The following is a 263,168-nucleotide window of genomic DNA, read 5'->3' as shown; positions in this document are numbered from 1 at the left end:
AATAGAACTTCCGCACTCAACAACCCGGTCGCATTCCGCTTCGCTCCACAGGTAGTATCACATTTTCATTTCATTTCATTACAGCACAACGGTTTGATTTGTTTGATCGTAGCTAGCTACATAGCTAGCTACATAGCCGTCTGTGTATCAAAGATAATTGTGTAGTCTAGAGCGATTTTCTAGGTTAGCTAGCCAGCTATTGTCGTTCTTTTAACGCAACGTAATGTAATCAACACTGCTAGCTAGCCAGCTAGCCCCCGAATAGCAGCACTGTAGAAACTATTACACTCAACGGAACGACTTGATTAGTGTAGTGTCAACAACGCAGCCACTGCCAGCTAGCCTACAAAGTCAACAACGCAGCCACTGCGAGCTAGCCTACTTCAGCAGTACTGTATCATTTTAATCATTTTAGTCAATAAGATTCTTGCTACGTAAGCTTAACTTTCTGAACATTCGAGACGTGTAGTCCACTTGTCATTCCAATCTCCTTGCATTAGCGTAGCCTCTTCTGTAGCCTGTCAACTATGTGTCTGTCTATCCCTGTTCTCTCCTCTCTGCACAGACCATACAAACACTCCACACCGCGTGGCCGCGCCACCCTAATCTGGTGGTCCCAGCGCGCACGACCCACGTGGAGTTCCAGGTCTCCGGTAGCCTCTGGAACTGCCGATCTGCGGCCAACAAGGCAGAGTTCATCTCAGCCTATGCCTCCCTCCAGTCCCTCGACTTCTTGGCACTGACGGAAACATGGATCACCACAGATAACACTGCTACTCCTACTGCTCTCTCTTCGTCCGCCCACGTGTTCTCGCACACCCCGAGAGCTTCTGGTCAGCGGGTTGGTGGCACCGGGATCCTCATCTCTCCCAAGTGGTCATTCTCTCTTTCTCCCCTTACCCATCTGTCTATCGCCTCCTTTGAATTTCATGCTGTCACAGTTACCAGCCCTTTCAAGCTTAACATCCTTATCATTTATCGTCCTCCAGGTCCCCTCGGAGAGTTCATCAATGAGCTTGATGCCTTGATAAGCTCCTTTCCTGAGGACGGCTCACCTCTCACAGTTCTGGGCGACTTTAACCTCCCCACGTCTACCTTTGACTCATTCCTCTCTGCCTCCTTCTTTCCACTCCTCTCCTCTTTTGACCTCACCCTCTCACCTTCCCCCTACTCACAAGGCAGGCAATACGCTCAACCTCATCTTTACTAGATGCTGTTCTTCCACTAACCTCATTGCAACTCCCTCCAAGTCTCCGACCACTACCTTGTATCCTTTTCCCTCTCGCTCTCATCCAACACTTCCCACACTGCCCCTACTCGGATGGTATCGCGCCGTCCCAACCTTCGCTCTCTCTCCCCCGCTACTCTCTCCTCTTGCATCCTATCATCTCTTCCCTCTGCTCAAACCTTCTCCAACCTATCTCCTGATTCTGCCTCCTCAACCCTCCTCTCCTCCCTTTCTTCATCCTTTGTCTCTCTATGTCCCCTATCCTCCAGGCCGGCTCGGTCCTCTCCTCCCGCTCCGTGGCTCGACGACTCATTGCGAGCTCACAGAACAGGGCTCCGGGCAGCCGAGCGGAAATGGAGGAAAACTCGCCTCCTGCGGACCTGGCATCCTTTCACTCCCTCCTCTCTACATTTTCCTCCTCTGTCTCTGCTGCTAAAGCCACTTTCTACCACTCTAAATTCCAAGCATCTGCCTCTAACCCTAGGAAGCTCTTTGCCACCTTCTCCTCCCTCCTGAATCCTCCCCCCCCCCCCCTCCTCCCTCTCTGCAGATGACTTCGTCAACCATTTTGAAAAGAAGGTCGACGACATCCGATCCTCGTTTGCTAAGTCAAACGACACCGCTGGTTCTGCTCACACTGCCCTACCCTGTGCTCTGACCTCTTTCTCCCCTCTCTCTCCAGATTAAATCTCGCGTCTTGTGACGGCCGGCCGCCCAACAACCTGCCCGCTTGACCCTATCCCCTCCTCTCTTCTCCAGACCATTTCCGGAGACCTTCTCCCTTACCTCACCTCGCTCATCAACTCATCCCTGACCGCTGGCTACGTCCCTTCCGTCTTCAAGAGGAGCGAGAGTTGCACCCCTTCTGAAAAAACCTACACTCGATCCCTCCGATGTCAACAACTACAGACCAGTATCCCTTCTTTCTTTTCTCTCCAAAACTCTTGAACGTGCCGTCCTTGGCCAGCTCTCCCGCTATCTCTCTCAGAATGACCTTCTTGATCCAAATCAGTCAGGTTTCAAGACTAGTCATTCAACTGAGACTGCTCTTCTCTGTATCACGGAGGCGCTCCGCACTGCTCAAGCTAACTCTCTCTCCTCTGCTCTCATCCTTCTAGACCTATCGGCTGCCTTCGATACTGTGAACCATCAGATCCTCCTCTCCACCCTCTCTCCGAGTTGGGCATCTCCGGCGCGGCCCACGCTTGGATTGCGTCCTACCTGACAGGTCGCTCCTACCAGGTGGCGTGGCGAGAATCTGTCTCCTCACCACGCGCTCTCACCACTGGTGTCCCCAGGGCTCTGTTCTAGGCCCTCTCCTATTCTCGCTATACACCAAGTCACTTGGCTCTGTCATAACCTCACATGGTCTCTCCTATCATTGCTATGCAGACGACACACAATTAATCTTCTCCTTTCCCCTTCTGATGACCAGGTGGCGAATCGCATCTCTGCATGTCTGACAGACATATCAGTGTGGATGACGGATCACCACCTCAAGCTGAACCTCGGCAAGACGGAGCTGCTCTTCCTCCCGGGGAAGGACTGCCCGTTCCATGATCTCGCCATCACGGTTGACAACTCCATTGTGTCCTCCTCCCAGAGCGCTAAGAACCTTGGCGTGATCCTGGACAACACCCTGTCGTTCTCAACTAACATCAAGGCGGTGGCCCGTTCCTGTAGGTTCATGCTCTACAACATCCGCAGAGTACGACCCTGCCTCACACAGGAAGCGGCGCAGGTCCTAATCCAGGCACTTGTCATCTCCCATCTGGATTACTGCAACTCGCTGTTGGCTGGGCTCCCTGCCTGTGCCATTAAACCCCTACAACTCATCCAGAACGCCGCAGCCCGTCTGGTGTTCAACCTTCCCAAGTTCTCTCACGTCACCCCGCTCCTCCGCTCTCTCCACTGGCTTCCAGTTGAAGCTCGCATCCGCTACAAGACCATGGTGCTTGCCTACGGAGCTGTGAGGGGAACGGCACCTCAGTACCTCTAGGCTCTGATCAGGCCCTACACCCAAACAAGGGCACTGCGTTCATCCACCTCTGGCCTGCTCGCCTCCCTACCACTGAGGAAGTACAGTTCCCGCTCAGCCCAGTCAAAACTGTCCGCTGCTCTGGCCCCCAATGGTGGAACAAACTCCTCACGACGCCAGGACAGCGGAGTCAATCACCACCTTCCGGAGACACCTGAAACCCCACCTCTTTAAGGAATACCTAGGATAGGGTAAGTAATCCTTCTCACCCCCCTTTAAGATTTAGATGCACTATTGTAAAGTGACTGTTCTACTGGATGTCATAAGGTGAACGCACCAATTTGTAAGTCGCTCTGGATAAGAGCGTCTGCTAAATGACTTAAATGTAAATGTAAATGTTGTATCCATAACACTGGTACTCATCAGGAGTTAAAGTGAACCGAGGTGGGTTGGTCGAGTACTTCAATCTGGCCAACCCAATCCCTGTAAAGTTATTTGCTTTCCTAGGGAATTGTTTAATGTTTACCTCAAATCCTGCATCGTGATCTTCTTTGACTCCTTATTCTGTAAGGCACTCATCAGTGTATTATATAGTTTCTTTTACTTCTTATCAATGACAATGGCATCCTATAATTAGGATTTGGATGTATCAGAAAGGTTACCGAGACTATGATGCATCTGAGAGCCCCTACTCTTCCCAATAACCGGCAACCCTCTCCTGCCCTTAGTCGGTCTGCTAGGTACCACCCCATTTCACACTTCTAGGATCACCCACAGTGATGAACGGTCGGGATAGGAAATCTTTGTTAAGGAGGTAACCCCCAGACCCTGTTGGTACTCGGTTCTTCTCCTAACTCTGTGTGATCAGCCATGCTCATATGTGTACATACCTTCTTGCAGTGGTTAACATAGACCCAAGTGACTCTATCAGCTATTCTAATGGCAAAGGCGGTGGCAGAAGGTAGAACCTTGTATGGGCCTTCCCAATGGGGCTGCTTCCAGTCTATTCTCCTCAGGGACTGGATCCACACTTTAGTCTCCTTGTTGGATTGAGTGAATCCCCTTCTCCTATAATTCACCTGTTGGACACAAAATCTTGGACATACGGGTTTGGTTACCAAACAGTCTTCTCATGTGTTCTGCTAGTTTAACTTCAACTTCTATGTCTACCTGTTCTGGTCCCCAACTCTGGCATTCTATTTGTTCTACCTGACTAGCTAAAATGTCATCCATTATTTTAAAGACAGAGATCCTAGTAAACCAACTCTAGGGATAATATCTCTACCTAATATTTTTACTACCATAATCGTGTCCGCCAAGTAAGTTGGGAACGCTTCTACCCATTTGCTATATTTATCTATTATAATAAAAATGTAAGTAGGTCGTTATCACCTAGGCCACAACGTCTTTCCTAATCTGCTCTACCATCCTTCCTCTAACCTGCTTGTGATTGTTCTGTGCACATATAACACAACGTGAACAATAAAAATATATATTTTTTAGTTATTCCGTATGCTACAAAGTGTTGTCTAATTATCCCTACCATCCCTCCCGTTGATACGTGGCTCTGCCCATGTATCAATATTGCTACATATCTAAACAATGACTTAAGTAGTTCTGTTACTATCCATTCCTTTATTATGAGCCTCACACTTACAAATAGCTAACTTTTCTGGCAAAAGCCTCTCATAGATTCAAAATCAACTGACCGAAATCTCTAGTGGGGCTGCATTCTTTGTCAAAACCTTGGAGAATTGCACTGTGCATCTCTTTCTCCAATTACACTCCCCCTCTACCAAGTCCTCAAAGGTGGGGGTAATCTTTTTTACGCCCTCTGGCTTTCTGTGGGGGTGACAGCCTCATTCAACAGATTTATCTAGACGTAACCTGGAGTTCCGGACTGGAGTGCATGCCTGCCCTCCCAACGTCTCATGTTTCATAACCAATGGAGCATACAGTCTCTCCGCTGATGTCCGGAATCTGAACAATCAAAATCTTTTCCCCATTTCTTGTCGATGTCAAATAGGACTTCTGTTCCTTTTGTAATGCCAGATCAATAGTAACCAATTCGAAAACTTCACAATCAGTGTTTACAACAGAATCCTGAACCTTCTCCTCACTAGAGTCTATTTCCCCGCGCCCCATAATTAGTCCTGCCTCAATTCCCCTTCCTCTTCTGAGTCTTGGTGCTCATAGTGAACTGCATATCTCTTCACCTCACCTAGCTCGGCTCGCCCTCACCCTACTAAGTTCTGTTTAATGGTACGGCTTATCTCGGGACGCATTCCACTGAGGAAAGCAATTATTAATTGTTGACTATAAGGGGCATTGGGTCCCTCCACTGCAGGGGATTCTTTTAACCCACTATTTAGAGTTAAACACAACCTTGAATCTTTCTAGGTATTGACTTACTGACTCTGTCTCCCTGTTTGTCCTCAGATTTTAGAAAAATCAACATGTCTATAGTATTGATCTCAAAGATTATTACATAGTTCATTAAGTTTATCTTGTCCTCTCAATGATCCTGGATCACCACAGATGTCATACATTCCTGTCCTGTTGGCTTAGAATATGTCCTGAATACTTAACATAAGTCTACCATTAGTCCAAGGCAATACCATTTCTTTCTTCTCTTTGGTTCAAATTACAAATATGTCAAAGAACTATAAACTCCATCATAATTAACAATTACACAAAATTACCTTAAAATCAGTATTACAAATTACCTTAAATTCATTATCCAAATGGACCTCCAATGAGGCTGATCTGACCACAAAGGAAAGCCATGATAGAGGTCAAAAGTCATACTACCCTTTCAAATAAGTATTTCTTACTATACCAGACAAATTAAAGAAAAACCATCAATCATTTTCTCCATGTTGTATCCCAGGTTCCCAGAACACTCCCTTTATCAAAATAATTCACGTGTTTTATTAAAACTCAGAAAATAAAACTTCTAATATTCCATATGTGTATGTACCATTTTAAGATATTGTGTCTCTAGGAAACATGGACATCTCCTCAAACCCAAAGGCAACCCCCAGGTTCTAAACAAATAAAAATATTTCCAGGCCTTTTCAATTAGGTAGAAACATGCCTATATCTCTATCTACAGCCCCCCAATAAACATTTCCAAAGAGAAAATGAAGCACTCCTTTTCCCATAAAAAAAACACTTTGTCAGCATTCATTATACTACCCCGATTCAGAAACCCAAACGTTGACTACAAACAAAACCTAATAATATTGATAATTCCATTGTACTCCCTCCAATCATTAGTTTTAAACTTCCTCAATGGTTATATGTACTTAATTGAACATGTGCTACCCTTGGAAACAATACTGTACTTTACATCTATGAAATCCCCCTACTACTTGACTAGTTTGGCCCAAGCTTGCTTTGCAACATTAAAACCCATTCAGTCTGTCTGCAAACAGTCTCTCAAAATGCTTGATAGGAATACCCTGCCATCAGACACACACAACTGTGATTAATGTGCACTGTCCCTGTAAAATAAAATTAACTCAACCTGCAATCCACTTTACTGACCTGACATTGTTCCACGTAATGGAAACAGATTATAATGTTAACATGCATTAACTTTCTGTTTTAAATTCACTAGTGTTACCTAAACAATCAAACGAAAAAACAATCATCAAAAATTATCACGAATCGTAAATGTTTTAACTATTCAGTCCTGTATTCCTCTCAGCCAAATATAAACCAATCTACCTATTCTTTCCTGCCGGCGAAAACATAACCCCTACTCAGAGTTCTGCTTTAATTCTATCGTAAGAGTAAAACCAAACTTTCCAACTTTCTCTTCTCTTTCGGCTTCACCCTTATGAAATGTCCAAAATGTAAAAGTACCATGTACTTCGTTAAATTGTATCAGTCAATCCATAAGAATGAAAAACATTTCGGTGGGCACCACTCTAACGCCATAATTTCTCCGCTATTATTTAGAATTTCTTTAATGTAGATAACTGTCTCTCCTATGATACAGTAATTTAAATACGACTCCATTCTCAATACATTATTCCAGCAGATCATTTAGGCAACCAACACCGTATTGCATCGAAATTCGTGCATCGCTATTATTTTGAATGAATTAGTCTCTCAATTTAACCTAAACAATCTCTTTTAAAAGTTCAATTTATCCCTTAATTAAACAAACATTAACGACCGTATCTTTCCAGGCAAAACATACCAATATTTTAATTACAATCATAAACTCATCATAAACTGGGAAGCAACCCTGGGTCTCCTGTGTGACGAGCGAGAGTTTTACCACTGAACCAACAAAGCTATTGAAATAACGAAAGCTCCTCGCAAATAACCCTATTTATAATTGTCTGTAGTTTAAAAATCAGGCACGTCCTACTGAGACAATTCACAGAAAATGGTCCTGATTTAAAGGTCCAAGCATTTCTCCGGAGTTAATCCTCATTACTCTCTATATCTCAGGAATTAGGAATAATTACTATTGTGAATCCCATTAAAGCTGCCAGAATGGGAGTGGGGACTGTGGAAGAGAGGTTACTTAAGCGATAAGGCCCGGGGGGTGTGGTATTGGCCAATATACCAAGGCTAAGGGCTGTTCTTAAGCACGACGCAACACGGAGGGCCTGGATACAGCACTTAGCCGTGGCATATTGGCCATATATCACAAACCCATGAGGTGCCTTATTGCCATTATAAACTGTTCACCAACGGAATTAGAGTAGTAAAAATAAGTGTTTTGTCATACCCGTTGTATATGGTCTGATATACCACAGTTGTCAGCCAATCAGCATTCAGGGTTTAAACCACCCAGTTCACAATCCTGTATAGTCGTGCTCAGTACCAGAGATAACGGAGGGAGCTTGGTTTTGTTCCCCACAGGATACTGCCCAGGAGACATTATCCTGGAGGAGGTCTCCTGGAGGAGACCTATTCTTTTCTCTTTGTTTATTATTTAAATGAACACCTTTGAAATTTTGTCAGTGTCTGATCTGTGTAAATGTCTTGACCAATTCCCCTGGTCTGCCACACTTTCTTCCTACCAAGGTGACCCGTTTCAGGAAACTAGGCATATGACGCAAGTCACGACTTCACAGAAGAGCAATTTGAACAGTTTACTTTTTTTAAAATCAAAATGCGTTTCTTTCACAGAAATACATTCTGGAACATGTGAACTTTCATGTGCCTTAATAACAAACGTCGTATGTCATTTGTAAATACAATTGTTAAATTAGCCTTGCTGGTTAAGCCACAGAAAAAGTCAGCAACCTTCTCACTAGCCATAATTGGCAGAGGTAATGAGCGGGCTGGAAATACTAAGAGAGGAGTTCGGATTTGTTTGCCATATCTGTCTGTGTTGGTACTCCAGTCAAATGCACCTTTTTTTAAAGGTATCGTGTAGTGGAGCTGCATAAATGTTGCTCTCCACTTTCGGAAGGATTGAGTTTTGAAATCAGTGGAATTAGAGTGTGGTAGCTTAAAAGCTGGCAAAAACACCTGTTTCCGGATTACATCTTCAAAATAAGGGCAACCGTGGCATGGCAGCCATGGCATAGCATCCATGACAGGGAGACACCAGCTACAATTTCAGATATTACACATTTCAAATTTTGACAGTTTTAATTTCAAACTAAATTGTACTGTTTAACGATGAATGTAGAACGTTATTATTCATTGTTGTTTAACTAGCTAATGTTAGCTGGCTGGCTCATTAGCTAACGTTACGTGATGTGTGTGATCTCACACATTGTTTACCTAGCTAGGTTAATTGTTACATAGCTAGCTAGCTACATGTCTTATGCTAAAGTATACTGTTAGCTAGCTAACATTAGCTGGCTGGTTCCCTAGCTAACGTTATGTGTATGACGTTATTATTCGTAATCCAGGCCCGTTTGCTTTGTTAGATAGAGCCTAAAGTTAGCTAGCTAACATTGAATCTGGTTGGTTAGCTCCCAGCAGATTCATGCAGCGTAGTAACAACATTATTTGGCGCTATGTTCATTGTTGTTTAACTAGCTAACGTTAGCTGGCTGGCTCGTTAGCTAACGTTACGTGATGTGTGCAATCTTACACGTTTTTTACCTAGCTTGGTTCATTGTTACCTAGCTAGCTAGCTACATGTATTAAGCTAAAGTGTACAACACCCATTGAATATGACCGGTGTCAGTAAACGTCGGTCATATTTGCAAATAAATTCATTAAAAATCCTACAATGTGATTTTCTGTATTTCTTTTCTCATTTTGCATGTCATAGTTAAAGTGTACCTATGATGAAAATTACAGGCCTCTCATCTTTTTAAGTGGGAGAACTTGCACAATTGGTGGCTGACTAAATACTTTTTTGCCCCACTGTAGGCTATTGCCTATTATTTTCAGAGAAAATAGGGTGTTTTTTGACCGCTTTGTGCTTTCCGTGGTGCTGATCAATTTATATGGGTTAATTTTGGACCGCCATTCATGGTGTTGAATGTATTGGCTATATTGTGGCTTCTCTGGTAACAGCTTCAAATGTGCCCTTAGATTAGGTTCTGCTCTGCTGTTACAATGCTTTGTAATATTAACACACAGCCTTACCTTCATTTTAAGGGAAATATGGGTGGTGATAGGGCCCCGCCATTTTTTGGGGAACCTGGGTCCGTCATGATTAAGCTACGCTACTGGACAGAGGAGAACCAATCAATACAAAATCACAACCCCCTTCATAATCGAGCATCATGCCTACAACATCAAGGAGCCTTTCCAGACTCTGAAGTCAGGAAGAATGAGTTTGGTGTCAGCCAGACTAACAGACTGTGGCTTAACCCTGGCAAATGCTAACATCCTTTGTTATGAGATAGGAAACTGTGATTTACTTACTTGCAGTACACAATCACCTTCTCTGCATTTTCCTTTTGGTCTCGCAGCTGCTGTACGACCCAGGCCACCTCTGCTCAGATACCCCTCCTACCTCTGCAAGTGGTTATTGCCAGGTAAATATCAATGTATCATCCTGTGTGGCTCATTTGGTAACGGTGTAGAGCAAGCTAAGCCAAGGTTATGGGTTTAACCCCCACAAAGATCAGAGACGTATACAAAAAATACAGTATTCAGTCTGTATTGTGTGAGCCACATTGGATAAAAGTGTCTGCTAAGTGACATTGTAGACTGAACACAAATATATAGGAATATGCAACAATTTCAAAGATTTTACTGAGTTACAGTTCAAATAACGAAATCAACCAATTGAAATAAATAAATTAGGCACTAATCTTTGGATTTCACATAACTGGTGTTGTGGCAGAATCAGAATTATTTAGGTAACATTGATAAATAAGATGTTTTATCAATGTTCATAAGTATGCTTATGTGGGAAAGTTACTTGGGGCCCAGAGTGGGGGAGGTCAGGGTTGTCTTATCTGTGAATGTGTCTGTAACTATTCCTAAACCATGTGAAGGGATGGTGTGATTAATGGGGAACCAGTTAATTGGCTCCACAATGTCTGTGTGCCAGTCACTCCTCTCCGTAAGCTTGTCCAGGAGGGGTTGGATTTTGGATGGGAGTATCTGAATTGACAATTGATATATGCCATTGGATGAGGTAATGTTTTGGTCCTAAGTGGTACCAAGAACGAGAAGTAGAACCTCGTCTAAGAGGGCAAACTGAATGATAATTTATAGCTAATGCTGTCTGGCTATAGGATACTCCTTTTTCTGGTAAAATGTTCTTTGTGTAATGTTCCTAAGATCTGTTATTCGTCATGTGAGTTTTGATGGGTGTGTCTTGGCTATAAATGATAGTAAGAACTGTTTTGTAAGCACTCACACTCTAAGCACACTATTAATTTATAGACACTGAATTCATCTGAGAGTCAAACAGGTCATATATAATTAAAGATGGCACTTTATAATATACTCTGACTTGTGTGTGGTTTGCTCTCATGATTTGGTAATACAGGACATTTCCACGATACTGGTAAACCAGATATGCATCTGTTGGTCACAGATACCTTAAAAAGTGGGGGCGTGGATCAGAAAACCGATCTGTATCTGGTGTGACCACCATTTGCCTCATGCAATGCGACACATCTACTTCGCATAGAGTTGATCAGGCTGTTGATTGTGGCCTGTAGAATGTTGTCCCAATCGTCTTCAATGGCTGTGCGAAGTTGCTGGATATTGGCCGTAACTGGAATGCGCTGTCATACACGTCAATCCAGAGCATCCCAAACATGCTCAATGGGTGACAATGTCTGGTGAGTATTCAGGCCATGGAAGAAATGGGACATTTTCAGCTTCCAGGAATTTTGCACAGATCCTTCTGACATTGGGCTGTTAATTACAATGCTGAAACATGAGGTGATGGGGGCGGATTAATTGAACGACAATGGGCCTGAGGATCTTGTCACGGTATTTCTGTGCATTCAAATTGCCATCAATAAAATGCATTTGTGTTCGCTGTCCGTAGCTTATTCCTGCCCATACCATAAACCCACCACCACCACCAGCACGGGGCACTCTGTTCACAATGTTGACATCGACAAACCGTTCTCCCACACAACGCCTTACACGTGGTCTGTGGTTGTGAGGTAGGTTGGACGTACTGCCAAATACTCTAAAACGACGGAGGAGGCTCTGTGGAATTGTGTTGTGTGACAAAACTGCACATTTTAGATTGGCCTTTTATTGTCTCAAGCATAAGGTGCACCTGTGCAGTCACCATGCTGTTTAATCAGCTTCTTGATATGCCACACCTGTCAGGTGGATGTATTATTTTAGCAAAGGAGAAATACATATTAACAGAGATGTAAACAAATTTGAGCACAAAATTTGAGAGGAATAAGTGTGGTTCAGTCCATGAGGAGGAGATGCACGACAGTACTTAATGCAGCTGGTGGCCACACCAGATACTGACTGTTACTGATTGTTAATTTTAATCCCCCCTTTGTTCAGGGACACATTATTCCCTTTCTGTTAGTCACATGTCAATGGAACATGTTCAGTTTATGTCTCAGTTGTTGAATCTTGTTATGGTCATACAAATATTTACACATGTTAATTTTGCTGAAAATAAATGCAGTTGACAGTGAGAGGAAGTTGCTTTTTTTGCTGAGTTTACTTTGGTGCGAAAAGTGCAAATCAATCCCAGAACAACAACAAAGGACAACAAAAGTATCTATATCCACAGTAAAACAAGTTCTATATCGACCTAACCTGAAAGGCCGCTCAGCAAGGAAGAAGCCACTGCTCCAAAACCGCCATAAAAGGTCAGACTACGGTTTCCATCTGCACATGGTGACAAAGATCATACTTTTTGGAGAACTGTCCTCTGGTCTGATGAAACAAAAATATAACTTTTTGGCCATAATGACCATCGTTATGTTAGGAGGGAAAAGGGGCAGGATTGCAAGCCGAAGAACACCATCCCAACCGTGAAGCACGGGGGTGGCAGCATCATGTTGTGGGAGTGCTTTGCTGCAGGAGGCACTGGTGCACTTCACAAAATAGATGGCATCATGAGGAAACAAAGTTATGTGGATATATTGAAGCAACATCTCAAGACATCAGTCAGGAAGTTAAAACTTGGTCGCAAATGGGTCTTCCAAATGGACAATGACCCCAAGCATGCTTCCAAAGTTGTGGCAAAATGGCTTAAGGAGAACAATGTCAAGGTACTGGAGTGACCATTACAAAGCCCTGACCTCAAACCCATAGAAAATGTGTGGGCAGAACTGGAAAAGCGTGTGAGAGCAAGGAGGCCTTACAAACCTGACTCAGTTACACCAGCTCTGTCAGGGGGAATGGGCCAAAATTCACCCAACTTATTGTGGGAAGCTTGTGGAAGGTTACCTGAAACGTTTGACCCAAGTTAAACAATTTAAAGGCAATGCTCCCAAATATTAATTGAGTGTATGTAAACTTATGACCCACTGGGAATGTGATGAAAGAAATCAAATCTGAAATAAATAATTCTCTCTACTATTATTCTGACATTTCACATTCTTAAAATAAAGTGGTGATCCTAACTGACCTAAAACAGGGAATGTTTACTCGGATTAAATGTCAGCAATTGTGAAAAACTGAGTTTAAATGTAGTTAGCTAAGGTGTATGTAAACTTCCAACTTCAAGTGTGTGTGTGTGTGTGTGTGTGTGTGTGTGTGTGTGGGAGTGGGAGTGGGAGTGTCAGTGTAAGCACAGTATGAGTGGGTAGAGTCCAGTGAGTGTGCATAGAGTCAGTCTAAAAGAGTCAGTGCAAAAAAGGGTAAATGCAATAGTCCAGGTAGCGATTTGATTTACTGTTCTGCAGTCTTCTAGCTTTTGGTCCCAGACCTGGTGCTACGGTACCGTTTGCCGTGCAGTAGCAGAGGGAACAGTCTATGGCTTAGGTGGCTGGGGTCTTTGATCATTTTCTGGGCCTCCTTCTGACACTTCCTGGTATAGAGGTCCTGGATAGCAATGGTCCTCCTCTCAATGGTGCAGATGTAGATCTTTTTGAGGATCTGAGGGGCCATGGAAAATCTTTTCAACCTCCTAAGGTGGACGAGTCTCTGTCGCTGGTGTGAGAGAGACATGATAAGTCCTTTGTGATGTGGACACAGAGTAACTTGAAGCTTTTGACCTCCTCCACTACAGCCTGTTGATGTGGATGGGGCGTGCTCGCCCCTCCATTTCCTGTATTCCACGATCAGCTACTTTGTCTTGCTGACGTTGAGGGTGAGGTTGTTGTCCTGGTACCACACTGCCAGGTCTCTGACACCCTCCCTGTAGGCTGTCTCATCATCGTCGGTGATCAGGCCTACCACCTCTGTGTCATCAGCAAACTTGATGGTGTTGGAGTCGTGCGTGGCCACAGAATTGTGTGTGAACAGGGAGTACAGGAGGACACTAAGTACACACCCCTGAGGGGCCCCCTCGTTGAAGGTCAGTGTGGCAGATCTGTTGATACCTACCCTCACCACCTGGGGGCGGTCTGTCAGAAAGTACAGGATCCAGTTGCAGAGGGAGTTGTTCAGTTCCAGTGTCCCGAGCTTGGTGATGAGCTTGGAGGGCAATATGGTATTGAATGCTGAGCTGTAGTCAATGAACAGCATTCTCACATAGGTATTCCTCTTGTCCAGGTAAGAGACAGCAGTGTGGAGTGCAGCAGAGATTGCGTCATCTTTGGATCTGTTGGGGTGGTATGCAACTTGGAGTGGGTCCAGGGTGTCTGGGATGATGGTGTTGATGTGAGCCATGATCAGCCTTTCAAAGCATTTCATGATAACCGATGTGAGTGCTACGGGACGATAGTTGTTCAGGAAGGTTACCTTTTGAGTTCTCAGGAACAGGGACAATGGTGGTCTGCTTGAACAATGTTGTGATTACAGACTGTGTTGAGATAATGGGCATAATGCCAACCCAGAGATGGAGCTAGTGGGTCACCTATCTAAGATAGATAACCAGGTGCGTTGTGAGTGTCTGATTAGGATGTTGTGACCTGTAACATGTTATGAGTAAAGGATTATGCTTGCATCTTATCTTACTCTCCGATGTGAGTTATTCACATGGTGTCAGAGAGGAAGAGGATAAGGAATGTGGACAATGTAATCACTGTCGGATAAACGCCAACAAGTGGAACAAATGAGCGAGGACGAAGAGCCAGCAGTGACTCTCAGTCAAATTCCGGCGCCTAGCGCCATAGAAATGAAAGGCGGTTTGTATAAAAACTGGTTGGTTTTCTGTGATCAGTAGGAGAATTATGAAATTGCTACAGGTTTAGATAAAAAAAGACCTGCGTGTGCAAGTGGCAACACTGCTCAGTGTTATTGGAAGAGTGCCATATGCTTCAGCGTCACCTAGCTCTGGGGGAAGAGGAAAGGAAAAATTCAAAGAAATTTTACGTTTTAAAAATACATTTTGAACCCACTCGTAATGTGATTTATGACATTTTTGACACATGAACAAACTCAAGCAGAGACTGGTCAATATTTTGTCAATTGTCTGATTCATGTGAATTCGGGTCGTTGAGAGACAAAATTATCAGAGACAGACTTGTGATTGGCTGTAAAGATAACAGAGTAAGAGCAAGTAGGCTGCACGAACCGCAACTCATGCTGGCTAAAGCAATAGATAGGGTGCATTCGGAAAGTATTCAGACCCTTTGACTTTTTCCACCTTTTGTTACGTTAGTCTTATTCTAAAATTGATTAAATCGTTTTTGTCCCCTCAATCTACACACAATACCGCATAATAACAAAGCAAAAACAGATTTTTAGACATTTTTGCAAATGTATTAAAAATAAAAAACTGCAATATAACATTTGCATAAGTATTCAGACCCTTTACTCAGTACTTTGTTCTAGCACCTTTGGTAGCGATTACAGCCTCAAGTCTTTTTCGGTATGATGCTACAAGCTTGGCACACCTATATTTGGGGAGTTTCTCCCATTCTTCTCTGCAGATCCTCTCAAGCTCTGTCAGGTTGGATGGGGAGCGTTGCTGCACAGCTATTTTCAGGTCTCTCCAGAGATGTTAGATCAGGTTCAAGTCCCGGGCTCTGGCTGGGCCACTCAAGGACACTCCTGCCACTCCTGCATTGTCTTGGCTGTGTGCTTAGGGTCGTTGTCCTATTGGAAGGTGAACCTTCACCCCAGTCTGAGGTCCTGAGTGCTCTGGAGCAAGGTTTCATCAAGGATCTCTTTGTACTTTGCTCCAGTCATCTTTCCCTCGATCCGGACTCGTCTCCCAGTCCCTGCCGCTGAAAAACATCCCCATACATGATACTGCCACCACCATGCTTCACCGTAGGGATGGTGCCATGTTTGCTCCAGATGGGTCTCTTGTCATTCAGGCCAATCTTGGTTTCATCAGACCAGAGAGTCTTGTTTCTCATGCTCTGGGAATCCTTTAGGTGCCTTTCGGTAAACTGCAAGTGGGCTGTCATGTGTTTTTTACTGAGGAGTGGCTTCTGTCAGGCCACTCTACCATAAAGGCCTGATTGGTGGAGTGCTGCAGAGATGGTTGTCCTTCTGGAAGGTTCTCCCATCTACACAGAGGAACTCTGCACCTGTCACCTCTCTGACCAAGGCCTCTCTGCCCCGATTGCTCAGTTTGGCCTGGTGGACAGCCCTACGAAGAGTGTTGGTGGTTCTTAACTTCTTGCGTTTAATAATGATGGAGGCCACTGTGTTCTTGAGGACCTTCAATTCTGCAAAAAACAATTGATACCCTTCTTTAGATCTGTGCCTCGACACAATCCTGTCTCTGAGCTCTACGGACAATTCCTTATGGCTTGGTTTATGCTCTGACATGAACTGTGGGACCTTATATAGACAATCAATTGGATTTACCACCGGTGGACTCGAATCAAGTTGAAGAAACATCTAAAGGATGATCAATGGAAACATGATGCACCTGAGCTCAATTTCGAGTCTCATAACTAAGGGTCTGAATACTTAATTTCTGGTTTTTCATTTTTAATACATTTGCAAACATTTCTAAAAACCTGTTTTGCTTTGTCATTATGGGGTATTATTTGTAGATTGAGGATTTTAAAATTTATTTAATCCATTTTAGAACAAGGCTGTAAAGTAACAAAATGTTGAAAAAGTCAAGGGGTCACCGAATACCCTGTATATGCAGAGCAAGCGAAACAGACTCAGACCCAATTAAAAAGATGAACACTGTCCATGAACAGTTAGAATCTGTCAATTATGCCACTCAGAACAAATACAGAGAGCATGTCGACAAAAAATGGAATTGAAAATTTGTCGGACAGTGATGCAAGGCGAAACAAATACTAAAGATGGGTGCATGTATTTTGGATGAACACATGCAAGAGCCAAATGCTTAGCATGTGGGGTTATATGCAAATTCTGTGGAGAAAAAAAAAACAATTTTGTGTGCAGACAAAGACAGTGTTAGCCTGTCAATCTTCCAGAACATGATATATTTAGTAATGATGAAGAAGCTGAGATGCTATAAATGACAGATGTCAATTCTGTTCAAAGCGGCAAAGCTAAATGGTTCACAAACTTAAGGCTTGCCCCATTGACATGTGATAACTGTGTTTATGATCCAAGCAGCACGAGCAAATGCCAGCTAGACAGTGGCTCAGCTGTTAATATACTCAGCTACAGAGACTTCATGCAAGTATTGCAGTATGGAGATGCAAAGCCACAACCTAGCAAGACTAAGGCTGTATGATGGCTCGGTTATTAGACCAGTAGGGGAGTATGAACTACAAGAAAATCATGATACTGTATGTGCTAAAATTCCAAGTGGTGGAAACCTTTCAAAAGCCTCTCCTTTCAGCAGAAACGTGCGAAAAGCTCAACCTGCTACAGCTCAACCTCCAGCATGTCATTCATCATGTCAGCACTAAGGCACCACAAAAGGTCCCATCTGACTTGAACACCTCAGAGGCAATACTGAAACTGTTTGAGGACGTTTTTGAAGGGATGGGGGCTCTGCCAGGTGAACCCCACCTGGTGATGGGGTATCGGACCAGTTCCACAGCTTCCCCGCCGAATCCCCATTCCACTGAAAGAAAAGATACTAAAGGCTGTTGATTCATTGGAGGAACGGGGTGTCATTACGAAGGTCGCCAAAACCTACTAAAAAGATAAGCAACACGGTTGTGCTGGAAAAAACGGGCAAGATAAGATCCTTCCTTGTGCTCTGAACAAAGCCTTATGGGCACATTACCAAGGGCCTACAATTGAAGAGGTAATGCCAAGCCTGGCAAAAGTGAAAATCTTTCTGTTATGGAAGCAAAAACATTTAATAATAATAATAATATATGCCATTTAGCCGACGCTTTTATCCAAAGCGACTTACAGTCATGTGTGCATACATTCTACGTATGGGTGGTCCCGGGGATCGAACCCACTACCCTGGCGTTACAAGCGCCATGCTCTACCAACTGAGCTACAGAAGGACCACACACTGGCAGGAGAGTTTAGATGAAGAAAAGTAGTTACGTCACTACATTTTAGACTCCCAATTGGAAGATACTGGTGGACAAGCTTACCTTTGGAGTGAAACCAGCTGCAGAGGAATATCAGCGAAGGCAACATGACGCACTTCAGGGACTGGCAGGAATAAGTGTCATAGCTGATGACATCCTGGTATCCTGGTTTGCACACACCTCAGGTGGGATTTTGTCCCAGTCCTCTTTGCAGATCTTCTCCAAGTCATTAAGGTTTCGAGGCTGACATTTGGTAACTCGAACCTTCCGCTCCCTCCACGGATGTTCTATGGGATTAAGGTCTGGAGACTGGCTAGGCCACTCCAGGACCTTTAATGTGCTTCTTCTTGAGCCACTCCTTTGTTGCCTTGGCTGTGTGTTTTGGGTCATTGTCATGCTGTAATACCCATCCACTGCCCATTTTCAATGCCCTGGCTGAGGGAAGGAGGTTCTCACCCAAGATTTGACGGTACATGGCCCCGTCCATCGTCCCTTTGATGCGGTGAAGTTGTCCTGTCCCCTTAGCAGAAAAACACCCCCAAAGCATAATGTTTCCACCTCCATGTTTGACGGTGGGGATGGTGTTCTTGGGGTCATAGGCAGCACTCCTCCTCCTCCAAACACGGAGAGTTGAGTTGATGCCAAAGAGCTCCATTTTGATCTCATCTGACCACAACACTTTCACCCAGTTGTCTTGACAGTTCTTTTATGTTTCTTCCATTTGCGAATAATCGCACCAACTGTTGTCACCTTCTCACCAAGTTGCTTGGCGATGGTTTTATAGCCCTTTCCAGCCTTGTGTACGTCTAAAATCTTGTCCCTGACATCCTTGGAGCTCTTTGGTCTTGGCCATGGTTGAGAGTTTGGAATCTGATTGATTGATTGCTTCTTTGGACAGGTGTCTTTTATACAGGTAACAAAATGAGATTAGGAGCACTCCCTTTAAGAGTGTGCTCCTAATCTCGGCTCGTTACCTGTATAAAATACACCTGGGAGCCAGAAATGTTTCTGATTGTGAGGGGGTCAAATACTTATTTCCCTCATTAAAATGCATATCAATTTATAACATTCTTGTCATATTTGTTTTTCTGGATTTTTTTGCTGTTATTCAGTCTCTCACTGTTCAAATAAACCTACCATTAAAATTATAGACTGATCATATCTTTGTCAGTGGGAAAACGTACAAAATCAGCACGGGATCAAATACTTTTTTCCCTCACTGTATCTTTAAAAAAAAACTATTCTGTCTGCCCCGAGGTGACTACAAAGGATTGCGCCGGAGGGGATGGCTGCCGTTTTATGGGCTCCTAACCAACTGTGCTCTCTCTGCTACCACACGGCAAGTGGTACCGGAGCGCCAAGGACCAAAAGTCTCCTTAACAGCCCCCAAGCCATAAAACAGCTGAACAGCTTCTACCCCAAGCCATTAGACTGCTGAGCTATTAATCCCATTTCCACCCAAACTATTTACATTGAACCACCCCTCCCTTTGTTTTTACACTGCTGCTACTCGCTGCAGCTTCAGCGTTATCAACTACAGGTAGTATACAAGAAAGGAATAGAGCTCCACATTGCAGATTTCTTGTCCAAGGCAGCATTATAAACAACTAGTCACCCACAATATCGGACAAATGAGACTATGTGCTCTAGGCTGAGTTTGAAGATGTGAACCGTGCTGCTGATCAAAATATCTCGCCGCAGAGACGGGATGATATCAAAGCTCATTCAGCAGAGGACAAGACTTCTGGAAAGCGTCAGTCTTTTATCCTAAGAGGCTGGCTGCACACACAAAAGAGTACAACCATCCTGTTTAGGGACTACTGGACATACAGAGACAAACTCACAATGCAGGAAGTGGTCATCTACAAAGGGGACAGGGTGGTATTGCCAGAAACTTTACACCCGATGATTCTCTCTCGTATCCAAGCAGGGCACTCAGGGGTCAAAGCCAGTCTCAGGAAATCCAGAGACTCAGTATTTTGACCCAACATGAAACATTTTGTGGCTGTGTGCAGCACATGTAATGCTAATCTACCTAAGCAGCAAAAGGAAACGCTGCAGCCACATTACATACCAGCACGTCCTTGGTCTAAAGTGGGAATGGATCTGTTCACAGTAAAGAACGTTCCTTTTCTGATTATAGTGGACTACTATTCAGAGAACGTGATTGACACAACAGGGGCTTGCATCATCGACTGTTGTAAGCAGAAGTTTAGCAGATATGGCATAACTGATGTGTAGTTGCAGATAATGGGTCCCAGTTCACAAGTCAAGACTTTGCTTTTTTCCGCAATAGCCTGGGAGCTCTATCATTGTGACCTCCTCACCCTACGGAGTCAGCAGTGAAAATAGCAAAGTCTCTCATCACAGGCTATGCAGGAAGGCACAGATGTATGGCAAGCCATTTGGTGTGTAGAAATCAGCCTGTGATAAAACAAGGTCACCTCAAGCCAGGGATGCTACATGGAGTCTTGGAAAATGCATTGTGCACATCAGCGCAAGGTCATATGAAGTGGAAGTAAAGGGGTGAAAGGAACTGGTGGGATATACTGTACATCCAGTTCAGGAGAGCATAGGGCACAGAAGGGCCACATGCGAAGACTGAGTATCCTCTGGATGGTGTGGGCAGGACACATCATGGGGAGAGGAGCCCAATATTCTACCAGTGCAACACACTAGGACAAGGGCTAACATAAGACCTCCCCTTAAGAAATGGACAATTATTTGTTTTTTTTATATCAAATTTAAAGAAGTACACAAAAAAAGCAAAAAAATGTGTTGGGAATAGATATTTTCACTGTGGTATTAAAATGGTAAGTGCTCAAGCTAATTTTATATGAAAAGGAAGATATTGAGAAAATGAGCATAATGTCACCGATCTAGGGTAGATAAACATGTGTATTATGAGTGTCTAATTAGGATGTTATGTTATACCGGAGTAAAGGATTATGCTTGGTGAGTTATTCACATACACATGTCCTTGAAGACACTTGCCAGATGGTCTGCACATGCTCTGATAACGCAACCTAGCAGACATCTCAGATTGAATGTCAGCCCACCACCTCAAGCTCAACCTCAACAAAACGGAGCTGCTTTTCCTTCTGTGAAAGGCCTGTCAACTCTAAGACCTCTCCATCACGGTTTTGACAACTCCACGGTGTCACCCTCCCAGTGTGCAAAGAACCTTGGCAGGTTCGTGCTCTACAACATTCGTAGAGTAAGACTTTTCCTCACATAGGAAGTGGCATAGTTCCTAATCCAGGCACTTGTCATCTCCCGTCTAGACGACTGCAACTCTCTGTTGGCTGGGCTCCCCGCTTGTGCCATCAAACCCCTGCAACTTATCCAGAATGCTGCAGCCTGGCTGGTGTTCAACGTTCCTAAGCTCATCCATTTCACCCCGATCCTCCACACACTCCACTGGCTTCCAGTCGAAGCTCACATCTTCAGGAACCTGGTGCTTGCCTACGGAGCAGCAAGGGGAACTGGACTTCACCTTCAGGCTATCCTCAAACCCTACATCCCAACCCGAGCATTCCAATCCGCCACCTCTGGTGTCTTGTCCCTCCCATCCCTACGGGAGGGCAGCTCCCACTCAGCCCAGTCAAAACCCTTCCCTGTGCTGGCACCCCAATGGTGGGACAAGCTTCCAATAAATTCAGGACAGCGGAATCCCTGCCCATCTTTTGAAAACGTCTAAAACCTTACCTCTTAAGAGTGTCTTAAATAATTCTCACGTGTGAACTTCACGGTGAGATGAATCGCGCATCAATAGAAGAGTATGGGCGTCAGCTTTACAGCTGAAATTGTTAATGGTGAAATAGCCATGTCCTTTAATTGCAATATTATAACACAGAAGTTACTGCAAACAATAAACAGTTTTTTCCCCCTTGGACGTGAGCACAATAGGTCCTGTAATTTTTTTAAAAATTTGCGCGGCGTCTCCTATGGCTCGGCAACAAAAACAATAACAACGGTGGTGTGGCGAGGGGCAGACGTGGCGCTGTTTCCACCTACTGCGAATTCCATATTTAAGGAAATGTGCCCCATGAGGGGTAGTGAGCCAGAGAATGTCATTGCCTGTGCTCTTAAGGTTGAACTGCCTTAGTTAGCGACCAGAATCACACCTACACCTATGGATTCAAACGGTATGACGAGAGAACTACAAGGATTTAAATATGATTAATTTGGCGATTGGAAACCACAAATGCATTATCACCTCTAAGAAATACAAAAATATAAGTATTTTTAGAATATTATATTGTTGATACAGAGTCAAAAAAATGTGGATTACATCATGACCAAGTACAATGGTTTGTTACAAAGGCATGACATACAGATGAAGTCAGAAGTTTACATACACTTAGGTTGGAGTCATTAAAACTTGTTTTTCAACCACTCCACAATTTTCTTGTTTAACAAACTATAGTTTTGGCAAGTCGGTTAGCACATATACTTTGCATGACAAGAGTCATTTTTCTAACTATTGTTTACAGACAGATTATTTCACTTATAATTCACTGTATCACAATTCCAGTGGGTCAGAAGTTGACTGTGCCTTTTAAACAGCTTGGAAAATCCCAGAAAATTATGTCATGGCTTAAGAAGCTTCTGATAGGCTAATTGACATCATTTGAGTCAATTGGAGGTGTACCTCTGGATGTATTTCAAGGCCTTTGCTTGACATCATGGGAAAATCAAAAGAAATCAGCCAAAACCTCAGGATAAAATTGTAGACCTCCACAAGTCTGGTTCATCCTTGGGAGCAATTTCCAAATGCCTGAAGGTACCACGTTCATCTGTACAAGTAATAGTACGCAAGTATAAACACCATGGGACCACACAGCCGTCATACCGCTCAGGAAGGAGACGCATTCTGTCTCCTAGAGATGAACGTACTTTGGTGCGAAAAGTGCAAATCAATCCCAGAACAACAGCAAAGGACCTTGTGAAGATGCTGGAGGAAACAGGTACAAAAGTATCTATATCCACAGTAAAACGAGTCCTATATCATCATAACCTGATAGGCCGCTCAGCAAGGAAGAAGCCAATGCTCCAAAACCACCATAAAAAAAGCCAGACTACGGTTTGCAACTGCATATGGGGACAAAGATCATACTTTTTGGGGATATGTCCTCTGGTCTGATGAAACAAAAATAGAACTGTTTGGCCATAATGACCATTGTTATGTTTAGAGGAAAAAGGGAGAGGCTTGCAAGCCGAAGAACACCATCCCAACCGTGAAGCACGGGGGTGGCAGCATCATGTTGTGGGGTTGCTTTGCTGCAGGAGGCACTGGTGCACTTCACAAAATAGATGGCATCATGAGGAAACAAAGTTATGTGGATATATTGAAGCAACATCTCAAGACATCAGTCAGGAAGTTGAAGCTTGGTTGCAAAATGGGTCTTCCAAATGGACAATTACCCCAAGCATACTTCCAAAGTTGTGGCAAAATGGCTTAAGGAGAACAAAGTCAAGGTATTGGAGTGGTCATCACAAAGCCTGGACCTCAATCCTTTAGATCCTATAGAAAATGTGTGGGCAGAACTGAAAAAGCATGTGCGAGCAAGGAGGCCTACAAACCTGACTCAGTTACACCAGCTCTGTCAGGAGGAATGGGCAAAATTCACCCAACTTATTGTGGGAAGCTTGTGGCAGGCTACCCGAAACGTTTGACCCAAGTTAAACAATTTAAAGGCAATGCTACCAAATACTAATTGAGTATACAGTGTGGAGAACAAGTATTTGACACACTGCCGCTTTTGCAGGTTTTCCTACTTACAAAGCATGTAGAGGTCTGTAATTTTTATCATAGGTACACTTCAACTGTGAGAGACGGAATCTAAAACCAAATGATTTTTAAGTAATTAGTTTACATTTTAATGCATGACATAAGTATTTGATCACCTATCAACCAGTAAGAATTCCGGCTCTCACAGACCTGTTAGTGTTTCTTTAAGAAGCCCTCAAGTTCTCCACTCATTACCTGTATTAACTGCACCTATTTGAACTCGTTACCTGTATAAAAGACACCTGTCCACACACTCAATCAAACAGACTCCAACCTCTCCACAATGGCCAAGACCATACAGCTGTGTAAGGGCATCAGGGATAAAACAGAAGACCTGCACACGGCTGGGATGGGCTACAGGACAATAGGCAAGCAGCTTGGTGAGAAGGCAACTGTTGGCACAATTATTAGAAAATGGAAGAAGTTCAAGATGACGGTCAATCACCCTCGGTCTGGGGCTCCATGCAAGATCTCACCTCCTGGGGCATCAATGATCATGGAGGAAGAGCTGGGACCACAGTTTCAAAGGAAACCATTAGTAACACACTACGCCGTGATGGATAAAAATCCTGCAGCGCACGCAAGGTCTCCCTGCTCAAGCCAGCGCATGTCCAGGCCCATCTGAAGTTTGTCAATGACCACCTGGATGATCCAGAGGAGGAATGGGAGAAGGTCATGTGGTCTGATGAGACAAAAATTTAGCTTTTTGGTCTAAACTCCACTCGCTGTGTTTGGAGGAAGAAGAAGGATGAGTACAAAGAAGGATGAGTACATTCCCAAGAACACCATCCCAACCGTGAAGCATGGGGATGCTTTTCTGCAAAGGGGACAGGACGACTGCACCATATTGAGGGGAGGATGGATGGGGCCATGTATCGCGAGATCTTGGCCAACAACCTCCTTCCCTCAGTAGGAGCATTGAAGATGGGTCGTGGCTGTGTCTTCCAGCATGACAACGACCCGAAACACACAGCCAGGGCAACTGAGGAGTGGCTCCGTAAGAAGCATCTCAAGGTCCTGGAGTGGCCTAGCCAGTCTCCAGACCTGAACCCAATAGAAAATCTTTGGAGGGAGCTGAAAGTCCGTATTGCCCAGCGACAGCCCCGAAACCTGAAGGATCTGGAGAAGGTCTGTATGGAGGAGTGGGCCAAAATCCCTGCTGCAGTGTGTGCAAACCTGGTCAAGAACTACAGGAAACGTATGATCTCTGTAATTGCAAACAAAGGTTTCTGTACCAAATATTAAGTTCTGCTTTTCTGATGACAAGTATTTTATCAAATGAGGTAATCATTCATATTCTGACCCACTGGGAATGTGATGAAAGAAATCAAATCTGAAATAAATCATTCTCTCTACTATTATTCTGACATTTCACATTCTTAAAATAAAGTGGTGATCCTATTTGATCTAAGACAGGGAGTTTTTACTTGGATTAAATGTCAGCAATTGTGAAAAACTCAGTTTAAATGTATTTGGCTAAGGTGTATGTGAACTTCCGACTTCAACTGTACATGAGTTACACATCTAATTAATATAGACAATACAATAGTGACATGCATGATACATGATATAGTGGAAAATGTCCATCATTCTAACGTTTTTAGGATATGACCATTGTAGGAAATCATTTCCCCAATTCAGCAGTTTGGGGAGCTTTCAGGTCAGGACTTGGTACTGGATTTGAATGACCAGCAGCAGCCTTGGGAGTTTTCTCATGCTGAAGCTACCGGTAGTGAGTTTATTTCATTCAACTCAACCATGGCATCATTTCTAGATGTGTGCTTATGCCTACCAAAAAAAGGGAAAACAATTAGCCACCTGAACTCGTCATATTAACATTAAATATTTTTACAGTAGCTAATAAATTGAGCAGCAATGGTTGCCAACTATCATCTAGTAAGTTTGAACAGAATCTGTCACACTTTTCAATTGTTTATCCGTCTGTATTTACGGACTGAAAACGAGAGCTTATTGTGCAGAGTGTGTTTGACAGTACCTTCCCTCCTCTACGTCGAGGATGTTTTCCGGAAGACACACATTCATGGTCTCGGGCAGCAGGAAGACCACACAGCCACTGCCAATGGCGGTGGCGGCGAAGATAAGTGGGGGCGTGAACACCCAATAGTCCTCCAGCAGCATGACCATGGGGACCAGTGAGCCCCCCATACGCCCGATGAAGGAGGTGTAACCTAAACCACACTGTCTGTAGGAGGAGGGGAGTGCAAAGGGCGTGTTACCACAGTCTATCCTGGGGTCTCATGAAGAAAAGTTTCCTAGTTTCTTACTTAAATGGCATATATTACTTAAATTTCAGTCAACTCTTAAAATGTGAGGAAACAAATGTATCCATAGTGGACAAAGTAGACTCTGTGAAGCTGAATTGGGAACCGCAGAAGTTCAACCATCATCAAAGAATTTAAGGTGATATAGGAGTAGTGTGCATATAGATGTAAGTTATGGCGCTAGTTTCACAGTCCCACTTACCTGAGAACGGTGGGATAGAGCTCTGCTGTGTAGAGAAAAGCTGTAGTGAAAGCAACTTCTGAGAAACCCTTCCCTACCACGGCTATGCAAGTGCGAACCAGGGCACTTTCTGGATGAAGAAACAAGAAGGCTAGGATAAGAACAGGGACGTTGTGATCCCCAAATCTGAGGTGCCACAAAGAATGTGAGGATGGCTGAGAGGTGTAAGTTGGGAGAATTTTGTATTTTTCAAACACATGAAACAGCTTTTTCCAGCAATCTAGAGCCACAATCATTATGCTTAATTCTATGTACAAGAATACATTTTTTTTTTCTATATATCTAAGCATATCTCTTTTTTAAATAAACTAAATATGCTTCTCTGCATCTCTGCAAAATTTGAGAGGCGCACCGCGATGCGGTATGGAGCTTGATTTGGCCTAAGCATACCTCCGGAGGCTCCCCAATTTGCATCACACCCTCCATATGAAGCCTCCGACCACATCAAGCTTAAATTGGCTTTGACTTGATTGATAGCCTGAAATAACTTCTTGATAGCTAGTTATGAGGGACGTCCACATACTTTTGTATATAGTGTATCTGGGTTAGCTAAAACCAACTTTACAAAATTGCTAGGTGGCTAGTAGTATTACATTTGAGTAAATTTGACAAAATCACTCACTCATAATGTACCAAGTATAATCTGTTAAATGTATAAATATTATTTACATATTAATGTTTTAAGAAATAATCAAAAATTTGACTAGGGGAACAACTATTCAGAGACTTGCAAAATGTAGATAAACTCTCTCAACAACAATTAAACAGAGCAGGCCTGACACAAAATGTAGAAATAGTAGCTTAATTTGACAACAATTCAGTGAATGCAACAAGTATTAGATAGAGAAGATAGAAAACAGACCATTTGAAAAAGTACACAATTTCCCAATAAGATTTGTAGGACAAATTATTCATATTTCACACTGTCACATTAGTGTTTGCATTTAGCCTACAACATGACATGGAGTTTCTGGAAAACATGACCCCATCCTTTAAAGTAGCACAGAACAAGTAGAACACCCAAAGTAGGTTTCTACACATCTCCCACTCTTTGCCCTGCGTCCACTCCGGATGCACACCACTCCCACTCTTTGCCCTGCGTCCACTCCGGATGCACACCACTCCCACTCTTTGCCCTGCGTCCACTCCGGATGCACACCACTCCCACTCTTTGCCCTGCGTCCACTCCGGATGCACACCACTCCCTCTCTTTGCCCTGCGTCCACTCCGGATGCACACCAGTCCCACTCTTTGCCCTGCGTCCACTCCGGATGCACACCACTCCCACTCTTTGCCCTGCGTCCACTCCGGATGCACACCACTCCCTCTCTTGTGCCCTTTAAACTTCACCAGAGACCTGCCTTCAAATGATGAGTAACAACTCGGTCCACACCCTTCTGTGCCACACTGTTGGCTCCCCCCTTCCCTACCACTATAGCCATCACAAAGTGAATGCACAAGGGGCATTTTAAAGCCTTCAGGGACCAGCGCCTGCAGTTAATGGGAAGGGGCCTTTGCAGGTTCCCTCATACAATGTATGCATTTCTGATGGCAATGTTGAGCATCCCCCAAAACACATACTTCCACCATTTCTGCCTGTGCGTGTAACATTCTATTAGCTCTTCAGTTGGTCAAGATGGTCAACTCTGCTCATTTTCTTGTTGTAATCCATTAAAGCTCTGGAACAGATATGTTTATTCTGCCTGAACTTGGACACTAGTTTGAGGATGTCCTTCCCTGAGCTGTTTGTGGGCAGACAATCTCTTTTGACCCTCCACCAACACGCCATTACATTATCTGCAGACCATTTTACACTCTGAACTCTCTGGAGCTTTCCCTCCATAATGGCCTTGGGGAAGTTCTTACGATTAAGGCCTTACTATGCCACAACAATCAGTACGGTGGATGCCCGTGAGTGCTCCCTATGGGCATTACGCCTCTGGATAAAAGTCCCAGGATAGAAGAGCAACTGTGATATGCATATATCAAGTAGAAGAGCAACTGAGTTTTAAACCATTGCATTGATATTCAATGTCACCATTTAGTATTTTGTGAGTTGTTTTAATATGGCAGAAACTCTTAAATACAGGACCTGAAACCCGAGATGAGTGTGCATAGAGTATTTTTAATAACCTACCTGTGGGGATAGCGATATTGAGAGCTATCAGCGCTCCCGTGATGATGAGAGACCATGCCTGGCCATTTCTTCGGCCAATGCGATCCAAGGCGAAGTAGGCCCCCACTTTGGCTGGGACTTCAATTGCGCCGTAGACAAAATGAGTGAGGTACATGTTCAGACCAAACCCTGTAATCTTAAAGCTGATCCCATAGTATGCGAACGACACAGCAAACCTTTTGGGAGGTAAATATAGGTAAAAACATTACTTGCAGTGAGTGCTCGACATATATTATAATTAGTAATTGGGGAAACTTAAAATATGAGTAAGTGAAAGAAAGTATGCAAGGGAAACATTTTATGGGGCAGAATGTTTTAATAAAAACGTGTTGAAAGTGGAATCATGGAGATTGCAGGCCTAAACTGGACACAAATGTACATGCATGCACACAAACTATACACACACACACACACACCTATTTCTCTTCACAGCAGTAAGTCCACTCTCGCCCTAGCTTAGGGGCAGACTCTATATATCTCCAATCAAAGTTATGGGTGGAGTTGTGGAATCATAGACCTTTCAGGCCTAAACTGGAGACAAACACACTCATGCACAAACACACACACACATTTCTTCCCAAATACTCCACTCTCCCTAGCTTAGGGACAGGCAGCTTCTCTAATTGCCTGTCTCTCATCGAAAAGGTCAAGGGTGAAACATTTTTTCCTCATACCAGAATATTCCTGAGCAAATAGTGATTTTCCTGAGCTTGGGTGTCTTGACCAGATCCAAGTAGGAATAGTCCTTATTGGCAACCTCAGAAACAGTTACCTTCCTCAAAGTCTAAGATAAGAACGAATTAGAATATAAAGTTCAGAGGTTAATGTTCAGATATATTTTTTTCGTCATCAGTAGAATAATTTTGGTCTGTAATGTTGATGACATTTTATTCTACAATGCTCAATAGGTAATAAGCAGAGCTTTGCAAAACATATTTTAAAATACAATTGGACCAAATGTAAAACTTCCAAGACAACTTTTGTACAAAATACAATTTTTCATTCAACTGTTAGATGAATTTGTTCTCAAACACATGTATTTTAAGACATGACAAAATGATGGTGTTTCGTTTACATTTCATTCAATTATGTACTTACTGTGTCTTCAGAAAGTATTCATACTTATTCCACATTTTGTTGTGTAACAGCATGATTTTAAAATGGATTACATTTATATTTTTTTCTCACCCATCTACACACAATGCTCCATAATGACAAAGTGAAAATATGTTTTTATACATTTTAGAAAATGTATTGAAAATGAAATACAGACATATCTAATTTACATACCCCGGAGTCAATACTTTGTAGAAGCACCTTTGGCAGTGATTACAGCTGTGAGTCTTCCTAGGTAAGTCTCTAAGAGCTTTCCACACCTGGATTGTGGATTGACATTTTTTATTATTATTTTTTATTGTTCAAGCTCTGTCAAGTTGTTTGCTGATCATTACTAGACAACCATTTTCAGGTCTTGCCATATTTTTACATTAGATATAAGTAAAAACTAACTCGGCCACTCAGAAACATTCACTGTCTTCTTGTAAGCAACTCCAGTGAGATTTGGCCTTTCGGTTATTATCCTGCTGAAAGGTGAATTCATCTCCCAGTGTCTGGTGGAAAATACACTGAACCAGGTTTTCCTCTAGGATTGTGTCTGTGCTTAGCTCTATTCTGTTTTTATCCTGAAAAACTCCCCAGTCCTTAACAATTACAAGCATACCAATAAGATGATGGAGAGTGGTAGTCAGTAATGTGTTGTATTGGATTTGCCCCAAACATGACACTTTCAGGACAAAAAATTAATTACTTTGCCAGATTTTTTCCAGCATAACTTTAGTGCCTTGTTGCAAACAAGATGCATGTTTTGGAATATTTTTATTCTGTACAAGGTTCCTTCTTTTAACTACAATGTTGTTGATCCATCCTCAGTTTTCTCCTATCACAGCCATTAAACTCTGTGACTGTTTTAAAGTCACCATTGGCGTCATATTGAAATCCCTTAGTGGTTTCCTTCCTCTCAGGAGAAAGGACACCTGTATCTTTGTAGTGACTGGGTGTATTGATACACCATCCAAATTGTAATTTTTAACTTCACCATGCTCAAGGAGATATTTAATGTCTGTTTTTAAAAAATATATATTTTTACACATCTACAATAGGTGCCCCTGTTTGTCATGCATTGGAAAACCTCCCTGGTCTTTGTGGTTGAATCTGTGTTTCACTGCTAGACTGAGGGACCTTACAAATAATTGTATGTGTGGGGTACAGAGATGAGGTAATCATTCAAAAATCATGTCAAACACTTATTGCAAACATAGTGTGTCCATGCAACTTATTACTCCTGAACTTGTTTATGATTACCATAACAAAAGGGTTGAATAGCCTAGTTATTGACTCAAGAATTATGATATTTTAATATTCATATTTTTTTTCATTCAGGCTGTAACACAAAAAAAATGTGGAAAAAGTCCAGGGGTGTGAATAGTTATAGTTTCTGAAGGCAATGTACATTTATTTTTTGATAGCACCCATGGCTGGGGTCAAATTACATTCCAGGCAATTCAGGAAGTGTACTGAAATTCCAATTACAAATCCAATTCCCTTCAATTATTTTCAATTGGAAAAATGTGTAATTGGAACTCATAATTGATTGGAATTGAAATGGACCCCCTACCCTGATAGCAGAACACTATTACACTGAGAAGAAAGAGTCCCCAGTGTGCACCTGGGTTGGTTGACTCACCTCAGTGTCTAGTTTTGCAGCGTAACCATACTTCCCATTCATTATGGCACACTGCACCAAATACTTCTTTGCCTCCTTCACTTTGCCATTGGCCAGTAGCCATCTGGCAGACTCTGGTATCCACCTAAATGAAGAAAAACAATCCTGGACATTATATTTGTCATTATCCACTGCTGTAACAGGATTATATCTTGGACACAAAATCTGAGATTCAAACCATTAGCACATTGATTCATTGTCAACTGTGGGATCTTATATAGACAGGTGTGTGTCTTTCCAAATAATGTCCAATCAATTGAATTTACCACAGGTGGACTCCCAAATTGTATAAACATATTTCAGTTTCTTGTTTATAATACATTTGCAAAAATGTCTACAAATCTGTGTTCGCTTTGTCATTGTGGGGTATTGTGTGTAGATTGATGAGAAAAAAAATGATCAATTTTTGGATAAGGCTGTAATGTAACAAAGTGTGGAACAGGGAAAGGGGGAAGAATACTTTCCAAATGCACTGTATGTCATAGCTATGATGTTATTGACTATGGCTATTCAGGTCTTTCTCCAAAACCACTTCTATAATATCACAGCAAAATTCTGTAAGACACTGTCCTTTCTTTCTTTAAATAGTCTGTTTAATTAGATTTTGTGACATTTCAAGTGTAAAGATGGACAGATTACTCAATTCATTTCCTTCCAACATTTGTCAGAATTATACTGTCCTTTATAGAGTTGGACTTCATTCCACTTCAATTCAGGAAGTACACTGAAATTCAAGTTCACTTCCTGAATTGACTGAATTGAAATGGCATTGCCCCCAACCTGGAATTTTTCTAGCCCCATCTTACCACCAGGAGATGATGGCAGCGATGCAGGGGGACGTCACCACCAGCATGAGGTATCTCCAGTCTCGTATGAAGTATGCCAGGAGGGCCAGGAGCATATTGCCCAAACTCCAGCCCAGACTGATAATGGTCCCTGTGAAGGTGCGATGCTTAATGTCCGTCCACTCTATACCTGGAGGGAAAAACACAACTGCAACTTACCTCCGTGTACAGTAAATAGCATTTATGTATTGTCAGGGTAGTCCTTTACGACTGAATTTGGGCCCATTGCTTTAAAACGACTGTCTGGGATCTGGGAGTCTGTTCAATGGCCTTTTTAATTCTTGATGAAGCCTCAAACGGGTCTTTCACTATCATAACCCAAAATATACCGTCTTATACCTTTATTGTTCTCAAACAAGAATGTAAATAAACCATGTATAGCTTTGTTTAAAAATATCATGTGGATGTCATGGACTGTAAGTCCTTGCATCTGGAGTGCTGTCTATACATTTGAGAGGAGTTACATTTTCCATTGGATATTCAGTCCTTGCATCCATAGCTTTGTCTATAAATTTGAGTGTGGCTGCATTGTTGTTGTTTGAACTGCAGATTGCCCCTTTAATCAACACATATCATGTTATAGGAAGCCCCGGTGGGGGTTAAAGATCATGGCAGTACTCAGGGCAAGAGTGGTAATGGTCATTCCCGTCAGTGCGACTCCACAGAGGGTCCTGGTCACGGCAAACATGACGTAAGAGACAGAGAAGGCGGACATGGTTCCGAACACGGCACTGGCCACGAAGGACACTAGGATCATGGGCTTCCGACCAAATCTGCAGCAGGAGGGAAAGGGGAAAGAGTCAGAGTTCCTTCAGCAGTCTTCACTGTCTGAATGTCTGCCACAAAATACAGAAGTACAGAGCCCAAAAATGATTTTAACCACTAGCCCTAACCCTGACCTTAATCCAAACGTTAACCTGAATAACTTGGTCATCGATTCTGATGGTATCGCACATTTTGTCATTTGTAGCATCTAGTAAGTAAGGACATTCTCTTTTATTGTGACCATTAGTCTTGCAGCTAATGTATGACTGTCTACTTCTATCGAGACCGTGTTAAGAAAGCAAGGCCAATTGTCTTGTTTCCTGTTGACAAAAGATAACACAGTTTTGAAACATGGTCCAGCCTATGTTTTGTAAATTATGAATGTATGCAGGCTGCTGTGGTCAAGTGGTAACATGCATGTACTGTAAATGTTGAATTTGGGAACATTAGTATTGATAAATACTTGTCACAGTTATCACCATAGAATAATTAGATTCTAATAGGATAAATAACATACTTATCTGAGAGGTATCCAAATATAACTGCACCGATTGTGACTCCAATGAAAAAGAAAGTAGCAAGGGCCTGGTTTAATTTCTTACTGTCACACACCAAATCCCACTGTGAAAACAAATAAACAAACAGGTTCATAAATCCGAATGAACCCCCAGTTCCACAAGCATCCCAAGGTGTGATAGAACATCATACAAGGCCTTTCACACTACAATGTGAAAAGAAATGATCCAAGCCAGTACAGTTTGGTTTGGGTCAACCATGTAGGGTAAAGACTTGGGCTGCAGTGTGACCATATTACCGCCACACTGGCAGTCATGAGTCATGACCGCATAAAATTCCACGTGGCCGTTGAGTCACGGTAATCTCCTCTTATGCACTCTGGACATGCTTTGGTAGTACCCAGCTCACTAATGACCATCGTGTCCTAATGGCCTGGTACTCAGTGCTCTGTTGTCCCTCTAACCCCTCTGACATCAATGCAAATGAAATAGAAAATCACATCAAACACTTATCAGCAAAACAGTATCATGCTTTCAAAACTCACCTCACTGCGATGATCAATTTAAAGAAAGAAGTTCAACAGCAGGTTGAAACTGAGTGTAAAACATGGTCGTTGTGGATGTTGTTTCAAAGCCTAACACAACAAAATGGACAGCTCTTTCTAAGATGATGATTCATTCAAAACACCCATACGAATATTAGAGCTTATGCAATCGCATAGGCTTATGAGCTGAAGCCCAAAGAAAACACCCTGAATACATACAGTTGAAGTCGGAAGATTACATACACCTTCGCCAAATACATTTAAACTCAGTTTTTCACAATTCCTGACATTTAATCGAAGTAAAAATTCCCTGTTTTAGGTTAGTTAGGATCACCACTTTATTTTAAGAATGTGAAATGTCAGAATAATAGTAGAGATAATTATTTATTTCAGATTTGATTTCTTTCATCACATTCCCAGTGGGTCAGAGGTTTACATACACTCAATTACTATTTGGTAGCAGTGCCTTTAAATTGTTTAACTTGCGTCAAACGTTTCAGGTAGCCTGCCACAAGCTTCCCACAATAAGTTGGGTGAATTTTGACCCATTCCTCCTGACAGAGCTGCTGTAAATGAGTCAGGTTTGTAGGCCTCCTTGCTCGCACATGCTTTTTCAGTTCTGCCCACACATTTTCTATAGGATTGAGGTCAGGGTTTTGTGATGACCACTCCAATACCTTGACTTTGTTCTCCTTAAGCCATTTTGCCACAACTTTGGAAGTATGCTTGGGGTCATTGTCCATTTGGAAGACCCATTTGCGACCAAGCTTTAATTTCCTGACTGATGTCTTGAGCTGTTGCTTCTATATATCCACATCATTTTCTCTCCTCATGATACCATCTATTTTGTGAAGTGCACCAGTCCCTCCTGCAGCAAAGCACCCCCACAACATGATGCTGCCACCCCTGTGCTTCATGGTTGGGATGGGGTTCTTCAGCTTGCAAACCTCCCCCTTTTTCCTCCAATCATAACGATGGTCATTATCGCCAAACAGTTATATTTTTGTTTCATCAGACCAGAGGACATTTCTACAAAAAGTAAGATTTCTCCCCCCCCAAAAATCGATCTTTGCCCCCATTTGCAGTTGCAAACCGCAGTCTGGCTTTTTTATGGTGGTTTTGGAGCAGTGGCTTCTCCTTGCTGAGCGGCCTTTCAGGTTATGTCGATATAGTTCTCATTTTACTGTGGATATAGATACTTTTGTACCTGTTTCCTCCAGCATCTTCACAAGGTCCTTTGCTGTTGTTCTGGGATTGATTTGCACTTTTCGCACCGAAGTATGTTCATCTCTAGGAGACAGAACGCGTCTCCTTCCTGACCGGTATGACGGCTGTGTGGTCCCATGGTGTTAATACACACGTACTATTGTTTATACAGAAGAGTGTGGTACCTTCAGGCGTTTGGAAATTGCTCCCAAGGATGAACCAGACTTGTGGAGGTCTACCATTCTTTTCTGAGGTCTTGGCTGATTTCTTTAGATTTCCCCATGACGTCAAGCAAAGAGGGACTGAGTTTGAAGGTAGGCCTTGAAATACATCCACAGGTACACCTCCAATTGAGTCAAATAATGTCAATTAGTCTATCAGAGGCTTTTAAGGCTATGACATAATTTTCTGGAATTTTCCAAGCTGTTTAAAGGCACAGTCAACTTAGTGTATTTAAACTTCTGACCCACTGGAATGGTGACGCAGTGAATTATAAGTGAAATAATCTGTCTGTAAACAATTGTTGGAAACATGACTTATGTCATGCACAAAGTAGATGTCCTAACCGACTTGCAAAAACTATAGTTTGTTAACAAGAAACTTGTGGAGTGGTTGAAAAACGAGTGTAAACTTTTGACTTCAACTGTAGCATATTACAGATGGCAGAAGAACAGATTTACTGAAGACGTATTTTTGGTAATTCCCAGCTGCACATTATGATGGAGCACATGATGACTGGGAGTGTGACAAAGTCATAGGTCACACGTTATTTGGATAGTCAACAATAGATCTGTTGATGCTCAATCTATCACCCTATCAACTCATCAACTGAATCTCTGTTGATATGCAACAGCTTGCTCACGTGAAGGCTTTGGTTGGGGCTACAATTTACGATTAGGGTAAAGGGGATACCAAGTCAGTTGTACAACTGAATGCGTTCAACTGAAATGTGTCTTCCGCATTTAACCCAACCCCTCTGAATCAGAGAGGTGTGGGGGCGCTGCCTTAATCGACATCCACGTCATCGGCGCCCGGGGAAGGTTAGTGGATAGTTAGTTGAATAATTGTTGAGAGTTAATGGAACACATATAACCTATGTACAAACCATCTATTGCAACATCACAAATACCTCATTACCACAAACCACCACATCGTCATACAATTCCTCGAAGATGGGTAAAGCCCTAACAAATGAAAACCAATGGAATGGATACAAATTGTTTTATTCTACCAGGTAAATTGACTGTGAACACATTCTCATTTACAGCAACGAGCTGGGGAATAGTTACAGGGGATGAATGAGACAATCGTAAGCTGGGGATGATTAGGTGACCATGATGGTATGAGAGCCAGATTGGGAATTTAGTCAGGACACCAGGGTTAACATCCCTACTCTTACGATAAGTGCCATGGACTCTTTTAGTGACCACAGAGAGTCAGGACACCTGTTTAACATCCCAGCCAAAAGACGGCACCCTACCATTGCCCTGAGGAATTGGGATATTGTTTTAGACCAGTGGAAATGGTGCCTCCTACGGGGCCTCCAACACAACTTCCAGCAGCATCTGGTCTCCCATCCAGAGACTGACCAGGACCAGGACCAACTAGCTTCAGAAACAAGCCAGCAGTGGGATGCAGGATGGCATGCTGCTGGCCTACTGTACACTGTGTTACATGTGCTGTGGTTATGAATCTGATTGGCCATCTCTTGGTAAAATATGCATGTATAAAAAATTACAATGACAGTGCTATTTATAGCTACACAAGCTAACCACCATTCTATCAAATATTCAGTTGGAGTTACTGTAGTCATGGAAACAAATGATATTGGGGAAGTTTTACAGATTGATCTTTTTTTCTGATTGACAGAAACCACAAACAGTAACAATTAAAATGAACTGCATGTTCACGAAGCGTACATTAGACATCTATAAGCACATTAACATGACATTACATCTACATAAGGCATCAAACCCACCAGTACAAGTGTTCTGGAGGTAGGAGCTTAGACTGCTAGACCACCATTGTGGACAACAGTGTTCATTTAAAAAAAAAAGTAACCTTTATTTAACTAGGTAGAACGGGGGCAGAACGACAGATTTTGACCATGTCAGCTCGGGGATTCAATCTTGCAACCTTTCGATTACTAGTCCAACACTCTAACCACTAGGCTACCCTGCCGGCCTGTTAATAATGACATTACCTGGGTGGCAGTGGTGGATGTGAACTGGGAGCGGTCGTACACCCAGCCGTCCTGGCAAGGCACTGACATGGACACATTGGTGTAGTTGGAGTGGCCAAGGTCAAGGGTCACCGGAGTGGCAAAGGCCCTGCAGGAGCTGAAGGAGCCGTCGGCTTCACGAGGGACCCTGAGGGCCAATGTCATGGGGTCGGCCAGGGTTTCGGATCCATCTCCAGGGATCCCGAGGGCGCAGTGGTGCGGAGGCACACCTGAGATGAAGTTGTGCAAGAGAAAGTGGAGGGGGAGGATGACCCTGGGCAAGCAGAGCAAGTGGAGCACCAGGAACTGAAACTTGGAGAAGCCACCCACTTCGTCCAGCACCTCCTCGAACCTCATCCCGAGAGCGTATGAGTGTGTGTATGTGTAAAGTCAGACAACACAGACCTCCTTTTTCCTTCTTCCCTCTCTGTCTTCTCTCCCCCAGGAATAGGAGTCTCTCAATGTGGAGTACGCAACAGAGGGAGGGTCTTATTCCGTGTAAGTGTGCAAATTGAGGCATACCATAGGCCTTGCTTCTGATTCCCACACTGTCTGTGGATAATCCCAATATAGTACACCACTCATCGTAGTATTTCATAGAGCTAGCTTCTGTCGTACGCCTGTTGAACTGTGAGACACACAAACACTTCTCTGTGAAAAGTAGTATGCGTGAAATAGTACTCACAGGGATCCTCTTCACCAGAACTTCTCACCTGACCAACAGCGAAAAAGCTCATCTAATACATTAGCTCTGGCAAGAGCTCCTTCCTGAAATCCATCGTAATAGTGTTGGTTGTATAAGATGTAAACTAATGACCAGATAGAACTAATAATGAAGATGATCCATGTCGAACTCTTGAGCATAATTTGAGATGGGTGTAATGGTCATGTGGATTGTGAACTGTGAATATATTGTTTATTTAACCAATAAGGCACGGGGGGGGGGTGTGGTACATGGCGAATATACCATGGCTAAGGGTGGTTCTTAAGCATGACGCAACATGGAGTGCATGGATACAGCCTTTAGCCGTGGCATATTGGCCATATACCACAAATGTGAATCTGAAGTGCCTTATTGCTATTATAAACTGATTACCAACATGATTAGGGCAGTAAAAATTAGGGCAGTAAAAATATGGTTGTCATACCCGTGGTATACAGTCTGATATAACATGGCTGCCAGCCAACCAGCATTCAGGGCTCAAACCAACCAGTTTATAATATATGATAATGTATATGTACACTTGCATTTTGTTTGACCTGATGAAGATCACCTGGATCAAAACATTGTATTTTAAGGTGGTATTTAGGTGCATATTCAGTGTGCAGGCCTTTCTGTTTTTTCATGTACTTTATTAAACCAGCAACTATGTTTTTTCAGATTTGTCTATAACCACTAGCATTTCTAGAAAGTGTTATGGAGGAAGCCATCATACAGTAAGACTGAAACTCATATAGACTGCTTCTTTTTCAAACTTGAACTTGAACTTTAACGTAAAATCTTGTTACGATCTCACTATTCACTCTCCTTGATCTTTATCATTCTTTGTTGTCTCCAAGCTAAGTCAGGGCTGCAGGAAAATGTGCGAGGCGACATTTGCCACACCACTTTTTATTTCGTTAAATAAAATATATTGACGCAAAGCATTAAAAAGAGGGGCAAATTTCAGTTTTTTAACCGATTTGTCAACTCAGACAGATGATCTGTCCTTCACATGGGAGTGCTGCTGCGGGGTCTTTGCATGTCTTGACCAATCAGATTCACGGAAATCGTGGGCCGTGCACAACACCCAAAGCCACCTTCCTACAGTATTTATTTAGCAAGCGTGGGTGATTTGAGGAGTTAGAGAAGTAACTTTGGTCAACGCTGAGTTCATCTCGGGATAACTGGTCAACGCATTATTTGCTTGACAAAAAAACCTTTCATTTTGATTTCGGCACAAATGAAAATGTTTCACTGACTCGCCGATGGATTGATGTTTCAGCATTGTCTCAGTTTAGAGTTCGGCGCTTGACTAACCATGTGCTACATACACGCGCAGTTACAAGTCTGCTAGAAATAGCGGCAGGCGAACGAGCAACATCCACAGTTGTAGTATGGATGAAGCCTGGGTTGGAATGTGAAGCTTTAGAAAACCCTGAGTAGATCTAGCTTGCTTTGTAGGATACCCTCTGGTCAACATGATACAGCACTGCCAACTCTCCAGTATCGTTGGCTTATTAGCTAACCCAGCCAACAATATTTCTCAAGTTCATTCATTCAAGTCCTGTATTCCGGTATTTAGATTTTCATTGACGTAAATCATCATATGACCTCTCTCTGCTCTCACTTGGTACGTTTACATACACTCACTACATACACTAGTAGTTTGATTAATACGTTTACATGCTTTGCAAGATCAAGGATTTCGCTAATAATCCTGTTTACATGGAACCATCTTAAATCAGGCTACTTGATGGGACTTTGATGACTGTCGAAAAATCGCCAATCAAAATAACCACCGTGACCATGTTATTTTTGGGAAACCCATTTGATTCTGAGTTCACATACCTTTTGTATGTGAAAAATATTTCAAAGAAGCATACTTTCAGTTTTTCCGAACTCACTTCACTCACACTAAAGAGGGAGGCTCACACTTCTGGTGCTAGCACATGTGCAAATCAAATATACCGCTGGAACGCCGATTAAGGTGTTTACATGTCCTAATGTCATGACGCTGGTTAAGATAGACATGTCAACATCTTACTCGCCCTAATGTCATATTGTGGATGTAAACATACTCACTAGTCCACCACGCCTTACCTCATAATCATTTTGGATTTAATATTTTTTTGATTGAACTTTTTTACAATACATCAACCTCAGGGAGACATCTCACAGCCTCGTGGTAGGGAGGGAGAGACCATATGCCATCTCACATGCTTGCATTGAACAAGAGGGGGCGGGGAGAAAGGGAAATGGAGGCCTCCCTTCTACTGGATATCTCTCAGGACTCATAGGCTCAGCTTTCAGTGCATGTATAACATTATTTAAAGGGCAACTCCAAGAGACCATTAGTCTCAGCACAGTACTACACTGCAATGCAATGAAACATAGTCCTAATGTGCATAACTTGCATTATTTATGTAATCTATTGCTTCCTGTTGGGATGGATCAAATATGAATTTAATAGCATTAATAGTATTCAAATGTGGGTTATGTACTTGCTCAGGAATATTCTGATATGGGAAAAAAAATAAACATTTTCACCCCTGGCCTTAACGATTGTAGACAGACAATTAGAAAAGCTGCCTGACCCTAAACTAGGGAGAGACTGGACTTACCATTGTGAGGAGAAATGTGTGTGTGTGTGTCTGTGCGAAACATTTTTGTACATGTCTGTACTGTAAATTTACCTCTTGAAATTAAAATGACCTACATTTGTGAAAACACTTTAAAAAATGTGTCAGAGTCAATTCACCCTGATAAGTAAAACTTTCAGACCTATTCAGTTGCCCAGGACGGTTCAGTTCCAGTACAGTGCCACTTCTACTTTTTGTTTCAACCTAGTACTTTATTGCCCTCACCTGGTGTTCACCTGGTGAATCAGTCTCTGATTAGAAGAAGAGGAAAACAAGAAGCAGTCCTTTCTAGGGGCGATGGTTGTATCTGACAAACAGTGTAGAAAGGAAACAGGAGATAGTCAATCCACATGACCAGGATTTTACTTTAGCTCAGTGCCCTGCAATTGTAGGTTTCATTTACCCAATACAAACACAAAACATGGGTTCCAATGATCCACCATTCATTTCATTGTCAGAACATTAAAAGGCAGGTATCTATTGTTCAAAGTTAACCTTATTTTTCCTCATGCGTAAAAAAAACAGGCATATTTGCCAACGTTGTTCAACAGCAGAGGAAAGGCAAAATATACAGGTTGTTTTCACAAGATAAAAAATAAAGATGTCTTCTTCAAGAAATGATCATATTATATACACGTCTTCGGAATGTAAATATAATCAAATACCCCAAAAATAGAATGATATAACGCATGCCCATTGTCACACGCTAACAAGGACGCCAGCAATATTACTTCTGCATTCGCTTAATATCGGCAGTAATTTACCCCATAATCCAACCTTCCTCTTTTAACACATCTGACCAGAGTTGGGAATGATTTTGGCCTTTGCATTCTATCAGAATTGGTTATCGCGTCAGACCATTGGAAGATTGAGACTTTCGTACATTTCCTTAACATTATTCGACTTATCAAAAGTGTTTGTGATATCTATACCATGCAATGTAAAGTGAGCTCGATATTGTTGATGATAACTTAGTATATCAGTGTGAGACGTTTGTGTGTTGAGAAAGATTGCAACTTGACTTGCAAAGGGGTCATGATGACCGACTTTGTTCAAATACATTTCTTGCATATAGGATGCAAAATCCACAAACCTAAAGAAATGTTCAACCTCAGAAACAAAAGGAAAATGTATACAATGCACCAGTGAACAGCGTACACATAGCAGCATGGTAGCATCGCTCCTCAGTGACATTGACTACAAGTTCTTTGACTGGAAGCTCATGAAGATCGTTCCGTGCTAATACGGAACAAATGTTGTTTTCATGGTCTAGTTAGTAGAGGTACATGATTTTAATCAAAGAAGGTAATTGAAAGATGAAAAAAGATGGGAAACCGCGTCAGTCTTACTTTGGGGTCGGCCTGGAGCTTTTTGAGGCATTGAGTCTCTCTGAGGACAACAGAGAAGCGTGTGCGTTTCATCCCAGTGAATCTGTTTACTATCACGAGGTAGCCATCTTGTCCTCTCTGCTTTGTTTCGCTTTGGCAGGACCTGTGGATTTGGCTCGATTTCTGGCAGGCATAGCGGTGAACGCCTGGGTAAAGCGGACCTGTGAGTTGGCCTGTTTCATGGTGGTGGTAGTAGTATTAGCCCTGGGCCGGAGTGGAGGGGCAGTTGTGGGCCGGACAGAGAGGGGCTGTCTAGTTGGACGGACATGTTGGGGGGAGGGGCTGTCTGTCCTGCAGTGAGAGGTGCTTAGGCTGCGTCGGGTCATGAAAACGCAGCGCAGGGGCATGCGGGGGCTGCCGCAGGGCTGGGCGGAGACAGGACATGGCCTCGGACAGGAGGAGGAAGAGGAGGAGCCAGTCTGCAGAGGTTTAGACCGCCTCTGGGTCGGGAGAGTGCTCAGTCCTATTTTCTGAACTTGGAGTCTGAAATGAGAATAAGTGGAATAAGAGTTAATTCTTCCTCCCGGAAACCTTTGTTGAGTCATCATTTAAGTGTTTTTACAAAAATCATAACAAAACTTTAAAGAACATGACACCGGGCAACCAATCAAATTAAGTTTAGGTCATAAACGACAGAAATCAGACCGTCTTTGGCAATGGCTAACTCTTGATATTTGGCACTGTAAAGAAGTGTTTTCATAAATTATAGTAAAACAATCAAGGATCTTTTAATTTACTGTGGTAACCAATGAGCCATACAATGTTATAATGTTATGTTTGCAAACATGATGTTGTGAAGACTACTTACCCATTACCAAAGGTGGATGCATCTCTACAAATGCCCGATCCTGGCAACGCGAGAGGGGAGGCCACGGCGGCCACCAGCCGCCCCGAGGGCCTCTTGATGGGGGTGACGGGCCTAGGGATTCTGCTGCGCCACTCCGTATGGCTCTGGTCCCCCCCAGCCCCTGCCCTGGCCTTCAGACATGAGCTCCTCCTGGCCAGGGACTCATCAGAGGCGTGGGTGTCTTCCTCCGAGCCGGTGGTGGAGAGCGTCTCGGAGGCCCTCCCATCGCCAGAGGACAACGAGGAGGATGTCCCCGAGGGTAGCCTCATCCAGCGGCCCTGCTGCTTCTGCACCACCAGGCGTGCCAGGTCCAGTTGCCGGGCTCTCCTCCGTAGTCGCGCTCGGGCAGAGAGTGAGGCTGAACGCTCTGAGCCTGTGTCCTCTTCAGACAGTAGAACCGGGATGCGGCTTTTGATCCTCTGCCTGAGTGCAGTAAACGGTAATCCAGCGTTGGACTCGGCAACACCTTCGGTAGACAATGCCCCCTTGTTGGGATCTGCAGAGAGAGTTTTGTGTTCCAGAATGGGCGACATGGCTTCTGGGACAGGCTCCAAGGACTTAACAAAAACCAGCGGTGGGCGGTCGTCTGGTTTGGTGCGAGTGACACCCTTCTCCAGGGTCACGTCTTGGATAGAATGGGCTTGGGGCACTCTGGAAAGACGCTGGGATTCCTCACCCTGTTCAACATGTACAGTCTGATCATGGGAGTCTCCTTCCCATGGTGAGGTCTCCTGGGTAACGGCCGAGAGGTTGCAGCGGTCGCTGCTCTCCTTTGCGTTCTGACATCTGGAAGACATGACGTTAGAGTGGGAAGTCTCGGCGATGTGGACAAAGGTGCGCTCGACTTTGGTGAAGGGGGGAGACGCGGGGGCGATTGGGGTGGATGGCCTCAAGTCTGACCTCAGTGTGAAGGAGATCTCTGGCTGGCTGCCCGCACCCACCAGAGGCATATCGTTCCTAGGGGTAGAGGAAGACGGCGTCCCGAAGTCAACCTCCAGCAGGACGTGTTCTCCCCCAGTGGATGGAGACTTCCGGGTATCCCCCGGCGAGAACAGAACCAGGGTCTTGGAGCCGTCTTCCAAGTCAGGGTCAGCATCTGTGGCGGGTTCCCGGGGTCCCCTGGGACCATCCTCAGCCATGAGGGTATTAGGGGCCCCATCCTGGCTCCGCTCTGTGCTTTTTTGGCTGGTCTCGCTGTTCGACTCACTCTTGGTCACGTCATCGTCTCGCGGGCGCTGGGGCTCCTGGACCTCGTTCTCTGCCGGCAGAGCTGCTGTGAAGGTTCGCCGCTGAGGAAGGGAGCCGGTCAGCATGACGGTGAGGAAGTCGGCCCGCTTGACCTGGAGCTGGGGAAGGATGTGGAAATGCTCCTTCTTGTCCAGCTGGCCCTTGGTCCTGAAGTCTGGACAAGGCTGAGATAGGCCATTGTGCTCAGTTGGAGACATGATCACCTACAAAAGATGCAATTAAATAATTACTTTTGCACTTGGAACAAGAGACATGCTGGAAATATTGTCAAAAAATATAAAACAATAAGTATTTTGGAAGATATGGCTCACGTCACATGATGTAAATGAGGACAAAACTGGGAAAACACCCAAGATTATGTAATGTGAACATATCTAAGATAACTTCATAAAGAACGAAACGAGGGACAAAATTGTTTCCCCAAACAATTTTATGTTTTTTGGGTTATACACAGGCTTTTAAAGATTGTCTAGATTACATACATTGATAGAAAAGGCACAAAAATGCATTGAAGAGTATTCCCTTTTAGAGAGACACTCCAATATCTTGTGATTTTCAAGTGTTTCCCTTCATAAAGATTTGACATACAGTACTGTAGTATATACACACTAAAACCAACTATCTTGCATGCTACTACAGATTAACTGAGAACTCAGTAGGTAATCTGGTTAAAAGTACATATTTTCAATCTGTTTTAAAGTTAAAAATACATCATTTGATCCAGTTTTGCCCACTGGGAATTGAACATTTACTGAGTTGTATGTATGTATGTATGTATGTATGTATGTATGTATGTATGTATGTATGTATGTATGTATGTATGTATGTATGTATGTATGTATGTATACGTTTTGTTGATTTACAAAAAGTTTAAAATACATGCTTTTTACCTGTAAATATTACAAGCAGACTGTACAATTGTATTGTGATACAAAAAATGCTTACACATGTATATACAGTATATCGTACATCTAAAAGACACTCACGGATCACGCTTGACAAATACTGCAGTTATACTGACTACTACTTATTTCTTTCACAATTATATCATACAGTACCTTCTACTATCTCATGAGCCCTCTGTTTCCAAATATGAAGATGAATGCTCAGTCATTTACAACGATTTGACAAAAATCTCTCCTGCACACTGATCGATGTTCTTGTCTTATATTTGACGAAGTTGAAGCACTTCTGACACCATGATAGGTACTGTGCAGCAGAGCAGAGACAAATAGCTCAGCTTCAAAACGTTAATGATCAATTTAGTGACCCCCGCGGCCTACCCGTACCGTAGTTATTGATGAAAAAACAGGCCCTACCCAGCACTAACCCAATGTATAATGTCAAGGCCCATCAGGCTCAGGTCGGGTAGCAGAGCTCTAGCCTACATCCCTGAACACAACAGGCGCATTTTATTCCATTTATTAATTTCCTGCACTAATGTGTTATCATTTACACACCCAATGTTCATTTGAAACAGGTGTTTTTTTGTTGAAATGTGTGCCGTTGCCCGGCTATTAATAGGTACAGGCGGCTATTTGAGACTGCATTTCATTTAAGTTTTACAGTACATCTTAATTTTCAGCCAATTTTCCTTAAGGAGATGCATAAAATATTCAAGTCATTAAACACTTAAGACTTATAGACTGAAAACACTTTCAAATTCTAGGCTATCGTTGACAAATATAACTCTGCAATTCAAGATAATAATTGTATACAAGACCACATCATGCTTTTATATTAACTCAGCTTGAAAGGCTGAGGGTTAAGGGGCTTTCTGAGCATACAGTGTACTTTACAGTACAGTGGCTTTGTGTAATGTTGTGATATGTTAAACAAGTATCCCATCTATGGCATTTTCAATCACTCTTAGTCCATGGCTAAAAGGGATTTCGGCCACAATAAACAGTTTACAATATTTCACAAGACACTCTGCCCATGTCCTGTGGATTTCGCAGCAGATTTCTCAACTTATATTGCTATCCATTTACAATAGGTTGGACACCCAGCCTTGCGGAACAAGTCATTTTTTAGACTATAGGGCAGGATATGCAGAACATATGGAAGATATGCTCATGTATCAGTGACGTGAACTGAATATGTTTAACTTATCTGAGAAATTAAAATAAGAAGGTGCGAAGTACATAGTTTTGTGAAAATGCTAGTCCTTCTTCGCTGCACCTTGAAATACATTATTGATCCGTGAGTATACTCCGAGTCAATATTCACATAATAAGGAATTGCACGCCCACAAATTGGGGGAAACAAACATTCTTTCCAATTGACCCCCATTGTAAAAGAGCCAACGTCATTGTTGATTTTTTGTTATACAGAAATAACAAAACATGCCGAAAAGCTGCTGTGTTGTTCAATGTAACCAGGTAAAATCCAGATCTATGGTTCGCAATGCTTCCACGTAGGGAAAAGCCTGCGAGAAGAGCTATTTGGCATGGGAAAAGTGGGGTGCCAGTGTCCAAGTATGAAATGTGGGGTGCCAGTGTCCAAGTATGAAATGTGGGGTGCCAGTGTCCAAGTATGAAATGTGGGGTGCCAGTGTCCAAGTATGAAATGTGGGGTGCCAGTGTCCAAGTATGAAATGTGGGGTGCCAGTGTCCAAGTATGCTACACATAGCTGTGTATATGGAAAACATTTCCTCACAGGTAAGACAGTTAGCTTGTTAAATATAGTCTGTTTGTAACTCCACCACTACTTGTAGCTGTATAGTCCATTTGTTTGTGTTGTTGGTCTTGGCTATCTTAATGTTGCGGTTGATAGCTAGCTAGCACTCACTCACGTGGCTCCTAACACCGTCATGAAAAGAGTCATGAGGAAAAACCTACAATATAACGTTTTTTTCTAAGCAGTGGAAACGCAGGCAATGTTGAAAAGTCATCTTTAGACATATTGTACTTTTCTTAAATGTAGTTTTGTAATTGACTAAAACAAGCAGACAAGAAAAGTGTGTTTGAAAAAGGTAATGTTTTTGCTGTGAGCCAATGGGGTAACCACAGGTGGTTTCCCCACAGGTGAGTGAGGCCGGTACGTTCTATCTAATACCGACTGGGACTATCCCTTTACCTGTGGTATTATAAAGAACTCACCGAAAAATCACTGGGTTGTTCCAGCAATTGGGTGCCCTTTGAGTAGTATACCTTGGTCAAACAAAACTTTTGATTTCACCTATTTTATAAAAGGGTTGACGTGTTTTGCTCGACACCCTCAGGTTTCCAACACAAAACACCAGAGAATTGCCAAAATGATCAGAATCAGCTCACCTGCTTTCACACTATGATTTGACTTCTAGAATTAAGAATTAATAGTTTCACCATATCAAAACGAGAGTTTGGTTAACAGGGTTGACCTTAAAATGAGGGACAGATGTAAATGAATCACTAATCACATGAAATATATAATCATCTTTCAGAAATGACTTGTCAAAGCAACAACGTAACTATAGCATTACAATGATGAAGACTTTGGAATTTTTGGGGTTAAGTTGGTTAAAATCTTCCAAAACTCTGAAAAACTTGAGATGGGATCTTTCAAAATTCTGGCACTTTAGCAAGTCTTTATTCATATTATAAAAACAGATTTATTGAATTGTCCATGTTGGCTATATTAAATGGTACTTCATTGAATATAACAGGCTTTTAGAATTCAATATTGGTGCACAATTATTATTATTATTTTATTTTGTACTTTTACCCCCAATTGGTAGTTACAGTCTTGTCCCATCGCTGCAACTCCACTACGGACTCAAGAGAGGCTAAGGTCAAGAGCCATGCATCCTCCGAAACACGACCCTGCCAAGCCGCACTGCTTCTTGACACACTGCTCGCTTAACCCGGAAGCCTTCCGCACCAATGTGCGGGAGGAAACAGAGTCCAGTTGGCAACCGAGGTCAGCTTGCAGGCATCCGGCCCGCCACAAGGAGTCACTAGAGCGCGATGGGACAAGGAAATCACGGCCGGCCAAACCCTCCCCTAACCCGGACGACGCTGGGCCAATTGTAGGCCGCCTCATCTGTCTCATTTACATTTACATTTACATTTAAGTCATTTAGCAGACGCTCTTATCCAGAGCGACTTACAAATTGGTGCAAACACCTATGACAACCAGTGGAACAGCCACTTGCATCTAAATCTTGTTGGGGGGGTGATGGCTGTAACACAGCCTGGGATCGAACCCAGGTCTGTAGTGACGCCTAAAGCACTGCGATGCAGTGCCTTAGGCCACTGTGCCACTCGGGACGCCCATTGGTGTACAATTTCTACTTAAAATACTAAAGGGACGCAAACGGCCTTCATTTCATAGAATGACCGTACTATACATTTACAGCCAGAGGTTTGATATTATTATATATTGTGCAAATAATGTTAGAAGTATGAAAACAGTCTTGCACAATCCAATTTCTCTGCAAGTACATTTCAAAATTGCCTGCGTTATTTTCAGAGTTCAGTGATAACATTCGACATCCTGTTTTGTTTGAGAGTATTATGGCGAGATTTGTTTTGCCGAGAACGGACAAAAAAGTACAAAAACAATATTTTTTTAATATCATTGACAATAATGTCAAGGAACAATTTGCATGTGTGCAAAATTAAGTTTGGAGTTAGCAGCTTGCACTCTCAGTACATTCACTGAGTAGTGCTCGTTACATGATGCTATACACAAAACGACAAGCATGATTTGCTGAAAATCGTCTAACCAAGCAGTGAGAAATGATCTGACGGAACAGTTATTTTTTCTAAATCAGAGACAGAGGCGACATTCAGAGAGGGATGGTTGCTTGCTTCTTAGTGCTGTTAAGTAAATGCAAACATCTTAAATGCAAAACTTGGCAAAAGTAAAAATGGTGCATATTTCTGTAAGCGTAGCCCTTTAGCGCATTCACAAAAGCAATCATAAAAGAAAACATAAGATCCTACTCATTGAGAAGACCAAATAAGAAGGCTGTATGTGGTTATGCCATTTCAGAAATACAGTAGTATCGTTCCTCTTCACAATGGTTTCAGCAAAACAGGGAACACAAAGCCAAGAGATACATGGTTATTACAAGATATCAGTAAAATAACAGCATAAAATGTTCATTAAAATGTTGAAAAGACATCCAAAAAACATTGGCGTGTAACAAAAATCAGCTTACAGTGCAGCGTGAAGCCTGTGATGTCACGGGTCAAGTATTTCTAAGCTGAGGTGCAATTCTATACAATTCATTTCTATACTGTACATTGCACTTGGCTACATCAACAGTGCATGCCCTTTACATCAGAAATGCTACCCACTTATGTGTCTGAAACCTCATTGGTTGGGGATGGAGAGAGAGTGGCATAAAATGAGTGTGGAAATAACCAATCCTCGTCCGTTCCTCAACTTTTTTCTTCAAAATGGCGTAACATTTTTCCCCCTAAGCACCCTTTTTTTATTGCGTTTCTCATCTTTTGCATCAATATTTTCTACCTGGGCCCAACAGTAACCAAGTTCTCCTGTTAAATCCTTAATAAAGTGCAATAGTGAGGTACAGTACTCAAAGGACAACAATGGAGAAAGTGCTATGTTGATGACTTATCTACACAAACATACTGTCACAAACAACAGTCGATCCTGATACAGTATGTAGCTTACTTCACTGCAAAAATACACACACCAAAACCCACAGAATTCCAATGGCATTTTTGGCTAACTCTGGCTACTTGAATGAATGGTTTATGCTATTCTGCAGGAAGATAGATAACGCAAAGCCCCCTCAGTGCAATCCAAACCCTGGCATTATCTATCTATAACAATGATAGAGTTTAAGTGCTGAGCCAATGCAATGGCAGAGAGGTCATTCTATGGAGCTTAAACTGTAAGTGCCTGAAATACTTTGGAACCAGATTTCAATTCATAAAACAGCTGTTTGCATAGTACACCCTAACCACTGATCCAGGGTCTACCCTGCTTATGGTTAAGGATAGGATTCAGGGTTGGGGTGATCTTATCCTAGATCTGTGGTTAGAGGCAACTTCTATCTACAGCAGGAAATCCAGTCTCTCTGGGTAGAACTTAAAATGTGCAAGTTTTCCTCCGTCAAAATCCACACATAGCAGCTTTGCTACCGATTCCAGACAGTGATGTGATTTCACGACCAAAGTGATGTGATTTCACGATTTCATGACCAAACGAACTTCAGACAATTGTGAAATAACTACTAGGGTGAGCTGAAGCTGGAAGCAACGTCAGTACAATAAAAGTTAGTTGGGAGCTTAATGAAATGGGTTTCCATGGCCGAGCAGCCACACACAAGCCTAAGATCACCATGCACAATGCCAAGCGTTGGTTGGAGTGGTGTACAGCTCACCGCCATTGGACTCTGGAGCAGTGGAAACACGTTCTCTGGAGTGATGAATCACGCTTCACCATCTGGCAGCCTGATGGATACATTTGGGTTTGGCCAGGAGAATGCTACCTGCCCGTATGCATACTGCCAATTGTAATGTTTGGTGGAGGAGGAATAATGGCCTGGGGCTTTTCATGGTTCGGGCTAAGCCCCTTAGTTCCAGTGAAGAAAAATCTTAATGCTACAGCATACAATGGCATTCCAAACCATTTGTTCTTCCAACTTTGGGGCAACAGTTTGGGGAATGCCCGTGCATGACAATGCCGTGCACAAAGCGAGGTCTTTACAGAAATGGTTTGTTGAGATCAGTCAGTTCTTCAGTCTGGAAGAACTTGACTGGCCTGCACAGAGCCCTGACCTCAAACCCATCACCTTTGGGATGAATTGGAATGCCGATGAGCCAGGCCTAATCACCCAACATCAGTGCCCGACCTCACTAATGCTCATGTGGCTGAATGGAAGCAAGTCCCCGCAGCAATGTTCCAACATCTAGTGGAGGCTGTTGTAGCAGCAAAGGGGGGACCAACTACATATTAATGCACATGATTTTGGAATGAGATGTTCGACGAGCAGGTGTCCACATACTTTGTCATGTAGTGTAGCACACCATTAAATGCTATGTCACATAACTGAATTAAGAACAGTTATATGAAAGTAGTTTTCACCATTTCCTGCATCATACCCAGCGAATCGTGTTACTGTGGCTACAGTAAGTTGTCATAAACTGCCATGACCTGTTATAACAATTAATGATTTGGACACTGGTACAGTGAGTGATATTACATTTTCAATACCCCAAGCCAAAGAGAACCATATAGAATTACACTAAAGTTATATGTATGGGACAACTGATGCTGCCTCTAATTTCTATAGTTCGAAATGCCATTGTAGTCATAGTAGCCATAATGGAAATACAGTACAGATGTAGGATCTTCCTTTTAGTCCGTTTGCTATAGCATGAATATAATCCTGCAGCAACAGGACATCGAAATTATGTGCATTATAATGAATGGACATTTTTGTAGGGGTTGATACATTTTTTGTTAGAGAATTCAAGTCTGAAATGTCAAAGCCTTTTTTAAAAACTCAGACATAACAAGTTTAAATTCTCAGCAACAAAAGAGTGATCAAATTAAGATCGTACATCTGTACAGTACATTGAAGTCAACCATGATAAAGCTTGTCATAAAACATGACACAGAATATTAGAGAACAGGAGTTTTCCCATTGCAAAACCCCACACTTCATATCCTCACCCTTCAGAGGCCTGCCTAATCCATTGCTCAAGCATTTTCTTTGATGCACTTATTGATGAAACCGATGACTGAGGTGGTATACTCCTCAATCCGGATCATATTCCAGTCTGTGCTAGCAAAACAGTCCTCTAGGGTAGCATCCAAATCATCTGACCACTTCCATCTTGAGCCCAACAGATCCACAGATGACACAATCTCAATCGCACTTCCCACTGCCCTTTCCCACCTGGACAAAAGGAACACCTAGGTGAGAATGCTGTTCATTGACTACAGTTCAGCGTTCAACACCATAGTGCCTACGAAGCTCATCACTAAGCTAAGGACCCTGGGACTAAACACCTCCCTCTGCAACTGGGTCTTGGACTTTGACGGGCCGCCCCCAGGTGGTGAGGGTAGGAAACAACACGTCTGCTACGCTGATCCTCAACACTGGGGCCCCTCAGTGGTGTGTACTTAGTCCCCTCCTGTACTCCCTGCTCACCCACGACCTTGCGGCCAAACACGACTCCAACACCATCATTAAGTTTGCTGACAACACAACAGTGGTAGGCCTGATCATCGACAATGATGAGACAGGCTATAGGGAGGAGGTCAGAGAACTGTCAGTGTGGTGCCAGGACAACAATGTGAGCAAGACAAAGGAGCTGGTCGTGGACTACAGGAAAAGGCGGGCCGGGCCGAACAGGCCCCCATTAACATCAATGGGGCTGTAGTGGAGCGGGTCGAGAGTTCCAAGTTCCTTGGTGTCCACATCACCAACAAACTATCATGGTCCAAACACACCAAGACAGTCGTGAAGAGGGCATGACAAAACCTTTTCCCCCTCAGGAGACTGAAAAGATTTGGCATGGGTCCCCATATCCTCAAAAAGTTCTTCAGATGCACCATCGAGAGCATCCTGACCAGTTGCATCACTGCTTGGTGTGGCAGCTGCTCAGCATCTAACCGTAAGGCGCTGCAGAGGGTGGTGCGTACAGCTCTGTACAGCACTGGGGCCAAGCTTCCTGCAATCCAGGACTTATATAATAGGCGGTGTGAGAGGAAAGCCCATAAAATTGACAAGACACTCCAGTCACCCAAGTCATAGACTGTTTTCTCTGCTAACGCACAGAAAACGATACCGGACCGCCAAGTCTTGGAGCAAAAGGATCCTTAACAGCTTCTACCCCCAAGCTTTAAGACTGCTGAACAATTAATCAAATGGCTTCCGGACTGTTACATTGCCCCCCTCGCTGTTTGTTGTCTATGCTACGCTATGTCTACACTTCACCCCCAAATGACCTCTAACCTGTAGCCCCGCACACTGACTCAGTACCGGTATCCCCTGTAATAGCCTCATTATTGTTATGTTATTGTGTTACTTTTTATAATATTTTTACTTTAGTTGATTTGGTAAATATTTTCTTAACTCCTCTTGAGCTGCACTGTTGGTTTTGGGCTGGTAAGTAAGCATTTCACGGTAAGGTCTACACTTGGCGCATGTGACAAATAAAGTTTGATTTGACAATGACCATAAGTGTTTGCAAGACGGCACAAACAGATCTGGGACCAAGCTACACAAGATCAGTGTGACGACTGCAGATCATTGGATAGTAGCACCCTAGCATCTCATGCCGTCTCTGGGGAATAATTGAACTTGAATGCTTTGTCACAAGACTCTCATAAGTGTCAGGAGCGTGACATAACTGGCGCCTTGGGATAAACAAGGATAACTTATGACTCTATATTGTTACGACACCGTTGATAAAGTAGCTGGCCTAGCATGTACCTAAGTCAGTTGGTTACGACTGCTTAAAGTCAGCTATCACGAGAGGCCGTAACTGCTTATGACATCTATATGTCATTATCATGACAGTGCACATAGGTCTTATGAGGAAATATTATTAAAGGAAAGTGTGGTAACACAACTTGTAGCTTGCAGGTGTAAAGCTTTATTACTTGTTATAAGCATGTATGAGCCTTTATAATGACTTACATTGCATTATAACGTCATCATAATGCATTATACCTGCACGGACAATCTGCGATTGGTACATCCATTTTAATACATACCTAATGATTCTTAAAGAATATAACTTAGAAATGCCTCATGAGCTTGGTTCAACTGTCGTACCCCATCAGAAGCCAAAATATATGCTTGGTTTACTCCATTGATTGTAAACAATGTAATTGTTAAACAGCATCAAAACATGGCTAAAACTGTACGTTTGATATCATGGATCTTCATTCCTTACATCTATAGCTCTGTCTATGATTTTGAGAATAGTTCTTCATCCCCATCCCTCGGCTGTTTACCAAAACAGTGGTGGGGTGGCCGTCTTGTTATTGATTAAACTACAGATTTCCCCTTTAAGTAAAGTGTTACCGAAAGCGTTACTGTATTCCTTTAGGTACGCATCGCCGACATGACCTGCATTCGACGACAATCCCGCAAGCCTTCAGCATGAATGGAAAAATAAGAATGCAATGAAGTTGAACAGCCTGTTAACAGTCCCAGTTTTGTGACTCCTCCTCCTCACAGCACCATTAAAGGATGAAGCAACCTCAAGTTTACACTTCCACCACTTTTTACAGAAATGGTGTACATTTTTGTGGCATGTGCAACTGACTTTGCAAGGAGCAGACTTTTAAGAGTTTATTGCGTGAAAAATATTTTGCAGTCAGCACTTTTCTTCTCTTCATATTCACCTTTTTAAAGTTAGTTACATTAAAGTGAGTTGTTTGTGTTTTAGTTCAGCATGTTTGCGTGTGTCTGAAAGACAATGTGTGTACGTGTGTGCAAGCGTGCATGTGTTTGTGTTCTAACCAACCCGCCAAAATATGGCTCTTTGGGTTACAAACTGCGTGTGTGTACATGAGTATGTCCCTCTGTATGTACACAATGGGTGTGTACGAGTATATATTAATGCATTTTGGCATGCAGAGTGCCCTTCCCTCAGCTCGCGTTCTTGTTCATGAGCTTGGCAAGCAATTGCTGGATTTGCGTGCGCGACACGTTCAGGACGGAGTGCCTGCTCCGCGGGCTGCCAGGGCTCTGCAGGGGAGCATGGCGCCGGTGGGTGGAAGCGTTCATGTGGGCGGGGCTGCTCTCGGCCGAGCGGCTCCGCTGGATGAAGGACCCTCCGGGGTGCGGGTACTGCTCCGTCTCCAGTGTGGAGGATGAGAAGACGTAGGAGGCCAGCCTCCGCAGCTGATTGGGCCTCGGGTGGTGCCTGTCATCCTCCAGCTGCAGAAGAGACCAATCAGAAAACAGAAGGAGGGGCATTAGGATGGAAGGCGGGGAGGAACAACCAGGTCATGTTAACAGACTATAGACTAGTATCAGGCCACGTCCCAACACTCCTGAAACAGCTTCATTTCCTTGTCTTCATACCCTTCCTCACCAGCGATCTAAAAAGAATAGATAGTTTAGAGTTATAGGCTTGGACTCTCAACTATCCAGTACCTTTCAGGTCAGCTGATAAAAGAAGGAGACAAGGAAAGGGATCCATAGAGTATTGAAATATAGCTTGTCATACATCTCTCCTTCCCTGTGTGCATGCTGTAAGGGTTCTCTGATGTAGTCCAGAGAGAAACAAGGAGAGGAAGACTATGGTTGTGGCTAGGGTTGCCATTACAGCAGAGGCATTACAGTATGTTAAAAGGATAGAAGACAGTATTCTACAAAACTCTTAAGTGGGTTGCCAGATTGGAAGCAAATGAGAGTAGGTTTCCGTCTCTCTCAAAATCAAGGCACAGTGGACACATTCCCCAACAATGCCGTTAAAAACACACAAGTACTGCACGTTCCTCTAGTATGTCAACACATTGAACCTGGGAAAATGCCTGGACACCATCAAATTTACACTCAATTTTGCTAAAAGACGTTACTCGAAAAATCACCATTGGAAAATGCTAAATGAATAACACAAAATATAGATGGTCTCATCAAGCACACGAAACACAAACACAGGACGAAGAAAAGGGGGATAAATATGGCTCAACAAAAAAAGGGAGTTCGGAACAGAAACGAACGAAGAAAAAAACAACAGAAGTAAGGACTATCCTAAACTGTGCTTACCCCAAAACACCACTTTATTTCTTCGCTTGTTGTTCCCATGGCACCCTCGCCTTTTCTCCTTGGGTGAGTGCAACTTGACATACTGTACTTTTAATTGATAGGTGGCGCAAATACATCAGTTATGTCAAGGAAGAGGTCACAGGGCAAATAAAACGAGGGTCCTTGATCATGTTTGCGATAGCGAGGCCTGCCGTACTAGGCACTTGCGGTGAAATCACAAATAAGGCTGGCAAAACGTTATTAGTAAGTAAATCAACATTTGTGTTTTCTTTTACAGTAAACCATGACAAGGAAATACAACTGACACAGGGAATGGGTGAACTGGCCTGGTGGTTTCTTTTACAGTAAACCATGAAAAGGAAATACAACTGACACAGGGAATGGGTGAACTGGCCTGGTGGTTTCTTTTACAGTAAACCATGACAAGGAAATACAACTGACACAGGGAATGGGTGAACTGGCCTTGTGTTTTCTTTTACAGTAAACCATGACAAGGAAATACAACTGACACAGGGAATGGGTGAACTGGCCTGGTGGTTTATTTTACAGTAAACCATGACAAGGAAATACAACTGACACAGGGAATGGGTGAACTGGCCTTGTGTTTTCTTTTACAGTAAACCATGACAAGGAAATACAACTGACACAGGGAATGGGTGAACTGGCCTTGTGTTTTCTTTTACAGTAAACCATGACAAGGAAATACAACTGACACAGGGAATGGGTGAACTGGCCTGGTGGTTTCTTTTACAGTAAACCATGACAAGGAAATACAACTGACACAGGGAATGGGTGAACTGGCCTGGTGGTTTTCTTTTACAGTAAACCATGACAAGGAAATACAACTGACACAGGGAATGGGTGAACTGGCCTTGTGGTTTCGAAGGCCCCTTGTGTATGCAGGTATTTATTCGTACCAAACTCCTGAGCAAAACATGTTCTTTAACATATTTCATGGACATTCCGTAACAGTCAGAAAAACACACACAAACTTACAAAAGGTTAAATAGACTTAAAGTGTCAAGTTGATAAAATGGTACGCAGACCTGCATAACACAAGAGTCATCCAGGACTGGTTTCTAATTGATGCAGTGCTAACGGACCCGAGTGGTACATGGATGCTGGGTAATGTGTATTAATAAAACCATCTGTAAGATTTCTTGTTCAAAAGGTTTTTAGGCACAGCAACAAGGTCAACAATATTAAATTGTAATCTAAGACAGTGGTAAAAACTGGTCGATGTCAGGTTGTGTTCTGATTATAAATGTTTTCAGACATTTGAAATCATCTGACCAGATAACAACCAAATTATGGTGCCTTTCCCAGGGCCAGATTACTGAACAGGCATGCAGGGCCTGGGACCCCCGACCTCCAGCCCCCCTCTCTGTCTCATGGCAAAATGTACAGAATTGCATGAAATGTGTTATAAAACTGCAAATGTTTGTCTGCCCCATGGCAAAATGTGTAGAATTGCAGGAAAGCTATGAAATCAGGTTTATCTTAGCTAGTTTATGTATTTGTATTCAAATTGAAGAGAGATTGTAATCTGATGTTGGTTCAACAACATTTTCAACATTTTTCCCAGGGTTGTTGATGACGTCATGATAAAGATGCCTTAATCTGGTTGTAATCTGACTATCTGACTTCGCTTCAACCAGAAAACCAGATTTCAACTAAAGGAAACCTTACAAAAGGTGACTTTAATGAAGGCTGTTGTGTGACGTTTTGGATTTGAACACAAAATAGTTTTGAGTGTGTATTTTGTTCAATAAAAATAATAATAATAATAACTTTGATTTCGGATTTCAAAGAACAAGGATTTTTTTTTGTGGGGGGGGGGTTAAACAGACGGATTTTGATGTGAATATTTGTATTATGTTAATTAGATTGACACTTGGGTGGGTCAAACGGCCCTAGGGGATGGGTACTTTTTAATATAATAGGTTATTAAAATTCAAGATTGGTGCACAATATCTACTTGAAATATCAAAGGAACACAAAAGGGACTCATTTTGTGGAACGACCCAATTACACTATTGTTTTAATGAATCAATCTGAACTAACTGGATTTAAAACCACAGTGACTACTGACTGACATTCTTGTTAGCCATGTCCTTTTTTTGACTGTTGTCCTTTAACAGTGAGCGCCGTTGTTTCATTCATATGGAGCTGTATCACATTTTCCGTTCAAACCTTTCAAATGATCTGGGGGTTATTTCTCACCCCAAACCTCGTAGATAAATACACTACATGACCAAATGTATGTGGACACCTGTTCGTCGAACATCTCATTCCAAAATCATGGGCATTAATATGGATTTGGTCCCCCCTTTGCTACTGTAACAGCCTCCACTCTTCTGGGAAGGCATTCCACTAGATGCTGGAATATTGCTGCAGTGACTTGCTTCCATTCAGCCACAAGATCATTAGTGATGTCGGGCACTGATGTTGGGCGATTAGGCCTGGCTCGTTCCAATTCATCCCAAAGGTGTTCGATGGGGTTGAGGTCAGGGCTCTGTGCAGGCCAGTCAAGTTCTTCCACACCAATCTCAACAAACCATTTCTGCATGGACATTGCTTTGTGCATGGGGGCATTGTCCTTCTGAAACAGGAAAGGGCCTTCCCCCAACTGTTGCCACAAAGTTGGAAGCACAGAATCGTCTAGAAAGTCATTGTATGCTTTAGCGTTAAGATGTCCCTTCACTGGAACAAAGGGGCCTAACCCGAACCATGAAAAACAGCCCCAGGCCATTATTCCTCCTCCACCAACCTTTACATTTGGCACTATGCATTATGGCAGGTAGCATGCTCCTGGCATCCAGCAAACCCAGATTCAGCCGTCGGACTGCCAGATGGTGAAGCGTGATTTGTCACTCCAGAGAACGCGTTTCCACTGCTCCAGAGTCCAATGGCGGCGAGCTTCCCACCACTCCAGCCGTCACTTAGCATTGCACATGGGTGTGTGTGGCTGCTTAGCCATGGCAACCCATTTCATGAAGCTCCTGATGAACAGTTCTTGTGCTGATGTTGCTTCCAGAGGCAGTTTGGATCTCGGTAGTGAGTGATGCAACCGAGGACAGATCATTTTTACACACTTCAGCAATCGCTGGTCCCATTCTGTGAGCTTGTGTGGCCTACCATTGCACAGCTGAGCTGTTGTTGATCCTAGACGTTTCCTCTTCACAATAACAACACTTAGTTGACCGGGGCAGCTCTAGCAGGGCAGAAATTTGACGAACTGACTTGCTGGAAAGGTGGCATCCTATGACGGTGCCACGTTGAAAGCCACTGAGCTCTTCAGTAAGGCCGTTCTACTACCAATGTTAGTCTATGGAGATTGCATGGCTGTGTGTTCGATGTTATACACCTGTCAGCAACGGATGTGGCTGATATAGCTGAATCCACTCATTTGAAGGGGTGTCCACATACTTTTCTATATAGAGTGTTTTGAGCACAGGGATGTGTTGTGGCACCCTCTAGTGTTTGGCGCAGGGGAATAATAAATAAATAAAACAGTGTTACTGTACTTACACTATGTGTATGGGCCTCCCATTAGACATACACTGTAGCACATAGTAAGCAATGTATGACACGTTCATAATGATTGAATATACATTCACACGTAATGTTTTCTTATCAGCATGCACAGTTTATGTAAATCAGAGTTCTCCAACTCTAGGGAGCTACTGGATGTTCAGGCTTTTACCCCAACCCAACACTAACACACCTGTTTCCAATAATCAACTCATCATGATCTTCATTCAACCAGGGATGTCAAACTCAAAACAGTTCTCTATCCGTCATTTTGTGACTTTTTGATGCTCCCTGATTGTCTAGCTTTCAATTCGATGATTATTAGCGAGCCGGACACAGTCAAGAACACTTATGTATGTAGGTCCATTTTCATTTCTACACAATTTTACATTTTGTTTTAGTAATTTTCAAGTATATTGAGTTTGTGCCCCCCCCCCCCCCAAAAAAAATATATATTTATATTGTTTTTTAAAAACTCAAACCACCCGCGGGCTGGATTGGACCTTCTCGCAGGCCGGATCTGGGCTCTGGGCCGGACGTTTGACACATGTGCCATATGCCAACCAGTGATTTTTTTTCAAACGCTTAAAGCATTTATGAATCTCTTTGAAATGCTCATGGATGTGTATTTGGTTCATACATACATTAAATGCCTGTTTCATGACCCATATTTGTGTAGAAAACTGTTTTTCAGAGTTGAAAGTGTAACTAACATTTCCTTGTTTTCCATGAAAACATACATGAAATGAGTTGCAAAATCAATAGGAAATATAGTCAAGATGTTGACAAGGTTATAAATAATGACATTTATTTGAAATAATGGTGTCCTTCAAACTTTGCTTTCGTCAAAGAATCCTCCATTTCAGGAAATGACTGCCTTGCAGACCTTTGGCATTTTAGTTGTCAATTTGTTGAGATAATCTGAAGATATTCCACCCCATGCTTCCTGAAGCACCTCCAACAAGTTGGATTGGCTTGATGGGCACTTCCTACGTACCATATGGTCAAGCTGCTCCCACAACAGCTCAATAGGGTTGAGATCTGGTGACTGTGCTGGCCACTCCATTATAGACAGAATACCAGCTGACTGCTTCTTCTATAAATAGTTATTGCATAGTTTGGAGCTGTGCTTCAGGTCATTGTCCTGTTGTAGGAGGAAATTAGCTCCAATTAAACGCAGTCCACAGGATATGGCATTGCGTTGCAAAATTAAGTGACAGCCTTCCTTCTTCAAGATCCCTTTTACCCTGTACAAAGTTCCCACTTTACCACCATCAAAGCACCCCCAGACCATCACATTGCCTCCACCATGCTTCACAGATGGCGTCAAACACACCTCCAGCATCTTTTCACTTTGTCTGCGTCTCAAGAATGTTCTTCTTTGTAATCCAAACACCTCAAACTTCGTCTGTCCAAAACACTTTTTTTCCAATCTTCCTCTTTCCAGTGTATTGTGTTACTTTGCCCATCTTTTCTTTTTATTGGCCAGTCTGAGATATGGCTTTTTCTTTGCAACTCTACCTAGAAGTCCAGCATCCTAGAGTCGCCTCTTCAATGTTGACGTTGAGACTGGTGTTTTGTGGGTACTATTTAATGAAGCTGCCAGTTGAGGACTTGTGAGGCGTCTGTTTCTCAAACTAGACACTCTAATGCACTTGTCCTATTGCTCAGTTGTGCACCGGAGCCTCCCACTCCTCGTTCTATTCTGGTTAGAGCCAGTTTGAGCTATTCTGTGAAGGGAGTAGTACACAGCGTTGTATGAGATCTTCAGTTTCTGGGCAATTTCTTGCATGGAATAGCCATTCATTTCTCAGAACAAGAATAGACTGACGAGTTTCAGAAGAAAGTTATTTATTTCTGGCCATTTTGAGCCTGTAATCGAACCCACAAATGCTGTTGCTCCAGATACTCAACTAGTCTAAAGAAGGCCAGTTTTATTGCTTCTTTAACCAGAACAAATGTATTTATTTGTCACATGCGCCGAATACAACAAGTGTAGACTTTACCGTGAAATGCTTATTTACAAGCCCTTAACCAACAGCGCAGTTCAAGAAGAAGAAAATATTTACCACAGTATTTTCCACAACAGTTTTCAGCTGTGCTAACATAATTGCAAAAGGGTTTTCTAATCATTAATTTGCCTTTTAAAACGATAAACTTGGATTAGCTAACACAACGTGCCATTGGAACACAGGAGTGATGGTTGCTGATAATTGGCCTCTGTATGCCTATTTAGATATTCCATTTAAAAAAATCTGCCGTTTCGAGCTACAATAGTCATTTACAACATCAGCCATGTCTACACTGTATTTCTGAACAATTTGATGTTATTTTAATGGACAATTTTTTTTCTCATTTCTAAGTCACCCCAAACTTTTGAATGGTAGTGTACATAGCAATAATATTAGAGCCACATTCGGATGTGAGACATTTGTAAATTATTGCTCGCTCTCTCTAACTTACACTTAGATGTTCTGTTTCTGTTAGGTTTTAGCGATGTGTCAGCTTTTCTTTCAAAGACAAGGACGTTTCTAAGTGACCCCAAACTTTTGAACGGTAGTGTACATACATCACTGTTGGGCAAAATAGTATGATTGCATGTTTTTAAATGGAGAATGACATTCTCACCTAAAAGACCCATAAAGAACTGAAACACTAATGTAACCTACAGGCTGAGACACATTGTTTTAACAATGAGGAAACATTTAGTCAACTTCAACTGTTCTCCAAGAATCTGCTGAATTCCCTCTATAATTCATTCAGCTAAAAGACTGGAACATTCCCCATATTTTCTTTTGTGCATCTTTTTATGTATGAGGTAACAGTCAGCTTAAACACATTTGGTGGCAGCGATGGGAAGACCCACGGTTTAAACCTTTTAACATTTTCAACCAAAAGGTTTTCATGTCAGGACAGTGTGCATCTAACTTTCTAACACTGACGTCAATAACATGTTCAGTGTGAAGAAAACGTTTTGAAACTAGGTTGCACCACCTGAACATGTCCAAATATTTTTTTTCTGTTACAAAAAATTTTGCTTGGTTGTGCCATACTGAATATGACCCAGCTATCTGGATGTTTGCTACATTATTCTCATCATAATGACAAAGTGTCATCATGTATGCGTATATCTTGTTTCACCAGTCAGTGTGTCATAACGAGGGCATCAAGTGCAGTGCAACCCTGACAAATGTCATCCCGAATACAGGGACGTACTGGGAACAGGAATCTGCCCGTGGTATGGACCAGCCTATCTGGCATTTGCCGGAACTGCACTATGAGAAAATGCTCTTGTGGACTCATTGAGAAAACTATTGAGAAAATATTGTAGAAATACATTGGGGGGGGGTTACTGTCAAAATAACCCTACTCATGCCACCATCTCACCCAAAAAGCATAAACTGTTCAATAATTCTAATATGTAAGGCTACATACATCTGATCTGATGCTGGAATATGCAGTTAGCAAAGCCACGTCTCCCATTCATTCCTTAGCATTACAAAAACAATGGTTAAAACCAAACTCATGGAAAGGAACAATTTGTGCCTACTGACACTGAAAAATGCACTTTTTCTCTCTTTACACTGGCAGAATATGTCACACCAATGACAGTGTGAATGACACTGAAATGGCTGTGGGAATAATGGTCAACCCCCCGCCAAGGTATTCAGTTCCCACTGGCTTGCAAAATTCTAGGGTTGCAAAATTCCCTGTTTTTCTAGAATGATCACTGAAATTAGAAGGAATCTTCCAACTGAGATTTCTGGAAAAACAGGTCATTTTGGCAAAGTTATTGGAATTTTGCAACCCAAGGCTTAGCACTGCATGTTAATTGACATCCCGACCAGAGGGGGCACCGAAGAGCTCATCTTTACATAATCTGGATAGATCAACAACACCCACCGCTATTGTGGGTCTCATCCATATCATCTGAAGATCAATCGCATTGTACAGCAGGCGACCCACCTCTGAGCCGACTCCCATGAACATGCAAGGAGAGAAGCCTCCCTCCACCGATAGGTCAGCCCGGTCTCTTACCGGTCTTTGCGGTCCAATAGGACGGCCTGACGGGAGTGAATGACAGGGCGACATGGCGGGGCTTCCCCCACTTCGTCTGGAGGCTTCCTCCTCAGTGAGCGTGAGCATGCCCCGGCTGCTGTTGGTCGTGAGGGTGGTCTTGGGTCGCACCACCATCTCCGCCCCTAAAACAAAGGATTGGTTAGGAATATACTACCCTTTTCACACTATCATGCCAACCCGAACCAAACTGTGATGGGTTGAATATTTAATTTTGACATTGTCCTTTTCAGCATGGTTCTGCTTGTGGAAGATGCATAACCAGGTCAGCTCAGTACAAATGGTTTGGTTCGGCTCAGTAGTGGGAAAAGCGTTTTCCGGATTAAGTCAAACGTCAAACAATATTTGAACATGAGAGGAGAGATGAGCATCATTGTCAACACAGCACAACTTGTACAGAATAGAACTGAATAAAACAGAACAGAATAGAATGGAACAGAATTGAACTGACTGAAATTGCACATCATTGAATGTACATAAAACCTCCAGGCCCACCTCCTCCCCGCAGCCTCCTCCTCTCCTCTCCCTCCTCCAGGGGCCTCAGCTCCTCAGGCTCCTCATCGGTGGTGCCCGACGTGGTGGGCTGGAAGTCCCTCAGCTCTGTCTCCTTGTCGATGATCACCCACTCCTTGCTATCAAAGTCTTCTTCCTCTGCCAGCGGCACCGATCTGATAAAGGCATTACTGTGGGCTTCCTGGTCCACGGACGCCACTGAGCCCTCGCCGTGCCTCCCGCGCTGCAGGCCGCAGTCCACAGACAGCATCATGGCCGGCTGGGACGAGTACACGTGGCGCGAGGGCGATCCCAGGATATCCATGCGGGACCTGATACTGTGGCACACAGATGTGTACAAATACATTCACACAGGTACAAGCACGAGGACGTACAAGGGCACATAGACACACAAGCATGCACACACACAAAACCCACACATTAAGTATTGAATTAAGTATTAAAGTGGAGGACTATAGTAGATAGGCTTATAGCAGTTTCACAGACCCCAACCCAAAGGACTTTCCTGGAACACCTAAGAGACTTAATGTAGCTAGGTACAATATTAAATGTATTTTAGTACAATGTACTTCCTGGTTAAGTACATTACTTAAATACTACTATACTAAAAGCTAGTACAGGTTTGGAACTAATACTAGAGCTGGTTTGTTGTGGTCACCTTTGGCCGTATCCGTCAACGCCCCTCCCATCAGCGGCCGACATGCGGTCTGACTCGGGGCTGTTGATGCGGCGGTACCGGAGCGAGCGCACCTGGCCACTGGGGGACTCGGGGGCCCCTCCTGCCCGGCACGGAGACATGGGACAGGCCCCTCTGCTGGGTTCATCCCCCTCCTGTGCCCCCTGCAGACACAGAGGGGAGAGGAGAGGAAGAGACGGGAGGGGAAAGGAGAGACAGGAGGCCACGATGATGTATGCTAAACAGTAATTCATTCTAAAATGTGTCTATTACCACTGCTAGGAGTTTAAAGGGTAGTCCTTCGTCTGTCTGGTGTACACATTTTCTGTCTGGATGTCCATCTCTGACCGTGCATCTCTCTGTCCGTCTATCATCCTCTACCCAGCCAACCATCAATCCATCCCATATTTTTCATGAATCAAAAATGCTAAAAATACTATCAACAAACAGTATAAGCCATGCTAAAACATCTACATGAATGCCATCCTACCATCTACGGGCCATTGTGGTGAGACCAGGCCATACAGTAAAATGTTGTGGTCTCCTTCCCCTCATCCCTCCCCCTTACTCACCTTGCCCAGGCTGATCCTGAGTTTGTTGCGGTTGAAGTCGGTGTCCTCCCATCCCTCCCCCTTACTCACCTTGCCCAGGCTGATCCTGAGTTTGTTGCGGTTGAAGTCGGTGTCCTCCCATCCCTCGCCCTTAGCGGTTGTCTGGCCACCGCCCCCCTGGCGGCTCCCACCGGTGGGCAGGGCCGGAGGGGCGTTCTCTTGGTCGCTGAGGTGTTCGTCCTGGAGCACGTTCTCCGTGTTCTCCCTCTGGAGGTCTACGGGCACCGGGGTGTTGAGGGCTCTGGAGGAGAAGATGGGTGGGAGTGGGGGGGATGGGTTCAGGTTTAATCAGCTGATTAAGAGCAGTGGTGGCCCAATGATGTATATAATGTATATGAATGTATATAATAAACACATGTATATAACACCTATATGTGAATATGTCCACTGGTTGTACAGGTTTTTGTTCCTGCCCTACTCTATTCCAAAATGTTTTTTTATTTCCTGAATTAAGCATGCACTTAATTAATGCACTTTGTACAGGCAACCCTCAAAGTTCAGTAAACATCTATTTACATATCTATTTATTCAGTGAAACATTAATTGTAAACTGGTATATCAAATGCCTTACAGCCTAGTTTAGAATTCAATATCATGCATTTCAAAGGGTTTGGATGAGCAGTGTGGCAGTAGCCTCGAGGTGTGACAGCAATACTGATGGACACAACCTGTCATCTCTCTCTGTTCACATTGAGACTCTATGCCAAATGGCACCCTATTCCCTACTTTGTGCACTACTTTTGACCAGAGGCCTATCGGCCCTGGTCAAAGGGCACTACATAGGGAATAGGGTGCCATTTAGGATAGTGTCTCAGTGTGTGATGACGACCAAAAGACAAATGATGTCTCCAGAGATAAGGATGTCGTGTTCGCAGGGAAGTCATGCAGCTGTGTGTAGTGTGTGTGTGCGTGTGCGTGTGTGTGTGTGTGTGTGTGTGTGTGTGTGTGTGTGTGTGTGTGTGTGTGTGTGTGTGTGTGTGTGTGTGTGTGTGTGTGTGTGTGTGTCTGAATGTGTGTAGTGTGTGTGTGTGTCTGAATGTGTGTGCGTGTGTGTGTATCTAGGCGAGCTGAACAGTAAAGAGCTTCAAACAAAACAGTCATCAGAGAGAGAGAGAGAGAGAACATCAAAAGGATATATTTGGGTGAGTGAGTCAAACAATAGCTCCCATGAAAGATGTATAAAAGACAGATTAAAAATAGAGCACTGTGACTGTATCACGTTGTGGAACATTCAGGATCTAATATTTTGTACCATTGCCTTGTGTATTGATCCTGTAAATGTCAAGTGTCAAATACAGACTCGTGAAAAATACTCTAGGATTAAAGGAAGACGCAGAAATATGACATCATCGTACACAATGGGGAAACTTTCTGCTTACAAAATACCACAGCTACAAAATGTGAATCTGCCAAGATGGCCTCTATTGGCTCTTCCCACATGGGCACGCCTCAAGGTAGGGCATTTCAGCTGGCACATTTACATTGATGTGAACACTGAAATGTTGATGAACGGACACTGTCCCTGTTAACACTAGAATCACTAAAGCAGTAATTTTGACTGCTCATTCATATCATCACAAACAGAACTGGAGTTATAACCAGGTTTAGGAAGGCATCTCATTTTTTGAATGGTTTTCCACTGTTACCCCCTCTTCTCCCGACAGTGGAAGGTGCCGTGCCCAGTTGATAATCACCCAGATAATTGTCTCAAAATTGAACCGAAACAATACCGAAACTAATTTCACACTTATACCAGCAGATTAAATATATGAAGTAAAGTTTGCTGCGGGAGAAAGGGGGAGAATGAGTGAGTTGATGAGCGAAGGGAAGTGAACGGTGCATAATTATGTAATTACCAATTGTGAATGAAGAACTGGGCGGGAAATTCTATTGTAATGGTATATTCTAATTATAATCTGAAAATGGTAAAGTATATGCTCTATATCAGTTCCAAGCAGTTTTATCAGTCCACTCTGACCTACTTGGAGTACACTGTGAGAGTGTGCGTAATATACAATGGCAAGAAGATAAAGACGAATGGATGCACATGCTGCGATAGCACAGCTACTAGATCTGAATGAAAATGACTCAGATAGTGGGAGGAAAAATCTCGGATTATTCTTCAGATTCTGAGCCTCGGCATGAACCTACACCTCCGAGGCCTAAGCGCAAAAAAAGCCAGAAGGATGCTCACTCAGCAGGAGCCCACGCCACCATTAAATAAATATTATTCAAATTTTACCTTATTCATTTTTGCGATATCATATATGAAATTGATTAATTACACTGTCAGAGTGTTGCAGTCAGAGTCACTGCTCATTAGCTTGAAGGGGGTTCTCTTGAGGCCCAGTGGTCCTAGTGTTCAGTAAAATGCAAGCAGAAAGTCGCCCTGCAGTGTATGATCATGTAAATATGGTGGACTCTCCTTTTAATCCTAATGGTAAATATATCAGGGTCCTTACCCCACAATGGCGACGGTGGGCCGTGTGTTGTGTTGTGGTTGGGTTGAGGCGGTTGTTGACTGTGTGGAGTCTGTCCCTCCTTTCTCCCAATCAAACGGCTCATTTTCCAAGATGATGCGCTCCTTCATGCTGTTCTCAAACACGGACATCAGCAGCTGGGAAATAAAATAAATTTGACTTTGGTTGCATCCCAAATGGCACCCTAATCTTTAAAATACACCCTATTCCCTTGACCAGACCAGCAGTCGGCCAATAGAAAACAACTCCAAATGAGACTCTGGTGGTGTCCAAATGGCACCCTATTTCCTTTACACTGTAGTGTACCTCTCTGGTCAAAGTAGTGCAGTAATAAATAAGAAATAAGTTGTGATTTTAGATGCAATTTTGTTAATGGAAATAGCACAGGGAGTACTAGGAAGCAATGATGAAGTCAACATATCAGTTTGTGTGAACATACAAAAAAGACCCCGCAATTAGTGGCCAGTCAAAAAAAAAGAAAGAAAAAAAGAGACGTTTGTGGGAGTATTTCAAAACACTTTCAAAGTACTTTCCTTGTTCTCTATACTGTGATGGTACCTGATAATCCGGCTTGGTGTAGTAGTCAAGGCCCAATACATGGTCGAGGAAGATATGAAACTCTGAAGGCATGTGTTTCAGCAGCATCCTATGGTCATATCGCTCTTTTATCTGCCCAACTTGCTCCTGCGCAAAACAGAAAAAAACCCAGATTTGTTTTACTTTATTTTATTTATTTGCTTGTCATTCAGTGGCTGAAACCAAACCAGTCCCCCTCCATTTGCCCATTGTGCCATATGCACAAGTGTCCGAAAGCTGATGGGATGAAAATGATCACAGGTGTAGGGGCAAATTAGATCATCCTATATGCCACTTCGACAGAGCCAACACACGCTGGGATATTTGGAGTTTACACAATTTCATACAATGAATCGAGAGGCGTACCAAATTATATATCTGATTTCGAGGCACTACTCATATTACAAATGAAATACCTAGAAATACCGACTAAATGAAATGTTTCATTGTTACTAACACTGTGTTGAAAGAAAAAGAAGATCCAAAAAGGCTTGCGTTTTGTTCATCTTGCATATTTGATTATTTGACTTTAACGATTCGCTAGAAATACAGTGGGTTTGTCGTGGACGAGTGAAGGGACTCTACCTTGTCCTTGATTTTCCGCCATGGTAGCTGTCCAACTGCAAATTCCACCAACATGTAAAATAAAGACCATAGGTCATCATGGCGTCCCATTTCCTGGGGAGAGAAAAAATGAAAGTAGAGATTACGAATGATATCTTCTTCCACGCTAAATCGTTTTAATTAGTACAGTATACCCTTAATTGTCACGACTCCTACAGGGTGGCGCTCGGCGGTCGTCGTCACCGGCCTACTAGCTGCCACTGATCCTTTTTTCCCCCCTTGTCTGTTTATTAGTTACACCTGTGTTTAATTAGGTTTATTGGTGGGGCTTTTTTTATCCAGCCGGCCCACCTACTGGGTGTGAGGGATTATTCTCTGTGTACATTTTGTACACGACTGTAGGTCACGATTGTTTGTGGATGTGTGTATTTTTTGGACTGTTTTAGTTCCCCGTGTTGGGGCATTTGTTTGGGTTGGCGTCGTTTTCACCTGTGTGGTGAATTAAAAGTATCGCTACCCTGAACTCTCTGTTTCCTGCGCCTGACTTCTTCCTCCACTACACCCCGGGCATTACATTAATAGTGCCAAACCTAAAGTTGCTCCCATAGAGATCCTATTAAATTACTAGAGGGGGTATGTATTGTAATTCCTTATTCTATGGTTGCCTGACACCTTTTTATAGTACAACAACACAATAAACACGTTTATTTCAAAGAGAAAATTTGGCAGAATACATTTTCCAGCATATCATTTCGACAACATAAACATTGTTGTTTACTTTGTTTTTATGTGCGTTGACTGAGGCATATCGAACAGTTCCTCGAAAACCTGCGACAGTTCTCGGCTGAAAGGAAACAAAAGGGAACAGTATTAGTGACGGACCAATATCAAGATGCACATACTTCAACGTCTTGGAAAAATAACATTTCTAACACATCCTCCTTCTAGGTTTCTCCCTACTGCTCACTCTCCAAAATTGGTTTTAAAAGCGAACTATTCCGATCTAATAAACACTAAAACATTTTTTTGTTTTTACTTAAATGGGAAGTAAATAGTAACCATTAACATTTACACTAGCATTCATCTCGCTTCTGTTAGCGCCAAATAACCAGGACACAACAGCTACATAGAGGATACATGCAATACAAGTCATCTTAAGAGCCAAAAGCATGTCATTGAACATACTAAATTTGACCTTGCAAATTCGATCTGACATACAGGTAATATCCATGCTTTTGTTGCCGCCATTTAGTGTCGTAGAGGAGCTAGGGATGCTTACTGTAAACACAGTGAATCTAAATTATATAAATCAAATAAAAACGAAATAATAAAGTAGCCAGAAACATAAGTGAGGGGTCACACCAGGCATCTGTACACTAATCCTACTAAAAGCTCAAGAATTCATGTCTGCGTGTGTTCGGCTCAGTAAGCGACTTGTGTTAAACCATTATGGTATTATACTGTAGTGGAGCTAAATTTCATTTTAATCCAGTCAATATCAATAAGCAATATTCAATTAACTTGCATTTAAATAATTCAATAACTCCTTTATTCTTTCAAACGTTTTCCTAAATGTCGATTCATCTCCTGAACTGACAATCTGAAAACTTCTAAATAGAATTGCGCCTCTCTAGCTTATTTTAGTAACTCAATCTCTTGTGAGTTTGGCTTGGGATGGCAGTATCAGTGGTGCGGCACATGCTGTTCGTTCTCCCATTACCCTCGTAGTTTGCTGGTGCCATGACCTTCGCTCCGGGGGGGGAGCAGACTGAACGCTCACGGTCGAGTCCCACGGTCATTTATCGAACACTGAGTACTGAGCCCTCGGAGGTAGACAGTGGAGCTGTATCCAGAATGGCACTATTTGGGACGCATCCTATGTTTAGATTTGACAGCGAGGGATGCCCCGTTATTGTCAACAATGACACCAACTGTGCTCTCAGCTGGTTATTACAGAGAGAAGGCTGCCTGTCTGCCGATTCACTCTGTCCTAAACAAGCAATTAACTAAATGCTTATTCAGTGACCAGGAGAAGCTGCTTCAGACTGAATTAGAGTGCGCAGTTCGCTGTGTGTAAGAACCTTAAGGGGAATTCTGAGCCTCTACCCTGTGACCTTGAGAAACTTCCACATTGCACTAACTTACGCTTAGATCTTCTGTTGCTTTCAAGTTTCTATTCCTTGTCGACGGCGTATGCATCAGAACCAGGGCCCTACTCTGACACATAGCTAAAACCTAAAAGAAACAGAACATCTAAGTGTAAGTTAGAGAGAGCGAGTAATAATGTACAAATGTCTTACATCCGAAAATCATTGCTATGTAGATAGATCCATTTATAGCTGTTGCGATATAAAATAGTTGCCAGCAGCAATAACGGGGTCCTAGCAATAGAAACAGTAACCATTGACATGAGTGTAACAGAAAGGTCGAAAGTGGATGTCCTTAGTGTGACCCCTCTGCTCTGAGGAGAACAGAAAGCTTGGTGACCACACTCACGTCACTCTGTCACCATGCGCGTGACAGCCATGGCGGAGCAAGGATCTGATGGAGAAACGGGTTGGAGCATGCACTTCAAAATCAAATGTCCAAAAGGAACTGTAAAACACAAAACAAAGGCAAGCACTGAAACAAAATGAATGAATAAATGTAAGGAAATGTCAAATAAATAGGCACACATCACATAGGACAACAGAGACATTCATGAGGTCCAAATTACACACGGTAATGGCAGTAACTTGTCAAACATTTTCTATGGGCTTTTATGTAATAGAGACAGAACTATATATACACTATAAGTAATGTCCTTGCTGACCACCAATGGCCACAATTCTGGCTGAAATATATTTTTTAAATCTATGTACATGTGTATCAACTTCCTGTAACAAACACATTCTGGCTTACAACATCGCACATTCAGAAAGCGTTTCAGTTTGATTTTTGGGAACTGCTGGTGAGTGGGGACCTTACTTTTTTCAAGTTTCAAAACACTGCATCCCATTGTATCACCTACTGTAGGTATGCAAGTGGATTGAGTGTTATCCTGTCCAAGAGGCAATAACGTGCATGAAACAGCCTTAATTATACCTATATAGTGGTGTTATATAGTCCGTAATAACAGATTATTACAAGTTACAACACACAAAACATGATAGACGTAATACATGTAGGGCCGGTTTCCCAGACACAGATTAGACTTGTTAATAGTGAATGTGTTTTCGTCTAGAAATAGACTTCATCTGTTTACACATAAAACTCCCTGAAAAGGGACCTAAATCCTGCCGCATTATATACTCAAGACAGTAAACCAGCTTCAATAGAATAAAAATGTGTTAAAACAATACATTTTGGCAGCTGATATGTAGAGTATTTGTAGTTTGACGGATGCTTCAAGATAAAGCTAACTCTGAAAGCATTTTTATCCAGCAGCACCTGATATATTTATATGTCAATGTGTGAATATGAAAACGCCCCATGAGTTTCCAAACCCATCAACATTTAACACGCCCCTAAACCTGCTACTCAGTTACTGCATAAAGGACAGAGACATGTTATGGGAAATGAATTAGCATGACAAAATCTCTACATTAAATCATTATTTTCCACTTCTCAGCAGCAGTCATGGAAAACAAGATTTCTTAGAAACGCATGACGCGTGCCACGAGAGGAAGAATAGCTCCGCTATTTATTACCCACAATGATTTATTCCGTTATCAGGGAAGAAAAGTGAGGGAAGATCCCTCTTCATTGAGGAGAGAACACTACAGTATGTAGCAGCTGGTAGGTCATTCACTGCACAAGCACTGGATGCTAAAGGCTACATGCTAACAAATATGCTTTGTGGCAAATGGCTGGGGGCTGACGGCTATGTGCTAACAAATATGCTTTGTGACTTCTGGCTGGGGGCTAAGGGCTATGTGCTAACAAATATGCTTTATGGGTAAGGGGCTGACATAGTGGCAAGGTGAAGGTCATTTGGACTAGAGAGGCCCCTGACACTTCCTTCCCTGGAGATCTGGCTGCCTCAGGGTAGGAGAGAGGCATACACTGCTATTTGTCAGAGACTGGGGGAAGAGGCAGATGAAGAGAGAAGGGAGATGGAATGAGAAGGAGGGAGGGAAGCAGGGGTAAAGAACGAGAGACAGACATGGAAGCAGGGGGTGTTAAATAAAGCAAGATGGAGAGACAAACAGGGACGGTGAGAGGTAGACAGAAAGAGGGAGAGGCAAACGGGAGAGAGAGAGAGGGAGAGAGAGAGACTTGCATTCATCACAAATCAATGAGCTGAAGCTGACTCAGCTGTACTGGCTAGAAGAAGAAAAAATCAGAGAGCAAGAGAAGGGGAAAAGGAGAAGGGGAGCGGGGGATGGGGGTAAAGGGGGGAGCGATGCCTCGGGGCATCGCCCACTGACGCATGCATGCAAATAAAATATTCATCTCACGCTGCTGCACTCACAGAGCTCCAAACACAGAGAGAGGGGAGGGGGGGATGCATGAGGACACAGAGTGGTAGAGACAGAGATATGAGGGAGGGGGAGAGGAGAGGGAGGGAGGGAAGTGGCAGAGAGAAATAGAGGAGAGCAGATAGTGACTGAGTCAAAGAGATGAGAGTGGGAAATCAATGTAGAAATGTAGAAGGAAATGTAGAAGGGGCAAGAGTGGGAAGGAGGGGAGAGGAGAAGAGGAAAGAAGGGAGGGGAGGAAAAAGAAGAGACATAAAGGGGAAGAAGAGTCCAGTGGAGAGGATGATGAATGCATAAGCAATTGACTAGAGGGAGAAAAAAGGAGAGGAGGTGAAAGTGCTAGAAGAGATTAAGAGAGATAAAAGGAGACAGGGAGAAGTTGGGAGAGGAGGAAATTACAGGATGGAAGTGAAGAAGAAGAGAAGAAGAGGGAAGATCAAAGGAGGGAAGAAGAGGAGAGATTGAAAATGCCGTCAATAAGAGGGGATGGGAGAGGATGTATGGGACGGAGGAGCAAAGGGGGAGGAGGGGAGAGTTACTGTAAGAGTGGACGACTTATACTTGGAGTGAGCTAAAATAAGACAAGACACCACAGACTGAGAGAAAGCACTTTGGATACCTCTCTCTGGGATGAAGGTGTATTTGTGTGTGCATTTGCTTATGAGAATGTGTGTGTGTGTGTGTGTGTGTGTGTCGGTCGGAGAAAGGGGAGGAAAGCAGTCACTGGTTAATGCATTTTAATAATATATGCCATTTATCAGACGCTTTTATCCAAAGCGACTTACAGTCATGTGTGCATACATTCTACGTATGGGTGGTCCCGGGGATCGAACCCACTACTCTGGCGTTACAAGCGCCATGCTCTACCAACTGAGCTACAGAAGGACCATTACCGACAGGTTTCCCAAACCCAGATTAAACCTATTCCTGGATATCAAAGAACTTTCAATGGCGATTCTCCATTGAGCATATATTTTAGTCCGGTAATAGCATTAATCTGGGTCCGGCAAACCGGCCCTAAGCGTTTAACAAAAAAGCCGATACCGCCAGGCATATTGGACAGCTACCCATGTAAACAAGGAGCAGTAAAACAAGGATTCAGATATTGTACAATGAATGAGCTCACTTGTGCATGAATTGTACTGCAATGCACCAAACCCAGGGTCTGAACGTAAACAAAACAGTACCAACGATGATAATATAGTCCAGTGATCCTCAAAATTCTGCATTGTGACCCACATTATGGCACAGACCCAACGGAAAACTTTTCAAATGTTTTGTAACACAAACTGAAAATGTGTGTTTGTTATTGGACAAATCCAGGTAATCCTTCCCTGTTTCAGTCTGTTTTCTTCTGTTTGCTGTCTGATGAGTACGACCCAGAGCTAGGAGCTAAGAGGATCTTAAAGTTCAGACACACCGGAAGGATAGTCAAACTGTTGCCTGCCGACAGCATCGGCAGTCAATCTCTTTTGTGTTCACATAATTGAGCTAGATAGCTAAGGACACTGCACTAACTCATCAGCTAACACTGGCAGCTGTTTTACAGACACTACCTAATCCATTGGGATTTAATTATAATGTTAGCACTAGCTACAGTGGTTACCTCGCTTGGAGGAAGTAATTAGTGTTGCGTGCATTGCATCTGTGCACTTAGCTAACTACAATCCCATAGCCTACATTGCATATGAAGTGTGACTGCCTCGTCCGTGGATGTACAAAGAAGATGCCCCCCAAAATTAGGATTGGCTCAACGTCAAGTTGTTGGCCACTTACGAGCGTTGCGATTTGTAGGTTCGACAGCACGCAGCAGGTACCGCTTTTGTTCTAGCAAGAGAAGGAACGGCCTCCAACTGTGTTAAGTACCTATCAGCAGTCTATCGGCAGTGAGATTCTCAGTATTACATGCTTTAGGGTGGGTCATGTGACGTCATTGATCAGGACCCACCATTTAGGGAACACCGGGCGTGTTCCAGGTCTTGCTCATTTCTGTCGTGCTGAACATGGATATATCGTATTACCATTTCATAATGAGTCTCAGAGTAGGATGCTAAATTAGAATCACATTTGCCTTTTAGATCTAAATACATGGACAGGGGGACATGATCCTAGATCTGCACTCCTACTCTGAGATGGTTTATAAATGATAGGCCCAGATGTTGGAATCTCAGACCTGCTAATCTGTGCAGCCTCACCATTGCAATAAAGATGACCTGGAACTTACCCACGAGCTGGACATTATTCTAATAACAATCACAATAACTTTGAACTGGGTGGCAGGTAGCCTAGCGGTTAGAGCGTTGGGCCAGTAAGGGTTGCTGGTTCGAATCCCCAAGCCGGCAAGGCTCTGTCGATGTGCCCTTGAGCAAGGCACTTAATGGATAAGAGCGTCTGCTAAATGACTCAAATGTAAAACTAACATTTTCGTAGGACAAACCAAAGCAAAGGAACAAAAGAAGAGACTTACAGGGCGGACTTCTCCAGTGGTATTGGTGTACTGCCGCGCGAGGCCGAAGTCTAACATGTAACACTTCCTCAAGGTCGAAGGCAGCCTTCCCATGGCGAAGTTTGACTGCAGAGAAAATACATGATTATTCAGCGTATTACAGATATGGACGTGTGGCTCAGTCAGTAAGAGTGTGGGGCTACTGTAGCAACACCAAGGAACCATCACTGTGCCATTAGAGCTAGCCAGGAGGGGTGCTTGTTCTAAAGGGGGGGGGGGCATTGTTTGATGAAACATCGGCTATAGGACCATCTAAGAAGCCACAGATTGCCGTTGTGCCCTTGAGCAAAGCACTTAACCACTAACCTGCTCCAGGGGTGCTGTTCTGCTGCTCACCCAATGCTGTGTGTGTGTATATGTGGTGTCTGTGATTGCGATTGAAATGAACCGATGGCAAAGAGACATTTCCGTTTTGATGGACAATACAGATGCAGTCTTTTTTCCATGCGTCACAGCACAGCATTCCAACTCTAAAATACAATGGTTAAATGGCCAATTAGAATGCAAAAATGACACATATTTGCATTTAAGCATTGTATTTTAGAATTAGCACTGATAACCCTTCATAAAGCTGTGGCATGCTGTGCCCTGACACGTGCAACAAAAACAAGTCTGCATCTGTATGATACGTACCGGTTTGATATCTCGATGCAGGAAGCCAACAGAGTGGATGGCCTCTATAGACTCCAGGATCTGTTTCCCCAGGCGGAGCGTGGTACTCATGGTGAAAGTCCCCCGAGGCTGGCTCCTCCTCAGGTCCGCCAAATTGCGTCCCTGCTCCACCCCCCAAAACAAAACAACGCTCTGGGGTGAAGTTACCTCTAGGTACAGATCTAGGATCAGCTTCCCTCCCCCCAATCCTAACCTTAACCTTTGGTGGGGAAAATACAAATCTGACCCAAAATCAGCATTTAGAGGCAACTTCACCCTACTCCAGAAAACCAACCATATGTAAACAAACAGGTTTTGTGCGAAAGAACACAATTTCTTATCAGTACGGGACACCCAATCACCTAGGTGTAATCATAGAATTCCATACAGAATCATTATTCATTTCTTATCTGATGTCTATGGGCCTAGTAACCGAGGCCTAGTAAAGATTTGTCATATCACTTAACATGCAATACCTATTAACATAGTGTTTGGGTTTCAAGTTTGGGGAAGCTCATTTTCACCATAAACATGCACCTTTATAATAAAGCATTCCATGCATCCTCGCATTTGCAGACTTACGTAAGACAGCCAACTATCCCTAATGTGATGATTTGATTGGATAGTCATAATTTAGGCTAATAATACAACTCAATCGCTGTTTGCAGAAAAAACTGTTCATTGCAGAGCGCAGTGTCGTTGAGTAAGGCCTAGGTTTAAAAAAAAATAATTAAACATTGCAATATGCTTGGCTGGGTCTCTCTGCTTTTCACTGACAGTCACAACGCAACGATCATCTATTTGACCGCGCGAGCTGCCCAAATTGCGGGCCCTTCCTTCTGTAGGCTATGCAATTGAAAACAATCCACAGCTTTTTTTTAAGAAGCAAAATGGTCCTCTGTGGCCAAATCATGCTTTCTGGTGTAGTAGCCAATATTGAATGATTTAATTTATTTCAGTATAGAGGGGAGTAAGCTAATTAGGCTGTATAATTTTGGCAATTTAATTACATTTACTTTATGGAAAGCTTCCCCCAAGCCTTATGGACACACCACCTCTCGCTTTTAATGCGGCATAAACACAACCGGTCATGATGTTTTCATCTGATTGTCAAACAATCACTTTAACAAAGGCGTTCCTGTAGGCTACGTAAACACAACCGGCCATGATGTTTTCATCTGATTGTCAAACAATCACTTAACAAAGGCGTTCCTGTAGGCTACGTAAACACAACCGGTCATGATGTTTTCATCTGATTGTCAAACAATCACTTTAACAAAGGCGTTCCTGTAGGCTACGTAAACACAACCGGTCATGATGTTTTCATCTGATTGTCAAACAATCACTTAACAAAGGCGTTCCTGTAGGCTACGTAAACACAACCGGCCATGATGTTTTCATCTGATTGTCAAACAATCACTTAACAAAGGCGTTCCTGTAGGCTACGTAAACACAACCGGTCATGATGTTTTCATCTGATTGTCAAACAATCACTTAACAAAGGCGTTCCTGTAGGCTACGTAAACACAACCGGTCATGATGTTTTCATCTGATTGTCAAACAATCACTTAACAAAGGCGTTCCTGTAGGCTACGTAAACACAACCGGCCATGATGTTTTCATCTGATTGTCAAACAATCACTTCAGGATCCAAACCCCAACACTGCACTGTGCACTCGCAATTTGATGAATGCAAAGAGACATCAGTTACAAAACACCTACTGTACATGTATTGTAGTGACATTCTGCGATTGTCAATTAGGCCTACACTTGTAGCCTAAACTAATTTGTCGACTGTTGTCCGCGCGCGCCTCTGTCTCGGCCACTCATCACCTGCCTTGGCAAAACATAAGTCGAACCACAACACAATTTGGAGTGTATACCACCCGGTTTCAAGTCAATTTTCATGCGGCTGACATGTGGTAATGTTAAATAATGGTGTAATAGTTTAGATTTTTGGGGGCATTTTGTGTTAATTGTGATAGGCTCAAGTTTCATTTTGCAGAGACGCAGTACCTGACTGTACCAGCTTACTGTCACACCTGATTAAGGCATGCAATGTTTTAAACCATTTTGCAACGGAAAACAAAAATGAACGTTTCGTATTGGACCAGTTAGTCAGTCCCTGTTTCAGTATGTTTCAATATGTTTCAATATGTTTCAGTATGTTTCAAAATGTTTCAGTATGTTTTCTTCCATTTCATGCCTTATGAGTACGACCATGAGATTCAATTTAACTTAAATAAAATGTGATACTTCCTAAATGAATTCCTTTGAACCTGGGCATTGGCTTGGCTAAGTCATCACAGCATATCAGCATATCAAGTCAATTCTGTACAGCACATAGTTTTTTTTGTATTGGAAGCTGATTGCAGCCTTGTCAATAAGTCATACAGTACCAAACGTTTGGTCATGATGGGTTTTTACACCCAAGTAACATGGCAGAACAGCTTTATAGGCTGTGTCTCAATCGATAATGGATTGGATTAAGATACAGCTATAGACTCCATAAGATACTTTCATATTATAGAAGGCTGATAATGCTATGTTGGATCATGTCACAAATGACATTTGCATTTATTGTCCATCATCAGTATGTGCTTTGTCAGCCTCTAACCAGCCGCTGCTTATGAATCATTTATTCAGTTAATATGGCCTATTTGCAAAGACTTCACATTTCACAATGCCTTATGCAGGCTTTATAAATTGCACTTCTTTAGAAAACGTGTTTTTGTTGAATTGTGGTCAGATTCTCACAGAATGCTTTTTGGGGATGGTGGTCAATCTTTAAAAAAAGCAAATGTCAGCTTCTTACCTGAAGTTGCATGACCACGTAGTTGAATTTGTCATTTCTCCCACAGCCAATAAATTTGCACACATGGTTTTTACCTAAACAAAAAGGCATATTTTAAGAATCGTAGTTCAAAGATGCAAATGCCAAAATATTCCATTTCACTTCAACATGCTGATTGGATTGGTTTTCATTGGTTACACCGGGGAGATGAGAGTGGTGACAGGGCCTAGGTAAGATCCATTTTAAATTCCCATATCAATCAATGCAAATACAGCAGAACAACTCATGTTGACACTCAATGGCTGAAGAAAGGATAAAGTCATCTTTTCTTTCCAGGTTTCAGGACTCTTCTTTTCAGAACTTCTTTCTTTCTCTAGGACATGGCCTTGTGTTAAATATTATATAAAAGATCAAATATTGCCAGACAAATGAAACAGGACAAATGAATACGCTGGGGAGCCCATGTTTCCTGGTCTTCCTTTTCTTCAGTTAATCCCAATTAAGGATGATCAGTTGGGCATTAATCATTGTTATTCATCATGCACCATTAATCTTTTGATGGAGCACCCTGTTAATGTGACTCAGATAATACCGAGCATTTAGGAATCTTAAGACTTAAAAAACAATTCTGAGGGAACTTCATTTGATCTCATTGTTTTGGTTGTTTGATATTCCTTAAAAAGGTATAGTCTATATGACCACATCATACGCCAAAGGGTGTCGTCCTGCTTACAGTCCTGCTTACAACAACAACAGTATTGGCACCTCATGATATGGGAATGCTAGGAAGTGCCAACAGTAGCAGTCTAAGCTGACTTGAATTTGTTTGTTGTTTCGCCCAGCTTTGATGATGTCACATTGCAAAGTCTTCCTTTAATATGTACATAGAAATACCAACATATATACACACACACACACACACACACACACACACACACACACACACACACACACACACACACACACACACACACACACACACACACACACACACACACACACACACACACACACACATATTAACATTAGCTTCTTCAAAGACATAGTACATGTTGCAAACCAATCATGTGTCGCTTTGGGCGACAGTCACAGACTGTGACTGACGTGTGACAGCTTTCGAGGTTACTTTTTCCCCTCATATTGTGACGATGACTCGTAGCCAAAGTGAGTCACTTGTCACCCTGGCACATTGACGTGCATACTCCAGGAGGAGAGTTGCTCTCATTCTATGTGCCACGTGATCACCATCACGTTTAACACGATACTGCTGCCCCACCCAGCATGCAAAAACATGCTGTGAGTCACAACAGTTAATATACATAACAAAATATATAGGGTCCGTTATGGCAGAATTAAAGGCAGAGTCTAAGTCAAAGGATTTGCTCTAATTTGTTCACTGTTTTGGATATACTGTCGGGACCATGCAATCAAGCATATATAAAGTACTGTTAGGATGCATGTTTGGATTTAAGGGCACAATTGTAAGATATCTGATTGTTGGGACCTCTCTACTTCCTACCAATGTACGTATTAACCAAAAACAAGCAGCACTATATTGCTTATTTTTCAGGCACATTTTTAAGGGCCTTTTTATCATGAGTGGAGTATTCTTCACTACAGCTACTACTACATAATGGCCTTGTAGACATTGTACCTACACTGAACTTCAAGGAGATCAAAGGCCCCTTAATCAATAACAACATGAGCAATGATGTGGAGAAGTTTACTAGGTTACCTATTGATTCATTAGGTCTAGGCTATTCTTAGCCACTCTTCCGTGAAGCTACTATGGGTGTGGTAAGCGAGAGACACATCTGTTTCCACAGTTACTTGAACCTCGAGCAAAAGATTCAAGGGCCATAATGCAAGCAGCGAAACCGATATGCTTAAATAGTGTATCGGTGACCCACTAAATAAGGACAGGCGGAAGGGAAGGCTCCATTAAACTAGCTTAATGCAGGGCAGACAGAGACATTGTTCCTCTCCCTAGTCACTTGGACAAAAGCTCTATTCAAAGTCCACAGCCACCTAGTCACAAGAGTCTGGCAGCCCATCATTACATATTTACTAAACAAATGTAATTGGCTCTTTATGGAGTTGCAGACGTCTGTCACTGTAGACTGCATGGCTCTGCAGCTTTTAACTCTGTAGGACGCTTAAGGGTGGTCATGACAATATGAGAGGAAATTCCTTTTGTGTCACTCTCTGACAGGATGTCTCAAAGGAAACCCAAAGCAGTAACACTTTACCTGGTTCTACTGTCCTGAAACCTATGTTGTGCTGCCATGAGAGATGGTTACGCTTTTTACTAGACTGTCATGGGTATGACATAGCAAATTGTATAACCAATCATAAGTGCAGTCTTAAGCAGTATTGATGTAACACATATTTATCTTAAAGACAAAGACAAATGTTCTTACTTCACTATGTACTGTAGCTGACTGAAACTGTATATATTTGTCTGTCATGACTACAACACAAAGTATGTTGACACATGGTGTCAGAGGTGGGATCTGGGTTCGAGTCAAGAGACATCAACAAAGAATGCCATTTACTGTGAGAATGACAAGTCAATGAATAATGGCTGAACAGCACAGACACCTTCATACTCATTGACTAAGCAGAATGGTGAACACAAAATGGCTGCCGCAGTGGCACTGCCAGGCTCATTGTTATAAAAACTAGCAGAAAAGGTCCAAAATGGCCACCGCAGTGGGCCCTTACCCTGCAGTTTCTTCAGGACTGCCACCTCCATCTTCAGGACCTGTTTGGGCTGTTGGGCCGACTCCACCTTCAACGCCACGTTCTCCCGCGTCAATAGGTCCAGAGCTTCGTAGATCTCCCCAAAACCTCCTCCTCCTATTTTCTTCAGCTAGAAAGGTGTCGAGGATAAAAGGTGTATTAAATAACATTCTTCTTGCGCTTTTCAAATGCTGGCTTTAAATCAATGAAATAACTGTACTGTGCTAATGAAATTGAATTTCAATCTGACAAACCCTTTTGCATGAGGAACACCAGTTTTGATGGAAGAGTATGTTAGCCTGATCCTAGAACTGTTTGTGCTGTCTCCTATGGTCATTGTCAGGCATGACAACGACCAAAATGTGTTGGCAAGACAGCACAAACTGATCTGGAACTAGGCGATAGAGAGGTGTGTCTTACTGGTCAAACAGTAATCCAGTAAATTCATTTTTGCTGAGTGATTAGATAGTTGCCCTCCTTTGTCCCATCCCTCCTTCTCCAGCCCCACTTCCTCAACTCCTCTATTGCCTTTTTCTTTCTTTCACCAAGTACTTAAGTGATTTGAACAACCCTATTATAATTTATGGCTTGATCATGACAGCCAAGTGCCGAAGACAAATATTTACCAGCCATCTGCAAACACCCTCTACTTTCTTCTTCAGCTCTTCGGCAGAGGGATCTGTCAATCCGTGATTGGTTCTGACAGGGTCGTCCAAGTGATCCCCATCAGAAGCACAGTAACTTTGGTTGTTGCGCTATCACTTCCTTAATTCAGTGGGCCAAATGTGTGGAACTGCGTATAGCATACCATAATTAAAGGGCCAGAAGTAACCCCCAAAAAGTTTGTCAGATACCATTAAAGGGACATTTCACCACAACATAAGTGTGTCCAATGATTTAACACCATAAAATCAGTATTGAGTCAATTTTACATTCTGTTCTGTAGCTCCAGAAGAAGAGTTTAAATCATTGGTCAATCTTGTGGTCCCAAATGAATAGGAACGACAGGGAATAGATACGGCTGTGTATTAGTTAGTTACAATCTTTCCCATTCAGGCTGGATGGAGGCCTGCAGAATTCTTTAATTTGCTTGCTTTAAAGGTATGAAAAAACCTGACAAACTGATTTTGGATTTATCTGCTCAACTTCAAGGTATGAAAACACAGATGTTCGAGTGGACTATCCCTTTAATTCTGGTGAGACATGTAGAACCTTAGTAATGGGGAGTCAAATCTGTGTGTGTGAAGGTAACCTTGTACTTAGCCCCTTAGGGAAACACTGATATAGAGAGACTATACACAAAGAAAAGAACACGACTAGATCTACTATGTAGCGTACTTACCACTTTCCATCGGTCCTTGACCATGCAGTTAGGCGGCAGTATGTCCGCCGTCTCCCCAGCCCCATTCATGTTGGCGTGGTCCTGGAGGGCTGGCACTAGGCACTGCATCTGCCAGCCCGACAGAACGCGAGCAGCTCCCAATTTAAATGAGCCATTTATCTGGAAAAGGATATTCAATAGGACATAAGTCAGTCTTATTCCCTTTCTTTTAACACAATACCCAAGAGCAGGCATCACACAGCGCACTCAAAGCAAAAGGCATAAGTCAGGGTTGTCTTACAAAGCCATTCGTTTTGTTAGCTCGGGCCAAAGTGGAGGAGAAAACAAAATGGTATTTGCAGTTGTCCGTGCAAATACCATGGTCATACAGAAAGCTTGCTGGTATTGACGGTTGTAGTTGGACATCTAGATTGCCTTGAAAGAACAAGGGGGACAGACAGTGCATACTCTGCATTTCTAGCCTCAAGTGAAAAATGTAAATGAAGGCCTTAGGTATACTGCATGTTGGAGGTACATCAACTACAGCAACTACATCTGTCCATGGATACGAAATGTCCTTCATATCTGAATAACATCAGGCCCAATAAGGAGATGCACTTTCTTTAGGGTGTAGCCAAATCAAATTTCAAATGACTTTTGGCACTTGAAGCACAGTACGTCACGCTCTGCTTGAGCACTGGGTTAAGAGTTTTGTACAAAAGCTTGATTATCTAACAATGTATGCCAATAGTGTACCTACAATATATGTAATTCGTATGTGAGAAATGGTTTTAGTGACCTACTATATAAAGTGGGATCACAACCCTTCTCAGTCATGAACACTGCTGTACAACAACAAATTGACAATATATCTATGAAATGAATAGTAATAGAAATATTATTTGGCCTCAAATTTTCTGGTTGTAAAGTCCATTTTTGGGGTTAAGAAGACGTCATATACCTAGTTTACAACCAACTGGTCTCTGTTACAATCACGTAAAGACGTCCTCTTCATGACGAGATCAAGGCGTCACCAGATATCAACCAGATTTGGTTGCTAAAAAGACTTCAGCCAAACGTCATTATACAGCCTGACCATGACGTCATTGCAACCAATTTTGCCTGATGAGGTAGACACTTTGTAAATTTGACTTTATAAAACAAAATCTGTTTTTACATTGTAATATCTGGTCAGTCGCTGTTAGCCCGCTAAACTATTACAGACAGTATACGTATTATTGGGTTCGAACCGATATCTATCAAATTGTATTTTCTAGATGCTTATGATTATTCTGGGTAAACAACATCTGGATAAGAGTAATGAATGTAAGTAGGTTAGTACCAAAACCATGCTATTCTGCATGCAGGGCCATGGACCATTTAGTTATGCATGCACAGCTCAGCTCCATTTGGGGGGAGGTGTACTTAGTCATGCCTAGGTTGAGGCCAGTTGAGAGACTGTGTGCATTATCTAGCAGATTAGTCAGCTGTGGAAAAGAGTGTCAAAATGCACTGGAACACATACAATAGGTTTAGACAGAGCGTGTGAGCCTACGAGGGTGGTATTGCCAGTGCTTATGGCTTTAAAGCAAGGTTTGTCAATGCACCTGGGTCGGTTCCCAACATTTGCATTGCTACGGCGGGAAGTGTGTGAATGGATGCTGTGTCATTGGATGTCAACTTGCCGATAACTGGTGGTTATTTCAAGCACTCTCATAGCACAGCAAGATTACAGGCCAGTAACACGGCAAATGTAGCAAGACCTGGGTCATGTTCAGTAGGCAAATGTTGTGGAACCTTGCAGATAGAAATGTCATGAATAGCGCTTACGCGACTCCTTAATCTTCATGCCAGAGGTGCATGTTCGTTCTACGTAACATTTTATATCTGAATGTCCCATAAACATTGCACCATGCTAAAAGCGGCCCTGGCGCCCTCATCAGACTTGCTCTAAAACCCACAAGAGCAGGCAATATTGTAAGTAGTTCAAGTGAAGGTAGGACCAGGCAGAAGTACTGAATTCAACCAGCAAGCATTCAGACAGAGTTCTAGAACGGGGAGGAAAGGTGTTCAGGGAGCATTTCCTCACTTAGCGTCCTCTACACACCCTCCAAATTAACTTCACACACTGCAGCCATGGAATTGGAATAAATATTACTTTAACCTTAAATCATTAAAGGGATAGTTCACCCAATTTACAAATCATATTGGTGTCCTTGTCCCGAGACTGCTTAAAGGGTAAGGAAATGAATGTCATTTTTAAATTTGAGTGACTAATAATTGATTAATCAAGATCATTTGCTGATCAGCAGTTATAGTGACTGCTCATCATGATGCCACCCTATAAGATCATATCAAGTAGGCTTCAGGTTGTGTGGTTTAAGATAATATATAATGCTCTGTCTAACTATTATAATATTATGGCCATCTTGCCAGGTGTTATGACAGATTCTGCTAATGTAGGGAAACACTGCAAGCCTGTTCCCCCCCTTTGGGTGTAGTCCAATAATAATCTTGGAAAATGAAAATCATATTAGCATCATCATAGTCTAATTTTCACTGGGCTGTGATAGCAAAACATAAGGGCAGTGCATCAGTGAGAATAGTGAGAGACTTGATAGACTCCTATCAATTCTAACACACAACTAAATGTGTATTTGCTGTCCTACACTATCAATAGTGTGAGGGGATCTACTTTGCGAAAAGCCAAGGGTTTTTGCATTCAAGTTTCCCAGAACTATGAAGCGAAATCATGAAATTTCCTTGAAATCCGCGAAGGAAGCCGCGACAGCCATTTTGTGTTCAAACTGGTGGGTACAAGTGCAGCCACATTTCCAAGGAAACTTTGAAGAACACATGAACCTCTCACCATATTTACAACCTCTTCAAAAACCTTACGTCTGAGAAAAAAATCCTGAACTTGGCCAATTTAGTCGATGCCAAAACCCTCCTTTGTTAGCCTACAAGCCAAAAAAATATAAAAAAAACAAATACAAAGAGGTTTGTTACGACTGCCTCCACAACCAAAGCAATGATGTTTAGAGATATTTATATATATAAAAAAATTATATTTACGAGAATGCCAGTTGTAATTTGAATGAGTAGACAGTGATGACAAATAATACTATGATAGACAACAATACACACAAACAATACAATGCAATAACTTAGCATAACATCCATATAAGAGGATGATTAGAACGACGAGACATACTGTACATAGCAATGGACAGTTGAAAATGAAAAGAAAAACATTTTTAAAAATATGACAATCTATTAATTACTTCACAGGTCCCAGATCTATATTTGGCAGTATAAATGTTGTAAATGGGTCCAAGCCACAGTTGAACCTTTATTATTACATGTAAACACTGGCAAGTAAAAAGTTGGAACAATTACACAAATTTGACATCTCATCCTAAAGTCATTAATAATAGCCTAACAATTAGACAAATATTTAGCCTTACTCTTAAACACAAACTGTAATAGTATTATGTTTCTATTGAGTTTAATTGATACCTCTAGATGGGCTATAAGCAAATTAACGCTACACTGGGGGTGTGTGACACTGTAGACATATCTGCTACTAAGGCAACTAACTGACTGTTCAACAAATAACAGGTAAAGAGAGAGTTTTAGTTAGTCAATAACCAATACCAACAAAGGGCCAGGTTAAGTAGTATACATGCCTAACTGACGGTTTAAATATGGTCAAATATTATATAGCCCTTTCACACAATAATTCAACATAACTTTTTGTTCAATTTCTGGACAACATTTCTGTCAATTTAGGGCACCCCTTATGGCTCAAGAACAGCCACAATGGCAAAAGTCATATACCCTGCTGTTTCCATTCATGCCCGGTAGGCCTACTGATATCTACATTAGGTGAAAGTTATTAGCCAAACGGAGATGTCATGAAGAATATTACCTGGCGCAGAGACGGCACGTTAGTCTTTTCCGTCTTTTTGGAATCTTCATTTGGGATTTTAAGGTGGGAGAAGACTTCCTCTGACAAACAATAGCCTTACTACTACAGCTATACACTCAATAATAGCATCATTTTCCCATGTATGACCAAATCCATTGCGATAACTTTTGAAAGGTCCATATAAACATCTACTCCGATATCCAACGCTAAAATGAACCGTACTCCTATGCATTTAGCAGGCAATCATCTCAAGCGAAACCTCCAATAAATTCAATCAAACATTTGATTTTCTTCAATTGTGTATTGGCCTACCACTAAAAAAATACTTGCATTTTTTTCTGAACTAGAATAATATCCTATTTCTTCGACAAAAATGTGTCACGCAAGCGGATTCCTATGATTCCCAACTGCTTTGGACAGGTGTAGTCTTTGCATGAATGTACAATTAAAATACATTGTCGACGACTAAAATCCAGGTAAGCAGTAAGTCCAATTCCGAAAAACTAGTCCGATACAATGCTTTGTCTTAATAATTGATGTCTCGGTTTAAAATACGGTTATATGCTCTCCAACGCCACGGCTCTCGGTCCATCCCACTCCACAGTTTTTGTCCGCACTGCAGCGTAGACTCATGCTTGACAAGAGACCCACCTATTACTACCGCCTTTATGGCGACAGGGGGCGCACGACACCCCATAAAGATTATGCAAGAACTCACAAAGCTTGTCCCACCTAACAAATATTCTACCCCAATAACAGTCCGTTTCTTCTCCTCCAGTGTAATGGACAGAGAGTTGGCAGTTGGACGGCAGCCTTTCTAATCTTACAATAATATTGCATATTTTAATGGAATTGTTTGATTAAGGTAGACCTACCATTAGGAAAAATAATACCGAATGCAATTTTGCATAAATGAGAGCAAAAACACGGGACTACAATTCCCAACGTGAACCAATCACTGGAAAAGGCCAGCCCTGAACCCTATCATACTAAAATACGCACAATAATAGATATAGGTCTATAATAACCGATTGGCATTAATGGAATTGGGAGGATCAAAATGTATTGCTATATTTTAAATACATTCCACGGCCATTAGTACATTCTACTGCAATTCAAATCCAAATTCCACATTTATATTCATTAAGACAACTATAATTCCTTAAATCAGCCACCTGGGCCTTCCGTGTACAAACATACAGCGATATTTACGTAACCCTTCAAAACTGGGGAATGGAAATAGCAATAGGACAAGGGAAGCTTTTCTTCTTACCTAATTATCTTCCGCCGTGATGACATGAAAACCTCGAAGACTTTGAAGAGGCGCATTGTTTCGCCTCAATGGTCAAAACCATTTCAGGATGTTCGCCCCACGTACCACCATTTCTACGGCAGCATCCTCATCCCTGCTTACATTCGCGATCCCAGCATCAGCATCATTTAGCAACCACAACGCTCGTCCTCTGTGCTTTCCTCAGAGCGTTGTGTATAGGTTACACAGCACATACTGCCACCTACTGGAGCGGAGAATAACATTTGAGACCTGGACGCAAAATTCGGTTTACAATTAGGTTTTAAATTATAATTATGTTTTGAAAAAATAAACATGGTGACTTAAAAGTTATGGAGGATGACGGATGAAAATAATTTGGAGCAAAACGTTTTAGGTGGATTGTTTTCATTTGTATATTTTTATAAATAGCCCTATCTATATAATTTTGGGAGTTCTCAAAGTAATTTTGAGGAGGACCTTTCTCCCACAGATATTTCAGTATAGGCTTCACTGAGGATACAGCAGCCTAAAATAGTATTACAGTAGTATTAACAAGTGACAGGGCTGTCCAAGGTACCTCTCAACCAACCTGCACAGCCTTTTGTAGGCTGCACACTCTTGTTTTCAGTGCTTGTGAGTGCAGTTTATGTCGAGCAAATGGAAAAGGAAAGCTGTTCAGGGCTTCAGGTTCTCATTATTTGGAGACTTAATGTTAATGTGCAAAGTGCAAGAATGCAGGTATGTGTGTACCTGACAATTCAATAGGCTTTATTAGTATGGACAGATCAAGCACTTACATTGTCAAAGCAAACATACAGGAAAATATCAAGATGATCCAATAATAATAATAATAATAAATACCTGTCTTCAAGAAAGGCCCACTTCATCTCAGTGATTTAACAGGGTGTCCTCATGAAATGCTGTGAAGTGTTTTTTTCAGCTTAGCTTGAAGAGGGGCTATCATTGAGATGGTTGGGTTCTCCTTTTCACACGTGATTATAGTTGCAACTTTGAGAGGTGCCACTCCCAGTAAGAGTGTTCACGTGATCCCCCTTTCTGAGCACATGAGTGTGGCAAAAAAAACAGGTTGTTGCTTCAGGAAACGTTCACCATATCCTAGGAGCTGTTCCAGCAGGTGGTCACATCTAGATCATCTTGTGGGATGGCAATTCTCCCGATGAATTTTAGTTGCTGTTGAGTTGCGATGGAAAACACAAACCACCTTCCTCACTCTTGCCAGTAATCTCTGGGCGTTATTGATGTTACTCAGGGCATTGTGGGAGGCTGGATTTGGGGTCATCTAAATTTAGGATAATCTGGGCCTCAACTACAGCAACAATCAAATTAGCTGCATTGTCCTTGACCAGGGGCCTGATTTATAACTTTTGCGTACATTTCACACTAAATTTCTGCTAGTGCCATTTCTGAAAAGTCTGCGCACATACAAAAATATAGAGATCTATAAAGTTGGCACATGCAATACATACGCATGTTTCCAGTTATAAATCAGACCTGTCGTAAAACTGTGAGCGTGTGAACGAACATTAAAGCTCTGCCTGGTAACGCCCTCCATTCACCTTTTATGGTGACAATAATTACCTTAATTTACTGTATAATTTGGAACTATTTGGAATTAGGTCAAGACAGATTCTGAAAGAAAGAGCAATGGCAATTTTGGGCAGAATGGTGTGAGCAGAATGTTTTGATATTTTGCAGTGACTAAACATGCATGCTGCCTATACTGTAGCACGTGCCTGCCCACGCATTCTGCAATATAAGGATATTCGAAAACAATTTAAAGTGCTACAGCCCACACTTCTATGCAAAATACAAATAGTTTTTCAATATTTAGTTTAGTTACACATTAGTGGGTTTCTATATCCTGACTTGGTATAGGCTCTGAGATTAAATAGGCAAACATGTCGCGCTCCTATAGCACAGCAATACTGCAACCTGCCCATATTATCAAATATAATATTTGACACCAGCTACCGGTCTATTTACTGTGTTAGCAGAATGTTTTAATATTTTTGCAGTCATTTATGCTGTATCTGGGAAAGGACTGTGTCAGTTTCTGAAGAATAAAAAATGGCAAATTCTTGTAGACCTGTCAGCAGAACGTTTGAATTCAAAATAAGTGTTTTGCATTCAACTTTTCTCCCAACCTAAATATAATGAACTGCCCACGAATTCTGAAACATTGTCTTTTACAGTACCTACAGTAGCATATATAGGCCTACTTCAATGTAAAAGATCAACTGTTCACCTGTTAAATTCAACTATATATTATAAACTGCACTGCCTATGCAATTGCAACTTGAAATACACTATTTACTGGGCTACTAGGTCCAATTAATTGAGATATGCACATACTCTGAACAAAAATATAAATGCAACATGGAACAATTTCAAAGATTTTACTGAGTTACAGTTCATATAAGGAAATCAGTCAATTTAAATTATTCATTAGGCCCAAATCTATGGATTTCACATGACTGGGAATACAGCTATGCATCTGTTGGTCACAGATACCTTAAAAAAAGGTGGCGTGGATCAGAAAACCAGTCAGTATCTGGTGTGGCCAACATTTGCCTCATGCAGCGACACATCTCCTTTGAGTTGATCAGGCTGTTGATTGTGGCCTGTGGAATGTTGTCCCACTCCTCTTCAATGGCTGTGTGAAGTTGCTGGATATTGGCAGGAACTGGAACACTCTGCCTTACATGTCAATCCAGAGCATCCCAAACATACTCATTGGGTAAAATGTCTGGTGAGTATGCAGGCCATGGAAGAACTGGGGAATTTTCAGCTTCCAGGAATTGTGTACAAGTCATTATCATGCTGAAACATGAGGTGATGGCGGCGGATGAATGGCATGACAATGGGCTTCAGGGTCTCGTCACGGTATCTCTGTACATTCAAATTGCCATCGATAAAATGCAATTGTGTTCATTGTCCGTAGGTTATGTCTGCCCATACCATAACCCCACTGCCACCATGGGGCACTCTGTTGACAATGTTGACATCAGAAAACCGCTCGCCCACACAACGCCATATATGTGGTCTTCGGTTGTGAAGCTGGTTGGATGTACTGCCAAATCTAAAACGACATTGGAGGAGGCTTATGGTGGAGAAATTAACATTAAATTCTATAGCAACAACTCTGATGGACATTCCCGGCAGTCAGCATGCCAATTTCATGCTCCTTCAGAACTTGAGGCATCAGTGGCATTGTGTTGTGTGACAAAACTCCACATTTTAGAGTGGCCTTTATTGTCCCCATCACAAGGTGCACCTGTGTAATGATCATGCTGTTTAATCAGCTTCTTGATATGCCACACCTGTCAGGTGGATGGATTATCTTGGCAAAGGATAAATTCTTTCTAACAGGGATGTAAAGAAATTTGTGCACAACATTTGAGAGAAATAAGCTTTTTGTGCATATGGGACATTTCTGGGATATTTTATTTCAGCTCTTCCTCATTTGCAAGGAATTCTTTCTCCCCATTCCTCACTTTTGTGAACATGTCAGGTATGCATTTCTCAGTAAAATACTCTGAGCTAGGTATCTTATCTCCACAGTGGGGTCACAATAGTTTGTAGGCCAAATGATTCGGACGCTACAAACAGAAGTTGGCACATCAACTGTCCCCACTTCAGAAGGGTCCCTTGACACTTGTGAGGGTCGTAGAGCAAAATGGAGAACAAATACATACTGCGTCTCCCCTTTCCATAGAGTGGTCATAATAGTTTGTAGTTCAAACTGTTCGGACTCCACAGACGTTTTCGTGAGAAGACCAATTTTTGGGATGTCTCATGGTCTGACAAACACCGCTATAGCTCTGCCACCTTTCACCGCAGATGCGGAATAATAATAATAATAATATATGCCATTTAGCAGACGCTTTTATCCAAAGCGACTTACAGTCATGTGTGCATACAAGTGCCAAATCAGCAGATGCATTGGATTGAGACGCATCCAAACACAAAAACACATCTCTAGCTTAAATGGATGGATATTGATGGGGATTTGTTTATTATCTTACTTAGGTTGACGCACCACTGTGTTGTGTGAGTGTTTTTTTATAGAGCAAGGCAGCTCTAACCAATATCTCCAATCTCGTCTCATTGATTGGACTCCAGGTCAGCTGACCTCTGACTCGTATTAGCTTTTGGAGAAGTCATTAGCCTACATTCTACCCTACATTGTGAATGTTTAAATGATGTATTCAATATAGACAAGAAAAATACAATAATGTGTGTGTGTTATTAGTTTAAGCACACTATGTTTGTCTTTTGTTGTGACTGATCTGATCGTCATCTAAAATTTGATTACCAATTTATGCAAAAATACAGGTAATTCCAAAGGGTTTACATACTTTTAGTGCTTGTCCGTTTATCTTTTCATTTTAAGTCAGCAATGTCATGCTTATTTTAGATTCTTGCTGGCAGTGGGCCCTTTTTGTGTTGCCAAACAGCGTCTCTTACTGCCAATAAAAAATAATAGCATGTGATAGGTACTTTGAGTACCTATTTATTCGTTTATCTCATTTAGTTAATAAATAATGAATGCAAGACATTTTTAAAATCTTTTATCTTCAGATGGAATGTTAAGAATGTATAATGGGATTCATTCAATTGTTACTGCATATGTTTTTATGGTGGATTTGACATAATTGTCAGGTTATTATTTGTCAGGTTTTTTGAGGACCTATTAAGTTAATTAGTGTTACTTGCTCAGCAGTCAGACTAAATATTGTGTAACTTGTTTCTGACTTATTTAGTCGCACTTTAAATATTTTAAATCGCTATTTATCGTACAAGGTTTAAGTTAGAAACACTATTCAAACTCTAAAAAATTGCACACCAGTATGGAATAGTGTGCTTGGATACAACTTTTCTTTTTGTCCTTCTCCATCTACTTCGATGGGATTTCCTCATAATTGTAAAGCTCCCATTGTTAAAAATGCCCAGGACTTCCAACATTCATTGTAAACAATGACACTTAACACATTTTACCACTTTCTCAACAGCTCAGACAAACACTTAAAGGAGATGATATATGTGTATTCAAATCTGAAATCAGAACAGAAATAACTTCTACCAATCAAGATGAACAGCTGTTTTAGTAATCAACTATTCTTTTTGAAGCAACTGCCGTTATTTGACCACTTTCCCAAGAACTTGGAAAAAAACATACAATATATGAAATCTTAGTCTACTTCTCTTCTATTCTAATCTGAAATTGTAACATAAATATATTATACCAATCAAACCATACATAAGGGATACACGATGACGCTTCAAGATAATGTACAGAGCAGAATCGTTCATGCCGGTTATACCACGGTTGCCAACGAAAACAATACTAAAGCACACATTTACCAATATAAATTACGTTTGTTAAGTAAATTCATAATTGATCATCCTCCCACCAAACCTGGCATTAATTCCATGGGTTAAGTTTCTAGACACACAACCTAGTCCTTCATTCTTTTTGTTCTATGTCTATGGAGGCACACCAGTCATTCGTTATTTTTGTTGATTGCTATGCAGGCTTGCTTACGTTCTTCCCTCGTCATAGTAGTTTATCCCTTGATTGCAGGTGTGGGACTATTTGACAGCACTAGCGGCAATTATGGTTTGTAGGCTTAGCTATATTTTTAAATATATCAGTATAATAAAAGCAGTGTGCTGGTTTATTTTTTATTTTAAGTTATTGCATTGTTTTCAATGCACTTCCAAAATAAATGTAATCAATATAAAACATATTTACAAAAATGTAATAAACACCAAAACACAAGTAAAAAAAATATTCAAATAATTAAATTAATTGTTGTGACGTAAGGGATTAATCAGCTTGCTTGGTTCCCTGGAGTGAACTGTCTTTCCAGCTACTTGTTTAAATAAATTCGGACACTGCTATTAATGGTGAAGTGGCAGCGTAGCAAATCGACGGGTAAATCGAACGAGTCACTCTCTTGTGACGATGGGGCCTTCCACCATTTCCATAATTTTGCGTTGTTGCTACTGCTTTCGGTGAACTTTCTACCTCGAAGGAGAGGAGGCTAGTGACTCCACCGCTTTATTTCTGACACTGAAGGGCCCCAGTAACTACTGTCACGAACCGGCTCAAAGCCCGTAACAAAAGGGAGACAACGTGTAGATAAGGAGCAACAAAATATATATTTATTAATTAACTAAAGCAACTAAGGAAAATATACAATGGTGTGTGTAATCAGTAATCAGTAGTGTAAGTGAGTGTTTTGCATGCATGAGTGTGATAATGCAGGGTTTTAAAGGTGCTAAGGCAAACAACCAAAAACCACCAAGAAACACAAGAAAAACTATCAAAGTGTCTGCATGGAGAGAGTCTCCTCCATGAATGGGGATGTGGTGTATTTATCCTGGGAGACACCGGGCCCAGGTGTTTCCCATGGAGCTTACGACCCTCCCAACTCCGCCCACCAGCATCCTAATAAGGAAACAACAACGAGAGAATACGGCAGACAGAGTGGGGGAGGGTCGTCACACTACTACTCTTGCACCCTGTGTGCCTGGTGATACTTATTATCTGTCTGGACTCCAGACCTTTATTTGATAATAGCTTTACTGCTGTGTTGACAACCCGGCCTCTTGGCTCTAGCTAGCATGTTGCCAATGTAGCGTACCCCATTGTCTCTTTAGTGTACCAAATGCACCTCTTGTCTAGCTCATGTACCAACTAACGCTATATACTCCTGCTCTTATTGCAACCAAATTAGCAACTGAGTACTCCTGCCCCGTTGTTGTGCGGAAAGAAGCGTATAAGTCACGGAGGATGTTTAATTCTTCTGGCCCATATTTGTCGCAGTCTTAATTTTTCTTGTTTTCCTTTAGCAATCCAATGTTTTAACAACCCATTCTGTAGTTTTGAAGGTATATATTTTTTGTGACGTACCACTTCTATCTTGGCTAGCTCCACATCCGTAATTTCCCTGTGTCTGTCAGCTGTGCGATTTCTTTTCAGATTGATAATGGGACTTTTATCTACCCACCAGTCATGGATAGGATAGCTACCAGGCTTGCCAAAAAGGTCAAAAGTAAAAATGGGAAAATTATTTTGTCTCAATCGTGTAGGCTAATAATAGTAATAAAGTAGCAACTTTGTATCACTGTCAGTAGTGAATAGAATGTTGGGTCTTGTTACTAGGTCACATATTTTCATTGATAAATATTATTCGTTCATAAATGTGTAGTGATTTAGAACGGCAAAAAGGCATTTACTGCTGGAACTACTTCAAATAGGTATTTTCCAACTGTCCTGCATATCTGATTTTAATGCCCACTCTAGAGTGCCATTGTAGCCAATCAGAAAAATGCTGTTTTTGTACCAACATTGCCGTCATAAAATGCTGTTTTTGTAGCCACGACATATATATTTTTTTATTGTCAACGGCATATTTTACCACTTTTCCAGCAAGTTAGACAAAAACTAGAGCCTATGAAATCTTCCTGTATTTCTCTAGTATTCAAATATGAGGTACAGCTGTTTTAGTAAGCACATCAACTACATTTCTTCTCAACTTTCTGAAACAACTTCCGTTTTGTCCACTTTCCCAAGAAAACAACATTTGAAATCTTAGTCTACTTCACTGTTATTTAAATCTGAAATCAAAACAGCTGTTTTAGTAACCAAATCAACTACTTTGGTAACCTTTCATTTTACACACAGTGTCAATTTAGTCTTAAACGAACTTAATAGGAACCAAGGAAGTTAGTACTATATTAATTAATAAATACAAAGTCACATGTAATTATATAGATATGTACAAGTAAGTAAGAAGGTAGGTACAATTAAGTACCAGTTAATAACAATACCTAGTCACGCCTCTACTTCAATTTAATATGAAAGAAACATCAATCAAATGAACATACATGGTAAATAATTTTTATATAGTAAAACATTTTAGTCCCAAAATACCATCAAGTATCTCTCCTTATTACTATATAAATACCTAGTCACAGCAGTCTCTTTTAAAGTAATAAAATTAAGAATCACCAATAGAACAATTTAGTTACTTATTACCATTGAAAATACTCCATTCCAAAATACAACATCAAATCATCTTACTCTGTTGTTTCTATGGTACTTTACCTTTACACTTACCATGGTATGTTCATGGAATCAGAGGCGTGTAAAAATAAGTGGTTTCTGTTTCCACATAGATACAATTTAGTTATTTATGAGGTACCATTGCATTGGACGACTCCATTCCATGAAGACAAAAGCAAATCTGTTTGTGATCTTAGAAACCTCTGTTGTTACAGGCATAACCAAACCTCCTAGTCACAGTTTATGGGATTGACAGGGTAAATATGGAGGTATTATGAGCGCCTGTAAAGAATGAATGGAGTGTCTGTTTGACAAAATAGATACAGTGTAGTTATCTTGGGAGGTACCACTGCATTATAAAAAAAGGTTCTTAATTTTAAAAACAGTGAAGGAAAAGAACAAAGAGTGATCCAGGATTTGTCAATTTGGCAACATTTTCCCACATATTTTGCAAGAGCACTATTAAGACAAGCACACAATTCAGAGTGAAGTTTATTTAACGAAAATCAACCAAACAAACCTAAGTAGAAACCTATTTGTACTCACAATCAGAACAAGCTAGCATAACAACAAACGTTTTTGATTCCTAGTTAGTCTCATGGAAAACAGTTTATGGGATTGAGCAAGTAGCAGTAAATATGTTGACCTATTATGAGCGATTGTGAGCAACTGAAGTGAATGGAGAGCCTCACAAGTTTGACGAAATTACCTTACACTCTTACAAAAAAGGTTATCTTGGGTTCTATATAGAACCTCGTGGTTCTTTGGTCAATATATAAAAAAGGTTCTTAATTTTAAAAAACTACTGTGAAAAAATTTTAAAAAACAGTGAAGGTTTGACGTGACAAATTTTATTTGTCACATACACATGGTTAGCAGATGTTAGTGCGAGTGTAGTGAAATGCTTGTGCTTCTAGTTCCGACAATGCAGTAATAACCATGAGTAATCTAACCTAACAATTTCACAACAACTACGTTATACACACAAGTGTAAAGCGATGAAGAATATGTACATAAAAATATATGAATGAGTGATGGTACAGAACGGCATAGGCAAGATGCAGTAGATGGTATCGAATATACATATGAGATGAGTAATGTAGGGTATGTAAACATATAAAAGTGGCATTGTTTAAAGTGACTAGTGATACATTGTCGTGTCTTTGGCTATGCCGGATTAATTGATATGACATGCTATTCTATAAAATAATTTCTCCATAATTAATATCACCTGATTGAGCTAATCATGTAAATGTAATTAACTAGAGAGTCGGGCACCACAAAATAATATTTATAGAGCTGTTATCTTCCGAATAAACTCTTAAAGACCTAGTAATATTTTACTTCAATAGCAGTCGATATCAATCGTCTTAATTCAGTCTCATCTGAAAGTTGTAAATTCTTTTATCTGCATGAACCCTGGCTAACAAGTTGATTCAGCAATACAACATTGGGTTTAATTATTTATTTTCTAAATACCTAACTAATCACACAGAATTACACATACACACAATTAATCATAACTTGATTACAAATTGCGTCATAAAGGAAAACGTCCCTACCGGGCGGAACAGCTATGACTGCTTGTTACCCAAAAGAAAAGGGGCTGGGTTGAGTGAAGGAGTGGGAAGACTGAGGAGCAAAGGGAAGAAGCTGGGCTATCGTAAATACAGTAACTTATGCATTCTAAATTACTGCCCATTTGGAAAAGGAAAATGCAAAAAATACTTATTCTGAGCTGCGCTTCAGTAGGTTGGTGGTAGATGGAAGGCAGTGTTGCCAAACCGAGTCCTTTGAAGAATGTCTCTGGTGGTCAATTGGGTACGTTGTAGTAACATCGTTGTTTGGTAGCCGGGATACTCTGTCTGTTCATTCCTAACCTGTGTTTACAGCTGCTGTTTTGCTAACTCAATGGCTAGGAGGTATCACTTCTGTAGAATAAGAATAAGAGTTCAAAGTTCATACCATTCACAACCAAAGCTCACGCTGATGTTGGCTTCGTTCTGTAGTTATCATCTGAACCATTCTGACATTTGACCTCACATCCTCGGAACAGGAAGTTCTATTGTCGTCAAGGCTTTATATAGGAAGGGAGAAAAGGGGTGTGTTTCATAGTTTACAACCTCTGTCTCTTCACGTGGGCGGGCCACTGAGTGAGCAGCCCTATCTTATGAAAACCCACATCTCACATTTTAGAAGCTAAAATCACATTTCATCCCATCACAAATAATTTCATATTCAAACATTTAAATTGAACAACAATTCCATGTGAATCCGATAACTCTGATGTGTAGACTTTCCACTGTAGAGTTTATCTTATCATTGATGAGAATGTCTCAGATGATAACCGAACTGACATCATATTCATTAAGTACCACTGCATATGTTCAATTGTTCGGATTACCAGAATATATCTAATTTCCTCCCCACCTACTGATGTTCCCAGAATCTCTATGTTAACCAAGGGTTTTGCAAATGTAACCTCAGTAGGGTAGAGAGAGGAAAAAGGGGGAGAGGTATTTATGACGGTCATAAACCTACCCCCCAGGCCAACGTCATGACAACATGTATTACATAAAGATGGCAAGATGCAGTAGATGGTATAGAGTACAGTATATACATATGAGATGAGTAATGTAGGGTATATAAACATATTAAGTGGCATTGTTTAAAGTGGCTAGTGATACATTTTTTACATTATTTTTTACATTATTAAAGTGGCTGGAGTTGAGTCAGTATGTTGGCAGCAGCCACTCAATGTTAGTGGTGGCTGTTTAACAGTCTGTTGGCATTGAGATAGAAGCTGTTTTTCAGTCTCTCGGTCCCTGCTTTGATGCACCTGTACTGACCTCGCCTTCTGGATGATATCGGGGTGAACAGGCAGTGGCTCGGGTGGTTGTTGTCCTTGATGATCTTTACTGGCCTTCCTGTGACATCGGGTGGTGTAGGTGTCCTGGAGGGCAGGTAGTTTGCCCCCGGTGATGCGGGGGCGTAGAAGCTGTTCAGGAGCCTGCTGCTGTCAGACTAATGCAACGGCCCCGCCTGCCATGAGGAAGCAGAGATAACAGCCTATGGCTTGGGTGGTTAGAGTCTTTAATGATTGTCCAGGCCTTTCTTTCACACCACCTGATATAGAGGTCCTGGATGGCAGGGAGCTCAGCCTCAGTGATGTACTAGGCAGATGGAGGTGTTCAGTCCCAGGGTCCTAAGCTAGGAGGGGACAGTGGTGTTGAACACTGAGCTGTAGGCAATGAACAGCATTCTAACATAGGTATTCCTTTTATCTAGGTGGGTGAGGTCAGTGTGGAGTGCAATCAGGATTGTGTAGTCTATGGATCTGTTGGGGTGGTATGCAAATGAGTGTGTCTAGGGTGTCTGGGACGATGGAGTTGATGTGTGCCATAACCAGCCTTTCAAAGCACTTCATGGTTACAGATGTGAGTGCTACAGGGCAGTTGTCATTGTGGCATGAAGTCTTAGAGTTCTTGGGGACAGTAATGATGGTAGTCATCTTTAAGATGTGGGGACACCAGACTGGGACAAGGAGAAGTAAAAAATTACAGGGAATATGCCTGCAAGCTGATCTGCACGTGCTCTAAGAAAGCGGCCTGGAATACCATCCAGCACCGCAGCCTTGCGAGTGTTGACCTGATTAAAGACCTTACTCACATCGGCCTCAATGAGTGAGATCCCTCAGTCCTCCGGGTCGGTGGGGGCACCACGCACGGTACGCCTGTTGTTATTGTCGAAGAGTGTATAAAATGCATTGAGTTCGTCTGGAAGAGAGGCGTCATTGGGCAGATCACGACTGGGTCTTCTTTTGTAATCTGTAATGGACTTTAGCACCTGCCACATGCGGCGGGCGTCGAAGCCTGTGTGGTATGATTCCACCTTATTCCTATATTGTCCTTTTGCTCGTTTGATGACTCTGCAGAGGTCGTAGCGGGACTTCTTGTACTTGGCTGTGTTCCTGTCAGCTGTAGCCTCAGGGCTGTCTGCAATAGCCCTGTGTGTGGTAGCATTATCCTTTAGCTTAGCGCCAACCTCTGTGTTCATTGAACGGGAGAAGCAGTGAACCTTCACTGTGTGGACGTCGCCGATGCATTTCCTTATGAAGCCGGGGATGGAGGTGGTTAGCTCGTCGATGTTCCAATCAGCGCTAGTAAAGCAGTCCTGTAACATAATCTCTGATTCTGATTACCATTTCTCAACGGAGTGAGTCACGGGTACTTCTCGTAAACAGTACGGAGTCATGATCTGATTTTCCGAATGGCGGACGAGGGAGGGCCTTGTATGCCTGCTTGTGGGAAGAGTAACAGTGGTCTAGGACTATCGATCACCCCTAGTGGTGAAGGAGACGTGTTGATGGAAGTTGGGTATCACGTGTCTTAATGATGCGGAAGTAAAATTGCAGTCTCCGGATGTACGTTTTTCCTGCTTGTTTATGGCCTCGTATAGTTCGTTAAGTGCCAGCGTGTTACATTTCTAGTCTTGAGGTGGAATATATACAACAGTCACGATAACAGCTGAAAAGTCCCTCGGGAATTATAAGGCATTTCACCATCAGGTATTCCAAGGTGAGTGAACAATGGGTCGAGACTACCACTGCGCTCGAGTCAGCAAACCATTTGTTGTAGATAAGAAGGGAAACCCCTCCCCCTCTCGATTCCATGACTCTACTCTCCTGTTAATGGAGAATAGCCATGGGGGTATCTTGTCTGAAAGCCATGTTTCAGAAAAGCAGAGGATTTTGCCGTAAAATAGAATGGAGGGAAGAGGTGAATGGCTTTCCCTTTGCTTTAATCTTGCCAGGCCTCCCCGTATCCTGCCTCCGTAACACCAGCGTTTCTGCTTGCATACCCTGAAAATTGGGTTGGAGTTACAGAAAGAGCCCAGGGCAGATGAGTCGAAGTCGAAGTTGAAGCCGCAATTGGGGAAGTAACTGCTGATCTGATGTTCAAAAATTATTGTCAGTTGTACGAAATGATAGTGGATGGATACATTTCGTGAAAATAAAGTAAAAATAAACTAGCAAAGTTGGGTCCGAGCTCGACAATGGAGTAATACATTCTTATATTTTGTGTTATGATAAATACTAACATATGTGCTAAACTCATGAGCCATTAATAATAAGCAATGTGTTTTAATAAAGAATGCGCAACTCACATTGCACAGTGCGCACACATTCAGTGCCTCCAGAAAGTATTCACACCCCTTGAATTTTTCCACATTGTTGTGGTACAAAGTGGGATTAAAATGGTATATTGTATTGTATAGTTTTTGTAAAAGACCTACACAAAATACTCTCTAATATCAAAGTGTAAGAACATACAATTTAAAAAAACAAAACATTTATGAATAATTAAACACTAATAGAGCTTGATTAGATAAGTGTTCAACCCCCTGCTTTCAGCAGATTACAGCTGTGAGTCTTTCTGGGTAAGTCTCGAAGAACTTTCCACACTTGTAATGTACAACATCTGCCCATTATTCTTTTCAAAATATTTCAAGCTCTTTCAAATTGATTGATCATTGCTAGACAACAATTTTCAGGTCTTGCCATAGATGTTCAAGAAGATTTAAGTGAAAACTGTAAATGGGCCACCCAGGAACATACACGGTCTTCTTGGTAAGCAACTCCAGGGTAGATTTGGCCTTGTGTTTTAGGTTATTGTCCTGCTGAAAGGTGAATTAATCTCATACTGTCTGGTGGAAAGCAGACAACCATTTTTCCCCCTCTAGGATTTTGCCTGTGCTTAGCTCCATTCTGTTTCATCCTAAAAAATAAAAAATAAAATAACTGTCCTTAACGATTACAAGCATAACCATAACATGACGCAGTCGCCACTACTTGAAAATATGGAGTGCGCTACTCAGTAATGTGTTGTATTGGATTATCCTCAAACATAATACTTTATATGCAAAACAAAAAGTTAATTGCTTAGCCACATTTTTTGAAGTATTACTTTAGTGCCTTGTTGCAAACAAAATGCATGTTTTGGAATATTTTTTTCTACAGGCTTCCTTTTCACTCTGCCAATTCGGGTTAGTGTTGTGGAGTAACTACAATGTTGTTGATCCATTCAGTTTACTATCACAGCCAATAAACTCTTAACTGTTGGCGGTTTCATTCCTCTCCGGCAACTGAGTTAGGAAGGACGTCTATCTTTGTAGTAACTGGGTGTATTGATACACCATCCAAAGTGTAATTAATAACTTCACCATGCTCAAAGGGATATTCAGTCAGATTTTTTTATATTTTTTTTACCCATCTACCAATAGGTGCCCTTCTTTGTGAGGCATTGGAAAACCTCAGCACACGGAGTCCATGCAACTTGTGACATGTTAAATACATTTTTACTCATGAACTTGAAATAGGCTTGCAATTACGAAGGGGTTTAATACTTGACTCAAGACACTTCAGCTTTTCATTTATGAATGTAAAAATGCCCCATAATGCATTGTGTGTAGGCCAGTGACTTTTTATTGCCTGTAAACACAACAAAAGTAGAACAAGCTAAGCGGTGTGCATACTTTCTGAAGGCACTGTAGCTATCCAACCGTTTCCAATCGCAATAATCTCTGCACGGTGTCAGGTAGGGTAGGCTATGCACCAAACGGCCAAACCTTACTTGAAAAAGTGAAGAAAGTGGCTGTACTGATGTCAGAGCAAACCAGTCTCTGGTAAATGAATGCTTGGTTACATGAAATGTTAGTTTGGCTGCACATAATACATCACAAGAAAGCCCTTAGCTGGATTCTTTATTAATAGAGAAATAATGATGTACATAGGCCTACAGAGTAATGGTTGTATTGAAGGTTGGTTTTGACTGAACTTCAAGGGCTGGTTCCCTGGACACAGATTAAACTATTGAGATTCTGTATTGAACATGCTTTTTAGTCCAGAAGGCCTGATCTGTATCCAGGAAATTGTGCATAAATGACAATATAAATAAAGTAAAAATAAATGAGTAAAGCCTGTATTTGAGTCAGATTTCCCAATAGAAACAACCTTTTATGCTGCAGGAAATTACCTCAGTAGATATTCCAATTAATATCATTTCAGTTTTCCCTTCATGATAGAGATAAATCAAACGGCATTTGATAATCCATACTCAAACAAGAATACAATCTAATTTTTGATGAATGTGGATTGTGTTGTCAATAGATGTACAAAAATAAGTAAATGAAAGAAAATACCAAGCTAAATATCACATTGAGGAATGTTACCCGTTTAAAGTGTATTTTGTTTTACATAAACCTAGAAATATTTCATAAAATATATATTTTTGATGATACATAATATAAGGCATTCCAGTACAAAAACAGAAAGCTAATTTAGAGTATTTATTCCCTTTCTGACCATGGCTATACAGAATCAAAGTTTGGATTTGGGAAGTTCAGATTTGATGGGTTATTGGGATCGAAATCTTCGTCATCCGCAAAATCCTCTGGGTCTAGGTCCGCCTCAAACATCCTCTGTAACAAACCATCCACGGTTTTGTATCCTGGGAGGAAGCAGGCAGAAAGCTGAGGTCAGTACAGATGGTTAAAAGGGAAAGTCCTATTCAGGTAGACTACTACCTGAACTTGTCTAACAAAAACACAGATTTTCATTTTCCTATTGAAAAAAAATGGTTTTTGCTAACCTTTTTCAGGGTAGTAAATCATAATTCATCACATACTGTATAACTAGGATGATTCAATGTGATTCTATGATTGTGAATTCAGTACATTCAGAATACACAACACATTATAAGCAGCCATAATATTTGAAAGTGCATGAATTGCCATATGCATATATTCCATACACATTAATAGATTTCCAAGGTATAAAATGTATCATCATGTATCACACCATACAGGTGATTCAGACAGTAATGCAATGAATTCTCCTCAAAGCTTACTTTTACAGGCGATCTTGAACATGAGTGCAGGTTTTTCCTTGGTCGACTCAGAGTTGCCCATATCATTGTCGTTCGTTTCCATGGCATCCACCAAGTTTCCATCCAGTTTCTCTCTGATTGGCACAAAGAGAAAGCACATTAAAATCAAGATAAACATGGCTGTTCAGGAGGATACATCGTTACAGAACGTTCTGAAATGTTTTGCATAGACTGAGCAGCTATGATTGTCATGTTGAATAGGAAATCATATCAATTCATCACATTTATATCTGGAACACTGAATATTTCACCTCACTGAACATCCGAGTCTGCCACATCTACTGGCCAATAAGCAATTAGCAAACCCTTTATTTTAAGGCAGTGCATCATGAATACTGTATGTGGTTTAGCTTGGAACATGACTCATGGCTACAGAAAATGATGCATGCTACACTTTCACCCCTCTAACTCAATACAAAATAGAGCCCACCCCATGCCATAAAAAAATTATTCTTCTTTAATTGCAAAACTATCAGGCACTTACTGTTTGACGCCCAATTGCAGTTCCTCAATTTTCTTTTCCAGAGAAGATTGTAGGTTACTTTGGTCTACGGTATACTCCACGAAGAAGGCTTCCAGGACGAAAGCAATGAAAATACTGGTGGGAAAAAAAGCATGCGATACTCAATTTTCAAAGAGTGAGTTATCAAATAGCAAGTCATAGGCACTCCTCCAGCTCTGAAACTATTACATGGGTATAAGCAATATGGCGGACATTCCTCCAAGCCAATCAAAAAACAAAGCAAAGTTATTACCATATTGCTTAAACTTGTCTAATCCTTTTAGATCTACAGTATTGCCTGGGGGGGGGGATTTGTAATTCAGCAATAGAGTATCATTAAGAAGTCTGTTTGGTTCTCAGTATTTCAAAGGAGACTTGTTCTTACTTGATAATGATGATGACAACTACAATGTGGAAGAGGACAAAGAACATCCTGGCTGAGATGTGAGTGACCGCGGTGAAACCGCTGGACAGCAGTGGGACCAACATTAAAGAAAATAATAAAATAGTAATAATACTTCACTGAGTGGTCAAGTTAGCCTGGCAACTTTGAGAAACACTGAGAAATTACCCAGTTGTCTGGATCCTAAAATAAGCTATGAACTGTTTACTAAAGAAAAAGGATAGGTTATAGTGCAATTTCATCTAATTTTTAACCCTCTACACACTAACCTACTGTAAAGTTTTAGTCAGTGACCACTACTTACTGTACGTTTCAATTCAAGATTTCTATCTTGGAGCAACATTTTCACAAGAGTACATAAAAAGTATTGGTTTTAGCTTAATATCTGTATTTTCCCAAGCTTTGAAAAGGATATCATGCCACTGGTTGACCACGGTGAGTTCCAGTAACAGGATAAAAGAGGAAACAACGTTGTTAAAGTTGTTCTTGCAGTAGTTGTGCTTGGCGAACACTGAGTTTTTGAGCAGAGGGTTTCCACAGAATGCCTTATCCGGATCAGTGGAGTTGGCCTCGAAAAAGCGTATTTTCCCTTTGAACAGCTCCATTCCCACCATGGCGAATATGTAATAGACCACCTGAAAAATATATGGAACAACTATGCAGTCAATCAATCAGTTGCAACACAGGATTACATAGAGGGATATTTCACTCCAATCAATTGTCTGATGTTGTCAGCAATCATAATACAGTGTAATTTAAATATGAGTCAATGACCAAGACCATCTAATTTGTAGATCCAGCTGTATGGCATAATCAAAAATGAACAGAAGAGATAAGCACCACAATTGTAGTCCTTATCTTTTCCATTCATTTAGGGTTGAGCTGGATATACATAGCTGATAGATTGGGAATTTGATTCATCTTGACCTTTGAAATCATAGAATATCCCTTACAAGCGTCAATCTCATGAGCTTAGTTCAACTGAACCCAAAATACAAGCTTATTTTACTCCAATGTTTGTAAACAAAGTAGATGTAAAACACCATATAGGCTCAAAACATGGTTACAACTATAATTACAGTTTCATGGATGGTCAGTCCTTGCATCCATAGCTTTGTCTATGAATTTGAGAGTAGTTACATTTCTCCAGCCCCATCCCTCAGCCTTTTAGTGAAACAGTGGAGGGGAGTACACTTTGGTATCGTTTCAACTCCTGATTGGCACTTTAAGCTCAATATGCAGGAATAGAGTCACACTTGGAGTCCATAAATATCATTAATAAACACAATAACTTCTTGGTGTAATTTAACTGCACACTAACAACTTACGACAATGAGCTGTCCGAAGGTGAGTATCGTTGGTCCAATCTTGATGAGGGTGTTGATGATGGCACGGAACCTGAGGGGAGAAAGAACATCAGGAAGAGTTCCACGTCCAAGTCTATGAATGAGAATATCAAAATCAACCATATCTGACTTCTATAGGTCTTTCTGCAAAATCATTTTGTCACAGTAGCTACTAGCTCTGGTAGTTAAGGGAAACGGTTTGATAATGTTTCACATCTTAAGTTTGAAGCACACACACACACAAACAGACACTGCTCATACAGGAAAAGGAAGTCCTTGACCTCCTAACCTTTTGATGTTGTCCACCACTCGTATGAGCCTCAAGATGCGCAGGATGAACACAATGTCCAGGATCTGACGGCTGGTGTAGCCTCCAGCTGGGACAAAACACATGAACATCACAACATGAACGCCAGGCAGACACGGAGGGCTAAATTATTTTACATGCATGTGTTCTACGCTGCAAGTTAGTAGAGGGTACCATCGACAGCATAAAGAAAAAAAGACAGACAATAAACAGCATCCCAAGTCAACATAGGAAGCAGTTGTTTGATTTATAGCGCTTTTCAACAAGCTCCTCAAAGTAGGAAAAACCTAATCCATCGCCAATGTATGCCACCCACTACCAATGTCATTATATACTATACTGATTTTTCAATCATTTAATTGATGAGTCTATCAGAAGTGATCAATTAAAAAAAAAAAACATGAATAAAGTACCATTTTATCTTTCATTGTACTTTTGCTCATTTTCAAAAATGAAACATAACGATGACCACTCATTCAATAGGTTTAAAATAATACATGAAAAGGTCAAAGACCTATGGGCAACAGAAACAATAGGATGACTCCAACAAACAAACGAGAGGGTTACTATAGGTGACCTTCCAGTCCTGCTCCCCAGGGCCAGCACAGCATTGAAATAACGTAAAACCTCAATGTTAGCTCAATGTCAACAGCAGCCAGCATTAACAATGAGCCGCCATCAGAGGGTGGCTCATGAGGAACAGCAAACCGCAGACAAAAATGGACAGTTAAGTTGGATATTGTATTTCCCTTAATATAAACAATGACAGTAAAAGTTCTCAAATGCCATAGTGGTCTACAATTGGAAATGTAGGCACACTGCTGCTGAGCCCTTAATAAAGAAAATAACAAAGAAATAATAAATGTACTGTTTGTGAGTAAAGAGTGGAAGTCATCGATAACACAATGTGCTAGATTTAAAGACATATATTGGGACAGTTTCCCCGGACACAGATTATGCCTAATCCTGGAATAAAAAGCATGCTCAATGGAGAATCTAATGGAATTCCCTTTTCCCTTCCCTAACACAGATTTAGGTTTTACTTACATAATTTCAGTGCTGAATTGATGATCATAGCAATCAAGGCAGTGATGACAATGATGGTGTCAAACCTGTGTGCATAGTGGTGAGGAAGATATTACTACACAAGTACTTCAACCGAAGCAGAAACGGTCTCCTTTCATTGCAGTTCAATCATCATATACCTAATCAGCTAGTACCACTTAAGTACGCAAGCCTTGGTCACAGAATTAGGGATGTTGCATCTGCATGGCGTAAGGGGAACATAAAATTTCTAATATTGAGCAGACCTGGGTTGAAATAGTACTGTTTTTTTCCTTTCAACTTTTGCCGTTCTTGATTGAGCTTGCCTGACACAATGGAAGTCAAAAAAGTGCAGACCCTCAAAACGCTCAAAATATGTGACCTGACTGCCCTCGACCAGCACAAAAACATCCTGTGGCGGACTGCAATAGCATCGAATAGTCCCCGCGATATGCAACTGTTCAGGGAAGTCACGAATCAATACACGCAGTCAGTCAGGAAAGCTAAGGCCAGCTTCTTCAGGCAGAAGTTTGCATCCAGTAGCTCCAACTCCAAAAAGTTCTGGGACACTGAAGTCCATGGAGAACAAGAGCACCTCCTCCCAGCTGCCCACTGCACTGAGGCTAGGTAACACGGTCACCACCGATAAATCCATGATTATCGAAAACTTCTACAAGCATTTCTCAACGGCTGGCCATGCCTTCCGCCTGGCTACTCCAACCTCGGCCAACAGCTCCGCCCCCCCGCAGCTCCTCGCCCAAGCCTCTCCAGGTTCTCCTTTACCCAAATCCAGATAGCAGATGTCCTGAAAGAGCTGCAAAACCTGGACCCGTATAAATCAGCTGGGCTTGACAATCTGGACCCTCTATTTCTGAAACTATCCGCCGCCATTGTCGCAACCCCTATTACCAGCCTGTTCAACCTCTGTTTCATATCGTCTGAGATCCCCAAGGATTGGAAAGCTGCCGCAGTCACCCCCCTATTCAAAGGGGGAGACACCCTGGACCCAAACTGTTAGACCTATATCCATCCTGCCCTGCCTATCTAAGGTCTTCGAAAGCAAAGTCAACAAACAGGTCACTGACCATCTCGAATCCCACCGTACCTTCTCCGCTGTGCAATCTGGTTTCCGAGCCGGTCACGGGTGCACCTCAGCCACACTCAAGATACTAAAACGATATCATAACCGCCATCGATAAAAGACAGTACTGTGCAGCAGTCTTCGTCGACCTTGCCAAGGCTTTCGACTCTGTCAATCACCATATTCTTATCGGCAGACTCAGTAGCCTCGGTTTTTCTGATGACTGCCTTGCCTGGTTCACCAATTACTTTGCAGACAGAGTTCAGTGTGTCAAATCGGAGGGCATGCTGTCCGGTCCTCTGGCAGTCTATGGGGGTGCCACAGGGTTCAATTCTCGGGCCAACTCTTTTCTCTGTATATATCAATGATGTTGCTCTTCTTGCGGGCGATTCCCTGATCCACCTCTACGCAGACGACACCATTCTATATACTTTCGGCCCGTCATTGGACACTGTGCTATCTAACCTCCAAATGAGCTTCAATGCCATACAATACTCCTTCCGTGGCCTCCAACTGCTCTTAAACGCTAGTAAAACCAAATGCATGCTTTTCAACCGATCGCTGCCTGCACCCGCATGCCCGACTAGCATCACCACCCTGGATGGTTCCGACCTTGAATATGTGGACATCTATAAGTACCTAGGTGTCTGTCTAGACTGCAAACTCTCCTTCCAGACTCATATCAAACATCTCCAATCGAAAACCAAATCAAGAGTCGGCTTTCTATTCCGCAACAAAGCCTCCTTCACTCACGCCGCCAAGCTTACCCTAGTAAAACTGACTATCCTACCGATCCTCGACTTCGGCGATGTCATCTACAAAATTGCTTCCAACACTCTACTCAGCAAACTGGATGCAGTTTATCACAGTGCCATCCGTTTTATCACTAAAGCACCTTATACCACCCACCACTGCGACTTGTATGCTCTAGTCGACTGGCCCTCGCTACATATTCGTCGCCAAACCCACTGGCTCCAGGTCATCTACAAGTCCATGCTAGGTAAAGCTCCGCCTTATCTCAGTTCACAGGTCACGATGGCAACACCCACCAGTAGCACGCGCTCCAGCAGGTGTATCTCACTGATCATCCCTAAAGCCAACACCTCATTTGGCCGCCTTTCGTTCCAGTACTCTGCTGCCTGTGACTGGAACAAATTGCAAAACTCGCTGAAGTTGGAGACTTTTATCTCCCTCACCAACTTTAAACATTAGCTATCTGAGCAGCTAACCGATCGCTGCAGCTGTACATAGTCTATTGGTAAATAGCCCACCCATTTTCACCTACCTCATCCCCATACTGTTTTTATTTATTTACTTTTCTGCTCTTTTGCACACCAATATCTCTACCTGTACATGACCATCTGATCATTTATCACTCATTAATCTGCAAAATTGTAATTATTTGCCTACCTCCTCATGCCTTTTGCACACATTGTATATAGACTGCCCTTTTTTTTAATACTGTGTTATTGACTTGTTAATTGTTTACTCCATGTGTAACTCTGTGTTGTCTGTTCACACTGCTATGCTTTATCTTGGTCAGGTCGCAGTTGCAAATGAGAACTTGTTCTCAACTAGCCTAACTGGTTAAATAAAGGTGAAATAAAAAATTAAAAAATTAAAAACAACAAAATTATACTATGTATACTACTACTGGCAACACAAGGGGTTGGTTTCCCAGATTAAGATTGAGTTTTGTCCTGGATTAAAAAGCAAGCTCAATGCGATTCTTCAGTAAGCATGCTTTTTAGTCCAGGACTAGGCTTAAATCGCTGCCCGCGTAACCGGACAAAAATGCTTGGGCTTCTCACCAATTCCAGAACTGGTGTCTGGAGAAGAAGGCACGCGGTTCGAAGCTGTACAGTTTGAGGAGGATCTCTAGGAGATAGAGAACCAGGAAAGCCCACTCTACGTTGGCTATCAACGGGTCCTCCTCATCCAGGCCGATGAACACAGCGTTAACCAGGATGATCAGGTCATAGGTGTACATGAACGCCCTGGTTATCACACACACACGCACACATGGAAAGAAACACATAGATATACAGTGCCTTGTGGAATAAGTCAACGGGTCTGAATACTTTCCCATTTTGTTACGTTACAGCCGTATTCTAAAATGGATTAAATACATAAAAATCCTCAATCTACACACAATACCCCATAATGACAAAGCAAAAAAATAGGTTTTTAGAAATGTTTGCACATTTATTAAAAATGTAAAACAGAAATACCTTATTTACACAAGTATGCAGACCCTTTGCTATGAGACTCGAAATTGAGCTCAGGTGCATCCCGTTTCCATTCATCATCCTTGAGATGTTCCTACAACTTGATTAGAGTCCACCTGTGATAAATTTAATTGATTGGACAAGATTTGGAAAAGCACACTTCTGCCTATATAAAAGGTCCCACAGTTGACAGTCAAAGGAAATTGTCCGTAGAGCTCTGAGATTGTGTCGAGGCACAGATCTGGAGAAGGGGCCCAAAAAATGTTTGCTGCACTGAAGGTCCTCAAAAACACAGTGGCCTCCATCATTCTTAAAATGGAAGAAGTTATATACCACTAAGACTCTTCCTAGAGCTGGCCGCCCAGCCAAACTGGGCAATCGGGGGAGAAGGGCATTCGTCAGGTAAGTGACCAAGAACCCGATGGTCACGCTGACAGAGCTCTAGAGTTCCTCTGTGGAGATGAGAGAACTTTCCAGAAGGACAACCATCTCTGCAGCACGCCACCTATCAGGCCTTTATGGTAGTGGCCAGAAGGAAGCCTCTCCTCCGTAAAAAGCACATGACAGCCTGCTTGGAGTTTGCCAAAAGGCACCTAAAGACTCTCAGAGCATGAGAAACAAGATTCTCTGGTCTGATGAAACCAAAATTCAACTCTTTGGTCTGAATGTGTCTGGAGGAAACCTGGCATCATCCCTACGGTGAAGCAGGGTGGTGGCAGCATCATGCTGTAGGGGTGTTTTTCAGTGGCAGGGACTGGGAGACTAGTCAGGATCGAAGCAAAGATTAACAGAGCAAAATAGAGAGATCCTTGATGAAAACCTTCTCCAGGGCGCTCAGGACATCTCTGGAGAGACCTGAAAATAGCTGTGCAGCTATGCTCCCCATCTAACCTGACAGAGCTTGAGAAGAATGGGAGAAACTCCCCAAATACAGGTGTGCCATGCTTGTAGTGGCATACCCAAGAAGACTCAAGATTGTAATTGCTGCCAAAGGTGCTTCAACAAAGTACTGAGTAAAGGGTCAGAATTCTTATGTAAAATATGATACGTTATTTACATTTAATAAATTAGCAAACATTTCTAAAAACCTGTCTTTGCCTTGTCATTATGGGGTATTATGTGTAGATTGAAGAAAACAAAACAATTGAATACATTTTAGAGTAAGGCTGTAACCTAACACAATGTGGAAAAGTTCAAGGGGTCTCAATACTTTCTGAAGGCACTGTCTACTTTCAGATACTTTCACACGCTCCCCCAAACCTCTTCCCTGTACGTCTGCTGAGTAACATCTACACTCATTGGCTGTACTCACTTGTGCTGGACCATGCGGCAGACGAGACGACTGGGGGAGGAGAGATAGAGAGAGGGGAGCCATGTCTTGAGGGGGTGAGGCCGTGACTTCATCATGATCACCTGGATGTTCAGGAGGTCCGCAAGCTGAACAAATGCCAATTTCCCTGCACAGGTGGATGGAAGGATTCAATTAATTAAGGCTTCAGCTCAAAGCAGGTGCTGCATTGGTCATCTTGGGAAACACTACGGTCACGTTCCAGGGTAACTACATTGCAGGCATTGCATTGCATGAACCAATGGTTGTGTACCATGTCAGTGACTGGGAATTTGGGCTTCAAATGACTACATCATATGATGTGGATGTTAGCTGATATATTAAACACCTATCCAGGTCCATCTGCATGTAACACAGCTTTGTGTGGGTCTCTGTGTGAAGTAGACTTCAATCACTCACCTATGCAGCCTTTGTTGTTGTCGTCGGAGACGCTCCACAGCAGCTCCCTGTGGGCGTTGCTGATGTCCGGCTGGACCAACCGCACAAGCTGGTTCCAACAGGCCTGGCTTACCACAGGCTCCTCCTCTCCCTTCCTCTCCTGCAGCACACCGAAGGCACGCACCATCTTGTGCCTCTTGGCCCTGACGAGCATCCGTACTTCTTCCTGATTGGATACATAGGATAGGAGTAGGATGAAGTCGCCTGTAGACACTGATCTTGTCTCAGTTTAGCATTTTCCCCACAAATGGTTGAGGTTAGGTAAGGTTAGGTAAGACACCAAGCTGCCTTAATCTACAGAGCCAGGAGATAGGAGCAGGAGCCATTCCATCTCACACAAGCCAAGGCTACTTACATTTTAAAAGTCACCAATATTGAATTTCAGAATAAACACATAAAAGCACTCAAAATAGCTACCTTTAAGCAACAACCTATCAAAGTTGTGACGTTCAACATGCTCATTCAGACACGCTCATTCAGACACGCTCTACACAAAATGAAACAAACCATTTCAGAACCAACAAAATGAGTAAATCTGCTAAGAAATTGCTTATAACATTGTCACGTCCGCCCACTCTACCTTCAGGTACTTTTTGTAGTTGTTGTACACGACCGCCAGGAACACTGACATGAAGATGTAGGTGTTGATGAGGATATAGGTGATGAAGAACACGGCAAAGTAAATACTGAAGTTGTACGCTGGCATCCTACGTAGGGAAATAAAGACAAAAATAAAAAAAAGATTTGTCCACGTGTCTATATATTAAAGATTAAACAATTAAATGACTTGTGATATTTTACAGTTTAGGTATTTTGCAGACGCTCTTATCCAGAGCGACTAACAACCAGTGTATTCAACTTCAGTCGGCAAAACCCAACTCGTATCACCATCATTGCAAGTATAATCTACTCCCAGCAAAATTGTTGTAGGTTTATTAGGTACACCACCCTTTCACAGAAATGGTTCGCTCCTACAGACAGGGAGTCACATGGCCATGGCTTGCTATATCAAGCAGGCAGAGACATTCAGTTACTGTTCGATTGAACATTAGAATGGCAAAACGAGTGACTTAAGCGCCTTTGAACGTGGTATTATCGTCAGTTCTAGGTGTGACGGTTCCAATATCGCAGAAATGTCCGTCCTCCTGGGCTTTTCATGAGCGACAGTGTCTAAGGTTTACCGAGAATGGTGCATCCAGCCACCAACAGGTAAATAACGGAGCAGTACAACAGTGGTGTGCAGAACGGCATCCCGAGAACGCACAACTCGTCAGTCTGACACCGATGGGCTTATGCAGCAGAAGGCAACACGATGTTCCATTCCTATCAACTAAAAACAAAAATAAGCAGCTCCAGTGGGCACGCGATCGACAACACTGGACAATTGAGTGGAAAAACATTGGCTGGTCCAACTACTCAAGGTTCCTGTTGCATCATGTTGGTGGCAGAGTCACGATTTGTCCTAGGCAGCACGGGTCCAAGGCTCAATCCTGCTTGGTTTCAAAGGTATGGGCTGGTGGGGTAATGTTTTCCTGGTACACGTTAGGTCCCTTGAACAACATTTCCATGCCTCAAAGAATTCAGGCTGTTCTGGAGGCAAAGTGGAATCCGACACAGTACTATATGGGTGTCCCTAATAAACTGGCCACTGTGTGTATATAGAAAGGGGCATGCCAAATGGCAACTTCGCACTTAAAGTTGCACTACAAATCAAGTCATACAGTTAAAGCTAGAATCTTTAAATGCTACATCCATTTTCTGACTTGTAAATTAATGATAAATACCCATTGATTCTTAAAGAATAACTGATAAATGCCAGATGAGCTCAGTCCAACTGTCATACTCCATCAGAACCCAAAATATAAGATTGGAGTAAAAACAATGTTTGAATGTAAACAAACACTGTCTAGCCTCATAACACGGTTAAAACTATAATTTGTGATAGTGGATGGTCATCACTTGTATCCATAGCTCTGTCTATGAATTTGGCAGTGTTTACATTTCTCCAAGCCCACCTCTATCTAAGCTTTTTACCAAAACAGAGGTGGGGTGCTGTTATTTTTTCAATTAAGGATTCTAGCTTTAAAAAATAATTCAAATCTTAGTAGACTTCATAACATAAATAAATTCATAATAAAAATCATAAGGATTAAGTTTGGATAATGTACCCAGGGTACTCACATGATATCCGGGCTGTTGGCAGTCGTGACTAGGACATAGAGATCAAAGACAATCTCCAGATAGTTGGTGAAATAGGGGCGTCCCTCTATTGTTTTAAGGCCCCTAGGGAGGAAGCAGCAGCACAAATGTGGTTTGCATTATGGCCAACAACAATGCCCCCCCCACGGTAGTTTTCAATGCAACTTTATGAAGTGCTACGCATTTGGTAGTACTTCTTTGCTTGCCAACTAGACCAGACAAGCATGGGTGCAGGCTTTTGTTCCAAGTCAGCATGAACATGCCTGATTCAACTAATAAAAGACTTGATAGAATAGGAGTTGAATCAAACTTGTTAACCCTAGTTCTGTTTTTTAATTTCTTATTTTTTAAGTAAAAAGAGTCTGCCTTCCCAACCCCATATGTGGGTCAAATATGACCCGTATGCATTTCCTATGGAATCCACTGCATTGCACTCGTCAAACTGAGTTCTCTTTGTTACAACAATAAATACTAAGTAATTCATAAAATGTATTAAATATCTTGTGTTTAATGTTCATTAATCAGCGTTGTCATTTCTCCTTTTTAACTCATTGAGTAAAAACTGTTTCATAAGGAGGATCACAAGAAAGTTGACAGACATACAGTTGAAGTCAGAAGTTTACATACATCTTAGCAAAATACATTTAAACTCAGTTTTTCACAATTCCTGACATTCAATCCCTGTTTTAGGTCAGTTATGATCACCACTTTATTTTAAGAATGTGAAATGTCAGAATAATAGGAGAGAGAATGAGTTTTCAGCTTTTATTTCTTTCATCACATTCCCAGTGGGTCAGAAGTTTACATACACTCAATTAGTATTTGGTAGCAGTGCCTTTACATTGTTTAACTTGGGTCAAACGTTTCAGGTAGCCTTCCACAATAAGTTAGGTGAATTTTGGCCCATTCCTCCTGACAGAGCTGGTGTAACTGAGTCAAGTTTGTAGGCCTCCTTGCTCGGACACACTTTTTCTGCTCTGCCGGGATGGTGTTCTTCGACTTGCAATCCTGCCCCTTTTTCCTCCAAACATAACAATGGTCATTATGGCTAAACAGTTCTATTTTTGTTTCATCAGACCAGAGGACATTTCTCAAACAAGTATGATCTTTGTCCCCATGTGCAGTTGCAAACTGTAGTCTGGCTTTTTTAATGGCGGTCTTGGAGCAGTGGCTTCTTCCTTGCTGAGTGGCCTTTTAGGTTATGTCGATATAGGACTTGTTTTACTGTGGATATAGATACTTTTGTACCCGTTTCCTCCAGCATCTTCACAAGGTCCTTTGCTGTTGTTCTGGGATTGATTTGCACTTTTCGCACCAAAGCACGTTCATCTCTAGGAGACAGAACGTGTCTCCTTTCTGAGCGGTATGACAGCTGTGTGGTCCCATGGTGTTTATACTTGCGTACGATTGTTTGTACAGATGAATGTGGCGTTGGAAATTGCTCCCAAAGACGAACAGGTCTGCAATTTTTCTGAGCTCTTGGCTTATTTCTTTTGATTTTCCCATGATGACAAGCAAAGAGGCACTGAGTTTGAAGGTAGGCCTTGAAATGCATCCACAGGTTCACCTCCAATTGACTCAAATGATGTCAATTAGCCTTCTAGAAGCTTCTAAAGCCATGACATCATTTTCTGGAATTTTCCAAACTATTTAAAGATACAGTCAACTGAGTGTATGTAATCTTCTGACCGACTGGAATTGTGATACAGTGAATTAAGTGAAATAATCTGTCTGTAAACAAATGTTGGAAAAAGTAGATGTCCTAACCAACTTGCCAAAACTATAGTTTGTTAACAACACATTTGTGAAGTGGTTGAAAAATGAGTTTTAATGACTCCAACCTAAGTGCATGTAAACTTCTGACTTCAACTGTACAATCAAAATGGTTTTACAGATGCTGGATGAGGAAGCCATTTGTGCCTCTGACTCAGAATCAGAGGTATCCAATTCAGATGGCACAGACTATGTGCCTGTGGCTAAAGTTGGAGTTGTGGATGCACCTGGTAGTCCAGCTGTCCTAGAAGATTCTACAGATGGGCAGGACTCCTCCTCTGAGGAGAGTGAGTAAAAAGGGGTCTTACTGGAGTGAACACCCCCCCCCTCTCCACACACACACACACTAAAGGCATAACATCCTGAGGAGCTGCCCAGGGCCTGTGCTGGGGTCAACAGTTGTGTCACCAAAAGTTGCCTGGGAGTTGTTTATTAGTGACAACATCATTGGAGGAGGTCCTAAAGTGTACAAATTTAGAAGGACGGGGGAGAAGAGCGATAGCAAAAGGGACAGAGTGGAGAGAAGTCGACAAAGAAGAACTAAAGGCCTTTATTGGTTTAACCCTCCTTTCCGGCATGGAGAACAGGTGGGATGTCTCAACAAGGAAGCTATTTTCGGCCACCATGTCGGTTCGGAAGATGAGGATATCCGTCGCTACCGGAGGCTTGATGACAAGAGGAACAGAGTGATCAGAGAGGCAACGGACCACCTGGCAGCCTTCCGGTATGTGGGGACCTTTTCCTAACAAACTGTAGAGGAAGGTTCATCCCCAGCGATTGAGTCACAGTGGATGAGCAGTTTTCCTCCAGACGTGACGCTTGGCATTCCGTCCAATATTGGTTTCATCAGACCAGAGAATCTTGTTTCTCATGTCTGAGAGTCCTTTAGGTGCCAATTTGGCAAACTCCAAGCGGGCTGTCATGTGCCTTTTACTGAGGAGTGGCTTCCGTCTGGCCACTACCATAAAAGGCCTGATTGGTGGAGTGCTGCAGAGATGGTTGGAAGGTTCTCCCATCTCCACAGATGAACTGAGGCAATGGAAAGCTGTGGGGTGATGAAAGAGAGCCATGCCACCACCACTCAGAGCAGCCAGGTCCAGAAGAGGTGCCAGTTCTGCCCAAGCGCAAAGGATAGAAAAGTCAGCTGCTGGTGTTCTCAGTGCAACACACCTGTCTGCAAAGAGCACAGTCACATGCTTGTTGTTTGTAACAAATGCATGGACTAAGACAGCATAAGAAAGCATCACACACGCAAACTTTGTTCCTTTTAGGAACACTTTTAGTGTTGTCATTTATATTGATGAACTTTGGATTTTCAAATAAATGTTTTGAAATATTACAAAACATGCTTAAGGTGGTTTTATTTTGTTCTTCACATTAAAAGGTTGAATGTGAAACTTTGATTGTAAGAACAATATGTTCATATTTTCAATAGCCGTCATGGAATTTCATAATATGTTATCATTCGAATGTGTATCAAACTGTTGAAGAGCAGTTAAAAACATCTAAAATAATAAAAAGGCCCAAATCATCACTCAAAACAATTATGTTCCACAAAATTGATCATATTTTAGACCCATGTGTATCAAACGCAGATATTACAGAATCGGGTCATTTTGACCTGGCATGTGCATTCTTTGGGCGCCATGTTTACTATGCATTCCAGGGTTAATGCTTGGCTGGAATAAAGGCCTGCATTCAGACCAGGCCTCTGCAGACAAAATGGTCACCCCTGTCCGAGATTTTACAATGCTGGCAGACATGCCCGTATGACTACAATTCCTGACTTACCTTTTTCCAAAGAGTTTGAGGGCCATGAGTGAGAACATGAGCACACTGAACATGAAGAGCAGGAAGACATAGAGGATCTGAGGCAGAGCGTTCCGGATGCTTCGGAACGCTCTCCGGAGCTAGAGGAAGGAAAAGAGAATGTGAGTGACAGAAAGGGGATACCTAGTCAGTTGTACAACTGAATGCATTAAACCGAAATGTGTCTTGCGCATTTAACCCAACCCCTCTGAATCAGGGGGAAGATGTGTGTGACAGACAGACTTTACCTGTCTTCCCTCAGTGATATTGACCAGTAGGAGGGGCCTCAGTACCCGCGACCAGCGGACAGCGTAGAAACCACTAGCTTTCAACGCCCCATAAATGATCATGTCAACAAGAGAGAGCTGAGGAGGAGAATAATGTCAATTATTACCCCGTTTCTTTAATTGTATTGGGAGTAGTTATTCAAAGTTGTATGCTTCTAACGACTCCTGGAGACCAAAGTAAATTGTATAGATTTAGTGTGGCAATTGTATTGTAGCCATATTGTTTCCATCTATCCAATCCTGAAGCGGGTGAGTGTAATGGCTAGTGGTTGATTTGCAATTCAGCATTTTGGATTATTTCAGAGCAATTCTCAAACTTCCTAAATTGGAGCCCAGCGTTGGAAGTTGGAATTGGGTCTAGCTTCCAGCAGCATGACGGCTTGAATATAGACCAATTCCAACATTGGGCTCCACTTTTCCACACACTGCTCAATCAAGAGTCAACACCACCCCAGTCATGCAATTTACATTGAAATATGTTTTACTACCTATATCTATCTCCATCAATACATGTTTGCATACATGGTCAATACAGGAGTTAGCGGTGTCCAACATTGCATTCAAAATGAGTCATTTGTTTATTCTGAATCAAACTGAGTCATAGCGTTAACACTAGGAAGTAACTAGTTGAGAATCCCTGACACCGGGAAACTTCGGGCTAAAGGTTGTTTCACAACAGTGTGCAAAGCACTTCTCAGCACATTCTCAACTTGTCATACAGTTCCTTCAAATGCTGCTACACTGACAGTCACTGGGTAGGTTTCCCAACTCCTTCTTGGCCAAAGTAGTAAACGATTTCTTTCAACGACCCAAGACTAATAAATGTTAGCAATACCATGCTTTTGGGTTTGATTCCAGTATTGTTCATATATACAGAATATGTATAAGCTGTCGCCGGATAAAAATAATTCTAATAAATTACAATGTATTATTCCGGTACCTGTACAGAGATATGCACACTGAATCAAAAGCACTGGATCACAATGACCCTAGTGTCCGTGTCTTGTGAGGAGAGGTAGGAGAGAGCAGAGCAGACAAGGCATTTCCAATGTAGTAGTTGGACAAATAAAGTTGTATTGTACTATATTGTATTCCACTAAAGAACATGAGGGTAATACGCACTCCCTAAACTTAAGTACACCAGGCTGGGCTGAAAAATAATACAGATAAGAAATATGAGGTCTGCGGAATATTGCTGTTCCCCTGTGCTTTATTCCTGCACCTAAAAATAATTCCATTATTTGAGTTGCGCCTACCAAAATGATGGCAAAGATGCAGATGTTCTTGGGGTCTTTCCAAAACCTTTCCCGGGGAATGACTTTGGCGTAGTGCACGAGCCGAGCAGTGAAGGCTGCCAGACAGACAAGCTCGATCACTGAGGTAACCTGAAGGAGACAAAAACAATGTGTGCCTGCTATCAATTCAGTAAAAGATTGCATATGTACAACCAATTGTTAGCAATTCATCCCAGTTTGACCAGGTGTTCATTTGGTGCAAACAAGGGAAAAAATGCTTTGAAACAGGGGGGGCTACGTGACCTTGTCCAATGAGAACATTTCAGTTTCAGAACATTTCTGCAATGTGCCCTAGGCCTAATAAACACGGCCCTGGTACTCTCATCACAAAACAGAGGTCACACACAGTGCTACACATAATACAACTGTGGATATATTTAAAACATGAAAAGAGCAATAAAACAAGCCTAAAGAAACAGGGTTATTAGTAACGATTTCAAGAGACAATAATTCCTGCATACTGCTTGGAATGTTTCATTATCTCTGGCCCAAAACATTGGCATTTTAAAAGACTGAGAATTACACCAAGTTGAGAGGAATATCATTGTGGATATCTACCCATATTGGCAGAGGGACAACTGCTGGGTCTTCAAAGATGGCCAAAGCCAGGTCCACTAGGATGAAGGCATACACCAGGATCTGCAAACCCCAATGGTTATAGAGCAGGTACAATCTGTGGAAGAAAAGCAACAACCAGAATCCATATTTCAACGGAATTATCCAATATCTTCAAACATAGATAGTCAGAGAGAGGGTCGTCTTCTTTTTTTCATCTGTTCCTCACACACACACACACACACACAAATATGGCCTATGATAGCAGGACTACCGCTAATGCTATCCTTAAGCAACAAGTGACAAGATTCTATCTATTTGTATTTATTCTAATACATGCTCTGTCTATTTCAATCAATTCAACCAGTTGATTGCTCTGGCAACTATAACCTAACATCATTAAACATAACCATCTCTACCTACCTTATAGCTTGAGGTGTTGTGTCAAAAAAGATGTTCCTGTTATACTGGGCGTCTGACACGTACACTGCTGCAAGGTCAAAATCCTGGAACACCCCCACAGACAATAAAAGCAGCCAGTGAATACTCTACGCAAATAAAACCTTTGGTATATCATAGCCATATCTAGATAATACAAAACAGTAGTGTCTATAGGTTTATTATATGTATAAAGTGTCTCAGGGTAGGAATGCTGATCTAGGACCAGCACCCACCTGTCCATGTAAAAAAGTAAAAAACTGTGATTCCAAGTCAGCACGACCACTCGAAGACGCTTGAAAAATAGAGGAGCTGGATGAAAAATGAAGTGTGTGATCCAACTGGTCAAGTCATGCAATTGGTACAATATATGATCATATGAATCCATGGGATCCTTGATATCAGTAAAGCATTAGAGCAAATAGGGACATTGACTATGCATTATGTACATAGGCTGACAAGTGTCAAGGCAACACTATCAACTGAAGATAATTAAGTAACGTTAGTGTGTAATGAACCAAAATTCAAATTTCAAGGGGAAAAGGCTCCGCGCCAATATAGGCAAACACACATGTTGATGACATGTATAATATAAACGTTAAAAAGGAAAACACGCGTGGTGTGTTGGCTGTGACAAAACGCATTTATTGCCACGCCAGTAAGAGAGCCTAAAGTTGGTGCATGACTATTTCATGCATTATCATCATGATTAAAAAAATGTAAAAAATATTTCAAAAAAAATACAGCCTACAGTAGCCCAGGGCAATTTTATAAAACTATGCACATACCGTGCTCTGCACGAACGCAAACAACAATCATGTGATCAGACAATGACAGAAAGAAAATACTATATAATGTATCGACATGGAAATGTAACGGAGCACCGATAGGTGATACGTCAGCAATATCCTACAAAATATAACTTACACCCTTTGTCTTTCTGTTCCCAGTTTCAGATGCATTACCACTGTTTCTTATCCCCTTTCCATTTTCCGGCGCCTCTTCTGGAGTGATTTCCTTTTTATCTGGTTCAGACATTGTTTTTAGCATTACATTTCCCTTGAAAATGTACTTTTCTCCTCTTTCGTAGGCCTAGATAAACTATTCGCTCCCGTTAAGTTAGCAGGATATCCCGTGATTGAGTTGGGAGTCGTCCCCCCCAAAATTGTTATAACTCCTGTTTTCTTGCACGTTACTGCGTCTGCTACATATACGTTCCTCAAATATCACATATTCTTGTCGAATTGAAGGCATGCTAACATTTTAACCTACTGTCGTAATCGGAGGATGGAATAGCATACTGTCTTTTTTTAATGATAACAGAAAGATTGTGAAATGAATACTTATGCCAGGATTTTTTATCTGTCATGTGACAAGTTTAGCGGAAATAGCGGAGGAGAGACGAACGCGCTGGAAGGAAACGTTACGGCATAAATAGAGTTGCCAGAATGTGAGAACTTTTGTGATGTGAGAACTTAAGGTTCGTACAGCACTCGTATTAGAGAAAACATGATGCCATACACAGTGTACAAAACATTAGGAACACCTGCTCTTTCTATGACAGACTGACCAGATGCACCTGGGGTGATACTAATCCAGGTGAAAGCTATGATCCCTTATTGATGGCACCTGTTAAATCCACTTCAATTAGTGAAGATCACGTGGAGGAGACAGGTTAAATAAGGATTTTTAAGCCTTGAGGTACTGGCGTGTGGATGTGTGCCATTCAGAGGGTGAATTGGCAAGACAAAACATTTAAGTGCCTTTGAACGGTGTATGTTAGTCATAGCTGCAGAAGCATCTGGGCATTGTTGCCAACTCCTCAGTAAGGAAAGTAGCTATTGGCTGTCCTATAAGTCACTAAATTACGTCATTGCCTAATTTGCATAATTGGCCATGTGCATGTAATTGTGATGGATGCTGTAGAGAGAGAGGAATAATGTCGTGGGAGAGACAAAAAGTGAGTAAAAAACACCATAAATATGTTTAGAACTACTAATGAACTTATGTCGATTCTTGGGACCGGCAAAAGAGACTCACTCTGCCAGAGTTACTTAGTTTTTTATTTAGTAATTTTCTTAATTTGGTTGGGTTTTTAACCTTATGGTCCACTTAGGAGCCTACAACAAATCACAGTAAAACACATTTTTAACCATAACAATTTTTTACATTTGTATACAATCTAAATGGACATAAAAGAGACAAAATAAATGGCAATGTGAGAAAATTATGGTAACTAGTCTGGCCCTAATTCAGGTTATTTATTAAAAATGTGTTTTTATGTAAGCCAGGGCGGGATCAGCCAGCGGTCTGGACATGGAGGGGGTGAACATCTCCTGTTCTGACTGCAAAACTGGGAGGGACTGCTGCGTGAGGACGGGGCCACTTGTGAGTACTTTGGGATTGGGCCCACGGCAACACTCGCTGAGAAGAGTAAGAACGATATGCGCTTTCACGTCAGAGTCTCCAATAACACCAGAAAAAGTCGCTAGATTTGTCGCTAGTCGCTTTTTAAACAATTTGTTGATAGAGGTGTCTGAATAGTTGCTAAACTGGCAACACTGCACCTGGGGGTGATACTTTCACAAAAGTAGTGCACTGTGTCTTTTAATAGTCCTGTATTAGCAGTCCGATATGTGCCAGTGTGAGCAAAAAAAATCCCAAACTATGATGGTAGTAGATAGATGCCAGGAGCACCCGTTTGGGTGTGTCAAGAACTGCAACGCACCTGGGTTTTCCATGCTTAATAGTTTCCCAAGTGTATCAACAATGGTCCACCACCCAAAGAACAACCAACTTGGCTCAACTGTGGGAAGCATTGGAGTCAACATGGGCCAGCATCCCTAAAACTTTGCTCATTCATGCTTTCCTTTGCTTTTGGTAACATTAGCCATGTTTCCATCAAACCATTTTATTTTCCAGACATTTTGTATTTATTTTTATACAATTTTAGGCGCCTTATTTATACGCTTGTGACATGATGATCGGTGCTTGACTTGCAAATAAAGTAAAATAGAAATGTAACCAGGTAGGGTTTATCTACTAAGCATGGACTGACAGTGACAATTTTTTTGTGCAGTTCAGAGTGGACTTGATTTCAACATTCCCAAGATTTTTGGTCTGTACCAAATGTGACTCATTTCAGGAAACTATGCATATGTCACTCCTTGACAGGAGAGCCATTTTAACGTTTTTGGGGGGGGGGGAGGGGCACAAATTCCTTCTAGAACATGTGATCTTCATGTGCCTTATTAAAAATGTGTATTTACAGATGGTCTACAATTGTTAAATTATGAGCCTAGTCGGTTTGGCCACAGAAAATGTCAGGAATCTTCCCACTAGCCATGATTGGCTGAGATAATGAACGGGCTGGACAACCCGAGAATTGAGTTCGGCTTGGTCTGCCATGTAGCATGCTTCTGTCTATAACATGAGCTGGTCAGTATGTATAGGTAATCCTTTCTAATGCAACTTTTTTAAAGATCTCACCTAGTAGAATTGCAAAAGTGTTATCTCCACTTTCTGGAGGACTGAGTTTTGAAATCATTGGAATGCCCTGTGGAATTAGAGTATGTGAGGTTCTGTGTTATACACTATAGCCCTTACCATATCATATGTGATGGAATATTATTTGCTGTTGGCTTGTGTGGATGTATGTTGTATGCAACATAGCTGACTTGAGACATTGTTAACAGTTTCAGGGCCATGGGACTTTCTCATGATGGAAAAATACAGAATAACATGAAGACAGGAACTGTGCAATGAGTTGGGGGGGGCACATTCAGAACGTAGTGTTGCGAGAACAAACAGTCTTTTGCTAGATAACAGGTGCCTGATAACTGTATATTCTACACAACTACAACGACTGACCACTGGAGCGCCCGGGGGCTGGTACCAGCTCGTGCGCCAACAATAGGCTGGGTGAGTCTAAACCACGCACAGTCTATACTGTGTGATAGGCCGGCTCGGAAGCAGGAACTACCTCTGTCAGAGTATATTATAATACCTTTGTCAGGAACAAGTCAGTTCTCAGTTTGCCTTGCGAGGTGTGACGGAGAGCCCGTATATACGAAAATTGCATTTACCACTTATTGCTTAGCTAATAAAAAATACATGGTATACAATCGGTGACTCAATATCATATTTATCCTGATACCAGATTTGAATTGACGCAACCCTAACAAGTATGACCGCTATGGAAATTGAGTAAATTCTGGTGTTTGATTGAAAATATGCAGAGGGAGTCAAAGAACACACAAGGCTATTGTATAAAGAACAAGTCTCAGGACATCGACATAACCTGAAAGGCCGCTCAGCAAGGAAGAAGCCACTGCTCCAAAACCGCCATAAAGCCAGACTACGGTTTGCAACTGCACATGGAGACAAAGATCATACTTTTTGGAGAAATGTCTTCTGGTCTGATGAAACAAATATAACTGTTTGGCCATAATGACCATTATGTTTGGATAAAAAAGGGGGATGCTTGCAACCCGAAGAACACCATCCCAACCGTGAAGCACGAGGGTGGCAGCATCATATTGTGGGGATGCTTTACTACAGGAGGGACTGGTGCACTTCACAAAATAGATGGCATCATGAGGTAAGAAAATTATGTTTTCTAATGTAATCATAGAAAGTTTGCATGCTCAAGATAGCATGCAAATGTCACAGGTCTGTGGAGATCTTCACAATTGCTATAATAATCTGCAGAATCCCGAACAGCATTGCTCACTTGGACTATGTACTTTTAATATCTCAACTGCAATCCAGGTCATTTGGTTGTACTATTATATAGATTAAGGAAGCACAGTGATAAAATGTAAGTTGTATAACTACAAAATATCTGACATTTTATTCCCATTTGATCTTTTAAAGCACAATGGTTGAAAGTGCAGTGATGACAAACCAAAAATCAGACTGTTTTTCCATTGGAATTTGGTTGTGCTTTTATATGGTTGAAAGCATAGTGAAACACATTGTTGAATTCCCAAACTTCTGGCTGTCTTTTAGAGTGGGTGAATAAAGGTGAAATTCATTGATCAACGTCTCCACCAAATATTACCCACATTACCATGTTGAAATTACCTGGTGTGCCCAGTGGGCTAAGAGAATGAACTTCAAATCACTATATAGTTGCCCAATTAGCTTACGCTCTTTCCTTAAACATATTCCCTTTAATGTAGGAATTGTGATTGAAGCAACATATCAGCACTTTGGAATATAACTTAAAGCAAATCTAATTTTTAATTTGTTGAACGAGTGCATTGGTATATAATGTTGTATTGAGTCATCATAAAGTCTCATTGTTTGTCTCCATAGTTGGAATGTTAGTCACTGTCTGTATGGTTATTGTTTATCATCTCTTGCAAAACTAGACTATCTGCAAACTACAATTTAAAAACAAACAAAAACACTAAAATGCCTAAACAACAAATGAAAAGGGAGACATAGTCATGGTCCGATTCCCTAGCATTCTGCACAATAGGTTTAGCATATTGTCAGGTTGATACCACAGGAGGCTTGTGAGGGTAGGACGGCCCATAATAATGGCCAGAATGGAGCAAATAGAATGGCATCAAACACCTGGAAAGCATCCACTTATTCCGCTCCAGTCATTACCTAGAGTGCGTTCTCCCGAATGAAGGTGTCACCAAACTCCTGTGGTTGATGCATGACAAAGGAACTGGCAAGTTTAGTCTTAACTTGCACCTACACAACAAGCCTGTAAACAACAGCCTGAACAAACCTATTTATCTAATGCTGTACTCTCTTCATATGGTCAACAACTTGGTAGGTTATTTTAAATATGTTATAGCTAGAGTGAGTTGTGTGGGGGAGATAAGGCGAGTCTAGAGCTACAAAAGAGCCTTTTGCAATGCCCACTAACCAGCTGTATACTCCCACACAACTCATTACGCGCTATATCATAGAAATCAATAGCTATTTCCATAGCAAAATGTTATGGGGTGCATTTGTTCCATTGGTTTTGTTGGTAAAAAATTCTGATAGGCCTACATTATGCCCAAATAGCCACAGTAGCCTGCTTGGCCATTGACTAAAACTAACTGAAGCAGGCACAGCCAGTGTTCATGGTAAACGTGTGCCAGAAGTGCACAGAATGCTTAAAATGTTCAAGTTTCCACTCGCAATACATTTCTGTCATTGGTAAATTTCTTATGACTATCACCTTGTCAGACTAGTCCACTTTGCCACATCTCGTGGCCTAAATGGTTTCAGAATGTTGTACTTTGACCTTTCAGGTGCGCTTAAGCCTCACAGCTGACATGCTTTGTTCTCATCTTTGGCACAGTGAGGTATCGACACTTGGAGGAGGTACCTCAAGCCACACCGCACCTTCTGACAATCTAGGAAGAGTTTATTCAACCTGTCTGTTTAGCATGTTATTATAATGATGTCCACAACCTTTTAAGTGGTACTTTGGTTGAGCCAGTAGCTCTGTTGATTTGAATAGTGTGGAAAGTAAGGGATTGATTGTGTTTTCAAACAAAGATGCTTCTGCAAGGTCAGAGAGGAGTAGAAGACGCTCAGCCAACCACCTTGACGAGGTGCAACTGACCACCTTGGATTAATCTTACTATGGTTTTTGCATTTGTTTAATCATTTGCAGTTATGTTTGCCCTGTAATTTTTTGTTTTATATTTACTCTGTATTTGCCTCCAGGTGGCGCCAATGGCCACAGGTTCTGACGTCACTGTTTTATCTGTGGCTGAAAAGTAACATTTACCTAGCCCGTGCTCCCCACGCCCCACCCATTTTCCCTTGAAGAGAATGGGCGAGTTCATTTTCCACGGCCAGTGTTTGTACATTTTAGACCATTCAATTGAAACATTCACCCACGGAAACTCAAAACAAACCCGCCCAATGCTTTCTGTTCTTGCTGTTAGGGTGGCCAGAAGGGTTATTTCTTCCCCCTTCGATATAGTTTGAGAATAAATTAAACCAAATGATCACTGTTTCCTATAACTGTATTGAACTAAATGATAAATAGAGAAGATCGACAGCACAATTCTCATGGAGTGTAGGAATGACGTCAGCAGCCGTTCTGAATACAGCACGAGTACAAACCTCTTGACCGGTGAGACTTTCTTTCCTTTTCAAAATATTTTAGGACTACGATTACGACAAATTCTATTACCCAGGCGTTATAATTTTGTGCCTCGTTGAGTGCCGTTTTGAATGCTAAAATAATAATTAAGATGAATGTCAATTGTCTTACAGGATTCACATTTATAAATGGGCGTTTTCTATATTGGCTATACAGATTGCTAATAAAATAAAGATATTTAGTTACAGCATTTAGATTTTTTTCTTAATGTAGATGTTTTACTGTAACGGCACAATACGTTTTAATGACTGTTAAGAACCTGTAAAAATGCTGGAATACCAATACACTAAAATAAACTCCACATGAAAGGTGTATGGCAGGTAAACTACTGCCAGATGACTAGGTTGAAGCAGTTCATTTTCTTCTCTTTAAAATAGTCTAATGCATTCCAACCGTAACCAGATGACATTGACAAAGAGCAGAGAAGCAAGTCTATCAAGCAAAGGGGTGGATCACTTATCAGCTCTCCTAACATTTTGAAATAAAAATGTACAGTTGAAGTCAGTTTACATACTTTCAGGTTGGAGTCATTAAAATTCATTTTTCAACCACTCCGCAAATTTCTTGTGAACAAACTATAGTTTTGGCAAGTCTGTTAGGACACCTACTCTGTGCATGACAAGTAATTTTTTCCAACAATTGCTTACGGGCAGATTATTTCACTGTATCACAATTCCAGTGGGTCAGAAGTTTACATACACTAAGTTGACTGTCTTTAAACAGCTTGGAGTAATCCAGAAAATTATGTCATGGCTTTAGAAGCTTCTGATAGGCTAATTTACATAATTTCAGTCAATTGGAGGTGAACCTGTGGCTGTATTTCAAGGCCTACCTTCAAACTCAGTGCCTCTTTTTGATTGACATCATGGGGAAAATTTAAACTCAGCCAAGACCTCAGAAAAGACAATTGTAGACCTCCACAAGTCTGGTTCAGCCTTGGGAGCAATTTCCAAACGCCTGAAGGTACCACATTAATCTGTACAAACAATAGTATGCAAGTATAAACACCATGGGACCACGCAGTCGTCATACCGCTCAGGAAGGAGACTCGTTCTGTCTCCTAGACATTAATGTACTTTGGTTGCAAATCAATCCCAGAACAACAGCAAAGGACCTTGTGAAGATGCTGGCGGAAACGGGTACAAAAGTATTTATATCCACAGTAAAACGTTTCGGGTAGCCTTCCACAAGCTTCCCACAATAAGTTGGGTGAATTTTGGCCCATTCCTCCTGACAGAGCTGGTGTAACTGAGTCCGGTTTGTATGCCTCCTTGCTCGCACAAGCTTTTTCAGTTCTGCCCACACATTTTCTATGGGAATGAGGTCAGGGTTTTGTGATGACCACTCCAATACCTTGACTTTGTTGTCCTTAAGCCATTTTGCCACAACTTTGGAAGTATGATTGGGGTCATTGTCCAGTTGGAAGACCCATTTGCAAACAAGCTTTAACTTCCTGACTGTCTTAATGTTGCTTTAATATATCCACATAATTTTCCTCCTCATGATGCCATCTATTTTGTGAAGTGCACCAATCCCTCCTGCAGCAAAGCACCCCCACAACATGATGTTGCATTCCCCATGCTTCACAGTTGGGATGGTGTTCTTCGGCTTGCAAGCTTCCCCTTGTTCCTCCAAACATAACAATGGTCATTATGGCCAAACAGTTCTATTTGTTTCATCAGACTAGAAGACATTTCTCCAAAAAGTACAATCTTTGTCTCCATGTGCAGTTGCAAACTGTAGTCTGGCTTTTTTATGGTGGTCTTGGAGCAGTGGCTTCTTCCTTGCTGAGCGGCCTTTCAGGTTATGTCGATATAGGACTCGTTTTACTGTGGATACAGATACTCTTGTACCTGTTTCCTCCTGCATCTTCACACGATCCTTTGCTGTTGTTCTGTGATTGATTTGCACTTTTGGTACCCAAAGTACGTTCATCTCTAGGAGACAGAACATGTCAGGTAGTCCTTGAAATACATCCACAGGTAAACCTCCAATAATTGACTCAAATTATGTCAATTACCCTTTCAGGAGCTTCTAAAACCATGACATTTTCTGGAATTTTCCAAGCTGTGCAAATGCACAGTCAACTTAGTGTATGTAAACTTCTGACCCACTGGAATTGTGATACAGTGAAATAATCTATAAACAATTGTTGGAAAAATTACTTGTCATGCACAAAGTAGATGTCCTAATCGACTTGCTAAAACTATAGTTTATTAACGAGAAATTTGTGGAGAGGTTGAAAAACGTAAGTTTTAATGACCTAAATGTATGTGAACTTCTGACTTCAACTGTAGTTGCAACAGGAACTGCAGATAGCAAATGTTAATGATTAACTAATTTTTTTTTTTTTTTTTTAATTTTACCTTTATTTAACCAGGCAAGTCAGTTAAGAACATATTCTTATTTTCAATGACGGCCTGGGAACAGTGGGTTAACTGCCTGTTCAGGGGCAGAACGACAGATTTGTACCTTGTCAGCTCGGGGGCTTGAACTCGCAACCTTCCGGTTACTAGTCCAACGCTCTAACCACTAGGCTACGCTGCCGCCCCAATTACATAGAAATGGATTCCTGATGTGGCAAGGTATGTACTGAAAGAGCGAGACATGTGCATGTTTCCTATTAGAAATACAAGACATCTGATTCGTGGACTGAAACACTTTCAGCCTTAATAGCTCTTTGTTTACATGCTCATTATTGGTATTATGAAAAAGTTGTTTTTACGGGTACAGGATGAGAGCAAACTACTATGACTTTCTCCCATTGTTACAATTATTCAAGTTCCTAATGATAGATGTTCTCTCTTTACAGGAGCAAAAATGCTGTCCAGCATTTACCTAACTGGAGTTCTACGTGTCATTCTGGTATCGATTATCAGTTTAGGAGGATTTGTGGTGCTGTTTTTAATGCATTATAGCTCAGCACCATCTCTGTACTGCCCTCCCCTGCCTGCTTTCCCACCGCAGTACTCAGAGAGACCCCAAGGACAGCACAACAGCTCCTTGGCTAAGACCCTACCAGACAAGCCCATTATGCTGTTGTGGTTCTGGCCTGAACACTACAGGTTTGACTTAAGCGATTGCGCCACTCTCTTCAACATTGATAGCTGTCTCCTGACTGATGACAGGTCTATATACAACAAGGCAGACGGGGTGCTCATCTTTCACAAATCCATCAAGCAAGATTTATCCAACTTGCCTCGATTACCCAGGCCACCATTCCAGAAGTGGATCTGGTTCCATGTTGAATCCCCTACAAACACAAACAGGCTATCTGGTCTAGAGAACCTTTTCAATTTGACCTTGAGTTACAGGCAGGACGCAGACATCCCTATTCGTTGGCGCTTGACCGCAAGAAAAGGCCAGGGGGAGGATTTTGTGCTGCCCAAGAAAGATAAATTAGTTTGCTGGATTGTTAGTAACAATAACCCTGCCACTGGATCAGGTCAAAGGTATAACTATTACAGAGAACTTGTCAAACACGTTAAGGTGGAAGTCTTTGGCAAGGCCTTTGGCCGTTTCTTGAACTATGAGGACTACTACGATACCATCTCCAGCTGTAAGTTTTACCTTTCCTTTGAGAACTCAGTCCACAGAGACTACATCACTGAGAAGCTAAACGGACCACTTGCAGCAGGAACTGTACCAGTAGTATTGGGCCCACCTAGACAAAACTATGAGGACTTTGTCCCAGGAGATTCCTTCATCCATATTAATGACTTTCCAGATGTGAAAGCCCTGGCAGAATTCCTCCTGAAGTTAGACAAGGATGATGAGGCATATCTGCACTACTTTCAGTGGCGTGAACACTTTTCTGCTCAACGCCATCTAATTCAACAGTATCAAGAGTTCACCCATGCTATTTGTTATGCCTGTGACCATGTGGGAACACATAAGGAGTACAGAGTTGTTCACAATCTTTACAAATGGTATTTTGGTTAATAAGGAACTTACAATGATCTCTACAAATATTGGTGTTTTGAGCCCCACATTTTCAGCACCCCAGAAAAATATAGGCTTCCCTGTTTTTTTTTGGCCATTAATACATGTCACATGTCAGTTTGCAAACAATGTCAAAATATATTGACTTAATAAAGTTGCATAAAAACAAGGTCTCTCATTTGTTTTCTTGAGTAAGGCAGCTCCAAAATGCAGGTGTTTCATCCTAGCTCAGTGCTTTCTGTGGGGGTGGGGCAAGCCAGCAGAAAATAGGAGCGTTGCACCGTGATTGGCTCAGTGTTCTGTCACTCATGGGGACACTAAGTCACCGTGAAGTCTAAGTCCTTAGTAAGGATAGGCATAGAAAATTCTAGCCCTTTGTGCCCTGATATATATATATATATATAGTTACGTTAGAAATGCCCTTCCAAGAAGGCTGAAGGTCATTGGCCACAGATAAAATTAAGTTAAATTATGTGAGCACAGCTGAAAACTGTTGTTCTGACTAAAGAAGTAATAAAACTGGCCTTTAGACTAGTTGAGTATCTGGAGCATCAGTATTTGTGGGTTCAATTACAGGCTCAAAATGGCCAGAAACAAAACTTCTTAAGCGCATCAGTCTATTGTTCTGAAAAATTAAGCCTATTCCATGTGAGAAATTGTCAAACTGAAGATCTCATACAACCCTGTGTACTACTCCCTTCACAGAATAGCGCAAACTGACTCTAACCAGAATAGAAGGAGTGGGAGGCCCCGGTGCACAACTGAGCAAGAGGACAAGTACATTAGTGTCTAGTTTGAGAAACGGACTCCTCATAAGTCCTCAACTGGCAGCTTCATTAAATATTACCCACAAAACACCAGTCTCAACGTCAACAGTGAAGAGGACACTCCAGGATGCTGGCAAATAGCCTTGGACACCACACACATCACACAATTTCTTGGATCTTTTATTTCAGCCCATAAAACATGAGCATTTATATTTTTGTTCATTGTGTGTGTGTGTGTGTGTATATGTATACACACACATATTAGTACCCACAAAGTATTCACACCCCTTGCCTTTTTACACATTTTGTTGTGAATTTAAAATTGATTAAATTGAGATTGTGTTACTGGCTTACACACAAACCATAATGTCAAAGTGAAATTGTGTTTTTAGAAATGTTTACTAATTGATATTAAAGCTGAAATGACTTGAGTCAATAAGTATACAACCCTGCTGTTATGGCAAGCCTAAATACAGTGCCTTCTGAAAGTATTCATACCCCTTGACTTATTCCACATTTAGTTGTTTTACAGCATAAATTCAAAAGGGATTACTTGTTTTTTTTGTCAACCATTTACACACAATACCCCATAATGACAAAGTGAACATGTTTAGACATTTTTGCAAATGTATTTAAAATTAAATACAGATCTCATTTGTATACTGTAAGTATTCACACCCCTTTGCTATGACACTCCAAATTGAGCTCAGATGTATCCAATTTCCTTTGATGATCCTTGATGTCACTGCAACTTGGAGTCCACCTGTGGCCAATTAAATTGTTTGGACATGATTTAGAAAGAAACCCACCTGTCTATATAATACCTCACAGTTGACAGTGCATGTCAGAGCAGAAACTATCCCATGATTCTCCAAGGAACTGTTGCAGAGATAGAATTTTAATAAAGTGTATATCTGGGGAAGTGTATTTTCACTTGTCATTATGGGGTATTGTGTGTTGATGGGTGAGAAAACATATTTAATCAATTTTGAATTCAGGCTGTAACACAAAATGTGGAATTAAGTCAAGGGGTATGAATACTTTCTGAGGCACTAAGTTCAGGAGTAACAATTTGCTTAACAAGTCACATAAGTTGCATGGACTTACTGTGTGCAATAGAGTTTAACATTATTTTGTAATGACTACCTCCTCTCTGTACCGCCGCACACATACAAATAATTGTAAGGTCCCTCAGTTGAGCAGTACATTTCAAACACAGATTCAAACCACAAAAAAACAGGGAGGTTTTTGCATTGCAAAAAAAGGGTCAGAAGGAGTCAAAAATAATTAAAAGCAGACATTGAATATCCCTTTGAGCGTGGTTATTAATTACACTTTGGATGATGTATCAATACACCCAGTAACTTCAAAGAAATACAGTTGAAGTCAGAAGTTTACATACACCTTAGCCAAATACATTTAAACTCAGTTTTTCACAATTCCTGACATTTAATCCTAGTCAAAATTCCCTGTCTTAGGTCAGTTAGGATCACCACTTTATTTTAAGAATGTGAAATGTCAGAATAATAGTAGAGAGAATGACTTAATCCAGGTTTTATTTCTTTCATCACATTCCCAGTGGGTCACAAGTTTGCATACACTCAATTAGTATTTGGTAGCATTGCCTTTAAATTTTTTAACTTGGGTCAAATGTTTCGGATAGCCTTCCACAAGCTTCCAACAATAAATTGGGTGAATTTTGGTCCATTCCTCCTGACAGAGCTGGTGTAGCTGAGTCAGGTTTGTAGGTCTCCTTGCTCGCACACACTTTTTCAGTTCTGCCCACAAATGTTCTATAGGATTGTGGTCAGTGCATTGTGATGGCCACTCCAATAACTTGACTTTGATGTCCTTCAGCAATTTTGCCACAACTTTGGTAGTATGCTTGGGGTCATTGTCCATTTGGAACACCCATTTGCAACCAAGCTTCAACTTCCTGACTGATGTCTTGAGATGTTGCTTCAATATATCCACATAATTTCCTTTCCTCACGAAGCCATCTATATTGTGAAGTGCACCAATCCCTCCTGCAGCAAAGCACCCCCACAACATGATGATGCCACCCCCGTGCTTCACAGTTGGGATGATGTTCTTTGGGTTTCAAGCCTCCCCCTTTTTCCACCAAATATAACGATGGTCATTATGGCCAAACAGTTCTATTTTTGTTCCATCAGACCAGTGGACATTTCTTCAAAAAGTACGATCTTTGCCCCCAAACCGTAGTCTGGCTTTTTATTATTATAATGTTATACCCCCCTTTTGTAGTATCCAATTGGTAGTAGTTACTGTCTTGTCTAATCTCTGCAACTCCCGTATGGACTCGGGAGAGGCGAAGGTCGAGAGCCATGCGTCATCCGTAACACAACCCACTATGCCGCACTGCTTCTTGACACAATGCACATCCAACCCGGAAGCCAACCGCACAAATGTGTCGGAGGAAACACCGTACACCTAGCAACCTGGTCAGCGTGCACTGCGCCCGGCCCGCCACAGGAGTTGCTAGTGCTCGATGAGACATATCCCTGCCGGCCTAACCCTCCCTAACTCGGAAGATCCTAGGCCAATTGTGCACCGCCCCATGGGCCTCCCGGTCGCGAACCCAGAATCTCTGGTGGCACAGCTAGCGCTGCATCCTTTAGACCACTGCCCCAGTCTGGCTTGTTTTATGGCGGTTTTGGAGCAGTGGCTTCTTACTTGCTGAGTGATCTTTCAGGTTATGTCAATATAGGACTCATTTTTCTGTGGATATAGATACTTTTGTACCAGTGTCCTCCAGCATCCTCACAAGGTCCTTTGTTGTTGCTCTGGGATTGATTTGCACTTTTCGACACCAAAGTACGTTCATCTCTAGGAGACAGAACGCGCTTCCATCCTGAGCGGTATTACGGATGCGTGGTCCCATGGTATTTTTTGTACAGATGAACGTGGTACCTGCAGGCATTTGTAAATTCCTCCCACGGATGAAACAGATTTTTTTTCTGAGGTCTTGGCTTATTTCTTTTGATTTTCCCAGGATGTCAAGCAAAGAGGCACTGAATTTGAAGGTCGGCCTCGAAATACATCCACAGGTACACCTCCAATTGACTCAAATGTTGTCAATTAGCCTATCAGAAGCTTCTAAAGCCATGACATCATTTTCTGGAATTTTCCAGACTGTTTAAAGGCACAGTGTTGTGTATGTAGACTTCTGACCCACTGGAATTGTGAGTGACATAAACTGTCTGTAAACAGTTGTTGGAAAAATGAATTGTGTCCTGCACAAAGTAGATGTCCTAACCGACTTGCCAGAACTGTAGTTTGTTAACAAGAAATGTGTGGAGTAGTTTAAAAACTAGTTTTAATGACTCCAACCTAAGTATATGTAAACTTCTGACTTCAACTGTAGGTATCCTTCCTACCTCAGTTGCTGGGGAGGAAGGTAACCGCTCAGGGATTTCACCATTAGGCCAATTCTAATTTTAATGGCTATGATAGTAGAAAACAGGATGGATTCCACAGTGTCTCTATATATTTGCATTTACAGCCATGTTACATAGAAGGGTACTGTGCAAATACAGTATTACACAGTACTTCCAACTATTATCATAATTTTATGATCTAAAACTATAGTGTTAAGGTGATTAAGGTGAGCCGTTTAGGGACAATTTGAGCTGCTTGAAAATCTGAAGCACAGAAAAATGTCAATGTGTAATCACACAAACTGCAAATACGTATAACAATTGTCTTTAACTACACTGAACAAAAATATAAACATGTAAAGTGTTGTTCCCATGTTTTATGCGTTGAAATGAAAGATCCCAGAAAGCTTGTTTCTCTCAAATGTTGTGCACAAATGTGTTTACATCACTGTTAGTGAGCATTTCTCCTTTGCCAAGATATTCTATCCACCTGACAAGTGTGCCATATCAAAAAGTTGATGAAACAGCATGATCATTACACAAGTGCACCTTGTGCTGGGAACAATAAAGAGGCCACAAATGTCACCCAACACAATGCCACAGATGTCTCAAGTTTTGAGGGAGTTTGCAATTGGCATGCTGACTGCAGGAATGTCCACCAGAGCTGTTTTCAGGGTATTGAATGTTCATTTCTCTATCATAAGCCACCTCCAATGTCGTTTTAGAGAATTTGTCTGTACGTCCAACTGTCCTCACCTGCAGACCATGGGTATAGCGTCGTGTGGGTGAGCGGTTTGCTGTCATCGTTGCGAACAGAGTGCCCCATGGTGGCTGTGGATTTATGGTATGGGCAGGCATAAGCTATGGACAACAAACACAATTGCATTTTATTGATGGCAATTTGAATGCAGAGATACTGTGACGAGATCCTTAGGCCCATTGCCATTCGTCCGCTGCCATCACCTCATGTTTCAGCATGACAATGCATGGCCCCATGTCGCAAGGATCTGTACACAATTCCTGGAAGCTGAAAATGTTACAGTTCTTCCATGCCCTGCATACTCACCAGACGTGTCACCCATTGAACATGGTTGGGATGCTCTGGATCGACAGCGTGTTCCAGTTCCCGCCAAGATCCAGCAACTTCACACAGCCATTGAAGGAGTATAATAATTGATGTAATAAATGTATCACTAGGAAGTTTAAACAATACCACTTTATATAATGTTTACATACCCTACATTACTCATCTCATATGTATATACTGTACTATATACCATCTACTGCATCTTGCCTATGCCGTTCGGCCATCACTCATTCATATATTTTTATGTACATATTCTTATTCATTCCTTTACACTTGTGTGTACAAGGTAGTTGTGAAATTGTTAGGTTAGATTACTTGTTAGATATTACTGCATGGTTGGAACTAGCACAAGCATTTCGCTACACTCACATTAACATCTGCTAACCATGTGTATGTGTCAAATAAAATTTGACTTGATAACATTCCATAGGCCACAATTAACAGCCTGATCAACTCTATGAGAATGAGATTTCGCGCTGCATGAGACAAATTGTGGTCACACCAGATACGGACTGGTTTTCTGATCCACACCCCTACCGTTATTTGTTGTTATCTGTGACCAACATTTGTATTCCCAGTCATGTGAAATCCATTGATTAGGGTCTAATACATTTATAATTGACTGACTTCCTTATATGAATTGTAACAGTAAAATCTTTTAAATTGCTGCGTTCATATTTTTGTTCAGTATAAAGTTAACTATGTGTACATACACTGTCCCTGTTTATTTAGCCTCACAATAACATACCTATCAACACTGTATTTTCATTCTGACGAAATGGACATTAGTCTTCCGGAGTCAATGCTATGTAACTACTATGTATACACAGTGCACTGTATATATAGGTATAGGGGCACATCGAAAAGTGGGAGAACTTGTTTTGTTTTCTAAACAGGTCTATTAGTTAAACATTCCATCCAAACTCAAATGTATCAATTAAGTATTGGCAAAAAAACCTTACATGATGTGTATTATTTTATTAGAAGTGTTAAGTGTCCACAGTGTAGTATTCAAAAAACGGAAAGTGATTAAACACACATGGATGCTAGTTATACAGTGTCTAAGGTCAACAGGAGTGTACAAAACAGTAGGAACACCATAATATTGAGTTGCACCCCCTTTTGCCCTCAACTGCCTCAATTCATCAGGGAATGGAATCTACAAGGTGTCGAAAGCATTCTACAGGGATGCTGGCCATGTTGACTCCAATGCTTCCCACAGTTGTCAAGTTGGCTGGATGTCCTTTGGGTGGTGAATCATTCCTGATACAAACGGGAAACTGGAGAGCGAAAAACACAGCAGCGTTCACCTGGATTAACCTGGTCAGTCTATGTCATGGAAAGAGCCCCTGTTCCTAACATTTTTTACACTCAGTGTACAGCATGTATGATGTAAGCACACAGCATCAAATCACTAAATAAACACAAAGGTTTAAAGAGTATATCTTAATATATTTAATTGTTTTTCTTTCAGACATTCAAAGTGTCAGACATTCAAAGTGTCACAGTCCAGTAATATTGCCATTGTCCAATGGTTAAATTAGATTTTAACAACCTGTTAAAGTAGTTAATCCTTTGATTATCATTAGCCTTAGTTCAACAACTACAGCAATACGTTTTGGTATTTTAAATGATACATCTCATTTGAACCTTCAGGGGATATGCAGTACATGGTTATGCCAACATAGAACATACTGTATTCCAAAGTGTACCCAATGTGTGTGGAGTGTACCCAAATATTGCATAAGTGAAATAGATCTAGCCTAGATGGGTTAAATAGATCCATTTACATGGGTAAAATCTTACAGTAGGCTGGATAGAGACCTTCAATGTCCATCAAGGACGATCATTACAGGCACCATTGGTTGGATTTGGGTATATGTCAGGGATGTTAACACAGTGCTATGTATCCCTATGGAGTGTTAGGTAACCCTGTATGGTGATATTCAGTCATATTTAACAAAGGATTGGAGTAAATTCCATTTCAATTCAGTTTACTTCCTGAGTTGAAATGGAATAGTCTCCAACCCTGATTAAATGCCACCCTATTCCCTACATGCATTACTTTTGACCAGAGCTCTATTGGCCTAATAGTGCACTATATAGGGAATACAGTGCAATCTGGGACGCAGCCTCAAATCTCTTTTCAGGTGTTCCTCAAAGAAGTCTAGGCCTGGATGGGTTGGCCCTGACTGAGGAGAAAGCCCCGATGTGGGAGACCAGGTTGGGCTCTATGCTGTGCGCTCTCTCTCCGGTTATAGTCCGAGCCATCTGATACAGAACCATGTCCTTAGCATTGCCCTTGATGCAGAATGATCCATCCAGGTACTCCGCCGCCCTGAGGGATGAGTTACCCGGAAACAGCATGGCAGGTGTGCAGCACTCGGTCGCCGGGGACACGGCGTAGAGCTGCGGCGAGAAGCGCCGTACCTCGAGTAGGTAATGCCGACCAGCCAGCTCTACGGCGACCATGATGTACAAAGTGAGGAAGAGGAGGTGGGTGGTGGAGAGGGAGAAAGAGAAAGGTGTACCGTGACTAAGGATTAGGAGGAGTGCGGTAGCCCCGACTAGTCCAAGTCCCACCCATTCCAGGATGCGGTAGGGTTCGGGGTTCCAGTAGCGCTGCAGCCTCTCCGGGTGGTAGAGCTTGACGTAGAGGGTGTGGAGGGCGAAGCGCCGCGAGAGTAAATCTTGGATCACGGCAAAGAAGTCCGCCCTGGGTAATGCGTCGTCCTCAAGGACCATCATGTTTTTGGGGCTTGCCAGCTCCCATCCTTTGCGCAGACAGTAGACGTAGTCCCTCTTCTCCCTCTCAAAGGTGTTGACGTGAGCCTGGTTCTTCCACTGCTCCTCCAGGGACCTCCGCACCACCAAGAACTGGCTCTCCAGTAGCGCCGCATCCTCGTTGTCCAGGGGACCGCTTTCCACATCACACACCAGCACTTCAGCGCAACGCCGCCCCTCGCTGCATCCTCTCAGGAGGGAAACCAGCCGCTGCATCACTTGAAGCAGATAGTGAAATTCCTTGCCCTCCGTTCGCCTGGCCGTTACCACAGTGATCAACAGCTCGGATCCCTTGGCGATGTTGGAAAAGCCAGCCGACCCGGTGGTAGACCGTGACGCCTCCCAGAATTCCAAAGCCTCCTGCCCTCTCTCGTAGCTCTCCGCTAGAAACTGATCGCTCATGTCATTCAAGTACATCGATTTAATGTAGTAGTAGGAATAGAGTAGCCTGTGGCAGCACAACGGCAGTACGATGCCAAACGTTATGATACATAAAACTAGTCCTTGGGCAACAGGGCTGGACCACCGTAAATGCTGGCTCGCCAGAGCTTTCCATCGAGGCATTGGTAAAGATGAGTATTGTAGTGTTGAGTAAAAAAAAAAAATGTAAAAAAAAGATTCAGGTCTCAATAATGATTTAACAAACCTTATGTAAAAGGGGATATTTGATCTGAGCTGTTTGCAATGTCAGGGTTTGGCAACGCCTTCGTACAACTGTTAATTTCCAGGTTGGCTGTGTGAAAGAGTTGTGGTGGCTAAAGGCGAACTAGTGTAGTGAAAACTGATGTCAAAGCAACCAGACCGGAACAGCAAAAATAAAAGCTCTGTACGCAAAGCATTGATATGGTTGCTTTTCATAGCTTTTATCCTCCAGCAAAATGTGTACAAAATTAGATATCCACGTTTGATATTGTCCAAGTATCTCTGGCCAAGGAAAAGCCAATTAAAAGTATCCAACTGTAGACCATCTACAAACTCTGCTGCTACCTGCAGCATTCCACGGTTCCATTAGATCCCATGTTCCAGGAGAAACTATGAAAAAAATAATGTTATTCATTTTGCTCAGGCTATTCAAATTGGAGGCACACCCAAATAACATGACTAGCCAGGTGTAGACTGTACCCAAAGCTTCAATTACTATACGGCAACATTAACTATTTAATGAAATGTCACGTCTGACTTTATATAGTCCATTGTTTTTAGGCATCCTATCGCTGTGTGTGAACCAGTACAATTACAACGAATTACAAATTCGTTTGATTGTACATTTTAAGATTATATCGGTAACAAGCGAGTTAGTGCCCCACGTTACCTGGCTATTGCTACAGCACACCGTTGTGCATAATCGGGTCAACATACAGAGAATAGAATGATCAACATAAACCCATTTACATTACTAAATAGGCTACTGTGCTGTCCAGGAAAAAAATAGCAGCAAAATATTAAACATCTATTTTCCTTAGTCTATACTGCGTTAGATATATGGTTGAAGCAACAAATAAACAGTCTCACCATAACTTCCAATGTGGTAACATAGTTGCGGTAGCTAGAATCAAGGGTTGTTTCAAAATGCGCACTTAAGTTTTGCATTTTAAAATGGTGATCTTCCAACAACACCTGATGCCCGGTTTACATCGTAACGTATATCTTTACGTCGTTTTCACTGAGTCTTGCCCGGCTACTGAATAAGACTAGTTACAGATTGAACAATGAGGCAGATATCGCTAGCTTGTACTTGGTTCTGCCCACTAGGATGCATTTGTTTCCATTGGAAAGGACAGGATGTGGTCTATCTTGGGTTAGTTAAAACGTCTTTGGTGTGGTCTTAGTAAAAGTCGCAAAATGGAGGAGAGCCTGTCTCTCGTCAGAGATTGAATTTATTTTGTGATATTGCAAAATATGACCTTTTCGTTCAAGAAACAGGACAAATATATAGCTTGAGGTTATTAAACATGTTTAATTACTTTTCCCTCAACAAGTTCCTCTACCTTTATACAAAGTCAAGATAGTTTGCACTGCAGATCAGCTAACTGTTACCAGCAGCTAGCTAAAGGAAGGCTAGGTTGAAGATAACATTGCAGCTAGCAAGATCCACCTAATAATTAGAATTAAAATACAAAGTCATTATCACAATACACTTAAATGGGAGGCCATACAATATAATTGTATTGTGTATTATTCAACAATACTATTAAAATAGTACTCACTTTAAGGAATGGGTAATTGTTCACAACAAGTTGCTAGCTATCCCATAAAGCCATTTCCTAAAAACATATTTCCATCTCTTGTGGTTTGGTAACTTCCTGTTCTTCGACGGACTCTGGACTGAAGACGAGGAAAAGTTAGAAAAATATCAAAATATGCGCTGTTCGTATCGCAACGGAGCGTTCAACCGCAAGGGGATGTACCAATTGAAATGCATGACATCCGGCGTAACATAACGGAGTGCATATGGTTTTGCGAACGAGGCTTCAGAGAGCATACTGTCTGATATGGGAGACGTTGAGGGGAGAACGCAGAGCGCTTAAAATCTTTTACTTATCCGTACCATATGTATTGAATTAAAAAGAAAACAAATCGTGAACATTAAAAATAAAGTTAAGAATGTTAACAGTATATTTTCGAGGACGGGTGAAATAATGGATGTTGAAATCAAAAACCAAACAATTGACAGCTAACTGTAAACAAAAATAAGACAAAGGCAAAATCCCCAAATTTGTAAAATAAAATAGAAAAAAGCCTGTCTATCATGTTCATCGATTGGGCTAAAACGAACCCTCACTCCAAAAACTAGCGAACCAATGGAGACTCATTGTCTACGCCTCCCTCTAAATCCCGCCCTTCACGGAATAATAATGCCAAAACTCGCAATCGAAAAGACTGGCAGTGAAAGCAAAGAAACAGACATAGAAGCAAAAATACTAGTAGCGTAACCAAAAGGTAGCACATGCAGGCAAGAGCGTAGGCTAAATGTATTTCAATAGGATTGGTTGCTGGGAAAGTTTTGCATTCATTTGGCATTAGTTTTGCATTCATTTTGTATTCGTTTAAAAAAAATTGTAATCATTTGTCATAGAGATTTGCTTTCGCTTTAAAATTATTTGTTAACATTTTTGGGGGTTTTGATGTCTGATTTTTTGTTTACAATTCTATACATTTTGCTTTCAATTGTTTGGTTTCTGATTTCAACATCCATTATTTCACCCGTCCTCGAAAATATAATATACATTCTCAACTTTATTTTTCATGTTCACAATTTATGTTGTTTAGAATTCAATACATATGGTGTGAAATTGACCCCATACACGTTGCGGTAACAATGGGAGTCGTCGTGCAAAAAGCAGCAAGGTGGGCTTTCGAGCTCCCGCCTATTCTTTCTTTGGATTGGTGGATACTTAAGTAATAATGCCTGAGAAGCCGTTGTTTGGAAGATATACTGGCAGGTGTTATTCATTTTGTATTTTTTATTTAACCTTTAACTAGCAAGTCAGTTAAGAAAAAAAATCGTATTTACAATTGACGGCCTATCCTAAAGGCCTCCTGCGGGGATGGGGCTGGGATTAAACATTTTCAAAAATCATAAAATATAAATATAGGACAAAACACACATCACAACAAGAGAGACAACACTACATAAAGAGAGACCTAAGATAACAACATAGCAAGGCAGCAACACATGACAACAGAATGGTAGCAACACAACATGGTAGCAGCACAAAACATGGTACAAACATTATTGGGCAGACAACAGCACAAAGGGCAAGAAGATAGAGACAACAATACATCACACAAAGCCTCCAGAACTGTCAGTAAGAGTGTTCATGATTGAGTTTTTGAATGAAGAGATTGAGATTAAACTGTCCAGTTTGAGTGTTTGTTGCAGCTCACTCCAGTCGCTAGCTGCAGTGAACTGAAAAGAGGTGCAACCCATGGATGTGTGTGCTTTGGGGACCTTTAACAGAATTTGACTGGCAGAACGTGTGTTGTATGTGGAGGATGAGGGTTGCAGTAGGTATCTCAGATATGGGGGAGTGAGGCCTAAGAGGGTTTTATAAATAAGCATCAACCAATGGGTCTTGCGACGGGTATACAGATATGACCAGTTTACAGAGGACAATAGAGTGCAGTGATGTGTCCTATAAGGAGCATTGGTGGCAAATCTGAAATGGTAAATAACATCTAGCCGCTCGAGCGCACCCGTACCAGCCGATTTATAAATTACGTTTCCGTAATCTAGCATGGGTAGGATGGTCATCTGAATCAGGGTTAATTTAGCAGCTGTGGTGAAAGAGGAGTGATTACGATAGAGGAAACCAAGTCTAGATTTAACTTTAGCTTGCAAGCTTTGATATGTTCTGAGAGAAGGACAGTGTACTGTCTAGCCATACTCCCAAGTACTTGTATGAGGTGACTACCTCAAGCTCTAAACCCTCAGAGTGAGTAATCACACCTGTGGAAAGAGGGGCATTCTTCTTACCAAACCACATTACCTTTGTTTTGGAAGTGTTCAGAACAAGGTTAAGAGTAGAGAAAGCTTGTTGAACACTAAGAAAGCTTTGTGGTAGAGCATTTAACACAAAATCCGGGGAGGGGCCAGCTGAGTATAAGACTGTATCATCTGCATATACATGGATGAGAGAGCTTCCTACTGCCTGAGCTATGTTGTTGATGTAAATTGAGAAGAGCTTGAAAACAGCGATCACTAAGGTCATTACAGAAAACATCAGAGTGACACCTGTCAAGATTATTTGTGAGGATAACATCGAGGAGAGTAGCCTTTTCTGGGTGTTTTGAGTCATACCTTGTGGGATTGGTAATAATCTGAAAAAGATTTAGGGAGTCCCATTGCTGTAGGACTAGGTCAGGTGGTTAAAGCATGTCCCAGTTTAGGTCACCTAGCAGGACAAATTCAGACTTAGTGTAAGTGGCCAGGAGAGAGCTTAGGGCAGATAGGGTACAGGCCGGTGCTGAGGGAGGATGATAGCACCCAGCAATAGTCAACAAAGAGATATGTAAAAGTTTAATGCTTAAAACCAGCAAATCAAATTGTTTGGGGACAGGCTTGGTATAGACAACCGACCACTGAAGGTGATCCTTGGTAAAGATTGCCACTCCCCCACCTTTGGAAGATCTGTCTTGCCGAAAAAGGTTATAACCAGAAAGGTTAACATAAAACACTCTTCCTTAACCACATCTCAGTAATGACCAACACATCTGGATTGGAGCTGTGAACCCACACTTTCAATTGATCAATTTTACGTGATAGGCTTCTAGTGTTAACGTGCAGAAAACCCAGGCTTTTACGAGAACAGAAATCAGTGAAACAGATATCAGAGCACAAGTCAGAATTGGGGCCAGTTACAGTAGATGGGCCAGGGCGTACATGCACATTTCATCAACAGTAATACAATCAAGGCATGGCATAGGACAGGGAGAGCTCTGCAGTGCAGATTTATGACATCTGAATGTGCATCAGATGGCAACAAGATCATATTGTACAGCAATTTCATCAGGTAACATTAATTCAAATCCGGCGAGAGGTGGTTAGAATAGGATGAGAGGCCAAAAGTCAGTGTAAACAATAGAGAATCAGAGTCCCGAGTGTGGGGACAAACAGTCTGTCCCACAGTTGGGTAAAGAAAGTTCATAGTTAACAAAGCATGCAGGAGTCATTAGGCAAATAGCAAAACGCACAATAAAAAAATAAAATATATAAATGACTTGGGGCTAGCCATTGTAAGGTCAGAGTCACTCGCCCCAACAGTGCATGTGTGCTGGAGGCGAGCAAAAGCTCGGGAGAGAGGGGGGATTGTGGTGGGGGTACCTGTACCAGGCAGGGGGAGACAGAACACCAGGTGGAATCCAAGCAGCAGTGCAGCAGGCTACAGGAGTAGGTGTCACACCCACCTGGGAAAAGCTTTTATTTCTGGAGGCAGACTTCTTGTAGAAAATGCCAGGTTATGGTCTTTGAACAGCAGGAGGGGGCATCAAAGACTTCTGCCACTTTATGGGCCCCAAAGGCCTTGACAACATTTACTTCACACCTCAGTGCTAATTGAAGTTGGATGTGGTCTGTCATTGCAAGCCTGGCAGCTCAGTTCCAGGTTGGATGGTGTCCTCAGGTCTCTGCTGTTTGTTTGCTAGAGCACCTCCGTATAGCTTGGAAAATGAAGCCTTGGTAGCTGTAATTATTTTTGGTCAAAATTGTGTTGTAGGTTTGGAGTTTTGATCTCGAGCGAAAGGCCATGCTGTGGAGGGTTGCAATCCTGCATGTGTCCCTGCTGAAAAATCCAAGTTTATCTAACTCCAAATCTATCCTTTTGTAAAAAAAAACATGTTGAAAAATGTGAGAGCTCACACGCAGCTGTGTCTAGGCCCGAATATATCCTCCAAACACCGACTTTGAGGGCATTATCACTTTTATACAATGGGTTACCAACCTATTCTAATAATGATTGACATATTTTAATTAACATGTATTTGGATTCATTTATTCATACTATTTCATCCTTCCACAAGATATAGTCCCGACACAAATCTAGTGTTGCTAGATACGGGACCCAGTCGTTTAGTCTTTTTGTTCTGTATATATGGACGCTACCCAGTCGTTCGTTCTAAATGTTCAATTGCCATACTGGATGGCAACGTTCTTACTATGGCTAATTTACAGTCACATCAAAAAGCCAGGTATAACAGCAAAGTAGCTTTCTAGTAGGATTTATTTGGATACATCCATAACAAAGAGCTAATGAGGTGCAATTTAGCCTGACAGAAAATGTGCTCACTCGTCAGGATACTGTTGTTCAGAGGAGCTAGCCAACAAAACAGCTGTAGTAACACAATCACTTCAAACGGAAGCTGGAAAGACTGCAAATTAGCTGCATTTCGTTTGACCCTTTTTCAATGGATTTAAAAAATATATTTATCCATAAAAATGATGCCAGCTGATTCATGATTTCGACTGGCTGAGAAACGTTGCCTGCCTGTCTGTCTCCTCCCCACTCCCGCCCGACACGTTCATTACTATGGGACACCAGGAGATCGAATTTCAAAATTGAAACAACGTTGCAAAATGTCGGAGAGACAGACAGCAAGGTTTATACACATCTCAGCTGTTGGAAACGAAATGTTAGTCTAAAAGAAATGCAAGATAATGTCTAGATGCTTTTTATAGTGGATATCAAATTCATAAAATGCATGGCTGGGCTGATGTGACCGTGGATTGTGTAGTCAGATAGAACAGAGTAAATAGGCATTTTAATGTCATAGATTTAGCCGGTGGCAACTTGTGGAATAGACACTGTCTGGAATGTGGTTTTAACCAATCAGCATTCAGGATTAGACCCACCCGTTGTATAAATCTTCTTATAAACTGGTTGGTTCGAGCTCTGAATGCTTATAATAGCAATAAGGCACCTCTGGGATTTGTTGTATATGGCAAATATACCACATCTAAGGGCTGTATCCAGGCACTCCGCATTGGGTCGTGCAAAAGAACAGCCCTTAGCCATGGTATATTGGCAATATACCACACTTTGTGTTTTTAAAAAATGATTAATTATTCTCATTTTGAATATTCGATGATGGTTATTGATGTCAACCGCCTGTATTCAATAGAGAGAGATGTTATGCCACTCGTCTCATATCATAGCCGATATAACACTTTTTTTAAAGTTGCCGGTGTCGTGTCTTTGGCTATGCCGGATTAAGTGATATGACATGCTATTCTATAAAATCCTTTCTCTATAATTAATATTACCTGATTGAGCTAATCACGTAAATGTAATTAACTAGAAAGTCGGGGCACCATGAAAGAGTGTTTAGAGCTCTTATCTTCCGAATAAACTCTTAAAGACCTAGTAATATTTTACATAAATAGCAGTCAATATTAATCGTCACCTTATTTCAGTCTCATCTGAAAGTTGTAAATTCTTGGTTATCTTCACGAACCCTGGCTAACAAGTTGAATCAGCAATACAACATTTGGTTTAATTATTTATTTACTAAATACCTAACTAATCACACAGAATTACATATACACAGAATGCAAATTGTGTCATACAGAAAAAGTCCCTGGTGGATGGAGCCGACATGACGGCTGGTTACACAAAGGAAAGGGGGTTGGGTTTGAGTGAAAGAGCGGGAAGACTGAGGAACAAAGGGAGAAGCTATGCTATCATAAATACAGTATCTTATGCATTCTAAATTACCGCCCATTTGGAAAAGGAAAATGCAATAAATATTTACTCTGAGCTGCGCTTTGGTAGGTTGGTCGTAGATGCTGGCCTTCTTGCCCAACAGAGATCTTGCTGTCCTCGGAAGAATGTGTCTGGTGGTAAATTGTATACGTTGTAGTATCGTCGTTGTGTGTTAGACTGGATACGCCGTCCGTCCTTTCCTAGCCCATGTTTACAGTGGCTGCTGCTAACTCAACAGCTAGGAGGTATCACTTCTGTAGTGAATAAGAGTTCAAAGTTCATACCATTCGCATCCAAAGCTCACGCTGATGTTGGTTTAGTTCTGTAGTTTTATCTGAATCCTTCTGACATCGGACCGTCGCCCTAATGTACCCGGAACAGCAAGTTATTCGCCCTTTTAACACAGAGGCTGCAGGAACAGGAGGTTACATTTTTGTCAAGGGCTTATTTTGTGGAGGGAGAGAAGGGTGTGTTTCATAGTTTATAACTAATGTCTCTTCACAGGGGCGGGCCACTGATTGAGCAGAGCTCTAACCTTATGAAAACCCAAATCTCTCATTTGGAAGCTAAAATTACATTTAATCTTTTAACAAATAGTTTCATATTTAAACATTTAAATTGCACAACAATTCCACGAGAATCTGATAACTAGAATGTGTAGACGTTCCCAGATACAGTTTATGTCGTCCTGTCATCAGTCATAATGTCTCAGATGGCAACCAAACTGACATCATAATCATTAAATACCAACGGATATTTTCAACTGGTTACCGAAATATGGTTCCTTTCCCCCCACTTGTTTGATGTTCCCAGAATCTCTATGTTTAATTAACAAAGGCTATTCAAGAGTCTCTCTGTAGAGTCAGAGAGAGAGGGAAGGGAGAAAGGTTGTGATGTAGAAGTCCGTCACTGGCCGCGGGCAGCATTTGGTTCTTTAACGCACGCACACACACATTCATCACTCCTCCCTGCTCCATTATCAGATAAGGTAACAATGTGGGTCGACAAACAAGTTAACTTTTCTGTCTTAGTACATACATTTCACACTTGTCAGTGTTCATATTTAAGATAAGCAATATTTATTATATACTTATCTATGTTGTGGATGAGCGCATTGTTTGTTTGTTCTGTTCCTCTCTCGCTCCATCTCTGTAGCTTCCGGGTATGCTGGATAAGGTCCCGAGCAAAGGGAATTGGGCTGACTTTGTAGTGCCTGTCCCAAATGGCTCATTAATGTAAATGTGCATATTGAAATGCACTGTCAGTAGTGATGTCGTTTTGTAAATGTTATGTTGTGATATTGTTTCATAAACATGTTGCAATGCATATACTTTAGTATGTTTGTTTAGTTGAATGGAAAATGTAGGTTTGCCTAGGTAATTGCTTAATTAATTAGGGTTAATTGTTCTGAGGGGAGGGGCTAGCCCTACAAAAGGAGCCTCTCTTTCAGTTCATGGAGAGGCATTTTGGATTGAGCTGTGAATGAGGCAGCATTGTTTTTAGCTGTCCCATAAGGTATACGTTTGATGGCAGTACTGTTGTTTTTGTTCCGGAATCACTATGTAAATAAACACCCTTGCACAGAAGAACTTTTGCGGCTCTGCCATCTTTTTATTTTGATAGAGGTTAGGTTTTCCATTATAGCCTTCTGTCCTACTCTACGTGGCAGTGGTGGGATGGAGCGCCGCAAATCAGTGAATTCCAACAAGAGAGGTAAAGGAATGCGTACAGGATTGCGTTCTCAGCAGCAACATCAACTGTCAGAAAAGGTACCTGAAGCTGAATCCGGGGTGGAATACCATGGAATTGTCTGGTGAATAAGAGGTCAAGTGTGAGAAACTAGGAGCCTGACCAAGGGGCCAAAAATAACCGTTTGAGCTACCGGTTGAACCAGCAGATACAGCCAGAAAAGACCAGCTGACTGAAGGAGCAGTTGGGGGACCAGAACCACACCCAACCATGGTAGCCCTTTTCCAGCAACTTATCACCTGCCTTGAGAGGAGGGACGAAGACCTCAAGCAGGAGTTACAGGGCCTACGCCAATCTATCCTTACAACTCCTCACCAAGCGGAACTTGTCAGTGAGAGCCCAAGATTGGGTCTTCCAACACCAGGACGACAAAGGCTCGACGCAGCAGGGACTTCAACTCCGCAGCAGGATCCCCAAGCAGTAATGAGGCCAGCCCCAGCACCAGGAGACCAGTCCAGCAGTGTAAACGTCCATCTTCCAGCATTCCTGAGGAAGGAGCCAAAGATGCCCTCATACCAGCAGGGGGAGGACATTGAAAACTACCTGCTGAGGTTTGAGCGTATGGCCAAGACGTGGCAGTGGCCGGAGGTAGAGTGGGCCTGCAGGCTTGTCCCATTGCTCACAGGCAAGGCCTTAGAGGCTTACACAGCAATGGATGAGGGGCTATCCAACGTCTAAGGGCTTGAAGGAAGCGCTACTGGGGAAGTTCAACATCTCCCCAGAGACCTACCATCAACGCTTCAGAGCTGCATCGATACCATTGGGTGAGTCGCCGACAGACGTACCACCGCCTTAAGGGTCTCTACCAATGATGGGTTTGACCGGAGGAGAAGACACGGGACGAAATCGGTGAGGTCATCATCCTCTAGCAATTTTTACAAGTTCTACCACACGACATTCGAACCTGGGTCTGAGAGCAGGAGCCCAAGGACGGGCTTATGGCGGCCAAGCTTGCACTGCGGCCAATGCACGTAAAGGGGCACAACCACGACCTGCAGCACCCGCTCCAAGGAGTCTCAGAGACACATGGGACATCAGACGCCAGAGATGGTGGAGATAACTCTGGGGGTTATGTGTCTGGGAGGAGGGAGGTAAGGGATCATGCAGTTCGCTCTGATGGGAGGGATCTGACCTGTTTTTACTGCCGGCAGCAGGGAGACAAACCTTTCTGCTTTTTGCTTACAGAGAGGTGCCTCAGGCATCGACAGGTTTCTTGCCATTCAAACTCCTCTATGGATGGCCAGTGCAGGCACCACTGGACCTGCTGAAGAAGTGCTGGGAAGGTTCCCCAGTAGCTACCTCAGGACAGGGGATTGTCCAGTATATCCTCCAGATGTGAGCCAGGTTGGAGCGGTACCGAAAGGAAGCCAGGGCAAACCTTCAGCAAGCCCAGAAGGCCCAGTAGAGAGGGTATGACCAGCAGACTCGCCACAGAGAATTTGAGTCAGGACAGAAAGTCCTGCTCCTCCTTCCCTCGTCTACCAGCAAGCTCCTTGCGCAATGGCAAGGACCGTACCTAATCGGAAGGAAGATGGGCCCGGTGACCTACGAGGTGCTGCATCCGGACAACGGTTTGCTTCTTCTTACCCATCATGTGAACCTCAAGGCCTGGGAGGAGAAAGAGGAACTCTCCAAGGGAAAGTCGTATGGGGTCACAGAGGCATGGAAAGGACGCGCAGAGGTCATACTGTCTCACCTAGAAGAAAACAAGCAAGATGAGATGAAGCAGCTTTTTGGCAAGTATCCAGCCCTCTTCAGTGAGAGACCAGGAAGAACCAAAGTCCTAGAACACATTATTCGTTTGAAGCCTGGCCAGAACCCTGTCTGCCAGCATCCTTACCATGTGCTTGAGAGGCTGGTGGTAGCCCTCAAGGAAGAGTTGCACACCATGATAGAAATGGATGTTGTCGAGCCATCTTCAAGTGAATGGAGCAGCCCTATTGTCATTGTCCCAAAGAAGGATGGGTCTTTGCACGTCTGCATGGACTTCCGTAAGGTGACTGCCATCTCCCAGTTTGATGCCTACCCAATTCCCCCGCATTGACGACTTACTGGAGAGAATAGGTAGAGCTCATTACATCACCACATTGGATCTCTGCAAAGGGTACTGGCAGGTGCCCCTGGATGAACAATCCAAGGCCTACACTGCATTCCGGACACCAATGGGCCTGTTCCAGTTCAAGGTCATGCTGTTTGCCCTTCAAGGGGCCCCTGCGACTTTCCAGAGGCTGATCATAAACCTTACCCACAGGCCAAGTCATGACTCTGGCATGTCATGCGTCCTACATATATCATTACACTCGTAACAACTTAAGCATTCCAAAACTTCTATTAGATCAAATAAACCTCACATAGCAAATAAGCCATTCTCATTGACGTCCACACAAACTCCTTGTTTGGTGGGTGAAACAACGAAGCGACGCTTCCTGCTGGAGGGAGACAGATTTTCCCCGGAGTTGAGACTCTCCCGCTCTGAAGAAGCCAACAATTTACCATAAGGCTTGAACAAGATGGGACCGCTCTTAAGTAAGCTAAAAAAATCCACTAGGTGGCAATGTATACCCAGGGCATGTTATGAAAGCATTTCTATATGTTATTCATGGACTCAAATGAGAGGATGGGTAGCTATATATGTTGTGCTGACTTTAAAATAGATTACAATAGGTTTAACAGTGACCATTGGTTGTCAAAGAACACTTTGAAAATATCCTTACCCAAACCCATGTCACTCATAATTTTCTGTACATGGGATGGTTACACATTTTTATTTATTTTATTTAACCTTTAACTAGAACACATTCTTATTTACAATGATGGCCTGAAAACATGAAAAAGTTCAAGCCACTCATCACATTCACACAACCATACATCAAATTGTATTTGTATTACCAGTTTAAAATGTTCCATAAGACAAACCATATTACAACATAGCACAGTCATCATAAAGGTGCCATTAAGTTATATCCTTTTCCCCCTACTGGGCTGAGCCAAGTTGAACTGTACTGGGTTAGCCTGGTTCTGCCTCCACCATATTCACTGTGGAACTGAGCTGGGTCAGCATGATAGTGTGAAAGGATAATAGTTCCCTCAAATGACATATTTGTCACTTGGAGAGTGGCGTGCCTGGATACGTTGGTGTGTAGTGTCTCGTCTGGAGACATGTCCATACAAACATCACACACATGCACTCAGGCTTCGTCCCAATTGGCACCCTACTCCCTATGGGGAACAACATTTGTTCAGAGCCCTATGGGCCCTGTTCAAAAGTAGTGCACTAAATAGGGACAGGGTTATATTTGGGACGTACATTACTGTTAAACCCCAGAACAAAAATGATCATGTTTTGCAGCAATACCCAGTTAGATCAATGAGGGAGGTTAGCGGCAACCTATTATACATTGGATATTGTCTAATAGGATCCTAGCTACATTATTCTACACATTGTTAGTGTTAAGTTTATAAATGGCCTACAAAACAATGGATAATTTTAAAGTATAATAACTGGCAAAATAAAGGAAACATTTGAGTAGACGAGGGATACAAAGTATATTAAAAGCTGGTCCTTCCAGACTAGGCAATGCTCAGTTGCCTATTATTTTGGCTAGAAGAAGAGATCTCAGAGGGTTTAAAGTGTAAGTGTGTGTGTGTGTGTGTGTGTGTGTGTGTGTGTGTGTGTGTGTGTGTCACCAGATCTCAACCCAATTGAACATTTATGGGAGATTCTGTAGCTGTGCATGAGACAGCGTTTTCGAACAAAAAAACCCACCAAATGATGGAATTTCTTGTGGAAGTATGATGGGGCATCCCTCCAAGCCCATTGACGCTGTTCTGGTGGCTCAGCGCTCTATGTTGATATTTCCTTTATTTTGGCAGTTATGACTTGATTGAAAAACTGCACTTTACTTTATCTTAATTGTCCCAGAAGACTAATCGGACCACATATCCCTCTGAGAAAAATAAAGTTATTGTATTCTATTCTATTGAAAAAAAGTCTGAATAGAACGGAATATAGTTTTTCAGGAACTGCCCGTTTTATAGGCAATAATTATGTCTTTCTGTGGATAACTGACTAATTAGATCAGGCATTTTGACAACTTTTTTTAGGACAATTGCCTCATTCTCACACAATGACTAAAGCATCTATTGTAAAATAATTTTTTCGATCTTGAGTTTTAAAATTAGGAGTTGATCACTTGTTGCTCACTCGTGTTCATTTGGCAAAGGTTCACTTCGAGGGTGAGTTTGTCAACAGTTGGGTGTGACGAATGAGTCAACTTGAAAAAATGTATAGCGCGGCTTCTACAAGTTCAGACAAACTTCTTGAATCTACAATTGATATGACTAATTGGGTAGGTTAGCCTACAATTCACGTGCAGGTAAACTACAAAACTGGTCTTTATTTGATCGGGTGTGACAGTTAGGTATCGGGATGGGAAAGCAGGTTATTCAAGTTTGCACCTCTCTTAAAACGGGCACCTGCACTTGTTCTACCATTACTACATTTGAGGTGCGCGAAACCCCGAAGGAGAGCAACCATGGCATCAAATACAGCCACTATGGGAAATTTACCCAGTGGATTCGGAATATGCACAACTATTCCAGACATTCTCTACCTACCGGAGCTTGTGAGTTACAAGGGTTTACTGTTTTTGCTAGGCATCTATATTGTACACACACTTGATAGTATTTTAATGACGTCAATTGACGCACTTCCCATGGTCGTGCACCTGTAGAACCTTTTTACGTGTGTTCCAATTTTCGACAAAATGTTTCCTCTACCCGCTGTGCACAGACGTAAATTCAACGTCTATTCCACGTTTCTGTAATTTCATTTAAATTATGTGGAAAAAACGTTGATCGAACCAGTGTTGCCAGTGGGTAGGAATGTTTGGCTGGGTCTTCATAGGCAGCACAATTCTGATATTTTTTTAGCTAATTGATCTTTTGACCAGTCACATGATATCTTATTCAGAGCTGATCTGATTGGTCCAATGACCAATAAATGAAAAGAATTGGGCTGCTTGTGTAAATTCAGCACACGTTGCTCTTATGATTTGTGGAGGAACATAGCCTTTATGTATGGACTGTATGGGGTGTGCATTTTCTACAAGTCATCATTCAGTAAAACACTTATTTGATATAATGTAAAATGCAGGTTGTTTTTAGAAGAAGCGTGCGCCTTGCAGTTAAGATTGTGTGTAGTACTTCTACTGAACCATCACATCTAATGTAGAAAGTGTGTGACATTTCAAGATGTCCGTGTATTAGTTTGTAGACATTTCACAATCACCCCAAGTATCCACATTCATGCTGATGAACAAGACAGGTGGATTCTGACACACCCTTATTTTGCATTTCCAGGCAACAGATTGATTGCTGGAGCTTGTCAGAGTGGAGTAACAGAAAGGGTGTGACTTGATGAAAAACAACTCATTGTACCTTTCATAAATTGTATGTCATAGAGATTAGTGAAGGGCAGGCTATTGTTGGTTTTCTAAGGTAGGTCTGGAAAATGATCATCTGTTTACTTCATTCACTATGTTATATAATTGATTACAACAATTTAATAAGTGCTATTACAGTAGTGTAGTTTTAGCTTCAGTAATGCCAATTTTGTTTTCTCCCCAAACTCCCTAATAGCACCAAATTAGTTTCTAGGGTGTCACAGATCTGAAAGGTTTTCCTTTTAATATTTCAGTCCCCCCCCAAACAAAAACTGCAGACTCCAACATTTTAAAACCAATTAAACAAAATAATTGTATCTCTTACTACCAAGGCCACTTGATGTTCCACTGAAAATACAACCAAACATGATTTTTCCACCTGACTGTAGGGGATTCCCCACATGTTTTTTGGATATGCTGTATTGTTCTCAATATTTGAAATTCACATTTCGTTTAGAGTATTACCATAGGTGCAAGTCTAATGAAGTGGAACAATTGACTTCTTTCAATTTGAATTGAATGGACCATTAAAACCATTTACTCTACTGCAATGCATTGTTTCAGGTCTTTGGAGGTCTGGTATGGATCCTGGTGGCATGTACACTGGTGGATCCCACCAACCCACAGGGCTGGGTGATGTTCGTGTCTGTCTTCTGTTTCACCATGACCTTCATCTGGATGTGCATGTTCGCCTTCGGAGTGCATCGCAACAGCGGGGGATGGGCAGCTGCTGTGAGTCTTTCCTGTTTTTGGGGGATGTGGGGGGGGAAGCACCATGGATAGATTTTTTTTTAAATAATTTTTAATCGACCAACCAGACGAAGGATAAGTTCAAGGAGCACACACACAAATAGTAATATAGCATGTATATTTTATTTTAAAGAATCTAGTCAAATTTAGGGGGCAATCCTGGGGAACTTTTCACAATGAATTAGACAGGAACCTGTCTTTGTCGAAATAGAAAATGTATTTGTACTTAATAAGAATTACATGATAGTTGGCATACTAGACAGAAGGAAAAGCAGCAGAAGCAACTGAGTATGAAATCGAATTTATTTTACTAGGCAAGTCAGTAAACTAATTCTTATTTTCAATGTCAGCCTAGGCACAGTGGGTTAACTGCCTTGTTCAGGGGCAGAACATCTTTTTACCTTGTCAGCTCAACTTTCGGTTACTAGTCCAACGCTCTAACCACTACGCTACCTGACGCCCCAGTTATGAAGGCTCTCTTTGGAGGAGGTCCACTATATTCAACAGTCATCATCGCCATTGATAATAAATATATGTATGTATTGATGATAAGTGTACTTCTTCAGAAAATACTAGATCTCATAAGTTATAAGGCAGTGTTTCCCAATCCATTCCCTAGCGGACTCCCCAGGGTGTACCCATTTTAGATTCCATCACTAACACACCTGATTCAACTAATCAAAGGCGTGGTGATTAGTTGAATCAGGTGTGCTAGTGCTCGGCTAGAACTAAAATGTACACACCCTGGAGGCTGGCCAGAAATGGAATGGGAAAAACTGGTCTAAGGAAAATAAATGTAGCGCTGGATCAAGCAGACGTCACCCATGCCCGTGCTCTTGGCTGTAAAGATAATCTTCTGGCTCCAAAAAGTTTCACCCCAGATCTTTTTCCATGATCCAGTCAAACGCGGTGAAAATAATTTCCTTTTGTCCTTCCCTTTCTATCTCACATAGGACTTTGCATACCACGGCATGGCAGCTTTCTTCTACCTCAGTGCCTCAGTGGCTCTCGCCAAAGTGACCCTGGATATGAAAAGTGGACTCCTCTTTAACTATCGACTTGACATTTCTGCAGTGGTAAGTCTTCCATAACAGCAAATCATAGGAAATACATAGGGAAGCCAAAAACAGCAAATCATAGGAAATACATAGGGAAGCCAAAAACAGCAAATCATAGGAAATACATAGGGAAGCCAAAAACAGCAAATCATAGGAAATACATAGGGAAGCCAAAAACAGCAAATCATAGGAAATACATAGGGAAGCCAAAAACAGCAAATCATAGGAAATACATAGGGAAGCCAAAAACAGCAAATCATAGGAAATACATAGGGAAGCCAAAAACAGCAAATCATAGGAAATACATAGGGAAGCCAAAAACAGCAAATCATAGGAAATACATAGGGAAGCCAAAAACAGCAAATCATAGGAAATACATAGGGAAGCCAAAAACAGCAAATCATAGGAAATACATAGGGAAGCCAAAAACAGCAAATCATAGGAAATACATAGGGAAGCCAAAAACAGCAAATCATAGGAAATACATAGGGAAGCCAAAAACAATCTAAAATGTTCACGTCTTTCTCACTGCAACAGTTCCTATACAGCTTAGTATCAAATATCGTCCATTAGTTTCCCTGCCCCTGACTAGTTTCCCCAGTCCCTGCTGCTGAAAAACATCCCCACAGGTTGATGCTGCTACCACCATGCTTCAATGTAGGGATGGTGCCAGGTTTCATCCAGACTTGGCATTCAGGTCTTGTTTTCATCAGACCAGAGAATCTTTATGTGCCTTTTGGCAAACTCCAAGCGGCCTTTCATGTGCCTTTTACTGAGGAGTGCCTTCCATCTGTCCACTCTATCATAAAGGCCTGATTGGTGGAATGCTGCGGAGATGGTTGTCATTCTGGAAGGTTCTCCCATCTCCACAGAGGAACACTGGAGCTCTGTGAGTCAGTGACTATCGGGTTCTTGGTCACCTCCCCGACCAAGGCCCTTCACACTCGATATCTCAGTTTGGCAGGGTGGCCAGCTGTAGGAATCTTGGTAGTTCTTCCATTTAAGAATCGAGGCCGCTGTGTTCTTGGGGACCTTCAATGCTTTGGTACCTTCCCCAGGTCTGTGCCTGAACACAATCCTCTCTCGGACGGACAATTCCTTCGACCCCATGGCTTGGTTTTTGCTTTGACATACACTGTCAACTGTGGGACCTTATATAGACAGGTGTGTGCCTTTCCAAATTATGTCCAATCAAGTTGAAGAACCATCTCAAGGATGATCAATGGAAACAGGATGCACCGGAGCTCAATTCCGAGTCTCATAGCAGAGAATCTGAATACTTATGTAAATAAGCGATTTCTGTTTGTTTTTGTTGTAAAAACCTGTTTTTGCTTTGTCATTAAGGGGTATTGTGTGTAGCTTGATGAGGATTTTTAGAAATTGATTTAATCCATTTTATATTAAAGCTGTAACATAAAAAAATGCCAGGATCACACAATGATGTTAAAGAAGTTGAACCAACTTGCGGTGTTGAAGGATACAATAATTTAAAGTAAATCCTAATAGCCTATGACTACGTGGTATAGCTATTTGTAGGCTATAGCCTAATGTAAATACATATAGCTTAATATCATTGCACTGCTTGCGAGGAAAGCTTTTGTTGCAAGGAAGCATTTAATTGTTTTGTGTCACTTACACTACGCTGTATCATAAATAAACTTTGATTTGATTAACTTTAACACATGGTTATAATATACCCTATAACAGAATAAAAGAAAACAGAGGTGAGCTATCAATTCATATAATTTATTTGCATAGATTAACATGCTATCAAATCAATTGACCAAGTAGTGAACATAAATCATTACTATGTAGAATTGCAGGAAATCTGTTTCAAAACAGCCATTAATCAAGCCTTTGTTGTGGTGTATTCATGCATCTCAATAAACTATAAACTAAATGCATTATTACCTCCAACTTGGCCCAATTTCCAAGTGCCCACCTTGACATACTGTCCCAAGCTAGAATGGGGCCTGCGTCTCAACCAATAGGCAAAATATCCCAAGCAGGGCTACAGCAACTTCTAGAGAGGGCCAAGCTGCTTGGGCTTTGCGGTGGCCACTCTGGTTTATGTGTCCTCGGCAGAACTGTGTCGCCGTAACCAAGTAGTCACATATTGTTCTGGGTTCCACTGCACAAGAGGTGGTACATGGAGTTTTGTGAACATCACGGCAGATACACAATGAATTTGGTGTGATGATAAGGTTCATGTGGCTGAACCCCCTCTCACACTCAGCCGAGGTGCAGATTTGTTTTTAAAGTGGTCAAGCCTCCGATGGGCCTCTCCAGTGCACAGACTGTATCCTACAGTTCCTCATCATTCTCGCCACCGCCAGAGAGAAGACAGGGAAGAAAGCAACATTTAGCTACCTCTAGGCTGCTATACATATTTATTTGGTTTACACTGGTCCCCTGTGCTCTGGCAGCACTACACCACTGATCCCAGACTCCCAGGCCATCTGTTCAGTAGATCCAGCTACATGCCTCAATCCAAAAAGAATGGGTAAAAAGCACCATGTATTTTCAAGGTTTTATTCTGTGCTTATTTTTCCACTATGCATATTAGTTTGAGGAATATAGCTGGATCTCCACAACGGATGGTATGTGGGGTGGATTCATTTGACTCCTGAAAACGAGTGTTATGTCCCTAAATCACAATTTGTCCGATGTTTTCACGACTCAAAAGGGGTCTGGGTTCGAGTTGAGTCCATAATCCACACCATTCGTTATGGACACTAAGTGTAGCACCGCCCTATTTGCCCCCAGAACAGCCTCAATTCATCGGGGCGTGGACACTACAAGGTGTCGAAAGTGTTCCACAGGGATGCTGGCCCATGTTGACTCCAATGCTTCCCACAATTGTGTCAAGTTGGCTGCAGGTCCTTTGGATGGTGGACGGGAAACTGTTGAGCGTGAAAAAAACAGCAGTGTTGCAGTTCTTGACACAAACCAGTGAGCTGTTTTGTCTCAGTTGTCTCTAGGCTTAAAAATCCTTCTTTACCTGTCTGCTCCCCTTCATCTACACTGTTTTGAAGTGGATTTAACAAGTGACATCAATAGCTTTCACCTGGTCAGTCGATGTCATGGAAAGGGCAGGTGGTCTTAATGTTTTGTACACTCGATGCATTAGGGGGTCTCAATCCCAAAGTAAAAGGAATGATTGAAAGGATTTCATCCTCTTTAATTAGTTACAGCTTCGACCACAGAATAAATTCCTGTTACATAAATATTACTTTAACTATAACTGTGCACTCCTAAATTGGAGTAATTGTGCACTCCGTTTCTGCTTGAACTCATTTTGGTACTCTTTCTTATTCGTAGGGATTGTGGGCTTTCAACTGTCTAACAGTAGGCTAGATTATGTACTGAGTTCCCCAAACTTGTGCCTATTCATTGTGTTTGTTACCCATCCAAAGGTGGAAGATATTGTTGCGATTTCAATCAAACACCTACTGACCTTGTCAAGGAGTTCAGATCTCTTGGCCTAACGGCTAAGGTGTTGGGTTGACAGTCACTGGACCAGAGTTTGAGTCCCAGTTGAATATCTTTATCTGTTCAATGTCACCCCCGGTTGTTTCTGATGATATGTTCTTACTCTCCCAGGTGTTCTCTTACGTGGCCACACTCCTCTACTTCATCCACACCATCTTTTCGGCCATCAGGTGGAAGTCCTTCTAAACTAGAACGATGCTAAAGGCCTGCGTCAAAGAGGTCTTAAATCTACCATTTGAAACCATGGAGGGCTGTGGTGTACTGTACTGCATGGCCTATACCCTGAGGTAAAGAAGAAATCTACCTGCTCTGCATCCCAATTCTCTATCATTCTCCTAAAGTGTGCACTCCCCCCTACATATTCAAAAGCAAATGATTGGTTTAAGCATGGTTTAGACGAGAGGGAATGGCCATCATAGGCCTACATGTCCTTTCTTTTTAAATCCATGAAGGGAAGTGAACATATGCACACTTAGGGTAGACGGGTAGAGAATTGGGATGCAGAAACAGATCCCTCTTGGAGGACTAACCATACGAAAGCAAACCTATAATTAAAAAGTAATGATGGGTGACTAAGTCAATTATTACAGTTACAACATTTTTTTTATTTTACAATTTTTTACTTTTATATTTTTTTCAATGAATCTACCACATTTTATTGAACAATCCAGAAATGTAAAATGTAATGAAATGTTTGTTTGTTTGCTTTTTATATGCTTTGCTACTGATAGCATTTCTGTAAAATGTTGATCTTGATGGATCCACGTACTGTTACATTCTAATAAAGGTGTTATGAAACATTGTAAGCCTACAGCAGGACACATTAGTGATAATAGCTAATTGTCTTTAATATAGCTAGCTCTTTTCAATGACCCAAAGTGTTTGTAGCCTCATACACCAAACAAACAAAACAATGGGTAACCAGCCATCTTTAGTTTCGGAGTTGACAGCTGTTAATGACAAAATAGTGTCATGTTTCACCTCTAACAGGGTTCCATTTCAAGCCACAGGGGATGTCTGATATTGACACTTATACATGTTTCATCAGGCACAGTGTTTGGTGAATCAAGAATGCAGCTTCATTCTAATCTCCCTTTCCCCTGAGAGTCTATTTTGTCAAGTCAGACGACCTAACAAAAGGGTCACGGATCTCTGGGACACGAAATGTACATTAACCTGTATATTGCAGTGGTGGTTTTGTTGTATTGTGCGTCACACGTATCAGGTGCATTCTTATCTCTCTTAACAATCTTATCTCTCTGGTCCTCCCCATTTCTAATAACAGGTACACCACACCACCTAGTACTGTTTCCCACTGCAAGGCACTGGTATATTCAGTCAGAGTGAGACAGGTGTCATTACCTAAGATAGAATAACATTTTTCACAAACATATTACATCAGCAATATCATTTGGTGACATTTACTACGGTAGTGTAACATATTGGATTTCAAAGTGTGACATACGCCCACTGATAAAGGTTAACACATTCACTAAATTAATAACATAGGATTTTATTTAGAATCTTTGAACCTGGGACTTGTTAAATTACATTGTATACACGAACATCGCAGGTGTTGTCCAGCATTGCTTGCAAATCTTGTAACACTATTGTGTCAAAGACAAGTGGCTATGGAACAAGGATAGGTGCCAAGTAGTGTTTTAGTCTAGATACAATCAGGTTGGGATCAGTGAATGTATCTAACTGTAAGAAGGTGGGGTGACTCATGGCCGGCTCTAGTATGAAACCAGAATAACCTGAATCTGAATGCCCTGGCAGAGGGCGTAAATAAAGTTAGGCCAGGGCCAGGGTGGCTGGGACACGCATGTCATTAGGACCCATTGGAACAAGCACCACACACACACACACACACACAAGCACACACACAGAGAGATACACAAGCACACACACACAGATACACAAGCACACACACACAGATACACAAACACACACACATTTTTGAGTGGGCAGTAACTACTCCCGTCAGTGGTTAAGGAAATTAAAATCTCCATATGACTTGTTCAGATTATACACCATGACTCAGGCTGTTGCCATGAATTAGCATTTATATTTGGCTTTACTGATTGTATACCCATGAAACACACAGGTTAACTTACACACAGTGAATCAGAGAACTAGAAATGGTGAAATACAATAAATGTATAACCATTGCTATTAGATTTTATACTTTCATCCATTTATGACTCATTAATTTATTTTATCCATATGATACACACAGGTTAATTTACATAAAGTGAGTCAGAGGACTAGAAATTGTGAAACACAATGAAAAATAGTATTTAAATTAATCATCACTTATTGTACTATAAGTGAACCACACACGACAAGGCATTGCTTCATCTGTCATCATGAAATGTCATTATTGCTATATTAAATCTGGTAAAATAACACTCAAGCACCACCATGTGTTAGCCCATCCACACGGCAGATACACAATGAATTTGGTGTGATGATAAGGTTCATGTGGCTGAACCACCTCTCACACTCAGCCGAGGTGCAGATTTGTTTTTAAAGTGGTCAAGCCTCCGATGGGCCACACAGACACAGAGGAGAACTCCGCTTTGGGATTAGGTGAGTAAGCACATTAAGCCACACAAATGTTTATTTGATTTATTTCACCTTTATTTAATCAGGTAGGCCAGTTGAGAACAAGTTCTCATTTACTACTGTAACCTGACCAAGATAAAGCAAAGCAGTGTGACAAAAACAACACAGAGTTATGTTTACATACTGTTTATAGCCCCCACGTCCACAAGCTTTGTAAAGGGAGAGATTGAATGGATGCCAGTGTAACATTTGACTTAATTGTTCATTTGCTGAGCATTTTAGTTTAAAAAAAACAAATGTTATAGAGAAATAGCTAGGTTTCAAACATTATCTTTAATGTAAACAGAATCTAGTCTTCCAATTATATTTGTTACTTTAGAGGTCATTCAGGTCAAGAATGCACCAAAGCCTCAAAAACAAAAGACAAATTAGAGAATTAAAAGTCATGAAAGGCTACAATGAACAATGTCAGTACAGTCACATTTTGAAACAGATGCATTTGAAAAGAATATGCTCTGTGCTCCCCTCCCCAAAAATATGACTTAGCTACTCCTTCAACAAACCACCAGCTTTGCCCAAAATATCTTTGGTGTCCAGAGAGTCAGTAGATAGGCTACAGTGGTTTGCACCAGTGGGCGACAGAAGATGAACTACATGAGCACAGCCATTTGTCATCTGCTGTACTGTAACAACACGTGAATTCAAATGTACCTTCCCCTTCCAGTTTCAGATGTACTGTCTCACACTGTCATTCATCGTGAGTCCTGAGCTGCAAAATCTGACAGCTGTATTTTATCCCTTGATGAGATATACTATACGGTCGTGGCCAAAAGTTTGGAGAATGACACAAATATAAATGTTCATAAAGTCTGCTGCCTCAGTTTGTATGATGTCAAATTGCATATACTCCAGAATGTTATGAAGAGTGATCAGATGAATTGCAAAGTCCCTCTTTGCTGTGCAACGGAACTGAATCCCCCAAAAACATTTCCACTGCATTTCAGCCCTGCCACAAAAGGACCAGCTGACCATGTCAGTGATTCTCTCGTTAACACAGGTGTGAGTGTTGACGAGGACAAGGATGGAGATCACTCTGTCATGCTGATTGAGTTTGAATAACAGACTGGAAGCTTCAAAAGAAGGGTGGTGCTTTGAATCATTTTTCTTCCTCTGTCAACCATGGTTATCTGCAATGAAACATGTGCCATCATCATTGCTTTGCTCAAAAAGGGCTTCACAGGCAAGTCAGTAAGATTGTACCTAAATCAACCATTTAGCGGATCATCAAGAACATCAAGGAAAGCGGTTCAATTGTTGTGAAGAAGGCTTCAGGGCGCCCAAGACTGTCCAGCAAGCTCCAGGACCGTCTCCTAAAGTTGATTCAGCTGCAGGATTGGGGCACCACTAGTACAGAGTTTGCTCAGGAATGGCAGCAGGCAGGTGTGAGTGCATCTGCACGCACAGTGAGGCGCAGACTTTTGGAGGATGGCCTGGTGTCAAGAATGGCGGCAAAGAAGCCACTTCTCTCCAGGAAAAAACATCAGGGACAGACTGATATTCTGCAAAAGGTACAGGGATTGGACTGCTGAGGACTGGGGTAAAGTCGTTTTCTCTAATGAATCCCCTTTTTGATTATTTGGGGCATCTGGAAAAAAGCTTGTCCAGAGAAGACAAAGTGAGCGCTACCATCAGTCCTGTGTCATGCCAACAATAAAGCATCCTGAGATTATTCATGTGTGGAGTTGCTTCTCAGCCAAGAGAGTGGACTCACTCATAATTTTGCCTAAGAACACAGCCATGAATAAAGAATGGTACCAACACATCCTCTGAGAGTAACTTCTCCCAACCATCCAGAAACAGTTTGGTGACGAACAATGCATTTTCCAGCATGAAGGAGCACCTTGCCATAAGGCAAAAGTGATAACTAAGTGGCTCGGGGAACAAAACATAAATACTTTTGGTCCATGGCTAGGAAACCCCCAGACCTCCATTGAAACTTGTGGAAATCCTCAAAACAAAAAAAAACCCACAAATTCTGACAAACTCCCCCAGACCTTAATAGAGTACAGTATATACATATGAGATGAGTAATGTAGGGTATGTAAACATAAAAGTGGCATTGTTTAAAGTGGCTAGTGATACAGGTATTACATAAGATGGCAAGATGCAGTAGATGGTATAGGGTACAGTATATACGTATGAGATGATTCATGTAGAGTAGAGATGAGAGTAGAGATTAGTAATGTATGTAAACATTATATTAAGTGGCATTGTTTAAAGTCGCTAGTGATACATTTTTACATCAATTTTTCCATTATTAAAGTGGCTGGAGTTGAGTCAGTTTGTTGGCAGCAGCCACTCAATGTTAGTGCTGGCTGTTTAACAGTCTGATGGCCTTGAGATAGGAGCTGTTTTTCAGTCTCTCGGCACCTGCTTTGATGCACCTGTACTGACCTCACCTCCTGGATGATAGCGGGGTGAACAGGCAGTGGCTCGGGTGATTGTTGTCCTTGATGATCTTTATGGCCTTCCTGTAACATCGGGTGGTGTATGTGTCCTGGAGGGCAGGTAGTTTTCCCCTGTGATGCGTTGTGCAGACCTCACTACACTCTGGAGAGCCTTACGGTTGTGGGTGGAGCAGTTGCCGTACCAGGCGGTGATACAGCCCGACAGGATGCTCTCGATTGTGCATCTGTAAAAGTTTGTGAGTGCTTTTGGAGACAAGCCGAATTTCTTCAGCCTCCTGAGGTTGAAGCGGCGCTGCTGCACCTTCTTCACAACGCTGTCTGTGTGGGTGGACCAATTCAGTTGGTCCGTCATGTGTACGCAGAGGAACTTAAAACTTACTACCCTCTCCACTACTGTCCCTTTCGATGTGGATAGGGGGGTACTCCCTCTGCTGTTTCCTGAAGTCCAAGATCCTCTCCTTTGTTTTGTTGATGTTGAGTGTGAGGTTATTTTTCTGACACCACACTCCGAGGGCCCTCACCTCCTCCCTGTAGGCCGTCTTGTCGTTGTTGGTAATCAAGCCTACCACTGTAGTGTCGTCTGCAAACTTGATTGAGTTGGAGGCGTGCATGGTCACGCAGTCGTGGGTGAACAGGGAGTACAGGAGAGGGCTCAGAACGCACCATCGTGGGGCCCCAGTGTTGAGGATCAGCTGTAATCGATGAACAGCATTCTCACATAGGTATTCCTCTTGTCCAGATGGATTAGGGCAGTGTGCAGTGTGGTTGCGATTGCGTAGTCTGTGGACCTATTGGGGCGGTAAGCAAATTGGAGTGGGTCTAGGGTGTCAGGTAGGGTGGAGGTGATATGGTCCTTGACTAGTCTCTCAAAGCACTTCATGGAAGTGAGTGCTACGGGGCGGTAGTCGTTTAGCTCAGTTACCTTAGCTTTCTTAGGAACAGGAACAATGGTGGCCCTCTTGAAGCATGTGGGAACAGCAGTCGGGGATAAGGATTGATTGAATATGTCCGTAAACACACCAGCCAGCTGGTCTGCGCATGCTCTGAGGACGCGGCTGGGGATGCCATCTGGGCCTGCACCCTTGCGAGAGTTAACACGTTTAAATGTTTTACTCACGTCGGCTGCAGTGAAGGAGAGTCCACAGGTTTTGGTAGAGGGTTGTGTCAGTCGCACTGTATTGACCTCAAAGCGAGCAAAGAAGTTGTTTATTTTGTCTGAGAGCAAGACATTCTGGCCCGCGATGGGCCTGGTTTTCTTTTTGTAATCCGTGATTGACTGTAGACCATGCCACATACCTCTTGTGTCTGAGCTATTGAATTGCGACTGTACTTTGTCTCTATACTGACGCTTAGCTTGTTTGATTGCCTTGCGGAGGGAATAGCTACACTGTTTATGTTAGGTCATGTTTCTGGTCACCTTGCGCTGGTTAATAAAAGCAGTGGTTTTTGCTTTCAGTTTCACTCGAATGCTGCCATCAATCCACGGTTTCTCGTTTGGGAATGTTTTAATAGTTGCTGTGGGTACGACATCGCTGATGCACTTGCTAATAAACTCGCTCACCGAATCAGTGTATTCGTCAATGTTGTTGTTTGACGCAATGCGGAACATATCCCAATCCTCATGATCGAAGCAATCTTGAAGCGTGGAATCAGATTGGTCGGACCAGCGTTGAACAGACCTGAGCGCGGGAGCTTCCTGTTTTAGTCTCCGTCTATAGGCTGGGAGCAACAAAATGGAGTCGTGATCAGCTTTTCCAAAAGGAGGGCGGGGGAGGGCCTTATATGCATCGTGGAAGTTAGAATAACAATGATCCAGGGTTTTACCAGCCCTGGTAGCACAATCATAATATAATATATAATAATATATGCCATTTAGCAGACGCTTTTATCCAAAGCGACTTACAGTCATGTGTGCATACATTCTACGTATGGGTGGTCCCGGGATTCGAACCCACTACCCTGGCGTTACAAGTGCCATGCTCTACCAACTGTGCTACAGAAGTCATGGCTGTCAATGTGCTGATAGAATTTAGTCTTTTTTTCAGATTAGCCTTGTTAAAATCCCCAGCTACAATGAATGCAGCCTCAGGATATGTGGTTTCCAGTTTACATAGAGTCAAATAAAGTTTGTTCAGGGCCATCGATGTGTCTGCTTGGGGGGGAATATATGCGGCTGTGTTTATAATCAAAGAGAATTTTCTTGATAGATAATGCGGTCGACATTTGATTGTGAGGAATTCTAAGTCAGGTGAACAGAAGGACTTGAGTTCCTGTATGTTGTTATGATCACACCACGTCTCGTTAATCATGAGGCATACCCCCCGCCCCTTTTCTTACCAGAAAGATGCTTGTGTCTGTCGGCGCGATGCGTGAAGAAACCAGCTGGCTGTACTGACTCCGATAGCATGTCTCGAGTGAACCATGTTTCCGTGAAGCAAAGAACGTTACAGACTCTTATGTCTCTCTGGAATGCTACCCAATGCTACAACCTTGTTGTCAAGAGACTGGACATTGCCGAGTAGTATGCTCGCGAGTGGTGCGCGATGTGCCCGTCTACAGAGCCTGACCAGAAGACCGCTTTGTCTGCCCCTTTTACTGCAACGTTGTTTTGGTTCACCGGCTGGGATCCGAACCATTGTCCTGGGTGGTGGGCAAAACACAGGATCCGCTTCGGGAAAATCGTATTCCTGGTCGTAATGATGGTGAGTTGACATTGCTCTTATATCCAGTAGTTCCTCCCGACTGTATGTATAAAAAAAAGAAAAAAGAAAACTGGGGTACCAATGTAAAAAATAACTGAGACCCCGAAGCTTCCCACCATTAGCTCTGACAAATTGAAAACTCTAGTCATTGGCGACTCCATTACCCGCAGTATTAGACTTAAAACGAATCATGCAGCGATCATACACTGTTTACCAGGGGGCAGGGCTACCAACGTTAAGGCTAATCTGTAGATGGTGCTGGCTAAAGCTAAAACTGGCGTGTGTAGAGTTTATAGAGATATCGTTATCCACGTCGGCACCAACGATGTTACGATGAAACAGTCAGAGATCACTAAGCGCAACATAGCTTCTGCGTGTAAATCAGCTAGAAAGATGTGTCGGCATCGAGTAATTGTCTCTGGCCCCCTCCCAGTTAGGGGGAGTGATGAGCTCTACAGCAGAGTCACACAACGCAATCGCTGGTTGAAAACTGTTTTCTGCCCCTCCCAAAAGATAGAATTTGTAGATAATTGGCCCTCTTTCTGGGACTCACCCACAAACAGGACCAAGCCTTACCTGCTAAGGAGTGACGGACTCCATCCTAGCTGGAGGGGTGCTCTCATCTTATCTGCCAACATAGACAGGGCTCTAACTCCTCTATCTCCACAATGAAATAGGGTGCAGGCCAGGCAGCTGTTAGCCAGCCTGCCAGCATAGTGGAGTCTGCCACTAGCACAGTCAGTGTAGTCAGCTCAGCTATCACCATTGAGACCGTGTCTGTGCCTCGACCTAGGTTGGGCAAAATTAAACATGGCGGTGTTCGCCTTAGCAATCTCACTAGGATAAAGACCACCTCCATTCCTGTCATTATTGAAAGAGATCATGATACCTCACATCTCAAAATAGGGCTACTTAATGTTAGATCCCTTACTTCAAAGGCAATTATAGTCAATGAACTAATCACTGATCATAATCTTGATGTGATTGGCCTGATTTAAACATGTCTTAAGCCTGATGAATTTACTGTGTTAAATGGGGCCTCACCTCCTGGCTACACTAGTGACCATATCCCCCGTGCATCCCGCAAAGGCAGAGGTGTTGCTAACATTTACGATAGCAAATTTCAATAAAGTCTTTTGAGCTTCTAGTCATGAAATCTATGCAGCCTACTCAATCACTTTTTATAGCTACTGTTTACAGGCCTCCTGGGCCATATACAGCGTTCCTCATTGAGTTCCCTGAATTCCTGTAATCATAGCAGATAATATTCTAATCTTTGGTGACTTTAATATTCACATGGAAAAGTCCACAGACCCACTCCAAAAGGCTTCGGAGCCATCATCGACTCAGTGGGTTTTGTCCAACATGTCTCTGGACCCACTCACTGTCACAGTTATACTCTGGACCTAGTTTTGTCCCATGGAATAAATGTTGTGGATCTTAATGTTTTTCCTCATAATCCTGGACTATCGGACCACCATTTTATTACGTTTGCAATTGCAACAAATAATCTGCTCAGACCCCAACCAAGGAACATCAAAAGTCGTGCTATACATTCACAGACAACACAAAGATTCCTTGATGTCCTTCCAGATTCCCTCTGCCTACCCATGGACGCCAGAAGACAAAAATCAGTTAACCACCGAACTGAGGAACTCAATTTAACCTTGCGCAATACCCTAGATGCAGTTGCACCCCTAAAAACTAAAAACATTTCTCATAAGAAACTAGGTCCCTGGTACACAGAAAATACTCGAGCTCTGAAGCAAGCTTCCAGAAAATTGGAACGGAAATGGCGCCACACCAAACTGGAAGTCTTCCGACTAGCTTGGAAAGACAGTACCGAAGAGCCCTTACTGCTGCTCGATCATCCTATTTTTCTAACTTAATTGAGGAAAATAAGAACAATCCGAAATTCCTTTTTGATACTGTCGCAAAGCTAACTAAAAAGCAGCATTCCCCAAGAGAGGATGGCTTTCACTTTGGCAGTGATAAATTCATGAACTTCTTTGAAGAAAAGATCATGATTATTAGAAAGCAAATTACGGACTCCTCTTTAAATCTGCATATTCCTTCAAAGCTCAGTTGTCCTGAGGCTGCACAACTCTGCCAGGACCTAGGATCAAGAGAGACGCTCAAGTGTTTTAGTACTATATCTCTTGACACAATGATAAAAATAATCATGGCCTCTAAACTCTCAAGCTGCATACTGGACCCTATTCCAACTAAACTACTGAAAGAGCTGCTTCTTGTGCTTGGCCCTCCTATGTTGAACATAATAAACGGCTCTCTATCCACCGGATGTGTACCAAACTCACTAAAAGTGGCAGTAATAAAGCCTCTCTTGAAAAAGCCAAACCTTGACCCAGAAAATATAAAACACTATTGGCCTATATCGAATCTTCCATTCCTCTCAAATTGTTTAGAAAAGGCTGTTGCGCAACAACTCACTGCCTTCCTGAAGACAAACAATGTATACGAAATGCTTCAGTCTGGTTTTAGACCCCATCATAGCACTGAGACTGCACTTGTGAAGGTGGTAAATGACCTTTTAATGGCATCAGACCGAGGTTCTGCATCTGTCCTCGTGCTCCTAGACCTTAGTGCTGCTTTTGATACCATCGATCACCACATTCTTTTGGAGAGATTGGAAACCCAAATTGGTCTACACGGACAAGTTCTGGCCTGGTTTAGATCTTATCTGTCGGAAAGATATCAGTTTGTCTCTGTGAATGGTTTGTCCTTTGGCAAATAAACTGTACATTTCGGTGTTCCTCAAGGTTCCGTTTTAGGACCACTATTGTTTTCACTATATATTTTACCTCTTGGGGATGTCATTCGAAAACATAATGTTAACTTTCACTGCTATGCGGATGACACACAGCTGTACATTTCAATGAAACATGGTGAAGCCCCAAAATTGCCCTCCCTAGAAGCATGTGTTTCAGACATAAGAAAGTGGATGGCTGCAAACTTTCTACTTTTAAACTCGGACAAAACAGAGATGCTTGTTCTAGGTCCCAAGAAACAAAGAGATCTTCTGTTGAATCTGACAATTAATCTTAATGGTTGTACAGTCGTCTCAAATAAAACTGTGAAGGACCTCGGCGTTACTCTGGACCCTGATCTCTCTTTTGAAGAACATATCAAGACCATTTCAAGGACAGCTTTTTTCCATCTACGTAACATTGCAAAAATCAGAAACTTTTTGTCCAAAAATGATGCAGAAAAATTCATCCATGCTTTTGTCACTTCTAGGTTAGACTACTGCAATGCTCTACTTTCCGGCTACCCGGATAAAGCACTAAATAAACTTCAGTTAGTGCTAAATACGGCTGCTAGAGTCCTGAATAGAACCAAAAAAATGTATCATATTACTCCAGTGCTAGCCTCCCTACACTGGCTTCCTGTCAAAGCAAGGGCTGATTTCAAGGTTTTACTGTTAACCTACAAAGCATTACATGGGCTTGCTCCTACCTATCTCTCTGATTTGGTCCTGCCGTACATACCTACACGTACACTACGGTCACAAGACGCAGGCCTCCTAATTGTCCCTAGAATTTATAAACAAACAGCTGGAGGCAGGGCTTTCTCCCATAGAGCTCCATTTTTATGGAACGGTCTGCCTACCCGTGTCAGAGACGCAAACTTGGTCTCAACCTTTAAGTCTTTACTGAAGACTCATCTCTTCAGTGGGTCATATGACGGAGTGTAGTCTGGCCCAGGAGTGGGAAGGTGAACGGAAAGGCTCTGGAGCAACGAACCGCCCTTGCTGTCTCTGCCTGGCCGGTTCCCCTCTTTCCACTGGGATTCTCTGCCTCTAACCCTATTACAGGGGCTGAGTCACTGGCTTACTGGGGCTCTCTCATACCGTCCCTGGGGGTGCGTCACCTGAGTGGGTTGAGTCACTGATGTGATCATCCTTCCTGGGTTGGCGCCCCCCCCTCTTGGGTTGTGCCGTGGCGGAGATCTTTGTGGGCTATACTCAGCCTTGTCTCAGGATGGTAAGTTGGTGGTTGAAGATATGCCTCTAGTGGTGTGGGGGCTGTGCTTTGGCAAAGTGGGTGGGGTTATATCCTTCCTGTTTGGCCCTGTCCGGGGGTGTCCTCGGAGGGGCCACAGAGTCTCCTGACCCCTCCTGTCTCAGCCTCCAGTATTTATGCTGCAGTAGTTTATGTGTCGGGGGCTAGGGTCAGTTTGTTATATTTGGAGTACTTCTCCTGTCTTATTCGGTGTCCTGTGTGAATTTAAGTGTGCTCTCTCTAATTCTCTCTTTCTTTCTCTCTCTCGGAGGACCTGAGCCCTAGGGCCATGCCCCAGGACTACCTGACATGATGACTCCTTGCTGTCCCCAGTCCACCTGGCCGTGCTGCTGCTCCAGTTTCAACTGTTCTGCCTTATTGTTATTGGACCATGCTGGTCATTTATGAACGTTTGAACATCTTGGCCATGTTCTGTTATAATCTCCACCCGGCACAGCCAGAAGAGGACTGGCCACCCCACAGCCTGGTTCCTCTCTAGGTTTCTTCCTAGGTTTTGGCCTTTCTAGGGAGTCTTTCCTAGCCACCATGCTTCTACACCTGCATTGCTTGCTGTTTGGGGTTTTAGGCTGGGTTTCTGTACAACACTTTGAGATATCAGCTGATGTACGAAGAGCTATATAAATATATTTGATTGGATTTGATTTGATGTACACCCTGGCCCATTTACTGTTGCTAGCCCCAATTCTGACTTGTGCTCTGATATCTGCTTCACTGATTTCTGCTCTCGTAAAAGCCTGGGTTTTCTGCACGTTAACACTAGAAGCGTATTACCTAAAATCGATCAATTGAAAGTGTGGGTTCACAGCTCCAATCCAGATGTGTTGGTCATTACTGAGATGTGGTTAATTAAGGAAGAGTGTTTTATGTTAACCTTTCTGGTTCTAACCTTTTTCGGGCAAGACAGATCTTCCAAATGTGGGGTAGTGGCAATCTTTACCAAGGATAACCTTCAGTGCTCGGATGTCTCCACCAAGTCTGTCCCCAAACAATTTGACTTGCTGGTGGTTTTAAGCATTAAGGTTTCAAATAGCTCTTTGTTGACTGTTGCTGGGTGCTTTTGTCCTCTATCAGCACCAGCCTGTACCCTACCTGCCCTAATCTCTCTCCTGGCCACTTACACTAAGTCTGGATTTGTCCTGCTAGGTGACCTAAACAGGGACATGATTAAATATCCCTAAATATTTTTCAGATTATTATCAATCCTCCAAGGTATGACTCAAAATACCCAAAAAAGGCTACTCTCCTCGATGTTATCTTCACAAATATTCCTGATAGGTATCAGTCTGGTGTTTTCTGTTAAGACATTAGTGCTCACTGTTTTATAGCCTGTGTTTGTCATGACTGCACACTGCACCTGTCCTGATTTGTCGTAGACACTTGCTAAAAAACTTTTATGAGCAAGCCTTCCTTCATGAATTGTCCACTGTAAAATGGTATACAATCAGCTTGATCCCCTCTGTTGAAGACGCTTGGACCTTCTTTTTTTGCCTTTTTAAGTGGTATTGTTAACAAACACGCCCCCATAAAAAAAATTAGATTTAAAAACGGGTTCAGCCCCTGGTTCGACCTTGAACTTGCAGAGTTACTCCACCTCAAGAATTGCAGTTGGCGAAAGGCTTGGCACATGCATATGTAACCATTGTGAAATGGCTAGCTAGTTAGCGGTGGTGTGCGCTAATAGCGTTTCAATCTGGTGACGTCACTCTCTCTGAGACCTGAAGTAGTTGTTCCCCTTGCTCTGCAAGGGCCGCGGCTCCTGTGAAGCGATGGGTAACGATGCTTTGTGGGTGTCAGTTGTTTATGTGTGCAGAGGGTCCCTGGTTCGAGCCTGGGTAGGGGCGAGGGGCCGGACTAAACCTAAACTGTTACACATACTGTCTGACTGGCTCTCATTCAGGCAAATGAGAAATAAGGAAGGCCAAAGTTAGTTACTTTAGGAGCAGTTCTTTCTATGTGGGTTTAACTCCAAGAAGTTCTGGAAAACAGTTTCCTGGAGAATAAACCCTCCTGCCCATGTCCCTTAATGTTGATGATGTGGTTGTTACTGACAATAAGCACTTGGCTGAGCTTTAATTACCACTTCATTAAGTCAGGATTCCTATTTGACTCAGCCATGCCTCCTTGCTCGTCCAATATTTCCTCATCTCCCACCCCTTGTAATGCAACTATCTCCGATGCTTCTCCCTCTTTTTGCCCTGCCCCCCTCCCTGCAGGCAGTCATTGAGTCCGAGGTGCTAAATGAGCTCCTGACAATTTACCCCAAAAAACATCTGAGTCAGATGACTTAGACCATTTCTTCTTTATTAAAGTTGCTGCCCCTATCATGGCCAAGCCTATCTCCAACCTTTTTAACTGTAATGCTCATCTGAAGAAGAGGACCAAAGCGCAGCGTGGTACGTGTTCATGATAATTTATTCAAACTGGACACTGAAACAAAATAACAAAGTGGAACAAAACTAAACAGTTCTGTCTGGTGCAGACACAAAACAGAAAACAACTGCCCACAAACCCAGGTGGGAAAAAGGCTACCGAAGTATGATTCTCAATCAGAGACAACGATAGACAGCTGCCTCTGATTGAGAACCACACCCAGCCAAACACAAAGAACTAGACAACATAGAAATAAAGAAACTAGAATGCCCACTCTAGTCACACCCTGGTCTAACCAAAATAGGGAATAAAAGCCTCTCTATGGCCAGGGCGTGACATTAACCTGTCTCTCCTTTCTGGGGAGGTTCCCATTGCTTGGAATGCAGCCATGGTTCATCCTTTATTTAAAGAGGGAGATCAGGCCAATCCTTACTGTTATAGGCCTATTTCTATTTTGCCCTGATTATCAAAAGTGTTGGAAAAACTTGTCAATAACTAACTGACTGGCTTTCTTGATGTCTATAGTATTCTCTCTGGTATGCAATCTGGTCTCCGCTCAGGTTATGGATGTGTCACTGCAACCTTAAAGGTCCTCAATGATGTCACCATTACCCTTGATTCTAAGCAATGTTGTTCTGCTATTTTTATTGACTTGGCCAAAGCTTTTGATACAGTAGACCATTCCATTCTTGTGGGCTGGCTAAGGAGTGTATTGGTGTGTCTGAGGGGCCCGGTTTGCTAACTACCTCTCTCAAAGAGTGTATAAAGTCAGAAAATCTGCTGTCTCAGCCTCTGCCTGTCACCAAGGGAGTACCCCAAGGCTCGATCCTAGGCCCCATGCTCTTCTCAATTTACATCAACAACATAGCTCAGGCAGTAGGAAGCTCTCTAATCCATTTATATGCAGATCACACAGTCTTATACTCAGCTGGCCCCTCCCTGGATTTATGTAAAATGCTCTACTACAAAGCTTCCTTAGTGTCCAACAAGCTTTCTCTACCCTTAACCTTGTTCTAAACACCTCCAATATAAAGGTCATGTGGTTTGGTAAGAAGAATGCCCCTCTCCCCAAAGGTGTGATTACTACCTCTGAGGGTAGTCACCTCATACAAGTACTTGGGAGTATGGCTAGATGTTACACTGTCCTTCTCTCAGCACATATCAAAGCTGCAGGCTAAAGTTAAATCTAGACTTGGTTTCCTCTATAGTAATCGCTCCTCTTTCACCACAGCTACCAAACTAACCCTGATTCAGATGACCATCCTACCCATGCTAGATTACGGAGCCAAAATGTATAGATTGACAGATAAGGGTGCTCTCGAGCGGCTAGATGTTCTTTCCTGTTATAGGACACATCCCTGCACTCTATACTCCTCTGTAAACTGGTCATCTCTGTATACCCATCACAAGACCCACTGGTTGATGCTTATTTATAAAACCCTCTTAGGCCTCACTCCCCCCTATCTGATATATCTACTGCAGCACTCCTCCTTCACACATACAACATTCATTCTGCCAGTCACATTCTGTAAAAGGTCACCAAAGCACACACATCCCTTGTACGCTCCTCTTTTCAGTTCGTGGCAGCTAGCGACTGCAACGAGCTGCAACAAACACTCAAACTGGACAGTTTTATCTTTAGTCTCTTCATTCAAAGACTCAATCATGGACACTTGCTGACAGTTGTGGCAGCTTTGCGTGATGCATTGTTTGTTGTCTTATACCTTCTTGCCCTTTGTGCTGTTGTCTGTGCCCAATAATGTTTGTACCATGTTTTGTGCTGCTACCACGTTGTGTTGCTACCATGTTGTTGTCATGTTTTGTTGCTACCATATTGTGTTTTCATGTGTTGCTGCCTTGCTATGTTGTTGTCTTAGGTCTCTCTTTATGTAGTGTTGTCTCTGTTGTCTTGATGTGTGTTTTGTCCGATATTTATATTTTATGTTTTATTTTTAATCCCAACCCCCGTCCCCGCAGGAGGCCTTTTGTCTTTTGGTAGTCCGTCATTGTAAATGACCATTTGTTCTTAACTGACTTAAATAAAGGTTAACTAAAAAAAGGTATCTTTGACATAGAAGTGTGGGTTTTCTCCTTGAGGAAACCTACTGGACAGATATTAAAATACCACATTTTCCATGACTTTTGAGTAGGAAGGACTGGGTTTCTACTCTTTTTTATAACCTGCAGCGAACGCAATATACAGTATGGTCTATACTTGGTATTATGTTTCTCACTCATGGGTAGCACAATTGGGATAAGGGGAGGGAATACAGTGTGTAGTAGTATAGTATTCACTACAGTATACTACAGTTTACTATGGTGTACTACATAATTCTATAGAAAGTCCTGTATTATTCTATGTTAAACTCTATTATTTTTCATGTGGGTATGAGGGTGTTAACCTTGATTTTCTTTTCAATGCATTTTCAAAATGTAGTTGACCCCTGACCGGGAGTGGCAGCACACAATTGGCCCAGCGACGTCCGGGTTAGGGGAGGGTTTGGCCAAGGGGGTTCTTCACTTGGCTTATTGCCCTCTAGCGAATCCTTGTGGCAGGCTGGGCGCCTGCTGGTTGACCTCGGTCGTCAGTTGAACAGTGTTTCCTCTGATACATTGGTGCGGCTGGCTTCCGGGGTTAAGCGTGCTGATGTTTAGAAGCTCGGCTTGGCGGGTCATGTTTTAGAATGACTCGACCTTCGCCTCTCTCTCGAGCCCGTTGGGGAGTTGCAGTGATGAGACAAGATTATAGTTGGATCACAATTGGATATCACGAATTTGGGGAGAAAAAAGTGGAAAATGTTTTGGGCCTCTCGCTCCCAGCTTTGATGCACCTGCACTGACCTCGCCTTCTGGATGGTAGCAGAGTGAACAGGCAGTGGCTCAGGTGGTTGTTGTCCTTGATTATCTTTTTGGCCTTCCTGTGACATCGGGTGCTGTAGGTGTCCCCGCACTCGCCCTGAGGTGCGTGTTCCCAGCCCAGTACCACCAGTACCAACACCACGCACCAGGCTTCCAGTGCATCTCCAGGGTACAGTACTCCCTGTTCCTGCTCCCCGCACTGAGGTGCGTGTCCCCAGCCCAGTACCACCAGTGCCAACACCACGCACCAGGCTTCCTGTGCGTCTCCAGGGTACAGCACTCCCTGTTCCTGCTCCTCGCACTGAGGTGCGTGTCCCCAGCCCGGTACCACCAGTGCCGGCAACACGCAACAGGCCTATAGTGCGTCTCGGCAGTCCAGTATGCCCTGTTCCTCCTCCCCGCACTCGTCATGAGGTGCGTGTCCCCAGCCCGGTACCACCAGTGCCGGCACCACGCACCAGGCCTACAGTGCCCCTCGCCAGTCCAGAGCGTCCGGTGACAGTACCCAGTCTAGAGCGTCCAGCAACAGTACCCAGTCCAGAGCGTCCGGCAACAGTACCCAGACCGGAACCTCCTACGACAGGCCGCAGACCGGAACCTCCTACGACAGGCCGCAGACCGGAACCTCCTACAATGGGCCGCAGACTGGAACCTTCTACGACGGGCCGCAGTCCGGAACCTACCACGACGCGTTGCAGTCAGGAACCTACCACGACAGGTCACAGTCCGGATCCGCCAGAGTCTCCCTCCAGTCCGGATCCGCCAGAGTCTCCCTCCAGTCCGGATCCGCCAGAGTCTCCCTCCAGTCCGGATCCGCCAGAAACTCCCTCCAATCCAGAGGCGCCACTAACTCCAGACTCAACCATTAGTCCAGTTGCGTCCTCTAGTCCGTGGTTGGCAGTGAGGGTTCCTGCTCCAGAGACATTAAGTAAGTGTGACCAGTCAGAAGTGGAGCGGGGTCCACGTCCTGAGCCAGAACCGCCACCTCGGAGTTATGCCCACCCAGACTCTCCCATATAGGCTTAGGTGTGCGGCCGGGAGTCTGCACCTTTGGGGGGGGCGGTACTGTCACGCCCTGACCTTAGTATTCTGTGTTTTCTTTATTATTTTGGTTTGGTCAGGGTGTGACATGGGTGATGTATGTGTTTTTGTTTCCTGTCTAGGGGTTTTGTATGTCTATGGTGTTTACTAGTCTAGGTGTTATGTATGTCTATGGTTGCCTAGATTGGTTCTCAATTAGAGGCAGCTGATTATCGTTGTCTTTGATTGAGAACCATATTTAGGCAGCCATATTCCTTGGGTAATTCATGGGTTACTGTCTATGTGTTAGTTGCCTGTGTCTGCACTTATCATATATAGCTTCAGGTTCATTTGTTGTTTTGTAAATTGTGTGTGTTCATCGTTTCATTAAATAGGAGAATGTATTCACATCACGCTGCGCCTTGGTCTCCTCCATTCAACGAACGTTACACTACCACGTTTTATTGAACAAACCAGACATGTAAAATGTAATGAAATGTTTTATTTGCTTGTTTTTATATACTTTGCTACTGTAAAATGTTGAAGTTGATGGATCCACGTACTGTGACGTGCTAATGAAGGTGTGAAACATTGTAAGACTACAGCAGGACACATTAGTAATAATAGCTAATTATCTATAATATAGCTAGCTTTTTTCAACGACCCAAAGTGCTTGTAGCCTCATAGACCAAACAAACAATTAAATGGGTAACCAGCCATCTTTAGTTTCGGCTGTTAATGACAAAATAGTGCCATGTTTCACCTCCAACAGGGTTCCATTTCAAGCCACAGGGGATGTCTGATATTGACACTTATACATGTTTCATCAGGCACAGTGTTTGGTGAATCAAGAATGCAGCTTCATTCTAATCTCCCTTTCCCCTGAGAGTCTATTTTGTCAAGTCAGACGACCTAACAAAAGGGTCACGGATCTCTGGGACACGAAATGTACATTAACCTGTATATTGCAGTGGTGGTTTTGTTGTATTGTGCGTCACACGTATCAGGTGCATTCTTATCTCTCTTAACAATCTTATCTCTCTGGTCCTCCCCATTTCTAATAACAGGTACACCACACCACCTAGTACTGTTTCCCACTGCAAGGCACTGGTATATTCAGTCAGAGTGAGACAGGTGTCATTACCTAAGATAGAATAACATTATTCACAAACATATTACATCAGCAATATCATTTGGTGACATTTACTACGGTAGTGTAACATATTGGATTTCAAAGTGTGACATACGCCCACTGATAAAGGTTAACACATTCACTAAATTAAGTAAAAACATAGGATTTTATTTTGAATCTTTGAACCTTAAATTACATTGTATACACGAACATCAAAGGTGTTGTCCAGCGTTGCTTGAAAATCTTGTAACACTATTGTGTCAAAGACAAGTGGCTGTGGAACAAGGATAGGTGCTAAGTAGTGTTTTAGTCTAGATACAATCAGGTGGGGATCAGTATCTTTCTGTAAGAAGGTGGGGTGACTCATGGCCGGCTCTAGTATGAAACCAGAATAACCTGAATCTGAATGCCCTGGCAGAGGGCGTAAATAAAGTTAGGCCAGGGGCAGGGTGGCTGGGACACACATGTCATCAGGACCCATTTGAACAAGCATGCCACTCACACACACACACACACACACACACACACACACACACACACACACACACACACACACACACACACACACACACACACACACACACACACACACACACACACACACACACACACACACACACACACACACACACACACACATTTTTGAGTGGGCAGTAACTACTCCCGTCAGTGGTTAAGGAAATTAAAATCTCCATATGACTTGTTCAGATTATACACCATGACTCAGGCTGTTGCCATGAATTAGCATTGCTATTTGGCTGAAATTTTGACTTTACTCATTATATGCCCATGAAACACACAGGTTAATTTACATACAGTGAATCAGAGAACTAGAAATGGTGAAATACAATGAAAATGTATAACCATTGCTATTAGATTTTATACTTTCATCCATTTATGACTCATTAATTGATTTTATCCATATGATACACACAGGTTAATTTACATAAAGTGAGTCAGAGGACTAGAAATTGTGAAACACAATGAAAAACAGTATTTAAATTAATCATCACTTAATGTCTTGTAAGTGAACCACACACGACAAGGAGTTGCTTCGTGTTTCATCATGAAATGTCATTATTGCTCTGTTAAATCTGGTAAAATAACACTCAAGCACCACCATGTGTTAGCCCATCCACATTACATGAAAAAACAGACTCAGAGGAGAACTCCGCTTTGGGATAAGTTGAGTAAGCACATTAATCCACACATTTTTTATTAAATGTTATTTATTTCACCTTTATTTAACCAGGTAGGCCAGTTGAGAACAGGTTCTCATTTACAACTGCGACTTGGCCAAGATAAAGCAAAGCAGTGCGACAAAAACAACAACACAGAGTTACACATGGGATTAACAAACGTACAGTCTATAACACAATAGAAAAATGTGTATACAGTGTGTGCAAATGAAGTAAGGAGGGAAGGCGAACTCCGCTTTGGGATTAGGTGAGTAATCACATTAAGTAACACACATTTTACAACTTCAATTTACCTTCTATTGTGTGTGTTTTGTGTTTTGCTTCATAATGATGAAACTTGTGGGGGGGGGGAATTACTATTGTCAGTTTATTGTCTAATGTAGAGGAAGTGTTGGGTCACAGAAAGTCATTTGAGGAAGTTAATCTTGCATCTTGTCATCAAAACTTGCAAGACCTCAAGTGACATTTTGCCCTCGGGAACATGTATAGCCCCCACTTCCACAAGCTTCGTAAAGGGAGAGATTGAATGAATGCCAGTGTAACATTTGACTTAATTGTTAATTTGCTAATTATTTTGGTTAAAAACAAATGTTTATAGAGAAATAGCTAGGTTTCAAACATTTTCAAACAAACGTCCAGTCAATAATACAATAGAAAACTCTGTATGTAGTGTGTGCAAATGAAGTAAGGAGGTAAGGCAATAAATAGGCCACAGTGGCAAAGTAATTACAATTTAGCAATTAACATTGGAGTGATAGATGTGCAGATGAGGATTTGCAAGTAGAAATACTGGTGTGCAAAAGAGCAAAAAAATAAAAACAAATATGGGGATGAGGCAGGTAGTTGGTTGGAATGGCTATTTATAGATGGGCTGTGTACAGCTGAAGCGATCGGTAAGCTGCTATGACAGCTGATGCTTAAAGTTAGTGAGGGAGATATAAGTCTCCTTCTTCAGTGATTTTTGCAATTCGTTCCCGTCATTGGCAGTTGAGAACTGGAAGAAAAGGCGGCCAAATGAGGTGTTGGCTTTGGGGATGATCAGTGAAATATATCTGCTGGAGCGCATGCTACAGGTGGGTGTTGCAATGGTGACCAGTGAGCTGAGATAAGTTGAAGCTTTACCTAGAAAATACTTATATATGACCAGGAGCCAGTGGGTTTGGCAATGACTATGTAGCGAGGACCAGCCAACGAGAGCATACAGGTCGCAGTGGTGGGTAGTGTATGGGGCTTTGGTGACAAAACGGATGGCACTGTGATAGACTGCATCAAATTTTCTGAGTAGAGTGTTGAAATCTATTTTGTAAATCACATCGCTGAAGTCAAGGATCGGCAGGGTAGTCAGTTTTACGAGGCAGCATGAGTGAAGGAGGCTTTTTTGCAAAATAGGAAGCCAATTCTAGATTTAATTTTGGATTGGAGATGCTTAATATTAATCTGGAAGGAGAGTTTACAGTCTAGCCAGACACCTAGGTATTTATAGTTGTCCACATATTCTAAGTCAGAACCGTCAAGAGTAGTGATGCTAGTCGGGCAGGCGGGTGCGGGCAGCGATCGGTTGAAGAGCATTCATTTCGGGTTTTTTGCATATAAGAGCAGTTGGAGGCCACCCTCTATTGTGTGTACTTTGTGTTTTGCTTCATAATGATGAAACTTCGGAAAGCACTATTGTCAGTTCATTGTCTAATGTAGAGGCAATGTTGGGTCACAGAAAGTAATTTGAGGAAGTTAATCTTGCATCTTGACATCAAAACTTGCAGACCTCAAGTGACATTTTGCCCTCGGGAACATGTATAGCCCCCACTTCCACACGCTTTGCAAAGGGAGAGATTGAATGGACGTCAGTGTAACATTTGACTTGATTGTTCGTTTGCTAATTATTTTGGTTAAAAGCAAATGTTTATAGAGCAATAGCTAGATTTCAATTTTTTTTTAAACGTAAACAGAATCTACTCTTCCAATGATATTTGTTACTTTAGAGGTCATTCAGGTCAACAACGCACCAAAGCTTAAAAAACAAAAGACAAATTAGAGAATTAAAAGTCATGAAAGGCTACAATGAACAATGTCAGTACAGTCACATTTTGAAACAGATGCATTTGAAAATAATATGCTCTGTGCTCCCCTCACAAAAATATGACTTAGCTACTCCTTCCGGCACTGGAAACAAACCACCAGCTATTCCCAAAATATCTTTGGTGTCCAGAGAGTCAGTAGATAGGCTACAGTGGTTTGCGCCAGTGGGCGACTGAAGATGAACTACATGAGCACGGCCATTTTTGCAATGTCATCTGCTGTGCTGTAACACCACATGAATTCAAATGTACCCTCCCCTCCCAGTTTCCAATGTACTGTCTCACACTGTCACTCAGGGTCAGTCTGTATTACTGCTGTATTTTATCCCTTGATGAGGCACACTACAATTACAAACGTATGTGGACACCCCTTAAAATTAGTGGATTTGGCAAATTCAGCCACACCCATTGCTGACAGGTACATATAATCGTTCACACAGCCATGCAATCTCCATAGACTACTATTGGTAGTAGAATGGCTTTACTGAAGACTTTCAATGTAGCACAGTCATAGGATGCCACCTTTCCAGCAAGTCAGTTCTTTACGTTTCTGCCCTGCTAGAGCTGCTGCGGTCAATTGTAAGCGTTGTTATTGTGAAGTGGAAACTTCTAGGAGCCACAATGGGTCAGCCGCGAAGTGGTAGGCCACGCAAGGTAACAGAACTGGACCGAATTCTTCAGAATGCTGAAGCGCGTGGCGAGTAAAAATGGTCTGTCCTCAGTTGCAACACTCACCACCGAGTTCCAAACTGCCTCTGGAAGCAACGTCAGCACAAGAACTGTTCATCGGGAGCTTCATGAAATGGGTTTCCGTGAGATCACCATGTGCAATGCCAAACGTTCGTAGGAGTGGTGTAAAGCTCGCTGCCTTGGTCTCTGGAGCAGTGGAAAAGCGTTCTCTGGAGTGTTTTTTTGTGGTTCGGGCTTGGCCCGTTAGTTTCAGTGAAGGGAAATCTTAATGCTACAGCATACAATGACATTCCAGACGATTCTATGCTTCCAACTTTCAGCATGACAAGGCCTCCATGCACAAGCCAGGTCCATACAGAAATGGTTTGTCGAGATTGGTGTAGAAAAATTTGACTTGGCTACACAGAGCTCTGACCTCAACCCCATCGAACACCTTTGGGTTGAATTGGAACACCGACTGCGAGCCAGGCCTAATCGCCCAACATCAGTGCCTGTCCTCACTAATTCTCTTGTGGCTGTAGTGGACAGTCTTCCCAGAAGAGTGGAGGCTGTTATAGCAGCAAAGGGGGGTTAGAGCAGCAAAGAATGTCCATAATTTTGGAATGAGATGTTTGATGAGCTGGTGTCCACATACCTTTGGTCATGTAGTGTATATCACCCCTAAATGAGATTGTTGCCCCTGTGATGCCATTCGTAATGCACATAGTTTGGCAATATCAGAAAATTTAGTTGGACCCAGGGTTTTCAATCATTGTAGAGCTTGAAATGAAATATTAATCACTCCTATTGAGACATATATAATGTTAAATTCATAAACATCCCAGCACCCTAATTATGAATCTGTCAAAAATAACGATTAAACACAACGACAGGGTTTACCTAAAAAAAGATAATTAAAGCACAGTGTGTAACTTGTCAGCATGGATACCTTGTCACTTGCAGCTCTGGCAAAGTAAAAGAGGCAGCAATGTGATTCTCACTCTATAGTGGCCTTCCAATATCTTGCTGACGACAAAGTGCTGAATGACCAATAAACCAAATAACACTTACAAAGAAATATGTTGTTTACTAAGGGGGATAACATTAGCTTAGAGCATGAGCCTATTGTCACCCCTACTCTGCCCCCTTGAAAGTATTACCTTGCAGTGTATTGATCGAGATAATCCATTTGTTTTTAAAGCAGGATGTATTAATACTGTACTCCATTAATATAGCATTAAGCCCCAGGGGTTACAGTTCCTCCAGTTCCCCCATATGGTCTTTGGGAGCTGCTGCTTTCTGTCTTGAGTAGGTAATATAAGTTACAATGGTGGTTTCTTGGCATGAGCATGTTGTATCCCAAAAGGGACCCTATCCCTGTATAGGGCACTACTTTTAAACAGAGCATGGGAATATTTAGTGTACTAAATTGGGAAGTACCCTCACTATAAAAAGTAGTAAATAATTATCCCACACCGGCATTTTAGAATCAGCTTGGTCACCCATAGACGTTCACATAAAGCCAGCAATTCATGGATTCGTGGATATTAAACACACCTAGATTGCCTACCAATAATGAAAACTTTGACTGACTAATCAATATTATGAAGAGATCTGAGAGCCTGCCCACATGTAAAAATACTATAGTATACTATGGTATAAATGCTGTTGTATTACTAAGTTTATATACTGTAATATTCACTGTAGTGTTTTTGTGGACTTCACTGTAGTATTCACTAGGTTTTGCACAAAAACACATGGCTGTAGTATACTGTAGTATTTACTGTAGTGTTTTTGTGGACATGACTGTCGTATACTGTAGTATTTACTATAGTGTTTTTGTTTTATTATCTTTGACATAGAAGTGTGTGCTTTCTCCTTGAGGAAACCTACTGGACAAATATTAAAAAACACCTTTTCCATTACTTAAGTAGGTAGGACTGGGGTTTGAATGGATAGTGTCACGCTCGTTGAAAGGAAAGGACCAAGGCGCAGCGTACATTTGAGTTTATTTATAATGTCACCAACAAAACAAGAAATAACAAATGTAATGCTACGTAGTGCTCACAGGCCACTACACATAGACAACTACCCACAATCACAGGTGGGATAAAGGGCTACCTAAGTATGATCCCCAATCAGAGACAACGATAGACAGCTGCCTCTGATTGGGATCCACACTCGGCCAGAAACAAAGAAATAAAGAACATAGAATGGAAGCCATGGAATGAGAGCTAACTCTATTGTGACCGCGCGTCATTGGGCTGTGACACTCTGCCAGACCACTGACTCAAAGAGCTCTCATCCGGTCCCACTTCACAGTAGAAGCCTCATTCAAGTTTCTAAAGACGGTTGACATCTAGTGGAAGTCTTAGGAAGTGCATCTTGACCCATATCCCACTGTGTATTCGATAGGGCGGAGTTCAAAAACATCAAACCTCAGATTTCCCATTTCCTGTTTGGAATTTTTCTCAGGGTTTCACCTGCGATATGAGTTATGCTAATATATGCATATTATTAGTATTGGATAGAAAACACTCTGGGGTTTCTAAAACTGTTTGAATGATGTCTGTGAGTATAACAGACATCATTCAAACAGTTTTAGAAACCCCAGAGTGTTTTCTATCCAATACTAATAATATGCATATATTAGCATCTGGGACTGAGTAGGAGGCAGTTCACTCTGGGCACGCTATTCATCCAAAAGTGAAAATGCTGCCCCCTATCCCAAAGACGTTAAAGGTATTTCCTCCGACACATTGGTCCGGCTGGCTTCCGGGTTACGCATGCGTGTGTTAAGAAGCGTGGCTTAGCGTGCCATGTTTCGGGGGACATATGACTCGACCTTCGCCTCTCCCGAGCCCCCCATTAGGGAGTTGCAGCAATGAGACAAGATCGTAATTGGAACGGCAACTGGATATCACGAATTTGGGGAGAAAAAGGGGGTAAAGACAAATAAAAGTACTTGCCTTCTCAAAACACAAATACGTTAATGAAAACTATATAACACCATCAAAATTGCAAATACATTCATCAAAAGAACATGACTGCCTGAAAAAAGATTAATGCAACCATACTTATCTCTTGAGTCCAAACAGACAAAACAGAAAGTTATTGTTTTAAATATTCAGTAGATCAATACATTTTCTTTCCAGTCACTAAATCATGATGATCAAATTTAGAAGTACAACTATCCAAAGGTGCAGTATTATGGGCAATTACTCTCCTTTTATGCATATTTAACCAAACGTTCGCATACACATCAAATCAAATATTATTTCTGATGCATTCTTTAAATCAAAATAAGCACATTGTGTGCAGCATTCATTCATTGGTATTATCACAATCCAAATACAGTACATGTGTTCAATACAAAGGTTGGTTTGCTCATAGATTTGTAGACGTTCCATTGGTGCACAGAACAGAATCCACAGTAGAAATAAAGCAAGGTGAATACAATGGAGAACACAACTGTTATGAGTGCATTCAGAAAGTTTTCACACCCCTTGAATTGTTCAAGATGTTGTTGTGTTACTGCCTGAATTTAAAATGGATTAAATTGAGATTTTTTTTGTCACTCGCCTACACGCAAAACCCCATAATGTCAAAGTAGAATAATGTTTTTCTAAGGTTTACAAATGTATTTAAAATGAAAAGCTGAAATGTCTTGCGTCAGTAAGTATTCAACCCCTTTGTTATGACCAGCCTAAATAAGTTCAGGAGTAAACATTCACATAATAAGTTGCATGGACTCACTCTGTGTGCAATAATGGTTTTTAACATGATTTTTTAAGGACTACTTCATCTCTGTACCCCACACATATAATTATTTGTAAGGTCCCTCAGTTGAGCAGTGCATTTTTAACAGATTCGACCACAAAGACCAAGGAGTTTTTCCAATGCCTTGCAAAGAAGGGAACCTATTGGAAGTTGGGTTATAATTTAAAAAGCAGACACTGAATATCCCTTTGAGTATGGGGAAGTTATGAATTACACTTTGGATGGTGTAGTCACTACAAAGATATAGGCGTCCTTCCTTTTGTGCAGTAGTATTTACTGATTGCCGGAAACAGTCAACGCAATTGCACATTTTTCTCTTCTGATGAAAACAATTCGCTAATATTCTGTGAACAAAACACTTAATAGTGAATTTTGTATTCACTGATGACATTTGTATGTCATGTTTTGCGAAAGGTAGCCTAAGAATAATTTTGCACGCCCAATTTTTCAGTTTTTGATTTGTTAAAAAAGTTTGAAATATCCAATAAATGTCGTTCCACTTCATGATTGTGTCCCACTTGTTGTTGATTCTTCACAAAAAAAAGACAGTTTTTTATCTTTATGTTTGAAGCCTGAAATGTTGCAAAAGGTCGCAAAGTTCAAGGGGGCGAATACTTTCGCACGGCACTGTATATGAGAGATCACCATGATATCACAATAGCATACAAATGTAGTTCTGGGTGAAGAAAGTTGCAGTCTGTGCATGGTTGTGCTCTGTACTTACAAATCAGTAATCGCATAATGTAGTTGACAGTACAGTAAGGAGCTGACAATAACATGAATCATTGTCAATGTCTCAGTGCTATTTCATGGTGTAATCTCACAATTATCTAGCAGTTGACGGTAGTGAGCCACTACCTCTATTACCTGGCTATGTGAAGTTAGTGTGCCACGTTGGTTCGCAAGTGATAACGTGGATAGGAGTGACTGAACCTGAAGGAAGTCATTTGGGGAAGTCCCCCACACGGAGATGGAATTCATGTCGGAGGCCCGGGTGAGGAAAATGGCGGATGGCGAGAAGAAGCGAGGCAGAGAGAAGGATGTGAGGTTCAAACCCAAACCGACATCTGCGAAATACAAGCCGAGTATTTTCTCCTTTGACTCCAGTACAGGAGAGATAATTCCGTTACGCTTCTGAAAACCCTGAAATGTCACCTGACATTTGTGAAGAGGAAGAACCTGCGCCATCACGTGAGGTGAAGGCTTCCGAGCCTCACCCCAACGATCAGGAAAATATGATTTGTGGAGAAAGTGGATCCATGCTTTTTCGAAGATCCGTTTGTGGTGTCAGGCTGGGTGAGGAAGAATTTGGGTTCTGTCAATTCGGTCAAAATATCCAGAGCTGGACTTGTGTTGATTTGTTGTGTGTCTGCTGCACAGAGGGAAAGGGCACTACGCGTTTCGTAACTTGGGACGAGTAGTAAGGTTGGCTTCTTGGTGCTTATTGCTATGGTCATTAATTGTACAGCACAAATAGAAAGGAAATCTCAGAAGATAGAATTGGTTGTAGTAGCCAGACAAGTAGCTAGCCAGGCTAGCTCGTTCACTTTCTGATAACCTCTTAGCCCCACCTCAGCAACTCACGTATGGCAGGCTATGGAACCAGCATCGGGTAAGGAAATATTTGTGTGCTGATGTAGCTACCAAGCCAGCTTATTCATTGAAATGAGGGTTGTCTTCGCTTGCTAATGTTACATGACTGACATCTGCATTCATCCATGCTTGCTGGCAAGATAGCCAACGCAATGGCTGAGGCAGGGACAGCTAGCTAGCTACCGCACCAACTGGCAAGCAGCCTGTTTTCATTTGGTGTTCAAACAAGATAGCTGAACAATAACGAGACAATAACTGAAACACAGCTAACTAGCTAGTCAAATCAAATGGTTAGCTAGCTAGCTACGTTTTTGCATACATTCATGCTGCATAGTGCCGATGGGTGAAGATGGGATAAAAAATACTGTGAGATCATTGTCGCTATTTTCATAAATGGAACAGATCTATCCAACATTGCAATTAGGTCTAGCTGGCTGGATAGCTATGTATTTAGAAAATAAATGCATACAAATACATGGCTCTGGCTAGCATACAGTACAGGTCAGCTGCAATCAAGGCAATGTTGCTTTTGTACCTAGCTAGTATTTCCTCCATGAATGAAGCAACTTGCTATCTAGCTGCCAACCTAGAAAGTTGAAGGCTTGATAACAAGAGAGTAGCGCTGATGATTATATAGATATTTTAGAAACCAAAGTCTATTAATGATTTGTTAGATAATCTAGAAAGTCTGGCCGTGGTCTGCATATGGTTTCCTATGCATTCCTGGGTCCACCTTTCTGACGCTTGCAATGCAGAACTACCAGAACGACTTTGTTTAAGAACATTCTAATTTGGTCTATAGTAAGCACTACACAATCGAGGAATACTACAGTGTAGTATACAGTATAGTATTCTACAGTTTACTACTGTTAATGGGATTTATCTGATAATTGAATGATTACAATATTCCACCCTGAAACCATAAAATTGTATGGAATTGATTAGAATGTATAAAGTTACAATCAATAAATGTGTAGTTATAGTCAGAATTAGGGTCTTTATGGTATTTTAAACACAGACTGTCTGAGCAAAATTGGTGCCGACCTGACTAGAGATTTGGGAGAGAATGGGAAGTACGTCTCAAGGTCAAGGTCTCTCTGATCTCTGTCGGCTGGGTAGTGAGACAGTATGTGCGTAGGATATCTTCTGTTTGTGTGTATGTATGTGCTTAGGATATCTACTGTTTGTGTGGAAGTATGTGCGTAGGATATCTACTGTTTGTGTGGAAGTATGTGCGCAGCTATAAAATGGACGTCTTTGTATTCTTGACTTTAGAATGTTTTCTGAATAAACTGTACTAACCTTTTGCATAAGCTGAGTCTTTGACTAATTATTATTATACCCATGGTCTTACAAACCTCGGGGAATGGTCAGAGCTATTGATTGTCAGTTATTATCATTGGGATAGAAAATTCTCGTGACTACTTGGTCCTTCAAGCCGGATTTTCAATACCTGTTTTCTGTCTTCCCATGGGAGCATCGAAAACCGTGCACGGACGGATCAGAGATCCGTAAGTTAAAGACCTGGCCTCTGGAAATTGAGTTTCCGTTTCAGGCTGGTGGCAAACTGGTAAACAACAGAAAACGGTGACGAAATCCAACCAACTGTCATGCCCTGGCCTTAGTATTCTTTGTTTTTATTATTATTTTGGTTAGGTCAGGGTGTGACAAGGGTGATTTATGTGTTTTCGTCTTGTCTAGGGGTTTTGTATGTTTATGGGGGTGTTTACTAGTCTAGGTGTTATGTATGTCTATGGTTGCCTAGATTGGTTCTCAATTAGAGGCAGCTGTTTATCATTGTCTCTGATTGGGAACCATATTTAGGCAGCCATATGCCTTAGGTTCTCTGTGGGTTATTGTCTATGTCTAGTTGCCTGTACTATTATATTATAGCGTCACGTTTGTTTTGTTGTTTTTGTAAGTTTGTTTAGTGTTTTCTTCATTAAATAAGTATGTATTCACATCACGCTGCGCCTTGGTCTCCTCCATACCACGAACGTGACAGAATAACCCACCATAAAAGGACCAAGCAGCGTGAATGGGAGGAACAGAGCTTAATGGAGAAATGGACCCGGGAGAAGGACGAGTGTGTAACAACCTGGGAGGAGATTGAGAGGTGGTTGATCGATCCAGGGAGAGTGCCAGAGCCTGCATGGGATTCTTTGGCACAGTGCGAGGAGGGATACAGGAGAATGGAGGAACGGCGAAGATATAAAGGTACACGGCTACCATGGAAGCCTGAGAGGCAGCCCAAAGAGTTTTTGGGGGGAGGCCCACGAGGAGATTGGTTGAGTCAGGAGGGATACCCAAGCCAACTCCTTGTGCTTATCGTGGGGAGCGTGTAACTGGTCAGGCACCATGTTATGCAGAGATGCACACAGTGTCTCCAGTGCGCTATTCTAGAATGGGCATCCAGCCAGGAAGGAGGGTGCCGGCTCAGTGCTCCTGGTCACCAGTACACATCATGGACTACATTGTCTCCACGTGGTCCATGTCTAGAGGCATCGATACAGACAAGGTAACGCAAAAGTTGTACAAACCTTCCATACCATTTTGTTACCATCACACAGTATGCATCTTTATTTTATGGCTAAGTTGGTCTGTGAGAGGAAGCAAAAGTTATGAATCACCATGGATATTACTGGTATGTGTTGGTGGTATTGTGGTACTGTACGTGTAAGTGGTACTGTACTGTCCTCAAAGCGAGCAAAGAAGTTGTTTAGTCTGTCTGGGAGCAAGACATCCTGGTCCGCGAAGGTGCTAGTTTTCTTTTTGTAATCCGCGATTGACTGTAGACCCTGAGCCGTTGAATTGCGACTCTCTATACTGACGCTTAGCTTTTTGATTGCCTTGCTGAGGGAATAGCTACACTGTTTGTATTTGTAATGTTTCCGGTCACCTTGACCTGGTTAAAAGCAGTGGTTCGCGCTTTCAGTTTCGCACGAATGCTACCATCAATCCACGGTTCCTGGTTGGGGATTTTTAAAATTGTTGCTGTGGGTATGACATCACCGATGCACTTGCTAATAAACTCGCTCACCAAATCAGCGTATTCGTCAATGTTGTTGTTTGACGCAATGCGGAACATATCCCAATCCACGTGATCGAAGCAATCTTGAAGCGTGGAATCAGATTGGTCAGACCAGCGTTGAACAGACCTGAGTGCGGAAGCTTCCTGTTTTAGTCTCTGTCTATAGGCAGGGAGCAACAAAATGGAGTCCTGGTCAGCTTTTCCGAAAGGAGGGTGGGGGAGGGCCTAAAAAGACGCTAAATCTAGCAACAAAATTGCTAGGTGGGCATCACTGGTTGGTGGTGCGCGCTGAGCTATATTTGGCTGTAAGAGAGGGAGGTATGAATAGTTGAATCGTAAAAGTTTTGTGATAGTTTCCGGTTATTGATTCTTGGTTTGATTGTTTAGGTAACACCAGTGAAATTGAACAGGAAGTTAAGGTATACTAACATTATAATCTGTTTCCATTACGTGGAACCATGACAGGTCTGCAAAGTGGATTGCAGGTTGAGTTAATTATTTTAAAGGTACAGTGCACGTTAATCACAGTTGTGGGGGTCTATTGGCAGGGTATTCATATCAAACATTTTGAGAGACTGTGTGCAGACAGACAAAATGGGTTTTACATATAACCATTGAGGAAATTTAAAACTAATGATTGGAGGGAGTACAATGGAATTCTCATTATTATTTTTAAGTTTTTTTGATAGTAAACATTCGGGTTTGAGGAGATGTCCATGTTTCCCAGAGACACAATATCTTAAAGGGGTACACTCACATGTGGAATATTATAAGTTTTGTTTTTTGAGTTTTAATTAAACACGTGAATTCTTTAGATAAAGGGAATGTTCTGGAAACCTGGGATACAACGAGAAGATTATGGGGATTCTAACCTATGGTTAGAATGGATTCAGTATACAGCCAGATCAGTAGCGAAAGACGAATGTTATGCCTGCGCCACAGCAAAACCTCAGTTAACAACCATTCCCTTCCCATTTGGTGGAATTGATACACCCAGGGGAATGGCCTGTATGGTAAAGCTGTTCATGAAGGCAGGGAAGCCAAACAATGACAGTTGCATTGATATGCATTAACTATATCCCCATATGCCCATTACATACAGACTTCCCCCTTTCACAGTTACAGGAGGACATTATTATTGTATGGCTCGATACATCACACACGGATGGGACGTAGGGGAAGTAAGAAAATGCAATAGGACAGAGAATGTTACAACAGACTAGATAATGAGGGACCTGACTCGGTGGTTGAGTTCCAAGGACTTTAGTAAGATAAAAAGGCCTAGAGCGGATGTTTGGTGGTTGTGTGGAGGTCGGAAGCTGGGGCCTAACCTGTCAACAAATTGGACTGGTATTTGTGTACTAGTGTAGTTAGGCAGACCCTTCACACACAAGGACATAGAGCCAGGTAGAAGAGAAAGAATGAGTGCTCCATCAGGATCTTTTGACAATAGAGTTTACATTGATAACATTGGAGTTCCAAAGCTAGGAATCAGATATGGGCTGGCTTGGAAGGGTGGTGTGTGTGATATTCGGAGCAGAATGTTGTGCTTTCATCCCCGATAACACAGCTCCAGACGGTGACCAAGGACTGGGCAGGGTTAACCATATTAGCTCATGAATTAGCAGAGAACTCTGAGGTTGATAATGGTCTAACAAATTGGTTTGATAGTGTGTTTGGGAAATGGAAAAAAGTCATAATCATGGTGTTGTGGGCAATTTTCACCTGTATGAGTGTTTTGGTTCTGTGTGGATATTGTTTGATTCCGTGTATGAGAGGGTTGGTTACCAGGACTCTGGAGCGGTCAATGACGCAACAGATGGTGAGGTACGGACCGATTCCGAGCTCCGGCCAGTGGGATGACGAATATAGGCCTCCAGGCCTAGGAGATGGCTCCATTTCTTTTAACTACGAGGAGCCAATGTTGGCCCCCAGTCCTGGGCCCGCTACGAGGGTCCCCCGTCCGGGGCCCGCTATGAGGGTCCCCAGTCTGGGGCCCACAACAAGGGTCCCCGCACCAGAGGTGCCACCAAAGTGGGGTGAGCCTGTGGTGGAGCGGGGTCTGCGTCCCGCACCTGAGACGCCACAGCGGATAGATGCCCACCCAGACCCTCCCCTATAGGTTCAGGTTTTGCAGCCGGAGTCCGCACCTTTGGGGGAGGGTACTGTCACGCCCTGACCTTAGAGATCCTTTTTATGTCTCTATTTGGTTTGGTCAGGGTGTGATTTGGGGTGGGTATTCTATGTTCTATTATTTGTATTTCTATGTTTGGCCGGGTAGGGTTCTCAATCAGGGACAGCTGTCTATCGTTGTTTCTGATTGAGAACCATACTTAGGTAGCCCTTTTTCCCACCTGTCTTTGTGGGAAGTTGACTTAGTTTATGGCACATAGCCTTTAGCTACACGGTTTGTTTGGTAGTGTTTATTGTTTTCTTCGGCGTCATTTCTAATAACGCTCACCACGCTGCACCTTGGTCCTCTTCATTCAAAGGCCGTGACAACTGCCTTTCTTCTTCCGGAGAGTTCTTTACTCCTGTGCGATGTACTGAGAACCCAGCTGGCTGTATGGACGGGGGTAGTATATCCAGAGAGAGCCATGATTCCATGAAACAGAGTATGTTACAGTCCCTAGAAGCAGAGCTGCCATGTCTGTTGCCGCCATCTTGCCCTGTTGCCTCAATTCGAGTCCTCATTGTAACACACCAAGCCATCACCTTCACTGACAGAGAGATATTTAAATCTTGCTTGGTGACTGAAGGAATTGGCTGACAAAATCTATGGATAGTAGCCTATCAAAACATGACCCTTAACAAGTGTGTATATTTAAACTGCTATCTTAACCGAAAACCAATCAAATGTTGTTGGTGTGTTGCCACATTGAAATTGCGGTTTGGCCACTCTGGCCCACACTGTTGAATATGACCTGAAACAGCCTTCTTCATTTATGGTGTGGGAATATACTGTATAATCTTGTTGTAACGTGTTGCCTGCAGTCTGTCAGTCATATATGATGCCAGGCAGTATGTTCTCCTTGGGAATAACTAAAGTTTATTGAGTTTAAAATTGGTAAATGGTCGTGAGCCCTGTGTCACAGAGCCATCTTTTGTAGACACAGAGCCATCTTCTGTAGACACCCACAGACACCTCCTGCCACACAATCCCATTAACACCCTTCTGCTTCACTTTTCCTACTCAGTTCCAGTGTCCTGTGCTTGACATTTTACACACCGCAGATTTAAAGAAAAACAGATCTACTGGAATGTTGGAAAACCAAGTGTCTGCTTCTCGTCCTCCTGCGGCAATAAGAGAAATGTTACCACTCGAATGATGTCACGACGGAACTGCTTGATGTTTTGTTGCACTGTGGTTTAACGAATGAACATCCAACTGTGACCATATAAGAGAAGTGATGCCCTATGTGACTAAGCTTTTATGTATAATGCCTTGGATTGTCATTACCATACATTATGATAATGAAATGTATGTGAAATTGTGTTGTAGTAATGTATGTAATAATGTGTTTTAGGGGATAATACAGAGAAACGGGATAATTCATTTTGACATATTTAAAAAAAAAACATTTATTTAACTAGGCAAGTCAGTTAAGAACAAATTCTTATTTACAATGACGGCCTACCCCGGCCAAACCCGGACAACGCTGGGCCAATTGTGCGCTGCCCTATGGGACTCCCAATCACGGCCGGATGTGATACATCACACAAAGAAATATCCAAATGATTGAATCCTTTTGTACAATCCATTTCTCCTCATTACTATCAGTAGCCTACTGCAGATCCCCAAATCACTTGGTATTAACTAAGAATCTGCAGCCAGTGTTGTGTCTGGAAGAACTAGGTATTCGTATGTCTCAGCTGTTTGATGTTTGATGAATAACTTGTGTGTGTGTGTGTGGTAGAATTAGTCTACCTGCTAATTATCAAAATCCAGAAAATAGACGTTAAATTCTACAACCACCTAAAAGGAAGCGATTCCCAAACCTTCCATAACAAAGCCATCACCTACAGAGAGATGACCCTGGAGAAGAGTCCCCTAAACAAGCTTAGCAACACAATTAGACATAACCAAATCACGAGAAAACAAAAAGATAATTAATTGACACATTGGAAAGAATTAACAAAAAACAGAGGAAACTATAATGCTATTTGGCCCTAAACAGAGAGTACACAGTGTCAGAACACCTGAACACTGTGGCTGACCCAAATTTAAGGAAAGCTTTGACTATGTACAGATTCAGTGAGCATAGCCTTGCTATTGAGAAAGGCCGCCTTAGGCAGACCTGGCTCTCAAGAGAAGACAGGCTATATGCACACTGCCTACAAAATTAGATGGAAACTGAGCTGCAATTCCTAACCTCCTGCCCAATGTATGACCATATTAGAGAAGCATATTTCCCTCAGATTACACAGACCCACAAAGAATTAGAAAACAAACCCAATTTTGATAAACTCTTATGTCTATTGGGTGAAATACCACAGTGTGCCATCACAGCAGCAAGATTTGTGACCTGTTGTTGCCACAAGAAAAGGGCAACCAGTGAAGAACGAACACCATTGTAAACACAACCCACATTTATGTTTATTTATTTTCCCTTTTGTACTTGAACTATTTGCACATAATATGACATTTGAAATGTCTGTATTCTTTTGGAACTTTTGTGAGTGGAATGTTTACTGTTATTATTATAATAATAATAATACGTTTTCATTGTTTATTTCACTTTTGTTTATTATCTACTTCACTTGCTTAGGCATGTTTCCCATGCCAATAAAGCCCCTTAAATGTAATTAAATTGAGAGAGAGCGCAAGTGAGTGACCAAGCATGCGTGACAGTTCCGGATATGTTTCTTGAATACATTTCCTGTGAGGCCTTAATAATCATACTTGACTAAATCACAAGAGATAGCATATATTGTTGACACTTGTTGACACTTGCATAGCAACACTGTTGTCTTAAGAATGATCGGTAATTAGGCTACAGTGCTTCTGACATCTGAAACAACTGTACTATGAGGCATGCAACGAAAGCACTAAACCACAATTCCTATCATTAACATTCGGCGCATCATAATAGTCCAATCCAACAACTTTTTGCCTGGAGATTTTTGTGGGCCTTTATTCTTTTTTTTTAAATGGACCTTTTGTACTGTTCCTTTCTGACAGCTTGAGCTATTCTTTGATGGGTCCTTTGTTTTTGGGGATCACTTGAAATGTGGTTCATGTAAGACTCTTTCTCCTGAGCATCAGTAGCGTCGAGCAGCTCCAGCAAATCCCCTCAGTCACACTAAAATCTTGCATCGCGGGCGGCAAGAATGAGATGGCGCATTGGGTCCATTGCAATGATTTCCTGTCTTCCATAATTATTTGAGTGAACGTGTTATTGTCTCTGTATACTCAAATGATTTACCCTCATAATAAGAAACTGCATTCGTATGGGGATTAATGTCTTAGTTGAGTTTTCAAAACAAATTGCATTGCAATGGGTTTGAATCCCCAAAGCAGGTGTAATTGAATTATAAATGAGAAGAAATCCACATTAGCCTTCATAGTTCATTCTGTCAGTCTTCACCAAGTTAACTCTTGGATATGAGGGGAATGAGGCATATGACTGTCTATTAATTCAAGTACTTTTTTATTTTTACTGTCAGTTGACTCAAGTCAATCAGCTTGTGATTCAAATCCTCTAACACTCAATTTTCAGTTGCAGCAAAGCACAAGGCCACGACCTAAAATGATATTATGTACGTGTATGTAAGAAAAGCAATGCATTTCCAATGTCTCAAACAAGACTGGCTGGAATTCAATCATTGCAGATGACAGTTTTCCACACTGCCCTTTACAGCAGCAAGTCCGGGCGAGAAGAAGTTGACACTTGATTTAGGAATTGTCAGTGCTGTTGTGTGCCCTGGGTGACTTCTCAGCCAAGTTTGGCATCAATACTGAACAGTTCACAACACGAGACTGCCCCTTTCTAAATCACATGTCAACTTCTTCCTTCTGAGGTAAATGCTGTGCAAATCAAACACACTTCTGAAAAGGCAGAATGGAAAACGTAACATCTGCAATGATTGAATGCCAGCTTATGTCTCAAGACTTTTGACTAGCTAATATGTTGTAGCATTGTCCTCCAAAATGGTTAATGCTCCATGATGTAAGTTACTCTCAAAACCAAAATAATGTCTTTTGAGATAATGGGGTATTTTGTAGAAACATTATCCATGATTATTTAAAGAGGAACATATTTTTAAAAAACAGAGGAAAATAGTGGCAACTTAAGTGGCAAAACCAAGGACCCATTCAATAGGAAAAAGATAAATAACATTTCCGAACATAAACGCTACCAAGACACCGTCTGAGCTCGTCCAATAGCACCGCTTATTTATGCTTCAAAAGCGATTGCTCCCACTTGAGGTTAATGTATGTGTCCTAACTCTGTGTGGAACAGACGTTTGGCATGACTTGAATTTTCCAGCTTGGATTATGATGTCGATGGAGCACAAAGGCTAGTCCAGTAAATAGAGCAGTGTGCTGCTTGGGGCCAAATGAAATGGAGCTCAGGCACAGATTCTGTGCCACAGACGGGGAGAGATAAGGCTTCTATTTCAAGGAAAGCGAGGAGGGAGCATTGTCACTGCAAATAAGTCACGACTACGACTCGATTGGAGAGGAAAACCAAAATGGTGTGAAAATACCTACGACATTTTGCTTTACAAAGCTCAGCTACATGCTTCGTATTGTTTTATAACACTTAGCATAGCAGAATATAGGGTATGTAACACCCTCATTGATTTAGATTCATGCCTGCCTATAAAGTGCATGAGGGCTAAAATTGCAGATTATGCTAATCAGCTGATTATGGGTTCAGATATGCAGATATGTCAATAATTTTGCCTGAGAGAATGAGTCCTTGTTTTACAGTAGCTTTAATGAGCCTCAACCCCTTTAAGCCTGCCGCCCTTCCTCTCAATATCTATTCTCTTCCACCAGACGCTAGCAGACGATGGTTGATATCTGTGCGCTCATGACAAAGACAGATATCAGTTGGGTGTGCTATCTTCTTCAAATAATCACTGCCTTGCTCTCACCTCAGTTTTGATAGGGAGTTTGTTGGCTTCACACTGGAAAAGGGAGGCACATAAGCCATATGGAAATTGCTATTTGAATGCCTCTGGTTTATTATCAATCATAATACATTTGGCAGCAAGTGGTCATAACTTTGAAACTAATGTTTACAGACTGTACAGTGTCTTAGAGAGTAAAATGATACGATGCATGTAGTCCGTCACACACTGTGAACACGTGTAAAAGGGCTGAACACATACACACACACACATTCAATAAAGCTTGCAAGTGATGGGAAATCACACAACGTACCCCTATCGTTCACATCTCTGTTACAACGCTTCCAAACGTATCGACAGACTGAAACCTTGTCACTTTGATGAACACATTAGGGAGAACTGAAACACTACTAAGATCCTCTTTTTTTCACCTCTCCTCTACGGATCCACCTCTAATCCACCCATCCCCTGGATCCATAATATGGACTTCAAGACAATTAATGGAGATATGCAATCTCCATATACCACCTCCACGGTCAAAGGGCCTGGAAGCAGTGGAAAATCACCCTGGAGGGAACCACTTATCCACCACATTCCTCCACTGGTGGGTGAGATCTACATTGTCTAAAAAGTACCCACCATCCAAATTACCCACCATCCAAACCCTTTATCTCCCATGTGTCGGTGGCGACAAAGAGCTTCCAGATAGCCGGCCTACTCCAGAAGCCCAGAGTGACAGGCTCTATCAGCAGAGTCCTTGTATGGCCATGGATCGGGCTGAGGAGGACGATAAGCAGCAGCCAGCCCAGCTATGCGGCCCATGTTTAGAGAGACACCTTGGGACCGGGCATCCGCGGGAACAGTCTGTTTCTGTTAAATTTAGAGTGGTTATCGCACACCGTTCTTCCCGCTAGGCAGTACGTCTTTTTCTCAGCTCCATTGGGACTAACAGAGGTGAGTAGAGGAGTTTTTGTTCGGTTGGTCATCTCGTTCATCTTTGACAAATTGGAAATGTATTTGTCACCAATGGAGTTTTTTCAAACATGGTGAGATGTTTGGCTTTGTTTCTTTGACTGTGTGAGGTGCATGGATGGTTGAACTTCCATGAATGTCGGTCACCTTGGAAAGAATGATGGTGCAGTTGACTAGCAGATGGGGAATCATCATGTGTCATCATAATTCTATGTTTTTGCATGATTGTCTTAGTGATGTGATAGTCTTGTTTACGGCAGTGAGTATTTCCATTATAATATGGATTATGGGAGATTCAAATATTACATTAGCAAACCATACGATATTGATTTTCAACCCTTGTATCCAATTGGTGGCAGAAGCACCTGAACAAAAGTCCTCTACATTCAGTGAGAAATTGGACTTCCAGGCAAAGGGGGTAAGATAAATCTTCATTCAGACTTAATTAACTGGTGCAGCTCATGGAGCGGGGAAGTTAGACCACGAATAATTACAAGAACATAAATAAAAAATAAATCCATGACATACATTTTATATGACATTTAAAGAGATAGTTCTCCCAATTTACAAATGTGTATGTTTGCTCCTTTACCCAGAAATCAGATTATGGACAAGGAGGGCCTGCAATCCACACTTTGGTTTGGTTGAACTTTTGACTGCCACCAACAGCGATGGGACAAGACTGTAACTACCAATTGGATACCACGAAATTGGGGAGAAAAAGGGGTATAAAAATAAAAATAGAAATAAGTGAATATTAGCTTTTTCGTACCGAAATGTAAGTTGATGTCCCACAGTTAACATAATTAAAATGGCATGCAGTTAACAGACCCGGATACCCGGATGCTACGCTTTTGTCCTCCCAGTTTTTGATTATCTAACGTAATGCAATGCATGACCATGGCTGAATATATCACTGTGCTGCCTATACTCTGAAACTAGGAGAACATGAATATACAGTCGCTGAAAGTGTACACAACCCTCGCACAGTCTTCACATTTTGCCACCTTAAATTTAAATCTAAGAAATAATTAAATTCACATTTTTTCCCCTATCGATCTACACAAGCTACTCAAAATGTTCAAAGTGAAAGACGAATTTTAGATTTGTATTATTTATTATTAAGTTGCATTGACTGCGTATGTCTTCAGATCCCTTTAGGTGGAAGAATCTTTGGCAGCCATTTCAGCTGTGAATCATTTTGAATAAGGTTCTACCAACCTTGCACAACTCTTAGGGCAACATAATGGGCATTTGCAAAGTATTCAGATGCCTTTACGTTTCCCACATTTTGTTACATTAGTCCTATTCTAAAATGGATTAGAAACATGTATTAATCCTCATCAATCTACACACAATACCCCATAATGACAAAGTGAAAACAGTCTTTAGATTCCTACATTTTTAAAAGTTTTTTATTAAGAAATACCTTATTTACTTAGGTAAGTATTCAGGCCCTTTGCTGTGAGACTCGGAATTGAGCTCATGTGCATTCTGATTTCATTCATCATCCTTGAGATCTTTCTGCAACTTCCTATGAGTCCACCTGTGGTAAATTCAATTGATTGGACATGATTTGTAAAGGCACTCACCTGTCTATATAAGGTCCCACAGTTTACAGTGCATGTCAGAGCAAAAAACAAGCCATAAGGTTGAAGCATGGTGGTGGCAGTGTTTTTTCAGTGTCAGGGAGTTCGAGCCTAGTCAGGACTGAGGGAAAGATGAATGGAGAAAAGTACAGAGAGATCCTTGATGAAAACCTGATCCAGAGCACTCAGGACCTCAGACAGTATTGTGTGTAGATTGATGAGGGGAAAAAAACAATTTAATCTATTTTAAAATCGGAATACTTTCCGAATGCACTGTATATCAATTGATTTTGTTAAAATTGCTCAAGCTCAGTAATTTGGGTGGGAATCATTGATAGACAACCATTTTCAAATCTTGTCTCTGATCCTCAAGCAGATTTCAATCAGGACTGAGACTGGACCATTCAGGAACACCTATTGGAAAGACATTCTGGTGTGTCTTTGGCATTAACATTTGTGCTGAAATTGTCCCGCTGAAAATAAAACTCTGTCCCTGGGTTAGGTTTTCAGAAGACCACGGCGGGTTTTCCTCTAAACTCCCCAGTCCCTGCTGGTGCCAAGCATACGCATAACATAATGCTGCCACCACAATACTTGAAAATACAGAGGATCAACAACATTTCATTGTATTTTTGTTTTAAAAAAGGAGAAAGAATAGTGTTGGAGCCCATGGGCCTGTTATTATGATTTTTGAGCAGATGGATCATCATTTGACTAATAGTCTGCAGTAACATTTTACAGACACCAGTCCCAAAGTAGTTTAGTGGAACGGCCCATCAATCAATAAGTGCATACACAAAAATGGGATGGTGTGGAGAAATACTATGGGAGTGATTTCTGTTCCCAATCCATACTTGGCCTTACAAATGTGTACACTCTACCGTCCAAACCTAACTTTCATTCAATTAAGCAGCAAACTATCCATGAAAGCTTGCATTCCTACTATATCAATACCTACTTTAGATATATCGTGACTGCTTATCACATCTTTCACTTAGTATGTGTCATACGACGAAGCAAAGGACTGTTTAAGGACTAAGGGAGTACAAGCAAAGACTGGCCAAGTGCCTGTAAGCCAAAATAACCCTTTAAGCAAAAATAACTGATAGTAAAATCATGAATGACTAACTATCTGACTGACGTTCAATAAAGTGTGTCCAGTCTGCGTGAGCCAAGAGCAAAAACATGACTGACTCAACTATGAGTTCACCTCAACTCTCCCTCTCGCTAGATGATGAAGTTATTTGAGGTGAAAGCTTCCCAGCCCTACAATATCCATCATTAAAACTCCACTGATTCAGAATGGAGTCAGGTTCAACTGCAGGCTGTGTCTCTGCCAAGGGACTTGCATCTACATTGTTTCAAAGGGAAACAAATCACGCACTGCGCATTTGATGAAACTGTGAAGGAAGTACTCTCGCCTCTCCCATAAGGTGAAATTCTTTCCAAGTCAAAGCTTCAAATAATGAAAGGTAGTCACTGTGTAACCTAATGTAGTAGGCGTAGAAAGAAGCCTGAGCAGAGGTCCCACTTCCATTTTTCAGGGGAAACGTAAGTTAGGTTGAAAATATTGTATCCCTGAAAACCGAATGTTTGCGTTTTCTGGTGACTCTGCATAGGCTAGTGTAGTGCATTTGGAGCACCATGGGCTAATTCAAAAAGTGACTGTTGCAGCATCATCTGACATATTATTCATATCTGTCAGCTGGTAAGCTAGCCTTCTACCGGAGGCCTGGAGATAGAGTGGGCTAACAAGGGGGGACAAAAGATGTCAGAGAGCTCAGCATTGGGTAACTTGACCTGACATGGCATTGCAGTGATTCAAGATTACAAGCAGGAGCAGAAACTCTTTTCTTTAGTGAGTTATAATTGACCTCAGCTTATCTGACAGGCTGGTCTCATAGACTCGACGTAAGATAGTAAACGGAAATTGGGAACACGCAAATTAGTATGATATGTTATGTTTGGTGGGGTTACATAACACATAGAAACCAAGACCCAAAACTGAAAGGAGGTTGGTTGGTCAGGTGGATAGGTAGGTGTATAATGAGAACATCTAGCAACCCAAGGGTTATTATGTGTTTGAATCTCATCATGGACAATTTTAGCTAATTAGCAACTTTGCAACAACTTACTACTTTTTAGCTACTTTGTAACTACTTGGCATGTTATCTAACCCTTCCCCTATCCCTTAAGCTAACTCTTAGAGATATACATCTTTCCCTTTCAAGACAATTTGACAAGCATCTAGATACATGGGCTTCAATACTATACAGGAATGATACATTTTCGTTTGAAATGATTCAGTGTGATTCAGTTTGATTAGAGGAATAACGCAAATGTCTCGCAGCCCAAAGGTTCTGTGTTTGAATCCCATCATGGACAACTTTAGCATTTTAGCTAATTATCAACTTTGCAACTACTTACTACTTTTTAGCTACTTTGCAACTACTTAGCATGTTAGCTAACCCTTCCCCTAATCCTAACCTTAAACCTTTATCCAAACTCCTATGGTGTGAATCTTTCTCTTTCAAGACGATTCCATACGTATCTAAATACACAGCCTCCGATACGATACAGGAACGATACGTTTTATTTCGAAACGATTCAGTGCAATTTGGTTTGATTAGAGGAACGAATCGATGTGATTCGGTTCGATGAGATACGATTCGATGCACTAACATTTGTTGCATAAATACATTCATTTTCCATTCCAAATTAAAATCTGCTGTTCATGAGCTGGGTCTCTCTGAGATGGATCTGTCTAAGCTGACTTCTGTGTGTTGGTGTGCGTGTGTGCGTATCTATGGTGTATGTAGGCACCGTAGCTGAGTCATAAGGGAAACTAGATATCTACCACCCCACTATCAGTGATCTGAAAGCATCCACTAATTAATTTGTCATTTTTGCAGATTCAAAGTGTTAAGAGCTATTAATATATCAATATTTATCTTTAAAAATGAGCTATGATATAGCCAATGAATATATAGCACAACTTTGGATTTCAACCCCGTCTCATAATTTAACGATTTAGACCGTTTGGAAGTTTTGAAGGACTTGGAGCTTCTCTTCTTCTCCTGCTTCGACCATGCAGTGCGGGTAGCAAAAGTGATTGCTGTCTTTGTTATGAAATTATCAAATTTCCCCTGATTGTTTCAAGCAAAATTACCAAAACAATTCCTGATGGTGAACAACGAACAAAGATTGTATTTACAAATGTAAGCCCCGATCAGCATACATTATAGCCTAACTATAACAAGATGAAAGTTGTAGCTTAGGCTGGTAAAACACCATTTTCAACAGTGCATTTAATCAAAATAACCTACCGAATTACATTGATTGTCACTAAACTAATAAAGCCTAATAATGCGCAAGCCATTTACAGCACGCAGTTTGAATATAGTAGGGTACTGATATTGCCTGGGGTTGTTTAGCATGCAAAATGACTGGAAAATTAATGACCATCAACATAATTACATGCTTAGTTCGACACTGAAGGAAAGGACACATATTTTTGGAAGGAAGTCTTTTGAGCAACAACCCTAACCTTAACCCCTTACTCCTAGCTAATGTTAGTGTTAGCCACCTAGCTAACGTTAGACACAGAATTGGTAACATATCATACGTATTGCAAATTCTTATTATATTGAATGAATTGCAATTCGTAACATATCATACGAAATAGATGAAGGACATCCACAAATTAATACATATCATACCAAATGTAACATACTAATTTGAGTGTCGTATTTTTGTTTATTATCTTACGTCTACCGCTGAGTCCAGGTTGCATTGGGGCTTCTCTGTAAATACTCAATGAAATAAATAGCTTGGGATCAGACTCCTGAATTGTCCAAATGGGTAAAAAAAATTAGCCTAAATTGATATACCCAAATCTAAAGCTGCTTGTAGCTCAGGCATTGAAGCAAGGATATGCATATTCTTGATACCATTTGAAAGGAAACAAACTTTGAAGTTTGTGGAAATGTGAAATTAATGTAGGATAATATAACACATTAGATCTGGTAAAAGAAAATACAAAGAAAAAAACAGCTGTTAATATTTTTTTTTACCATCATCTTTGAAATGCAAGAGAAAGGCCATAATGTATCAATCCAGCCCAGGCACAATTGAGATTTTTGCCACTATATGGCAGCAGTGTATGTGCAAAGTTTTAGACTGATCCAATGAACTGTTGTATTTCTGTTCAAAATGTTGTATCAAGACTTCCCAAAATGTGTAATTGGTTGATGAATAACTTTTCAAGTTCATAACTGTGCACTCTCCTCAAACAATAGCATGGTATTATTTCACTGTAATAGCTACTGTATATTGGACAGTGCAATTAAATTAACAAGAATTTAGGCTTTCTGCCAATATCAGATATGTCTATGTCCTGGGAAATGTCCTTGTTACTTACAACCTCATGCTAATCGCATTAGCCTACGTTAGCTCAACCGTCCCGTGGAGGATCCACTGATCCTGAAGAAGTGTTAAATATTTATTGTATAAAGGATATCAAAAAATAGCACTATGGCAAAACAAAATGGAGCATATCTACGTTTGCATTAGTCCTAGGTTGCATTAACCTCCAATACTATATTAATATTGTGCCACCTCAAGTAAGTGCTTCTAAAATACATGAGATGAAGATACAGTACTGATTTGTTCAAACTTGATTCATGTTCAAGTTTTGGTTAGATATAATGAAACTAATCCTAAAATAAGCTGTTAAAATAAATGCATTATTTTTTTCTCAAGACAGCAAATCAAATAATATATGGAAAGGAATTCCCCCATTGCTTTGCATCAGTATCGAAAAAACATTATTACATCACTTGGGAGATGAGAGCATGTACTTTAAAACCAGGATGAGAGAAGAGAGAGGGGGGGGGGAGACAGAGCAAGAGAGTGAGAGAGAGCAGTCCCGAGGAAGCGCGCGTTGAGAGCCCATGATTGTCTCTAGTCGGCTATCTACAGTGTGGCAGAACATTTCGATTTCTTGGGTACGAAGGGTATACCTATACAACAATTCAAGATTTATTGACGATGGCGCAACTTACATCATTGTTTTATAAAGGGTTGGAAATTGAGGATTTCTCAAGTACTTCTGTATCCTTTCTTCAACCTCAAATGATTGTTGAGTAGTTTAGAAATCCCGTTCCCCATTACGTGGATTAAAACGGTAGGCTAGCATTCTGGGCAACTACTGTCACTTGAAATGTTACACATTTTTGTAGGCTACTTTATCAGCTAGTTGTCTTTAAATCTTACCTGTAAAGAACATGTGAATGGATGTACTGTAAATTGCGGACTAGATTGCTGTCAGCTGTCATTTGCTGATACTGTATCTTTGTGATTTCATGTTGCAAATGAGAATCATGTAACTGTTGCCTAGCCTTTCTCAAAAGAATAACCTATGTAAAGAAAGATAAGACGACGAAAGACATTTTACTATCACCAGCTTAAGCCAGCCCTAGCCTTCTGGGGGCCCTAAACAAGATTGGGTTGGGGTGCCCCGACTTCGGGCAAACATTTTATTGACTCCCCTCTTGATGGTGGAGAGAACGTTTTTTGTTTTTAAGTTCATTTCCTGCAATTCTACACATTTTGTCATGGGGGTAAATAAAATGTTTCAGTTTTAAAGCAAGTTCTCTGCAATTCTACACATTTTACCATGGGGCAAAGAGAGAACTTTGCCGTTTTACACCAAATTTCCTGCAATTTTACACATTCTGCAATGACTTTGCAATGTTAGTATGATATCTGAGGGAGAATGACTAACAAACTCAATGTGTCCCCCATGGATGTCAGAGCCCCTGGACACATGCCCTGTGTGCCCAGTCGGGATTCGGCATGATTACTATAAGTTTGGATGTCTGGCTAGACTAACTGCCAATCTAAACATATTTTGCTGACATGGCTAATTGAGTGACTGTCAGTGACTGACATAACAAGAGAAAAACTGCTGATGCACCACCAAATTTCGAAATTGCACCTGGTGTATTCTACTGTTCTTACTCTCAATAGTAAGTTAGACCCCAACTGAGTAACAAAAACATATATAATATGTCAATCAGAACTAGACGTTGAATTGGTTTGAATCCCCGAGCCGACTAGGGGAAAAATCTGTCAATGTCTCCTTGAGCAAGGCACTTAACCCTAATTTGGCAGTATGTCAAGAGGACAATGTAAGAGAAATGTAATCATTGGTGCCATTTTCCCATCTAAACCAATTATTCAAATGATACAATGCAGGTGATCACTCTCTAAGTAACACACACACACACACACACACACACACACACACACACACACACACACACACACACACACACACACACACACACACACACACACACACACACACACACACACACACACACACACACACACACACACACACACACACACACACACTCAGAGAGAGAAGTGTGTGGTACACTTGTGTGGTTGTCTGGTTAAACCAGTGTTATTTTCTTGATATTATTTAGGAAGTGTTTCTCCAACCAGGTTAGCCAGATCCCCCTCCTAACCTGGTAGCTAGCCCAGAGAACACCTGAAGCACCCCCCACATCTGACAGAGAGACCTTTCCTAAAATAATTTAGCTTCAATTGGCTTCAATACTGAATGTGTGATGTGTGCATTGGAGGCGGCTCTGGGGGATGTTGCTTTATATCTACTGTAACTTAGGGAAACACTGGAGTTAGGAATATTGTCATTTGTAATTTTTCAAATTTGTACAGTTTTTGGTAGTTCTGTTCTCATCGATCCCTTTTTTTTGCATAGGTGAAAGGAAGAGTTGGCGCATAACACCTCGTCAGAATCATGGGTCAAACTGGGACATCATCTTTCCTCTTTTGCACTCTTCAACTCACAGTGTTGTTGGCAGTTTTTTCATCTGAAATTACATTTGTTACAGCGGTGAATTCAAACCCAAGCCTCGGAACAAACTCTTCCATTGGCAACCAGACTAACAAGAAGTGTGATTCGGTGGGTACTGAATGCAAAGTGGGTGTCATTCTGCCCATATGGTTACCAGAGAACCCATCCTTTGGAGATAAACTGGCAAGAGCCACAGTTTACTTTGTGGCCTTGTTTTACATGTTCCTGGGGGTCTCTATCATTGCGGATCGCTTCATGGCATCCATCGAGGTAATTACATCACAAGAGAGGGAGATCACCATCAAGAAACCAAATGGTGAAAAAGTGACAACCACTGTGCATGTATGGAACGAGACAGTGTCCAACCTGACCCTTATGGCCCTGGGTTCCTCCGCCCCGGAGATTCTACTGTCCGTCGTTGAGGTGTGCGGTCACAACTTTGACGCAGGTGATCTGGGCCCGAACACCATCGTTGGTAGTGCTGCCTTCAACATGTTCGTTATCATTGGACTCTGTGTTTCTGTCATTCCCGATGGAGAGCACCGGAAAGTCAAACATTTGAGGGTATTTTTTGTTACCGCCACCTGGAGTATATTCGCGTACACCTGGCTTTATCTCATCTTGGCTGTCATCTCACCGGGCATCGTACAAGTGTGGGAGGGCCTTGTCACACTGTTTTTTTTCCCGTTGTGTGTAGGGATGGCTTACGTTGCGGATCGCAGACTTCTTGTCTATAAGTACATGTACAAACGCTACCGCGCAGGGAAGCGAAGGGGGGTGATCATTGAGACGGAAGGGGAGGCTCAACTTCCTTCAAAGATGGACATTGAAATGGATGGAAAAATGCTCAACTCAGAGGGCTTCATGGACGTAGCGATGGGTTTTGATGAGAAGGACCTGGATGAGGAGGAGGCCAGAAAGGAAATGGCCCGGATCCTGAAGGAACTGAAGCAGAAGCATCCAGAAAAGGAGACAGAGCAGCTGATAGAACTCGCCAACTACCAGGTATTGACACAGCAGCAAAAGAGTCGCGCCTTCTACCGATGCCAGGCTACCCGGATCATGACGGGAGCAGGGAATGTACTGAAGAAGCATGCAGCAGACCAAGCCAGGAAAGCTGTTGGTGCGTACGAGATCCGCTCCGAAGTTTCAGAGAATGACTTTTCGTCAAAGATCTTCTTTGACCCCTGTACATACCAGTGCTTGGAGAACTGCGGTACAGTGGCCTTGAATGTAGTACGCCTTGGTGGGGACTTGACTAACACTGTTTCAGTGGAATACCGTACCGAAGACGGCACAGCCAATGCCGGCTCGGACTACCAGTTCACTGAGGGCGTTGTGGTGTTCAAACCTGGTGAGACTGAGAAGGAGATCCGGATAGACATCATTGACGATGACATCTTTGAGGAGGATGAGCATTTTCTGGTCCACCTTAGCAATGTGAAGGTCATATCCGAGGGCACTGGCTACGGACAACCAAGGGCTAATCACGTGGACACTTTGGCGGGCCTTGGCCTGCCCTGCTCAGCCACTGTGACTATCTTTGACGATGACCATGCCGGGATCTTTACTTTTGAAGAACCGGTAATGACCGTGAGCGAGAGTATCGGCATGATGGAAGTAAAGGTTCTTCGTACCTCAGGAGCGCGGGGATTAGTGGTCGTACCCTACAAGACCATTGAGGGTACAGCAAAAGGAGGGGGAGAAGACTTTGAAGATATGCACGGAGCGCTGGAATTCCAGAACGATGAGATCTTGTAAGTTACATACTTGCTTTTAATGTTGTCATGTTTGTATTGTTGTCATGTAAATGAGGTGAGGCCCACAGCACATTGACGTTCAATTTGGACAAATTGTATGTCTAAGTTATGCCAATGTCCCTGTTTCCAGTTTGTCCCACAGAAGCAGCTTTCTGTCTCAAAAAGAAAATAGTTGTATTGTTATCGACAAGCACTAAGAGACTTTCCACTGGGCACAGACGTCAACTTATTTTTAAAATTTACACTTGGTTTCGTTGTCAGCTAATGTGAATTTAATGTGAAATCAACAAAAAAAATGTCATCATGTCACTGGATTTGGGTTCAAAGTTCGGTAAAAAAAAAATGAAATTCCCATAAAATTGATGACTTTTTGCAAATCCAATCAGTTTTCCACATTGATTCAATGTAAAATGTTTTGTTTATGACATGAAAACACAGTTAATTCAACCAGTTTTTGCACAGTGGGTTGTACTTTGTATGGCCTGTTGACCTCGTCATTAGTATCCATTCATCTCAATGTGCTGTCCATTCCTATTGTTGTTTTAATCTATTGTCTTAGGTTACATTTTCTCAGGGGATGTAAGTGTCTCTGGGGTTCAGGAAGGAATCCTGTCTTGAGTTTCTATCTGTCCACTGTACTTCATCCTTTATGCTTCACTGTCTTGTGTTCTTTTTCTCTCAGCTTTGCCCTCACTGCCCCTCTTGTTTTAATCCTTCATGTGAGCATTCAATTGACTGCCTGACAAGCGCCTGTCTACAAATCTACCAATTAGTGTTTTGCATACCGTATGTAGAGATACTGTGGACTGTAATAGTATTGCAGAACTGGCTTAATTTCATTTCAGTTAAATGGGTTTTTCTGCAATTTCTCCTCCACTTTCGCTCAACACCAGTTGGATATTTTATGACTTGCAGTGCTTCATCGTAGAACATACTGAACAATTGAGAGTATTCAAGTGTACCAAATACCGTGGTGTATCTCACTGAAGACGGGACTTGATGACTCACTGGTGCTGGAAAAAAAGAGAGAAAACACATCAAGAAATCATCATTGTGATGCTAATGATAATGATACATTAGCATGTAGCATGAATAGATTAGGTATGGAATATAATATATAATAATATATGCCATTTAGCAGACGCTTTTATCCAAAGCGACTTACAGTCATGTGTGCATACATTCTACGTATGGGTGGTCCCGGGGATCGAACCCACTACCCTGGCGTTACAAGCGCCATGCTCTACCAACTGAGCTACAGAAGGACCACGTTGGAGCCCAGAGGCAGCAGCTGTTCTTTGGCTGTTCATTTTGTGTATGCGATGTAAAAACACTGGAATACATTCCTGATAAAGATAAAACAAATATATAAACACTAACAGGTGTATCAAAATGTGTAATGGACTCTAAACAGTTGGCAAACAGTTACTATTTATGAAGAGCTCCCAACAACTACTAAACTAATTTTACTACGTTATAGGTTCCAGAGATACGAGTAGAGAGTCATGAACATGAAACAGTAGGACTCCTCCTACATGTTCACTCCACATGTAGTTTACATTCTAGCTAAAATCATTTGGATCTTGAATTGCTCCGCAGTCTATCCTGTCTTATTTAAACTCAAAACAAACTCCTCAAAACAAACGACCGCCGAGTGCAGCTGCCATCGATGCCGATTTTCCATATCAGTGTGTCCATCATTTATAGGAACCCACCAGAATAGAATGTAAGTAAGGCCTTTTTGCCCTTTTTCAATGGGAAATCCAGCAACACTTTTATCAATCCCCTCTTCAAACTGGAACTCCCGTAAATGATATACTGGTATAGCCAGGTATACTGTACATAACTAAAATAGCAGTTGGGCCAGACATTTTCCATGGATTGTGGGGTGGGGGATATAATGATATATATATATATATATATATATAACACATGTATTCCATAGAGGATCATCATTGCACCAAATGGAAAAGGCCCTGTGCTTGTTTTAAGTTTGAAGACATCCACACATTTATACAGAGGCACACGGATCGCTTTGAAGTGAGCAGTGTAAATCTCCTCAGCAAGCTTTGCATAGAGAAGCAGCACCATATATAGACAAGGCAGCAGCCTCTGTTGGGAAGTCGGTTCTTAAGTTATCATTTGGAAAATGTATTAACGTTGGCATTGACACATTTGAGAGGATGCAGTTGCAAGTTATTTCCAAATCTATTTTAAGATGCGTGCAATGTCCGTTGGAATGTAAACATTTATTTATGTTTCTGCGCATATCATTCACTTATGCTACAGACAGAATATGATTGATAGTAATTCCATTTTTCACTGGAGCAAGAGGCCTGGTTACTCTCAACCATGCTGTATCCAGGTAAGGGGAGTTGATTAGTCAAAGATGATCTAGTTATATCGTTACAAGAAGTTACACGGTCAGGACCATGTTCTTTTGTTTTGCTAGTAGGAGCAAGTGTTAGTTGTTGTGATGATATTGGTATACATTAATGTGTACTAAGGGCTTCGCTTCTGACTGAGCCAGTATAGGTGTTAAAGAATCAGCACCAGGTACTCCGCCAAGGACCTTTCAGCCACCTTTGAAATGTCAAACTAACAATGTTCTACAAAGTACCCATTTCAGTTCAATTTCTACTGGATCTATTCTCAAAAAATGTGGTTTGGTCCACTGTAAACTATACTGAATGATGACTATGCTGTAAATGTCCTTTTACATCACAATTAATTATAGCCAGAATGTGTCCGTTGTGTCCTACTGTCCTTATCAGACAAGATCATATCTGCTGCCCTCAACCGTAGAGAATGATGGTTGAACCATGCCTTTTTTTGTTGTTTTGACAAGACCCACCCTCTGGTAATGTAGATATTATTAACTTTGCTGCCTACATGTAGTGAAATTAATGACTTTGCTTTGACTACACACATTGACAAGCATGAAACTTGACAGGGGGTTACTTTGGGCTTTAGGAGGAGGTACTATTTTAAACAAGTAATTAAATTGTTGTTTTTTTTGTTGCCTATGCTAATTTTGCCCTCTCGTCTCTGGCCTGCTCTCGCATGAGGACAGACCTCGTGCTCCTCCTCAGACCACTGTCATGATCCAGGGCTAGCGTAGCTGCCCCCGCGGCCCAGTGGCAGCTCTGGCCTATGGATCACATGGCTGGGGGAGTGACGTGTTCCCTTGGGCTGCATGACAGCGGGGCTGTCACCACCGCTTCATCAGACAAGCAACAGACAGAGGCAGGAGACCAAGGCACTTTGGACCATAGAGGAGCAAGAAGACCAAGGGTTCAAATCATGTTTGAAATCTTTCAAATGACTCCAAGCTGTGCTTGATTGAGCTTGCCTGGTGCAGGCTCAATCAAATGCTTAAAGTATTTGAACGATATCAAATGCTGTCCAAACCCATGCCTATCCAAACCCAACCCCCTCAACCTCTGTCTATATACGCCTCACGTTTTCCCTTGCAGCCTTTGGATGTTTTTGAGGGGGTTGGTCAGTGCAGTGCAATGTCCCAATTTCTTGGGAGCTAAACACTTCAGGGGTGATGGACGTATTTGTGTCTTTGTTTTCTGCAGGCAAAAGAGGACCCTGTTGCCTGAAATGTTTATCAGGCTTTCTACATGGCTGAAATAATGTTTTTCAGGCCTCTAATTGGCTGAGACACAGAGACTGGGAGCAGATAATAGCAGACGTGTTACTTACAAAGCACAGTTTGATCAGTCACTATGGCCATCTCGTCTGTGCTGACGGATTCTCTTAGCGTTGTATCCGATTGTATACTTGGTGCAAAAACCGATCACACTTACGACCTTGGCTGCTGCTCAAGTAAGCACATCAATGAAGATGCCATGAAATAAACATACCATATCATAGCAAAATCCATTTATTTTCGTGGAAAGACACTCAATATAGGACACACATGCCCGATAGTCAGAAACAGCATAGTTACATTCTGCATCTCAGCCCCTTAGGAACACTCGGCTGCCTCTCTATCAAGTTACATATTTGTATAAACAAGATTACAGTCTATAGGTTATGAATAGCTGTATGAAAAACTGTGACAAGTGACAAATTGTAGAATTATTTTGACATTTTTGGTAGCTTTGCTGATGTAATACCATAGGACTTCTTCCCACCCCAAGAGGGATACTTAACATTATGTACACTTACACATAGGGGAACCCATATCTCTTTGTAAATCAATTTACATTCTGAGATCGCATGAACTCAAATGACATTTTCCATGCTTTAACAGGGAGGAATAAAGGACAAAGAAAACCTTTCAGTGGGCTGCATTGTATATTTTGTGACGGAAGCAGCCATTAGCATTGCAAACTGCCTATCTTTGTGAAGCCGTCTTTGGTGTGTAATTTGAATTGTATGATTTACAAAGAGGACATAGCTTATTGGGGCATTTAAGATGGTAAAATGTGACTAGAAAAATGTATTAAAAATCTTGGAATACGGTTTTCAAGCCTCCTATTCGGCATCTTTCGTACTCCTGCTTCCAGCCCTATGCATGAATAGCAAACATATAACAAAAATCTGTTATGTAAATTACTTTACAGACATAGTGTACATTTTTTTCAGTCTGCACGAAAATATTCTACCTAGTATTACATAGATATCAACAGAATAATGGGCGGCAGGAAGCCTAGCGGTTAGAGCTTTGGGCCAGTAACCGAAAGGTAGCTAGTTTGAATCCCAGAGCCGACAAGCGAAACATCGGTCAGCATTTTTCATAATGAATCTGGTTCTAGAGGCAGCTCTGCAGAGTGGTCATTAGCTGGCAAAGTCACAACATCTGATTCTAATTGTAACCACACTGCTAACCCTAACCCTTAACATTAAATGAAGACCAAAGAGCAAATGTTTGTTATCATTAATTTGTACATTATTCCCAATTTTGACTTTACAGCTGGCAGAAATCGCAAAAAATCCCTCAGATCTGCATCCAGGGTAAGATTCATGACAATAAATATCAACCTGCAGAAAAATCTGTCAATTGAGCAAGGCACTTAACCCTAATTGCATGAGGGTTACCGTTGATAATGGCAGGCGCTGGCCATGACACCACTCTCGGAGGTGTTACCTCAGCTGGAGTTGAGATATGCACATTTTGTATTTTGCCATCATTTTACCAGGTAAAAAAAAAACATTTCAATTCACACATGCTTATTAATACACGTGTACATGTGTGAAATAGGGCAAATAAGCATCCACCAAATTATTATTATTATTATTATTATTTTATAAGCCTCCCTCACTTTATGAGCTGTCTGTCTTCTTACTTACCGCAGTATTCACGTTCACAAAATCTGCAAATGATTTCAAGACCACTGGCATAAGGATCTTATTGCAGGGCCAGAAATAGAACATTAATGTGAGGCAGGAAAAACAAATTATATTCATGGTAGGGAAGGCAACTTATTGGTCTGCCGGCTCTTTTAGGCACCTAAAGAAAATGACTCCTGACAGAATCCAATGAGAGACAGACTTTCTGCATGGAAGTATGATGTACTACTGTATGTGGTTGGAAGGTTATAATTGAGTATGTCGCGAAGGAGTTGGTTAATAGAGGTCGTTCATTAGGGAGTTTTCCTCCTCGGTTACAGTCACTGATAGAGTGGAGTCGCTGAGTCAGGCCTTGTACAGTATTCTCCTCTAGTTAATCACAGATACTGCTGGTCCAGCTGGAGGGCTTGAATGTAAAGGCTAAGCTTAAGTGTATTGGGACTGCTACTCTGTTGTCAAGACTCGCTCTCAGTCTCCTTTTGTGTGGCTGGGTCTGAAGACTAGACTGTTACTGGTTGGTGTTAACTTTTTCCCTGTTAGAATTCTCCATAACAAGGTATGATAACCTGGGAAGACCCAAATACACTGAAAGCAGAGCCAGGTAAAACCAGGGTTCCTAATCTGATGTATGTGGCTCTTTGGAGGTTTTCCTCTGTCACCTCTTGGTGTGTCATATCTATTAAAGCCAGAAATGCATGGATGTGTACGAAAGCATCAGATCTTTAACTATTTAAAAAAGTGTTATTTCCTCTAAGAACCAGACCAAACACAGAAGGTGGGTTGCACCAACATGGTTTACATTTATCTAGGATTAGAGCTAATCTAAGTTTTGTAAATCTAGATTCATAATTAAACAGATATGTGTTGCACCACTTAATTTTAAATCTGGATCAGTAAATCTATGTTTTATACTATGATTAGTGACATGTTACACAAATATAAGAGGTATTTTGTGAGTTGAAACGAAGTAGCTAGTCGATTTGACAAATGAGGCCACAAAGTTGCCGTTCCATGATAAAATAATAACAATGTAACGTTAGAACTACTGCAACTCCATCGTGAAAGGTTATCATGGGTTGGTTGATTTGAAATAAAATCAGTTATTTGCCAGTACTAGACAGGAAACTCATTTGTTAGCTAACGTTACAGTAGTTTATAAACCAAGCTAGATAGCATAAAATATGATTTATTATTGTCATTATTTAACATTATTTTGCCATTTATTATTTGTCCTTTAGCCACCTGATCATAGCATTTAAAAAGTTCTAATTTCTCCACTTATGACAAAACTATTGTCGGACCTGATAGAGGCCTATAAACCAGTTACACTATTAGCACAGAGGCGGTGTGCAATAGTAGGAAGACCCCTTTATGCAGCTCACCCTGCACTATCAGCTCCAATGTAAATAACATGAGTAAGTCTACCTCCGATAAGCTTCCCATTAAAGCATTAAAAACAACCAAGCAATGCAAAAATGTGCTACAAATAGCCCATAGTAACATATGTAGCCTAAGAAACCAGGTTCATGAAGTCAATAACTTGCTTGTAACAGATGATATTCATATTCTGACCATCTCTGAAACTCACTTAGATAATACCTTTGATGATACAATGGTAGCAATACATGGTTATAACATTTACCGAAAATACAGAAATGCCAACAGAGGCGGTGTTGCGGTCTATATAAAGAACCACGTTCCTGTAACACTTAGAGACGATCTAACGTTAAATACTGTTGAAGTAATATGGCTACAGGTTCATCTGCCTCACCTAAAGCCCATTCTTGTGGGAAGCTGCTATAGATCACCAAGTGCTAAAAGTCTGTATCTAGATAATGTGTGAAATGCTTGATAATGTATGTGATATCAACAGAGAAGTATATTTTCTGGGTGATTTAAATATTGACTGGCTATCATCAAGCTGCCCACTCAAGAAAAAACATCAAACTGTAACCAATGCCTGCAACCTGGATCAGGTTGTCAGTCAACCTAACAGGGTAGTTACAAACAGCACAGGAATTAAATCATCAACATGTATTGATCACATCTACTAGATCAAGCCTACTAGAGAGTGTGTGCCCTCAGGCCTGGAGGGAAGCTAAAGTCATTCCACTACCCAAGAATAGTAATAGCCGACCAATCAGCCTGTTACCAACCCTTGGTAAACTTCTGGGAAAAAATTGTGTTTGACCAGATACAATGCTATTTCACAGTAGACAAATTGACAACAGAATTCCAGCATGCTTTATAGGGTAGGACACTCAACAAGCACAGCACCTACACAATGACTGATGATTAGTCAGTGCAGCTTTTGACATTATCAATCATAGTCCGCTGCTGGAAAGACTTATGTGTTATGGCTTTACACCCCCTGCTATAATGTGGATAAATAGTTACTTGTCTAACAGAACCCAGAGGGTGTTCTTTAATGGGAGTGTCTCAAATATAATCCAATTAGAATCAGGAATTCCCCAGGGTGGCTGTTTAGGTCCCTTGCTTTTTTCAATTTTTACTAACGACATGCCACTGACTTTGAGTATAGCCAGAGTGTCTATGTATGCGGATGACTCAACACTATACACGTCAGCTACTACAGCGACTTAAATGACTGCAACACTCAACAAAATACTCACTAAACCCTAAACCTCAACTAAATCTTGTAATAAATCATGTTGACATTGAGGAAGTTGAGATGACAAAACTGCTTGGAGTAACCCTAGATTGTTAACTGTCATTGGCAAAACATATTGATGCAGTAGTAGCTAAGATGGGGAGAAGTCTGTCTATAATAAAGTGATGCTCTGCTTTCTTAACAACACTGTCAACAAGGCAGGTCCTACAGGCCCTAGTTTTGTCAAACCTTGACTACTGTTTAGTTGTGTGGTCAGGCGCCACAAATAAAGGAATGGCAATTGGCTCAGAACAGGGCAGCACGGCTGGCCCTTGCATGTACACAGAGAGCTAATATTAATAATATGCATGTCAATCTCTCCTGTACTACATAGAGCCATGACTACATGGAACTCTATTCCATATCAAGTAACTGACGCAAGCAGTAAAATTACATTTAAAAACAGATTTGAAAAAACACCTTATGGAACAGCGGGGACTGTAAAGCAAAACAAACATTGGCACAGACACATACATACACGCACGCACACACACACGATAACATACACAATATACATACACATGGATTTAGTACTGTAGATATGTGGTAGTGGTGGAGGAGGGGCCTGAGGGCACACTGTGTGTTGTGAAATAGGTGAATGTATTGTAATGTTTTTAAAATGGTATAAACTGCCTTAATTTTGCTGGACCCCTAGAAGAGTAGCTGCTGCCAATGGGGATCCATAATAAATACAAATCAGATGAAAGCGTGCTGGGGAAAAAATAAAAGTGAAAGCCAAAAAGGATGCGGCAGAGGAGAGACGGGGGCTATTTCAGACCGGAGACGGAGGGGGGCTTCCATCCAAAGGAATTGATCCTATCACGTAGAAAATATGCGAGATGATTCCCCAGCAGTTTGCCCCTCTCCATAACCCCTATGATGACGACGGACAACTCAACCCACCAATATTTAGTAAGCATAAATAACTTGTGAATATCAATGCCTATAATGCACATTAAAACTAACGGTTCACTACTATTACCGCTATCACGTCTGTTACAGCATGTTGTGTAACGTCATCACTCGTATCAAGGCAGGGTATATCATAAGCCCCTGTTCAATTGTTGTACAAAATGGGCACGTAAATAGCCTACTAATAATGAGTTAATTATCAAACTCAACAGGATTCAACCTGTCTCTAATTATTCTCTGAGGAACTTTGTCGTTTTGGTCTCTCCACAGTAGATATGCTTCCATTTTATCAGTTAAGCCACCTCGTGGCAGTTTAGAATTAACCTAAATTGATATTAGATTGGAGGCTAGATTTAGATTTAAGCAACAGGCTTAAAATTAATCTAGGTTAAAAGTGAAAACTAAATTTAGATTAGAGGAAGGACTTAATTTAACTAGGATTAATTTAAAACTAGGTTTAAAATTTTGTGCAACAAGATTAATCGATAAACCTTGATTTAACCCAGTTTAAGAGCTAATCCATGTTGGTGCAACCCACCCAGAGAGCTATACTGCAAAGGTTGCAATGATGTCATTATGAAGTCTTTGATGGTCAGGTTGTATACTAATAGGATGTTTTGTAAATGTCTTTATAACAACCAGAATGATTATTTTTTTATGTGGTTGAATATGAAGTCTTAACCATAATGTCTTGATGTCGTCATGAAAAACACATAACCGGTTGTAACAGATGTATTCTGATTCTAGAACGTCTTCTTAGCCAGGGGCCAACCTATAGGGGCTAGTATTCCACATGCACCCAGTTTATGGTGGCTGAGAGTATAATGAATCTGTTTTCCTCAAGGTAAAGAGGAGTCTTTGAACTTCGCACACTAAAAGTGGAAGATTAGGCTATTAGAAATGTTAGAGATTTATGCCACGTGTACGCTCCTCTTGGTTAAATCTGGTTAATGCCATTATCCATAGTCAAAAAGTTGAAGACAAGTGGTCGTAACCAAGCTCTACGCAAAGCAGAGGCAGAAATAACAAATCAAATCAAATCAGAATGATTTATATAGCCCTTCGTACTTTAGCTGGTATCTCAAAGTGCTGTATAGAAACCCAGCCTAAAACCCCAAACAGCAAGCAATGCAGGTGTAGAAGCACGGTGGCTAGGAAAAACTCCCTAGAAAGGCCAAAACCTAGGAAGAAACCGAGAGAGGAACCAGGCTATGAGGGGTGGCCAGTTCTATTCTGGCTGTGCCGGGTGGAGATTATAACAGAACATGGCCAAGATGTTCAAATGTTCATAAATGACCAGCATGGTCAAATAATAATAATCACAGTAGTTGTCGAGAGTGCAGCAAGTCAGCACCTCAGGAATAAATGTCAGTTGGCTTTTCATAGCCGATCATGCTGTCTCTAGATAGTTGAAAACAGCAGGTCTGGGACAGGTAGCACGTCCAGTGAACAGGTCAGGATTCCATAGCCGCAGGCAGAACAGTTTAAACTGGAGCAGCAGAACGGCCAGGTGGACTGGGGACAGCAATGAGTCATCATGCCAGGTAGTCCTGAGGCATGGTCCTAGGGCTCAGGTCCTCTGAGAGAGAGAAAGAAAGAGAGAATTAAAGAGAGCATACTTAAATTCACACAGGACACCGGATAAGACAGGAGAAGTACTCCAGATATAACAAACTGACCCTAGCTCCCGACACATAAACTACTGCAGCATAAATAATGGAGGCTGAGACAGGAGGGGTCAGGAGACACTGTGGCCCCATCCGATGATACCCCCGGACAGGGCCAAACAGGAAGGATATAACCCCATCCACTTTGCCAAAGCACAGCCCCCACACCACTAGAGGCATATCTTCAACCACCAACTTACCATCCTGAGACAAGGCCGAGTATAGCCCACAAAAATCTCCACCACGGCACAACCCAAGGGGGGGCGCCAACCCATACAGGAAGATCACATCAGTGACTCAACCCACTCAAGTGACGCACCCCTCCTAGGGACGGCATGAAAGAGCACCAGTAAGCCAGTGACTCAGCCCCTGTAATCGGGTTAGAGGCAGAGAATCCCAGTGGAAAGAGGGGAACCGGCCAGGTAGAGACAGCAAGGGCGGTTCGTTGCTCCAGAGCCTTTCCGTTCACCTTCACACTCCTGGGCCAGACTACACTCAATCATATGACCCACTGAAGAGATGAGTCTTCAGTAAAGACTTAAAGGTTGAGGCCGAGTTTGCGTATCTCACACGGGTAGGCAGACCATTCCATAAAAATTGAGCTCTATAGGAGAAAGCCCTGCCTCCAGCTGTTTGCTTAGAAATTCTAGGGACAATTAGGAGGCCTGCGTCTTGTGAGCGTAGCGTACGTGTAGGTATGTACGGCAGGACCAAATCAGAGAGATAGGTAGGAGTAAGCCCATGTAATGCTTTGTAGGTTAGCAGTAAAACCTTGTAATCAGCCCTTGCCTTGTCAGGAAGCCAGTGTAGGGAGGCTAGCACTGGAATAATATGATCACATTTTTTGGTTCGAGTCAGGATTCTAGCAGCTGTATTTAGCACTAACTGAAGTTTATTTAGTGCTATATCCGGGTAGCCGGAAAGTAGAGCATTGCAGTAGTCTAACCTAGAAGTAACAAAAGCATGGATACATTATTCTGCATAATTTTTGGACAGAAAGTTTCTGATTTTTGCAATGTTACGTAGATGGAAAAAAGCTGTCCTTGAAACAATCTTGATATGTTCGTCAAAAGAGAGATCAGGGTCCAGAGTAACGCCGAGGTCCTTCACAGTTTTATTTGAGACGACTGTACAACCATTAAGATTAATTGTCAGATTCAACAGAAGATCTCTTTGTTTCTTGGGACCTAGAACAAGCATCTCTGTTTTGTCCGAGTTTAAAAGTAGAAAGTTTGCAGCCATCCACTTCCTTATGTCTGAAACACATGCTTCTAGCGAGGGCAATTTTGGGGCTTCACCATGTTTCATTGAAATGTACAGCTGTGTGTCATCCGCATAGCAGTGAAAGTTAACATTATGTTTTTGAATGACATCCCCAAGAGGTAAAATATATAATGAAAACTATAGTGGTCCTAAAACGAAACCTTGAGGAACACAGAAATGTACAGTTGATTTGTCAGAGGACAAACCATTCACAGAGACAAACTGATATCTTTCCGACAGATAAGATCTAAACCAGGCCAGAACTTGTCCATGTAGACCAATTTAGGTTTCCAATCTCTCCAAAAAAATGTGGTGATCGATGGTATAAATAGCAGCACTAAGGTCTAGGAGCACGAGGACAGATGCAGAGCCTCGGAATAAAAGGTCATTTACCACCTTCACAAGTGCAGTCTCAGTGCTATGATGGGGTCTAAAACCAGACTGAAGCATTTCGTATACATTATTTGTCTTCAGGAAGGCAGTGAGTTGCTGCGCAACAGCATTTTCAAACATTTTTGAGAGGAATGGAAGATTCGATATAGGCCAATAGTTTTTTCAATATTTTCTGGGTCAAGGTTTGGCTTTTTCAAGAGAGGCTTTATTACTGCCACTTTTAGTGAGTTTGGTACACGTCCGGTGGATAGAGAGCCGTTTATTATGTTCAACATAGCAGGGCCAAGCACAGGAAGCAGCTCTTTCAATAGTTTAGTTGGAATAGGGTCCAGTATGCAGCTTGAAGGTTTAGAGGCCATGATTATTTTCATCATTGTGTCAAGAGAGATAATACTAAAACACTTGAGTGTCTCTCTTGATCCTAGGTCCTGGCAGAGTTGTGCAGACCCAGGACAACTGAGCTTTAAAGGAATACGCAGAACATTGCCAAATGTCTGTCTGGAACTTCAGGAAAGTGCCAGATGCTTTGTGTTTGCATGCAGGCAACTCAACAAGTCATAGGGAGGGAATGGATCCCTTGTGCCTTGGCCTATGAGGTTGGGAGATGTGTATGTGAGGGGAATCCCAAGATGGCACTGTCGTAAAAGATGCTTAATGATTTTAATTCACAACCTGTTCGTGGGTTATCTTTCACACACTACTTCAACTTGAGCTTACCATGTATCCTGGCTGTCAGGAAGGCCATGGTTGTCCCCTAAGGCCAAGTGGCCTTGTCCCTAAAAGTTCTAGGACTGAAACCCACAAATTCCTAGAAAGCAGTGATGTCAAAGAAAGCATGTTTGAAAAATAAGATTGTACCACACTGAGCCAGGTGCATCCCAGTAGTTTTAAAGATGTTATGCTGACTGGACATCATTTTCTATTTGGTTTCTTCTCGTTTAGCATGACTGTTCATGTTCTTATAATAGTACTCATTTGGGTCTGGTCAACTCGATGGCTTTGCTAAGCTATTCTTTAGCACTTAATGTGTCTCAGAATAACTTGAAAATGGCAGATCTTGTCATTGATAAGCACCTTAATTGGAATGCAGTGGCTGTAGAGTAACGTGCTATACATGACTTCAGAGCTCAGGTTCTCCTCTTCACAGCGCTGCATGGGTTTTGACTGACAGCCATATAAACTTGAGCACTACACACGACAACAAGATGTTCCCATCCCTCCTGCTAATAGGGCTACTTTTGCACATTTGTTGTTGTCTGAGTGAGGGAAATGCTGTAAATCGAGAGGAGTCGATGTGTTCTGAAAGATGAGACATTGAGGGTTATAATAAATATCGCTTTGATGTGTGCTTCACATTTCCATATTTGAAGACATACATTTACAGTATCAAGCTTTATGAGCGCTGTTTGATCCACAGTTACAAGGCCGATATGCGTTATACCCTGGGTTGTCCTGAACACAATGAGCTTATGTTTGTCGTATTGTGAAGAAAATGAGATGCGAACACGCACTTAAATACACTAATTCTATATGCACCAAAATTACAATCTGTTTGTCTGAAGTGCCTTTTCAAAGCCTAACCATGTACAATCTTATTTTATAACTTAGCCCGCCATGTTGTCAATAAAATAAGCTTTCAAAAGATGCCCACCTGACCCAGATTGCAATTCATAATGGAACGTAATTGTGTTACGGTGCTGTGTTCCAAACAGAAGACTATAAGTGGGCTTGCTTCAGTTCCTTAATGGCAAAGCTAGGAGAGCTTAAAAGAACACCTTATAGTTAGTTGATGGCTCTTTCCTTGAGTCATAAAAGGGCATTGAAATTACTTAGGAAATGTGCAGTTTGGAGAGGTGTGTGGCCACCTGGAAACACCAGTTAGACCTCTCACTCAAACCCTTGTCATTGTTTTTTTCTTAGTTTGCGCCAATCCAACATTTCAGTGAACATTCTTAGTATGTTACTGAATGTAACCAGAGTATTTTCAGATTTTGTTATTGACAAAGACTGTGAAAAGTACAGCAAATGTAAAATGCACATAAAATCAACAGTGTAATGTTTGGATTCAGTCTCGTGTCCTCACCTCTGGTTTATTATTTCCCCATAATCTCCAGTGTTCTCTTTCAGTTGCTACCATTGTCCTGCATATGCTTTTTTATAGTTCTGTTAGAAACATTTAAATGTAGCCCTAACCAAATAGGCCAATTTCCACAAGTGTAAGGGTTTTTAAACCATTCATTTTTATTCAATTCTGGTCACAGTAAAGCCTACTCTGAACTTGAGTCTTTCGCAAATCGGACATTAAAGTATAACTATCTGGGGCTGTCTTTCACTGGAAATAAAATTGTCAAGGAAGGTAACTGACGTTGACAAGGCCACTGGTGTTGACATTCAGTGGCAGTGTGACCGTTGACACTGCCTGTTTTGTGGGATGGATGCCTTTGAGTGGGAGTATGGAAGTGCTGAGGACTGGGGAGATGCTGGCTCGCAGCTGGTGGTTGGCCCTGAGTCAAGCAGCGCATCGGCTGATTTGACTCAGTTGGAGGGCTGGCTCTTAGGGATAGGATTGACATGGTGCTAAGAAGCCAGAGGAACATTTTCTCTCCTCCCCTTGTCCCCATCTCCTCTTTCTCTCACTCGTTTTTTTCTCTCTCCCACTCTCTCTGTCGTCCGCTTCTCTTTTCCCCTTTATGTCCTCTCTGCCCCCCCCCCTCTTTCTCTCTCTCTCTCTCTCTCTCTCTCTCTCTCTCTCTCTCTCTCTCAATTCAATTCAAGGGGCTTCTCTCTCTCTCTCTCTCTCTCTCTCTCTCTCTCTCTCTCTCTCTCTCTCTCTCTCTCTCTCTCTCTCTCTCTCTCTCTCTCTCTCTCTCTCTCTCTCTCTCTCTCTCTCTCTCTCTCTCTCTCTCTCTTACTGTCATTGCCATTCAGTCGCTCTGTCATGACTCACCCATTGTCAGTCAGTCTCCCCCCCCTCTCTCTGTATCTCTCAGTTAAACTGCTTGTACACTTGGCTTCTGCAAAAGTTACATCCAGAACTTGCCTTTGACAAAGCTGTGAGGAGGCTGTCACATGTAATCCTGCTCAGAGCCAACACTAGAAATAGCCCCTCCTTTTTCAAACCGACTGCTCAACAGGGTTGTTTGCCTCCAACTTTAACTTTGTTGCGCATCCTTGACAAAGGGGACTTTATCTCTTCAATAGCCAGTTGAAATGTGGAGACATTCCTATACCCGGTTCCCCTTGCTTGTGAGAGTAACAATGGCTCACTAGGGGGGTCTCTCTGTTGATTTTTGCCAAATTAGTATTAGTTTGCAGGCTGTACCTGTTTGAAGTTACTGTTTCAGACTGTGGCTATTTGATCATAATGTAGGCCTACTAGAGTGACCTACCATCAAAAACAATGGAGAAAATGCATCCATAACATTTTAACATGGAAATAGCTGTCAGCTCCTTGTCTGAAGGACAAGTGGATGAACAGGTTAATGCCAAGCCTATACTGAACACCACACATTGGCTGCTACTGTAAGCTTATGAACCATCCCTCCAACTGAGTCAAATCAGCCGATGCACTGTTTGAAACAGGTTCATGTCAAGCCTCACATGTCTTTTTCAAAAGTCAAGGAATGTAGACCTACATTGAACACCACACATTGGCTGCTACTGTAGGCTGACAGTAGCAGTCAATGAATGTGTGGTGTTCAATGTATGCTTGACATGAACCTGTTTATCCACTTGTCCGTCAGACAAGGAGGTGACTGCAAATGTTGTTGTGCTGTTTGATGCAAGAAACCACTTTACAAAATAAAATGCATTATCATTCCCATTCCATTATTACAGAGAATCAGAGAAAGTATGCTCCCCTCTGCCTAGTGGCTGCTTAGCTTATTCAAGCCTGTTTCAAAATACAACACTGCTCCTTTAAGACAAAAAAAAAGCTCTTTACCGGACTCGCTTTTCAAAGATGTCTAAAAATGTACATGTTTTGTGCTCTTGTAGGAAGCTATCACACCCCCATTGCCGACTACAAATGATATATAACTGGGCTAATAACTCACTAACTAGCAAAGGATATGAACAAAATGTGCACACCTGGCTACATGCAGCTCTTGCTTTGATCTCAAAACAAACGCATCTACTCACGACGATATGTGAAAGGGAAAGACCTATTTGCATATAGGTCTGCAGCAGCTCTGATTGTTTATGCCATACAGGTCTGTGTAGAGAACGGCTGAGTCGTGCATGTCACTGCAATAGGATCCTACTCAGATGCGTTCTGCCTTTGCATTCTAAGTCTTGCGCAGGTCGTTTTGTTTCAGTACGTTGAATTGAAAGTGGCTAATATTGTGTTGATTCGATCACAATTCCCACAGTTGATAGTGTTAACTAAGGGGGAAAACTGTAGAAAGTTGAGTAAGGTTCAATCTCGTGCTTCTCTGTGTGGCAGTCTTGGGGGAGCTGCGCGGGTGGATTTAAAATAACTAAAACCAAATCTAAACTGTGTAGAAATGATAGTGGACCTACAATGTATTCATATAGTTTGACTGTCCAGCTCACTAATAATCACTGCACAGTCAATAGTCAATACACAAGCGTTCAAAAGTTTGGGGTCACTTAGAAATGTCCTTCTTTTTAAATTTTTTATTTATTTCTTCTTTAATCAGAACAACAGCTTTCAGCTGTGCTAACATAATTGCAAAAGTGTTTTCTAATGATCAATTTGCCTTTTAAAATTATGAACTTGGAATAACTAACACAACGTGCCATTGGAACACAGGAGTGATGGTTACTGATAATTGGCCTCTGTACGCCTATGTAGATATTCCATTAAAAATCAGCCATTTCCAGCTACAATAGTCATTTACAACATTAACAATGTCAACACTGTATTTCTGACCAATTTGATGTCATTTGAATGGACAAAAAATGTGCTTTTCTTTCAAAAACAAGGGCATTTCCAAGTGACCTCAAACTTTTCAACGGTAGTGTACATTAGTACAGTTTCTTGACTCTCCAAATCTCTAATAATCGCTAGACAGTCAGGAAGCATCGAAAATTCCCAAAACTATGGAATTTTGATGGCAAGGAAGCATAACCAATTTTCAGTGCGGCCCACCGGACCTCGTAGAAGACCGAATGCGGCACCTGGGCAAAATTACTTTGACACCCCTGGTTTAATCCATGACACCCAGGGCTGCCTGAGAGGGTGAATAGGAAGTGTCACAAGAGGAAATGACTGACTCCCTGTTATGTCACCTAAGGACCCACCCAGCAGGACTCTTGCTATTTCCTTTCACCAGAGACTCATTCACTTCTGTGGCACCAAGAGGCCGTTGATCAATAATTCATGTTAATCTTAGTCAATCACGTGAACATCAGCTTAATGAAGCTATAAAAAGGTCCTCTGTCACTTAGTAGTTGACTTTGAGTAATGGGCAATTCCAGCGTGATGGATGTGACATTTCCACACCAAATCATAAATTAAATTTCTCACAGAATAGACAAACAAAACGTTAATTAAACTGTTGCATGCTCAGGTTGACTATCCCACATAATTGCCCTAATTCTAATCAGTTTGGAGGTTCCAATAAGTTTGAACTAGTTTGTGATTTGGCAATCCCTCTCTAGCTTCCACCTAATGAGGTTTTGAAAAAGTAAGCAAAGTATTTGGGTTCCAGAGTGGCGCCGCTGTCTAAGGAACTGCATTCCAGCACTAGAAGTGTCACTACAGACCCTGGTTTGATTCCAGGCTGTATCACAACTGGCCGTGATTGGGAGTCCCATAGGGTGGTGCACAATTGGCCCAGTGGCGTCCGGGTTAGGGTTTGGCTGGGGTAGGCTGTCATTGTAAATAAGAATTTGTTCTTATCTGACTTGCCTAGTTAAATAAAGGTTCAATATTACATTATTACTGACAATTCATCCTTACTGTATTCACACTGTGTAATATTAGCTTCCAGTCATCTCGTAGCCTCTAACCCAAAAACCATGTAATGTTAGGAACAATGTAAGAGCAAAACCAGCATACCTCCAATATGCCTATGAGAATATACCTACAAATCACTGTGGAACCCACGTTTGCCAGCCTGGTCTCATAGAGTAGACGTAACATAGTAAATGTAAATCCGAGATACTGAAATTAGTATGAAATGATACGTTTGTTATGGTTATATAAGACAGATGTTGACTTACTGTGGTGGTTGGTCAGGGTGGATGGTAGTTCCATATAGCTCAGTTGGTTGAGCATTGCGCTTGCAACGCCAGGGTTGTTGGTTTGAGTCCCACGGGGGACCAGTATGAAAAAAGTATTTAAATGTATGCACTCACTACTGTAAATAGCTCTGGATAAGAGCGTCTCCTAAATGACTAAAATGTAAAATGATGGGTTGGCTTATAATGTGAACATCTAGCAACCCAAAGGTTGTGAGACCAAATCTCATTACGGACAACTGTAGCTACTTCACAACTACTTAGCGTCTTAGCTAATACTGAACCTTAACCCATAGCCTCGCTAACATTACCCACCTAGCTAGAATTTCTAACATGTCATATGTTTTGGAAATTTGTAACATATTGTACATTTAGCAAATTTGTAACATATAATATGAATGGTAATTATTAACTTATCAAACTAAATGTGTGATGGACATCCACAAATTAATACTTAACATACAGAATGTAACATATCATACTAAATAGGAGTGTCTTGGATTTACATACAGAATAATATGAAATGGTCTGAGACCAGGTTGACTATACAGCATGTGTTTATTTTCTATGGCAATTTTCCCTTCCAAATGTTTTTGACATTTCCAGTTGCTACAAAGCAGCACTGTTTTATCAAGGGACAGTGTAATTCCATTCCAATTAATGACCCTGTTTATCCCACACTCTCTGAATATGTGTAAGCAATTAATATCGCACCAATGTTAACATAATGCCATTAGGACTCGTAATCAGTGTTTAGCCTACCTTTAATAAAGGAAATACATGTCAGACCATGGACATGTTCTGTTATTAGATGCAGTTAACTGCCCGATTTAAATGGTCCATCTTGTAAGGGGTGAAATGTGGCAAACACAGCAGTCTTGAAGTATCGCTCATCAACCATCCACCAGGTTACATTTTGTGTGTCACATGGATTGGCGGTTTATTTTATTAGGATGATAAATTGTCAACAAATCGTGGATGCATTTTCTCCATTGTTTTTGATGGTAGGCCACTCTAGTAGACCTACATTATGAACAAATAGCCACAGTCTGAAACTTGTCATAATCTGTTGTGATTATTTGCTATTATTTCAAATCCAAAAGCAAATGGCAATCTGCTACAGCAGCTAGTTTCTGCATTATTCAACATTAGCAATCAGACAATTAATAACTTATAAATTGGCAATGTCATCTCCTGTTTAGGGTCAAGGCAAGTAGAAAGACTTTTCTTTCAATGCTACCTACATAGTTTTTGTCATTACTTGTATATTTTGTCCAAGTTTATTAGTAGTGTGGTGTTTGGAGATATGTTCAGACATGTTTGGCTAGCTGTTAGAGCAAGAAGCCTGTCGTTTCCCTCTCACCTTACCCCTGGTCTGGTCTGGTCCCAGATCTGTTTGTGCTGTCTTGCCAAGTCCTATGGTCATTGTCATGAGTTGGATATACAGCACAAACATATCTGGGATCAGGCAATAATTTCCCCCTGGTTTAGTTTATAAACAATATGCAAGAGTGCATCTTCAACCCATGGGTGCTCTGTTTTTGTCTTGGAGAGTTGTTTTAGTCTCCATATTTGGGTAGCATAGCTGTCGAGAGTATCCTGGTCATTCTCAAACATGGGCCTGAGCCACAGTATAAGACTATAAAATAGACTGATAGACTCTCTAGGCCTTATTATAACTTATAATAACTTATAACATGACCTATTGTTGAGAAGAAGGAGGGAAAACATTTCCACCATGCCTGTCTGTACATAGTGTTCTTATAGGCCACAGGCCCTAACAGTACAATACAGCACTGCAAAGTCACACTCTAGAAAATATTTGTCTTGTTGTGAATTGTTGTGTCCCTCATTTGTCTTAAAATACTTTCATTCAGAACTTAAATTTAGTGTTTTGATGAAGCGATATATGGGGGTGTTTTCATTTTTCCATTACATTTTTGTATAAAATACATTAATTTCATTGTTTGTGATGTATTGTTTCCCCCCACCAGAATCGCTTAATGTCACCCTTACAACCCATCCTCCCATTTTGTTTTTGTGCTGTGAATTGTGTCGTTTGGCGATGCATGGCCCGTCGTTCTTCTTCCCTCATGTTCGCACTCTCCATACGCTGTTCTATCTGCAACCTTGTCTTCTTTCTCTCTCTTCCTCTCTCTCTCTCTTTGTTTCAGCAAAACTATACAGATCAATATAATCGATGACGAGGAATATGAGAAAAACAAGAACTTCTTCCTTGAGATGGGAGAGCCTGAGCTGCTGGAGATGAGTGAGAGGAAAGGTGGGGCGTTCCCTTCCCAGGCTTTGGTCCCAACCCTGTACCCCTTAACCCCGCCCCCATTCCATTCACCATGTATGGTGTCCCCTACTGGATCCATCCACTATTACTTTGTGCTTGCTTGCCCAGACCTACTGAATTGGGTATACATAGATAAAGGCCACATTTCCATCCTCCATGGAGCATTTTCCCAATCCTGGGAAAATTGAGAACAGAGGAGAACAGTTATAGGCAGGTTTTCCTACCCACTTGTCTTTTTTCATTGTTACCTTTCAACCATATTTGTGTAATGGTCAGGTGTATATTTCTTAATTATAAATCCCAAGATTGATTGGAGCCGAAACCAGCATACATAGTGGTCCTCCAGGACCAGCATTGATCCTAAAACAATTTTAGTCAGACCTAGACTACAGAGCACTTGTTCTGAGTAGTCACTGTTTTTTAGCTGTGACCTTTTATTTACCTCAGCACCTAGACAAAACAATATCAATGTTATGAGAGGTAAATACCAGGACATAACAATATCAAATGGACAGACAGAGCAATATTGATATTATGATCAGAGGTGAAGATCAATGAAGACAGTTGAGATGAAAAGTTTTCATCTTTAAACTCAAACTGAGATTCCAAAAAGAGTTCCAACTGTCCTTCCATGTATGCACCACGAGGAGGTACGGGTGTGCAACAGAGCACGACTTCCCCCCTGCCCCCGAACCCCGACAAACTGTTCCATCTGTACATCCATGGATGGCCCGGTGGATATCGAATCCAATCCAAATCCTTTTTGGTGTGTGTGTGTGTGTTTGTGAAACTTGCACAATCTATCCTTCCCCCTTCCCCCACCTCCCGCCCTCGTCCTTCACCTTGCCCTTTTTGTTTTGTACCTTGTCTTGTGTCCCCTTGCAGGAAGACCATAGCGGTTAGAATACTTGACCACGACGAATATGAAAGACAGGCCACATTCTACATAGAGCTGCAGGAGCCCCATTGGAAATGGCGATTGACAGGTGTGAGAGTAACTGAAAAGAGTAGAAGATGGGCTCAAGCTTCTGACCTCCTCCTGCTCTCCTTCCTCCCACTCCTTCCTTCTTACGCTCCTGTTCTTTTTTTTCACCCTCTTCTGCTCCCTCTCGTATTTTCTCTGCTGTCGCAAGGCTACCTACCCTCTCCTCTGGTTTCTTGTATTTCTACTGCCCCTGGTCAACACCGCTGTTCAGTCGGGGTGGGCTGAACAGGATTTGAGCAGAGTCAGAGAAGTTTCTTTCCCATCCTATGAGGCGTTCAGAGCGATAATAGCTTTTTGGTTGATAAACAAAGGAGGAACGTTGAGTGGTAGTGGTTGTATGCTCAAGAAGGTTCTGTAGAAATGTGTACCTCCACATGTTCTAGACCCTTAAGGGTCTTGTGGTCTTCAGCCAAGCAAATGGTCCGAGTTTACCCATTCCTAACCATACCCCGTGGGCACTAACTGTGTTCCACTGTTTCTGTTTGTGGTGTTGCTTGGAACACACACTCACAATACTCAAGAACGTTATGAGTTTTGCAGTGTGCATTTTGGACTTTGATTAACTCCTTACTGTAGGATTTTGGAAGAAACGCCATAATAACGTCTATATATGGTACCAACACATGTACTGAATCACCACTCTCAATGTATGGAAATGACTTTTTAACATATTTTCATTGTGCTAATGACAAAATGGAGTGTTGCAGTGGTTCAGTTATTAGGCACATTTTGCCATCATAGAGAAGTGATTGCAGTACATGTTTATTGTGGGCCCATTTCATTTAATATTTGTTTTATGTTGACCTCCAAATTAAGCTATGCCAGAGCCTAAGGCCCTGTTTCCCAAAACCCTCGTAACATTACATTTCCGAACATTAGGGACGGTGCATCGTTAAAACGCTCTTATGAGACTTCTCAGGAAACTTGGCCCAGAAGAGTACACTGCAGGTTAATGTTAGCGCATCATTTTGACAATAATCTGTTTTGACTTATTCAGTGTGCGTTTAGGCATCATTTGTCATTGTTTAAACTTTCATCCAGAGAAAACATTTAGCGTGTAACAAATACCACTATCAAACCCTTAATTTTATTTCAGAATGTGTTACATCTTTAAATACTCTTAGATATTGGGAATTGAAATTGTGCTTCTGAGATTTGATTGGCCCAAGTCTTTTATTGGCATTTAGTGTATAACATTTAGAGTCCTACAAGCCTGATTTGAAATTCAAAAACTTGCTAGACTTGTCTAGTCTGTAGTGAACAACAATCTAACCATGACATCTATATATTATAACTAACTTGCCTGATGGCTATAACTTTTTGCCGCCGGCTTGTGTATATTCATTCCTCTTGTTTTCCTTGCTACTTGTTTCCATTTCTCATGTTTCTCATGTCTCGTTTCTCTCTGCTCAACTGTCTCTTGTCTCATCTGTTTCCATCCTATCAGCTGTGTTGCTTCAAGAAATTGGTAAGCAGTCTACGTTTTCTCGCTAGTCTGCTCTGGTGTGCTGTCACACTCTTTGTTTCCCCTCGCTTCTGAAGTCACTTATTACTTCAAATGTCAATCATTGTCTGTTACTGTTGTCGTGACGTGTCAAGCGTGCAAACACTGGCAGTCCCTGTACATGGTAACCTTCTACGGAAGGGTAAATACATTTCCTGAATGATGTTCTCAGTTGCAAGTAAACATGTGTAACTGTTCTTATTAAAGAGTGATTTAGAGTGAGTTGGAAGTAGGCCTATACAGTATTTTTATTCCTAGAGTTTAATTATCATTTGCTTTTTCAAAATGTGTCATTAATCAATAATACTATTAAGATACTTCATTTAAAACTAATACCCACTCACAACCAAAAGGCATGCTTTGATTTATTTTCTTTATTTTTTTTTATGGTTTTAGGTGGATTCGTGAAGACAGGTATGGTATATTACTATTGCAAAAAAAGTATATTATTTGGATTCCATGTATATATTGATTGATTGATTAATTAATGGGTCATTTTTTATTAATTTTAATAGACAAAAGGCTTTATGGTAAGAGACGATTCAGTGTTGCAATTGGTTGCTTTAAATCGTTGCCGTTTAAAGCAAGTCAAATTCAAGTAACATATGTGTCACCTTTGTGAGAATCGTGCGTTCTCCTACCCACTACTAATGGCACAAGACTTTCAGGCTACTCTTTCATTGTTTAGACTATCTTTGTAAATATGTCTATTTACACAGAGACATTTATAACAAACCGATGTAATATATTGATTATATTGAGAATGCTCTGATAGACTTTACTTGATTTGAGCATGGCATATTTTCAAATCAAATATACTCCAAAGACAGCACTGAGTACACTTGAATGGATATGTTTTGTGTACTACTGTAGTACTACTATAGTATTTTCTTTGGTGAGTACTAGAAATGTAGTTTGTTTGGTTTGCACTTTGGTTTGTGGCACTTCCAGGCATTCAATGTGTAGGCCTATCCTATCACTGAATGAGTCACACTTCACTGTGTGCGAAAGAGTGTGAAAGATGATGAATGCGTGTGTGCGACCTCACTGTGTGTTCATGTAGACGTGTACCAGTGGGGTGAGGGGAGGACGGCTCATAATAAAGGCTGGAATGGAGTCAATGGAGTGGTATTAACCGTATGGAAACCACGTCTTTGATGTGTTTAATACCATGCCATTGACAGGGTCGGGGAGCAACGGATTGCATGTAATCTGTTACATGTAAGGGATTACAAAAAAACTGGTAACTGTAATCTGTTACATTACCAGAAAACATTGTGTAATCAGATTACAGATACTTTTGAAAAACTAGATGATTACTTTGAGGATTACTTTTCAATTCAGAAAGGATGTTTGCGAAAAAAAATATCTTTGACCCTTCTCTGTTTTGTCAATGACATTCAACTCAGCATTGAAAAAAGGCGCACATTTAAATTTGTTCCACCTGAGCGAGTCTGACCACTATGATGACACGCCAAATGTGTTTGATGGATCATGGGAAAAGAGCAGGAAAATGCTTTTGTAGGCTAGTCCAAGCTATGTCTTCCGATGGTGCGACTGCTGTCGGCATCCAAAGACTATCCCATTTGAATAAACGCTTGAAGGTAAGGATGACAGCAGTGTAGTGTACGGCGATACGGATATCATGTATTATTGATATCTACATAGCGCATTGACGTGAATCACACTGCTGCTCTCTCATTTAGCTATTTGCACCTCATGAATTGTGGTTGTTGTGGATAGCTGCTCACAAATCTAAATGTGTAATGGAACCCAATAATGGTTGAATTCAAGAAGTTCAAGCTGCCTATCAATCATTGTTTTTGAAACCAGTCAGTGAAAAATGTATTCTTGCAACAGCTGCATAGTGCAGATCCCAGCCTATGGAATAAAAGTGGGGCTTTTACTGCTCAATCTAATTCTTTCGGATAAAAAATGGACATACTGAGCGCATTCTGTGGTCCTTTAACGGTTGGGTCGTGAACCGTTAATGGTAGGGTCACACTATTCATCAGGGTTCAATCAAGTCTTTTGGGAATGCAATTTCCACAAACACTTTGTACTTACTCAACTGTATACAGTAGGCTAATTGCAGATAAGGTAAATACAACAATGTAATGAACTAGCTCAATTCTGGTTCAAATCTTTTCATGTCTCCAGAAACTTGAGTTGAATTGCCCCTATTTTACAAGGAAATAGAAATTCATAAAGCTTACACACTTTAATCATGGTAATTTAGGTATTACAAATGATTCATGAATGGTTTATGAATGTGTTCTTTGTTGTGTAAGGTGTGACCAGTTGTAATACCATCTAACATGCCTGGCGATTACTGTATGTGCTGTAGTACAGTTGAAGTCAGAAGTTTACATACACTTAGGTTGGAGTCATCTAAAATGTTTTTTCAAATGTCTTGTTAACAAACTATAGTTTTGGCAAGTCGGTTAGGACATCTACTTTGTGCATGACACCAGTAATTGTTCCAACAATTGTTTACAGGCAGATTATTTCACTTATAATTCACTGTATCACAATTCCAGTGGGTCAGAAGTTTACATGCACTAAGTTGACTGTGTCTTTAAACAGTTTGGAAAATTCCAAAAAATTATGTCATGGCTTTAGAAGCTTCTGATAGGCTAATTGACATCATTTGAGTCAATTGGAGGTGTACCTGTGGATGTATTTCAAGGCCTACCTTCAAACTCAGTCCCTCTTTGCTTGACGTCATGGGAAAATCAAAAGAAATCAGCAGACCTCCACAAGTCTGGTTCATCCTTGGAAGCAATTTCCAAATGCCTGAAAGTACAACGTTCATCTGTACAAATAATAGTACGCAAGTATAAACACCGTGGGACGACACAGCCGTCATACCGCTCAGGAAGGAGACACATTCTGTCTTCTAGAGATTAACGTACTTTGGTGCGAAAAGTGCAAATCAATCCCAGAACAAGAGCAAAGGACCTTGTGAAGATGCTGGAGGAAACAGGTACACAAGTATCTATATCCACGGTGAAACGAGTCCTATATCGACATAACCTTAAAGGCCGCTCAGCAAGGAAGAAGCTAATGCTCCAAAACCGCCATAAAAAAGCTAGACTACCGTTTGCAAATGCATATGGGGACAAAGATCGTACTTTTTGGAGAAATGTCTTCTGGTCTGATGAAACAAAAATAAAACTGTTTCGCCATGATGACCATCGTTATGTTTGGAGGGAAAAGGGGGAAGCTTGCAAGCCGAAGAGCATCATCCCAACCGTGAAGCACTGGGGTGGCAGCATCATGATGTGGGGGTGCTTTGCTGCAGGAGGGACTGGTGCACTTCACAAAATATATGGCATCATGAGGTAGGGAAAATTATGTGGATATATTGAAGCAACATCTCAAGACATCAGTTAAAGCTTGGTCGCAAATGGGTCTTCCAAATGGACAATGATCCCAAATATACCTACAAAGTGTTGTCCTTAAGCCATTTTGCCACAAAAGCCAAGTTGTTGGAGTGGCCATCACAAAGCCCTGACCTCAATCCTATAGAAAATGTGTAGGCAGAACTGAAAAAAACGTGTGCGAGCAAGGAAGCCTACCTTCCTGACTCTGTTATACCAGCTCTGTCAGGAGGAATGGGCCAAAATTCACCCAACTTATTGTGGGAAGCTTGTGGAAGGCTACCCAAAACATTTGACCCAAGTTAAACAATTTAAAGGCAATGCTACCAAATACTAATTTAGTGTATGTAAACTTGTGACCCACTGGGAATGTGATGAAAGAAATCAAATCTGAAATAATTCATTCTCACTATTATTATTCTGACATTTCACATTCATAAAATAAAGTGGTAATCTGAATTGACCTAAAACAAGGAATTTTTACTAGGATTAAATGTCAGGAATTTTGAAAAACTGAGTTTAAATGTATTTGGCTAAGGTGTATGTAAACTTCCAACTTCAAATATGTGGTCACTCCGGTCCTGAAGATGTATTGAGTTTGCAGGATTTTGTTCCAGCCCAGCAATAACACAGTTGATAGCACTTAGCCTACACACTTCAATCAGCTCTTCGGTCTGGGCTGAGATTAGCTGAATCAGGTGTGTTAATGATGGGCAGGAACAAAACTTTTCACATTCAGTTACTCTTCAGGAGGAGTGTTTGGATCCAATGCTATATGAAAAACAATCTTTTCAATGAAACACAGTCACTGGTTTTCCCCGGATAACTTTAAAAACATATTTCCTCTAAAGCTGCAACTTTAACAAAAGTCTCAAAGCAAATGTACTCGAACTCATGTACTCAACAAAGTAAAGTTTACAGTGGGATCAAAGAATCTCAACAGCTTTTCATTTGAAACGTGCGTTCCTCCACCATAATATTGTGAAATATATTGGATAGTGTTTTTGACTTATCCGGAAACCTTTAAAACTGTTCTTTTTTAATCTAATGGGGGCTCTTTGTGCAATGAACTGTGAACTTGTCCCTCAGGCAGGGACGTCTACCGGAAAGTGCAGGGTAGGGATAACCCTGTCCCCGCCACCATTATCAGCATTGCAGGTATACATTCTCCCTTTGTACTCTCCATCCTCCCCTCACTTCTCTATCGCCTCGCTCTCCTCTATCCTCCCTCTCACCATCCATGTGCCGGTGTTTTGTCAAAGGCTGTACATACGCCACTGTGTGACTCACGAGTTCTCTGTCACGGTCGTCTCAATACTGCCTCCGGCTGGAAATCTCTGCGAAATAACAGTCTGCTATTTTATTTCCAGTGTCACTCTGAAAGAACACCCTTTCTCCATCAGCTCAGTATGTCTCTGCTTCTGCTTCGGTGACTAGCTTTGGGCCAGTCAAATGGCTAGATTGTCATAGCAAAGCTAATAGTCAGTATCATGCAGCTATTGCACATTTGCCTCTTTCACACACCTTTGTGGCTTCTCCTACCACAGATCGTTTATGTAGCCTGTGAATGCACATTTTTCCTAGTCCTCACTTTACCATTGCTCAGTTAGCATAAACAGAGCACAAGAAGGTACACTTGCAACAGAAACCTGGACTCAAGTGACATTTTCACACTTATGAGCCTCTCTAAACATAGCCAAGCTGAACTGTTATGCTCTGGCCAGGTTATGCATCCACCACAGTAGCTGGAACTGTGCTAGAAAGGATTATGGGAAAATTAAATATCCAAGGCAGCATAGTATTTAGCAGAATATTTTGAAAAGTGTAAAGGTTTTCAAGAGCAAGTGTTGAACAGTCAACAGCTACCTTGGCCACTCACGGAAACACATGAATGGCCTCTTATGGGTATCGTCCTTGTCATGGCCGCTAACCACCCAAATGTGTTCTCTCGTCCCTTCCTCTTTCTTTCTCCATCTCTATCTTTCTCCCCCTCTCTCCCTCAGAGGAAGGGGACGAGGAAGCTCTCTCCAAGAAGGAGGAGGAGGAACGCCGCATCGCTGAGATGGGCCGGCCTACCCTCGGGGAGCACGTCAAACTGGAAGTTGTCATCGAGGAGTCGTATGAGTTCAAGGTACGAGACCACACTTCCGCTTTGGTCTGTTTCTGAGGCGCTCTATTTTTACTAGATTAATGACTACCTTTTGGTTTCTTCGAAGTTTCCTGGTTACTAAAATGTTCCCCTGATTTTAGTTTTAGTGACACAAAAAGCAATGTACAGTGTAGATAATCATTGCCATATCTAAAACGCTGTGAAATATATTTGGATTAACCCAAAAGATTGTATTTCCCATTACTTACAGTAAGTCATACCTCTGTCTTAAGTGGTATCTCCCATCTTGTCAATCCAAAAGGTGTACTGATACTGTAAGTTCCATATTCCACATGAAAGAGACAGTGATCAGGATGAACATTTTGGAATTTGAGCATTAAAAATGTCTTTGTAGTTTGGGGTAGTTTTAGGGGTAGGAGTCAGGGTATGTTTTGAGGTTGATATAGTGGATGTGAAATGGTTTGGCTCACAGTCTGCCCTGATAAATCAACCTGGTTTGTCTTTATTGTATTTTATAGACTTGTACATCATGTTCACCGCCAAGGTGTATTCACTGGGCATGTATCTGTGTTTGTGGAATGCTAAATAAGCAGGATTGAGGATTAATAGACTAAAATATTCTCTTCTGGTGCCCCACAGAACACAGTGGATAAGCTGATTAAGAAGACCAACTTGGCTCTATTGATTGGAACCAATAGCTGGAGGCAGCAGTTTATGGAAGCTATCACAGTCAGCTCTGGTAAGCAGATAAATCAATCAATCATTTCATTGGCAGCCTATAGAGCTTTTTTTTTTAGAAAAGTGTTTGTAACAAATTGCCTAACAAACAAACCAGGCCTAAAGCCCAAAAGAGCAAGCCACACTAGAGTGGCAGGGGAACACTCCCTAGGTCTAGGAAGTGCAGGGTAGCCTCTTAAACATAACACCATCATGCGTCCCAAATGGCATCATATTCCCTTTATAGTGCACTACTTTTTGACCAAGGCCTATAGGGCTCTGTTGAAAAGTAGTGTACTATAGGGAGTAGGTTGCCATTTGGGACGCAACCTACATTCTGATTCTTGGACAACAATACGGGATTATGTATTCAGAGCTAAATCAAATCTTGTCCAAAAGATGTTATTTTCCTTTCATATCACATTTGTCTTAATTGGCTACACAATCACCCTAGCCACAATGCCATCCGAAGCACATTTCAATGCACTGTTGATTTATCAGCGGAGCAGCGCCGAAGCACAACGAACTCATCAAGCAACACACACACACACACACACACACCCACACAAACTCACACACACAATCACATATACACATATCTCACACACACACAAAGTTCCACTGAGAGCCTGAGTGAAGAAGACAAAGCTTGTTAGACATGGGGGTGCACTCCAGAGGAGATTCCTCCAGGGCTAGTAATGCGATCATTAAAAAGTCCATGTAGTGAATTAGTCTGCTCGTGGGGTTCTAAACTACATGTATGTGTGTGGCCGTGTGTTTGTGGCCATGTCCAGAATCAGGCTTTCCTACTACTTACTTAAACTGCATATTGTGTGCTAGTACCACATACTGTTTAGAAAATAAACAAATTCAGTAAGCAACAAATATCAGCATAGTAGGCTCCTGAGAATGCATCATCTAATGAGCAATCACGTTTATTCCCGCCTTTCGTTCTTTTTGGTACAGCACGTCCCCTCAGCTGATTATCAGCTGAAGATTATCTTCCTCAAAAGTGTACGGTGAATTCTACTAGCTGACAAGCTGAAATTAGTATGGCATCCTGCCATTTAAAGCATCCAAACATTTTGAAATTTCACATACTATAAAACACACACGCCCCCACGTATGCATAGAAACAAGCATTGAAACAGGTATTGAAATGCAGGCCTATGTCTTGAGACATACTCATGGACACGACATGTATTGTATTAGCAAAAATACACACAAACACAGACACACACTCACACACAAAATGTGACCATTTCCTGCTCCCATGCAGAGAAACGCATTCAGATGGATTTTGCCCATCAGCTATTTTAAGCCACGCTGTCAGTCACCCTAATGAACTCTCCCATGGCTTCAGTGAGTAGAGATGTGGCTCACTGTCCCGACTTGATGTGATAAGAGGCTTCATTATTTGTGTAATGTGGAAATTCACTCTCCACACAGTCTGTAAGGAGTGGAGAGAGTGGGGCTAACGCTACTAGGACTGCCTGAACGTCTGTGTTTTAATTTAGAATGGATTAGTGGTGGCTAGTTTCTCCTGGTCCACTCACAGTTTAAGACTTGTTTACTTACATTGCAGAGAAACTTAACATTGTAGCAGAGGTTTTAAACATGTTAAATGTTGAAATTCAACTACGAAGCTGGGGTTACAACACATCTGTCCTCCCCTCGAAATGTCTCAGGCGATGATGATGAGGACGAGTGCGGCGAGGAGAAGCTGCCCTCCTGCTTTGATTACGTCATGCACTTCCTCACCGTCTTCTGGAAGCTCCTGTTTGCCTTTGTGCCGCCCACCGACTACTGGAACGGCTGGGCCTGCTTCGTGGTCTCCATCAGTATGATTGGCCTGCTCACCGCCTTCATTGGAGACCTGGCCTCCCACTTTGGCTGTACCGTGGGCCTCAAGGACTCCGTGACCGCCGTGGTGTTTGTGGCGCTCGGGACGTCTGTGCCAGGTGTGTTCCATACATGCCACAATACACACAGACATGTATACACACACGGTGGGTCTTATTAGGACTCTGTCACCGATCTAGTGTTTGCGGCATTGGGACGCCAGGTTAGTAACATACACCATCTAACTCTACACTCTCATGACAGGGTTTTATCACAATTAGGCATTGTCACTCCTAAAAGCAGTGCTTTGTATGAAGTGTTCTTGAGTAGTACACTATGTCATATCTCTTGTCATGCATGGACATCTAATTTTGGATCCATGTCACCCTACCTCCATTCACAATTCTTATTTTTCTTCCTTTCCCTTTCTCTTTATCTCTCTCTCACTCCCCCAGACACGTTTGCCAGCAAGGTAGCTGCAATCCAGGACCAGTATGCCGACGCCTCCATCGGCAACGTAACGGGCAGCAATGCCGTCAACGTCTTCTTGGGGATCGGCGTGGCCTGGTCCATCGCCGCCATCTACCACAATTCCAAGGGAAATGACTTCCGGGTGGATCCGGGCACCCTGGCCTTCTCCGTCACCCTATTCACCATCTTCGCCTTTGTCGCCGTGGCCGTGCTGATGTACCGGCGCCGGCCTGAGATTGGGGGCGAGCTGGGTGGGCCCCGGGGCCCCAAAATCGCAACCACCTGTCTCTTCTTCAGCCTGTGGCTCATGTACATCGTATTCTCCTCCCTGGAAGCTTATTGCCACATCAAGGGCTTCTAACTTCTCTATAAAGGATCTGAAAGCAAGATTCAAAAAGCAATATTTAAAAGATCTTTGAAAGCTTTAGCTTCTAGAGTCTTCAAAAGCTTCAGAAAGATCTTCGAAAGCTTCTTAGTATAAAAGGTCTTTATAAAGCTATTCAAAAGTATTTGAAAGCTTCTAAAATGAAATTGAAAGATTGAAAAAAATTATAATAATTATCGCTTTCATCCAAGACCTCTGAACTATGTACGATTAAATCCAAGGTTTTTGGAGGCAGGTCTCCTACGCCATTGACTACCACGTCCCGTTGTCCTAAATCTAACATCCATGACTTCCAATGCTTTAGCCAGCTACTGCCACATCCAAGACATGTGAAGAATCCACTACTACAACTAAAGGCCTCTAAACCAACAGGATGGTGGCCCAAAAAAATTCAAACGTGAAAACGGAGGGATTCTGTTTTTGTTTTTCTAACTATTAATTTAGTGTTTGTCCTCTAGCTCCTTCAATCCTGTTGTTGCAGCTTTTATTTTAAATGGAAGCTCTCTGTTGACTTTCATTGGATCAAGACTCCTAAGGCTGTGTATCCACAAATGTAATTTCAGATGAAGCAAAAAACTTGCTTGTTTGGTTATAAAGAACTTCAAAGCTATGCCTAAAAGTGCTGCTGGCTGGCGTCCACAATTTCGATTCAGTGCGCCCCCCCCCCCCAAAAAAATACACTAGACAAATATGTCATAATATTCCTGTAACACAGAAATGTGAGTGGTTGTTTAAATGCGAAGGGCATATGGATGATAAATACATAGTTACTGAGGTAAATACCTAAATGAGACTATAACTCCTGTTATGTCTACACAGTACAGTTGCAGTCATGACTACATCTCCAATACTACAGACACTAAAGGAACCTTTCTTTACTAGAAGAATGTCTTGATATAAAATGTCACTAATGCACATGTTATATATTTTTAGGAATTCCCCATGAAACATTTATCAGCGACAATACTATTATACTAGACAAGTCAATAAATTATGAATTAGAGTTGTGTAACGGGATTCTTCTGTCAAAGGAGTGGAGGACCAAAATGCAGCGTGGTTGAAATTCATGTTTGTTTTTAATAAGAAAACTATACATGAATAAACTACCAAAAAAACAAATGTGTAAACCCAAAACAGTCCCATGTGACACAAACACTGACACAGGAGACAATCACCCACAAAACCCAACACCAAACAGGTTACCTAAATATGGTTCCCAATCAGAGACAATGACTAACACCTGCCTCTGATTGAGAACCATATCAGGCCAAACACAGAAACAGACAAACTAGACACACAACATAGAATGCCCACTCAGATCACACCCTGACCAAACAAAGCATAGAAACATACAAAGCAAACTATGGTCAGGGTGTGACAGTGAAATAAGCACTAAGGCTTTGTGAAATGTATTTACTGTATATCCTATAATGTCTTCTATGATCTTTCTTTTAATTGTGTTAAACATATTTCATTCAGTCGGCTTTGTCTGCTAACAGACCATTTTTACAATGAAGAGATTGTGAGAATGTTATATAGTGGAGACAAGTGTAAAAGATGAGAATATCACAGAATAATACACAGAGATGTTTTGTCAAAAGGGCATCTGAATTTTCACTAAAATAGATTTAACACAATTTACTAATTAAATATCATTGTAAAACAAACTAAACAGTGTAAATTGAAATCAAGTTTTATCAACAGAAAATATATAATTGGAAGGAATGAGCCTAGATATCTTTCAGTGAAAGCTTTTTGAAAATGTTTTTAGGAAAATGAATCAGCCTTTTCTAGCGTGGTTAGTTGAGTTGAAGATCTTTTGATTCTTATCAGACCTCTTATGACAACAATGATATCCTAAGACAAGGATACAGTATGGATCTTCCATATTTGGGTGAATAGGACTTCCATTGTAGTAAGACGATAAAGTCCAGAAAATGTATAATATGCCTTGGATGGGCAACTTCCTTGGATAGGCCTGCGGACCAATATATAAAAATAAATAAATCAATTCTTAGGAGCTTCGTTGGAGTCTCAATTTACAGTTGAGAGTTAGAATAATAGGATACACAAGGTGCAATTTCGACATTTGGTTGTGCATCAGCCTCCACCCGATGGCAAAATTGGTAGAATTGCATGAAATTAGCTATAAAACTGCAAATATTTCTCTCCGCCCCATGGCAAAATTAGTAGAACTGCATTAAATTAGTCGTAAAATAAAAAACTATTCTCTCTGCCCTGTTGCAAAATGTGTGGAATTGCAGCAAACTTGCTTTAAAACGGCAAAATTTCTCTACACCCCATGGCAACATGTGTAGAATTGCAGGAAATTAACTTAAAAACTTTAAATGTTTCTCTTCGCTGTCATGAGGGGTTCGCTAAAATGTTTTGTTCGCGGGGGGGTGGTATTGATGTGGGTACGCAGACCCACGAGCTACTGCAGTCCCTCATGATGAGGTCCATTGCTCATCCCTGAAGTAAGCTATCAAGATCTCCAAGACAGAGACTGCCAATCCCTTTTATATATTTGATGTCCCTAGCATCTTTCATTTTGTCTGTTAACTACTGCAGGTGACAGAGAAAACAACAAAAACTCTACAGTTGTGCTTCTTTCATAGAAAAGTCAAGAATGTCTTGTGTGTCAAGTTTAGTCATACATTGTTGTTGATTCCTTGTCCAGGTGTGCGGCGATGTTCACTTTAGCGCTGTGGTGAGCATAGTGTGCTAGTGTTGTCTATACCTCGTGTTGTCTATGTCTGAATAATCCTCAATGTTGGATTATCAATGTGCTACTTGTAAACTATATGCATGAGTGTAAACATAAGTGTATATAATAAGCCAGAGTTATCATTAACATTAGGGGACACATTTTGATAATGAGTAGTAATGGATTTGGGTTCATTAAGTTTGTTTTTGTGTGTTTGCTCCTGGAACAATGTCATCTGAAAGACTACACTCTTTACAGTAATGTGAACAAATCATTTTCTTATTTGTATGAAAGGCAATATCTCATACTCTTGTGTTGATGATAGTTATTCGTTCTGTCCAAAACGACATTGCTCTGCTTGAGTTTGCTGATGTCAAGTTTGAGGAAAAGACGAAGCAGTACTTTTGTCTGTGTTATCTTTTTTGTATATAGTGTACAGTGTTGTCAAAGTGAGGTAGTTGGCCTCAATGTTGAAAATACAAGATTCAAGCTATTTATTTTCCTACCCTTTGGGGACACACGAATAGCTAATGTTACCTTCCAGGGGAGCTGCGTTTGAATTGACTTTCACCCCTCTTTTCCTCTATAGTTCTGAATGAGTCTGGGTGGTTCTCAAGGTCCTTGAAGAGGCATTTATATCCTTTCTTGCAATGGAAGTTGTCTTGTCATCATTCAGGGGCCAAAACGGATACATACTACAGAGTGAATTCAGCCAAACCTAAAAAAGAAGTATCACTTTATCAGTATTGTGTGAATGCATGTAACTTCTTGCACAGTTTTGACTGGTTTAAACAAAACAAAAGGAATCGAGCCCAATTTGTTTTCTCTCACATTAAGCACATTGATTCACTATTAGGACAGCTGATGCGTAAAAAATAGCCATATTATAGCATCTGTTTATTTCACCTTTCTCATTGTTCCTATTAGTGATGTCACACACATTGACAATATTTGATTGATTCACTCTTCCTCAGCTTGTCACAAGCCTAGGCCCACCTCTAGACTCGTTGTTTTATGTATTAACATTGGTCATGTATACTGTATAGCCTGGTCCCCTTCTGTAACTGTGCTGTAAGCCAACTTTCTATTCTGTCCTTGTCAAGCTACACATACACTATATATACATATGGAAACCCCTTCAAATTAGTGGATTCATGTATTTCAGCAAACACCAGTTCCTGACAGGTGTATTAAATCGATCACAAAGCCATAGACAAACATTGGCAGTAGAATGGCCTTACTGAAGAGCTCAGTGACTTTCAACATGGCACCGTCATAGGATGCCGAATTAACAGCAAGTCAGTTAATCAAATTTCTGCCCTGCAAGTGCTGCCCCGCTCAATTGTACGTGCTGTTATTGTGAAGTGGAAACATGTAGGTACAACAACGACTCAGCTGCGAAGTGGTAGGCCACACAAGCTCACAGAACGGGACCGCCGAGTGCTGAAGTGCGCAGCGCGTGAAAATCGTCTGTCCTCAGTTGCAACACTCACTAGGGAGTTCCAAACTGCCTCTGGAGGCAGCGTCAAGATCTTCATGAAATGGGTTTCCATGGCCGAGCAGTCGCACACAAGCTTAAGATCACCACGGTCAATTTCAAGCGTCGGCTGGAGTGGTGTAAAGCTCATCGCCATTGGACTCTGGAGCAGTGGAAATGCGTTCTTTGGAGTGATGAATCACCCTTCACCATCTGGCAGTCTGATGGATGAATCTGGGTTTGGCAGATGCCAGGAGAACACTATCTGCCCCAATGCATAGTGCCAACTGTAAAGTTTGGTGGAGGAGGAATAATGGTCTAGGGCTGTTTTCATGATTCGGGCTAGGCCCCTTAGTTCCAGTGAAGGGAAATGTTGACACTACAGCATACAATGACATTCTAGACAATTATGTGCTTTCCACTTTGTGGCAACAATTTGGGGAAGGAACTTTCCTGTTTCACATGACAATGCCCCCGTGCACAAAGCGAGGTCCATATAGAAATATTTTGTCGAGATCGGTGTGGAAGAACTTGACTGGCATGCACAGAGCCCTGACCTCAACCCCATCGAACCTTTGGGATGAATTGAAACGCCGACTGCGAGCCAGGCCTAATTGCCCAACATCAGTGCCCAAGTCCCCGCAGCAATGTTCCAATATCTAGTGTAAAGCCTTCCTAGCAGAATGGAGGCTGTTATAGCAGCAAAGGGGGGACCAACTCTATTTTAATGCCCATGATTTTGGAATGAGATGCTCAACGAGCAGGTGTCCACATACCTTTGGTCATGTAGTGTACATCCTGTATGACAAGGAACGAACACAGAGAGGAGTTGGCAAAAGCGTAAACAGACTGGACCACCAGGCTAGGTAATAAGAGCACCATATTTCTCTCATAATGCTTGTTCTAGGTTTCATTGAGTGTTTTATTTTATTTATCAGGGTTTTTGTTTTAAATGTATTTGTTTGCTGTTAAAATGTATTTGAATGTCATGATTTTTCTTTCATTGTGCACGAAAAACAGGAGGGACGTACACAATCTGTAATGTGTACCATGGCTGAATTAGTTCTGTCGCAGAAAATAAAAGTTTTGAAACCTAGCTTTCTTCAGGGAAATCAGTAGAGTTGTTATTGGTATGTACATGATTGTGTATGACGTTAGGAGTTGGGTATTTGGTCAAATAGATGTTTCTGATAAACAGAAAGTTGTCTCCCCCTTCTGGTACATTTAGCTGATACTGTATTGACAAAACCTTAAGATACATATTTCTGTATTCTCTTACAATATTTGGACATTTTGCCCTTCAAAAATGTTTAGATTTTTACCATTTTGAAAAAATGACAAAATATGAATCTGATTGTATAAAATGTCCTTTAAACGTCTCTGTGTGTGCAGGTCAACCAGAAGAGATTCATGAAACGGCAATCTGCAGTTAACACAATAACAAAGCGGTCACCCTTTAGTCGGGGCTATGGATGCAAGGACTGACCATCACTGAGATCAAAATGATCGTTTTAACCATGTTTTGAAGCTATACAGTGTCTGTTTACAATTACATTGTCAACAAATAAGTAAGTAAAACAAACATAGCTTTTGGGTCCTGATAGGGTTAAAGGACATTTTTATACAATCAGATTAATATTTTGACATTTTCAAAATGGTAAATATCTAAACATTTCTGAAGTGCAAAAAGTCCAAATCCTGTAAAGGAATACAGTAATATGTATCTTAGACCAGGGGAGAACGACTGCCCCCTCGCATTGAGGATTTCAAGTTGAAAGCCGACCGAGGTACTGCAGGCTGCCATTAGCAACTAAATTGTCCTTATAACTTCTTCTGTGTGCAATTTCAAAAGAATCCGTTGAAAGACATACACCTAGTGTATTAGAACCAATTATTGGTACCATGATTGTGTTCAATGTTTGTTTTTTTGTATACCCATGAATATTGACCACATAGATCGCCGTTTCCTCATTCACTATAATGGGGGATTGTGTTTTCTGGAAACAATACATGCCGTGCTTCGGTCGGCCTTCAACATGAAATCCTCAATGCTATAGGGGGCAGTCATTCTCCCCTGACTCAATGGAGGAGGCAGCACTGAGCTAGCCTGCAATGTCACTTCCTAGAGAAGCGCTCAAACTGCACATGCAATGGTTTTTTTAAACTCCTTCATGTAGCAAGATGGTGACACGCTGAAATGACACTTCTTGATCTTTAAATGTGCCACTAAGCATTCTCATAGGAAACAATGGGGTGACGTCATCGATGGCTTCGTTGTTTAGTCTGTGGGTTAAACAGTTGATCTATGCACATGAGGCATTTATAGGTTATAATTTTCAAGAGTCAATGGCTTTATATTATTAATTTAAAAGTCCACAAATGGAAGTAGCAGTTGCAGATTGCCCAGCTGATGGAAAGGGTGGGAAACAGAGGCCCGGGAGTGAATCCAGCCAGAGAGGAAGAGGTTTTACTCAGCCCAAAATCTCTCCATGAAGATAAGCCCACGAAGTGAGGTCAATGAGAGTGTCAAATTTGGTCAACAAAAAAATGTAATTGCTAATTTTCTAAGCGAGGCTTATTTGATCGAAAAGGAGTTTCGTAATGGTTAGGTTGTTAGGAATGCACTGATATGGATGCAAATGGCATTTCGGCAACTTTGAAAAAAACAACTTTATGTTGGAGTTGTGCCTGTTGTCATAAAGATAGATAGAGGACGTATCATGGATATAACCTGTTTTAGCATGGACACTGCAATGGAGAGCTTCCACGATTTTAAAGTAGCCAACGGGGTGGGGATTCTTATGAGTTGGGACAATTGACTCCTTTAAAATGGAGCCTTAATGGCGCTGCCCATGCTGTCACAGACGCTATGATGGCACCGATACAAATATGAGTCCTCAATCTCTATGGCCTGTTGTTCACACGCATATCTGCCCTCTCATTGGCTAGAATGGTCCCACCTGATCTCGCTTTCTCCCATCTTTGAAGACATCTATTTCCATTGTTAGAGCGATCACACGACTATCTTGTCAATATGATACACAATCTTTGATCCAACCGGAGAACAACTTTCCCCTCTCATTGAAGCCATGGAAGTTCATGGCCAACTGCGGTACTGTTAGCAGAAAACAGGATCCCCATTATAGTAAATAGAAAAATGGCAATCTTTCTGTAAATATTTTTTTCATGGTAACAGTAATTGTTTCAAATAAACCAGGTGTATGTCCTTCAACCGAGTATTTTAAAATCGCACACAGAATAAGTTATAAAGCTAATATAAACCCATTTGGCCTTCAACTTGAGTTACTCAATGAAAAATATATATATATTATTTGTATATAATTGAAGGCGGCGCAGTGGTTAAGGGCGCTGTACTGCAGCGCCAGCTGTGCCACCAGAGACTCTGGGTTTGCACCCAGGCTCTGTCGTAACCGGCAGTGACCAGGAGGTCCGTGGGGCGACGCACAACTGGCCTAGCGTCGTCCGGGTTAGGGAGGGTTTGGCCAGTAGGGATATCCTTGTTTTATCTTGCACCAGCGACTCCTGTGGCGGGCCGGGCACAGTGCGCACTAACCAAGGTTGCCAGGTGCATGGTGTTTCCGCCGACACAATGGTGCGGCTAGCTTCAAGGTTGGATGCGCGCTGTGTTAAGAAGCAGTGCGGCTTGGTTGGGTTGTGTATCGGAGGACGCATGACTTTCAACCCCCGTCTCTCCCGAGCCCGTACGGGAGTTGTAGCGATGAGACAAGATAGTAACTACTAACAATTGGATACCACGAAATTGGGCAGAAAAAAAGGGGTAAAAATTCAACAACAACAACAACAACAAAAATATATATATAATTGATGGTCCATGGACTAAGGAGTAACATTAGCCCGAACAGGAACATAGGACAGGGGACTGACAAGCACAGGTGTGGAGGATAGAGGCCCAGGTCCTGAAGTAGCCCGTGGAGGACAGGAGACTAACTGATGCAGCTGTGGACCGGAGGCTGGTAGAACAGGACGAAAGGTGCCAACGAGAGGCAGGTCTGTCTCCAGCACTGGAACTGTCAGGTCCTGAAATTCCACAAGCTCCACAAAGCCCATCCTCCCCTTGGACATCAGAATCTCCAGCTCCTTGTAATCCTGCAGCACCAAACCAGTCAGATCAAAGAGGTACTCCAAAGCCATCAGCTCCCCTAAAGAAACAAAAACTGCAGAAATATATGAGAATAGACCTGTCACGGTTTTCATGTGGTGAAGGAGCGTCGGACCAAACTGCAGCGTGTATATTGCGATCCATGTTTAATCACACAACGTAACACAAATCCAAAACACAAACTCTACAAAACAATAAACGTAGTGAAAACTGAAACAGCCTTAACTGGTGCAAACTAACACAGACTAAGGACATCAAGACACTCAGGACAAATCACCCACCACAAACTCAAAGAATATGGCTGCCTAAATATGGTTCCCAATCAGAGACAACAATATGCACCTGCCTCTGATTGAGAACCACTCCAGACAGCCATAGACTTTGCTAGATAACCCCACTAGCTACAATCCCAAATACATACACACCAAAACCCCAAGACAAAACACACCACAATACAAAAACTCCATGCCACACCCTGGCCTGACCCAATACATGAAGAAAAACACAAAATACTTAGACCAGGGCGTGACAAGACCGGATGGAATGGAATAATTCTATAATAACATTTCACAAAGAGAAATGTGTTGCTGTTTGTTTTAAATATAAAAGCTGCATTAGATGATTAATTACATAAAAATTATATTGCCATTACCAGTATTTGCGTGTAACGGTGTTCCAACTGATGAACTTCCTACTGCACAAAATGTGGGCAATATAGCTGTACCTACCAGAGGTTCCTGGGCATCTAGAGCAGCAGAGGACTGGAAAAGTACCTCTCCATCTCTACTGAGCTGCAGATGGTGGTGGAGGGCGGTCCCACCACATTTTGTCAACCCTGGCAACATCCATCTCTGGAATCCCATTCCCCGACCACCTGAACAATGCCTTGGACACCCACTTATGGTCCACATCAGGCAAAATGCATTGCTATCCCTTGGGAAGGCATGTGTCTCTCCCTGAAATCAAAAGACAACAACATCCCCACACGAGAAATAATGTATTGATGATAAATTCCCCAAAGAATAGGTCATCATATCACATGAGACATACTGTGTAGGCCTAGTATATAATTTAAAATGCAATCACTATCAATATAAATACTTCAAATACAGGCTGGAAGGGCTGAAAAGTGGAACTTCATTTAATTAGATCAAGAGACGATCCTTTGTTTTACTTATCTACTACCTCCATAAACTAAAGATCATCATAAATGAAAATAATAACTCCAGATTAGTATGAAAATAGTGGGGTTAACAGACTATTTTGATGGTCAGTGTCGTGTGGAAAGACGGACCAAGGCACAGCGTGATTAAAGTTCCACACCTTTTAATAAAGCGAAACTTCCAAACAAAACAAACAACGAAACGTGACATCAGTGGTGCTACATGCACATACACAAAACAATATCCCACAAAACAGGTGGGAGAAAGGGCTTCCTAAATCTGATCCCCAATTGGAGGCAATGATTACCAGCTGCCTCTAATTGGGAACCAGACAAAATCAAAAACATAGAAAAACAATGACTAGAACACCCCCGTAGTCACACTCTGCCCTAAACACCATAGAGAACCAAGCTATGGTCAGGGCGTGACAGTCAGAGTCATCTAAACGTTAAACCAGCTTTCTGTGATCATGTTTTAATGTTTCATATTTTTTTCATGTTTTTCATTATTAGCCATTTAACCCACTTTAGCAGTCATTGTAGAACAAAGTGCTCATTCTACTAGCAGTAAGTGGTGGTAGAGCTGCAAGCATTTTATGATGCTACATTTGCCTCTGACATTAAGGGTGATGTGTGTGAATTAGCTCTGGTGGGAATGGTTAATGACATCTTTGAACGTCAATTTGCACGAGAGTTTTGATATACGTTCATCATGATCCACAACACCTCATAGCACAGCAACCTCGAAATACTAATATAAAAATATCATTTTATTTCTTCAAACATGCAACATTGTGTAAAAACATAATACATTGAATTACCCACACAAATCTCGAAAAACGAAGCCATATGTCAAGTTGATGCAAGAATTTACCATTCTATAGTTGAGAAAAAATATTAGGAAATTGGAATAAATTAAAACTTCTTAAGGATAGGTGTCCCGCCATCAGGACAACTTCCAGTGAAACTGGAGGGCGCGTAATTCAAATACATTTGAATAGTTATTATAGCGGTTAAACATTTAGGTACATAAGTGTCTGAAACCTTAAATTCTTGTTAATCTAACTGCACTGTCCGATTTACTGTAGCTATTACAGCGAAAACATGCCATGCGATTGTTTGAGGACGGCCCCCCACATCAACATATTTTTCCACCGGCACAGGTTTCATACATTCCCATATAAAGAGTAAATATTCACTTACCTTTTGAAAATCTTCCTCTGATTTGTCATCCAAAGGGTCCCAGCGATAACATGTAGTTAGATGACATGTAGTTAGATAAAAATATTTTTTTATATCCCAAGAAGTCTGTTTAGTTGACGCCATCGATTTGAGTAATCCACTCGTTCAACTTGCAGAGAAAGGAATCCGAAAATCTATCTCATAAACTTTGTTTCAACAAGTCAAAATATGTTTATCTTTACCCATCAGACACCCTAAAATGTAATCAAACTATAATATTTCATACGGAAAGAAGTATGTTCAATAGGAAAACAATTTTAGTAGGTGCTCAACTCCATCATGACGCGGATTGACACAGATTTTCAAGACTGTCCTCATACAAAAACTGTTATTTCTTATTCGTTTTTGAAGTTACAAGCCTGAAACCTTGAACATAGACTGCTGACACCATGTGGAAACCATATGAACTGCATCCAGGGAGCTATTTTACAATATGAGCTTTCTCTTGCATTTCTAAGAGGATGGTCTCTCAACAACAACAAAAAATCGGGTTGGTTTTTCTTTGGATTTTCTCCTGTCATATCTATTGTGTTATATTCTCCTACATTATTTTAAAATTTCTACAAACATCAAAGTGTTTTCTTTCCAATGGTACCAATTATATGCATATTCTGGCTTCAGGGCTTGGGCTACAGGCAGTTTACTTTGGGCACGTCATTCAGGTGGAAATTGAGAAAAAAGGGGTCTATCCCTAAGCACAATTTCCCTTGTAGTTGTTTTTACACGCAAAAGAATTGTTTAGATTTTGCAGAATATGAAATTGAATTAGCATTTTCAAATTTTATGCATTTTGAACACAAAATTGAGGTAAGGTATTCAAATATTAAAGTTAAATCAGAAACCTGCATACTTATGTGAAAATCATCATATTTACCAAGCCCCCAAATATTTTTCTGGGTGGTTTGGACTTTACCAACAACTTTTCAAAAATAAATAATTCAGCAGAAATAACATACTGTTTCACTGTCTTCACACCTCTTGACTTTTTTCCACGTTTTGTTGTGTTACAAAGTGGGTTTAAAATGGAATAACTTTTAATTTTTGTGTCAATGATCTACACAAAATACTCTGTAATGTCAAACTGGAAAAACAATTCTAACATTTGCAACAAATGAATGAGAACTAAAACATTAATATATCTTGATCAGATAAGTATTCAAACCCCTGAGTCAATACATGCTAGAATCACCTTTGGCAGCGATTACAGCTGTGACTCTTTCAGAGTAAGTCTCTAAGAGAATTCCACACCTTGATTGTACAGTATTTGCCCATTATTATTTTATTAATTCTTCAAGCTCTGTCAAGATGGTTGTTGATTATTGCTAGACAGCCATTTTCATGTCTTGCCATTGATTTTCAAGCCGATTTAAATCAAAACTGTAACTAGGCGACTCAGGAACATTCAATGTCATGTTAGTAAGCAACTCCAGTGTATATTTGGCATTGTGTTTTAGGTTATTGTCCTGCTGAATGGTGAATTTGTCTCCCAGTGTCTGTTGGAAAGCAAATTGGACCAGGTTTTCCTCCTGGATTTTGCCTGTGCTTAGCTCTATTCCGTTTCTTTTTTATCATAAAAACACCCTAATCTTTGCCGATGACAAGCATACCCATAACATGATGCAGCCACCACCATGCTGGAAAATATAAAGAGTGGTAATCAGTGATGTGTGTTGGATTTGCCCCAAACATAACACTTTGTATTCAGGATAAAAAAGTATATTTATTTGCCACATTTTTTCTAGTTTTACTTTAGTGCCTTACTGCAAACATCATGCATGTTTCAGAATATTTTTATTCTGTACAGGCTTCCTTCCTTTCACTCTGTCAATTAGTTTTTTTTTGTGGAGTAACTACAATGTTGTTGATCCATCCTCAGTTTTCTACTATCACAGCCATTAAACTCTTTCGCTGTTTTAAAGTCACCATTGGACACATGGTGAAATCCCTGAGCAGTTTCCTTTCTCTCTGGCAACTGAGTTAGGTAGTACATTTGTAGTGACTGGGGGTATTGATACACCATCCAAAGTGTTATTAATAACTTCACCTTGCTCAAGGGATATTAAATGTCTGAATGTTTTATTTATACCCATCTACTAATAGGTGCTTCTTTGCGAGGCATTGGAAAACCTCCCTGCCCTGATCTTTATGGTTGAATCTGTGTTTGAAATTCACTACTCGACCGAGGAACATTACAGATAATTGTATGTGTGGGGTACAGAGCTGAGGTAGTCTTTCAGAAATCACATTGAACACTATTATAACACACAGAGTGAGTCCATGAAATGTATTATGTGACTGACTTGTTAAACACATTTTTACTCCTGAACTTTAGACTTGCCACACAAGGGATTTGAACAAAAATATAAATGCAACATGTAAGTGTTGGTCCCATGTTTCATGAGCTGAAATAAAAGATCCCAGAAAGTTTCAATATGCTTAAAAAGCTTATTTCTCTCAAACGTTGTGCACAAATGTATTTACATCTGTGTTGTGATGTTGCTATCGTTAATGTGATGACATGCTATTTATCTAATAATTAAGTATGTTTATTATTATGTGATTCGATGAATCATGTAACAATTAACTCAGTAACCTGGGGTACCATCGGAAAAGTCTGTTTCATGAGTTACCGTTTCTCGGATTAACTCAAGAATATCAGAATCTTGATACCATAGCAATCAATCATTTCCTCATGTCAGTCTCATTCTGAACGTCGGATAATCCTTTAAATCTGCCCAAATCCGGGTCTCACTAATCATTCCGTACCACACAAGTTGACAACAGGTCCCTAGCGCAATAACACAATATGACACACGTTACACAAGACGGAGAATTAAAGACAGAGAGGGAGAGAGAAAAGCAACATTTGTAAACTATGCTTAGTTTAGCCATAACATCTTGCCCCGAACTCCTGCTCTTATGAGTAAGAATTGTAATCCATGTATTTACGTGTTGAAGGTTTCTGTTGGGTATCACTGCTGGATATCTCCGTTGAATATATTTGGATGGTCTGGTCTTTTTTGTTATCGGGTGTAAGTCTCTGACTGTCCACAAGATGTCACAATATCCTTTCTCTTAGTTGACTGTTTACTTGCACTCGTTCTGTAAGAGTAGTCTTCTCAGGATGGCTAATCAGCCGTGTAGATTATCCCAGCGTGGGAATGAGAGCAGTGTAGACAAACGATGACTTGAAGAGAATAACCGGGTGGTCCTGCTTGAATTCACCTTCTTATATACAGTACTCAACCGTAGCATTGATTGTTGAGAGTTTTTTTTGTCCTCTTCAATCTTGTGTTGCGATTCGGGGTCGTGACTACTCGTGGACCTCGGCTGCAGCGGGTGGTCCTCTAGTCTGATATGTAAATTCTTAACTCACATGTTTTATACCCTAGGGTAGAAAGGGGGAATTATCCATCTTTATGACATGCTCTCTGCGTTTCATGTGGCGTACCTATTGGCGTACCAATTTACTATGATCTCATTAGACAACTAAAACCACAGCCTCATTGTTACAAAAACATATTTTCTACTTTCGTGATGTTGTATTGATTAATGTGCTGCTCGTCGAATGATTAACAGTTTATAATTACATGATTAAATGAATCAGGTAATTATTAACTCATTAACCTGGGGCACCATGGGAAAGTTTTAGCTTTACTGAGTTTCTTTTTCCCAAATTAACTCAAAGAATATCAGAATATCGATTTACAACAGTCAGTAATTAATCAATTTCCTCTACAGTCTCATTCTGAATGTTGCATAATCCGGGAATCTGCACAAACCCGAGTCTCACCAAATAAATCCGTACCACACCAATTGAGTTGATTATTTATTTGCGAACAAGCTAAAATTACAAAACAATAAACGTGGCAAAACCGAAACAGTCCTAACTGGTGCTGAAAACACAAAGACAGGAAACAATCACCCACAAACCCCAACACAAAACAAGCTACCTAAATATGGTTCTCAATCAGAGACAATGACTAACACCTGCCTCTGATTGAGAACCATATCAGGCCAAACACAGAAACAGACAAACTAGACACACAACGTAGAATGCCCACCCAGCTCATGTCCTGACCAACACTAAAACAAGGAAAACACACAAGAACTATGGTCAGAACGTTTTGCTGTGGTCTCTGGGAGGTTAGAGAACCGTTGAGGATCCCATGACGGGTTGGTCATTGTCCAGGAAACAAAAGTTTGGAGAGCTACTTCGTAGCAATGGAGAGTCCTTGAAAGATCAAATGGAATGGTTGTTGTGAGTACCTAAGAACTTCTTACGTTTTATATGGATTCTGTGAATATATAAACATATGATGAATTGTATGTGTGTATAATCGATCACTAGAGATTTGATAAAGTAATACTGGGAATATAATTAGATACAATTTAAACCACCCATTCGTAGACGTATGTAGGTTTTGAGTTGGTATCTTTAATGGATTATTTGATAAAGATGAGGTTTAAGCATTATTAAACTGTCTACAAAGTCTGGGCAATTGTGCTCTAGAAACTGATTGGAGTGTGTCCACTTTTGGTTAACTTACCCTAACGATGTAACTATAAAACGCGTATTGGATTTTCTCCGTCCGTGTACTACATTTGAAATAAAACTGTCCTTAAGGCCTGAAAATGTGTTGCTGGATTTATTGAATAAACATTTTTCCATAAAGTTAGAGCGATTTAGGATGGAATCCCCACGTAATTTATAACGTCGTACAAAGCCTAGGGTATCCAACAAACCAATTAGCTTTGTGTGATTCATGTGATGTAGTAAGATAATTGAAATACGTTGCATGAGAAAATGTACTTTTATTAAAAAGCGCAAAATCTGTTTCCTAGTCAATGAATGTCGATTTAACTCGTTGACTGTTAATCTATTCATTTGGCGAGTGTGAGAATCTCGCCGGAGAAACGCTTGGACATTTAATTAAGGCTATTTTCTGGGAATTGTGTCGTTATAATGTGCCTGATTTTACGTCTACAGACAATTGTAAATTTGGTTATTTACGGGGTTTCTTCGTCATTTCAATAGCATTGGGTATATGGTATTGACTAAAATGGGTTTCTGATTGTAATTAAACTATTGGTATGTTTGCCTGGAAAGATACGGCAGCCAGTGTTTGTTTAAGATATAAACTCTACGTTTTAACAGCTGGCTTAGTTCAAATTGAAAGACTACATTCAGTATGAATAGCGAGGCAATTTCGATGTAATACTTTGTCTGTTGCCTAAATGGTCTGCTGGAATAACATATTGAGAATGGAGTCGTATTTCAATAACTGAATCAAAGAAGAGACAGTTACCTACATCTAATGAGTTCCAATAATAGCGGATATGTAATTGCAATAGAGCTGTGCCCACCGAAAAATGTGTTTTTTATTCTTATGGATTGACTGATGTATTTTTTTAATTTGGTGCATTGCATGTTATTTTTAAAGTCTTGGACATTTCATAATGTTGTAGAGTTTGTTTTTAATCTTACGATAGGGGTAAGCGCAGAACGTTGTTTGAGTATGGGGTATATTTATTTCCTACTGGTAAGAATATGAGAGTTAGTTGTGCTCGCTAGGCTATATCTGGCTGTAAGGGATTCAGGTCTGAATAGTTGAATCGGGAAACGTTTTGTAATAGTTTCTGATTATTGTTGCTTGGTTTTGTTGTTTAGGTAACACCAGTGAATTTGAGCAGGAAGTTAATGTATTCTACCATTATAATCTGTTTCCATTACGTGGAACAATGTCCGGACAATAAAGTGGATCTGCTGCCATAGATTTAGGTTTTCCGTTTAAGAAAAGTACTGAGTGGAGGGGGAGCCTGGCCATTTAGAATCTTGAATACAAGACAGGCATCAGTGTATTGCACAAGATTTTTCCAACTCAGGAGCTCATGCTTTCTGGCAATGTAACAGTGATGATAGCTATTGGGCTTCCTATCAAGCACTTTGAGAGCCTGTTTGCAGACAGACTGAATGGATTTGAATGTTGTTGTAGAGCAAGCTTGGGCCCAACTAGTCAAGTAGTATGTTAAGTGGGGGAGTATCATAGATTTGAAGTACCGTTTTGTTACCTCTGTTGTCAAACAATTTCATATGTTTTGGAACTTAGCTAGGTTCAATTTGGTTATGTGAGTTACCTTTTTCATTTGCTTTTTAAAAGAAAGGTTGGAATCAAGTATGATGCCGTGGTACTTCAAATCAGATACCACCTGGAGCTTTTCCCCTGACACAGCCATCTGGCTCAGTGGCATCAGTTGTCCTCTTTGTGAGGAACATGCAGACTGTTTTGTTTTACATTGAGATGATAACATGAGTCCCTCAACCATTTTGTCATCTGGACCATTACTGTAGTGTGTTCTTGTGTAGCTTGTTGTTTGCTCTTTGCATGCATATATCACTGTATCATCTGCATACATTGGAACTTCAGACCCAGTACAGACAGAAGGAAGATCATTAATGTACAAGCTGAACAGTATTGACCTTTGGGACACTCCCACATCGTAGCTAAGAATGGGAAACAGTTAGTTTTGACAATTACGATGATGAGACAGCACCTACTTTTTAAAGGTTCTGGATTTGTTAATCAGAAGGGGACTAGGGTTCCATTTTGGGAACACCCCCCCCCACGTTCAGCTGGAAGGTGGCGCATGGAACGCAAAAATATTTAACCTCCACACATTAACAAGTCCAATGGCTCAAATGAAAGATAAAGACCTTGTTCATCTACCCAGCAGGTCAGATTTCTAAAATGTTTTACGGCGAAAACATAGCACATATTTATGTCAAACCACCACCGAAGACAGCTAATTTGCATAGCCAAGTTGAAAAAAATATGCAATCAACAAACGCAGGATTAAAAGAAAAATAATGCACTAACCTTTTGAAATCTTCCTCAGATGACAGTAATATAACATGTTACACAGTACATTTATGTCTTTTTCAATAATATGCTATATATATCCATAAATCTCTGTTTAAATGTCTGTTTACATTTCCTGAGAAATGACGATAGCTCCGGCAGATAACGTCAGCTAACAAGGAATACACATCATAAACTTTGACTAAATATGCATGTTCTACATATATATAGTTAGATACACTTCTTCTGAATGCAATCGCTGTGTTACATTTATTTTTAACGTTACAGGTTTCGTTCCCTAGGCTATACTATGAGTCGGCGCTCAAAAAGTAGCATTATGGCTCCTCTATCTTGGAGTCCACAGAAACCCAAATTTACCACATAAATATTCCCTTACCTTTGCTGTTCTTCCATCATAAGACCTGGAAGGAATTATACTTACCAAAAACAGCATTTAGTTTTGCAGTCTGTGTCTTTCGGTTCTCAAACACGACACATTTCGGTTGAAATGTAGCCAAAAGTCAAGTGGATGCGCACCAAAACGTCAAACTTACATATTATATGTCGACTAAACTTATCAAACTAAGTTCATAATCAAGCTTTAACATGTTATAAAGGTGTACAGCAATCGTGAGGACGAACAGAAACGCATGCATTGTATAATCGATCTTGGAAAAAAGACAGGACCGGAGCAGAGCGCGCATGAAAGTGACCTGTTTTTTCGCGTGACCGAAAGGTTTCGGCCCGCCAAAACTCTTGTGAGCGCGCGATTCTCACAATGAGAAGCCCCATTGGAAGCAGACATCACGCTGAAGACAAAGAGACTGTTCCCAGACCTGTAAGTGCTTGGGAAGGGTGGGGGCGATGACGTCAAAGTTGGGCCAACTTTTCTGATGACAAGAGAGAGTTTGGGAGAATGACTGCCCTGAGAGTTCTGCTTTACATACAGACATAATTTAAACGATTTTAGAAGCTTTAGAGTGTTTTCTATTCAATAATATTTTTTATTTGCATATATTAGCAACTTTTGACAAAAAAAATATATGTTTACTATGGGCACGCAATTACTCCAGCGGGGGCAGTAGACAGCCCTATCCCCAACAAAAGGTTTATATTTTGTTCAGGGAATTTTTATCAATAACGACTAATTATGTATACATCAGAATACTATTATGTTACTGTATATGTATGAATTTTCTTTTTAATCCTAGTACTGAATATAATGTGTGTAAATATAATCAAGAATTAGAACAATGACTGTCTGTTCCTTGGTAGAAATTAATGAACTATATCCCCAGACTGGCTAGAATGCTTATCTACACAGGCTGGCCTTGGCTCTAGACGATGTGGGAAGGCTTGAGAACTATACAGCCTTTGTACCAGTTTCAAGAAGAGACGGAACAGTTAGAAAACGCTGACATCATTTTCAGTTTATAACCTGTGGTAAAATGTATCATGGGCAGTACTCTCGAGAATAAACGCTGCTGGTTGATTTTAAAGACTGGTCTCTGTCGATTTTATACAAATAAGAGTCTTACAAATTCTTATGAATTGACAGAATGTTTAATTTTAATTGGGTATTAAAACATAGAGGAATTTATTTCCTGTAACAATTGGTCCTTTGAGCCAGATCTAAAATACCCGTCCCTGCCATCTGAAGGTAGTACGCCAAAAATCGTGCACGAGCGGGTTGGGTCCCGTTATTTAAGACCTGGCCTCTGAATTGAGGGTGAAAAGACCAGGCCGGTGTACACCCCAGACCGACAGGGATGGTGACTCGATCCCACGAACGGTGCTTTTCCCAGTCGGCGGCAAGGTCAGTAGCCTTTATTCTCGAATTTGGGAGGAATTATTTGGGATATTTTTTATTAAATGTTCTAAAGGATTTAATCAATGTTAGGTGCTTGAATATTCTGAACAAATACAATGGGTTTCTACTTTGTGTTTTAACCAAAATCGATAGGAAGGAAACAGGTCTGAAATTACTTGTGGTAAGGTGCACTACCATAAATAAACTAGAACTTAATAGATCCTGGTTTTGCAAGC

At 41.7% G+C, this 263,168-nt stretch overlaps 7 protein-coding genes across 27 annotated transcripts; 3 read left to right on the top strand and 4 right to left on the bottom strand.

The window, feature by feature from the left end:
- Positions 1–22,385: 22,385 nt before the first annotated feature.
- On the bottom strand, positions 22,386–38,053 carry slc22a7a (solute carrier family 22 member 7a). The gene is made up of 10 exons (XM_035779459.2): positions 37,488–38,053; positions 33,536–33,639; positions 32,872–33,026; positions 32,215–32,383; positions 31,370–31,493; positions 29,301–29,410; positions 28,588–28,802; positions 26,412–26,520; positions 25,924–26,130; positions 22,386–25,715 (listed from the first exon to the last, which is right to left on the bottom strand). Exons 1-10 carry the CDS (start codon positions 37,860–37,862, stop codon positions 25,640–25,642), a joined length of 1,644 nt encoding a protein of 547 aa, XP_035635352.1. The 5' UTR covers positions 37,863–38,053; the 3' UTR covers positions 22,386–25,639.
- Positions 38,054–41,192: 3,139 nt separating this feature from the next.
- On the bottom strand, positions 41,193–88,883 carry ttbk1a (tau tubulin kinase 1a). 5 transcript variants are annotated; one of them, XM_035778872.2, is made up of 16 exons: positions 88,736–88,883; positions 83,553–83,711; positions 82,193–82,340; positions 79,490–79,563; positions 76,657–76,800; positions 75,985–76,089; positions 69,836–69,901; positions 69,079–69,171; positions 68,476–68,601; positions 67,900–68,054; positions 65,468–65,678; positions 64,809–64,990; positions 64,133–64,467; positions 63,599–63,762; positions 43,044–44,533; positions 41,193–42,718 (listed from the first exon to the last, which is right to left on the bottom strand). In XM_035778872.2, exons 2-16 carry the CDS (start codon positions 83,658–83,660, stop codon positions 42,289–42,291), a joined length of 3,831 nt encoding a protein of 1,276 aa, XP_035634765.1. In that variant the 5' UTR covers positions 83,661–83,711; positions 88,736–88,883; the 3' UTR covers positions 41,193–42,288. The 5 variants fall into 5 exon arrangements, with proteins under 5 accessions (XP_035634765.1, XP_035634768.1, XP_035634767.1 ...); XM_035778875.2 differs by having other exon boundaries at positions 76,657–76,797; XM_035778874.2 differs by lacking the exon at positions 88,736–88,883 and adding an exon at positions 87,463–88,059.
- Positions 88,884–103,575: 14,692 nt separating this feature from the next.
- On the bottom strand, positions 103,576–123,383 carry tpcn3 (two pore segment channel 3). The gene is made up of 19 exons (XM_035778871.2): positions 122,757–123,383; positions 121,815–121,897; positions 121,395–121,509; positions 120,798–120,926; positions 119,503–119,619; positions 119,237–119,355; positions 115,655–115,756; positions 114,054–114,180; positions 113,435–113,639; positions 113,000–113,144; positions 111,271–111,456; positions 108,382–108,446; positions 107,317–107,404; positions 107,010–107,079; positions 106,097–106,316; positions 105,664–105,754; positions 105,261–105,374; positions 104,738–104,850; positions 103,576–104,338 (listed from the first exon to the last, which is right to left on the bottom strand). The coding sequence occupies exons 1-19, from the start codon at positions 122,877–122,879 to the stop codon at positions 104,199–104,201; spliced, it is 2,352 nt and encodes a 783-aa protein (XP_035634764.1). The 5' UTR covers positions 122,880–123,383; the 3' UTR covers positions 103,576–104,198.
- Positions 123,384–123,519: 136 nt separating this feature from the next.
- Positions 123,520–133,066, top strand: LOC118389107 (4-galactosyl-N-acetylglucosaminide 3-alpha-L-fucosyltransferase 9-like). 7 transcript variants are annotated; one of them, XM_052527421.1, is made up of 4 exons: positions 123,520–123,789; positions 124,121–124,217; positions 131,336–131,540; positions 131,768–133,066. In XM_052527421.1, exons 3-4 carry the CDS (start codon positions 131,531–131,533, stop codon positions 132,895–132,897), a joined length of 1,140 nt encoding a protein of 379 aa, XP_052383381.1. In that variant the 5' UTR covers positions 123,520–123,789; positions 124,121–124,217; positions 131,336–131,530; the 3' UTR covers positions 132,898–133,066. The 7 variants fall into 7 exon arrangements, with proteins under 7 accessions (XP_052383381.1, XP_052383382.1, XP_035634763.1 ...); XM_052527422.1 differs by having other exon boundaries at positions 124,117–124,217; XM_035778870.2 differs by lacking the exon at positions 131,336–131,540 and having other exon boundaries at positions 124,121–124,262.
- A 6,046-nt stretch (positions 133,067–139,112) lies between these two features.
- Positions 139,113–144,105, bottom strand: pgap4 (post-GPI attachment to proteins GalNAc transferase 4). Of its 2 annotated transcripts, XM_035778863.2 has the most exons (3): positions 143,141–144,105; positions 142,446–143,028; positions 139,113–141,965 (listed from the first exon to the last, which is right to left on the bottom strand). In XM_035778863.2, exon 3 carries the CDS (start codon positions 141,495–141,497, stop codon positions 140,307–140,309), a length of 1,191 nt encoding a protein of 396 aa, XP_035634756.1. In that variant the 5' UTR covers positions 141,498–141,965; positions 142,446–143,028; positions 143,141–144,105; the 3' UTR covers positions 139,113–140,306. The 2 variants fall into 2 exon arrangements, with proteins under 2 accessions (XP_035634756.1, XP_035634757.1); XM_035778864.2 differs by lacking the exon at positions 142,446–143,028.
- An 11,178-nt stretch (positions 144,106–155,283) lies between these two features.
- Positions 155,284–162,426, top strand: LOC118389105 (myelin and lymphocyte protein-like). The gene is made up of 4 exons (XM_035778861.2): positions 155,284–155,505; positions 156,889–157,056; positions 158,028–158,150; positions 161,736–162,426. Exons 1-4 carry the CDS (start codon positions 155,416–155,418, stop codon positions 161,808–161,810), a joined length of 456 nt encoding a protein of 151 aa, XP_035634754.2. The 5' UTR covers positions 155,284–155,415; the 3' UTR covers positions 161,811–162,426.
- A 38,564-nt stretch (positions 162,427–200,990) lies between these two features.
- On the top strand, positions 200,991–248,813 carry slc8a1a (solute carrier family 8 member 1a). 10 transcript variants are annotated; one of them, XM_035778854.2, is made up of 12 exons: positions 200,995–201,167; positions 201,545–201,603; positions 209,565–211,417; positions 232,012–232,118; positions 234,569–234,589; positions 235,022–235,039; positions 235,141–235,155; positions 239,098–239,166; positions 240,012–240,139; positions 240,758–240,857; positions 242,524–242,796; positions 243,133–248,813. In XM_035778854.2, exons 3-12 carry the CDS (start codon positions 209,604–209,606, stop codon positions 243,507–243,509), a joined length of 2,922 nt encoding a protein of 973 aa, XP_035634747.1. In that variant the 5' UTR covers positions 200,995–201,167; positions 201,545–201,603; positions 209,565–209,603; the 3' UTR covers positions 243,510–248,813. The 10 variants fall into 10 exon arrangements, with proteins under 10 accessions (XP_035634750.1, XP_035634752.1, XP_035634753.1 ...); XM_035778857.2 differs by lacking the exons at positions 201,545–201,603; positions 232,012–232,118 and adding an exon at positions 233,022–233,122 and having other exon boundaries at positions 200,991–201,167; XM_035778851.2 differs by lacking the exon at positions 201,545–201,603.
- The last annotated feature ends 14,355 nt before the right edge of the window (positions 248,814–263,168 follow it).

The sequence above is a fragment of the Oncorhynchus keta genome, chromosome 10 (assembly GCF_023373465.1).
Source record: "Oncorhynchus keta strain PuntledgeMale-10-30-2019 chromosome 10, Oket_V2, whole genome shotgun sequence".
Taxonomy (NCBI): Eukaryota; Metazoa; Chordata; class Actinopteri; order Salmoniformes; family Salmonidae; genus Oncorhynchus; species Oncorhynchus keta.
The sequence above is the reverse complement of the archived record's forward strand: the minus strand, read 5'-3'. Positions and strand labels throughout refer to the sequence as shown.

Bases quoted from the DNA above. Each gene is read 5' to 3' on its own strand.
- tpcn3 (XM_035778871.2), bottom strand. From the start codon at position 122,879: ATGCTAAAAACAATGTCTGAACCAGATAAAAAGGAAATCACTCCAGAA. The intron at 120,927-121,394 runs GTAGATATCCAC...TGTCTCCTTCAG, and splicing joins TTGTCCCTCTGCCAATATGG to GTTACCTCAGTGATCGAGCT. The intron at 104,851-105,260 runs GTAAGTGCCTGA...TGTGCCAATCAG, and splicing joins CTGCAATTGGGCGTCAAACA to AGAGAAACTGGATGGAAACT.
- LOC118389105 (XM_035778861.2), top strand. From the start codon at position 155,416: ATGGCATCAAATACAGCCACTATGGGAAATTTACCCAGTGGATTCGGA. The intron at 155,506-156,888 runs GTGAGTTACAAG...GCATTGTTTCAG, and splicing joins TTCTCTACCTACCGGAGCTT to GTCTTTGGAGGTCTGGTATG. The intron at 157,057-158,027 runs GTGAGTCTTTCC...TATCTCACATAG, and splicing joins GCGGGGGATGGGCAGCTGCT to GACTTTGCATACCACGGCAT.
- ttbk1a (XM_035778872.2), bottom strand. From the start codon at position 83,660: ATGCAGTGCCTAGTGCCAGCCCTCCAGGACCACGCCAACATGAATGGG. The intron at 76,090-76,656 runs GTACGTATCATA...TTTTCTCTGCAG, and splicing joins TGCATCGAGATATCAAACCG to TCAAACTTCGCCATGGGAAG. The intron at 63,763-64,132 runs GTGGGCCTGGAG...CCTTTGTTTTAG, and splicing joins GAGGAGGCTGCGGGGAGGAG to GGGCGGAGATGGTGGTGCGA.
- LOC118389107 (XM_035778866.2), top strand. From the start codon at position 128,862: ATGGAGTGTAGGAATGACGTCAGCAGCCGTTCTGAATACAGCACGAGT. The intron at 128,926-131,767 runs GTGAGACTTTCT...CTCTCTTTACAG, and splicing joins GAGTACAAACCTCTTGACCG to GAGCAAAAATGCTGTCCAGC.
- pgap4 (XM_035778863.2), bottom strand. From the start codon at position 141,497: ATGCCTCGATGGAAAGCTCTGGCGAGCCAGCATTTACGGTGGTCCAGC.
- slc8a1a (XM_035778851.2), top strand. From the start codon at position 209,604: ATGGGTCAAACTGGGACATCATCTTTCCTCTTTTGCACTCTTCAACTC. The intron at 240,140-240,757 runs GTACGAGACCAC...GGTGCCCCACAG, and splicing joins AGGAGTCGTATGAGTTCAAG to AACACAGTGGATAAGCTGAT. The intron at 242,797-243,132 runs GTGTGTTCCATA...TCACTCCCCCAG, and splicing joins GCTCGGGACGTCTGTGCCAG to ACACGTTTGCCAGCAAGGTA.
- slc22a7a (XM_035779459.2), bottom strand. From the start codon at position 37,862: ATGAGGTTCGAGGAGGTGCTGGACGAAGTGGGTGGCTTCTCCAAGTTT. The intron at 32,384-32,871 runs GTACTGCCATGA...TTTTCCCTCCAG, and splicing joins CATTACCACTCTTGCCCTGA to GTATAGAGTGGACGGACATT. The intron at 28,803-29,300 runs GTATGAGGAAAA...ACCTCCCAAAAG, and splicing joins ATTTGCTCAGGAATATTCTG to GTTTGCTGTGTCGTTCGCAT.